The 282,104-nt window shown below is 55.3% G+C and overlaps 7 protein-coding genes, 1 non-coding gene and 1 pseudogene across 12 annotated transcripts in view; 4 read left to right on the forward strand and 5 right to left on the reverse strand.

Annotated features, from left to right (window-relative positions):
- Positions 1-21,506: 21,506 nt before the first annotated feature.
- EIPR1 (EARP complex and GARP complex interacting protein 1) lies at positions 21,507-122,822 on the reverse strand. 3 transcript variants are annotated; one of them, XM_061163251.1, is made up of 9 exons: positions 122,647-122,822; positions 115,088-115,171; positions 107,836-107,968; positions 81,594-81,750; positions 72,861-72,960; positions 64,478-64,614; positions 62,105-62,272; positions 60,664-60,831; positions 21,507-28,923 (listed from the first exon to the last, which is right to left on the reverse strand). In XM_061163251.1, exons 1-9 carry the CDS (start codon positions 122,686-122,688, stop codon positions 28,797-28,799), a joined length of 1,116 nt encoding a protein of 371 aa, XP_061019234.1. In that variant the 5' UTR covers positions 122,689-122,822; the 3' UTR covers positions 21,507-28,796. The 3 variants fall into 3 exon arrangements, with proteins under 3 accessions (XP_061019234.1, XP_061019235.1, XP_061019233.1); XM_061163250.1 differs by lacking the exon at positions 21,507-28,923 and adding an exon at positions 55,715-56,172 and having other exon boundaries at positions 122,647-122,820; XM_061163252.1 differs by lacking the exons at positions 21,507-28,923; positions 107,836-107,968; positions 122,647-122,822 and adding an exon at positions 55,711-56,172.
- LOC133071027 (nucleophosmin-like) lies at positions 93,711-94,731 on the reverse strand (annotated as a pseudogene).
- LOC133071489 (small nucleolar RNA U13) lies at positions 114,884-114,988 on the reverse strand. The gene has a single exon (XR_009696441.1). It is a non-coding gene; the product is annotated as a small nucleolar RNA U13 (small nucleolar RNA).
- A 3,099-nt stretch (positions 122,823-125,921) lies between the features above and the next one.
- Positions 125,922-169,725, forward strand: TRAPPC12 (trafficking protein particle complex subunit 12). The gene is made up of 12 exons (XM_061163254.1): positions 125,922-126,036; positions 134,822-136,036; positions 141,241-141,357; positions 146,326-146,439; positions 147,731-147,869; positions 160,538-160,650; positions 163,461-163,533; positions 164,247-164,320; positions 165,731-165,829; positions 167,189-167,289; positions 167,898-167,985; positions 168,106-169,725. The coding sequence occupies exons 2-12, from the start codon at positions 134,828-134,830 to the stop codon at positions 168,346-168,348; spliced, it is 2,370 nt and encodes a 789-aa protein (XP_061019237.1). The 5' UTR covers positions 125,922-126,036; positions 134,822-134,827; the 3' UTR covers positions 168,349-169,725.
- Positions 169,726-176,110: 6,385 nt separating this feature from the next.
- ADI1 (acireductone dioxygenase 1) lies at positions 176,111-184,123 on the reverse strand. Its single transcript, XM_061163255.1, has 4 exons — positions 183,964-184,123; positions 181,803-181,922; positions 177,646-177,825; positions 176,111-176,662 (listed from the first exon to the last, which is right to left on the reverse strand). Exons 1-4 carry the CDS (start codon positions 184,081-184,083, stop codon positions 176,543-176,545), a joined length of 540 nt encoding a protein of 179 aa, XP_061019238.1. The 5' UTR covers positions 184,084-184,123; the 3' UTR covers positions 176,111-176,542.
- Positions 184,124-206,168: 22,045 nt separating this feature from the next.
- On the reverse strand, positions 206,169-216,713 carry RNASEH1 (ribonuclease H1). Of its 3 annotated transcripts, XM_061163257.1 has the most exons (9): positions 216,502-216,713; positions 215,341-215,456; positions 211,886-212,044; positions 210,040-210,139; positions 209,148-209,202; positions 208,717-208,852; positions 208,133-208,257; positions 206,903-206,993; positions 206,169-206,523 (listed from the first exon to the last, which is right to left on the reverse strand). In XM_061163257.1, the coding sequence occupies exons 1-8, from the start codon at positions 216,630-216,632 to the stop codon at positions 206,907-206,909; spliced, it is 909 nt and encodes a 302-aa protein (XP_061019240.1). In that variant the 5' UTR covers positions 216,633-216,713; the 3' UTR covers positions 206,169-206,523; positions 206,903-206,906. The 3 variants fall into 3 exon arrangements, with proteins under 3 accessions (XP_061019240.1, XP_061019241.1, XP_061019239.1); XM_061163258.1 differs by having other exon boundaries at positions 206,169-206,993; positions 208,717-208,801; XM_061163256.1 differs by having other exon boundaries at positions 206,169-206,993.
- A 10,603-nt stretch (positions 216,714-227,316) lies between these two features.
- Positions 227,317-232,361, forward strand: RPS7 (ribosomal protein S7). The gene is made up of 7 exons (XM_061163259.1): positions 227,317-227,464; positions 227,627-227,710; positions 227,805-227,876; positions 228,014-228,157; positions 229,083-229,147; positions 231,668-231,818; positions 232,252-232,361. Exons 2-7 carry the CDS (start codon positions 227,636-227,638, stop codon positions 232,327-232,329), a joined length of 585 nt encoding a protein of 194 aa, XP_061019242.1. The 5' UTR covers positions 227,317-227,464; positions 227,627-227,635; the 3' UTR covers positions 232,330-232,361.
- A 3,782-nt stretch (positions 232,362-236,143) lies between these two features.
- Positions 236,144-260,079, forward strand: COLEC11 (collectin subfamily member 11). Its single transcript, XM_061163969.1, has 7 exons — positions 236,144-236,283; positions 241,239-241,374; positions 248,889-248,960; positions 254,530-254,601; positions 257,030-257,083; positions 259,063-259,158; positions 259,336-260,079. Exons 2-7 carry the CDS (start codon positions 241,257-241,259, stop codon positions 259,725-259,727), a joined length of 804 nt encoding a protein of 267 aa, XP_061019952.1. The 5' UTR covers positions 236,144-236,283; positions 241,239-241,256; the 3' UTR covers positions 259,728-260,079.
- An 11,316-nt stretch (positions 260,080-271,395) lies between these two features.
- Positions 271,396-282,104, forward strand: part of ALLC (allantoicase) — a 20,039-nt gene continuing 9,330 nt past the window's right edge. Inside the window, 5 exon segments of the mRNA XM_061163970.1 lie at positions 271,396-271,485; positions 277,427-277,477; positions 278,900-278,987; positions 280,411-280,535; positions 281,602-281,673. Coding sequence (XP_061019953.1) covers positions 271,396-271,485; positions 277,427-277,477; positions 278,900-278,987; positions 280,411-280,535; positions 281,602-281,673 — 426 coding nt within the window.

The following is a 282,104-nucleotide window of genomic DNA, read 5'->3' on the forward strand; positions in this document are numbered from 1 at the left end:
GCCCCGTGACTGAAGGGACGTGGCAGGACCCCCGGCTAAGGGTCAGGAGATGGGCTGGCCACCCTGGGTCCCATCTGCGCTGTGCCAGACCATGCCTGGCCCTCAGGAACCGCAGCAGTGCAGCTGTCAGGTCAAAGCCGGGCAGTCTGTCCCGTGATGAAATTCAATTACAGATTTAATCCTTCCACCCAATGAATATATGTGCACACTCAGTCATTTTGGTCGTGTCCAACTCTGCAGCCCCATCGACCGTAGCCCACCAGGCTCCTCTGTCCGGCAAGAGGCAAGAATACAGGAGGGGGTTGCCATGCCCTCCCCCGGGGATCTTCCCGACCAAAGGATCGAACCCATGTGTCTCCTGCATCTTCTGCATTACAGGCAGATTCCTTACCGCTGAGCCACCAGGGGACCTAATGAATATATGTAGTTCCACCTGACTTACTGTGCCGTTTCGTGGACTTGGGGGCAGGATGCAGAGAGCTGGTCCAACCACTCAAGACCATGGGGCTGCTTAGCGTTAGAAACAGAAACGTCCGAAGGGTCAGTCATCCCAGGCGGTCTCGGGGGGGCTGTTGCTGGCTGCATGTCTGTGTCCCTCCTCATGCACAGGCTGAAGCCCCAGCCCTCAGTGTTGTGGTACTGGGGGCTCTTTGGGAGGTGATCAGGGTTAGATGGGGTCATGAAGGAAGCGCCCTGTGATGGGTTGGTGGCCTGGATGGAACAGAGAGAGCCTGGAGCTCCATCCGCGCCCGCATGAGCACATGGCCGGGAGGCTTCCATCCACGAGCCAGGAACGCCTGCCCAGAGACCACAGCTGCACCTCCCTCCCTGACCACCCCCTTTAAGGCTGTGAGAAATCACCGTTTGCTGGGGAAGCCCCCAGTCTGCGGCGTTTCTGTTACAGCCGCCAAATCCCTAGGACGAGGCCCAACCTCGCTCTCCCCCTGGACTCTCGCTGTAACGCCTCCACTGGGGCCCGTCCCCCCCGCCAGGCCCACCCTCTCGGACCCGGCCACCCCCCGACTCTGCTGCCCCAGCCCCGGCCTCACCCACCTGGACAGGCCCTTCACTCACCACCACCACGCAGGACAGATCACTCACCTGATACTGCTTCTGCGATTCAGCACATCCTTTAAAAGCTAATCCTATTCATTTGCTTTCTAGTTTCAAGGAAGGGAGAGGGGAGATTTTATTTTCTTGGGCTCCAAAATCACTGCAGATGGTGACTACAACCTGGAAATTAAAAGATACTTGCTCCTTGGAAGAAAAGCTAAGACACACCTAGACAGAGTATTAAGAAAAAGTAGAGACATCACGCTGCCAATAGAAGTCCGTATAATCAAACTATTGTTTTCCCAGGAGTCATGTGTGGATGTGAAAGTTGGACAATAAAGAAAACTGAGGACCAAAGAGTTGGTACTTTTGAACTGTGGTGTTGGAGAAGACTCTTGAGAGTCCCTTGGACTGCAAGGAGATCCAACCAGTCCATCCTAAAGGAGATCAGTCCTGGGTGTTCATTGGAAGTACTGATGCAGAAGCTGAAGCTCCAATACTTTGGCCACCTGATGTGAAGAGCCAACTCACTGGAAAACTACCTTAATTCTGGGAAAGATTGAGGGCAGGGGGAGAAGAGGGCGGCAGAGGATGAGCTGGTTGGATGGCATCACGGACTCACCAGACATGAACTTGAGCAAACTCCAAGAGTCAGTGCAGGATACGGAAGCCTGGTGCGCTGCAGTCCGCGGGGTGGCAGAGTTAGACACGGCTGAGCAGCTGACCAACACAGCAACAAGTCAGGAGTCGGGGGGGGGGGGCATCTGTGTCTCAGGACAGCGCTTCCTCCCTCCCGCCGTCTCCCTCACGGTCCTTCTCCGTGTTGCTCCGTCATTCTGTCTGTCATCACATCTCCCTGCCTCCTTCTCATTTGGCTATTGCAAAGCTGAGAGCAAAATTTAGCATCCAGTGTTAGCAACTTTCTCCAATCCTGAAAGATATTTTTATTCCTCCTTCTCATGATTATTAATTTGTTATGTATTATTATCTATTGATCCTTATATTATGGTCATTATTTCACATATGATCTAATGTTGTAAGCTACCCTGAAACCTTTTGGAATAAGGCAAACATAAAGAAATAATAGATCCACATTGAATGTAAGAGAACCCCTGAAAGTATTTAGAAATAGAAAGGCAAAGTCGTGATATGAAGGCCTCATGATTTTTACTCTTAAAAGCTTTTCAGATATTGCTGGTAAACTGAGGACTCCACTCACATGGGTCCTTGGTCTTTCTCTATCAAGGAATTCTATGACCTTCTTGCAACTGAAGGTTTTGAAACACCAGCACATAAAAGTTGATGGAAGGCGCTATTATTTGATGACGGTAAGTACAGCTCAAGTGTAATGGGATTTTAATCCCACAGGGAGGCTTCGGGGCTGGCAGAAACCGCACGCCTCTCTCACTTCCCAGGCTGCTGTGTGCACTGCCCCGCAGGGCTCGGAGCCGGAGCGCCGCATATTGACTGAGGACCCTCTGATGAACTCTAGACAGTCTGCGTCCACAGCAGAGTGAGGCCGCTGTAAAATCGATCCGAAACCTGGGTGCCAAGGAAACACTGCCGCAGGGAGCAGGCTTTAGTTTGTGTTTTTAACTATGGCTTAACTCAGAGGGGCAACTAGATTGCTATGAACACTTTCTCAAAAGAAAAAGCAAAGCTGAGTCGATGCATAACAGATGACCCTATGGAAAGAGGCCCGAAGCATCGCCTGCCTCCAGAGCATCTGGGCGCAGGGGCGAGGCCCTTACCTCGCAGGGTGACCCCAGAGGGGCCAGGGCAGGCGGGCTGGCAGGCAAACCAGAGAGGCGCTTCCTGCTCAGACCACGCAGACAGCAGCAGCCCTGCCGGGGCCGAGGGCACACCCTCAGGGACCCAGCGCCCGGCCCTTTCGTCTCTGCGCATTAACACCAGGGTCTCGCCCACACCACGGCTCGGGCGGGGGGGGGCACCTTTCCCCAGAAGCACAGAGGAGCCAGCAACCAGGAGAAGAACCGCACTCACATGAAAACACTTGGGAGCTCCCAGAGACAGGCCCAGCATCGGTGGTTTCTCTCTGTGCCTGTGGACTTCACAGTCCTGGGGCTGCTGCAGCCAGTGTGTCCAGTAACTGGGGACACCATCTGTACCATGGTCTGTGTGCATGCACCAGTATGTCCAGTAACTGGGGACCCGTCCACAGCAGGGTCTGTGTGCAAACTCGGCCACAGCGCTTCCATCACGAGATCGCCGATAGTCCTGACACTGCAGGAGAGGTCCCTTGTTTTAGCACAGATCACCCCAAAGCCACAGATAACTGACAAATCATGCACTATGCAAATCAATGGCTAATGCCTAGCAATTAAAACCAGAGTCACAGCTAACCTGCGGTTCATTGAAATTTTATTTTTCATGCAGTTTGCAAAACAGCAAAAGCCTCGTGCTGAACAGAGACACAAAGACCAGTGAAATCCTCCTCGTTGCCCTAAATAGACAGACCATTTTGGGGTGGCGGAGCACACTTGCCAGTCAATGCCTCGTGCTGATGAAACGCAGCACGTCTTCCTTTCCTGTCTCCTGCCTGAAATAAACGCCAATAGAGGGGGAAAGACTGGGGGGGGGGGGTGGTCGGGGAGGGGGATCGGAAGTGAGGGGGAGGCCACGCGGCTGAATGTCTGGGTGGAGAAGAGACGGGAAGCGTAGCAGACACGTTTGGCAGCAGCTGCACTGGCCTCACAGACAAAGGAGCCGCTGGAGGGGATAGGGCGAGCCCCCCAAATCCGGCCCCGCGCCCCACCCCTCCTGGCCACAGGGTGGGTCTCACACAGCCTTGGCAAACCCACCAGCAAAGACCATGACTCTGGCAGTGTGTCCTGGGCCAGACCCACACAGGTGTGACTGCACGCCTGGGCCACCTCACGGCCAGAAGGGAAGAGTCTCGGGACCGTGGACCCCCCCAGCCCCCGGGAGCACTGTTTCCTCCAGCCAGCGGCTCCTAAACCCTGAACTGTTCATGGCTCCTCCTAACTGCGCTGGGAATGCGGCGCCGGGTCAGCATCACAGCTCACACGGGCTGCCGAGGACACAAGGCTGCAATGTCATCGCCCGCCGGGGACGGGGAGCCAGATGGCCTCTGCGACAGGCCCGGAACGCGAGGACAGCCAGCACCGAAGGATAAACCTGCGTGAGCGCCGCTTGGGACCGAGGCCACTTCTCCAGGCCCGGGGGGAACAAAGGCTGTTTCCTGGAGCCGCACAGATGACGCCTGGGTGCTTCAGAGGACAGGGGCTTGTGGGGAGCCGGCGACCTCGCTGACCGAGGCGGGAGGCTCCCTGCCGCCATCTGCTACAGCCTTCTCGCTGTCCCCGGCTCCGGTCCCTTTAGACTGGAGGGGGGACTCCGGGGGCCTCCCAGGTTGGAGCCCCTCACCACCCAGAGCCAGATGTGGGGGGGGGGGCAGGACAAAATCAGGGGAACCCCCCCGCAGGGGTCTTACAACACCTCCAAGGGGTCAACCTCACCCCATCCCCAGCCCGGAGCTTTTTCTCTTTCCATTTTCCTTAAAGCTCGGTTGCTCTGTCATATCTGACTCTTCGTGACCCCGTGGACTGCAGCCCGCCAGGCTCCTCTCTCCCTGGGATTCTCCAGGCAAGAATACTGCAGTGGGTAGCCATGCCCTCCTCCAGGGGATCTTCCTGACCCAGGGATCAAACCCGCGTCTCTTGTCTCCTGCCTTGGCAGACAAGTTCTTTACCACCAGCACCACCTGGGAAGCCCTTTCTGAAAGTACCACATGTCATTTCTAAATAAGACGCTGTTTCAGCTCAGGGCACAAGCTGCCCTCCCCAGGCAGGACTGGCTCCCAGGACCAATCATCCCGGGACCCCCACGCACAGGGTTAACTGCCTGATCTGTGCGCGCTCAGCACCCCAGACCTCCCCCAGCAGACACCCCCAAATGATGAGAAGCCCCGCCTGCCAAGGGCATCAGGAGGTAGCCCCGAGCTCGTTCCGGGAATGCCTGGCCCCCCAGGGGAAGCTCCTGCCCGAGGCTCAGTGCCAAGGAGACAGTGACCTCCACGGTGACCACTTGGGGGTATGGGAGATGCACCCTCGAGGGACCCAAACCTGTGTCAGAGGCTCTTCTGGAAACCTCTTCCCTCTGGGGGCCCGCCCTGACTTCCTGAAGCGGAGCGTAGTGACGCACTCAGGTGACCTCTGTGACCCAAGGCTGACCTGCCTCTCTGCCCCGGGGCCTCCCTCCACTCCTCCTGAATCCGAAGATCACGCCCGCAGCAAGGTGCTTCCGGCTAGAGCCCAAAGGGGAGGAGAGGTGAGGAGCCGGCACCCGAAGACTCATCGCCCTATCTCCCGCCTGCTGCCCCTTAGCCCCCAGAGACCCCCCGACACACACCCGGGCACGGGGGGCTGGGCATACGGTCGGGGAGTCTATCAGAGACCCCCCGACACACACCCGGGCACGGGGGGCTGAGCATATGGCCGGGGAGTCTATCAGAGACCCCCCGACACACACCTGGGCACGGGGGGCTGGGTACACGGCCGGGGAGTCTATCAGAGACCCCCCGGCACACACCCGGGCACGGGGGGCTGAGCATATGGCCGGGGAGTCTATCAGAGACCCCCCGACACACACCCGGGCATGGGGGGCTGGGCACACAGCGGGGCGTCTATCAGAGACCCCCCGACACACACCCGGGCACAGGGGGCTGAGCATATGGCCGGGGAGTCTATCAGAGACCCCCCGACACACACCCGGGCACGGGGGGCTGGGCACACGGCCGGGGAGTCTATCAGAGACCCCCCGACACACACCGGGCACGGGGGGCTGAGCATATGGCCGGGGAGTCTATCAGAGACCCCCCGACACACACCCGGGCATGGGGGGCTGGGCACACAGCGGGGCGTCTATCAGAGACCCCCCGACACACACCCGGGCACCGGGGGCTGAGCATATGGCCGGGGAGTCTATCAGAGACCCCCCAACACACACCCGGGCACGGAGGGCTGAGCATATGGCCGGGGAGTCTATCAGAGACCCCCCAACACACACCCGGGCATGGGGGGCTGAGCATATGGCCGGGGAGTCTATCAGAGACCCCCCAACACACACCCGGGCACGGGGGGCTGAGCATATGGCCGGGGAGTCTATCAGAGACCCCCCAACACACACCCGGGCACGGGGGGCTGAGCATATGGCCGGGGAGTCTATCAGAGACCCCCCAATACACACCCGGGCACGGGGGGCTGAGCATATGGCCGGGGAGTCTATCAGAGACCCCCCAACACACACCCGGGCACGGGGGGCTGAGCATATGGCCGGGGAGTCTATCAGAGACCCCCCAACACACACCCGGGCACGGGGGGCTGAGCATATGGCCGGGGAGTCTATCAGAGACCCCCCAACACACACCCGGGCACGGGGGGCTGAGCATATGGCCGGGGAGTCTATCAGAGACCCCCCAACACACATCCAGGCATGGGGGGCTGGGCACACAGCGGGACGTCTATCAGAGACCCCCCGACACACACCGGGGACGGGGGGCTGGGCACACAGCGGGGCGTCTATCAGAGACCCCCCCGACACACACCCGGGCACGGGGGGCTGAGCACATGGCCGGGGAGTCTATCAGAGACCCCCCAACACACACCCGGGCATGGGGGGCTGGGCACACAGCGGGGCGTCTATCAGAGACCCCCCGACATACACCCGGGGACGGGGGGCTGGGCACACAGCGGGGCGTCTATCAGAGACCCCCCGACACACACCCGGGGACGGGGGGCTGGGCACACAGCGGGGCGTCTATCAGAGACCCCCCAACACACACCCGGGGACGGGGGGCTGGGCACACGGCGGGGCGTCTATCAGAGACCCCCCGACACACACCCGGGGAAGGGGGGCTGGGCACACGGCCAGGTGTCTATCAGAGACCCCCCGACACACACCGGGGACGGGGGGCTCTTTTCTGAGCCAGGAGGTCTCGAGTCCTTGTGCTTTGGCCGTCCCCCACCCCCTCCCGGTCAGGCAGTCAGAAGCCCTTCCTCAGCGGAGGGAGCGACCCTCTGGTGTCAAGCCCGCGCCCCCTCAGCGCTTCTGGGCTCCTGACAGCCGCGGGTGGGCCAGAGCATCCGCGGGATCAGGCCGGCCCCTGAAGCGCTGGCCCATGAAACCGACGAGGAAGGACTCACCTCATGTCTCATGTGGACCTCAGGTCTCAGCTCAGGGCCAGGAAGCAGGCGTGGTAACTTCTCCTCCCTTTCCTTACGTGCCCCTGGGAATCCCTCTTTGCCTCAGGTTTGGAGATGTAAACCCTCCATGGGGGTGATTTTCTTGTGCATTTTTTTCTTATTCATAAAATCTATATCTCTGAACAACTGAGACTTATTTATCAAGTGCGATGTGTTACGCATGCAGCCACATTGTAAAGATGTGGGGTTTTTTTTAAAGAAATAAAGAATTTCTTTTATTTTTAAAGAAATAAAGCTTATTCCCTTTGAGGGGAGAGAAGGGCCCAGGGTATATACAGGAAGAGAATTTATTTTTTACTCTATGACTATACAATTGATGCTTCAGTTTTGAGCTTGACTTAACCTTTTCTTTTCAAAAAAAGTAATCTAACTGTCCATTGCTAGTTGTTACCTCGCAAGCTCCAAAATATTTGCCAAAATATACATGAAAAAAGAAAGACATTCATTGCAACATTCTTTGAAATAGGGAAACACTAAAACCACTGAGGCGTCCAAACACAGGACGGAGCTGGGCAGAGGCGGACGTCTGCAGCCGTGAGGAGCAGAGGGGCATGTGGTCAGTGTGGGAAGGTCCCAGGAAAAAAAGGCCAGTGAGGCGATGACGGTGCTGTACATTCTGCTTTTTCACTTAAACGTTTTTACAATAAGCAACAGTCCTCTCTGGGAAAGAATCATAGGAATTCGGTAGGTGCCTTTGGTGAGATGGAGCAGGGGGGACGGATTTTATTTTTCCTTCTGTGTTTCCTGAACTAGGGGAATCTTCCCCCATTGTACCTGTGTGCTGGGAGGAAAACGGACGTGTTCTCCACCTCAGACGTGCCCACCAATGTCCCTAGTTGGACGCGGTGCAGAGTCAGCGTGGGATTTCCGGTCAAGACGTCAGGTTCCCCCAAGGGTCCGCAAGCCCCCTTCTCAGGACCCCAGCTCTGACCCGGAAGGCTCTGCACCCTGACCTCCCGCGGGTCAGAGAGCAGTTCCTGGAGGGGAGGGCGGACCCTGGGGTCACACAATCTTCACTTTTCTCCGAAACCGCCCAGGGGACGCTCTCAACACAGAGCAGAAATGGAAGGAGAGAAAGCCACTCACCTAGGAGACAGCTGGGTGAATGTCTAAGTGGAGACATTCAGAGATTTCCTCTGTTCTCCTCTTTGACATTGTCAATATTTAAAATAAAACAGACAAATACGTTTTTTAAAGATAAAAAAACAAATGTTTAGAAAAATCCACAATTATCAACTTAATCAAAAAGAGGAAGTTTGAAAATGAAACACGTTCCAGCAACTGGGTGTGAAGGCTTCATGGAAAGGAGGATCGGGGCTGAGCGAGGTTGAGGAACAAGCGTGATCTAGAAAGACGGGCAAAAGGAGGAGCGTTGGGGGAACCAGGTGGCGACAGGAGGCAGATTCCGGGAACAATACGTTTCTGATCCTAATACCACCTAGTAACGCTGTGGTGTCACCAGCAGGAAGCCGTCGCCAGGAGCTCCACAGAGCTCTCCAGCTTCACCAGTTGGGGGAGTTCGGTGTCTTTTTTCACTTGGCGTAGTTCCCCTGAGATCCATCCAGGCTTTTGCAAGAGAGCTTAGTCTGTCCCTTTCCACTGCTGAGTAGTATCCATGGCATGGATAGCCATTCACCCACAGCTAGGTTTTTCTATTCTCCCATTATTACAAATGAGGCTGCTGTGAACATTCATGTACGGATTTGTGCGTGAACATCAGCTTTTGTTTCTCTGGGACAAACGCTCAGGACTGCAGTGGCTGCGTCATAAGGTAGCTGCCTGTTTAGTTTTTATTAATAACTAAACAGTTTCCCAGAGATGCCTAACCATCTACATCCCGCTAGGACAGGCCAAAGCCTTCGACTGTGTGGATCACAATAAGCTGTGGAAAAATCTGAAAGAGATGGGAATACCAGACCACCTGACCTGCCTCCTGGAAATCTGTATGCAGGTCAGGAAGCAACAGTTAGAACTGGACATGGAACAACAGACTGGTTCCAACTTGGGGACGCCAAGGCTGTATATTGTCACCCTGCTTATTTAACTTATATGCAGAGTACCTCAGGTATGCAGATGACACCACCCTTGTGGCAGAAAGTGAAGAGGAACTAAAAAGCTTCTTGATGAAAGTGAAAGAGAAGAGTGAAAAAGTTGGCTTAAAGCTCAACATTCAGAAAACAAAGATCATGGCATCTGGTCCCATCACTTTCATGGGAAATAGATGGGGAAACAGTGTCAGACTTTATTTTTCTGGGCTCCAAAATCACTGCAGATGGTGATTGCAGCCATGAAATTAAAAGACACTTACTCCTTGGAAGGAAAGTTATGACCAACCTAGACAGCATATTAAAAAGCAGAGACATTACTTTGTCAACAAAGGTCCATCTAGTCAAGGCTATGGTTTTTCCAGTGGTCATATATGGATGTGAGAGTTGGACTATAAAGAGAGCTGAGCACCGAAGAATTGATGCTTTTGAACTGTGGTGTTGGAGAAGACTCTTGACCTTGGACTGCAAGGAGATCCAACCAGTCCATCCTAAAGGAGATCAGTCCTGGGTGTTCATTGGAAGGACTGATGCTGAAGCTGAAACTCCAGTACTTTGGCCACCTCATGTGAAGAGCTGACCCATTTGAAAAGACCCTGATGCTGGGAGGGATTGGGGGCAGGAGGAGAAGGGGATGACAGAGGATGAGATGGCTGGATGGCATCACTGACTCAATGGACATGAGTTTGGGTAAACTCCAGGAGTTGGTGATGGACAGGGAGGCCTGGCGTGCTGCAATTCATGGGGTCGCAAAGAGTCGGACACGACTGAGCAACTGAACTGAACTGAACTGAGGAAACAGGAGCCTGAGCTTCTCCACCCCCTTGCTAGCAGTGGGTGTTGTCAGCCTTTTATTTTACACGTTGTGATAGGTGTACCACGAAAGCTCACCACATGCGGTCTGATCTGCTTTCCTCAATGGTGAACGACCTTCTACATTCTTCATGACCTTATTTGCCATCTGATTAGCCTCTTTGGTGAAATGATGGTTCCTGTCTTCCGCCCATTTTCTAGGTGGATCGGTGGGGGTAGTTCCTCTTCTAGGTGGATTGGTGGTGGGAGTGGTTCTTCAAACTGATGCTTATGCACTCCAGATGCAAGTCCTTTTCAGTCAAGCGGTTTGCAAATATTTCTCCCAGTCTGTCATTTTTCTCCTCCTAACAGGAAAATTTTAAATTTTGATGAAGTCCAATTTATCCATTTTTTTCTTTATGGGTCATGCTTTTGGTGTCAAGTTTAAAAACCAGTGTTGGGTCCTGAATTTTCTGGTTTTGTCTAAAAATTTTATAGTTGTGCGTTTTACACTTAAGACAGTGATCCATTTTGAGTTAGTTTTCTAATGCATGAGGTTTTGATCAGATTTCTTTTTTAAAACATATAGATGTTCAATTGCTCGAGAACTGTTTGCTAAAACAGCATTACTTTCTGCATTAAATTGCTTCTGTACCTTTGTCAAAAATCTGTCGCCACCAAAAATGGCAGAGGTGAGAAATACCAAACACTCTCTCTCCACTAAGGCAATGATTAAACTGGCAAAAATAGGTTGACTTCTGGAAACTCTGGGAATCTAATTAAAAAATGTACAACACCCAGGGGAAGCTTCTTTCTTAATGAAGAAGGAAGTTGCTGAATTTCAGGAAGAGTGTTTTGATATTTTAACTGACCTGCTTCCATCTCCCCCTGCCCCAGCTCAGCAAGGAGCCCCAGGGAGCGGCTTGGCCCTCCTGCTGAAGGAGAAGCGCCTGGGTTTCCCGCCCTGGTGGCCCCCGAAGGACCGACTCAGGGCCAGCCTTTGTTCCACTGCCTGCGACCCCTCCCAGGGATGGCCCAGCGCCCAGGAGATATTTGCCCAAAGTATTTAAAGCCACATGTGGTATCTGAAGCCTCCTGGAGCAAGGCGTGCCTGAATGCCAGGAAGGAAGAGGTGGAGGGAGGAGGCCCTTAGGAGAACAGGGCTTTGAACAGCGCCTTCACACCCCAGGGAAGCTCGGAGTCCACAGACACGTGCAGGGCTGGACACGAGGGGACCATCAGCTTCACCTCTGCCTGAGGCTCAGGCTCCCTGAGAAGAGGTGATTATGGCCACGCCTCGCTAAGCACTAAAGCACTGGCTGGCAACACACAGCCAGTCTGCAAAGACCTGGAGAGGTTTGGTTGGTTGGCTTCTTTGATTTTGGCTCCAGGCATTTAAGAAAATCTCTGCCAAATCACCCATCGACCACGAATGTCCTGGAGCATAGACGGCAGTGACCATACATGACAAAGAACACAGTCCTCACAAAAAAATACTTAGGAAAAAAATCACTAAAAAAAATCCAAACAAGAGCAACAAGAAAACCTTGGTTGGGGGACAGGGGTAATTTCCACAGTTGCCATGCTATAATGTATTAAATGGCCAGTTTTCAAATGATTATGGTAAGAAAAAGAAATAAAAGGCATACAGACTGGAAAGGAAGAACTAATACCAATGACATGATTGTCTACAGAGAAAATCTCAAGGAATCACTGTTTCCAGCTTGAGCCAAAGGATTGGGTGTCTCTCTGTGTAGAGAAGCAAGTCATGTGTCCAAATAAATCATATTTACACTTTAGTAAATACCATCATGTGGGTCACTGTGAATCTCTAACATTGCATCTTCAAGTTACTTCCACCATATTTACCTAAAATGACAAAAGTATAATACATAATCTCTTGTGCACTTTAAAAATCTAAATATGTCTCTTTATTTTGAAAACCTCACACAATAGAAAGAAAAACTGAACATAATCAAATCTCCTATGTCCAAGAGTTAAAAGCACAATTATTTCCTCAGGGTTAATTGGGCCTTCTAATTACTAATTACAACATGTATGATCACATATTAATCTTTTCTTAAACCTCAGGGCTTTCCTGGTTATTCTCGTTTCCACGGCGCCTGCCCTAACATTCTCCGCCATTTCACATAGTCAGGCTTTAATCAACTCTAGTTTTCCTCCTTGTCACAGGATGTTGAACAGAAATTGCTTGTGTCTTGAATTTTGGATTTACTGAAAGGCAGAACGGGTCCAGCTGCTGTCACTCCATTATCTGAACCAAACCACACGGAGAGACAAGAGAGACCCGAAAGGAGCCCTGAGCAGCGGGAGCAGTGCTGGAGCCTCAGGAAGGGCCCAGGCGGGCAGAGGGCCCTTTGGAAGGACCGCAAGGCTTTCCCCTCCTCTTTCTCCAAAGTGGCAGGTCCCCCATTTCCTGCAAGGTGAGCAAGGAGGGCTCCTGCAGGAGCTGGGGCACCCACAGGAGGGGCGGCTGCCCCCCACTCCCTGCTGGATGTCAGCTGAACCCAGCCTGGCCGCCGGCACAGCACGGAGGGGAGGGTCCACCCAGCACGGCTGTGTTCCCGCAGGGCAGGGACAAGCGAGACGAAGGCCAGGGCGTCTGCTCCCGTCCTGGAAATCCTGACTGTGCGAGGAGGCTGGAGCACCCCGACCCCTCCCCGACTCCCGCAGCCTTCAAGGCTTCGGCCAAAAGGCCACACGGCAGGCTCCGCCGTGTAGAACCACGTCCAGCGGTTTGCTCTTTGATCCCCCGTCACCCGGAGGAGCAAGAAGAGGGAGAACAGGAGGCCGTGAGAAAGAAAGGGTCCTTCCTGCTGGAGGGGCAGCCACAGAGCAGCCTGGAGAGAAGCGCCGTGCGTGGTGGACGCACGTGGGCAGGGGGCCCTGGACGTGGGACCGGTGTTTCCATGGGCCCTTAGAGGCTTGAAACTGAGGGGCGGTCACCAGGACAGGACTCTGCTGTGGAATCAAAAGCAACTCAAGGCACATCCCTGGTGGTCTAGTAGCTCAGACTCCATGCTCCCAAAGCAGAGGGCCCAGGTTTGGTCCCTGGGCAGGGAATTAGATCCCATAGGCTGCGTCTAAGAGCTCGCACGCCACAACTAAAGATTCCGAGTCTGCAACTAAGACCAGGTGCAGCCAAATCAATGAATAAATAAATATTTATTTAAAAACAAACCAAAAAAAGGCAACTCAAAAGCTGTGAGATCAGCCTGGAGTGCGAGGAAAGAGAATCATAGTTAAAAGAATCTATGGAGGGCTTCCCTCGTGTCTCAGCGATAAAGAATCCACCTGCCACTGCCGGAACCATGAGTTCCGTCCCTGGTCTGGGAAGATCCCACACGCTGAGGGGCGACGAAGCCCACGTGCACGACTATTGAGCCTGCGCTCTAGAGCCTGGGGCCAAAACTACCGAGCCTCACGCCGCATATACTGAAGGCCACGAGCCCTGGAGCCTGCACCCCACAACAGGAAGGCCAGCAGAAGGCCGCACACCTCAGCCAGAGGGCAGCCCCCGCTCCCCGCAGCCAGACGCAAGCCTGCACAGCAACGAAAACCCAGCAGAGCCAGAAATAAACCTTTTCTAAGAAAAGAATCTACGGACAGAAACAACACACCCGTTTATTTCAGCCCATTTAGAAATCAGCCACATGTTATGAAAAATTAAACACATGCAGAAACATTCAGAGAATGAAATTTAAAAAACACTCACATGTCCTCCACACAGTTCTGTCATGGTGACATTTTGCCTTATATGATTTACATTAAAAGAAAAAAATACTTAAACATCAGTGAAAAATTGAACCTTCATTTCCACCTCTAAGTGTCCGTAAGCCTCATTTCCTCAGAATGAACCACTCTCCTGAACTTGGCATTTATCCCTCCAAAAGTGTTGTTAAACCAGTTCTGCACATGCATGGGCCAGGCTGTAGGGACTGTTCTATAATTAGCTTTCTTTGTTCACCATTAGATTATTGAAGCTTACCTACACTATACACACACAAACACATGTGTATGGAGAGAGAGAGAATTTAGGCTCATTTATTTTAATTACCATAAAACTGATCTCTCAGTATATCATAACGTATTCATTTATCTATCAATGGTCACGTAGACTGCTTTGATTTTGTGTGATTATAAGCAATTCTGCAATACACAATTTTGTGCACGTTTCCTCACATGTGTAGGAGTCTCACTGAGGGTGTAACCCTACACTTATTGACAAAGTTCTATTGTTTCACTGCATTCATTAATTAAATTTTATTTTTAAGTTCATTTATTTAAGTATCTCTACCCCATCTCCTTCTGCTGATGATTCAGCCATAGATTTAACAGATGTCGGCTTAGCGTTAACAAGTGCCAAACCCTGCCCTAGTGACCAGGACTATGGATGAAAAAGGCAAAGTTCTCGCCAACATGTGGCAGAAGATTTAGTGGGGAACTAGGTCACAAAAGGCAGTCAGATAAATAAATAATGCAGCTTCCATTGCTTTAAAACGAAAGGGTAAGAGAGAAGAGAAATGCCGAGGTGTGAGATGAACACCTCTCTGAAGGGATGACATCCCGTGGAGGTTCAAGTGAGCTGAAGAGACAGGCCTTGCAGACGGGAGAGAGGCTGCCGGCAGAACCCACGGCGAGAGCAAGGATCCGGGGCCAACGTGCTCGGCATCGCCAAGAAACGGTCAGAGGAGCGAGCCGACGGACGCGGCGGGGGCTGACCGAGCGGCTGGAAGGCCCGGTGATGGAGCCACACGGTCCACGAGGGAGTCCCCGCAGAGCGGCCGGGACGGGCCCCGGGGGCCGCCCGGGGCCACGGCTGCATCCAGGCAGGAGGCGGAGGCGGCAGCTCAGACAAGAGGGGCCGCACGGAGGTTAGATCTGGAGAACACTCCGAAGGCCGGTGTCACGGGTCCGCTCTACAGTCAGCGGTCTTCAACATCCCCCCGGAATCCTCGGTTTTCTGGAAAGACTGGCTTACAGAGGAAAACGGACCCTGGGAGGTTTCTGGTCCAGCCCCGGGGCCACACTGGCGGCTCCCCCCACACTGGCAGGGGCTCGCTGTGATGGAGGCCTCCTGCTGCAGGGGCATCCCAGCCCCCGGCAGGGACCGCGAGCGACACGCAACCCCGCCTCCGGAAGCGCCTGCTCTGCTCCCAGCTCCGCCCGGGCCCCCAGAACAAGTCCAAGCAGGATGGGCCCTCTCGGACCACGGTCAGCCCCCTCCTCGGAGTCCAGCTTGGGTCCCACACCTCCTGGGACCTGCAAGGCCCTCCCCGTCCTCTCCTCTCAGCCGAGCCTGCCCCGCACTTGGCAGAAACTCTCTGTCCGATCTTCAGGACCTTCGGCCAATGATCAATATGGAAATCCTCCTGGTTTAAGCCAATGATCAACACGGCCTGGAACCAATAGGCTCATTCGTGGGAGAGGCTAAAAGGGTAATGAGAATCTCCACTTGACCACTGCCTGGGGTATTTTCATACTGACCATCTTTAAAACAAGAACGGAGTCTGGGAGGTAAGTAACAGGTGCCGACGGCTGGCTCGCCGCTGAGGGAGGTAAGGCTGCCTTCCCAGTGACCCCAGTTCACCTCGGGGTTGGCAGGAGTGGGGACCCCAGCTCCTTTGCATCCAGCTGCTCCATCAGCTTGGTGCTGGCTATGAGCTGGCGCTCTGAACATACGATAGCCTGAGAGGGGCCGTGTGCGGCAGCCAGAAGGCGGTTCCCTTGAAATCGAGCCCCCTTTTCTGTGCTCACACGGCTCTCGCGTGCCCTGCAAGGCCAGCGCTGCCCCCGGAAGGGCAGTATTCGCCCCTCAGGTTTTCCCAGGTGAGTCCCAGATGGGTGTGCTCCTGCTTTCTCAGTCAACCAGAACCTTCTAGCAAAGACACTGCACTGCATGTCAGGATTTCTGGGCTTTAGACTGGATTTTCTCAGCAGTGGCCTTGGTGACATTTTAGCCACAATGATTCTCTGTGGGGGGCTGGAGGCTTCCTTGGTGACTCAGATGTAAAGAATCTGCCTGTAATGCAGGAGACCCAGGTTCAATCCCTGGGTCAGGAAGATCCCCCGGAAAAGGAAATGTCTACCCACTCCAGTATTCTTGCCTGGAGAATCAATCCCATGGACAGAGGAGCCGGGCGGGCTACAGTTTACGGGATCGCAAAGAATTGGACATGACTGATTGATTAACACTCTCCACTGTCTTTCCAGCTCTGGAGGATGTCTAGCAGCTTCCTGGGCCTCACCCAGCAGATGTTGGTAGTGCCTTTTGCAGCCACGAGGATCAAAATGTCTGCAGGCGTCGCCAACCGGCAAACTGCCTCCAGCTGAGAACCGCCGATCTGGTGAATGATGGCCCCATGGTGTCTCCACTTTCCCACTGGGTCCAGGGAGTCTAGAGAGGCCCTCAGACCCACCCTCTCCATCAGACAGGACTCCATCGCCCCTCAGCAGTCCCCTCCTCTCCAAGCCGTCGGAGCCTCCTGAGCGTCCTCCCAGCATCTCCTCCGTGTGCGGCCTGGGGACCATGCTCGTATAGCTGGGCGCACACGTCTGAGGCTCCATCCCATCCAGACCATCCCAGCGGCCTTGCTCTTTCCAAGCCGCAGCTCCCGGACGACAAGGTTATTTTCTGCAGAAAGCCCACAATCTGGCACATGTTGTCAGGCCTCCAAGGAGACACAGGCAGGGCTGGAGCGTGGTATTATTTCCTGTTCTGCTTTTTCAAATGCCTGCTAATTAAAGGATTTCATTTTGCTCTGAAAAGTCCTCATTCTTTTAGGAAAAATGTGCACGCAAAAGGCACTATTGTAGAAACATAATCCTGCTCATTAAAAAAAAAATTCCCTCCGACAAAAGCTCATTCCCTTTCAAGGGCTGTTTTTCTTAACCTTCATGGTGAATAAACATCATTTTTCACCGTAAGGAATCTAAATTCTATACAAACTGAGAGCGTTGCCAGGAGGTAACTTGCTGGGCAGCTGAGGAGATAACTGCAGCCTCTGGGTGGAGGGCGAGGTGCTCTGCCACTCAGCCCCCTCGAGGGGTTCTCCCCCCGACCCCACCCGACTCCCTGCCCCTCCCCGTGACGAGCTCCATCACAGCCCCTCTGGGGGCCGACCCTCCATGACCGCCTGGCCCAGGTGGAGGGAAGGGCAGACGAAACAAGGGTCTCCCTCTCTGCTGGGGAGACACCCTTCTGTGCGGCGTGGCTCTGTTAACACACATTCACCATGCTCGTGAGAGACTAACGGCGTCTGTCTGCACCGGGCCCAGACGTCCCTCGCAGTCTTGACCTCTAGAAACTCTGTCCATCCCCTGCCCACAGGAGCTGCCCCCCGGCAGGCCCCACGTGGTCCTGCATGGGCACACGCAGCCAGGCCCCGACCAGGATCACAGGGAGAGTCCACACTGGGCCCCGAGCCCCCTCTGCACGGCCCCCTCCTCGCCCGCCCCTGCTCTGCTGATCCCAAGGGCTCAGCTTCCCCCACTTCCGACCTCGGCCTTCTCAGCCCAGTGGGACCAGCTTGCCCCCTTGGACTCCAGTTTTCGGTGCCAGATGGGAAGCTTCAACCAGGCCAAGAACCAGGGCAGCCATGGGGCACAGGCTTGGGGGTCACAGTCTCCCACTGCCAGTCGTCCACGGCTGAACTCAGCATCCCATAAATGCTGCCCGGTCCCCGGCTGTTTCTTGCTGGGGTGAGTGGAGATTCCTGGCTGTTTCTTGTTGGGGTGTGTGGAGCTTCCTATTTCTTGTTGGGGTGCGTGGAGATTCCTGGCTGTTCTTTGGGGGATGTGTGGAGATTCTGGCTGTTTCTTGTTGGGGTGTGTGGAGATTTTGGCTGTTTCTTGTTGGGGTGCGTGGAGATTCTGGCTGTTTCTTGTTGGGGTGCGTGGCGATTCTGGCTGTTTCTTGTTGGAGTGCGTGGAGATTCTGGCTGTTTCTTGCTGGGGTGTGTGGAGATTCTGGCTGTTTCTTGTTGGGGTGTGTGGAGCTTCCTATTTCTTGTTGGGGTGCGTGGAGATTCCTGGCTGTTTTTTGTTGGGGTGCGTGGAGATTCCTGGCTGTTTCTTGTTGGGATGCGTGGAGTCGGTCCAGGACCAATTTCTCTGCCACGGCCAGAAGCCGAAGTCCTCCCTGTGTCTTTAATCAGCATTTTTCTCCGGGTTCAGCTGGGTTCGCTGGCGCAGGAACCTTGTCTGAGCCGTGTAACAACGTCTGACATATTCTCACTGCAGACAGGTTCTGTGGCAGCATCCCCCGTGGTGTCCTCAGGCCAACAGCATCACCACAGAGTGCAACTCAGCAGAGGAACATTTCTGGAGGGAACGGAGAGCTGATAAAACACAGCCCACAGGTGGGCCTCACTGGTCCGGCTCCATCTAAGGGGGGCATTCAAAGCACCTAAAGCAACAGACTCCAACCTGCAGATTTCAGAGACATCACACCCTTGGAGTCTCTCTCAGGCTCCACTAAGCTGTGTGAGTTCAGGAAACCGCCACAAACTAAACAGCAGACTGTTTTCAGAAGAGTTTAGACGCTGCTGCATTTTATGAAATACACTTCCGCTTTAAAAGTATAAATAAAATGCATGGTAGTTTTATTTACTTGGTTTTTTTTTTCATAGTTTTTATTTAGCTTTTTTTTCCTTCTCAATCAGCGAGTGTTTAAAGATAACCAACAAAAGCGCTGGGCAGGGGCACTGGAAGTTTTTGAGAAGATAAAGGGCCTCACCGTCTAGAATGTCAGGAGGCGCTGGTCGGGGGGCAGGTGACCGCACCTCTGGTCACCCCCCACCCCACAGCTGTGTCATCTGCCTTTGGTCCACACTGGCCCTGGGCACACGGAACACAAGGCCACACGCCCCGAGAGAGACAGAGAGACAGAGCACCGGCTCGGGGCTGCCGGCTGAAACAGGAACCCCCTGCCTTCATCACAGGCAAACTCGGGGTGCAGGCCATCGTCTCCCCGAGGAAGTTAAGGAACTTATTCACAAGATCCAGCCACAAAGCAGCAGTCAATCACAGGTCTGCTCAGAGGCCAGCCCCCAGGAGAGACGGGCCCCACGCTGTCAATGTCGGGGGGAGCCCCTGCCCATTTATACGTGGGCACATCCCACAGTCTGCAGTGGCTGGAGGCGCGTGCAGGGGGAGCAAAGGAGAACGGAAGCCCTTCTGGCGGACCATGCGGCCTGAGCTGTTGGCCATGGCTGTGTGCACTCTGCACCCCCGGGGAGCCAAGGTGAGACCCTCAGCCACTGCCCCCGCCCAGGGGCCAGGCAGGCCCCCCTCAGCCACCCCACCCCTCCAGGGGCCTGGCGGGTCCCCCTCAGCCACCCCACCCTCCAGGGGCCGGCAGCGGAGATGCTGAAACAAGGGGCCAGCATGCTGGAGCTGTGGAGGGAGCCTCGGAGCAAGCCCTCCACTGGCTTAAACTGGAGCCTGATTTCAAGGCAAGGAAGAGGGAAAATCCAAAGAGCAGACCACGGAGAGAGGGTGAAAGGGGTGAGGAAGGGGAAGGGAGGGCAGGGAGGAGGGGACGGGGGCAGCGAGGGGCAGGTCCACGGTCGGCGCGGCCCGGCCTGTCCACCCGGAGGGGGCCCGACCCTGCCCTGGATGGTGCCCACCTCCGCCCAGGACACCCAGCGCCCTGCCCCGCCAGCCTGCCAGGTGTCTGGAGGGCGGACGCCGCAGTGCGGGGGACTGCCCGCCTCCTCCCCGCCGCTCTCTGCTCCGGGGTCTGCACCGTCCCTAGGGTCAGCCTCCTGCCCACACCCACCTCCACAGATGTGGCTTCAGGGCAGCGCTCTCCTATTACTCACATACATTTTATTTACATGGGCTTGTCTTCTCCAGGGAGCCTCACAGGATACATTTTATCTTTTTTCCCTACTCCTGTAAAAGTGGGTTTTCATGCATTATTCACGATTTATGGATTCCCAGAAACATCCAGCCCGTTCAGTGGGGAGGGGGAATGACAAGCGAGCTTTGCCAGACTTCAGTGGGAGCTTCAGGGATTCGCTCCCAGCTCACTTTCTTGACGTAAAATCAGCGGCTCTTCTCATTTCAATATGGGATGACCGTCTCTGAGAATGAAAGCTGTCACTGTCTTCACGAGAGCCGTCGGGAGCTCCCGGGGGGACCTGGGCCCCCGCAGGCCCACCCCACCTGACGTCTGCAGGACTGTATTTCTCAAGAAGGGAGCGGAGGGAGAGGGCGCGGGAGGCTCAGCTGGACCCGCTGGACGGTGGCCCCTGCCCACACGGCTCTCCCGGGCGCTAACAGCAAGGCTCCCACCAGCAGACGTCCTGGAAACCCGCCTCTGAGGGAACCGGCTGGCCTGAGGGGACCGGCCTGCGGAGTCTGTCAGCCGGGGCTCCGCGACCCAAGTCACCGCCTGCCGCTGACCCGACACCTGGAGCGAAGCCCCGCACCCGGCAGGAGCCGCCAGGCACACACAGCCCCTGCCGGGGCTCAGCAAGCCTCCCGTAACCACGAGGAGGGCTGCTGTCGCCAGACATCGGAGGGGAACGTCTAACACAAAAGAACAAGAATGAAAGCAGGCCAAACCTGAACACACACACAAAAGAACTCAGGAAGAAAAAAGCGTGAATCCTGAATTATCATCACAAGGATATACACATCTATGTGAGATGATATATATGTACACAGTACATTATGTAGTGTGACATATGGATACATGCGAGATAACATGTGTATTATCTGTGTGGTGTGATATATACACAGAGTCCACGTGAGATGGTATCTATGTAAGGTGATATATGTATGTATTATCTATGTGAGATAAGTATGTATTATCTGTGTGGTGTGACATATACACAGAATCCACGTGAGATGGTATCTATGTAAGGTAATGACACAGATAGTGGATGTCTGCTAAACTTTGTGACAATCATTACATTATTTAAATTAAATCATTACATAGTTCAACCTAAATATATACAGGGCTATATGTCAATTATATCTCAATAAAATGGGGGTGGAGAATGGCAAAAGATTAGAAATAGGAATATAAGAATTTTAAAAGAAATTATCATTAATTTGCTCACAAAGAAAAGAACAGAAAATGAATTTGCAAAATGAGACCACTATATGGAAGGATGGTTGGATAGCATCACCAATTCAATGGACTTGAGCTTGGGCAAACTCTAGGAGATGGTGAGGGACAGGGAGGCCTGGTATTCTTCAGTCCATGGGATCAAAGGGAGTCAGACACGATTTAGCGACTGAACAACAACAAATGCTACCAAAAAAATCAGAGAGAAGTGTTATGCCCGATGTCCAAATCCCCGAGCGGGAAGAGAGAAGGACTCCAAGACAATGCAACTCGCAGGAAGGGAAGTTTATTACTGACTCAAGCCAGGACTCTCCGCCCGCAACCAACGCAGTGGTGCGAGTCAGAGAGCCCCGAGCCCAAGCTGTTACACAAATTTATAGGGTGAGAAGCGGATTGGTTACACATTTGCAAAGCAATTTCATTGGTCAATACTTTCGCACGCGCGGGACTTTCCTGGGGGTTTCCGCCCCGTTCCTAATTTCCTAATTGGCAAACAGCGGTCAGTGTTAAGTGAAAGCTAACTGGTCCTAACTGGCAAACAGTGGTACCAAGTGGGAAGGTCTACTCCTAATCTAAGCTGTGTTACTTCTGCTCACCTCACAGAAGGAAAACAACTCTTGGAAATTAAAAAGCAGAATAGCAAACGTTGAAAATACAATAATAAGTTTGGAATACAAAGCAGAACAACACAAAAAAGGTGGAAAATCAGAATTAAAATACAAGAAAAGTACAGCAACGGTTCAGGAGATTCACTATCAGGAGAAAAAAAAAAGTAGCAGCACAGGAAAGAGAGAAAAGCAGAGAAGGAAATTATCAAAGAATTAATGCAAGGAAGTTTCCCAGCACTGAGGGACGTGTGCTCCCGGGGGAGCAGCACTAATCCAGCCCAGCCCAGCGGGCAGAACTGCCAAGGGCACGCAGAGCCCATGCGGGGCTCCAACATCAGGCCAGAGAGGACCCCAAGCAGCACGGTGGTGGGGAGACCGGCTCAGCCGCCCCCTGCTCCAGCACTCAGCACCCGTGCCAGCGGGACGGGCGGCCCTGCCAGCCCCCCCTGGACCCGGTCACCGCGAGCCATTGCTCGTTACCTGCTTCGCTCTCTGCACGGCGAACTCACGAGGGAAAGGCCCACCCTCGCTTGTGAGACGACAGAAGCTGAACCTTGGGCACACCTCTGGGCACAGAGCAGGAATAATGAAGGAGGCGAGGAGCCTGGGGAAGTCAAGCGTCAGACTGAGGACAAAGGAGCCGCCCCCAGCAACACCCTGACGACCTGATGACTCGTGACTGGTTCTGTAAATTCCCTCCTGTGCCCAGGTGCTGGGGTCACACACACGCACGTGTTTCAACACCTCCTCACATGGCTACGTGCGTCCCCTGCTGCCTGATCCCCCGGAAGTGACCTCGCCAGCGCTGAGCGTCGTGAGTCAAACAGGGCACCCGAGACAGACGCCACCCACTCCACAGAGCCCAGATACTCCTGGGATCGTGGGGTTCACCAGGGGCCACACGGGCTGAGGGCCGTGCCCGCGGTGCACCTGTGGTCCTCACCTCCAAGGGCTGCCCCCAGGCAGAAAGCTGCTCGCCCGGCTCTGGGCTGTGATGAGCTCACAGCTGGAGCAGTTCGCCTCCATCAGCCTTGACTGATAAGCCTTGAAGAGCGTCTCTTTCTACCTCATTATGGTGCACCCACCACTGCCGAGCTGCCGGCATAAATATAAGCTATTCCTCCTTCACTTATAATAACCTCATCCTAGTTTCTTCTTCCTGAAGCAGTTACAGTGTAATGATGTCATGTATTTAAGCTTGATAAACATAATTACTATCAACATTTAATTGATTCTTGATTACAATCAATTATATTTCTGAAACAATCAAGCATCCTACAATTAAAAATAATTGATTCATTAGCACACCCCCTTACTTGACAATTACACAAATGCATTATTTATGTAATTAGACACATTTACAGTTCATTATTCCACATTTTATGCTATTGTTACAAAGCTACTAAACTCTCCAGCTTACTTTTTAATCTTCCTTTGGCTAATACTGAGATACAACACAAAGTTTATTCAAATGGATCCAGTGAAAAATTGGAAGCTACCTACAGCAGCACAATTAAATTATAAATCAGAAGCCTGACTAGCACATCAATTCGAAAACAATAATTAACTAATTTACCCCCCATATTTTCCAAGGAAGATGTGAGGGCCCATGGTAGCTGGGACCCACTTTCTTCCAGGTAAGCAGAGGACAAAATCTTCCAGATGTGAAATGGGGGAAGGGGTATGAGAGAAACAAGAAAGCCGGCAAACCCAGCTGGGTCCAGGACAGGAGCTGACCCTTCCCTCCGTGCAGGGCCCTCTGACCTCCTGCCCCCAAAGGACATGATGCACTCTGCGGGGCGGCCATCACAGCCAGCATCACAGTCCAAGCCGTTCCCTGCTCTCCAAACACCTCTTTCTCCATCTTCCCCAATAACACTTGTCCCACTGAACTCTTCTTTCAAAACGGTCCAACTGGCACGTGCATTTTCCTTGTCCACTCCCAAAATTCTATTGCATGAAAGCAAGAACTCACTGAAGCTCCTGAATCCACACTAGAGCTAAAACGCGGGAAGGGAGGGCCATGTCTGAACCAGGTATCTGGGCAGCTTTCTGGAGACAGAAGGAGACGGGGTCATGGAGGTGAGCGAGCTGGAGCAAGTGACATGATGGCTTCACACACACGTCACCAAACAACTCTGCATCATGGTTATAAATTAGATGCACCTGTTGTGTGTTCTCCTTGAAAGGGAAAACTTTTGATGTAAAAAGCTGACAGCCTGGTGACAATGTAAAGGGGAAACACATCGGAGCTAGAAGGAGAGGTCAAAAAATAAATGCACCAGTTCCCTCGATTTATACAAGATCAATAATACTGGAGTGGGTGGCCATTTCCTTCTCCAGGGGATCTTCCTGACCCAGGAATCGAACCCAGGCCTCGTGCACTGCAGGTGAATTCTTTGCCATCTGAACCACCAGGGAAGCCCAATTTGGAGAGCCAAGATCAATAAACAAGTTCCATTCTTAATGTTGATATTTAGACAATATATGCTTTTCTCTTTTCTAGGAAAATGAGTCACCATAATTGAATCAATAAGCAATAGCAAAACGCTGTGTTTGAAATTGAAAGTGTTGTTCAAGAATTATCTCTTACGAGGCACCAGCCCCAGACATTTCACGGGCGAGGTTTCCCAAGTGCTGTGGAGCGGATCGTTTCCATGCTGGATAAACGCTTCTAGAGAACATGGAAAGATGGCGAACTTCCCAGGGGTTCATTTCCCAAAGCCAGCATATCCTAGAGACACGAGCAAGGACAGGCTGAAAAGGAGACCCAAGGCAGGTGTCCTTTAGGAGGACAGATGCAAAAACTACACAGGAAACGGCGGTGTTAATAATAGCGGTTAATAGTGGTGTGTTAACTAGACTGCACCTGCTACGAACGTGAAACAGTAAGGATGGATCCGGAGTGGGGGCCTTTCATACCAGCTGATGACTCATCCCAAAATCAAAGGAAAGGAGAGAGGCACCACTGTGTCAATAGACAGGGGAATACATCCGTTAAAGCGTTTTGATACGGGCTCCTCTGGAGGAGGGCATGGCTACCCACTCGTGTCCTTGCCTGGAGAATCCCATGGACAGAGGAACCTGGCGGGCTACAGTCCATGGGGTCGCAAAGAGTCGGACACGACTGAGCGACTCACAGTTTTCCTGGTGGTCCGGTGGTTAAAGATTCCCCCGTGCGATGCAGGGAACAGCGGTTTGATCCTCAGTCCGGGAAGATCTCCCAGGCCTTGGAGCAACTAAGCTGGTGAGTCACAGCTACTGAGGAAGCCCTCTGGAGCCCGCAGACCACTGCCTACTGAGCCACGTGCAGTAACAACCGAAGCCCGTACACCTTGGGTCCACAGCAAGAGAAGCCGCCGCAGAGAGAAGCCGTGCATCACACTCGGAGACACTCTGTACACAGCTAGAGAAAGCCTGGAGAGGCACGCGAGACCCGGCACAGCCAAAGACAGATAAGTCTACCTTTTAAAAAAAAAATGTCCAAATAGGCTAAGGAAGAGTAAGGCTTTCCTGACAAGATTAAGAAAACATCCTCGAACCGCAAAGCCAACAGCCAACACTCAACATCAACCCACAAGGAAGACGTTGCTGCCGACTGTGGCCAACGTCCTGTGGCCTCACAACAGAATGAGGAATGGGAAAACAGACTGTAAAAGAAGGAAAAGCTACAGAGAGATAATTCTGCCTTTTTTTAATTGGTAAGGGAGAGGAAAAACTGTCATCATTCAAACATGCTGTGATTGTCTACCCGAAAAAAATCCAAAGATGCACTAACTGTTTAAATTCCATAAATACAAACATAAAAAAGCAATAGTTTTCCTACCGGCCAGCCCGAGTAGTTTGGGCAAATGGCAAAAGAATCCTATTGGCAGTAGTGAAGCTGACTATCCAGAAACTAACCTCACAAAATGCACATCGGGCTCAGAGGATTAAAGCCACATGTATGTGGGGCAGAGTAACATAGAGAAAGGTTTGGACCAGTGGATAAATACAGTGTATTCCACATCAGAGGAGGCCTCGTGGCTCAGAAGACGGAGAATCTGCCCGCAATGGGGAGACCGGGTTTCATCCCTAGGTTGGGAAGATCTCCTGGAGGAGGTCATGGCAACCCACTCCAGTATTCGTGCCTGGAGAAGTCCATGGGCAGAGGAGCCTGGTGGGTTACAGTCCATGGGGTCGCAGAGAGTCAGAGACAATTGAGCAACTGTTAACACACTTTCCACATCAGAAGACCGGTATTAATATGCACACGTTTACCAAACTGACTCGTGACTTTGGTGCAACTCAATGAAAACTGCGATGGAACTGTTTGTGTAGAGTCAGCCGTCCATGAAGGCTCCAAGAATAAGGCAAGTGAGGAGAAGCAAGGGAATGGAGGACAATGACTTGGAGGCACCAGGACCCTGCTCCTTGGGGCCCCAGGGCTCAGAGCGGCTGTCAGTGGTCAGCACACTGGGGGCCGGCATCAGGTGTGACGCCCCGGGCACCACGGAGGTCAGTCAGGAGCCCGGACAGCCGCCTGGACAGCCGGGCAGGACCTGCCTCCACCTCTGTCGAGGTGGCCCTGAGCCACCTGTGTGACCCCTTCCCTCATCCCTGAAGCCAGGGGCGCAGCGTCCACAGTGAAAGCCTCCCCAGGGCATCTGGTGCAGAGAGGTCTATAGTGCGTGCATGATGTGAAACAGACAAGCAATAGAGGAAGTGAGTTAAGTGCGGGGACAGTGAATGACCCACACGTGCTCACACGCACCCCCACCGCGGGAGCAGACGGGGCTCAGGCTGACGCCCTCAGGCGGGGGACGGAGACAGGCAGGGAGGGGGTGAGATGCAAGACGGGAGACCGGGAGAGGCGGCAGCTTTCCGAATCAGCAGCCCTCGAAAGGCTGAGAGAGGTCAGTTTCCATCCAGGGTCAACCCAACAGGATCCAGACCCTCCACAAACCCAAAGCGAAGATCAACTCATCAGGGCAGAAACAATCTCCATCCTAAGGTTAGGAATTCCTCTGCCCTCCACTTTTAGCCTATGGGAAGCTTCAGAAAACAATAATGGAAAAACTAAACTATATGCAATAAATGTCATCCTCTTTCCACATTAAAAAAATATATTTTCTAAGGAAGCGCATGTCCTCTTTAGCACCACAAGGTCTACCTGGACCCCGGAGCATGAGTGCTGTGTTCAGGGGAGTTCCGGCCCGCACCCCACCCCAGGCTGTGATGGACGTGGACCGGCAAGGACTCCCCGCCCCCAGCATCCCCCCACACTGGGAGCTCACGGCTCCCATTTGCAGGAAATACGAGGCACTAAATTCTGACACCGCAGGAAGAGGAAGAAATGGCACAGCATGAATCCAGCCTCCAGAGGAGCCCCCGGCCTGACAGCTGATTTGAAGGCTCTCAGATTCATCCCTGGGGGGTGCCGAGCCCAAAGTCAAGCCGACTCCAGGCCCCTGGAGACACCGTGCCCTCGGCAAAGACGTGACGGATTTTAAAAATCAACAAACAGCCGCAACTGACATGACAGCCATCCCCAGGTGAACATGAGAAGGGGGGGGGGTCATCTGTTTCAGGTGCAGCTCCCCAACACCTCCCTCCTGCGTGTCTCCCCAGCCATCCCCAGCCCGGGCAGCAGCTTTTCTGGCCCCCAGAACGACCCACTCTAGGACCGAAGATGCACATTAGCAAGTCACACCATCCCCCAGAGGAGCCGCGCACCCGCCTTTCAGATAAGGAAGCAAAGCTCTGCCAGAGTCTGGTGGGAGTTCCGTGACCGTCAGGCCGTGAGGATGGGCGGTGGGTTCAGTCCTCCGTGCCACGCCGTCCACCAGGACTGTGGGCTGGGCCGGGCCAAGGACTGACCCCAGGGTGGAGGCAGCCCCGGACAGGCATGCAGGAAGGAGGGAGGGGACAGGTGTGGTCCCTCCGCCAAAGGATTCGCACAAGAAGACCGAGGTTCCCTCCTGCCCCTTCTGCCCACTGTTTGAAGATCCTGGCCCAGCCAGTCTGTGAATTTATTGAAACCCGTCATCTGTAAAATGGGCCAGTACCCACCTGCATCGCTAGGCTGACTCTTCTCAATAAGGAGGTTATGCAGGTCAAGAGGTTATATGGGTCAGGGAGGGAGGTCACGCGGGTCAGACAGTGGGTCAGGGAGGTCGGAGGAGGGGTTGAGTGGGTCAGGGAGGAGGTCGTGTGAGTCACACACAGCGGCGGTGAGCATCGCAACCTCAGTCCCAGGAGCAGCAGGGTTTGAGCGGACAGGAAATGAAAGGCTGCTTCCAGAGACATGAAATGCGGGCCTCCTGCTGGTGAGTGGAGTGAGCGAGATTAGAATATTATTCTCCATAGAGATATGACTCTTTTAATTTCGCTGAAGTACCCAGCTTTAGACAGGAAATCAATTGTCTATTGTCATCAGTCAAGGGGAGGAAATAAGGGCCCGTCCATGGGCCGCGGTCTTGGACATGATTGATTGGAAACAGAGGTTGACTCCTTGATGAAAGGTGCTGGACTGTGGCCCTGGAGCCGGTCTGGGCTGAGCTGGGCCACGGTCAGCGGAGACGCTGGGCGACTCGGGGACAGCTGAGGGCACGTGGCCTCTGCCCAGCCAGTCAGCCACTCCAGGAACCGAACACAGGGCGGGCAGAGCTCCCGTCCCCGCCTGACCTGGACCGACAGCCTCGGGTCATGAAGTCAGAAAGCCGTGTCTGGGCGCCTTCCTGCGGGATCAGGGAGACGCCCGCCCAGGGCGCAGCGGCAGCCGGTGCCCTCGCTGGATGCCCTCGCTGGAGTGTCTGACGGATGCGGGCACACACAGACCCCGGCCCGGCGTCCTCCGGGAGCCCACAGCGCCCACTTCTCCCGGGCTCCCTTGGGGACAGAGTGCACACGTGAACACGCATGGCTCAGAACAAGTGGATTGGACTGTGTCCTCGCTTTCACGGTTTCCTCTTCAGGACGGCGAATGGCCTCCTCCGCAGGATTGGTCTTTGGTTTGCTGGCACTGCTGGCTGGACAGGAAGCGGGTCTCAGGGAGGAGCGGCCACCTGGCTCCTCTCCTAAGTTCAGACCGTCTGCTCCTGCAAATAAATGAACCCCTGGAGACCATCCCACCACCGCACAGAGCCCCGTCCCTGAGATTACTCCCCGCCAACCTCGCAGAGCCGGAGGAACCCAGACGTAGCTGCTGTCAGGGGAACGCGCAGGGCACTCACGGGGGGTGCTGGCCGCATGCCTGGAGCTGAGGTCACCAGGCCCCCCTGCCCCTGACGGTCACCTCCACCCGCACGGCCAGCAGCCGCCAAGGAAGCTGGCTGGTCGGAGGCAGCGCTGGGCAGAGGAGACCGAGGCGACATGTCGGAGCACAGCGGGCATCTGTCCACCCAGGCCGCAAGCTGACCGAGTCTTCCAGAACCTGGACCTTCCTCCCTCCCCGCAAAAGGCAGCTCACAGCAGCCTCTGGACATGGTGGCTGCATTGCTGAGCCAAAAATGAGGGCCCTGGTCTGAGGGGCTACCCTCCAGCAGGTGGTCAGGGGTTTAAATGCAGACGTGACTGTAGGAGACGGAGCTGGCCATGCGGAGAACAGGCGGAGCCACCCCCCTGAGGACACAGGGACAGCAAGACCCCAGGGCAGGCAAGCGTCGGGGAGCCTGGGGGCTGGACCAGGCCAAGGGGTCTGCAGCGGGTGGGAGCCAGGGGCAGGGCCTGGGCACAGGGCAGCCTCGGGCCAGGCGGAAAGAGCAACCAGCACATTAAAGGCTTTAAGCACAAGAATGACATGATCTGATTTATATTTTCTAAAGATCACTCTGTTAGTTGACATTTGAAATGATATTTGAGATGTGTCTGGAGAGTGCAGGTAGGACCAAGACAGATGAAGAGGGATGTGCCCTGGGTTCATCGGGAGCAGCGACATGGCCGGGGGCCGGAGACCCACACCAGAGACAGACGGGGGCCCTGGGGTGGGGGGGAGCTGGGAGGACGTGGGGCCCTGGGGTGGGGAGGAGAGCTTGAAGGACAGGGGGCCTTGGGGTGGGGGGAAGCTGGGAGGATGGGGACCCTGGGGTGGGGGGAGCTGGGAGGATGGGGACCCTGGGGTGGGGGGAGCTGGGAGGATGGGGACCCTGGGGTGGGGGGAAGCTGGGAGGATGGGGACCCTGGGGTGGGGAGGAGAGCTTGAAGGACAGGGGGCCTTGGGGTGGGGGAGAGCTGGGAGGATGGGGACCCTGGGGTGGGGAGGAGAGCTTGAAGGACAGCGGCCCTGGGGTGGGGGGAGCTGGGAGGATGGGGACCCTGGGGTGGGGAGGAGAGCTTGAAGGACAGCGGCCCTGGGGTGGGGGGAGCTGGGAGGATGGGGACCCTGGGGTGGGGAGGAGAGCTTGAAGGACAGGGGGCCTTGGGGTGGGGGGAAGCTGGGAGGATGGGGACCCTGGGGTGGGGGGAGCTGGGAGGATGGGGACCCTGGGGTGGGGAGGAGAGCTTGAAGGACAGGGGGCCTTGGGGTGGGGGGAAGCTGGGAGGATGGGGACCCTGGGGTGGGGGGAGCTGGGAGGATGGGGACCCTGGGGTGGGGAGGAGAGCTTGAAGGACAGGGGGCCTTGGGGTGGGGGGAAGCTGGGAGGATGGGGACCCTGGGGTGGGGGGAGCTGGGAGGATGGGGACCCTGGGGTGGGGGGAGCTGGGAGGATGGGGACCCTGGGGTGGGGGGGAGCTGGGAGGATGGGGACCCTGGGGTGGGGAGGAGAGCTTGAAGGACAGGGGGCCTTGGGGTGGGGGGAAGCTGGGAGGATGGGGACCCTGGGGTGGGGGGGAGCTGGGAGGATGGGGACCCTGGGGTGGGGAGGAGAGCTTGAAGGACAGGGGGCCTTGGGGTGGGGGGAAGCTGGGAGGATGGGGACCCTGGGGTGGGGGGAGCTGGGAGGACGTGGGGCCCTGGGGTGGGGGGAGCTGGGAGGACAGCGGGCCCTGGGGTGGGGGGAGCTGGGAGGACAGCGGGCCCTGGGGTGGGGAGGAGAGCTTGAAGGACAGGGGGCCTTGGGGTGGGGGGAGCTGGGAGGATGGGGACCCTGGGGTGGGGAGGAGAGCTTGAAGGACAGGGGGCCTTGGGGTGGGGGGGAGCTGGGAGGATGGGGGGCCCTGGGGTGGGGAGGAGAGCTTGAAGGACAGGGGGCCTTGGGGTGGGGGAAGCTGGGAGGACGGGGACCCTGGGGTGGGGAGGAGAGCTTGAAGGACAGGGGGCCTTGGGGTGGGGGAGAGCTGGGACGACGTGGGGCCTTGGGGTGGGGGGGAGCTGGGAGGATGGGGGGCCCTGGGGTGGGGGGAAGCTGGGAGGACGGGGACCCTGGGGTGGGGGGAGCTGGGAGGATGGGGACCCTGGGGTGGGTGGGGGAGCTGGGAGGATGGGGTGGGGCCCTGGGGTGAGGCTGGGCCCATGGGGGCTCAGACCCCAGGATGTGGGCCGGTGAGTCCCACATGACCCTTTAAGGAGAGATCAATGGCAGTGATACTCTGAGCCAGCAGCTTCCTTACATCATTAGACACCATTAAAGAATCAATAGCTGGACTAGAGGGGAAGCTTTGCACAAGGGTCAGTTCCAGCTGCAGGGACTGTGGCCTCAGAGCACGCACTCACAGGCGGGTCTCCTCACAGACATGCCGCCCGACTGGAGAAGGTGGTGAAAAACTCGTTAACTCAGAAGCCTTGAGAGCAATCCCTCCTTGCCTCTCTGCCCTGCCTTTTTACATTTTTCTGGTTTCTACAATGTAGGACATTCCACCTCAGAAAATCAGCACATCCCCGGGGACAGAGCAGGCCCACAGCCCTGGGCAGCACTGGGCCCTGAGAAGGGGCGCCCGAGGCCACGTCTGCTTTTCAGGGTCGCCAGACGCTCCACCGGCAGGGTCCAGACACGGGCCAGGCTGGAGCCGAGGAGCCCTGGGATTCGTTAAAATGGTAAAATGGTAAAATGGAAAATGGAAAAAACACAGACTTGCCTCTTTCAGTCCTGTCCTGTACAAGCACAGTACAGGCTTCATGCACACACATGCATACCCCCCTACACATGTATACACATGCACGTGTGTGTATATACACAGGCACGCACATGCATGTGTGTGCACGTGTACACACATGTGCGTGCATGTGCACACGTGTAGGCACCTGTTGTGCACATGCATGTGCGTGCACCCATGCCTTAAACATGTGTGTGCGTGCACACATGCTTGCACACATATACATACATGTGGACACATATACATACACATGGACATGTATAAACATGTGCACACCTAACTGAAGGCTGGAATGACTCATTTCCAGAGAGGTGTCGGCCACCAGGCCCCACAATACCCACCTCACTTGGAGAAAAAAACAAAACCCACGATCCCCAGCTGTGACGCGAGGCCTTTCGGCAGGTGGTGGGTGTCTGGCGGGCCTCGGCCAGCAGTCTGTGCGAGACGTCGGGGCTGGAGGCCGGCCCTGCCTCGCTGAGCACTGCTGGCGGGCATCTGTCCTTCTCACAAGCTGAGGCTGGGAGACCCTCACAGTCAGACTCGCTTCTCAGCAGACACGGGCTCTTAACCCCCTTTCCTTCCACACGCAGGGGCTCCACAGTTCAGAAACCACATAACAGGGCCCCGTGGGCACCTCAAAGCACCTTCCTGCCCCAGCAGCAGCGTCTGCTTGCCCGCCCTGGGATGCTGGCCCCTCAGCCTGGGCTCCGGGATCAGGGAGACCCGTGATTCTAGCTTCGGCCCCGCCAACCCACCTTCCACACGGCACATCCGATACAAGCAGGATACCGCCTGCTCCCTCCCCACTGCCGCCCCAGACCTAGGAGCACCCCCCACCCCTGAGTGTTCACCATCTTCTCTGGAGCTGGGAGCTCAGACTGTGGACACCTGGAGGGTCCAGGACACCTGCGTCCACCCTTTGCTCCCAGCCCTGAAGAGGAAACCAGGTCAGGACCCTTGGGCGTGGCTAAAGGGAAAGCAACACTGTGGAAAACAGTGGGTGTTCTTCAAAAACGCGAAAACAGAACTGCCAAGTGAGCCAGCACTTCGCTCCTGAGCGCACCCCAAAGAGCTCAGGGCGGGGCTCACATCTGTACATGAGCTCCCAGCAGCATTCCTGCAACAGCCCAAGGTGGAGGCAAGCCCGTGTCTACAGACAAATAAACGGACGAACACAATGCTGTCCATCCACGCAGTGGAATACTACTCACACTTAAAAAGGAAGGAAATTCTGACACATGCTACAACATGGATAAGCCTTAAAGACATAATACTCAGAGGAACAAGCCAGTCACAAATAGACAGGCACATGTGGCTTCACTTACATGAGATCCCTAGTAAAGAGCAGGTGGTGCTAGTGGTGAAGATCCTGGCTGCCAGTGCAGGAGACGGAAGAGACGCCAGTTCATTCCCTGAGTTGGGAAGATCCCCTGGAGGAGGGCATGGCAACCCACTCCAGCATTCCTACCTGGAGAATCCCATGGACAGAGGAGCCTGGAGGGCTACAGTCCATGGGGTCGCTAAGAGTCGGACATGACTGAAGACTCTCAAGAGTCTTCTCCAACAGCAAAGTTCAAAAGGATCAATTCTTCGGCGTTCAGCCTTCTTTACGGTTCAACTCTCACATCCGTACGTGACTATTGGAAAAACGATAGCTTTGGCTAGATGGACCTTTGTCAGCAAAGTGATGTTTCTGCTTTTTAATATGCTATCTAGGGTTGCCATAGCTTTTCTTCCAAGGAGCAAATGTCTTTTAATTTCATAGCTGCAGTCACCATCCACTGTGATTTTGGAGCCCAAGAAAATATAATCTGTCACTGTTTCCACTTTTCTCTATCTATTTGCCATGAAGTGATGGGGCAGGTTGCCACGGTTTTCATGTTTTGAATGCTGAGTTTTAAGCCAGGGCTGATGTTGCTGGGTAGTGAGCATAAACAACCTGATCTCACTTCTCAGGAAGCCAGCAGAGTCCTGAAATCACACGGGGGTGGCTGCAAACATACTAACCCTCACTGAGTTGTACGCTAGGAGCAGGTGAGCTTCCCAGTGACAGCAAACCAGTGCCTCCCTCCACCCATCACGCCCCTTCTGTCGGGTGAGGATCAGCGCTACAGCAGGAAAGAAAGGAAACCTTAGTTGTGAAACCCACTTCCTTCAGAGGAGCGTGAGGGGATCGTCAGAGGATGCTGAGCCCGGCGGGACCCTCAGGCTCCTACGGCTCTTCCTCACTGCCAATTTTCCTTCTTCCTTTTTGGCTGTCACACGAAATGCATCTTTTATGAGAGAAGAGACAGGAGTCACAGCCGAAATCACAGCATTGGTTGAAAGGAGGGAGGTGGCAGATCCGCCCGTGGAGACTCCAGGGGGCGTGGGACCAGCAGATGGCTTCACCCCTCTTCATCTCCACGTGACTTTCCCAAGCAAGGTCAGCACTGCACGTATAGACAAGACTTTCCCGGATGGGGTCAGCACTGCAGGTGTAGACGTGACTTTCCCGGACGAGGTCAGCACTGCAGGTGTAGACATGACTTTCCTGGACAAGGTCAGCACTGCGGGTGTAGACGTGACTTTTCTGGGCGAGGTCAGCACTGCGGGGTGTAGACGCGCGGCCCCTCTGGGATCTGAGATGCTGTGAGCAGCATCACGGCAGCAGAAGGAGGCTGATCATGACAGCAAGAGCAGCAAGAAAGATGGTGCCTTCCTGAGCATTTATCACACGTCAGGGACGGTGTTGAGGGCTGACTGGTGACTTGATCTCATTTAAATCTCAGAACAGCCTGTGCTGTAGTCATCATGACCCCATTTTACAGAGGGGGAAACAAGGTAACTAATTGTGCACTCAAGGTGGTTGGTCTGCGTACGGACTCAGTTGTTCTCGTCATGCCGACTCTTTGTGACCCCATGGAGTGTAGCCCACCAGGCTCCTCTGTCCATGGGATTCTCCAGGCAAGAACACTGGAGCGGGTTGCCACGCCCTTCTCAAGGGGATCTTCCCGACCCAGGGACTGAACCCGCATCTATTATGTCCCTTGCATTGACAGGCGGATTCTTTACCACTGAGCCACCTGGGAAGCCCTGATTAGGCTGCATTCAAGTTCAGATCTGATGCTCAGAGCCTGGCTTCCTGGGAGACAGCAGGCCCCAGTGCTCAGGACGAGCTGCTGAGAGGCTGTCAAAGGACTTCAGCCTCACAAGGGGAAGGAGAGAGCTGAATTCCTAGGAGAGAGGGCGTGGAAGGCGCAGGGACCAGCCACAACACCGCCTGGGGAGCCGGCAGGCAGACGGTAGGACACTCTTCAGATGGGAATGAACCAGCTTCTCAGAGAAATGAGACTGAAACTGCAGGAAGCCCTAAGCGAGAATTTCTTAACCAATTTGCTATTGGTGCAAGAACTCCGAGCTTCTGTTCAGTCTGACCTTCAAAACTGTCCTCCCCAATAAGGAGTACTAAGAACCCCCGAGCCCCCATCCCCAAACCCTCCCCGGGTCTGCAGGGAGGACAAAGCGGCCTGCGTCCCAGGAGCTCAAGGTCCTCCTGCAGCCTCTCAGCGCCTCCAGCAGTAGCTGATGGCCTCCAAACCCACTCACTGGTGGACCCACCCTCAGCCTCTCCAGGACATGGCCTCCTTATTCAAGCTCTGCAGGGCATCAACTGGAGTGAAACCCCATGGAGAGCGTCCTGTCTCCACCCTCGGACACAGCCTTCCTGCTGGAAAATGCCCAGGGGGCAAGGCCTCCTCGCTGTGGAGCCGGGCGGGGCACTCACTGCCTGCTCCACGCCTGGCTCCTGGCTCGGTCAGTGATGGGCTATTTCCCCCTCTGACCCCTGGACGCCCTCCCTTACCTTCCGGTCTGGGGCAGAAGCGGCCGGGTGGGAGACCCCCGAGAGCCCCTCCAGGGCCCGCATGCTAAGCTTGCCTCTCCCCTGCGAGTCTGAATCTATCCTCCACGAACGGTCGCCAGTCGGAAGCCCACCTCCCCTCCTGCCCCGGATGCCTGGAGTTCAGACACGGCCCCTGGGTGTGTGTCCAGCTCCTTTCTCCTCCCTCCTCCAGGAAGGTCAGGCTGGACCCACGGCCTCAGCCGCCACCCTACCCCCGCCTGCCTGTCATCCTCCGTGAGTTAACGCACATGGCTTATCTCTTAAAAACCACTGCACAACCTAGCGCTTCCCTACACAACCAACTATCACTCGCAACACCGTGGGTCAGTGATTTCAGCCGGGCTCCCTGGACAGGTGTCTACCGCCAGCTTAGCGGGCTGGAGGCTTCCTCCCGGCTTCCTCCCACCCACGGGGTCTTGCCAGGGTTGTCCCTGGAGCACATCTGTTCTCTGGCGGAGTGTCTCTCTCTGTCCACGTGGTGTCCTTCTCCAGGCGGACAGGGTGGGGCCAGGGTTCCAGAGGAAAAGTGGGATTGCTAGGCAACCAACCCCCCGTGACAAGGCCGGGCTGGCAAGGGGTCACGCCAGCACACCTGAGGCTGGCCATGGGCAGAAGACGTGGCCCCACCCAGGAGGGGAGGCTGGCCCGGTGGTTGGGAAAGGGCCCCAGGCCACACAAGCTGGCCAGCCTCCGCGTGGCGTTTGAGTGTCCCCACGGTCCTCACCTCCTTGGACACTCGCCTGGAGCCAGGATGGGCCCCCTATCGACGCCTGAGCCTGGGGGGCTGGGCGCCCCAGGACTGGATCTGGGGCGGGGCACGCTGCACTCCCAGCTCTGCATGCACCGCTCGCGTGACCTGGAGCAGGTCAGTGATGCCCTCGGTGACCCGGCGGTAGATGGTCTGCGCGCACACCGCTCCAGGGCCATCGGGAAAGCTGCGGATGGCAGGTCCTCGGGCAGGAGCCAGTGATGGCCACGCTGTCCCAGCACAGATGTGACAGCGTCCCTCCGGTTTCACTGCCTGGCCCCAGGGGACCGGAACTCAGCAGTCCTATCCCAGTCGCCTGGCAGGACAGGGGTGGGGGCGGGAGCTCTCCCAGGATGGTGGCCTGGACCGAGTCAGGCCCGTGTGTGACCCGGCGAGGCGAGGGTCCAACCTCCCTGCCCGTCCTGGGGGGGTGGGAGCAGCATCGGCCCCTCAGGGCCGGCCTGCAGACAGGACAGGCGCACGGGGCTGAGCTCAGGGGGCCCCGACAGACACATGGACGCCTCCGTCCCCAGCGCGGGCAGCAGCAAGGGCGAAAGTGCCTCTCCTGCCTTCCTGCTCTGACCTCCCCTCCCTCTTCCCAGACCCGAGCCTCATCACTTACTGACCGCACATTGCTTTACGCTGTTTTCCATCAGCCGGATGAGCCCTCGGTGAGATGAACCAGCATAAATAAATGAAGACACTCGATAAACCTCGGCATGCAGGACCTCACATCAATCACAGCCCTGTGCCCCGCCCCGGCCCCCAGCCCCCAACCCCTGCCCTCGGAGAAGACAGTCGCGGTCAGCACTGTCCCCACCGCTCTCGGACCCGGCTGCCCGACCTCGCGATTCCAGCTGGGAAACGTCAGCAGCCCTGGTGATTTACTCCCCACGGAGGCTGGGGGGCTGCGGACGGTGGGCGAGGACAGGCATCCTCCTCCCAGCAGTGAGGAAGGCTTGGGGAGGCAGCCCACCCCGTCCCGGTGAGCTGTCCCAGCCATCTGTCCCCACCAGACACACTGCAATAAGCCCGGGAGCCTGGGCCCTGGAAGTGCCCATCACCAGGCTGGGGGCGGTGCCCGGCCTTGACCAGGGGAAGGGCTCCCTGTCTCGCTGCACACAGGCCCCGAGAGCCTGGCTGCAGGTCTGTGCACCCCTGGCCCTCGGCGGGAGGCCCAGCCCTCAGGTGGACAGATGGTGGACAGGTAGCTGGTGGGCACTTTAAGGCAGCTGGAAAAGCAGGCCCGTTTCTGTTTCCCCAGAGAAGTCATTGCAAACCACGGGCCGATTCTCCACATGTTCCTCTCCCAGCACTGGCCCTGCAGGTCTCACCAAGGCAGAACCTTGTCCTGAGAGGAGTCAGGGCTTCGGGGATCTACCGCCGGCCAAGATCAGGACGGCAAGGACACTGCTGCCCAGATCCTGCCTCGACCCCTGTATGTGATACAGACGTGATGGTCGGCGCTCACGCAGCTGCTGTGAGCAGCAGAGAAGAGAACCGTGAGCAGCTCCTTGAAAAGAACTTCAAGGCTGCTCCACAGACCACCAGTCCAGGGGGTCGCAAAGAGTCGGACACAACTGAATGACGGAACTGAGACGAGGGCGCCCCGTGTCTGCAATGCTCTGGGTGCCTCACCCTCTCTGCCAGCACCCACCTCAGGGTCTGGCCTGAGCCCTGCAGGCACCGGACCCAGCGGGGGGTGAGGGGGGCCCGACTCAAGTAGCAGCCAAGGTCTCTGTCTGAGCCGACGCGTCCTCCAGGGAGGAGGAGAGGGTGGGCGTGGAGCCAGCATGAATGCTGGGCTTCCGCTGGGGCCACGGCTCACAAGGAGGTCAAGCGAGAGCCCGGAGGGGGCCCCTCCCCACCGCAGGGACACGGGGACAGGCAGAGTCTGCAGACCACGCCAGGCGCCCAGGCCGAGACGGCAGCTTTGGCCGGAGCCTCGCCCACCACGCTGGCCCCACGACAGCCTGGCCTCCGACACCCTGATCTCTTGGGAGCCCCTTTCTGCCTCTTACATTTTTAACAGCCGAATTCATGCTCTTCAGTTCCATCAGAATAGCAGCCAAGCAACCTTCAAATGACCCCTCCGTGCACTTCTCTGAGCTCGGAGAGGCCACGGGCTGATGGCTGGAGGGGAGAGAAAGGCTTTATTAAATATATATCTGCACCCAGCTGCGATTTTTCCACTCCACCGCGGGGACGCAGCCAGGCGCCCTGCAGACACCCCGGTTTCCTCCACCCAAAGCACCAGGACTCAGTGACTTTCTCAGCGCCCAGGGCCCCTCGTGGCTCCCTGACGTGTGCACCCCCTCCCCGCCCGCAGAGCCGAGCACCGTGTCTGGGGGTCCTGCCTGACCCTCCAGCCTCGGGTCTGCTCCCCTGGGGACGCCAGCTTGGGTGCCACCCCGTCTCTGGCGACTTCCCCGTGTTCAGTCCTGGAGTCCCAGGAGGGGCCACGGCTTCCTCCTCCCCACCCCCAGGCCCCCCCTGTCCTGGTGGCGACGACCCCCAGCACGCGGGCCCCGGGGGTCAGGGCCTCTGTCCACTGATGCGACCTTCGCCTGCTCAGGCAGGTTGCTAGGCCAGCCACACACCTCCAACCCTTGTGAAAGACCCACAGGATTCTCAAGTGATGACCCCTCACCCACGTCACCCCACAGTGGGGGGGGGGGGTGTGGCTTCAGCTGGTGGGAAAGGATGCACAGGACCAGGCCAGGCAGCAAGACAGGACCTCACAGCCGGGAGGAGAGGAGCAGGATGGGGTGGGGTGGGGGGAGCACCAGGAGGGGAGGAGCAGGACGGGGTGGGGTGGGGGGAGCACCAGGAGGGGAGGAGCAGGACGGGGTGGGGGGAGCACCAGGAGGGGAGGAGCAGGATGGGGTGGGGTGGGGTGGGGGAGCAGCAGGAGGGGAGGAGCAGGACGGGGTGGGGGGAGCACCAGGAGGGGAGGAGCAGGAGGAGGTGGGGTGGGGGAGCACCAGGAGGGGAGGAGCAGGACGGGATGGGGGGAGCACCAGGAGGGGAGGAGCAGGATGGGGTGGGGTGGGGGAGCACCAGGAGGGGAGGAGCAGGACGGGGTGGGGTGGGGTGGGGGAGCAGCAGGAGGGGAGGAGCAGGACGGGGTGGGGGGAGCACCAGGAGGGGAGGAGCAGGAGGAGGTGGGGTGGGGGAGCACCAGGAGGGGAGGAGCAGGACGGGATGGGGGGAGCACCAGGAGGGGAGGAGCAGGATGGGGTGGGGTGGGGTGGGGGAGCAGCAGGAGGGGAGGAGCAGGAGGAGGTGGGGTGGGGGAGCACCAGGAGGGGAGGAGCAGGAGGAGGTGGGGTGGGGGAGCACCAGGAGGGGAGGAGCAGGACGGGGTGGGGGAGCACCAGGAGGGGAGGAGCAGGACGGGGTGGGGTGGGGTGGGGGAGCAGCAGGAGGGGAGGAGCAGGAGGAGGTGGGGTGGGGGAGCACCAGGAGGGGAGGAGCAGGATGGGGTGGGGTGGGGGAGCACCAGGAGGGGAGGAGCAGGACGGGGTGGGGTGGGGTGGGGGAGCAGCAGGAGGGGAGGAGCAGGACGGGGTGGGGGGAGCACCAGGAGGGGAGGAGCAGGAGGAGGTGGGGTGGGGGAGCACCAGGAGGGGAGGAGCAGGACGGGATGGGGGGAGCACCAGGAGGGGAGGAGCAGGATGGGGTGGGGTGGGGTGGGGGAGCAGCAGGAGGGGAGGAGCAGGAGGAGGTGGGGTGGGGGAGCAGCAGGAGGGGAGGAGCAGGAGGAGGTGGGGTGGGGGAGCACCAGGAGGGGAGGAGCAGGATGGGGTGGGGTGGGGTGGGGGAGCAGCAGGAGGGGAGGAGCAGGAGGAGGTGGGGTGGGGGAGCACCAGGAGGGGAGGAGCAGGACGGGATGGGGGGAGCACCAGGAGGGGAGGAGCAGGACGGGATGGGGGGAGCACCAGGAGGGGAGGAGCAGGATGGGGTGGGGTGGGGTGGGGGAGCACCAGGAGGGGAGGAGCAGGACGGGATGGGGGGAGCACCAGGAGGGGAGGAGCAGGATGGGGTGGGGTGGGGTGGGGGAGCACCAGGAGGGGAGGAGCAGGACGGGGTGGGGGAGCACCAGGAGGGGAGGAGCAGGAGGAGGTGGGGTGGGGGAGCACCAGGAGGGGAGGAGCAGGATGGGGTGGGGGGAGCACCAGGAGGGGAGGAGCAGGATGGGGTGGGGTGGGGTGGGGGAGCAGCAGGAGGGGAGGAGCAGGACGGGGTGGGGGAGCACCAGGAGGGGAGGAGCAGGAGGAGGTGGGGTGGGGGAGCACCAGGAGGGGAGGAGCAGGATGGGGTGGGGTGGGGTGGGGGAGCAGCAGGAGGGGAGGAGCAAGACGGGGTGGGGGAGCACCAGGAGGGGAGGAGCAGGAGGAGGTGGGGTGGGGGAGCACCAGGAGGGGAGGAGCAGGACGGGATGGGGGGAGCACCAGGAGGGGAGGAGCAGGATGGGGTGGGGTGGGGGAGCACCAGGAGGGGAGGAGCAGGACGGGATGGGGGGAGCACCAGGAGGGGAGGAGCAGGATGGGGTGGGGTGGGGTGGGGGAGCACCAGGAGGGGAGGAGCAGGATGGGGTGGGGTGGGGTGGGGGAGCACCAGGAGGGGAGGAGCAGGACGGGATGGGGGGAGCACCAGGAGGGGAGGAGCAGGATGGGGTGGGGTGGGGTGGGGTGGGGGAGCAGCAGGAGGGGAGGAGCAAGACGGGGTGGGGGGGATGCTGCTGATCGCACAGCCCTGGGACATGTGTGGTGAAACGCCCGTCTCAGGGGGGAGCAGTGCACCGGGGGCCTGGGCCCCTCCCGGCAGCGGGCTAGGGGCACATGCTGCCTCCCCCAGAAAATGCCTGCCTTGATGCATACGGTCAACTACACAGCAACGGCTCTTGAACAAAAAATTGCAAAAGGAACTTCAAACCTCATTCCAAAAATAATATGAATTTTCATAAAGCAGCAATCCGTGTCTCGATGGATTATAAAAGCCTCCCCCACCCTCTCCTCCTGCTTGGCAGCGGGCACGGGATGCCCCTCGCCAGGGCTGAAGTGCCCACTCTGAGGCCTGGAGATGAAGCCGGGCAGACACGAGTCCGGTGAGGACCGTCACCCTGGTTCACAGAGGGCGTCTCCCGCCATGTCCTCACCTCAGGCAAGGAGCAGGGTGCTCGCGGAGTCCCTCATAAAGGGCACCCACCCACCATGAGGCTCGTCCCCCACACCGGGAGTCCGCCTCCAGCCGAGCAGGAGTCCCGGGGCCTGGTGGGGGGATGTGGCATCACGTCACTCACACGGACGGCGCATGCCCTCGGGGATCCGCCTGCAGGGACACCCAAAGGGAAGAAGTGTCCACCCCACCTGCTCCGCCCACAGGCTGGCATCTGTGGCCGTGAGTCCTGACACCGTGCAGCGGGCAGCCTCCAGGTCAGACATCCTCCATCAGAAGAGAGGGTCCCGGGGCCAGACTGAAGTGGCGGTCCCTCCTTACCCGGCCGGTGGCCAAGACCGGCCCTGGTTTCCGCAGACCACGCCAGATGTACACTTGTTACCGCGGTTGCCCCCTGGATCCGTGAGCTCCTCTTCCTTATGACAGAGGATGACCCAGCTTCTCCATTCTTCCGACCACTGGAAGGTCTCACGCATCCTGAGCGGCGCCAGCACCCACGTGGGCCAGGCTCCCCCGAGCTGACCCACACTGCTTCTCACTCTGCTTCAGACCAGACGCTCCAGAAATTATTGGGCCACGATTTCTGGTTCCTGCCAGTTAAGGGTCAGAAACCTGGAGACCGCTTTCAACTATAGACCAAGCACGGTGCTGGCCTTTTCATAAGCGCTCTCATATTTCATGCTCCTCAGGAAAGAAGGAGCATCCTTGTTTAAAATGCATACAAAGGAAATTGATGCACAGAGTCTGGGGTTTGAGGACAAACGGTGTGACCAGGACTTGAACCTGTGTCTGCTTGGCTCCAAAGGCAGGACTCTTGGAAGCACATCTGAGCCATCTCCAGACACCACACAACCACCAGGTTACTATCAACAACTGCCACCCAATCAGTTGCAGGAGGCAAGGAGTCCGTCATTGGGAAAATGCTGCTGGACGCGGTTAGGACACAGAGGTCTGTGCTCCACGCCCTGTTCCTACAGGACCTGAGTTCGAACTGTTTTGGTCCAAAGCCTCATGAGGCCGGGTGACTGAACAAGCCTCCCACATGGGTCCCAGGGGTTCCCTTCCCTGGGGAGTGGTAAACAGAGACCAGATCCCAGCATGCCCAGAGCATCTCCAGGGGGACACGTCCACTGACGGTCCCCAACTTCAGTGCAACTCAACAAAAGTAGCCCCGTGTCAGTCCCGGCAGTGGGAGCCTGGAGACGCTTTCAGTTCAGTTCAGTGGCTCAGTCATGTCCGACTCTTTGCAACCCCATGAACTGCAGCATGCCAGGCCTCCCTGTCCATCACCAACTCCCAAAGTCTACCCAAACTCATGTCCATTGAGTCGGTGATGCCATCCAACCATCTCATCCTCTGTTGTCCCCTTCTTCTCCTGCCTTCAATCTTCCCCAGCATCAGGGTCTTTTCAAATGAGTCAGCTCTCCGCATGAGGTGACCAAAGTATTGGAGTTTCAGATTCAACATCAGTCCTTCCAATGAACATTCAGGACTCATTTCCTTTAGGATGGGCTGGTTGGATCTCCTTGCAGTCCAAGAGACTCTCAAGCATCATCTCCAACACCACAGTTCAAAAGCATCAATTCTGCACTCAGCTTTCTTTATAGTCCAACTCTCACATCCATACATGACCACTGGAAAAACCATAGCCTTGACTAGACGGACCTTTGTTGACAAAGTAATGTCTGTGCTTTTTAATATGCTGTCTAGGAAAGGTCAACTTTCAAGGAGTAAGCATCTTTTAATTTCATGGCTGCAATCGCCATCTGCAGTGATTTTGGAGCCCCCCAAAAATAAAGTCAGCCACTGTTTCCACTGTTTCCTCATCTATTTGCCATGAAGTGATGGGACTGGATGCCATGATCTTAGTTTTCTGAAGGTTGAGCTTTAAGCCAACTTTTTGAATGACCTTAAATTTTAATGATTTTACACAGACCCACCTGCATCTGTCTCACGTCACACACACAGACGTACGTCAGGACAGACCCATGCCTCCCGTCAGTAGAGGCTCACTGCACACCGTCTCACATCGTGTGGCTGGATGAGATTTCTGCAAGGTCTCACGTATTTTGCCAAGTGCGTCCTGATTACTCTGATTCAGCGCAGAGGTTCACAGCCCTCACCAGACGGTTTGCTCAGCAAAGTCTCACGGGGCCTGCCCCCATCCCCAGGGTGCTCTGGGTGCTGCAGTCCGGGGTGGAGACGTCTCCCAGCTGGGGGGCGGGGGACGGATACATAAAACCGCTCAGAAAGTGATGGACATCTAGGCTGCACGTCACAGGGTGGGTTTATTCCTGGGGTCTCCACCAGTTTACATTCCCACCCACCGTGCAGGAGGGCTCCCTTTTCTCCACACCCTCTCCAGCACTTATTGTGTGGAGGAGTTTTTTGATGACAGCCATTCTGACCTGCGTGAGGTGCTACGGACGAGCCCAGAGGAGACCAGGGACGCGGGAAGGAGACCGCGGGGCGGCGTCCGCGTCCACATCCACGTGCAAGGCTACTGCAGGAGGCCTCTGCAGGAGCTCTCTGATCACTTTCAGCACCTGGCTTCTTTAAGGAGCTTCCAAACACGATAAGCACCTCACTCATCAAATGGCAGGTGGCACAGTCTTCACTGCCGGACCGCCTGGCCTAATGAACCTGTGTCTCACCAGCGGCAGGGACGGCCCGCGCATGCTAGGCTCGCCCCAAGCAGATCCACGTCTTGGGCTCCTGACGGCTGTGGGGGGCTCAGTGCCCATGAAGGGTGGGACTCAAGGGCGCGGCGGTGATGGGGGGAGGGTGGGGATCAGCAGGCAGAGCTCCATGCTTTTTAATTATCCACAGATCCCAGTGGAAAAGGCTGTACTTATGTTCTGTCCAAGTTGAGGGATGATGAATAATTTTTCTCTGTGTACTTGGCAGATTGGTACTTGCTTCAAAATTATGAGAATAATAAGACCTTGTCTTATGAAGTCTTTGCTCTGAGGAGTTCAAAACCTTCCAGAGATTGCCTTAGCTTATCTTGCCACACTGCTGTGCCAAAAAAACCCCAAGACTAAGGGGTCAGCCTCATGCGCCCGATCAGCTGGGGTAAACTGAGATGAGACGGAAAGCAATGCATCGGAAGGCTGCTGCCTTCCCCGGGCGTCCACGCAGGGAGGGGTTGCAGTCGCCCGATAAGACGGTGTCTGTCAGGGTGGACATCCTGAGGCGCAGCAGACGACCGCAGGCCCCAGCCCAGAGTCACACCCACTGCCGCTCACGTCACAGGCTGATGAGGCCCCAGGGACCCATGGTTCCTCCGACGCGTGGCCGGACCAGACTGGCCACGGAGGCCTTGCTGACCCTCCATGTTCAGCCGGCAGTGAGGACCTCCCGGCGGCAGGAAGGACGAGGCCTGTGGGACGCGGAACAGGGCCCTGCGTGGGCCTGGGCCTCAGTCCTGAGACCTCACAATGCAGGCGAGCACAATGGCAGGTGAGCCTCTGAACCCGGAGAGGCGCATCCGCCGTCTCATCCCCCACATTTCTGCTACCAGACTCATCCCCTTCTTCAGGAAGCACATCAGAGGAGGAGCAAACATGAAAAACACCTCGTGCCAACCCACACGGAACTTCAAAGTCTCACAAGAGAAGAAAACAGGGTCCACTTATTTCTAAAGAGAGCCTACTTACCCCCCAGATTCACTCCTTCCCTTTCTCCTTCTTAACAAAGACCATGAGTTGCCTCTGGGGCCAGCTGAGAGGAAGCAGATCCCCCCCCGAGCTGTCCTGCCCTGATCAGAGCTGGACTCCCGGATGGGACCCAGATGGCCATGCAGGACCCCAAGAAACAGCGCTGCCTGCAAAGAGGGGGCGAGAAGGGAGCGGCCGGCCCAGGACGCGGCTGCGCCTCCTCCCTCCTCCATCTCAGCTTCGCCCCACGAGCCAGGCTCAGAACCTCAGGGAGCCGGGAGGACGCGGGAGGGGCTCCGAGAGGCAGAGGGCCAGACACCCGGGGGGTCCCTTTCCCTTTCTGTCTCCTGAGCCTGCCCCATGGGGGCTCCACCCACGAAGCTAGTCTCAGCCATGGGGGGAAGCACCTAAAATGCCCAGAAAAAAACCCGCCTCTCTCTGGGCAACTGCGACATTGGCCCCTGTGTCCCAAAGGATTTGGGGGGGGGGGGGGAACCTTGCTTTTCTTTTTTTTTCCTCTTGCCATCTTCCCTGAAAACCACCCAGTCCTGTGCAACTTAGGAAGGAGTGGGCTGGATCTAAGACTCAGCAGAACCAGAACTTTCCAGCCAAAGAACTGGGGCTCAGGGGCCACTGGGGACCCCTGCAGGGAGCGGGCCCGAAGGAGCACTGACTCTGCGGGGGGCTGACCTGTAGCTGTGCAGGCAGCGGACGTGCCCAGGGAAGCGCGGCGAGGCTTTGAAAGCAGCCAAGGGAAGGACCGATGCTGAAGCTGAAACTCCAATCCTTTGGCCACCTGAGGCAAAGAACTGACTCATTGGAAAAGACCCTGATGCTGGGAAAGACTGAAGGCGGGAGAAGGGGACGACAGAGGATGAGGTGGTTGGATGGCATCACCGTCTCAAAGGACGTGGGTTTGGGTGGACTCCGGGAGTTGGTGATGGACAGAGAGGCCTGGCGTGCTGTGGTTCATGGGGTCGCAATGAGTTGGACACAACTGAGTGACTGAACGAAAGGCCCTGGTGAGAGCAGAGGTCTTGCTCTGGAACGTTTTCACATTTTTTCTCAAAAGGCAGCACCCTTCGCCCCATCACCCGTACCCCCACCTTGCCCAGCAGCCAGAGGAAGGTGAAGGTCACTCGTGGGCACCGTCCCCCACTGGATGGCAGCGGGTGTGACAGGCTGAGCAGCCCTCCCTGACAGACCCCTGGGTCTCCCCCAGCGCGTCCCGAAGGTCCCCGCCCCACCAGAGCTCGGGTTGCAAGGGCATTCGCAAGGGCCCGAGGGCGTGGGGTTGACGGCACCTCCCTGCCTCATCCCCCGGGCCTGATCCCAACTTGGAACTTCTGGTCTTTGGGTCGTTCCGAGGCAGCAAGTCAGAATCCTCTTTCTTTCACAACAAGAAGAAACAGTTTACACACAGCAGGCAGGAGACGTGAATGAGAGTTGTCTGTCTTCCCCGTGAATGGGGAGAGGACGAGAGAGGTGCAGACTTGTGCATGGAACGGTTCATGCTGGATCCACCGGAGTCAGACACGGCGGCCGGGGAGGGAGCTGGTCCACTGGGGCCCCGTGAGAGCGCTAAATCAGCGGCCTCGCAGACTCCTGACTTCAGTAAACCAGCAGGTGGGCGTGCCTAACACTGACATTTGAGTGAGACTGATTCACATGCGTCTCCCATCTTGGCCACAATCACCAACATCAGTGATCAACGTGACAAAGTGGGGGTGGGGAGAAGGCCTTCTTCCTTGAGTAGATGTCAGGCCTCCATCATCAGCTCCTCCTCCTGGTTGGGCAGGGAGTCTTCTTGTCCTGCACGGTCAAGCTAGGTCCACACATACTGTTTTTCATGTGTCCTGGGCCCTTCCCTGGTAGCTCAGACAGTAAAGCCTCCACCTGCAATGCAGGAGACCTGGGTTGGGAAGATCCCCTGGAGCAGGGCCTGGCAACCCACTCCAGTATTCTTGCCTGGAGAGTCCCATGGACGGAGGAGCCTGGTGGGCTAGTCTATGGGGTTGCAGAGTCGACTGAGTGACTACCACCCCCAGGAATCATGAGCTTGCTGAGCCCACTGTGCAGGATGTGGGGCTCACGCCATCACTGTGTCATTGTCCGGGGACACGTCCCGGGCGTCCAGTATTCTTGGGCTTCTCTTGTGGCTCAGCTGGTAAAGAATCCGCCTGCACTGCAGGAGACCTGGGTTCGACCCCTGAGTTGGGAAGATCCCCTGGGGAAGGGAACAGCTACCCACTCCAGTATTCTGCCTGGAGAACTCCATGGACCCTACAGTCCACAGGGTCAAAAAGACTCTACTGAGCGACTTTCACTTCACTCAAGCCTCTGCTGCACGGTTTATGGTTCTGTTCGTAAGCAAGCCTGTGTGGTTTTGTGGGTGAGCAAACCTGCTTTCTTGAGGGATCACCTACTTACAGGGGTCTCTGTATCTTTCTATTTACAATCACCCAGTGGGATTCACTATTTCATCACCTGTTTTGTCCCTTCACTCTGTCCCTGCCATTTAGACGCCAGTGTGTGTAACTACAAAGCGCCAATCAGAGCTGACCCGTCACAGGAGAAGCTGGGGGAGACGCCCTGGTTGCTTCCACCAGGAAATGAACTCTACTCGGCGACGGGGTGGGGGGGGGGGGCGGCATAACACACACACTTCAGAGGGATCCAATCGGGGGAGTTTGCCGGATGCACAAGGTAAGACGCCGTGGGGGCCGTGTGTGCCCCTACAGACAGCAGAGCAGCAGCTCGGCCTGAGAAACACGGCCCGTCAGGAGGGGATTGTCCTCAGGAACCAGGGTCCCGGCCACGGGCTCTGAGCACAGCGGGGGCGAGGGTCCTAGTGACCACGGCCTCATGGGGACCACTTGTAAGAAGCTGCCACCTGCTGAGGTTCTGCACCGGGCCAGGCGCTGTCCTTCCCACACGTTACACCATGAACCCTGAGGACACAGCTGGGCACGTAGGTACCACTGTCCCCACGTGACAGATGGGGAGACAGAGGCACGCAGGAGGTGGTGACCTGCCAGCAAGAAGCTCAGGCCAGAGTCCAGCTCCGCGAGGCCCCCCGCACACGCAGAGCCTGTCGGAACCTCCAGTGACCCCACGGGCGGGCTGAGCGAATCCTCCCCTCTCGTGGGTGAAGACGCGTGTGCGCAGTGAAGATGCCGACAGTGACTCCTCAGTCCTCATCCAGCGCCTCCTCCCCTGGAGTGGGTCCTGGGGGGACTCCTGCTCAGAGGGGGCCCGGGGTGAGGGGACATTTCCAACGCATGAGGCGGGGAGATTGAAGGTGAGGATTTCACAAAACTCAGATGGCTGCGGGTGGACCCTCTGCTCTTCGGAGGCTGGTCTGCCACTGGCTGGGGACATGGTCTGGAGAAGGAGGGACTCCAAGAGTGTGAGGCCGGGGGGTTTCTGGGGCTCCAGGACGCTGCCCTGGAGGCTTAAGCCCCAGCCACAGGCCCACCCACCCGTCCTGGGCCTCCAGGGGCAGGGGGGATGAGGCCCAGTCCTCTGTGGGGCACGCAACAGCCAGGCTCCCATCCAGGTCTCGGCAGGACGACTGTCTGAAGGCGCCTGGGACGGATTCCAGCCTGCAGGGCGATGCATCACGTCTTGGTCCACCACCGTGCCTGCCCTCTTGGATTATTAAGCGCTTTCAGTCCCTCCACATAACAGGTCGACCCAACGCACTGAAGTTTAAATAAAGCCGTAACTCACCTTAACCTGTCTCCCATTTAATCACACCAACACCTTGAATATTTCAAAAGGAGCACACATTAGCAGTTTTTAGACAAGGATGTGTGAAGGTCACGCGGATTTATCCCTGCAGCAGGATGATGGATGCGGCCCGACTGTCGTGAAGACACAGTACCCGCGGTGTGTGCGCCTGACGGGCTGTGTCCCCGGGGAGTCTGCGCGGCCCCCGCGAGCTGGGGTCCGCACCGGCTGCAGGGGCACAGACGTCCGTGGGGTCCTGTTCCCATCAGCGTTTTGTGAGGCGGTCACTCGTATCTCAATCACCCAGGCATGGGCGCAGCGAGCGGCAGCCCTGGAACCTCCCGGAGGAGGCAGGCAGGCCAGCAGCCACAGGAGGGCAGGGCCCAGGGACCCCATCCCCGCTGCGCCTAACAGCACCCCGTGGGGACCATCGCCGCTCGGGCATGGGGTCCCTGGACTCAGACTCAGTGTCCTAACGCGGGTGCCCCAACTGACACCCTCCGTTGCTTTGAATGAACATCCTAAACTGTGAGCTCTTCAGAGCCGGGACACAGTTTTATCTGCCTTATGTCCCTAGTATCTCCACATCTCCAGGGCCCAAGCCCGACATACGTCTGCTCAAGTGCTGCGCTCAGAGGCTCAGCTGTGCCCGACTCTTTGCAACCCCATGGGCTGCAGCCCGCCAGGCTCCTCTGTCCATGGGACTCTCCAGGCAAGAACATTGCAGTGGGTTGCCATTTCCTTCTCCAGGGGATCTTCCCGACGAGGGGTCAAACCTGCATCTCCTGCGTCTCCTACATTGGGAGGCTGATTCTTTACCCGCTGACCACCTGGGAAGCCCATGTTTGCTTAAGGGAAGACCTCAAATGCTACTTTGTCACAACCCTGTGTGACCCATCCTCTGGCACTCTGCCCTGAACACCTGCAAGACATCAAGCTAACTGTTGTCATTCCAGTGTTTAACAGTATATTCGCTAAAAACTTTTTAATTTTAAGATGCAGACTGTTTTTGGTGTGAAGTCTGTTCACTGCGTACAACACTCACTCGAGGTTCATGGGCCCAGCTCCACGCTGGTATTACTGCTGTTGCTATTCACGAGCGAGCGAGTGACCGTCGCGCAGTCGTGTCTGACTCCTTGCGACCCCATGGACTACACAGTCCACGGAACTCTCCAGGCCAGAATACTAGACTGGGGAGCCCTTCCCTTCTCCAGGGGATCTTGCCATCCCAGGGATCAAACCAGGGTCTCCCGCATTGCGGGCGGATTCTTTACCAGCTGAGCCGCAAGGGAAGCCCAAGAATATTGGAGTGGGCAGCCTAGCCCTTCTCCAGCGGATCTTCTTGACCCAGGAATTGAACTGAGGTCTCCTGCATTGCAGGCAGATTCTTTACCAGCTGAGCCAGACGTGTTGTTCAGTCACTAAGTCATGTCCAACTCTTTGCAACCCCATGGCCTGCAGCAGGCCAGACCTCCCTGTCCCTCACTATCTCCCAGAGTTTGCCCAAACTCCCGGAGTTTGCCTAGCACTGTGCTAGGTACAGATGATTTGAGGATAAGCATAAAATATCCCCATTAAGAAAAAAGAAAACTCTCACATAACCAACTTTTCAGCTTTAGGAACTAGAGAAAAGAACTAAAGCACAGAGTTAGCAGGGGGAAGAAAATAACAAAGGTAAGAAATAAATAAAACAGAAGCCCGAAAAATGATAAAGAGCCACACGACTAAGCCATTTCTCTGAAAAGTTAAACAAACCTGGTAAACCTTTAGCCAAATTTCCCAAGAAAAAAAGAGAGGATGAAAATTTAAACAAACAGAAGTGAAAGAGGTGTTATGACTGATACCACAAAAATACAAAGGATAAGAGATCACTATCGACAATTAAATGCCAACAAACGGGGTAACCAGAAGGTATGGGAACATTCCGAGAAACACACAACCTACCAAGAAGTGGAAAATCGACACAGACTGACCGTGAGAAGGATTGAACTAGTCACCAAAACCCTCCCAGTCATTACATCTGGAGTAAGTTTACTGAACACCTGGACCTGTGTTCATCAAACAATCTAAGCTGTGCCTTCAGGACGGGGGCCTTCACTTTCTACAAACGAGGAAACCATGGCCTGGGACACAGAGATGCCTCCGAGTGCCCATCAGCAAAGGGGCTGTGAGCCTAATCCAGGCCCTCCGGCTGCAAACCCACGTTCCCCGTCTCTGCTTGAAACGATGCTGTGAGGTGGGCGTGAGAGGCGCAGGGTCCGCAGGGCCGTCAGGCCCCCTCCCAGGTGTGAACGGCCCCGGGGTCAGCATAGAGCCTGCCCTGACCCAGGCAGGCGGCACAGCGGTCCGGGTGGCGTCAGGGACCCGCCCGCAGCAGCACTGCCATCCTCTGCCCTCGGGGGTGCCGTGGAGCCCTGCAGCTGTCTCCATCTGTCCAATCAAAATGGAACACAGTGAACGACCCCGGGGCCGGCGGCAGAGCTGGTCCCCTATATAAACATGAGCATCGGTGCCCAGGCCCGCTCCAGGACAGTCTTACAGGACGGCCGTGCCTCCCAGGGAGAATGCGACGTCCCCGGTCACGGTCAGAGCTGAAGGCCGCCCCGCAGCCTGGAGAGACGGTCAGGGGCCAGCTGGCCATGCCCTCAGCAGCATCCGGGGGCAGGACGGGGAGTGTCCACCACAAGCCAAGTTGTCTCCCCCCACCCCACTGGTCGCAGGTTCCTGGCCCCTGAGCAGCTCTTCTTGGGGGCACCCAGCCTCCCCACACAGCCAGCACGCAAGCACCATTGAGACGGCACCAAATGACAAGGGAGAGGCAATTCCGACATAACCGTTTTCCACACGCTTATTAAGCATAAGACACAACAGGGCGTGAATTATTGTGCAAGAACTCCTGCCTCGAAGCAATTTTAGACACGGAAGTTGGAGGATTCATCATTATCATATATGCAGTCCTATTTTTCTTTTTGCACGCTATAAAAAAAAAATCCTGTCTAAATCTCCTAAACCCATCATGGCTACATCAAAAAGTAGATGGGCCATCAGCTTCGACAGCTGAAAATAAGGCAGCTGCTGGGCGGGAACAGCGCTCACGAGCTCCTCTCTCCAGATTCTGTTACTGGAGAGGATGATAAATATCCTGTTTCTTATCGCACTTAAAAAACAAGGCTGGAGAAGGAAGCCACTGTACAAGGCCCTACAGGTGGGGTACCAGGGGGCAGGGGCGCCGGGCAGACATGGTCCAAGGGGCCGGCGTGGCCTCCACGGTGCATACAGGCTTCACGTCCCTGCATCTGCTCATGACCCTGCGGAGCCCTTCCCCGGGCCAGGCACCAGCCCCCTGGCCCTAGGGGACTCCCTCACGCCCCAAGGGCCCGTCACATCCCACCGTGTGCGGGGAGCTCCACCAAGACCCAGGGCTCAGTGCCTGCCAAGCGTCCTGGCCTCCTGTCAGCTCTGACATCTAGCTAGTCAGAGGCGATAGAGCTAGAAGGCAGGGAAAGCACGGATCCACACGGCTGACCCGCTGCACACCCTCCAGCTCTGGGGGAGGGCAGGCCTCAGGCAGTCACTGACTTCCCTGCAGCCACGGGTCCGGGGCTCACCCACGCCACACCAGCCCCTCCGGGCCAGGCCGCTGAGTGGTTCTCCCTTCAGCCTGAGCGGCTCGTGGCCTGTGGTGACAGGACGCAGGCTGACGTCCCCTGCCTTGGCCCCTCTGAACTGCTGCTCACAGCCCGCCCCCGGGGCAAGCGCCTCCCACACGAGACAGTCGGGGCGCAGACGGGGACGCTTCCTGGTGCACCTGAGCCAGGAGGGCCGTGGCGATGGGGGCTTCCTAGGACGTGCGTGGGACTCGGGTCAGTCCCGGCCCATCTCTCTAATGTTGGCTGTGTACACAGCACCCCCGCTCCCCCTAACTGAGGAGGTTAGTGACGAAGGACAGCAGTGGTCCCTGCTAACCCCGTGAAGACACCTGAGAGCCAGGGCAGGATTCTGGGGCCCAGGAGGCCCCCCCCACGCATGGCCCTCTCCCCCACAGGCCGGTCCTGGGAGGGCAGCAGCGGCTCCAGGCTGGCAGAGGGCAGGGACAGCTCTCAGCCCCAGTTGGGGGCTCATCAGCTGAGCAGAGAGCGCAGCTATGCTGGAGAAGTCCAAGTCACCCCTACACGGCCCAGCATGTGGATCCCAGGTCAAAGGGGCCAGGGCTCCACCCCTGGAACACCCCCCCCCCCCCCGCCCCCGCCCCTGCAACTGCAGCCCCTCTGGATGCCCCCGCCTCAGGTGGGAAAGCCCGGCCCTGTTCTGATGAAGCCACAGATGCCCCCGACCCCCTCCTGCCCAATGTCCCTCCAGGCTTGGTAACCTGGGGAGACTTTATGGGGGTGTCCCAAGATCAGATCTGTTGCCCCTGGAGGTGTGCAAGGCCCAAGGACAGCAACCACGCTGGCCAGCGGGGCTCTGCAATCTGACACCCTCTGACTGGTCTCTGGCCTGGGTCTGCTCCGCCGGGACTGGGCTTTCTTGTGGGGGTCTTCCCTGTCCCAGCCCTGCACTCAGGAGTGATGCGGGTCTCAGGAGACAGAAGGGTCACCTGGCTCGCTGGGGCACTGCCAGCGGGCAGAGCAAAGGGACCAGTGAGCTCTGGTGTTGCCAACACTGACGCCTGGTGAAAGCGACTCAGCTGACAGCCGGCCAGGTGCTGAGAACCTGCTGTCCTCCTGGAACCTTCCGGGCTCTGATATCCAGATCACGGGAGCTGGCCCCCCTCCTGCTGACCCTGGGGTGGGAGTTGGGGGAAGGGGGTCACGCTGAGCCCTGGACACAACGGCTCAGGAAGGAACACGTTCTGAGTGCAGCCAGACCCAGGGAACGCGTTCTATTCTCATGTGAAACCTGGAAAATCATCATTTCATCATCTTTCCATCCGGATACCTAAGTGTAGGAGCCCCAGCCAAGCCAAGCAGCCTGGCGCTGCCCTGCTGGTGGTGTGAGAACGTCTCCTCTTACCCACCCTGGGCCCAGGCAGCCGGTGTGCGGGCCAGGAAGTCTGGCTTTTATTCCTGTCTAGGGGAGTCCGGCTGCAGAATCACCAGAGATGCCCACACAGAACACAGCCAGGGGCGGGGGGGGGGGGGGGGGGGGTGGTACTCAGAAGTCCTGTCCTGTCCTGCCTCTACCCGTGGCCCAGCAACCGTTCACCAGACACTCGTCTCCCTGGTTTCTCCCCGTGAAACCCTCCCCTCCCGACGCTCAGGAGCCTCGTGCCCAGCCCATCCTGGGTCCTGCTTTGCTCTCGGGTACTCTGTACCCACGTAATTAAATCTGATTTTCTCCTGTCGTCTGTCTCAGGTTAATCCTTACATCAGACAGAAGAAACCAGAAAAGGGACAGAGAAGATTTTACCTTTCCCAACACATGATCTCTGATCTTTTCCAATTTTAAACTATTTTAAAATGGACTGACCTGCATGTGTTCCTATTAAGATGACCATTAACGGCCACACACACTTAGGGTCCTAAGTGTGCTACAGGATAAATTAATTTACTCCCGCAAAGAGCTGTGAAGGCATCCAGGTCTCATGGGAGGTAACCGAGGCGTCCCCGGGGAAACGCCGTGACTGGCGCTGGGCCGGGCCTGCGCCCCAGAACCCTGTGCGGGGGGACCCTCACTGTCTCTGCCCGGCCCTGCGGAAGGGGCACATCTCCTGCAGTCCTGCTGGACCCCAGCAGGCTCAGGACACGCTGGCCGAGCTGCCACGCAGGCAAAGGGCTGTCTGAGGAGCCTCTGCACAAGACTCGGGTGGGAAGACGCGAGGCTGACCAAGGGGCTGGAGTCCCGGGAGGCACCTCGGAGGAGAGGTGACAGCCAGACTCGGTCTCAGAGGACGGGCCGGGGACACCAGGGGAGGTGGACCTGGGAGAGACCGGCGGGGGGGGGGAGGGGGGCAGCTGCCGTGACTGGGTGACGGTGACGCTGGAAACCCCGGGTCACCGCGTGTCCGAGTCAGGACTGCTGGACGCGGGGGCGCCCCTCCTGGGTGCAGTGCGTCTGGGTGTCGCCCTGCTGTGGCCGCGTGGACGGTCCCAAGCAGGGCTCAAGTCCACCTCGGGCTGGAGCCGCCAGGGAGCAAGCTCCAGGTTTTGAGTTTTGAGGACCGAGGGCCTGTAGCCCACCTCCCCTCTGCCTTTACTCTGGGGTCCTATGTGGCCCGCGGACCGGAGGGGCCCTCTGCTGAGAGCAGGAGGGCCGGCCCGGGCCTCATCCCAGCACCAATCCATGCAGAGTCCACAGGGTTCAGTGTGAGCCAGGTGCCGCTGCTGGTCCTCCAGCGTCCAGTCAGGGGACAGCGCGCAGGGCCAGCCTCGCTGAAGTGAACGCGCCCGCCCCACGGAGGGGGACCGGGCTCGGGGCCTCAGGGCGCCCGGGGGACGGGGGGGTTCACCGACAACCTGGGACTTAGCGGGACGGCGTCCGGGTGACCGATGCAGGCCGTGACCGCGCGGTGACAAGGGAGCCGTCAGCCTCACAGCGCAGGACCCCGGGGCACGTAGCGCCCAGGGACGGGGCCTCGGCCGGCGGAGACCCGGGGCACCGGCAGCGTCAGCGCCCCACAGAAACGGGAAGACGGGGCGGAGCCCCAGGGAGGACGCCCGCCGCCCCGCTGCTTTTATTCCATTTAATCTCGCGAGAAGACGGCGTCGACGTCAAGGAAACAAATCACAGGGAAACGCCCAACGCCTCTCAGAGCTGGAGGAGGGAGCGCGCCCCGCTCGGCCCGGGCACGTGTCCGTCTCCGGGGCAGAGACGGAAGGGCGCAGAGGTCGGCGGGCAGAGGCGCTGTCACTGTTCACGGGCGCCCGCGTCCGCCGGGGCTCTGCCTGGAAAGCCTGGGCCCCACACGCCGCGGCCGGGGCCGACGCAGCCCGGCGCTCACAGCAGGATGTGGTACTTAAGCGCCCGGGGCACGCGGTTGATGACGAGCCGCCCGTCGTAGCTGAGGGAGGCGAAGAGCCAGGGGTCGGCCGAGGACCAGTCCACGGCGTACACGCTGTCCTCGTGCTCCTCGTAGGTGGCGATGACGCTGTCCTGCGGGGGCTCCTGGCTCCTGCAAGGCACCGACACCCGTGAGAGGCGGGCGCCCTGCCCCCAGCCTCGAGGGGCAGGGGGAGGGGGCGGCGGTCTGCTGCCCGACACCTCCTCCCGGAGGCAGAGCCCAGGGCCACCCCAGAGCGGTCTCAGGGCCGTGGGGGGCCGTCTACTGCCCGATGCCTCCGAGCCCAGGGCCACCCCAGAGCGGTCTCAGGGCCGTGGGGGGCCGTCTACTGCCCGATGCCTCCGAGCCCAGGGCCACCCCAGAGCGGTCTCAGGGCCGTGGGGGGCCGTCTACTGCCCGATGCCTCCGAGCCCAGGGCCACCCCAGAGCGGTCTCAGGGCCGTGGGGGGCCGTCTACTGCCTGATGCCTCCGAGCCAAGGGCCACCCCAGAGCGGTCTCAGGGCCATGAGGGGCCGTCTACTGCCTGATGCCTCCGAGCCCAGGGCCACCCCAGAGCGGTCTCAGGGCCATGACGGGCCGTCTACTGCCTGATGCCTCCGAGCCCAGGGCCACCCCAGAGCGGTCTCAGGGCCGTGGGGGGCCGTCTACTGCCTGATGCCTCCGAGCCCAGGGCCACCCCAGAGCGGTCTCAGGGCCATGACGGGCCGTCTACTGCCTGATGCCTCCGAGCCCAGGGCCACCCCAGAGCGGTCTCAGGGCCGTGGGGGGCCGTCTACTGCCTGATGCCTCCGAGCCCAGGGCCACCCCCAGAGGGGTCTCAGGGCCGTGGGGGGCCGTCTACTGCCTAATGCCTCCGAGGCCAGGGCCACCCCAGAGGGGTCTCAGGGCCATGACGGGCCGTCTACTGCCTGATGCCTCCGAGCCCAGGGCCACCCCAGAGCGGTCTCAGGGCCGTGGGGGGCCGTCTACTGCCTGATGCCTCTGAGCCCAGGGCCACCCCAGAGGGGTCTCAGGGCCGTGGGGGAACGTCTACTGCCTGATGCCTCCGAGCCCAGGGCCACCCCCAGAGGGGTCTCAGGGCCATGAGGGGCCGTCTACTGCCTGATGCCTCCGAGCCCAGGGCCACCCCAGAGCGGTCTCAGGGCCGTGGGGGGCCGTCTACTGCCTGATGCCTCTGAGCCCAGGGCCACCCCAGAGGGGTCTCAGGGCCGTGGGGGGCCGTCTACTGCCCGATGCCTCCGAGCCCAGGGCCACCCCCAGAGGGGTCTCAGGGCCATGAGGGGCCGTCTACTGCCTGATGCCTCCGAGCCCAGGGCCACCCCAGAGCGGTCTCAGGGCCGTGGGGGAACGTCTACTGCCTGATGCCTCCGAGCCCAGGGCCACCCCAGAGGGGTCTCAGGGCCGTGGGGGGCCGTCTACTGCCTGATGCCTCCGAGCCCAGGGCCACCCCAGAGGGGTCTCAGGGCCGTGGGGGAACGTCTACTGCCTGATGCCTCCGAGCCCAGGGCCACCCCAGAGGGGTCTCAGGGCCGTGGGGGGCCGTCTACTGCCTGATGCCTCCGAGCCCAGGGCCACCCCAGAGCGGTCTCAGGGCCATGAGGGGCCGTCTACTGCCTGATGCCTCCGAGCCCAGGGCCACCCCAGAGCGGTCTCAGGGCCGTGGGGGGCCGTCTACTGCCTGATGCCTCTGAGCCCAGGGCCACCCCAGAGGGGTCTCAGGGCCATGGGGGAACGTCTACTGCCTGATGCCTCCGAGCCCAGGGCCACCCCAGAGGGGTCTCAGGGCCGTGGGGGGCCGTCTACTGCCTAATGCCTCCGAGGCCAGGGCCACCCCAGAGGGGTCTCAGGGCCGTGGGGGGCCGTCTACTGCCTGATGCCTCCGAGCCAAGGGCCACCCCAGAGCGGTCTCAGGGCCGTGGGGGGCCGTCTACTGCCTGATGCCTCTGAGCCCAGGGCCACCCCAGAGGGGTCTCAGGGCCGTGGGGGAACGTCTACTGCCTGATGCCTCCGAGCCCAGGGCCACCCCCAGAGGGGTCTCAGGGCCATGAGGGGCCGTCTACTGCCTGATGCCTCCGAGCCAAGGGCCACCCCAGAGCGGTCTCAGGGCCGTGAGGGGCCGTCTACTGCCTGATGCCTCTGAGCCCAGGGCCACCCCAGAGGGGTCTCAGGGCCGTGGGGGAACGTCTACTGCCTGATGCCTCCGAGCCCAGGGCCACCCCAGAGGGGTCTCAGGGCCGTGGGGGGCCGTCTACTGCCTGATGCCTCCGAGGCCAGGGCCACCCCAGAGGGGTCTCAGGGCCGTGGGGGGCCGTCTACTGCCTGATGCCTCCGAGCCCAGGGCCACCCCCAGAGGGGTCTCAGGGCCATGAGGGGCCGTCTACTGCCCAACACCTCCTCCTGGGGGCAGGAGCCCAGGGCCACCCCAGACGGCCCTAGGAGCCACGGTGGGGTGCCATCCACTGCCGACACCTCCTCCATTACCCCTGGAGCAGGATGTGTCTGTGCTCAGGGGACGGTGGCCGAGCGGAGAACGGCTGATGGTCTGGTGGCATCTGACAGAGGAACCTGGGGACCGAACAGCACAGTCCGGGGGTGGGCGGAGGGAGCCCCAGCCTGGACCAGGTGCGGGGCTGGCCGGAGCCGGTGCAAAGAGCCGGCAGGTCCTGCCTGGGGTTGTGACTTCCCCATCAACCCCCACAACTGGGACTGCCACGTCCCTTCCCTGGGACGCTGGCCGGAAGGCACTCACACACGCCGCCGCCCGCAGGCAGGCAGAGACCACAGGCCTGCAGCGCGCCAGCTGCTTCTCCACCGGAGGGCCTCGGGGCACTGCCCCCATCTCACCAGCACTCCCTGCCCACAGGGCTCTCAGCATGCAGGACCCTTCTCAGGAGACCCCGCCCCGCCTGCCCCCTGATCCGGGGCTACCAGACCCTTCTCGGGAGACCCCGCCCCACACGCCCCTCCTCCTGGGCTCTGGAGACCCTTTTTGGGAGACCCTGCCCCACGTGCCCCCTGGTCTTGGGCTCAGGATCCCACTCATCCCCTGGCCCTGTCCTCCCAGGAAGCCAGCCTGCGGTGGTCAGCGGGCAGCCTGGTACAAACCCTTCATACAAGTCCTCAGGGGGATCCCGATTCACTAAGATGTGTGGACCAATCCCAGGAGCAGGCTGGCAGGAAACCATGGGGCACCTCACGATGATGCCATCTCCGGGCACACCTGCCAGCCACACGCCTGCCTCCACTCCTGGTGAGCTTGTCTGAAGCTGCCACGTGCAGGTGGGACCCCTGGCCCACTCGGGGCCAATGAAGGGGCCGCTGGCTCTGTCCCCGGTACAGACAGGACACAGACTCCTGCCTGGCCGAGAGCAGAGAGGACAGCAGAGAACACCCAAGCCCTGCACGGGGCAGGTCACTGGACTGAAGTCACCGCAGCTGTGTCTAAATGCTGTGTTTCCCAGCATCTGAACAGAAAAATGATGGCATCAAGGAAGGTGATCGATAGGTCGCTACCAAGTCAGCATCTCACAAGGGGGGTTTTCCCTGTAACTCAGTTGGTAAAGAATCTACCTGCAATGCAGGAGACCTGGGTTCGATCCCTGGGTTGGGAAGATCCCCTGGAGAAGGGAAAGGCTACCACTACAGTGATCTGGCCTGAAAAATTCCATGGACTGTATCTCCATGGGGTCCCAAAGAGTCAGACACGACTGAGCGGCTTTCAGTTTCACTTGGGAGGTCGGGGGGCAGTGGAAGAAATCAAACAACGGAAGAGAGTGAGGATGCTCAGGACAGAAAGACAAGCCCTCTTGTGCTCCGGGGCTCAGGCTGCCTGACTCCACGGGTTTTACTCCAGACCCCCCGCCCCGGATCCGACTCCAGGGAGGCCTGAATCAGGCTCCCTCGCACCAGAAAGCGGCCACCGCACATGAAGACACGTCCTCCCAGAGACAAGGGGCGTCTCCTTCAATATCCAGGCTGCTAATGCAGGACTCCGGCCCTCCCAGGTGCCGCCGCCCTGGACTAGGGCGCCCTGTGTGAGCCCCAAAGCCCAGGGCCCTATGAGTCTCGGGGCCTGGGCCCCAGGGTGAAGAGAGGGCCCCTGAGCAGACCCAAGTAGGGCTGGAAGGTCCAGGGAAAAGACACCACCACGGCATGGTGCGGCTGTCAGGACAAGCATCACGTGGAGGTCTCAGCACCGCCTCGGGCTCTCAGGGGAAGCGGCGTGGGGGACGGACCGGGTCTGGGCCTGTGGTCCTGCCCTGCTACCTGCCAGTGGGACCGATGGGCCACAGCCTGGCCCAGAACAGCACAGCGAGGAGGGACAGCCACCGCAGTCTCCCCCACAGGGTGTCCCGAGGGCCAGCGGGGGTCACGCTCACTCCCGAGGGTACAGACCAGCCGCAGTCCTGACAACCTTACCCGTGAAGGTCAGTAAGAACGTGGACAGACACGTGACTCAGAGGCCACACCAGACGGCATTGCTGACCCGCCCGACTCCATCACCCACGACCCCGCACCTCCCCATGTGGACGCATCCGACACCAGCCCCAGGGACCTGGAGGCGCTCCCGCACGCCAGGGCCGCCCGTTGCAAGCACTTACTTCTCCTCCAGACGGCGTTCCTCCTGGTCACTCAGGTCATCGTCGTCCACCAGGTGGCCAAAGGGCTCGGAGGAGATGGACACCATGTTGGAAAGGATGACCCTACTGTCGCTGCTGCCCGTGAGGACCAGCTGGTCGTGCGAGTGGTTGTAGCGGACGTTCCACACCCTGGGGGGGTTGGGGGGACAGGGCGCTGGTACCACCGGCCCCCCTGGACGGGGCAGCTTCGTCCTGCTCAGGCCAACACCGGGTGGCGTTCAGCGGGGGCAGGCTCGTGGCGCAGCCTGAAACCTTGTAAATCCTGACTGACAGAGACGTGACCACAGGGCAGCAGGGACCGCAGGGGGACTCACTGGCCTCACTGCAGCGTGCACACAGGCCTCCCAGAGCACCAAAGGCCGTAACTGCCTGAAGCACAGTGCGGACCAGAGACGACCGGGACGCAAGCCCACCCCGGGCGGCCTCCAGGAACACTGCCCCGGCCAGGGCTGCCCACCCGTCTGGTCTAGTCACCAGGCCCAGCTTCCTTCTGACCCACAGGACCCGAGCTTGCTGTGCTGAGCCGCCCGCCGGGCAGGTGCTGCAGACCCCGGGCTCGGGGGTGGGCAGCGGACAGCCAGACAGCCCACTCAGGTCCAGGGGACGGGAGCTTCTTCCCGGACTGCAGGAATGACTGAACTGTCTAAACTGTACTCTAGCATTCAAATGGTAAATACACACTTGTGCACACACAGAAGTGTACATGCCCACAGCAGTACAATATGCACACAGATGCAAGCACACATGTGTATACACAGATGTGTACATGCACACAGCAGTACACACTGACACACAGACATAAGCACACAGAGGCACACATATGCATACAGACAGAAGCATCCATGCAAACATACATAAGCACACAAACACGCACACACGTGATTTGGATAAAAACTGGCTCACACTATGCCCGATTTTCTCCAACTTGATCCTTTTCACTTACTTAGCAAAAAGCCCCCAGCACGTGGTGAACACACAGAAACGACACGCTGGGGAGAATGGTGGGTCTTGGGTGCACTGCGTGCTGCATGCCCAGCCCTGCCTCATGCCCTCACCGTGCCCCGCATGGATGCTGCTGGACTGACCTATCTGCCCTCCTACCACTGGGCACTGGGGGTCTCCACCCCATGCACGGCACACAATGCCTCAAGGACATCTGTGCATGTTCATTTTTGCATACGTGAACCGGCACTAGTTCAAGAGAAGACAGAATCTAATGTTTTTCTTTTCCTACGTTTATGAATCACATTCAGATTTGGAATTAGTATTTCTTTAGGAAAAATAAAACTGGTTGATTGAATGAGTCACAGCGGCACAAACTAGGCTGGTTTCTGCCTTTCCAAATGGTGATGTAATCAGCAAAATAAATCACCTAAGTACCGCCCCCCCACCAGACACGCACCAGTGGGAGTGCTCCTCCAGGGTCCTGACGGGCTCGGCGACGTTGCGGGTGTCCCAGAACCTCACCTTGCAGTCATCCCCGCAGCTGGCCAGGCAGTACTGCTTGTTGGGGTTGAAGTCCAGGTCCCGCACCAGCTGGCCATGGGCGCTCTCGATGCAGTAGGTCTGGCTGGGGGCGGGGACGCACAGCTAAGAGCAGGGACACGGGGAGCACCGCCCCCACAGCCCCTCGCACACCCCGCCGGCGTGGGGTCCGGGCTGGGGCTCCTGCTCGCTGGCCGCGCCCGTGACCCTGCAGACGGGGACGGTCATGGAGGAGCAGAGGCAGACGGGACGGCACACACGGCCCACGTCCGGAAGGACCAGAGAGACAGACAGTGCATGGAAGAAGGATACGGTACTGACGCTGTCAGGAGCCGCAGAGACAGAAAAGGAAGGAGAAGCAGGAGAAGCTACAGAAACACCGAGGGAGACACTGCCTGTCACGGCCAGGGCCGTCCCTCATCCATACACACAGCCTGGGTGTCAACTCAGCGGCGGGAGGGGCTGAGTCGGCCACAGCTGTTTAGAGTGCACGTGTGCACACAGCACACAGCACACATGCACGTGTGTGCCCGCATGGGTACATGTGCCCACACATACAGGTGTACATGCCCACACGCGTGTGCACAGAAGAGCAGGCACACACACAGGTGCACAGACCTGACTGATGCCCCACCGCCCAGCTCCAAGCCACCCCTCACAGGGTGTGGAATCACACTGTCCCGTCTCTACAGCAACCCCCTCTCACGTCACGCACCCACACCAGAGGAGCGGTCGTCCTGAGGTGGGACAGTAGCTTTGGACAAGAGGCCTGCGTCCAGCAGGATGGACGAGGCCTAGCCCAGCCCCACAACGTGCCCGTCGCTCCACCCTCTCCGCATTCTGCTGGGGGGGGGGGTCACATGCTCCCTGCGGTTCCCGGGGGGCAGCTCCCTCACCTGGCACCCCAGACCTCCAGGCTCCTGCTCATGGCAACGACCAGTCCTTTTCATCTTTTCTCCCAGATTGGGTTTTCCAGCCCAAAGCCACTTTAAAATCTGGAGCTGGTTTCTACATCCTGTACCTTTCCAATAGCCTAGTAATTTCTCCCTATACAAGAGGCCCAAGCCTCAAGATCTTGCAAGGGAAGCAGGGAAATGGATAAAATCAAGCCTGGCAGGGTCCTGGGGCCTGCAGAGTGCTGACTCAGGCTTTCCTGCCAGCTCTGGGCACAGCGGTCTGAACAGAAAAGCCCCGTGCACCCCCGGAGCAGCACCGGAAGCAGCCAGCCAAGGAGGCACATGCGGTGGGCGGGAAAGAGACCAAGGAGGCATACAGGCTGTCTGCAGAAAAGGGACCGTGCGGAGCAGAGTCTGGTGCACCCACTGCCCAGCACCCCAGGGACGCCCTCCAGGGACGGCGGGCAAGGGGGCTGCAGGGCACCACCCCCCAGACCCTGGATTCGGGGTCTGTGAGGTTAGCCTCCGAGGTTCTCACATAGACCCCAAAAATCTTCACATCCTTCAAGGAACGATGAGAACAGGAAGATGGCCATGGGCCCTGGAGGCACGCATTCCGGTCCAGAGTCCCCACCATCCAAACCCGCGGCTTTCAGCCTCACAGCAAACCCAGCACAGCCCAGCACACACACACACACGTCGATTATGGATTACCCCTTGCACTTTCAGGGGGCCCTGGATCGAGATTTAAGGCTGTGCCGCCGCCCTTGAAGGCAACAGGAGTTATTTCCTGACCTCCGTCTCTGCAGCTTAGTGATAAATTACAGTGTGCTGAGGGGATAAACTGTATCTTAGAAAAGACTGCCGGGCTCCCGTTGCCATGACAACAGAGCGCGCCCGTCACCCCTCCACCCGCCAACACCACACCTGGCGCGGAGAAGCTGCTCTCCGTGCTCCCTTAGCAGCGCGGGCTGTCTGTGTAACGACTCAGGTGACAAACTGTGATCACCCCTGGGCGTGCGCCCCGGAAGGCAGAGCTGCTGAGCCACAGACGGCAGCCCTCACCTTGGAGTCACCCGTCACAGGACCCGGGAGCCCGCGGCCACCGTCTCGGGCCTCAGCTGCTGCAAAAGCCTGACCTGGATCTCCAGGGGAGACTGCGGTCACCAAAGGGCACCCGGAGGAGCCAGGCCGCAGGTGAGAGGCTCGGACCCACAGCCCCTGGTGTACTGAAGGCGGGGAGGAGGAGGAAGGCGGCTGTGCAACTCCCTACGACCCCGAGACCGACACAGACCCGCCGCGTGGCTCCCAACAGAGCTGACCCGGAACCGAGCCTGGAGGGCGGGGGGCGCGGGCGGGGCACCGGCGCGTGTCTGGCTCTGGCCGTCACTGACCTCATGGTCCGCGTGTCCCACCCGCGGATGGCCGTGTCGTTCGCCGTGGCCACCTGGGAGCAGTTGTGATGTGGGCTCCAGCGGCCCGTCGTGAACTTCAGCTGTCCTTTCCCTTCCAGCGACGCTGAGCTGGCCAGCTGTGTGTTTGGTGATGTTTTCAAAGGAAGAAGGAAAGAGAAGTAATTCGAACTCTATTCAGAATGTTTAAGAGGATATCTTGTATAGGATACCGTCAAAGATAATTATTGAAAATAATTAGAAAGCTTTGTCTTTGTTTTCTCCCCTTAAAAGGCAAGAATGTTTGAACCATATTTGCAAAAAATGCATATATATTTATTTATTTATTTACAAAATGGAGCACAGCAAAAAAATGGCAAGGGTATTAATAGAGCATCTCTCAGACAGGATTTGCCGGTGTATGATTAGAGGATCTGCTCAAATCTGAGGCAATGATACGGAACAGCCCGAGCACTGGCCTCCTCCAAAGACAAGGATGAGGCAGTAGGGGTCTGCACAGGCGGCCCAGGTGCCAAGGGACCAACGGCCGCAACCTGACCACACACACGCTCGCAGTCCCCTCCTGGCATCAGGGGCCTCTAGCTCTGTTACCTGGGGGCTCATCAATCCCAGTGGTAACAGTGGAGACCCCAGAGAGCACCGGCCCCGGGGAAGCCTGGGAGATGGGAGCCCCATCCCGCTGCCCACCCGCCCTCGATCTCACGCACAAAGGCCTGTCACCTGGGGGGATGGACGCGGGGGCGCCGGGCTCGTCTGTGGGGATGGACGCGGGGGCGCCGGGCTCGTCTGTGGGGATGGACGCGGGGGCGCCGGGCTCGTCGGTGGGGATGGACGCGGGGGCGCCGGGCTCGTCGGTGGGGATGGACCTGGGGGCACCGGGTTCGTCTGTGGGGATGGACACGGGGGCGCCGGGCTCGTCGGTGGGGATGGACGCGGGGGCGCCGGGCTCGTCTGTGGGGATGGACCTGGGGGCACCGGGTTCGTCTGTGGGGATGGACACGGGGGCGCCGGGCTCGTCGGTGGGGATGGACGTGGGGGCACCGGGTTCGTCTGTGGGGATGGACACGGGGGCGCCGGGCTCGTCGGTGGGGATGGACGCGGGGGCGCCGGGCTTGTCGGTGGGGATGGACGCGGGGGCACCGGGTTCGTCTGTGGGGATGGACACGGGGGCGCCGGGCTCGTCGGTGGGGATGGACGTGGGGGCACCGGGTTCGTCTGTGGGGATGGACACGGGGGCGCCGGGCTCGTCGGTGGGGATGGACCTGGGGGCACCGGGTTCGTCTGTGGGGATGGACACGGGGGCGCCGGGCTCGTCGGTGGGGATGGACGCGGGGGCGCCGGGCTCGTCTGTGGGGATGGACCTGGGGGCGCCGGGTTCGTCTGTGGGGATGGACACGGGGGCGCCGGGCTCGTCGGTGGGGATGGACGTGGGGGCGCCGGGTTCGTCTGTGGGGATGGACGCGGGGGCGCCGGGCTTGTCGGTGGGGATGGACGCGGGGGCGCCGGGCTTGTCGGTGGGGATGGACGCGGGGGCGTCGGGCTCGTCTGTGGGGATGGACCTGGGGGCACCGGGTTCGTCTGTGGGGATGGACACGGGGGCGCCGGGCTCGTCGGTGGGGATGGACGTGGGGGCACCGGGTTCGTCTGTGGGGATGGACACGGGGGCGGCGGGCTCGTCGGTGGGGATGGACGCGGGGGCGCCGGGCTCGTCTGTGGGGATGGACCTGGGGGCACCGGGTTCGTCTGTGGGGATGGACACGGGGGCGCCGGGCTCGTCAGTGGGGATGGACGTGGGGGCACCGGGTTCGTCTGTGGGGATGGACGCGGGGGCGCCGGGCTTGTCGGTGGGGATGGACGCGGGGGCGCCGGGCTTGTCGGTGGGGATGGACGCGGGGGCGTCGGGCTCGTCTGTGGGGATGGACCTGGGGGCACCGGGTTCGTCTGTGGGGATGGACACGGGGGCGCCGGGCTCGTCGGTGGGGATGGACGTGGGGGCACCGGGTTCGTCTGTGGGGATGGACACGGGGGCGGCGGGCTCGTCGGTGGGGATGGACGCGGGGGCGCCGGGCTCATCGGTGGGGATGGACACGGGGGCGCCGGGCTCGTCGGTGGGGATGGACGTGGGGGCACCGGGTTCGTCTGTGGGGATGGACACGGGGGCGGCGGGCTCGTCGGTGGGGATGGACGCGGGGGCGCCGGGCTCGTCGGTGGGGATGGACACGGGGGCGCCGGGCTCGTCGGTGGGGATGGACGCGGGGGCGCCGGGCTTGTCGGTGGGGATGGACGCGGGGGCGCCGGGCTTGTCGGTGGGGATGGACGCGGGGGCGCCGGGCTTGTCGGTGGCCCTCAGACACCCGCCCCTCGTGACTCACTTCACCTCACCCTGAGCACCAGCCTCGCCCTGCAGAGCCTCTGCGAGGAGCCCAGACTCAGCCCCACCAGCTGTGGCGCATGAGGCAGTCAGTGCAAGGGGATTCGATCAGAACCTGGGGAAAACCACGGCTTCTCTCCCAGGAGCCTGGCCCCGCTAAGAAGTCTGATAGCAGAGACATCTTTAAGAAAGACTTAGCCAGGGCCCCATTTACGTAGTGACCGCCACATAAGGGGTCACCGCCCAGGAGGCACTGACCAGTTGGAAGCACCTCGCCTCTTCCTTGGACAGTCTCAACCTGTCCCAGAAAACCTTTCTCCCCAAAACCCACTTTCCCGCCTCACCGACTCTTTAAACCACGTGGACAACAGGCTGTGTGCCAGCCCGTCTCGGCGCCAGTCCTCGCGGGCACACGCGCTTCTCTCCCAGGGACCGAACGCCTGGAGTCCATGCCCCGAGTGCCGGACAGAGGCCGGAGGGTCAGGACAGCGTCTCATCTCTAAGGAAACTTGCAGATGGTCCTGCACCATCCAGGTTCACAGGGAGCCCTCCTGGGCGCCCGCCCTGCCCCCAACTCCATGACCGGGAGCAAGCGCCAGGTCGAACCCTTACGAAATGTCACTGCCAGTCAAGCTCCCCGTGCTGCCTCTACTTGGGCTCCAAGAGAAGGAAAGAGCGCGAAACTGACCAGCACAGCCTGCTTCCAAAACCCACACGCAGGTGGCCTCCGGCCAACAGTCCATGAGGAACCCAGGCCCTCTGTCCACGCACGTCCGAGAGCCCCTCGATGAGACCCCAGCCCCACTGACACCTGGCCCGCAGCCTCACAGGCCTTGAAGTTCCAGACTTCTGACTGTCCCCACAGAAACCACATGATGGCCACTGTGGGAAGTGCTGACAGTGTGGTGGGCACTTGTCAGGGAGCATGGATAACTGATAAGACCCCGTGTGAACTCAGCAGTGGAGACATGGCCGCGGCCCAGCCCCCAACCCCCATGGAGAGGGCAGGGCCCCCCCACCCACCAAGAGGGCAGGAGTCCCACCCGAGGTCACACAGAAAAGGCAGGGCCTCCCCCCCACCCCCAGAGAGGGCAGGGACCCCACGAAGTCATGCAGAGAGGGCAGGGGCCCCGCCCAAGGTCACAGCCGCCCTGCAGAGTGGGACCGGCTCCCGCTCCACCACTCCCTCAAACACAGGAACCACCGGGCCCACAGAGCGCCGTGCCCATGGGTGCCGAGAAGTCTGCGAGGCAGATTTTAATGAAAACCTGAAAGACAGCTCACCATCAATTTTTTAAGGGGCTACGTGGGGCAGCCAGCATGGTGCAAGTTGTAAGGTTAATCAATCACTTTTTCTGGTTTCCTGGTGACACGGAGACAGAACTCAGCAAGAACTCCAGAGGGTGCAGTGCACACGGCAATCTGCTTCCCAGCATTAAAGAGAAATATTCAGTGCTTCCCGGTCCAGCAGGAGTGATGAAAGGCTCCCCCAGACCCTCTCAGAAGAGCCACTGGTGCAGGACAAGAACAAAGAAGGCACCGCCGACGAACAAAACGCTGGGACTCGAGCCGGCGGGGGCAGTTCAAGGAGAGTGTCGGCGTGAGGTTTCCAGAGACCCAAGCAGCAGCCCCATCACCAAGCCCCACGGCGTGGAGAGGGGGCAGACTCAGCGTGGAGGGGGCAGGACTCAGCGTGGAGGGGGCAGGACTCAGCGTGGAGGGGGCAGGACTCAGCTGGGGGTGGGCAGGACTCAGCGTGGAGGGGGGGGCAGGACTCAGCGTGGAGGGGGCAGGACTCAGCCTGGAGGGGGCAGGACTCAGCGTTGGGGGGGGCAGGTCTCAGCATGGAGGGGGCAGGACTCAGCGTGGAGGGGGCAGGACTGGGCGGACCTGGGCCGGGGGCAGGACTCAAGCATGCAGGGCCCAGCACACACTCCTTGGGGCCAGAGAGCTCAGCGAGCGCCACCATCCTACTTCCCCCCCCGCCCCGCCCCCAACATGAAGCGACTGCAGGGCTGGGGCTTTTCCAGCACAAGAGACGCCGCGTCCACGCAGGCAAGTCCACCGTGAGCCTGGCCCTGGCTGCCGGTCACACAGCAGCCCCACCACGGGAGCCTCTCTCCCTGGAACACCCTGCACAGCCCCCAGGGACTAAGAGAGCCCTGAGCCAGGCCTGGTGGGCTTGTTCCCCTCTCCAAGACGTGTTTAGGCCTGGACACAGAGTCACACGTGAAAGAGACAAAAGGACTCCCAGGAAAGGCTTTCCTTACAAACCAAGGATGCTGCGGAGCCTGGATGTGATGGCTGGAACCTCTGCAACCACCTTTTGGTCATGACAGAGCAGTGACAGGTGGACGCAGCAGAGGAGAAACATGCAGAGTCGCTGGGCCCTCAATTTGATGAAGACCCTGAATCAACCAACCCCAGGGGGTTTTATTCCACACTTCTTATTTCAGCAGACAATAAAACCTCTCTATCTAAGTCACTTCTTATGTCCTGCAGCCAAATGTGTTCTCACCAACACACCCAGGATGCCCCTGAGTCAACGCCATCAGGGGTGCCTCCAGGGAAGGGCAGCCCCCCTTTGAGCCAGACCCCCGAGTGGTCCCTGCTTTCCCAGTGATTGACCATGAGTTACTGCGTTTCTCTGAGGCCTAACTTTCTCTCCTGTGTCTCATTTGTAAGAAAGATATCAAAGAATCTGCCCCGAAAGCTTATGAGGATTCAACAAGACAAACCCCTAAAAAGCGCCGCCCCTGCCTGCAGCTCTGCTCCGCCTTCAGGGAGCCGGGGGGAGGGACGGGGGCGCTGTCTTCTGGGCCCACGGAGAGGACTCAGGACTGTCATGGGAACAGTGGGCTGGACACCCCAGCCCCGTCGCTGCCTTCAAGATGGGAAGAAAGGGTCCTGCCGCCCCTGCCCCAGGGTCACAGGGCAGGCGGGCTAACCCCCTGCGTGCCCTGTCCCAGCCCACGACAGCCCCACGCAGGGCTGGCGGCTCCCACCCCCGTGAAGGACTCTGCCCCCCAGGAGTGCTCCGGCTCCACAGGTTTTGAGAGCGGCCTCCTGGAAACCAGAGTCCCTGTGCTTAGGAAGTGCACACACAACCGCAGGTGCCGGCAAGGGTGAGGAACCTGAGGTCGTTTCCGACGGATTTGTCGTTCATTCAAGCAGGACTGACTCCACCGCAGGAAGAAGAGAGCGAGGCCTTTCCCTTTGTCGCACCAAAAGCCAACCCCTCCTCGTGGACAGAAACGTGTCTGACACCCACCAAGGCGGGTGTGACCTCGGCTCCAAACAGACTCAAAACAAGGAAGGCTATGAGGACGGATTTAAGGTCTTTGGCAGAGATGGGCGAGAAGGTAACGAGTATTCCTGTCCCATAGAGGAGCCCCGAGCGAGGTGCTGGAGAGATGGCCTCTCTGCGCCTTCCACTCTTACCCGGGGGCCCCAGGAGCCGGCCCTTCTCCCCACTGGCCCACTCCCCACGCCCGGAGCCCAGGAAGCAGAGGCAAGCGGGGTTGTGGGCGAGAAGGCGGGAGCCTGGGCCTCTGTCCCCAGGCAGTGAGCCTGCCTGGGGCTCAGGCAGAGCAGGCAGGGCTGCAGGGAGCGGCTCCCACCGGCGTGGGCTGCGGCCTCCTACGGCATGCGTGAAACCCTGCACAAGAGATTTCTGGACGCACACTGTGTCCTTGAAGCCTGTCCTCTTCTCCCAGGAAGTGCTCCCCGGGGAACCGCCCCCAGGCCTGCACACGGGCAGGTGACGCCAGCCGCCCTTCCGCCCCGCAGAAGCTAGTTCTTCCCACAGCCGGGGAAAGCCCAAGAACCCGGGCGTGAGCACGCGCAGACCCAAACTGAGGGGCACTGCATCGGCCCGCGTGGGGGTCCCAGGCCCCACGGAGCACCCCCTCCAAGGCCTCCCCGGGGCTCCGCTAATGATTACAAATGGCAGAGAGCCTCCGATTTAATTGCAAAAGGTAATGATGCAGTGAGCATAAGATTAGATTCACCGCAGAAGGCAATATCCTCAAACAATAAGGACAAAAATTGAGGAGCCGGGTGTGAAGATGGCTGGAATCGATAGGAAGGTTTCGGTATTAAATACTCCGGCCCCAGGGTCACAAAGTGGTATCGACAGAACTGCTGACAGCAGATAAAAAAAGGGGGAGAGAAACGAAATTGGTCCCTGCAGAAAATCAGTTACAGATTAATCACCCTACCGTAAAATCATTTTGAGACGACGGAGGGTCTGAAGAGCTATTCACACTTTGATGAGTGGATGGGCCCGCAGAGTGGGGGCCGCAGGGCAGTGGACTCCTAACCCCCTCGGGCATCACCTTCCGGGCGGGGCAGTGGCCTCCTAACCCCCCGGGCATCGCCTTCCGGGCGGGGCGGTGGCCGCTCCGTCACTCTGCGCATCCCCGGACTGGGGCCAGTGTTCGTCACTCCACGCATCCCTGGACGGGGGCCAGTGTTTTGCACAGCACTGCCGCAAGGCCCGGCACCCTCACAGGTCAGCCTTGTCCCTTTCTGGGCTCAAGGGTGGTCTCGAGGAACAGCCCCCTGAGCGCAGGTGAGGACAGGGGGCAGGAGTCCACACCCTGCACTGTGGTCCAGACACCCCGCCAAGTCCCCCGGAAGGCGGAGGGACAGGGAGACTGTGGAGGCATCTCCCCGGATTCAGGGGGCCTCAGGGCAACGTCAGGAGCCAGTTTCCTTCACGTTCCCACTTGGGCCTCAGTTTGGGTGAAATCTGCTTTCTGCTCCAGGACAGAGAAATGTCTTAGCTTTTTCTTAATTTTATTAAAGACAGTGATTTTTTTCCTGAAGGATTATGACTGCGCTAGGAAAGCTGGCCGACTCTTAACTTCCCCCTGAAGCCTGTGAGAAGTCCTTCTGCGTGTGTGGACAGGTCACTCAACACTGGGACGAGTCTGACTTCTGCGCTGTGTGTCGATTAACAATCAATCACTACACATGCAACCTCAACCCAGAGGGTGAAGACACAAGGCAAAAGAACTGAGCACAAGTCCCGGTCATGAGCAGACAGAAAGTGAACACGGTCCCTGAACAGGTCTCCCAGAGGCGCGCCTCTCGAGCCCCCGGGTACGGCAGAGGGGCCCAGGTGTGGGCGGCATTAGAGGCATTATCGTGTCAAATTGCTTCATTTTCTCTCCAAAGTTGTGGCTTCAACAAACAAATGCACTGAAATTATGAATGCATGTAAAACAAGACATTTGATACGAGGACATTTTAAGGAATCACGTATGAAAAAAATACATACCAATGGGTAGAATATTTAGTCTATGAAAAACACACTGTTTGAAGTGAGGAGTATGTGAAAGCCAGACTGGTTCCCAAGAAGGCTGGGGCGGAGTACTGCGCAGGCCTGGGGGTGAACGGGCCATCGGGGGAACGCCGCCTCCCGGTCAGGGCCCTGCAGCAGAGCTGCCCCCGCGCTGCAGGGCGAGACCTCAGGGGACACACGGGCGCCTGGCGGGGCCGGACGGCAGCCAGCGTGCATCCACACGGACAGAAAGGCGGACGCGTCCGACAGCCACACCCTGAAAGGCTGGGGGGTCACCAGGTCACAGTCAACAGTCATTTTCACGACCAGGAAACCTTTATGTCATGAATGCTCCTCTCTTAAAGGTGACCTTAACCAAATACATGCTGAAAACCGTTCGTTAAAAAGACTCACACCTGAAACAGAAGACCACAACTTGGGGCAAATTATGGCCAAAGGGGAGAGTTTTGTCAACACCCAGGTTCTGTGTCTCCTTTGCACACGGCCCTTTGACTCGAGTCGGAAGCTTCCTGCCCGAAGGAGACAGTCAGTCATCTGACCGACGACGAGCCAGTCTGCTTCCTACTTACTGCACAATCAGTGTCAAGATTCTAAACGTATGTGAACCAACGAATGTACTGTGAATTCACCTGAAGGGTCTAATCAAGAAGACAGAAGATAGAGACCCTGTGGCCTGAATCACTCACCGTGGCCTGGCTGGAGCTTTCCTGCAGGTCCCACAGCAGGATGTGGTTGTCGGCCAGCGAGATGACCCTCTTCCCGTCTCCCGCGGGCTCCCAGGCGACGCTGCGGGAAACAGGGAGCCCAGCATTAAAAGATGCCCACCCCGGGGCCCGGAGCTCGGACACCCGGCCCTCGGCAAGGCCCTGCCCAGCCCCTGTCAGCAGGGGGCGGCAGTGTGACCCGGGGCAGCTGCCACACTCATGAGGCCTGAGTGCCCACGTCCCTCCCCCAGAGCCACCTGGTGCTGGGTGGGGGAGGGGGGCCATCTGGGAAGTGATGAGGGTTCACTGAGGTCAGGAGGATGGGGCCTGTGATGGGGAAAGTGCCCCGGTGGGGACTGACCCTGCTCCCAAGCTCCGTCTCTGACTCTCTGCTTCTCTCTCTTCCTATCCATCTCCATCTCTCTATCTCCGTCTCTCTCCCACTGTCCTGAGAGCACACAGTGGGAGGCGGCCACCTGCAAGCTGGGAAAAGGGCCCACTCCTGCCCCTGGCCTGCCCACACCCTGATTCCAGCTCTCCAGCCCCGAGAACTGTGAGCAGTCAACTCTTGCGTCCTGTGGGCCCCTGGCTGTGGATTTCATCAAAGCACCTGAGCTGAGGCACCGCTGACGGCTTCTCCCGGGACCTGAGGCACAGACAGCTAACAGACCCTGGCCGCCGAGATGCAAGGGGGCCTGCTGGGGGCTGGGTCTGAAGGGGCCCAGGTGGGTGGTGCCCACATCTTCCAGCGCCCCCTCCTGGGAGGGCAAAGCTGAGAGTCCTGGTCAACCACCAGGCCCGAGATGTCAGATCACGTCCTTCTGTCTCAGCCCACGTGAGCCGTAGTTTCCTGTTACCCGCAGCCAAAGCCATCCTAACTGACGCAGTGCACATCTGAACAATTAACAAGACAAAAATCACATCGCCCGAGTGATAAAACCATGAAGAGATCGAGAATTTTTCAGCGTGACCACAGGGATGAATTTCTGTCTTCCCTAATGAAATATTTCAGAGCTTATGGAGAGAGCTTCATTTCACATCCTTGCACACGTGGCCACTGCAGACATGGATGGAGACCCTCACGGCTTCTCTTCCACACAGATCACGATACTGCCCGACGGGGGGCACCTCCCTAGTACGACCCCTCAGGACCGTCAACGGGCTGTTACGACTTTCATCACAACACTGCCTGCTGCTCGGTCACTCAGTTGGGTCCACATCTGTGTGACCCCATGAACTGCAGCCCACCGGGCTCCTCTGTCCATGGGACTCTCCAGGCAAGAAGCCTAGAGTGGGTGGTATTCCTTTCTCCGGGGGACCTTCCCCACTCAGGGGTTGAACCAGAGTCTTCAGCATTGCAAGCGGATTCTTTACAGCTGTGCCCCCCGGCGGCCCACCTGAATGACCAGAGACGCCCAAAGTAGAAAAGCAGAGAAAGCCAGGTACTTCAGAAAACTGACACGAATCATGTCAGTAACAGCTTGTTAACTTCCCGTGAAAGAGACGGGACTAAGGAGAAAGCCACCAACCGCCCCGGGACGGAGAGAAAGCCCGGACGCTGGAAACCTGGGCCCCGTCTAACCCCGGTGTGAGGCTGCGGGGAGGGCACGGAAGGACAGGCAGACATGCCGTTCCAGGTCTGGGGCATGTTCTCACTGCTGCCGCAGGCCCGGCTCCCACACAGGGCCTGGGCAGACGCCCCAGACAGACGGGAAAGGGGCCGGCACCCGGCACGTTTGGGGGAGGCTGTGGTCGGAACGTGCGTCTGCCAAAGCTGATATGACGGGTGACTCTGGACAGCTCACTGTTGAAAACTGTGAGAAGAAGCCAAACCCCACGGGAGCACACGGAGGGGCTCCTCAAAGCTGAGTCAAGTAAACCAGGACCAAGGACCTTCCTTACCCAGGAGGTAAATAAACAACCTCAGTGTAAGATTACTTTGGTGGTGGTTTAGTCGCTAAGTCGTGTCCAACTCTTGTGACCCCATGGACTGAAGCCTGCCAGGCTCCTCTGTCTGTAGGACTCTCCAGGCAAGAATACTGGGCGCTCTTTAGGCCACTGAGCAGGCGGCCGTGGTCCAGACGTGTGGACCGTCCCACACAGTCACTGCTGATGAAACACACCCCAAACCCCCGCCTCCCGCCCGCCAGCCTCACCCCGGCTCCCGCGTCTCTCCCTGCACTCCTCCCAGGCATCCCCCTTTTGTCCTACAACTTCTGCCCCCACGGGAGCAACAAACCCAGCGTGTGTGTGTATCCGTCTACAGTCGGCACACCAGGTGATCGGGGTCCCTGCCACAACAGAGCGAGCCTGAGGTGCACACACACGGCACTGTCCCCAGAGGAGACGCCCCCCTCTCAATCGGGGCCCAGCCACCGAGCAGAGCTGCTGTTTACTGCCCACCCAGGGGTGACGCATCTGACAGTAAGTGCGGTTGGTTTACAGGGAGCAACCCCCATGATCATGAGACTGGAATAAGTGGGGCATGCAAAGTGCAATAAAAAAGGAAATTCTACTGCATCACGCATCATCACCAGGGAACTAGTGCTATAAACATAGGAAAATAACCCAGAGTTTCTGCCACACTTGCTACTCCAAACTAGGGCGTTTATTTCTTTGTTCATAAAAGTCATCCACATTTCTGTTTTTTCACTCTCTCTCCATGGATGCGAGCGACGTAAAACTGTATTAAGTCAGGAGCCAGGGAGCACACACCTAATATATGTACACTGCACCCGCTCATTATCACTGAGACAGAAACAGGAGGAAAGGGCCGTCTCTGCAAATAAACCCAAGCCAGAGAAACGAAAGCTCTGTGCGCAGTTAACAAGGCCAGGACAGCAGGAGTGAGGGTCCTGGTCTCACAGGCTGCACATGATCAAACGAAACACACTTCTCTCCCTTAGACAAGTGGCTCCAAAATGAGTGATTCACACGCTAGATTTTGACACCTGTGGTAAGGACACTGTAAGGACACCGAGAAACCCTTAAAACAACCTCAGTGTAAGATTACTTTGGTGGTGGTTTAGTCGCTAAGTCGTGTCCAACTCTTGCGACCCCATGGACTGAAGCCTGCCAGGCTCCTCTGTCTGTAGGACTCTCCAGGCAAGAATACTGGAGTGGGTTGCCGTTTCCTTCTCCAGGGGATCTTCCTGACCCAGGGATCAAACATGGGTCTCCTGCACTGCAGGCAGATTCATTACCAACTGAGCTACGATTACTTTCAATCCACATCATTTACCTCTCCAACCTACCCCCTGCAGCCTGGGGGGCTGTCGGGGCAGCATAGCTGCTGAAAGGACGGAGACCACCAAACACGAGACACGTGGGACGGCAGTCAGCGCTCGCCACGGAACTGAAGACAGAGCGCAGACAGCTAGGCAAGGACTGCAGCTCCAGTAGTTTTCCGAAACTCTCCCATTTGCTGCTTTACTGAGAAAGGGAAAAACCTTAAGTAAGAAACACAACTATTAAGTCACTGATGATTGTGTCAGTTGTTACCAGTCAAGTTTTGAAAACCTTTTACAAGGAGAACATAATACATTATTTCCTCAATTTATATATCTTTCTCTTAAAATACAGATTTGGCAACCTGATTAATTTCTTCCTGCTCAAAAATTCACAGCAGAATGTAAGTTAGCTTTTCATAAATGCTACGAAGATTTAAAAAAAAAAAAAAAAAAGACTACTTTAAGAGTTACACCATAAAGTCAGGAAGCCCGTTTTGATCAAATCTACGGACGCAAGGTTTCCTATAGCGGTGACATGCGGACACTTCTACTGACATGATCACTTATGCCCAAACAGGGACCCCTTACTAAGAGCAGACGGGTGTGTGGCTTTGGGCACCAGTGAGCTACTTATTGAAGGTCTGTGTTTATTCTAACGCTGCTTGCGTGCACAGACTTACTGCTCCATCACCCACGTGTGGGGCTCAACAGAAAGATGCCCTCGCACTAGGAGTCCAGCCACGGACGGTATACGGGTGGGAGGACCTGCCCTCCCCAGAAGCCCCCTGGGTGGGCTTGTCTGAGGCCCCATCACAACGCAGGGTGGACATGGAGCCGATGGACACCGCCCCCTGGGGCTCCCATCCTGTCCTCCTTCCACAGAGCGGCTCTGACAACCATCCCGTTTGACATGGAGACGTCAGCCACAGGGAAGGGGGAGGGCATCTTTATACCGTCCTGTGAGACCACCAACTGTTCTTTCCCTGCACAAAGTAAGGGCTGTTAGGCTTACCAGGTGGCGCTAGTGGTAAAGAATCTGCCTGCTAATGCAGGAGACCTAAGAGACGCAGCTTTGATCCCTCAGTCAGGAAGATCACTCAGAGGAGGGCATGGCAGCCCAGGCCAGTACTCCTGCCTGAAGAATCCCGTGGACAGAGGACCCTGGTAGGCTACAGTCCATGGAGCCACAAACAGTCGGACATGACTGAAGCGACTTAATACACACACACAAGCATCTTTCCAGACTTCTCTCAAAGCTGAGGCCACTCCAGCAGTGAGGCAGGAACCAGGACAGCAACTTCTGGCTCCAGTTCACAAGCTTTACACCTAAGGACATTCAGGTAGAGTGAGAGGAGGAAGACACACACAGATCTTTAAAAACCTGCTAAGTCTCCCGTGACAACGCTGTCATAACCACGGAGACCTTTCCACCCTCACTGACAGCAGAGTCAATGGTCAGCTCTCTGAAAACTTCGTACATCCTCTGTACTTATCCTCTGAGACAGCTTTGGGAGATATTAAGGATAGCTTAGAATTCACTCCATGTAACATTCACCTGAACCAACACACACTCCTCCATCCTGTGGACTGAAATGGAGAACCACAAAACCAGAGATGAGGCCCCGTCCCGCACAAGCTTCTCTTCTTGTGTTTCCTCCACACTCAACCCCAACACCTGTGCCTTTCTGCTTCTCCTATGAGGATGAGTAATGTGGACGCCACTTCCCGAGATCCCCGACCCTCTGCCAGGCTGGCACGTCAGCGTGACATTTACCTCCGCCTACACTGAAGAGGGACCTTCCCCTAAAAGCTGGCGCAGAAAGCAGAGGCTGGTGGTCCCCCATCGAGGGCCCGGAGCATCTGAGAGGGCCTGAGGGAGAGCTGGCTTGAGCCTGGGGTGAGGCTCCCCAGCCATCTCGGCCCCTTCACTTGAGGGGGGAGCAGGGCATGTGGGGAAGGGGCTGCAGCCAACTGTCATAACCGCACTGCATTCCCAAAATTGCTGGGCTCTGATCTCAGTGACGCCTCCTTTAAGCAGATGCCCACCCTCATGGGTCTCACCGCCCACAAGACCCCACAATCTGTGTGCCTGCCCCCCATACACCATCCAGGAAGCAGCCCTGTTCCCACACCACGGACTCTGCTCCCCAGCTCGGTGGGGGGACAGGCCCACAGCCAAGGTCCACCCTCTCAGCAGCCTGAGAGCCTCTCCAGCATCAGGAGGAGACGCAGGGCTGCAGTCACCCTGTGGAGGCTACTCAGCGCTCCGGCCGAAGGCAGTCGTGAAACGGCCGAGATCTCACAGGAGCCGGTGAAGGAGACTGCCACCCCTTCCTGCTCTTGCCTGCCGCGTTCCCGAACACCTCCCCCTCGTGGGACTGCAAGAGACACTGGGGTGAACAGGGAATGGGTGGGCTGCAGGGCCCCCGGGGAACTACGTGTGTCTGTGCTGGTTCCCGCTTACAGGGTCGCTGTGAGAAACACACGAGGCGATGCGTATAAACCCCGCCCCCAGGGCCCAGGGCCCGGTCAGGACTCAGCGTCATCACTGTGGCCCCAAGTGGCCCCAATTCGCGCCTCCTCTCTCGCAGCACCAGACGCCGTCCTTGGTGCTGAAATCGCCCCTTCTCTTCTGCAGCACCAGGCGCCGTCCTTGGTGCTGAAAGCCGCCCCTTCTCTCCCGCAGCACCAGGGGCTGTCCTTGGTGCTGAAAGCCGCCCCTTCTCTCCCGCAGCGCCAGGGGCTGCCCCTTGGTGCTGAAAGCCGCCCCTTCTCTCCCGCAGCACCAGGGGCTGTCCTTGGTGCTGAAAGCCGCCCCTTCTCTCCCGCAGCGCCAGGGGCTGCCCCTTGGTGCTGAAACTCGCCCCGTCTCTCCCGCAGCGCCAGGCCAGGCTGTCCTTGGTGCTGAAAGTCGCTCCCTCTCTCCCGCAGCACCAGGCGCTGTCCTTGGTGCTGAAAGCCGCCCCTTCTCTCCCGCAGCACCAGGCGCTGTCCATAGTGTTGAGAGCCCCGCCATGAAAGCAGCTCAGTCTACAGAGACCGCCACGGGAGGAGGAGCACAGCGAAGCGACAGGCAATGGTGACCACGGATGCAACAAAAGATGAAATCGTGCAAAATGACAGAAGGGCCTGAGTGGGGGTGAGCAGGGGTCATCTGGAGAGACATTAGGAAGAGCCTCCCTGAGGAGGTGACACTGAGCCCATGGGAGTCGAGGGCTGCAGATCTCCCCGGGCAGCCCCTCCAGGCCACGTCGGGACCTGTGTCCCCATGGGCAGAAGCGGGGAGTCAGGCCCCGGAGGGTCTTGGGGGGTACGTTACGCCAGCCCCTCACTGCCTCATTTACAGACGGTACCACAAATCCAGGGGCCCCGCCACGACCAGAAACGTCACCTCCTTTGCAGGAATGGAGACCTGCTCTAGAGAATCTGGTGGCTTTCCAGTGACCCTACTGCCACCTGGGACAGGCAAGCACAAGGGCCCGGGCCCACACGGGACACGTCAGTGCTCGGCTGCCGTAGCGTGTGCCCACCATGCACACAGAGCCACAGCCCCTCTAGAGTGTCCCCCCTCAGTCCTGGCCGGTCCCTGGAGGGGGCTCAGGACACGAGCGTCGGCCGCCGGGCACTGCCCAGCCCTGCCTGTTGCGGTGGAGGCGAGGAGGCCATCCGCCCAGTGTCCCGGGTGCTCAGGACAGGTGGCTCTGAGGATAGGAGCCCGCGCCTCGGCCAGTGGACACAGCCACGCTCTGGGGCCCTGGGACTGTGCAGTGCTCCTGGAGGCCCCCACGGGCAGCAGCGGAGGACGTTCAGGACGGCTGGGAGCCGCACTCCTAGATCTGCTCTCAGCACAGACGACAAGTCAAAGGGAAACAAGGGAACAGAACCACCGCCTGCCACGTGCATGACCACCAGCAGCACCCTTCACCCCCAAGCCTCTCCAGACTCAAGTTCGTGCGTCAGGAGGAGACTGGCTGCACTGAAGACACTCCAGAGAAGGTGCGCCCCCCTCGTGCCAGCAAGGGTACCGAGACGGGGTCCGCACACCCCGCAGGCACAGCCCCCGCCTCCACAAACGGACACGGCACCGCCCGGCCCAGCAGCTGCCCCCAGCGCCGGGCAGCAGAGCGGAGACCTGGGTGTGCAGAGACTGTTCAGAGACTCAGCTCACAGCAGCCCAAGGCTGCGGACCCAGAGGGCTTCCACGGGCTGTCCATCCGCCTGGGTCCTCCTCAGGACCACACACACACGTGCAAACACTTCCTGGGGAGACGGGGCTGTCGACTGGGCTGCCATCTGAGACGTGCCTCCAAACAGCTCCGTGTGGGGTGCGGGTGGCTCTGCTTTGGGGGACAGGACAGGCCCTCACACCCCTAATGCACAGACGGCTCATGCCCTGGGGAGAGAGACCCGCGCGGCCTGGCGTGTGCTGACTCCCCTCCACTCCCCCAGGCAACAGGCCTCCCAGGATGTAGCTGTGCTCCCCACCTCCCACACCCAGATGGGGAGACCAGGATCAGCCTCAGCTCCAGACATCACCTCCTCAGAGACCCCCTCACCAATTCGTGAGTATCTCTTCCCTCGGGGCCCATACACAGGGCTCACAACTCCAGCCTGGCCCCCGCCCGCCCGCCCAGGTCCTGGGTAGATGTTGACACCACGTCCCCCCTTAAAGAGCCTGACTCCTGGAGGCCAGGTCCCTGGGCCCATCACCCTGGAGCAAGGCGGGGTGCACAGTGGGGTGCTAACCTGCCGGACCAGATGTGTTTAACTGTCAGGGGGTGGCTGAGAAGGGTCTGTGCACGCACACGCACACTCGGGAGTGCTACTGTATCAAGAACAACTCCTGCTGTAACATGCACGCCCATCACAAGGGCACATTCCCTCCGTCACATCTAGGAAACAGGGCTTCTTGAGGGGTGAGCTGGGCGTGCTCTGAGGTTGGTCTGTGCGTCACCCCAGAGGCAGAGCCACCCCGTCACCATGTACATGGGCAGCCATGCGCCAGGGAGCCCTGAGGGAGGCTGGAGGTGTCTCTCTGTCTTGACACTGCGCGGGACGTTTGGGGAAATAAATTCGGGACAAAGCCTCCAAGAACTTGGGACACCACATGACCTGCACAGGGGCATCCACTGGGTCCACAGAAGGTGACACCAGAAGCCTCCAGCCAGAGCCGACAGAGAGGTCAGTTTATGCACAGGGTGGCGGGGCAGACATGCACTTATGAGGCAGAAAGCACTGGAGTGCTTCAGGGCTGGCCGGCGCCTGACCGTCCTCCCAGCAGGTACCAGTAGGACGGACGTCAGCAGGAAAGGCCCCGGACACAGCTCCGCCCAGAGTGTGTGCAGCAGGGCCCTCGGAGACGCGTCGTCTGGATAACCACTGGCACTGAACAGAGTGAAGGCGAGCTACTGCTGCCTCCTCTGCACAAGGCCGGAGCGGCCTCTGCGGGGCGCCTGCCCTCAGGGGCGCGCAGGGTGGGGCCTACCAGGCGGTGCTGCCGCGGGCCGCGGGCTCCAGGTGACAGAGCAGCTCCAGGGCGTGTGCAGGGCTCGTCGCGTCCTCGGGGGACTCCTGGCCGCCGGGCTCCAGCTCCGCGGGCATCCTCCACACGGCGGCGCAGGTCACCACTTTGCTGTCTGCAGCTGCGGGGCAGGACAAGGGAGACGTCAGCAGAGCGCGCTGCCCCCCCACCCCGCAGGCAGCGGCCCACATCCCTGCCCCAAGGAACCGGACCGACCGCGCAGCTCAAGCCCCTGCTCCCCTGCCTCCACGTCATCCTGCTGCCGAAGAAAATTTAATTTCCTCAAAATTGATTTCCTCCTGTTCTTCTTCAATAGTTCTTCAAACAAGGGAGGGAGACGGGGCGGGGGGCTGGGGTGGGCTGCAGCTAAAGCTATAATCACTGTGGGTGCAGAGAGTCTAAGGGCCACATTAAACACATTTTCCTTGGAAGCCCCGTGAGAGCACCAGGCTCGGGGGCGGAGGAGCACGTGTGTGGTGCTCACACATATGTGCTAAATAGTGTCAGTGCGGGTGCAGGCCCCTCAGTCCACTGAAGCCGTGAGCACGGGCCGGGGGCCACAGGTCAAGCCCTGGCACAGAGCAGCCCAGGGCCCGACCTCAACGCAAGACCACTTTGTGGACAGAGAGGCAAGTTCCCTCTTTGCAAGGAGCATGCCGGCTCCAGGTTTCCGCCCTCTAAAAAAGTCCTCTTCTATGAGCAGATTTTTGCAGTGAGACACAAAATAAGATGAAAAGACACAAATGAGACCAAAGAAACAGATTTAATGTTACATGATTAAAAGCTGAACCACAAACTCTTAAACGTAAACTCTTCCAAAATGTGCTGCTTGGTTCTGAACAGCACATGTGCTAAACATCTTCCCCTTTAAAAGTGGTCTTTAATAAACGGTAATAAAAGAAGGAATAGGCTTCAGTGTTAAATCAGTAACTGGTATCAAGTGAAGAATATGAAATAACTGTAGAAAACAATGCCCCATGAGCAGTAATTCCTACACAAAAATTAAGAGGGGGAAAAAAAGCACCTTACCATCCATTAGAAAACGTCCCACTTCTTACTACATGCCATGGTCCTTCGATCTAAACACCAAACTCATCAGCCAGGAACCCCACAGCAGTGACCACATGGGAAATGCCTGGCCCCCCAGTGCTGTTATCACAACACCATCATCCCCCACGATCAAACGGTCAGCAGGAGGATCAGGACTTCAACCACGTCTCTCTGATCCCTATCTCAGCGCTCTGTCCATGTACCTGACTGGGTCTGACAGGGCAGGGAATTGCAGCTTAAAGAATCATGGGTGTTACATGCAAATTCAGTGTTAACACATCCACCTTTAACCATGCAGAGTACAGCATGACAGTTTCTGTCTACTAGTGAAATGGATTTTTTTGCTGAGATTTTAACTTTCACAGTTTCACTGCAGAGCCCCTGGGGTTGGCAACAGAACTCCTGAAAAGAGAAAAACTAACTGGTAACTCTGAGTTGGAAGGCAGCAGCAAATGCCCAAAACACTCACCCAGCAGAGGCACAGGTTATTCTAATCTTCCTAAATGACAGAAAGAGGAAGTTCTACCCTGAAAAGTGATGGGGCAAGTGACCTGAGAACAAAACGCTGACTGTGTGCACGAGACAGCAGGTGACACGCGGCAGAAACAGCTGGTGCAGGAGGGGTGGCCAGCGCTGAGCCCCGCAGCCAGCTCCCTCCGAGAATCCTGCTCCAGAGTCGGGCAGGTAACGCTTCCTACAGCTTCCTGCTCACCCGGCAAACCTAACTGCTGCGGGTGAGACGTTAAATGCTTCCCCCTTGAGGAGAAGAATGAGACGAGAATACTCTGTGCTACACCGGAGGTCCTAACTACTTCAGCATGGCAAGAAAAAAAAAAAAAAAAAAGCTGTAAGAACAAGAAAAGAACAAAAGTACTATTATTCGCTAAGGATTATGTGTGTAAAAATCTTAGAGTCTACACACAGACAGTAAAAATACAGAGGGAAATCAGCAAAACTGCTAGACACAAAGATGATGTATAAAATTCAACTGGTATCTATAGATTCACAAAGATTTTTTTAAAAACAAAAGTTGAAAAACTATTAACAATCTAATTACAAAATGAAATATCCAATAATATCTCAAATGAAAGAGGTACGAAATGCAAAACACTGCTAACAGAGCAGAGGCCTCACTAACTGGAGGGCATACCATGTTCATAGATGGGAAACTTCTCGACTGCAAAGAGCCCTGACTCCTCAAAGTTCTACTTGGCTTTTTTTTTTTTTTGGAAGAAATGCTAAAATTTACATGGAAGTGTGAACTACCCAGATGGCCAAGACAGTCACGCAGAAGAACAAAACTGGATGGTTTACAATCTGGCATTAATTTACTGCTGATACCCAGTTAGATAAATAGCCCAGAGAAAGAAAAGGGAACCCAGAAATAGATTCCACAGAGGTGGCCACCTGATTCAAGACAAAAGGACAAAATGACACTTACTGGAGTGGACAAAGGATGATCTTTTCAACAAAAGACGCTGGATCAGCTATGCATCCATGTGAAAAAAAAATGAGCTGCATTCTACTTCACAACACATCCAAAAACTAACTCCAGAAAGACTGGAGATGGAAATAAGTAAGATAAAACCATACAAATCTTTCTAGAATACACAGTAGTATATCCTAACTCTGGAACAAGCAGACTTCTTAATTGAGGCAGAAAAACCACAAATGACAAAGAAAAAGACTGATAACAGGCTACTTTATAATTAAGAACTTCATTCACCAAAAGACATTGGACTTTATCAAAATTTAAAACTGCCGCTCTTGGAAAGACTTGGCTTTAAAAATAATGCAGAACTTGGGAGACAATATTCAGAATACATGTATCTGTATCCTGATAAAGGGCTTGTATCTAATATATATAAAGAATTTCTACAACTTAATAATAAGACAAGTAACCCAATTTTCAAAAGCAGACAGAAGACTGAATTAGACATTTCACAAAAGAAAACATATGAATGGTCAAAAAGCTCCAGAAAAGACGTTCAACACCAGCAGTAACTGGAGAAAAATGCACAATAAAACCAAAACAAGATAGACTGCATTCCTGCCGGAAAGACTAAACGTCAATGTAAAGGCAACTGTACTCCTCAAGTATTGCTAGAAAGAGTGTAAAATAATTCAAACATTCTGGAAAACATTTTGGCAGCTGATCGTCCACATACCAGGTGACCCAGCAATCCTGCTCTCAGGAGAAGCTGTTGGGAAGCGTGGCTTGTTGGTAACAGGCTCTGTGACCACTCTCTGACCCCAGCAGTTAAACCTGGCCCCGAAGCGAGAGTGGCCTGCTGGTGGTAGGCGACTGCCAGAAGCCAGGGGGCAGCAATTATACTAATGACCAACCAGGCCAGGGTACCAGCCAAGGAAGGCCAACTGGCAGACTGACAACAGGAGACGTCCTCCAAGGAATGGAGCAGATGGCCCTCCGCCCCTGTATCGCTGGCCCCCCACATAGAGACACGCGTCCACACAAATGCCAAGGGAAACAGGAGTGAATGAGCAGGAGGCTGAGGGGAGTCACCCCACTGAAGTCATAGTCCTTCAGCCAGGCCTGGGCTCGGCAGTTTCAGACACGGGACCTGCTGATGGGAACGTGGCCGGATGCCCTGCAGTCGGGACCCCGCAGCACGAGGCAGGTGTGTAACAAGACACCCCCACCCCCGTCGGTCTCCAGGGACCTTCTGCTGCTTACCTGGGGCTCACACGCCGGGCAGAGGGCCACACCCTGGCAGCTCAAGGTTCACTGAACCCAAAGCGTCCCATGTCTCCATTAGACTGGGGCGCTGGGGGGCCAGGCGATAAATGAACAAAGCCAGGTCACAGTAGGCGCGCCAGGCCTGCAGACCCACCCAGACAGGCCATTCCCACGGGGCGGACGTACAGCAGGGGGTAAAAGGCCCACCGCCCCGTGGCCTTTGGGGTCAGCGGGTGGAAGCCTCAGAAAGGGTCCTTCTCCCGGTCAAAGGGCAGTGGAGACACGGGCCTACTTTAAGGGTTAAGGGCATGGCGGGCCGGGGCCTTGTGGACAGCAGCCACAGAGCAGATGCACTCGGGGGGCCGGGAAGAGGACAGGCACGCCCTGCCCATCCTCGCCACCTGCACTTGAGGCTGGAGGCCAGCGGGGAACCCCAGCGGAGAAGACTGGGAGCCCAGTCAGACCACAGTGGCCCACAAGGATGCAAAACATCATCAAATGGTTGCATAACACAAGGTCCAGGTCAGCAAGTGCCGTGAGAGTCAGGGCGAGGTGCCTGAAGCAAGGAGATGCCCTCCCTGCGGGGGAGTCAGAGGAAGCTGCTGGGAACAGGAGCAACCTGACCCGTTTCCCCGGGAAGGTGTGGGCACATGGAAGTGTGCACAGAGGTGTTCTGAGCAGGCTCGCAGGCCCGGGGATCTCAGGGCGTGGAGTATGGCCAATGCTCCCATGTGGGACAGAACGAGGTGAACTAACGCCGAGAGAAATGAGGGCTGGAGCCTTCGAGGACCAAACCAGGAGGGGCCTCGGGGACCAGTCAAGGCGTGTGGAGGGCCTGCTTCAGACCAGGAAGGGAGGCCAGCAATTCTGAAACCACACCGCATCTGCTGGGAAGAACTCCATCAACACGAGGCAAGTCCAAAGCCCCTTATTGAAAGACAAACACCAGAACCATCCTGAGGAAGACCAGAAAGCCACCAGGTTCAGGGCCTATGGGAGGCTCCTGCCAAGATCACCCACCCGAGAGATGTGCAGGGCTGCAGAGTACTGTCAGGGTGCGCTCTCGGTCCAAGGAATACGGTAGGCGTTATCAAAACTCTCCAAGTCGTCAGAAGCAGATGAAATGGAAGGTAAACAGTGCTAAATGAGAAACGCTGGAGGTATACCCATCGAGACACGCAAATTGGCTCTGAAACTCTGAGGGTTTCCATATCTGTATGGATCTCAACTGAGCATTCAACACATATCCACCAGCTATCAAAGAAACCAAGGTGCTTTCAAGAAGGAAAACCCGATCTTTAGAAGGAAAATGCGGTAATGACCACCGAGGCGTTCTTCTTTTATCTCTGTTTTCAAAGCGACCCTGAGGTCAGGCCCCGCAGTCTAACTGCCGGAGTTACTGCTCCTCTCCGGTGACCGGGAGCCCCCCCGCCCCACGCCCCGCGGGCAGGGCCACCTCCTACGAGCCCGGTCTCCACCGCAGGTTCAGACCCACGGATGACCCGGCGCAGGCAACTCCCCACCATGCCCCGCATCCTCAGCTGAGGAGACTGAGGCCCAGGGACCCAACTGACCACCCCGGCTCACGGGGCTCATTCGCACCAGCCCAAAGCCCACCGAAGCCCCCTGGCTTGGGGACAGCCCAGCGCTCTGAAGGAGAAAACGTGCGCTGTGAGCTGTGTCTCGAAGGCCCATCTGATGCCAGCCTGTCTTTTACATGTAACACTCGGTCTGAAGGCACTTACTTAATGAGATAAAAAGATAATCGGGCAAATGCATGGAAACAGCACACTCGAGGCTGCCAAGTGCACCCACGCAGGGCGCAGACTGCGGTGGGGAGCAGGAGGCCAGGCTTTACGGACTCGGAGGAGATAAGAGCTTTTGTAAGCCTGAGCAAAGCCCAACCAGGGATACAGTCTGATCCGCAGCCGCGGGGGAGGAGGCTTCCATGGGGCACGGTGACTTGGAATCCGAGGCTATTTTCAGAGACTTCCGCCAGCTGACACGGGCTGAGCAGGATGAATGAGGCAGGATCCGGCTGAGCTGGTGTAACCCACCAGCACCCAGGGAGGGAGGCACGCCCCCTCACCAGCCCCAGTCTTCATGCCCCAGGAGGAAGGAGCCTGCGGCGAGGAACAAAGGGCAGACAGGCATCTCCCCCAGCGGTGGGAGCCCTGCACCCCGAGATGCCTGAGGGCGGGTGGGGCGATGCCGCCGCAGCAGGGTCGGGGGGACAGGCCGTGAGCACCGGCGGGCACAGGCAGGGAGCACGCCAGTCCTGGGCTCTGGCAGCGCAGAGGAGACAGGAGGTGGGCCGGGTCCTCCAACGCCTGGGGGGTGTGACCGAAGACTCGGGACCGGGCAGGACCTACCCTGAGCCCCCGCAGTGGAGTCACAGCCTCTCACTCCGCTCCTGAGACGGTTCATAGGCCAGGGCCCGCCTTCCGGGAAACCTGGGCTCCCTTGGGCAACGACCCCGTAAGCACCACCCCGAGAACGTCCTGTAGGTCTCCCCCCAGAAGCCAGCCACTCCTGGGGCAGCGGCGACAGGAGGAAAGGGCCCCGTGAGAGCTGACACAGTCCCCGCCCAGCACATAGCACCCCATCTCACCGTCAGACCCACACACGGCGGCCCAGGCCCCCTCTCAGAGGGCCAGCAGGCACCGTGTGCCCGACTCCAGACGGGACAACGGGGAGGGGGCGGGGTCCCCAACCCTCCAGGGACAGCAGAGCCAGTGGGGCAGGACGGGGGGCATCCTCTTCCCCTCAGAACACCATGGGGCGGGGGAACGGAGCACGTCTGGGGGCCCCTGGTGTGCGGAGCTTCCTCACGCCCACGCTAAACCCACGGGGCACCTGCGAGGTGGCAGAAGGTTCCAGGAGGCGGCTCCCCGGGCCGGTGTGGCCGCTGTCCGGCGTGCTGCTGTCCCAGACACGAGACGGCACGGGCACACAGCGGCCTCCTGGAGGACCACCAGCAGCCGGCCCACTGCCGCAAGGTGGGCGGCTCCCGGCCCCCAGCGCCTTGTCCCCGTGCCCCTGCCACAGCCACCAACCCAGGTGGGGGGCTGCCTGTCTCGGGGGGCCACCAGAGGACAGGGCTGCTTTTAAAGGAGACTCAGAGGCGACGGGAAGGGCCTGAGAAGGGCCCGCGCGGCCCACAGAGCTGGGATGCGGCCTACTGCACGCTCCCCTCTCAGCTCCTGAGGCGCCAGCCACAGCCTGCTCCGTAACAACCACGCAGCTGCCCGGGCATGTCCTGCCGGCCTTCCCGGTCGAGGGGTCTGGGCGCTGCGGGGGACAGGCTCTACAGGGGTCCCGTGAGTGGTGTGGTGCCAGGTGTCCGGGGAGCTTGACCCCCGAGTAGGCCAGAACCCTCATCCCTCCAGGCCCCCGCTGCCTCCAGCTGGCAGCCGCCTTTCCATGGCCTCCCAGCCCAGAGCCCCAGCTGCCCACCCCAGCCAGCCTGCTGGCCCTTCCTCAGGCCTCTATCACCCCCACACCCAGCCAGGTGGAGCCAAGTGACCCAAAAGGCACAGGTGCACACCCATGACTTCCCCCACCCCAGATCTCCAGCCCAGCCCTGTGCCCCCGGCTCTGCTGGGACCACCCTCGTCCTTACTCCTGAGACCCCCAGAGACGTTCACAGCCCCAGCTGGACTCCACGTGGCCCCAGCGCCGTCCTGACTCACCGAGTCTGTCCGGCAGCGCCCATGGGTGGCGCTGAGCGACCACAGGGACACACCCAGCCCCTGTGCTGGTGGCCAGCAGGGAGCAGGCCAGGGCCGGCCAGAGCCCCCTCCTGACCACCGACCCTGCAGCCCTGCGGGCCGGGGCTGCTCCAAGGCCTCACCCCCCAGCAGGCCCGCTGCAGACCCCGGAGAGCTCTGCCCTTCTCCGACCCGACTTCCTGCAGATGCAGCACCCCACAGCTGCGGCCGCATGTCTGGCCGAGCGCCCCGAGAACTGCCGCCCAGGGGCTCCTCCTCGTGCTGGACCCTGACACCTGACTGCAAACGCACAGACCGGAGCCCACAGGCGTCACGGCTGCAGCTCGCCTCTGGCAGGTGTGCGCGCTGCCGGGCGGCGATGGAGCCAGTGGGCTCAGGTTGCCGTTGCCCAGGGAACGGCCACTGAAGCATGTGCCCTCTGCAGGCGCGGGGAACCCCGCTGATGCCCATTACTGCTCTCGGGGTGATGGGGCTGGCGCCAGTTCAGAAGCCTGACTCTGCCCGTGGACACGCAGGCTCACCTCGGAGCCTGATGAGCAGACACAGAGTCCCTCACTGGCCCAGCAAAGCACTGGGCAGAGAGAAGGAACTATCTCTGCGCCGCACACTCATAAAACCACCCCTGCCAACTAGAAATGAGCGCACAGCCCTGGAACGATGAACCGTCCTTTATCTTACTGGAAATGCTCCTCCTTCCTACTTTATTTTACTGAGAATGGCTCAAAGCGCAGGACATGAAGGGGGGATTCCAAAACACAAAAGTAAGACTAACTTAAACCACGTCTGTCTGATCATCAGTCTTTTTTAAATGAACAGGGTCACTTTTTGGAAACTCTGGATCTTTCCGTGAAACACCCACACACATACACACATACACATAAGTTGCTCGTAAGGTCTGGTAACATTTTACATATTTACAGTACTTTCTCCTGGACAAGCTTCAAGCGCTCAGATCTTTGCAAAGCCCAAAGGCAGCTGAAGTTAGTCACCCTGTGCGGTTTTCCCGCTGAAAAGCTCCTGAGGGGCAGGGCTGAGAAGCAGGCGGGTGCAGGGGAGTGTCTGCGTGGTGAACCCAGGTAACACTCCCTGCTGACACCTGACCTGACCCTCCTCCCCTGCGAGAGGTGACACGGTGGGGGCGGGCTGCGTGGACGGATGCGAGTCCGCAGAGGTGGTCGCGGGAGACAGGCCTGCCCACTCACTCCGCTCGCCTGCCCACAGATGTGTCACCCGCCGGCCCCTCCGCCCGCCCCCTCCGCGGTCTCCAGGCCCCGCCCTGCCCAGCGTGCAGCATCTCCCTCAGTGCTGCTCTCAGGAGGGTGGCTCCTTCCTTGAGCCTCCCTCATGCCCCTCATGGTGCAGGGAGCCACCACGGAAGCTGAGTAAAAGCTCCGCCTGTCTTCCCGAGAGCAGAGGACGGCCAGGAAGGCCCTTCCCACGGGGAACACCAAGCTCCGCTCTGGCCCCGCCGCCCGCCCCGCCCAGGCCGCCGGGCTCCACGCGGCGTCACCTGCACCCCACCCCAAGGATGCTCCCCAGACCGGTCCTGTCCCTCCTCCAGCAGCGGTTCCTGTGAAACCCTGGACACGTGGCCTCTGGGGCGGAAGCACAGGACCGCATGGGCTCCCAGGTGACCTGCCAGTGTCCCCCCATCCAGGGCTTTGTCCCCCTATCACCTCCGACAGGAGTAGAGAGATCTCGAAGGTGAGTGTGGACAGCGAGGACCTGAGGAGCGGCAGGTGAAGAGGACCACACACGACCCGATTCCTTGCTGGAAAAGCAGGACGCTCTCCAGCTGCTCCTCAACCTCTGCTAAGTGACACAGAGGTCCCGTAAAACAGACCACGACCTCATCCCCAAACAGAAAGGGAGCTCAAACACTGAATCTGAACCAGATCTGGGGACCCTTCAGTAGTTTCAGAAATTTTCATTAAACTTACCCAACTTCTCTGAAAATAGACCATGGTGAAACAGCAAACGTTACAACTGGGAAAAGGTCTGCTAGGGTGTTTGGGAAATCCTTCTACCTCTCTGACCGGCATCATCAAGCAGATGACAGCCATCAGTGATGCAGGGACAACTACTGTGAAAAACCAAAGTGCTCCCATTACAAAGGCAGGCCATGGCCAGGTTCTTGGAAGAAGAGATGCTGGCTGGAAATGTCACTAAGCAACAGGGCCCACCTCCTCTCCTCTCCCCCGCCCTCCCTCGGGCTCCTCAAGTGTCACGCTTGGACCCTCAGCCACGTCCAGGTGGCAGACACTTGAGTCCAAACATGAAGATCCCAGGGGCAATCCTCACCATCGGAGAAAAGCTTCCGCTGAAAACTGGGTCAGACGCTGCAGGATGGCGGAGACACACCCCACCTCAGAGCATGACCTCTAAAAACAGTCTCGTCTTACTCCAAACGCACAACAGCGGGCCCTGCGCACGCGGGAAGTCTACTGAGAGGGGGGCTTCCCAAAGGACGGCCCAGGGCCTTCCGTCAGCCGACTCAGCGAGTGGCTGGGCGGGGAGGGTACTCACAGAACGCAGCCTGGACCTCCCTCAGGGCCACCGCGTCCCCAGACCTGGACGTGGACGGGCAGCAGCCACCCTGCTGCAGCCGCAGTGCATTCCCCCCAACCCGCCCCACACCCACCATCTCCTGGAGCAGACTCCACGCCCAGGATTCCCACCCAGGCTCACTCTCTGCCGCACTCACTGCCCGCGGGCCTCTCTTCCTGGGACAGAACTGTCTATTCCATCTCCCCACCGGCTGGCGAGGGAGGCTGGAGTCAGGCCCCTGCCACCATCCTCCCTGGCCTCTGGGCACCCACTTTCTGCCTCCCTTCTCAGCCACGCTGAGGCCACTCCCGCCTTCTATCTGGCTTTAAACAAAGGACGCCAGCCTCAGAATGTCCCGTCCTTCCGAGCGGACAGTGGGAAGAAGAACTGACACCACCCAGACACCCAGGACCACACCTCCACAACCAACAGCAGAAACCTGGGGAGGAGACAGAGACCCAGGAGGTGGGCCAGGGCTGAGAGTGCCCTGGGTGCTGACTCCCTAGCCGGGATACCGAGGGTCATAAGGAAGAACCTCTGCATTCCACCACAGGTTCATCATAAGAAATGCTGCCTCCAGACTTCAGTTATCCATAATGGCCCATCTCCGGGAACCCTGCTCCCAGGTAATGAGCATGAAGTGAGCTTGGTTTAGCTCACAGGAATTCTCTTGACCACCTGTGAACGGCTCCAGGAGGAAGAAATTCACACATTCCCCTGGGGGCCCGAAGGGAAGGAGGAAGCATCTGACTTTGTTCCATGCCCTTTCAGTATAAAAGCAGCAGAGATTCTGACTCTGGCAAGATGGTTCCTTGTGGGGCACAAGCCCACCGTCATCTGTCTGCTGGCTTTCTGAGTAAAGACGCTATTCTCTGCCCCGCCAGCTCATCTCTCCATTATCAGCCTGTCCTGCAGCAAGCAGAGCGAGCCTGGACTCCTAACAGTGGGGCACGGAACCAGCCCCCCGTCCTCGCCGCAGGCAGGCTAGCAACTTGACTTTCAACCCGCAGAGATGCCGACGGCACCTCCTTTTCAGCAGCAGCTCACCCACCTCCCCGCAGCCCAGTGACAGGACACACTTGCCTGTCCAGCGCTGAACCTGAACCGCTCCTCATCCAGGCTCCCCGGCATCCCACCTCCACGATCAGGGCCAAGGCCAGGGCTCTCCTGACATGGGGCATCACACACACCAGAGGCCCCGGCTGGCACAGCCCCCACATCCATCCTCTGCCCCACAGCACTGGTCCCCGGGTGGGGACGGGGGGAGGCTCCGAGGGGCTCTTCTCGAGCCCTGGACATGCAGAGCAAGCAGCAGCTGGACAGACACCCGGGGGACAGACAGATGCGTGCGCCTCCCTCCCCCGCTGCCTATCCCACCATCCTGAGAGCTGGGCCTGCCAGCCCCTCCAGAACCCAGGCCACCAGGCTCCCGCCCCACATGGCAGCCCAGCCGCTCCCGCTGCCTGGACTCTTGCACGCTGCCCAGCTCAGGCAGCCCCTGGAGCGGGAGTCTCCCAGACCTGTGCACAGGTGTGACACGCGCACACACACACGCGCACACACTGTCCCCCCTCCTGCAGGTGCTCAAGCTCCCCCTCGTCATCGAGAAGCCTGCCCCCGAGCCACGCCCAGCCTCGCAGGACCCAGGCCTCTCGCTGCACCTCCCCGACACTCTCCTCCACGGGATCTGTATTTACACTCACGTGTGAGCCAGGGCCCACCCCCAGGTCCACCCCAGGCCGGCAGGTGGAGACGGCCCAGGACAGAGCCAAGCGGTCATCACCATGTCACATAAGAGACGCAAAACCCGCCTTTAAACACAGAAGGGTACAAAGCAACGACCCTTCCGGTGAAGGTGGTTTTTGTCACTGATACGTGTGGGGGGCGGGGCAGAGTGTCAGACTTCAATTTGAAAGTCAGACGTTCCCGGGGAACCAGAACACAGTCAAGAGAAAACCTCCCTTAAGCCACGGTCACAGCAGTCCACTCCGGCTATCGCCTCTGGGAGTGTTGTGGTTTTTTTTTTTATTCAAATATTTATTGAGCAGCTAGGGAAATACATGGTCAGAGGTGAGGCAATTGCACAAATAGAAAGCAAAGTATAAGGTTCGCTGAATCACAGCAGGCAAGGTGTTTTAGGAGATCAATTGATTGCTTCCAGCCTGGAAGGGGCATGGGTGGGTGGCCAATCAGGAAAGGGGATTGAGATTAAAATAGAAGACTTCAGTCTGGACTGCTGACGATACTCAGTTTGGACTATGTGTGTCTCTCCTTTTCCTCGCCCCATCTTTGGGCTTAATTTACCAGTAGCGCCCAGGACTATCAACGCGCTTTTTCTAGCTCGCATTTCTGCTTTAATGTCTCCCGCAGAGCTAGGCCCTCTTGGTGTCTTAGGTGTTTCTTCCTGTTTTCTGAAGGATTCTTGACCTTTTGATCTTGGTGTTGATGGTTTTGAGTCTTTTCCATTTTGGTTCGATTTTTGTGCATTTTTGGCTGGAGTATCGCATACAGATTTCTTTACTGGAGCTTTTTCTTCAACTTCCTCATCAAAATCGTCATCATCATCGTCTTCATCATCGTCATCTTCATCAGCAGCAAGCCTTGCTCTTTTCTGGGGAATCTTTGCTACCACGTCCACAGGCAGAACGCTTTCCAGACACACTCAGGAGCTTCATATCCTCCTCCTCTGCATCTTCCGACTCTGCATCTTCCTCCACAACTCCTAAGTGCTGTCCACTGACATGCACAGGCCCTGAACCACACTTCAACCGTAAGACCACAGGGGGTGTAATTTCAAAGCCCCCAAGAGAAACCGTTGGCTGTACAGACATTTTCAAAGTTGCCAGTGTTACTTTAATTGGACTGCCTTCATAATTCATCACCTCTGCTTCAACAATGCGTACCTCATCCTTTGCTCCAGCCCCTAAACTGACCGTTCTTAAAGATAACTGGTGCTCATTTTCATCATTATCCATTTTGAAGTGATAATCTCTGTCAGCCTTTAGTTCACAACCGAAAAGATAGTTCTGGGGCCTCAAGGGGCTCGTGTCCATGTCCACTGAATCCTCCATGGGTTGGCGGCACGCACTTATGTGGGAGAGAAGCCGGACGGAATTAAACGACTACTGTTCGAACGAGCGGCCGCGCAGGACGGAATCACGCCAGGGACTAGGAGTGTTTCCTAGGGGGTGTTAATTCCGACTCGGGCTTCGAGACACGGGCTGCCACCTGGCCGTCCATGCTCAATCTGGCCCCAGGGTTTGCCCAGGATGAAGGTGATGGGGTGAGGGCGAAGCAGGCCCAGGGAAGGCAGGGACAGAAAGGGGACAAGACGCAGGGGCAGGACACCATGTGCCCGTCCTTCTGTGACCAGCCAGGCTAACAGCCGCCGGACCATGTGCGTCTGTTTCTGCCACAAGAGGGACACGGAGGAAGCCCGTCTCGTCCCCTCACACTACAGGCCAGGCCAGGAGTGGAGGCTCCCAGGGGAAGCACCCAGGCCTGGGGAACCTCTCCACCCTCAGGGAGCCAGCCCTCCACTTTCCGGTCAGGACGGAAAAGAGACCTGACCTTCAGCTTCTCTCGAGCTCCCGAGACTCCCCGGCTTCGATGAGGGTGCTTGGTGGTCCTGAACCCAGCCTCCATGTCAAGGAATGAGCGCCCGCAGTGGTGAGGACGGCTGGGGCGGGGGGCGCAGCTCAGAGAGAGCTCACGATCACACCCAGCGTCACCACTCAGACACTTGGAGGTCAAGAATTCAATTTTTTTGTAATTATGATTCACATGGAGGCAAAATGGGATGGCGTCTTATGTGAACAGCGCACAGTTCATTACATACCTGAGTGCCTTCTCTGTATCTGAGTCTGCTGGGCCCTGAATATTTATCATTTGTAACCTTTCTGCTTTCAAAGGGGAGCTAGGAAGGATAGCTGCTTGCTAAATGCCTTATGATATAGGTCAAAATAATACTATAAAAAAGGTATATTTTTAAAAGTTTTACCCAAGTATTTACAATGTAACCTCTGTTAAGACAACAGGTTTAAAAATGACCAGCTGCACTCAGGCAGCTTCTGCCAAGATGAGGACCCTAGTGGGGAGACAGAAGCAATGCCTATTTCTTCGTAACAGGTTACCAGACTCAAAGTCTGCATCCCCCCTCCAAGTTCCTGCACTGAAATCCCAGCCCCCAGTGCAACGGTGTCAGGAGGGGCCTTTGGGAGGTGTCAGGTCATGAGCGGAGCCGCGTGACGGGGCTGGTGCTCCTGTCAGAGACCGCACACCCCTTCACCCCCCAAGGGCACTGTCAGGGGATGACGAAGCCAGTCCTCACCAGTTGGGTTCCACTCAAAGATGATAAATTACCTCCTTTTGAAGCTCGCCTTCTGGGATCAGCAACCCGGCTCCTAGCAACACAGGGGACTGGATGGAGAAAGGCCTTCTCCCTCCACAGGCAGAGGCGGGCCCTCAGACCCTGAGGAGAGCAGGCCTGCGCCCACGGTTGGCCGAGGGACTCTCCTAAGCAGGCCTCTGGGTCGGAGGACGCGCTCGCCCCTTCCAGCTGGGGCAGCCCGTTTCACCCCGGGGCTCAGGATGCACGTGCTGGGGTGAACACAGCTGAACCACGTTGACTTAAAAACCAACTCCTGGGAAAGTATTTCCGGTCAGTTACATCAGTTTGAGAGTTCACATCTGGGTGTGCTAGAGCAGAGCCCCATGGGACTTTCTCACGGGGCTCCTCAGTCCACAGAGCCGCACAGAACCTCCAGAGTGGGAGGGAGGCGAAGAGCCCCTGCAGAGCATCTGTGGCGAAGGAGGGGGACGCTGGAGCTAGGCGTTCAGAAACTTCTGGGCCCACAGCAAAGAAACCAATTCCCCTGAACTCGACCAGCCTTGGATCCAACGCAGGTTTCTGGCGGGGTGTCTGGAGGAGGGAGCCCCTGCTTGATGCCTGGCCCCCGCTCAGGGAGCACGATGGCCCTGCCCTCTCAAGGTAACAGGGAGAGCTGATCTTCAAAAGGGAAAAACAAACATCAACATGCTAGAAGGATGTGTTTGGTTTCAAGTCACTCACAGAAAGGAACCATCGCAGCACGTGTAGTAAATGGAGAACTGTCGTCTCCCAGGCGCCCCTCACAAGGTCCCCTCCTCTGAATCCGGGCCCTTGGCTCCGCCAGGCCACCCCACCACCTCCCTGCCCTGCGGTTTCCTCTGTGTCCCTTATTTTGTCTGTGTGGCTTCTCAGCGCACTCATGGGCCGCAGGAAGCGAGCGCAACGGCTGGCACTGGATGAAGGAACGGGGAGGAGGGGACGTCCAGGAGGGGCAGGCCTGTCCTCGGCCGAGTGGTCCCCACCAGGAGAGCTGGCGCTGGGCGCACGGCCCATCTCTGACCGCCCCCACCAGCCCCTGCCCTAGGCACCACCGCTGCAGGGGTACCGCATAGGGGCTGTCCTCCCTACAGGGCGGGGTCTCCTCCGGGCAGGGCAAGGGGCACCCGGCGTGCAGGCGGCCAGCACCTGGGGCCCTGGGCGGCCCAGTAAGAATGGGAACGGGCTGGGCCTCCACGTCACCCCTGTAGACCCGGGGTGGTAACTGGAGGTGGCCCAGCTCCTGGCACAACACACAGCCCTCGGGCCTCAGCCGCATCCACAAAGGTGCCTCCGTCGATTGAAAGAGGAGGTGACTTTAGGACACAGGGGAATGAGAGGGTGCTTCAGTCGTAACGGGAACCGGGCCCGACTGGCCATCGAGGGCAGTGCTGGAAATACACCAGGGACTGGCCTGGTGGCTCCATCGAGGGCCACGCCCACCGCAGTGCCGGGTACCCGCTCCCACCTGGAAGCCACGGCACTGCGGCCACCCGGCCCCCCACCTCCAAAGCTGACAGCTCTGCAGCCCCCACACCGGCGACCCCACTGTCCTCTCGTGTGGCCACCTCTGACCCGAGGAGCCCAGGCCACGTGCTGTGTCCCGGCTGCAAGGGAAACGGGAAACTTGATTTATTTCCATGAGGGGAAACAGGACTAATAACCTAGGAAATTCCCCCAAATACAGGAAGAAAATTCAAAAGATGATGAGGCGCCCCAGATAAGTCCCTGACTTGATTTCTCAGTGGTCTGCCCTGGGCTCGAGGGAAACTTCCAGACCAGTGATGGAAAAACAGGGAATCCCGGAAGAGCTCCGCCCTCTGCTGGCCGAGCCCACCGCCCGTCACACTACTTGGCACAGAAGCACGCTGAGAGAGGTGGCCAACAAGTGTGAGAGCCGGGCAAACAGCTCCTGCTTGATTTCAAATGGAAAGTTTTCAAATCTTATATAGTGACATCAGACCGACTAGTGAAGAATAATTAGCATAAAACCTATTACTCAAAACTAACCTGCAGAAACGGTTTCATGGTTTAACATGGAGGCTTTCTTACTGCCATACTTTCCCTGTTTTTCTAACTGTAACTCTGTAAGGAATGAGCACCGTCCCCAAGCACAGAGGTAAGGACATCGACTGGAATGGCTGAAGTGGCCCCAGGCCGTGGCGGGGAGAGGGCAGGGGGCACCTCTGGTAACGCAGTGCAGAGAGAGGACCACTTAGGAAACTAAATCCCTATTTTTAAACCAAAGGCAAAATAAAAGACAAAAACAATACAAACAAAAGTATATACATACATAGAAAATGACACAGCTGATGTCAATATATGTCAAGAAAATCTTGAGATAATTATATTTTTAACTGAGGCGGGCAGAGAGACCTACATGGAAGATTCTGTACTTCTCTAGGAATAGACTTGAAAAGTCATGTATGTAGAGCAAACACCAAGAAAACAATATAAAGCAGCATATTCAGAAACATCATAAATGAATCAAATGAGATTTCACAAACTTGAAGTAACCCACGGGAAGGTAAGAAAAGGACAGTGATGAGAAACCAAGACAGAAAACAGATAACAGAACGGCCGCTTCTGCCCTCACACGCCCGTAATTTAGACAAAAACAGTCTGAGTGAGAGTCAGCCATTCAGTCATGTCCAACTCCTCTCGACCCCAGGGACTGTAGCCCCATGGACTCTCTCCATGGAATCCTCCAGGCAAGAATTCTGGAGTGGGTTGCCATTTCCTTATCCAGGGGATCTTCCCAACTCAGGGATCGAACCCAGGTGACCCGCATTTAGGGCAGACTCTGTACCGACTGAGTCACCAGGGAAGCCTTAACACACCGTTAAACATAGTCTAGATACACCAATTAAAAGAGAGCAGCAGGATGAATTAAACACATACACATGCTCCAACAATAAACTGTTAGCAAAACAGCTCACCTCCAAAAGCGCAGGGCATCCTGGGTAAGAGGAGGGAGGTGCTCCCCTGCAGCCGCTGCCTGCCCAGGACATTCGCCTTCAGGGGGCCCACACCCGCTTCTCATCTACTGACACCCATGCTGTCCTTAACAGGAGGACAGCAGTGGTGGAGGCAAACCAGGAGAGGATCAGGGAAGACAGACAGCGGCAGCACGGACACACCTCCGGAGAACTCCGCTCCCCTGACCTGGACAGCACCGGGAGGTCAGGGAAGCTCTAGAACATTTCGTCTTTAGCAGAGCCCCCACCTCCCACCCACGCCTTTCCTGATACACACAGCCCAGTGCGCAGTGGTGGAGGGGACAGGCTGGCTCAGGACAGACAGACTGACAGGCAGGCAACTGGAGGAAGAATGCTTGAGGAGGGATTAGCATGAAAATCAGCCAGAGGACTGGCAGAGTGCAGCGGCCAGGGGAGCAGAAGAGCCGCGTGGGGCCAGCTCACAGAGGACGTGGGGCAGGTGGGACAGCCCCTTACAGGGCACCCGAAGCCCACAATTACACTTCCCGCTGCACAGACACAGACAGGCCCAGGAGGGCCCCTAGGTCAGGGGAAGACAGGGGGCCAGTACAGGCTCCCAGATGCTCTGGGCTGGTGGTGAAGCCAAGTGAGAGCCTGCATCTGTGCTTTAAAAAAAAAAAAAATCTGTTCTAGGAGTCAAATTACAATGGTCAAGGTGAGACCTGAAGGCCCAAGCTAGGGCCTTGATCAGGAGAGAGATGGGAGGTGGGGGGGGAGGAGTAGGGAGTGAGGCCAGGAAGAGGTCAGCACCTCATCTGACACTCACCCTTCAGCCTGGGGGCTTCAGCAGCGGGTCCAAGCGCCCCTCAGGCTTCCTCTCACTCCCACCCACACCCACAGGCCCAGAGAGACCTTGGGCCACCCCCAAACTGCGCGCCTGACCATGGGCCCAAGACGCTGGGCCCAGGATGGCGCAGCGGCCCCCGTCGTCCTCAGCTCACTGTAGAGGGGGCAGGGGGACTCGGCAGCAGTATTTCACCGCCGCCGCTCTGTCAGCCCTTCACTGCTCTAATTTCCCGAGGACCCTGCGCCGGCGTGATCTACAGTCTTCCTGACATTTCACCTTCCGCTGCTGAAAAATTCATCTGGTCCTGATGTGGGCTGCTCTCCCCCGCGCGCGGAGGCGCGAGATTGATTCCGCTGCCGGTAATACCAGCTGCCACTCACCCAGCCTTCCCGGGGTCGCGGGAGGCGCAGAGCCCGCCGCCAATTGGATGGGAGCTTCTAAAAGCCCCAACTCATCGCCCCTGTGTGCATCCTTTTACCTTTGTTCTCCATCTTGAGTTCACTTGGTTTTTTTTTTTTTTTAAAAAGAGCGTCTGTTGGTCTTCCTGAGATTTCACCAACACGCAGAGAAGATTTTTCTCATTTTCAGGTACTTGCACCTTTCTTTAAAGGCTATTTTCGCAGGGTTTTATGTCTGGCGACTCACAGAACCACACAGTGACATGAATGACACCGCCAGAAGCAGAAGCAGGGTTTCCTACGGTCCTCGGGGTCAGGGCCCCCTCCTCCGCCCCCTCTCGTCCCTCTGGGATCTCGTAACATTGCAGATCTGACCCCGAAACCGCCTGGCTGAGGGGGCTAGGGTGCATCACTCCGGCCTGCCTCTCCAGGGGCTGCTCCTAACCCCCAGCCTCCTCCCGGGAAGTCCTGCTCTTGCCGGGGGCCCAGAGCACACGGTGGTCACCCGGCCCAGCCCAGCTGTCCACAGGTGTATGCACAGCGCCTGCCCACATCACCCCCTCCAGCACCGCGTTTCTCCTGGAGGCCACCAGCGCCACCTGGCTCTCCAGAGCAGGCCAAGGGGCGGGCCCAAGCCACGCCCACCCCAGCCACGCCCTGACCGGATCTCAAGGCCCCTCCCCTTCCAGCCACGCCCCCGCCAGGCTTTCCTTCTAGCCACGCCTCCCCACGACCCTCAAGGGCCACGCCCACCCAAGCCACGCCCCACCGGCTCTCAAGGTCACGCCCCTTACCAGCCACGCCTCCCCGCGGAAGTCCTCAGGGCCACGCCCTGCCTGGCCATGCCCCCGCCCACATCCCAAACAGTGTCATCAGAACAGAGGGCAGGCCTTCAAGGTCTCACCTCTAGTCAAAACACAACAGCAAAGCGTGTGCAGGGAGGCCTGAGGTGCATCCGATGGGTGGACTGACTTCTGGAACCCAGGAACACCCAGAGTGATGGAGGCTGGTTACCTACCTTTGGGTCTGAGAACCCAATCAGGACAGAAGCCCTCCCCAAACCTCTTTCCAAACCTCTCACATAAGTAAACGAGTCACATAACCACTGCTCTCAAGGACTGAACTGTGTCCCCCCGACCCACACACTCACCTGCTGAAGCCCTCACCCCAGCACCTCAGCATGTGATGGCTCAGGTGGACAAGGCCTTCAAAGAGGCGATTCAGATGAGGTCATTAGGGTGGAGCCCTGATTCAAAAGGACCGGCATCCACAGGAGAAACGGGCTTTGGGACACAGCCAGGCCCAGAGGGACGGCCAGTGAGAGGAAGCCGAGGGGAGGGCCCTCGGGCGACTCCTGGACCTCAGGCTGCGGCTGTCCACGCACGTCCGTGGGTTCTGCCGTGCAGACCACAGCAGAGGGAGACTGTAAGCAGGGCAGAGCACCGTGGAAGGAGCCACCTCGAGATGGTCCAGCCTCACAAAGCCAGGGCAGCTGGCGGCCCCGCCTGCATCTCCGGGGAGAGCAGGCAGGGGAGGGGGCAGGGGCAGGGAAGAACAAGCAAGGCCAATGACATGGCTGGGGTTGAGGGAGGAATCAAGCACAGGGTTTTTTAGTCTTACTGGAAAAATTAATTCAAATTGGGCTTTGTCTAAGCACCCCCTCGTGGCCTGAAACCTGGAGGAAGGACCATAAACAAGGTGCGCTGATGAATGACAGAGAATGAAGCCCTGACGAGGTGTCCAGCGGCCAGCCCGGGGGACCACATCTTATTTAACATCTTCATTAGCGATCTGGAAGGAGCGGTAAACAGCACATTAATTAAATTTCCAGATGATACTAAATTTGGAGGTGCTATAGGAAGTCAGTGAGGACATAGAAACGAGGCAGATGGGATCCAAAGAGGTTAGTAAGAAGCAATCCAGGATTCCGTCTCCAAAAACAGAAGCTAATTAAAAACTTCCCCCATGTTCTGGAACTCCATCTAATTCCCGTCAGATGGCTGCACAAGAACAATGTAGGCGGCCCTTGCAGTCCGAACTCACTGTCCAGGCCTCCGTATCCAAAATCGGAAACTGGAAGGAGTGAGCCAGGCTCAGATGAACCCGGCAGTCGAACCCTCCTCACCTGCAGTTCAAAAGCCAGAGGCCAGATGGCTGATGGGAAGCTGCTGTGTAACACAGGACGCCCTGTGACCCCCAGAGGGCTGGGATGGGTGGCGAGGTTCAAGAGGGAGGGGACGTGTGTTTACTTACGGCTGACTCACGATGCTGTACGGCAGAAGTCAACATGATATTGTAAAGCAGCTACCCTCCAGTTAAAAGTGAGAGGCCAGTACAGGCTCTGGTAACACAGTCCAGGTCACACAGCCCGGTGCTGAGAGGAAGACCACCAGCGGGTTTGGGACATTTGGGACAAGCAACAAAATACTGGGTCTGTAAAATATGATGGATTTCTAAAGAGAGAACAGGGCCCTGTGTTAAGATCATTGATCTCATCGGCCTCTAAACGCCAAGATTTGAACATTATCACAAACATCACTCAAGAGTGGGGACCGTTATGTGTCTGTTGGTGACAAAAACCAACAAGAAGAAAACATCTTTATAACAAAAAGTGTTTACAAAATCCTTGCCCCAGAAACAGTGTCCTCGCAGCCTGAAAGAATGTGGGTCAGGGGCTCTGGAATCACCAACGAATCACCGTAGCAAGGTCCTGCCGGAAGTGCGGTAAAGCAGGGTTAAATCAGATACCGGGCACCCCATGCTCCCGGCAGGGTCATCACCACACCCAGGATGCAGAAGCCACCCAAGTGCCCATCGCTGAGTGAGCAGACACAGGAGGCATAGTGTGGACACACAGCGGACCACTGCTTAGCCGTAAGAAGGCACTCTTCATTAGGAACAACATGAATGAACCTGGAGGGCATGACGCTAAGTGAGATGAGGTATCATATGCAGAATGACAAACCCTGTATGATCTCACGTGTATGTGAGATCTAGGAGGAAAAAAAAAAAAGAGCTCACAGCTACAGAGAACAGAGCGGTGGTCGCCAGAGGTGGTTTTGGGGGCATGGAGAATTGGGTGAAGGGGGTCAGGAAGTCCAAACTTTCAGTTATGAGATACATGGGTCCTGGGGATGTAACATACAGCACAGCGACTACAGGCGACAATGCGTGCTGTGTCTCAGTCGTGTCTGACTCTTTTGCAACCCCATGGACTATAGCCCACCAGGCTCCTCTGTCCATGGGATTCTCCAGCAAGAATACTGGAGAGGGTAGCCATTCCCTTCTCCAGGGGATCTTCCCGACCCAGGGATCAAACCCATGTCTCTTGCATCTCCTACACTGGTAGGCAGATTCTTTACCACTGCGGCCCCTGGGAAGCCCACAGCTGACAACACCATATATTTCAGTATTTGGCCATACGGTATTTCAGTACCGTATATTTCAGTCTTTGGCCATACCACCCTGAACGCGCCTGATCTCATCTGTACTGCATATTTGAAGGTTGCTGAGAGAGTTTAACGGTATGTGACTCAAACCTTTATGGTGTACACCTGAAACTAACACAGGTTATATGTCAATTATATCTCAATAAACTGGAAAAAATCCTAATAAATGAACTGCCCGCGCCTGGCACCTTAGCATTCAGAGGTAGCTGTCATAATCACCACATTTCCTCACGTGCAGAACGAGATGGTGCAATGGTGAGAGTCAGCAGCAGTGTGTGACCTGCCCACCATGAGCCATGGGGTGGGGCTTCGGCCTGAATCTCCCAGGCGAGCACCACGCCCCACATGCCTGGCGCCGGTCTCCAGCCAGGCCCTGTAACGGGCCACTCCTCAGCCCTGCACCTCGGTCCAGGCCGTGCAGAAGCTCTGCTTCCTCTACGCAGGCAGGCAAGCGGCGGATGAGCTGGAGATGGGTGGGGCTGTGTTTCTCTTCGCCAGGGCCACCTTCTACTTCTCACTAACGGATAAGTCGTTCAGGGGAACAGGCAACAAAGAAACACGCAGTTTTTTTGGCAAGTAAGAGTTAATCGTATCTACATCCTGAAGGAAACAGCATTGGAACAAAACAGTAACTTGATCCCAAAATAATATTTCACATGGCTGGTTTCCCATTTCTCACCAGACACAGGGACCCAAGTGAAGGACCTCCACGTGAACCCCAGATGGAAGAGGAGCTGACGAAACACACACCTAATGATCACGCGGCAGACACAACCCCCATGCATGGCCCCCACAGAACCGCAGGCCCTCACCCGGGCTCCTGCCCCCGGCGACGTCATCTTTGGCTGACGCTGGTCAGCGCACAGAGCTCTCAGTGAGGAGAAGCCTGTCGGATCTATGTTAGCCACAGAGCAAGAGAGGCCAGAAAACCTGTACATGTTAAAATGGGGTGCAGACCACTTCCATTTCCTGCCCCACTGTACTCAGTCTGGGGTGGGGAGGACACCCGGGGCCGGCCCTGTGGGAAACCCCCACATCTGCAGGGCTGGGGTTGGCACAGAGCTCCCGGGGGCTCCCCAGAGACTGCTCTCCCCAGAGAACTTTCTGACTTCTTTTCAATGTGCTCATCCTCGGCACCTGGATCTGGGGAGAAGACTCACCTCTCGCCTCCCAGCTGAGCACCTACTGACTGAAGGAAAGGCGTTCCCTCTTCCCGCATCCCACATCTAAAGTACAGGAAAAACTCAGAAGAATGGTGAGTTTAAACATCGGAGTAGCGTCTGGAGTAGCATCTGGAGCCAGAGACTCATGCTGCGCTGGTGTGTGGCCCCCAGATGGACCAGCCGGCTCTAAACAGGCCCCCTCCTGCCCCAGGTGGGACTCTGACTAAAGAGATGCTGTTCGCTGTCAAGGGCACCGCCCGGAGCAGGATCCAGGGCCAAACCCCAACCCTGTCCCCACCAGACACGCGAACCTGACAGTCACTCAGCCTTCCTATGCCTCGGTTTCATCAGTAAAATGGGAGCGTGACGAGCGGCCGCTCCTTGAAGTGTTGAAACAGCGTCTGATGTCCTGGGCCAGCAGCCTTCACGCAGCTGCTGTCGCTCTTGTGGCTGCTGACAAAGCAGGCACAGTTCTCCTGTAATGACTGTCACGAGCTTAAATGCGAGTTATCACTCACCAAACCAGGTCTATAAACCAAACGTGGCAAAATCCATTAAACCCAAGAACATTACAGTCTCCCAAGGCAGCAGAAACAGAAGCCAAAATACATAAATGGGACCTAATCAAATTTATAAGCTTTTGCACAGCAAAGGAGACCATAAACAAAACAAAAACACAACCTACACAATGGGAGGAAAATATTTACAAATGACGCAACTGACAAGGGCCTGATTTCCAAAATATACAGAGAGCTCATACAACTCAACATCAAGAAAATAACCCAATCAAAACATGGGCAGAGAGTCTAAATAGAAATTTCTGCAAAGAAAACACATGCTGTGTACTGTGCTCACTCACTCAGCTGGGTCCAAGTCTTTTTGAAAAGATACATGCAGGTCAATGTTCATCACAGCACTACTTACAACAGCTAAGACATACAAGCAATCCAGATGTCCATCAATAGATAAATGGATAAAGAAGATGTGGTACATATATACAAGGGAATACTACTCAGCCATGAAAAAGAATGAAATAATGACATTTGCAGTGACGTGGATGGACCTGGAGATGATCATACTAAGTGAAGGAAGTCAGAGACAGATATCAGAGGACATCACTTACATGTGGAATCTAAAATACGATACACATGAACTTACTTACAAAATGGAAACAGACTCACAGACACAGGAAAAAATGCATATGGCTACCAAAGGGGAAAAGGTGGGAAGGGATGAATTAGGAATCTGGAATTAGCAGACAAAAACTACTATATGTAAAATACCCAAGGGCCTACTGTACAGCACAGGGAACTGTATATTCAACATCGGTTGAATAAACCATAATGGGAAAGAATATGAAAAAGAATAAATACATGTGTATGTATAGCCGAATCACTTTCCCGCACACCAGAGACTAACACGTCGTAAAGCAACTATAATTCAATAAATTAAAAAAAAAAAACCAGACCATAAAGCCGGCAGCGTCTGCTCCTGCTGGGGATCTAGAGATTGGCAGGTGAGCGAAGTTACACCGTGGTTCCTTTCGATGCTTACAAGGAGGAGGAAGAACTCCAGCCTCTGAAGACCACACATAACCTCTCCGAGTGATAAAAGGACACAGTTCCTACCTATAGTTGCACCCATTCCACACGGCATGTCACTGGGTGAGAAGTGAAAGGTTCTAGGCCTAAGAAGCGGCTTCCTGAACCAGCCAGGGCACTGGGACCCCCTGGGTCACCTTTACCCCTCAGAGGAGCCTGCTCAGGCCTGGGGCACTGCCGTGGCCCCCATCACCCCCCCAGGTCCGGTGTACACAGGACAGATGCCCAACTGCAGGCCGAGTGAAGAGGAGGCGGTCTCTGGAGGGACGCCCGCCAACCCATCGCCGCAGGAGAGGGTGGCAGGACCTAGAGGCCGCCCGCTGGGAGGGGGACCAGGGAGGGAGGGGGACCGGGGAGAGAAGGGCGGGTCATCGCCAAGCACTTCCAGCGACACAAGACGCCTCCGTCCCCTAAACAGAGCTCCCACCTCGGCCGCGCCGGGCCACGCCTGAGCCAGGCAGAGAGCCGTCCTGCAGACTGGCCTACATCTGCCTGCCGGACGTGGGGACCTGTCAGAAGGACCCCGTGAGTCCGGGGGTCAGCAGATGCACGCGCTTTGCTTCCCCTTCAGAAGCACGATGCTCACTGGACACTACACGTGACGCTTTGGTTCCTGAGAAGCGAACGTCACGCTAGAGACCACGTTGATGCTGTGACCCCCAGCACCCCACTGCATGTGTCCGGTCCTCCCGTGACACCGACGGGCGCTAGACGGATGGGAGGGCGGCTTGCTCAGAGAAAGTATCTGAATGTCTAGGTTACGTCAACCTACTGCAACTTCGCTATCATTTTCCAACAAAGAACAGAACGCTGCAAGAAGCTGTCTGCCTGCAGGTTGTAGCGACGGAGGATGTGTACATGCTAAACGGTCCCAGAGACGGGAGGGCGAACCGGGGCTGGGCGGGAGCCCGTGGGGGCGTGGCAGCACGCAGCGTGAGACGCGCGTGGCGCTGAGAGGCGTGGCTCCCAGACCCTGACCCTGCACCCTCCGGCTGTTTCACACGCACAGAGATGGCGAGAAAGACGCAAGCCCGCCGCCCTCTGAGGGTGCGGGAGAGCGAGGATGCGGGTGGCTGTGCCCCCACCCACCCGGGCGGAGACCCTCAGGCTCATCCCTCCCCTGCCCCGGGGTCAACGCTCCGGGAACAGCTGTGGTTCCAGCTTCCTTTCTTGGCCCTGGACTACAACAACCGCTTATTACAGTCTCCATCCACCCACAGTATCACAGCTTCTCTGTGAAGGCACTTCCCTGAGTCCACAGCTTACGGACCACGCACCCATCCCTCCGCGGGCACCCAGACCCCCGGGACACTCACTTCACTGTAGCAGGTGGTCTGCGGGCACCCAGACCCCCGGGGACACTCACTCTGGTTGTAACAGGTGGCCCGCGGGCACCCAGACCCCTGGGGATACTCACTCTTGTTGTAGCAGGTGGCCAGCACGCCTTTGTCTGCGGGGCTGGCACTAATGTGCCAGATCTCCCCCGCCTGATGCAGGAGCACATTTTTATTGATAATGTTGTTCTCGTCGTCAAAGTCTATGACGTGGATCTACAGACACAAGGAAAGAGCCGGTCAGAAGCTCACACACTTCCCACTCGCCTTCACAGGTCAGAGACTAACAGGAGAACCAAACGCACCTTGGACACTTTTACCAGTTCTGTACTGCACTAACAGCGCTCACTTCTACCCCCGCATCTCACTCTATACCTCTCAAAAGACAAGTGTGAAATCCCTGCAAAGTATTAAGCCTGCGAGCACAGAAACCTGCCCCGCCACGCCCAGTCCTCCAGATGAGACACCAAAGGCGCAGTCAGGCCTTGGCGGGTGTCAGGGCCAGAGTCTGCAGGAGGGGACCGCCTGCCGCAACCAGCCCAGGCCTGCGGCTCGGCTGAGCGGGGCAGGGTGCTGCTGCCTGCCGAGGACCAGGCTTAGCCCCGATCAGTCCCCTCCACAGTGGACACAACTCATGTTGGAAGCAGCCAAGGACAGAAGTGGTGAGAGAGTGCTGCACATCATGTCATGCCCCTCTTAAAACGCTTCCTAAAAACAAGGCCGACCGCCACCAACCCCTCTGATCATGTAGCAGTGACGACAGCATCGTGTTTCAGCCACTAAGTGAAAAGTTAAATATGCTAGTGCCACGCTATTCCGGATAATTTCTAGGGGAATGAAAATGATGTTCACATTCACTCTCTTATCAATAATCAAGTCACTGGGGAAAATAAAATTTACAGTTTTTTAAATCAATTTATACTGATAATCATGGATCCGCACAAAGACCTATATCCAATCAGGAATGTTCGCTGTGGCACTGACTGTCACAATGAAACAGAAGCCACCTATATGCCTGGCAATGGGGAATTGTTCAGGTGAACCGACTGTAATACAACAGTGTGAAGCCAGCCACTCTTCTCTGAACACTTTCCAGTGCCGGGAAAAGGGTCCATAGCATATACAAAAGGGAGAGGGAGAGGGAAAGTCGCTCAGTCGTGTCAGACTCTTTGTGATTCTCCAGGCAACAATACTGGAGAGAAGCCTTTCCCTTCTCCAGGGGAACTTCCTGACCCAGGAATCACACAAGGGTCTCCTGCATTGCAGGTGGATTCTTTACCAGCTGAGCCACCAGGGAAGCCCAAGAAGAGAGGGCTTGGAGAGGGCAGCCTATCCCTTCTCCAGGGGACAAAAGGAAAAAAGAACCAGTAAAAGAACTGCACAAACGCTCCACACGCTTTTTGCCAAAAAGTAAGCACGCCCCAGTGAGAGAATTAGAAAGTGACTGGTTCCCTTTGGGTGATGAAATTATAGAGGCTTTTCATTTACTTCTTTGTGGTTTGGTTTTATTTTTAAATTTTTTTCAAGCACTGTTTTGCAGTCAGAACAAACACTAAAATGCTATTTTAAAAAACGTTTCCATGACACCCGAAGCACCTCCCCCTGCTGGCCCAGGGCCTCTGGCTCTGCCCTTGGCTGCTTCCCTTGTATCACGTTCTCACACGGAGTCGCTCCCCTGTCCCTCGAGGGCCGGCCTGGGCAGAACTCAAAGCCCACCACTGCCCCCTACAGCCTGTGCGACCCGAGCCGCGGTGTGCCCGAGAGTGTAACGATCGTGCTGGGACCACGCAGCCAGGCAGAAGCCGCCCTTCTCCGGGGGCAGTAAGGAGATTAAACACCAGCAACACTGTTTTCAATCTTTGAGACGATTTTCGGTCAGTTTCTCCAGCACTCATGGCCCAGTGGAGTTTTCACAGTGGGTTTGGAAATACTCCGGGTGGACAGCTTCTATATGAAGTTTATAACAGTCGCATGGGAACACAGACTAAACAGCAATACACAAACCCGGGAACTATTTCTGTGTTGTTAGAGTGAGCAAGAAGCTTCTTCCTAAGTATCTGACACGTTTCCGCCTTACCAGAACATCTGTGAGTGCTGAGAAAAGGATGCGCTGAGCTGTCCTCCTTGGCCGGGAGCACTGTCAGGACAGCTGCGTGGGGAGCACGGGAGCGCTGGCTTCCAGGTCCTCCTTTGGGGCTGTGGACCTGGGGGCGTGCACACCCTCCCCTGCACACGGGTGGCTCCTGGCTGAGGAGCCGTCCCTCCAGCCTGATCTCTCCCCACACTTCCCGCTGCCGCAGAGTCCCCGCTCCCGCCTGGGGAAGGAGCCTCTTTCCTGTGAGGACGAGAAGGCAGGGAGTCCAGCCAGGCTCTGGTCCGTGGTCCACACGGGTCTTCCTCCAGCCCAGGTAAACGTCAGCCTCCGCCCTCCACGGCGGGGGTGGGGAGGAGTCCATGACCCCCCAGGTCCACCTCTCCTAATCTGACACTCTAATAGCGTGCCCTTTAAGCTTCAGAGTCTAGGCTCTTTCCACACGTCCTCGCCCGCAGCAGGATCACGGACTGGTCCTAGGACACGACCTCGGGAGATGCTGTCATCAGGCACGCTCGGGCAGGGCGGGGGACGTCAGCACCGCCGACAAGCAGGGGTCAAAGGAGTGGCGACTGATACGCCGCAGACACTTGAGCTATTTGTACCACGCTGGCTCCTTTAATCCTGAAGAGACCTCGATGATGACAGGATGATGCATCATTACCAGCCGCGGTTACAGGGGAAGAAACCGGGGCTGACACAGCTGGAGCAGCGTGGCTCGTTCCAGAGCAAGCGCCGTGAGCCCCCCCACCGCTGGGGCACAGGAGGCGCCCACCCGCCACAACACTGGGCTCCGCACCACAGCAGGTCAGCAGAGGGCCAGGCAGCTCCGCACCCCGGGGGGCTGTGACCCAGGCGCCTGTGCCCAGGGCACCACCACCTACGCTGCTCACGTCAAGTGCACACACTGACACGTGCGGCTGCAGGCCAGTTACAAAAGCAAGTTACATCACGGAGAAGACACTACGGTTAGGGTGAGGGCCAAAGATGACGCGGACGAGGAACACAGAGCGATTCGTGCTGGCTCCGAGGGGGGAACGTGTGTGCTCGGCTGGGCAGTGTGTGAGGTCTTCACGCCCCTGCTGAGCTTTTAGTAGCTTAGAATGAAGCTCAAGGACTTCCCTGAATGCTCAGCTGGTAAAGAATCCACCTGCAATGCGGGAGACCTGGGTTCAATCCCTGGGTTGGGAAGATCTGCTGGAGAAGAGAACGGCTACCCACTACAGTATTCTGGCCTGGAGAATCCCATGGACTGCAACTTTGGGGTTGCAAAGAGTCCAACACGACTGAGTGACTTTCACTTTCAATGAAGCTCAAACTCACATTTTGAATTGCCATTATTAAAATTTTAAAGCTGGACTCAGTGCAGGGCTGAGGGTGTAGACAACACTCTATAGAGTTTAGGAGCCAGGGTGATCAAACTTACTAGGAAGCCTGTAAAGGTGCTCTTAATCAAGGCCGCTCGTGTTCTCACAGACTCAGGGCTCAGAGAAAGCGGCCTCTGTCCTGAGAGCGAGCACATGACCCCAGGCCAACACACTCTGTCCATTTCATCTCTTACTGAACTCAGTAAACTCGAAAATTCAGAGGGAAAAAAAAATGTGGCAAAATTGGAAACTAAAAAGTGAAAGCTCCCCCCTAGGAAAAGTAAAGCCCCAGCATCTCCCCATGAGAAGTCCTCCTGGCACCCACGGCGGCCCTCCGCGGGGCCGCTAGACAGCAGACGCCACGGCCTCCCCGCCGGCGTGCCCTGCCTCTCGTCTGGATCCAAAGCCAGCCGTGCAGCCGGCAGCTCGGGGAGGCGACACCTCAGGCAGGCAGGCAGGCTCATGCTGCAGTGATTCCAGGCGCTGCGCCCCACGGCGCCTCGCGGTTCCCAACTTCAGGTCTGGGGCGGCCCTGCCCCAGCAGGGCTACTGGGGCCCTTCTGCAGCGGCGCCTGCTCACTCCACGTCTCTGTCCCTTTCTCGGGACTCTCACATCTCCACCCTTCCGCCAGCCAGGAGATTCACTTTGCGAGGCTCCATCCTCACGGCCCCAGCGCCTTCCAGAGGGCCCCCTCCTACCTCCATCACGTCGGGGTTGGCTCCCATGTGCAGGTTTGCGGGGGGACAGAGCATTCAGCTCACAGTGAGGGGACACGTGGTCAAGGGCCAGGGAAAAGCTGGGGTGGGAGCCGGTCAGGGGGACAGTTGGCCAGCTCACTCCTCGTGACCACATGTACAAGCGAGAAACACACGCAGAACTGCTTCAAAAAGGACACACAGGACGCAATCAACACGGCGAGACCAGAGCCCCCAGACCACAAAGAGGGGAGCGACTCCTGGGAGTGAGATGGGAGGATGGGTGGGGGTTGGGGGGGCAGGTGCACGTGGGGTGGGTTCGAGGCGCAGCCCTGAAAGGGCTTCACAGAGACCCCACAGCGGTCAGCCTGGAGCTCCTCAATGGGACGAGCATCGCGCAGGTGGCCTCTGCAGGGAAAGCCTGGTGCAGAAGCAAATAAACCCCCACCCTGCAAAAGCTCAGCTCCCAACCGGAGGAGCACCTCCCCGGAGAAGGCGAGCCCCCGACAGGAGGCTCCAGGGCGGCCTGACCAGCTCTGACCGCAGGCAGGGCCCCGGGCGACACTGCCGGCACAGAACATAGAGCGGCTCGTCAGGCACGGGGCGGCCCGCAACTGTGACAGCCCCGGAAACTGTCAGGGGAAAGAGCCGAGCTGAATTCAGCAGTGCGGACTCCAGCGCCGGGCACTTCCCTGGGAATAGCCAGCTTCGGGGAGGCGCTGACGGCCTGAGGCGAAGCCCGGGGCCAGAGACCCCGCCAGCAGCCCCCCTTCCCAGGAAGGGCCCAGCCTGGGCGGGGGCGGGGCAGGAGGCTTCCAGGCTGGGGGTCACGCGACGCCACGGCCACTGTCACAGCTGCAGGGCAGGCGGGCTTGGCCCTGGGGCCGCCCGGACAGCAAACCTCAGCAGCTGAGCTTCACAGTCACCGCAGGCGCGGGGGGCGGGGAGACGGGGTGCTTAGTGGTCACCTCGCCACGTCCCAGCCGGGCCCTGGGAGGAACCACGTGGCTGCTCAGGGCCAAGTCTTCTGTTTGGAGATGGGGCCACGGCACCCCCGGTACCTATCCAGCCGCTGGTCCCCCAGCGTCCCCGGCCAGGGCCGGGTGTCACCGCCTTTATCCCTCACCAGCTCGTGGCTGCAGGCGGCTGCGAGCGCTCCCTGGAGGGGGATGCACACAGCACTCACATGGGGACACACGCGACTCGCCAGGTGGAGCGGACACGGGGAGGCCCCCGGACGCCCTCGCTGCGGGAAGCAGGACAGGACAGAGAAGGGGGCAGGGACAGTCAGGGAGGAGGGCGCACCATCTTAAAACACACGCGGTTCGACCCCTGATTGGGGAACTCACATGCGGCCAGAAAAAAATAAATAAAAACTGATGTTCTACCGAAAAGGTCAGTGGTACAGGCCCGGAAATGAGGGGCATTGAAAAGTAAGTAGATAAGGAAAAGGCAGTTGGTCGTGCACTGGCTCGGTGCCCGAGCCCCAGCGCCCCCATCACACGCTGCTCTGGTCCTTCCAGACGCAAGTGTGTCCCCGCTGGCACTGGGCGCCTTCCTCCCCCCACACCCCCCAGCAGCACCCCAGGCTGCACGGGGCCACTCTCCTCTTGCCTGTGGGACAGCCACGGCTGACTCTTTTTATAAATAAATCAGTCCCATCTGACATCTTCCAGGAGAAAAGCAACACATACACACACTCAGAAAACCGGAAATTATAAGGAAACAATTTACATCATATGCACATCTCCTGAAGATAACCATGGCTCACGTTTTGGGCCCTTTTGACCTATTTCTAGTCTTTCTTCTATGCAGAGATGCAATTTTGTACTTTATATACCTTTTTAATATAAAGGTATAGTTGACAGAACATTACATTAGCTTCAGGTATACAATGGAGTGATTTGATATTTGTATATATTGCAATTTTTTTTTTTACACACTGGTGATCACGTACTACATACGATCTTAACATCTAAGAATCCCCTGAGAATTTTTCAGCTGTGATGCTTCTGAGGAGACTCAGCTTTCATGCCTGCAGTGAATGAACACCATTCTGAAAGGAAGGAGATTCAGTCAGGGTAACCACGTGGCTGCACCATCACAAATGGCATGTCGTGCGTGGCTGCCTCCCGTTTTCTCCCATCCTCTGTACCATCCCAATAATGTTCCTTGTATGTAAAGCTTTTTCGATGTTTTCGGTGTACGGAATACAGGTTAAATACTGTGAACATTCAGACTGTGTGAATCTCTAGGCGGGTATCACCAAATGAGCTCCCCGTCACCGGGCCCACACGAAGCCGTGCGTCCGCACATGAGCGGGTTCACCACGCCCATCCGCACGGGGCGGGCCCGCAGGGCGATTGACCCCACCCCCAGGGGGCGGGGTCCGGAGGCGGGCTGCGCCACGTGGCACCACCTCGCGCGCTCCCCCAGGGTCGGGGCGGGTGAGTCTCTGCAACATCCGCACCTGCGTCCACGGCTCCGCCGCCACTGGAGGACGAGGAAGACGAAGTCCAGCGAGGTTAGTCCATTTGTTCAAGGCCAGACATCTGAGGTCTGGCCAAGGCCAAGCTGAAAACCCGACCTCGTGAGAACACATCATTCTTCCTACCCTAGAGACAAGCCACACCCTGTGTCTCTCCCTGGATCACCCACTCGATGTTGAGACGGGATTATGGCCTCCAGCCTCAGCTAGAGAGTGCCGTGAGTCATCAAACCGGTCGTCCAGTGGCCGGGGTCAAAAGGGTGACACTGCCCACGTACCCTCGTACCCTCAACCACCTGCATGGTGACCCCGGTGCACCCACAAAACACTACACTACGGCTGCAACGACACACAGAACAAGGTTAAATTCCTCGCGCCCGGTCGTTACATACAGCGGGCTGTGTAAATCCCAATGAAAGCTCTGCTTTGTTTGGGTGGCATTAATTCTCAAATTTTTTTTAAAATTTTTTTTTTTTTTTTTTTTTTCACGTCAGACAGGTAATGTGCCGATATCGTAACAAGGTTTGGAAGGAGGCACATGTCACGCAACAGCGTGAACACCCAATCATCATGCTCATGAACTACAAAAGGATCAATTCTCAAACGCTACTTGAAAAATCAAGAACAAAATAGCTATAAAACTAAGAACAGGCTTGGTAATTAACATGTATACATTTGTCAGAAATAGTTACCTGATTATCATACTTGAGAGACTGCGTCCCAACCAAAAACCGAATGGCGTCTGTCTCCGCAGTCTGAGGCGTGAGGGCCCGTGCCTGCAGGGGGAAGAAGAAGGCACACGTGGGTGGAGGTGGACGGACAGACCACGCGGGCAGCCGCCGCCTGCACCGCCGCTGGGGGAGCCCCGGGGCAGAGGGTCTGCCAAAGCTTAGAAACATGCAGGAGGAGCCCTCAACTCTTGTACGACCTATGACCTAACTGCGCTTCTGAAGGATCTGGAAACAACTGTCATTGGAAACAAAAATTAAACAGTAAAGATATAAACAGTAAAGATATATAATTTTGTCTTTAACAAAATTATTTACGTCATTGACTTGTTTGAACAAATTATTCTTAATAACAGAGCAAAAGATGGCTCCCACTGAGGGCAGAGCAGGTGGTTTGAGCCACATCTCCTGCAGAGCCAACTGGAAAAACTCAATCCAAACCCCTGAGCTTGTTTCAAGGCTTCAGGAAGCTGTCACAGGCATGAACTGCAAGGTCCAGGAGAGGAAGAAGCTGGGGGGGGGGGGGGGGTGCTGACCGCCTGCCCATGGTCACCTGGGCTAAAGGTTTCGCCCCTCCCTCCTCAGACTTCCGGAAGTCCTGCAAGGGCAGGAAGGGGCCTGAAGAGCAGAAACCGACCATCTTCAGTGAAACGTGGAGACGTCTATAGTCCAAAAGCGCCCAGGGAACACCGCCTCTGAGATGGGGAAGGTCGGCACTGAGAGAAGATGCTGAGGAAGACGCTGGCGCCCACGCCCCGAGCAAAGCAGGACCGTGGCCGGGGAACCGCCAGAGGGGCCAGCCAGAACAGGGGTCCCCCACACACCGGGGCGCCAACTAGAGCAGGGCAGGGGACCTACTGGCATCTCAGGAGGTGGCTGGAGCTCCATGGGGCAGAGCGGGGGGCTGCCCTGGGGGCCCCCGGGGGAAATGAGCGCTGCAAAACCCAGAGCCGCGAGCACTTGTCGGCCTGGGCCAGGCAGGGCTGCCTCCACCTACAGAGCCCACGGCACGGGAGCTCAGCAAGGAGGACCAGAGGGAGGACTGAAGGGAGGATCAGAGGGAGGACCGGAGGGAAGACCGGAGCTTCGAAAGAAGGGCCAGAGGGAGGACCGGAGGGAGGGCTGGAGGGAGGACTAGAGGGAGGACTGGAGAGAGGACCAGAGAGAGGATCAGAGGGAAGACTGGAGGGAGGGCTGGAGGGAGACAAGGGGAAAAGGCTTCAGGAGGTGCAAACGCCAGGCGGCAGGGCCATGGCAGGGCCAGAACCCACGATCAGACACAGGGACACTCACAAAACTCGAAAGCAAACACCTCCTCAAACGAGAGGGAGAAGAACAGACTGGAGAGGCTCGGCAAGACCACCCAGACAACTGAACCCGAGCCGACATGGCGGGCAGGACCGTGAACCACACCCCACGCCACGCGCAAGGACAGAAACCCCAAATAAGGAACACACTCAACCTCTGAAGATGCAGTAGGTCTATGAAATGGAACAGCAAGACGGCCTTGAGCTTCAGTTCATCAGGTTAAAAGGCAGCGTCCCTGTGCATTGGTTTGGAAGCAGCAGATCCACTGACTGACTGACGACGATTACTGTTAAGTCCTATAAAATCAGCCTACAAAACGGGGGGGTGAGGGCGCCTGACCACAGCCACCTTGGGCAGCTGCTCTTCACTGTGGTGACAGAAACGCAAGAACTTAGGCACCAGCTCAGAAGCATGCAGGACAAGGGGGTGAAACTCCAGGGAGAGAAACCTGGCGCCCTGAGCACCGCTAGTGAGCAAGGCATTAACTGGGGAAGCCAGGACACACACAAGCACTGAACCTAAAACTCACCCTGCTTCCAAGCAGAAGTCCTGAAATGCTGGCTAAACATGGCAGAGAACCCTACTTGAATCAGCAGTCAACAAAACATTGTGCAATTAAAAAAAGGGGAAACCTGAGTAAAGATTTGGCAAAAGACTGTGATTAACTGTTGGGAGTCCGACGGGAGACAGGAGAGCGGGGAAAAAGCAGAAAATCCTCAGGTGCCACGGTGTCCAGTCACCAGGTTATGTCCGGGAGGGAAGAGCGGGCAGGTCAAGACTAGAAGAAACACCTTCTGAAACGCTGAGAGAGGTTATTCTCACCAGATAAGGTGGAAAGGAAATGTTTGGGGTCTGGTGATTTTAACCAGACTTGCAGTAACTGACTTAAATGACTTGAAAGCACTGATTGTTTAAAATTTTTTAAACACACAAAAAAGAACAAAAACCATGAACACAAGTCAAAGTGCTGCAGAAAGGCGAATGTGCTCAGCACTTTCTCATTTCAACAGCCGCCCACACTGCTCTTCTGCCTCTTACCGGCACCGAGCTGCCTCGTTTTACCCTCCAGACCTCATCACCTTCAGCCAGTGGTCAACATCTTGCTGCACCACCATCCTGCCGATTACAACAGTTGTCTCTCTGTCCACACCGTTTGCTGAACAGGGCAGGCAGGCGCGAGCGGGGAAGCTGGAGAACCCTCGAGGGGCCGTGGGAGCTGCAGACACATTTATTCTCCCGACTGGGGCCACAGCCATAGCAGCGGACACGCTGCATTCCCTCCTCTCGGGGCTGACCCGGCGGACACAGACCCAACGCAGCTTCAGGGGCTTTTCAGTGGAGCTTATATATGCTTACAGACAGACGTGGCCGAAGACAGCGTGGCGTGATGCACACGCACAGCGCTGAGTGATCCCAGCTGTTACAGAACCACATTTACAGACTGTGGAGCAAGAGCGAGAGGCCGTGGGCCAAAAGGGTCTGGCCACCACCCTCTTGGCCAATGTGCTCCTTCTCCACATTCTACCCCCTCAGGGTCTCTCGGCTCACAATCTGCACACAGTTCATTTTCGTGCTATTTCCTTGGTGAGTAACGCTGACCCTGAACAGACATTCTGCAACAGCAGTAGATGCTACAGCAAACAGTCACGTCCCCGGTACATAGCACACTCAATGCCAGGTGTCATCTGGAACTCACGTTGCAGTCCTTGCTCTCATGGGGCTAGAAGGGCCACCCACCACACGTGGAGTGACTTTAGCTCCATGGCCAAGCCCAGTCCACCAGCTGTCCTCGTGAGATGGCAGGAAGGCCTCCACAGGTTTTATTGCTGCTGCTGCTAAGTCGCTTCAGTCGTGTCCGACTCTGTGTGACCCCACAGACGGCAGCCCGCCGGGCTCCGCCGTCCCTGGGATTCTCCAGGCAAGAACACTGGAGTGGGTTGCCATTTCCTTCTCCAATGCATGAAAGTGAAAAGTGAAAGTGAAGTCGCTAGTTGTGTCCGACTCTTAGTGACCGCATGGACTGCAGCCCACCAGGCTCCTCCGTCCATGGGATTTTCCAGGCAGGAGTACTGGAGCGGGTTGCCATTGCCTTCTCCAACAGGTTTTACTAAGGACCTTCAAACCCGCCACAGGCGCTGGGCCCTCCCCTTCAAAGAAGGAATCTGTGGCATTCACAGCCCACATACATTATTCCAAATGCTTTCAAACTGTCCTAAATCTGCCAGAGAATTCAGAGGTTAGTAGCACATCACAGACACAGTCTTTACACTCCACTGTTCTAAACCCACATCACAGACACAGCCTTTACAGAGTGCCTCCACACAGGGAGAGATCTGGTTTCCAAAGGTAAGGACACAGTCTTTACCGTATAGCTCTGCACGGGGAGCCGTCCAATTTAAGGACACAGCCTTTAAGAGGCATCAGAAGGAAGGTCTGCGGACGCCATGTAATCTTCTAACTGAACTGCCCGTATCTTTTGCTGTGGCCCTTCCCAAACCAAGTAAACTGCTGCTCTGGTCTTAGCTGTCTCCGTCGCTCTAGGAGCAGAGCAGTGGTCCCTTTATCAGTTTTATTTCTATCAACTCCCGCTGCCAGCAAATCAGCCCAAATTTGCATCCCCTTTGCCTGCTGCCATCCGTAGACTTTCCCAAGCCTGCCGCCCATGGAGGGAGCAGTTAAGGAGCCGAAAGAGGTGGACGGGGCGTCGTTCAGAACAGCGTCCCGCGTGCCACCTTCATAACGCCCGCAGTCCTCTGGGCTACCGGGCCAGAGCAGAAGCTTGAGGGCGTGGTGTCGGCTGACCCCAAGCGCTCCTCTCCCCATCATCGCCCAGGCCCTCCTGGTACTGTCTGCGCGTCACCCAGCCCCGAGCGTCCCCTCTGGTTGTCTGCAGGCCCGGGGGACCCTCAGGGCTCCGCAGGTGTGGGTTCAGCAGGCGCTGACCCAGCTCGAAACTCTCCACTGCAATTGTACTTTCTCTTTTTCTCCGCTGGGGTTGGTCCTGAGTCTGGCTGTTCATGCTGCTGATGACCTCCGCTGTCCCACTGCTTCTTGGTATGCACACTGTTCACGGAACCCGGGGCAGGCACAGCACCAGCGGGGAGCCTGCAGGAAAACTCAAGGAGCCCTAAGAACTGCCGACATGCCGATTCTCTCCTGACTGGCCCAGCAGCAGAAACGCTGTGTTCCCTTGGGGCTGACCCAGCAGACACAGTCATAAGGCAGCCTCAAGGGCTTTTCGGGTGGAGCTTATACATGCTTACAGAACAGACATGGCAGTGGCCACGTGGGGACACTGAGATGCACAGAGCTTTAAGTTATCTCAACTGTTATATAACCACGTAGTTACAAAACGTGGGGCGAGAAAGCCTGACCACCACCATCTTAGCTAACTTTCTCTTTCCCCACACACAGTAATTGCTCTCCAGATTCAAGAAAGCCAGGGCCCAAACAGCTGTGTAAAGAAGTGTGACAATCAGCTACTTCTTTTAAGATAAGATATTCAGATAAAATACTTGAGGCCCAAGGCAACAATCCACTTCACTGATTTGTCCAAAATCCTAGGAAACAACATTTTAGTTACCTCAAATTTCCAATACTGAAGATCAAAACGTCTCGGTTATTTGGGGGATTACTTAAAGAGATCAAAAAGTTATTAAGAAGCATTGGAAGAAGATGCACACTTTAGGGAGCACAAGGTCAGGGAGGCTTCTCTCTTCCGCAGGTGCCCTCTGGACGTACCCACATGTGCACCTCGTGGTTGAGGAGAACGCAGTTTCACTTGCTGGTTAGGGGGCTCTGAAATTGGTTTGGGTTTAAAGCCCACCTAGGCCAGAATCCCCATCACTTACTAGTTAAGAGGACTCCAACCACAAGAAAAATAACATCTAACAATATGACTGATGTGAGAATTAAACGAAATATACTTACAATGTTAAGCAGAGTGCCCAAGACACAGCGCCGTTCTCCACTGGTCTCTAAGGCCCCAGTCTTGAGTGATACAGCACATGTGTGAAAGTCACTCGGTCGTGTCCGACTCTTTGCGACCCCGTGGACTATACAGTCCGTGGAATTCTCCAAGCCAGAATACTGGAGTGGGTAGCCTTTCCCTTCTCCAGGCGATCTTCCCAACCCGGGGATTACGCCCAGGTCTCCCGCACTGCAGGCAGATTCTTTACTGTCTGGGCCACCAGAGGAGCCCTGTGTGATAGAGCCAGCTGTCAGGCCCAACAGTTCCTGACTCACAGAGCACTGAGATACTGCCTTGTGTAGAATGCTCCTGTAAGAATTCTGTTTCATTATAATAATCAGAATAACACTTACTGAATGCTAAATTCACCAGACTTGAAAAGGCCAGTTTTCATTCCAGTCCCAAAGAAAGGCAATGCCAAAGAATGCTCAAACTACCGCACAGTTGCACTCATCTCACACGCTGGCAAAGTATTGCTCAAAATTCTCCAAGCCAGGCTTCAACACTATGTGAACCGAGAACTTCCAGGTGTTCAAGCTGGATTTAGAAAAGGCAGAGGAACCAGAGATCAAATTGCCAACATCTGCTGGATCATAGAAAAAGCAAGAGAACTACAGAAAAACATCTACGTCTGCTTTATTGACTATGGCAAAGCCTCTGACTGTGTGAATCACAACAAATTGTAGAAAATTCTTCAAGAGATGAGAATACCAGACAACCTTAACTTATATGCAGAGTAGATCATGAGAAACGCTGGGCTGGAGGAAGCACAAGCTGGAATCAAGATTGCCAGGAAAAATATCAATAACCTTGGATATGCAGATGACACCACCCTTATGGCAAAAAGCAAAGAGGAACTAAACAGCCTCTTGATGAAAGTGAAAGAGCAGAGTGAAAAATTTGACTTAAAGCTCAACATTCAGAAAACTAAGATCATGGCATCCGACCCATCACTTCATGGCATATAGATGTAGAAACAGTGGAAACAGTGGCTGACTTTATTTTGGGGGGCTCCAAAATCACTGCAGACCATGACTGCAGCCATGAAATTAAAAGACACTTACTCCTTGGAAGGAAAGTTATGACCAACCTAGACAGCATATTAAAAAGCAGAGACATTACTTTGTCAACAAAGGTCTGTCTAGTCAAGGCTATGGTTTTTCCAGTGGTCATGTATGGATGTGAGAGTTGGACCATAAAGAAAGCTGAGTGCCGAAGAATTGATGCTTTTGAACTGTGGTGTTGGAGAAGACTCTTGAGAGTCCCTTGGACTGCAAGGAGATCCAACCAGTCCATCCTAAAGGAGATCAGTCCTGGCTGTTCATTGGAGGGACTGATGTTGAAGCTGAAACTCCAATACTTTGGCCACCTGATGCAAAGAGCTGACTCATTTGAAAAGACCCTGATGCTGGGAAAGATTGAGGGCAAGAGGAGAAGGGGAAGACAGAGGATGAGATGGCTGGATGGCATCACCGACTCAATGGACATGGGTGTAGGCGGACTCCGGGAGTTGGTGATGGACAGGGAGGCCTGGCGTTCTGCAGTCCATGGAGTCGCAATGAGTCGGACACGACTGAGAGACTGAACTGAACTGAAATGAAAGTCGCTCAGTCGTGTCCAACTCTTTGCAATCCTTGGACTGGAGCCCACCAGCTCCTCTGTCCATGGGATTCTCCAGGTACGAATACTGGAGCGGGTTGCCATGCCCTTCTCCAGGGGATCTTTCTGATCCCAGGGATCGAACCCCAGGTCTCCCACATTGCAGGCAGATTCTTTTACCATCTGAGCCACCAGGGAAGAGTAACAGGATGGTTTCAGAGCTAATTTCGAAGCTTTGGTCACTGTGCCCGGGCCCACAGAAGATGCCAACATTAGGGGAAACTCGGTGAAGGGGACATAAGCACTCCCCCTGCATCTTGGCAACTTTTAGTGTACATTTAAACACCGTGTCCAAGTTAAAACAGTAATAGTAATACAGATACGGCGCCTGCCTCCAAGAACAGCAAGGCTCTCGGAATTGTACACAAGCAAGTACAGCCGTGAGAGTCAGGCCACACGGAACGCCGGGGCGGCAGGCAGGCGGCGGGGGCTCCCACGGCCGGGGGTCGGGGGCCGGACCGCCGCGCCCCCCGGGCGTCTCGCGGGCCCTCGGCCGTTCCTGGATGACCGCGGCCTTTGGCCCCCCGAGGCCTCTCCGCAGTGACCTCGGCGGCACCGGGCGCCGCGGGGCCGTTCCGGGACCCACCTGGAACTCCAGGCCGTAGATCACGGGCGCGTCGTCCTCCATGCTATGGCAGCGCCCTCGCTGAAGGCGGGTCCCCTGGGCCGGCGCGCCCCAGCTCCGCTCCCATTCATGCGTGCCAGCCCCGGCGGCGCCTTTCTGAGCCACCGCGGCTCCCGTAGTATTCACTTCCTGTGTTTTCTGGACGCGTCATCAACGCGCTCCCGGTCGGCGGCGGCCGACGACGGCAGCGCCGAACTCCTGCGCATGCGCACTTGGCTCCATCCGGGCTCTCCGTGGCCGGTTGGACCGGAAGGGGAGGGCCTGGTGGGGGCGCCTGCCGGGCGGGCTGGGCTTGCGGGACTCGCACTTAGGGGGCGCCAGGGGGGCTCAAGGTCGGAACTTCCCCAGCTCTGCCGCCCTACGGTTCCCCTAGGGCACTGACGCGGTCGTGGGGCGGCCGGGCGCCGGGAAGCGCTCTGCAGGCCCTGTCAAGTCCTCTGCGGCCCACCAGCCAAGGCGGCACCTCAGGCTTTACAGACGACCGCTGCTCGTTTCGGGGACATTGAGGGGCACAGAGGTGTTCAGTGGAGGACTCGGGGATGCGCTTGGGCTGGCAGACTCGGGTGGGCTGGGCCCAGGAGCCTTAGGGTCAGAGGCCGGGCTCGCTCATGTTTGCAGGCGCCCGGCCTTGTACGTGGCGCGGCCAAGGGGTCGCATTGCCAGTACTGGGGTGGTAAGTGACGCCTGACATTTATTTGTCTCTGAAGGGAGTCCGGTGGACAGACTCTGGCGTCTTTGGGTCTCCAAGGACTGTCAACGCTGCTGAGGTTTTCCTCCGTCCAGGAGTCCGCCAAAGCGCGTGCCTTGACTTTTGGCAGTGCCCTTGGCAGACAGGGGTAACAGTGCATGTAACCCCAGAATGCCCTGTGCACGTTGTTCAGCACCCTGGTTCCAGAGGTTCTAGGGCCATGCACTGTTTCTCCACCAGTGTGACCATTTCACTTTCTTCTCATCACTCCTTAATCTTTGTTTCAGGTAAGGAGGTCTGGGATAGGTATATGAAAAGATGCTCAGGCTCACTAACCATCAGGGAAGTGCAAGTCAACCACAGTGAGCCACCACCTCACACGATTAAAGTGGCCATCATCAAAAAGTTAAAGGATAAGCAGCACTGGCAGGATTGGAGAAAAGGGAATCTTTGTACCCTGTTGGTGAGAATGTAGGCTGATATATCAACTATGGAAAACAGTATGGGAGGTCTTCCAAAAATTAAAAATAGGACTGCCATATGATCCTGAAATCCCACTTCTGTGATGCAACCTAAATGAACTATCTTGAAGCGATACCTGCACTCCATGTTCACTGCAGGATTAGTTGCAGTAGCCAAGATACGGAAACAACCAAAGTGTCTGTCCACAGCTGGATGGAAAAGGAGAAGTGTGTTTGTGTGTGTGTGTATATGTATGCACATGCACACCTGCGTTACCAACCAAGGGAGCATTACCCAGTTATCATAGAGGCCAATACTGTGACATCAGCTTTTGAGGAAAGAATGAAGTTTATTGTGACGTTTACCAGCGAGGGAACGGGAGACAGGTCTCAGATCTGTCTCCCCTATCCAAGATTCAGGGTGAAATTTAAGGGGTTAGGGGAATTTCAAACTTAGGAACTGATTCTCTAGTCTCAAGTCAGTCTGCTGGAAGCCAGATTTTCCTTATTGAAAGAGTTCTTGCCTCGTAAAAGGTGCCAGTGACATTTCTGTTAGTTTTCATTTGAAAGTCATTGTGGAGACATGGGTTCCCCTTTTGTATCTGTGTAGTGCTGTCGGAGAAGGCAATGGCACCCCACTCCAGTACTCTTGCCTGGAAAATCCCATGGACGGAGGAACCTGATGGGCTGCAGTCCACAGGGTAGCTAGGAGTCAGACACGACTGAGCGACTTCACTTTCACTTTTCACTTTCATGCATTGGAGAAGAAAATGGCAACCCACTCCAGTGTTCCTGCCTGGAGAAGCCCAGGGATGGCAGAGCCTGGTGGGCTGCCGTCTGTGGGGTCACACAGAGTCGGACATGACTGAAGCGACTTAGCAGCAGCAGCAATACTGTCTGTAAAGTAACTCAAGATTTGGTTAATCAATCATTCTATTTAAGGAGGAAAACTATTTTAAGTTGGCCAATGTTTTTTTACATGCTTTTTCATATATATATAATGGAATGTTATTCAGCCTGTAAAAAGGAAGAACATTTTAAAAATTTAAATAAAATTTAGAAAAGAATGGGGCCTTGTCATTTGTGACATAAATGAACCTAGAAGACATTGTGCTAAGTGAAATAAGCCAGATACAGAAAAACAAATACAGCATGATTCCATTTACAGGTGGAATCTAAAAAAGAAAGTTGAAATCATTGTAAAAGAGTAGAACGGTGGTTATCAGAGGCTGAAGGTTGGGAGAAAGGGAAGCTATTGAGCAAATAATAGAAACTTTAAATGATAAGTGAATAAGTTCTGGAGACATAGTTAATAATAACGTGTCCTATACTTGAGATTTGCAGGGAATAGATTTTAAATGTTTTCACCACAAACACAAAAAATGAATGAGGTGATGGATAAGACCATTAAGTCCATTGTGGCCATCTCACAATGTTTAGATATATCAGCACGTCATGTTGTTCAGCTTAAATACAAACGATTTTTATTTGTCAAAATAAATAAAAATGTTTTAAATCATTAGAGAATAAGAAGGAAATGGCTGGGTGTGGCCTGGCTCAGCTGTGCTCCAGCGCCTGGCGCCCAGCCTGACACTTAGGCTGGGTGATGAACCGGGGTATCTCCAAGGTGACAGCGGAAGTCAAGAAAGCAGAAGCACAGACGCGGGCATCCTCTTCGGCAGCTCCGCTTGCCTGAGATTGAGTTGTGGCGCTAGGGCATTCAAGATCTTCATACTGCTGGATCAACTCCCCCCGGCTATCATTGGTATTATTATTATTACCATTTTTATCCTTAATGTGATTACACAAGTAGTACAGATGGATGTATTCTCAACAAGAAAAGTTGAAAACACATATAGGCACAAAGACACAGCCCTGGAAATAAGTATTTCAAGGAGGCACTGTCCACGAACTTTAAAAAAAGCTTAGCTATTTCCCTCCCAGCTGCCTTCTGCCACAAGTTTAGCGACGTCCCTCTGCTTAGCCGGGACGCGCTCGGCCCCGCCCCACCCGGAGCCCCCTCGCTCCCGCCCCCAGGCCCCGCCCACCACGGCCGGAACCGGAACCGCGGCGGTCTTCGGCTCCTGCACCGGGCATGCGCGGGAGAGGGCGCGCGCAGGCGCAGGCGCCGCGGGAGGCGCCGAGTCCGCTCCTGGCTTCCCGGCTTCCTCCAGCTTCTCCGGACCCGAGTCACAGCCACAGGTGACCCTTCCCCCAACCCCGGGGGGCTGGGGGGCGGGTGAGGACAGGGCCCGGGCTGTGCAGATGGGGCTCGTGCCGTCTCAAGTTTCAGCCCCTGAGGTGGGAGGGTCTCCTCCCGGACCTCTCCTCCCAGGGGGTCTCTCCCCCCAGGTCTCCCCTCCCCCTTGGTCTCTCCCCCCCGGAGGTCTCTCCCTCCAGGTCTGCGCGGCTCCTTCTCCTCCCCTGCCTTAGGTCTCTCCTCCCCCGGGGGGGGGGGGTGTGGTCTCTCCTCCCAGGTCTCCGTTGCTCCTTGGTCTCTCCTGCCCGGGATTCTCTCCTCCCCGGGGACTCGTCTCTGTCCCGCCACCCTCCGGGCCCAGGATGGCCCTGAGGGTCCGGAGCGCGAGCCTTGGGTGCGTGCCCTTTGCAGGGGCGGCCGTTGGCTCCACACCGCTGGAGCGGCCCCCACACTGGGCGCCGAAAGCTCGGGAGGGTCTGCGCCCCGGGGCCCAGCTGTTGTACTGTGACTCGTTCCTCCTGGCCTCCTCTTCTGTAGATGAACGTTCACAGTAACGCGCCCAAGCGGACTCATTGTGGGGACAAAACGCGATGGTCTGTGTAAAGGCCTATCAGTCTCTATGTAAAAGCTGGCTGACGCTTTCCAGAGCATCACGCAGGACAGAGCTGACTGGAGTATCGATACTGGGAGGACTTGAAAACATGTAGAGCGTAAGGCTCAAGAAAGTTCTCTATATATGCCTGTTTTTCTCACCTAGTCCACAAAAGAGTTTAACCCCAATGAAGAATTTCCTTGGACTTACATTTCACACCTTCTTATGGCTACTGGAAACATCGTATTTAAATACCTGTTTCTTTTTGCAGATTCAGGAGGCTGTGCTGTATGTCAGTGAGTTCAGCAGTCTGTGTAATGGGCTGGGGGGAGGGACAGACGGTCGCAAATAAAGTAATACAGTCACGAGTCCTCACGGTCTATGATCCCTAACAGGATCTTCACTGTTCCTGGACAGCGTGTTACCACTCTGCTTCATCATTAAAATGATAATTACTAGTTCCTGTGCGTGCATTGCTATTTAATCTTCATGATCCCAATCTTCAGATGAGGAAGCAGAGACTAAAGGATTAAGTCATTTTCAGAGGTCACTTTACTTGGTAGTAAGGCCAAGCCTCAAGCAGTCATTCCAAGCTCTCCCTGCCTTACCCTCTGCTCTTAATCTTGACCTGTCTCAGCAGCCGTACCAGGACAGCAGAGGCAGAAAAACCTGTGTAGGAGTCTCCTCCGTATCCATTGACAACATCAGGCAAATCACTTGACCCCTGCTTTGTGATGGAGCTTATGCTTTGTAAGCTGGTCCTAAAGGCTTAAATATGATAATACATGTAAAATGCTTGATTTGTGGTGAGTGTTCTCTCCATGGGGGCCTTTCCAATTGTATACTAATTAGATTCCTACCTCTTGGCACAGTTCTTTCATGGAAATATGGTTTCCATTATTGCAATCTGGTGAAAAATTTCTAACTGCAGTCTTGTGTCCAGAAAGGGAGCCTAAAGAGCAGTAGTTTTCATTGTTCTTAGTGAATTTAAATCACTTAAAAATATTTTCAGGCATTAATTAAGCTCATGTGCAAAGAACTCAAGCAGATAAGGAGAAAGTCTGATTTCTTTCCTAGTATTTTTGATTCTGGATGTAAACTTAAAACCACGTCTCTGGTTTTATGTTGTGCTGTGTGTTAGTCGGTCCATCATGTCCAACTCTGCGACCATGGACTGTAGCCAGCCAGGCTCCTCTGTCCGTGGGATTCTCCAGGTAACAACACTGGAGTGGGCTGCCATGCCCTCCCCCAGGGGATCTTCCCGACCCAGGGATCAAACCCGAGTCTCTTATGTCTCCTGCACTGGCAGGTGCGTTCTTTACCACCAGTGCCATGTGAGCATTTATTAAATAAGTAGGAGAAGCGAAGATTTATATCTCATGCAAATCAAGGACAGATACATGTGCTTTTCTGTTTTTAAAGTATGAAATGTAAAGCCTGTATGTAACAGACATGAAAAACACAAAGTCAAGTGCAGACGTGGCTTCTGGCACCAGCGTTGCCAACAGCTTAGCCCCATGCGCCGCCCCCATCAAACCTTTCCTCAAGGCCCCTTCCAGCCCTCTCCCCAGTCCAACTGTGCATTATCACCTTCTTTTTCTGTTTGTATTCCTAAAATAATATATTGTTTAATTTTCTTGTTTGAACTTCAGGTAGAAAGTCATCATACTGTTTATTTTTCTACCCATTCGGTGTGTTAGAATTAGATTTGTGAGGTCCAGACATTGAAGCATTTGCTATAGGATAGCTCATTCATTTTCACTGCAGTTTGAGTATACTTCTGTTTCTTTATTATGGTATCTACAGGCAGTTGTTTCCAGGGTTTAAATCTTTGGGAAAAGGGTGGTATTTTGTTTGGACTTCCTGTTTATAGCATTCATGGTCACAGCTTGTGGTGTCCACGTGCAGGAGTTCCTCCATGACACATAAGTAATGGGACCGTATTTGTCTCAGCCAGGACTCTTTTTTTTTTTTTCCGTTATTTCCCCATCTTTTTTTTTTTCATTTATTTTTATTAGTTGGAGGCTAATTCCTTTACAATATTGTAGTGGTTTTTGCCATACAGTGACCTGAATCAACCATGGATTTACATGTGTTCCCCATCCCGATCCCCCCTCCCGCCTCCCTCTCCATCCCATCCCTCTGGGTCTTCCCAGTGCACCAGCCCTGAACACTTGTCTCATGCATCCAACCTGGGCTGGTGATCTGTTTCACCCTTGATAGTATACTTGTTTCAATGCTGTTCTCCCAGAACATCCCACCCTCGCCTTCTCCCACAGAGTCTAAAAGTCTGTTCTGTACATCTGTGTCTCTTTTTCTGTTTTGCATATAGGGTTATCGTTTCCATCTCTTTAAATTCCATATATATGCGTTAGTATACTGTATTGGTGTTTATCTTTCTGGCTTACTTCACTCTGTATAATGGGCTCCAGTTTCATCCATCTCATTAGAACTGATTCAAATGAATTCTTTTTAATGGCTGAGTAATATTCCATAGTGTATATGTACCACAGCTCCCTTATCCATTCGTTTGCTGATGGTCATCTAGGTTGCTTCCACGTCCTGGCTATTATAAACAGTGCTGCGATGAACATTGGGGTACACGTGTCTCTTTCATATCTAGTTTCCTCGGTGTGTATGCCCAGGAGTCAGATTGCTGGGTCATATGGCAGTTCTATTTCCAGTTTCTTAAGAAATCTCCACACTGTTCTCCATAGTGGCTGTACTAGTTTGCATTCCCACCAACAGTGTAAGAGGGTTCCCTTTTCTCCACACCCTCTCCAGCATTTATTGCTTGAAGACTTTTGGATAGCAGCCATCCTGTCTGGCGTGTAATGGTACCTCATTGTGGTTTTGATTTGCATTTCTCTGATAATGAGTGATGTTGAGCATCTTTTCATGTGTTTGTTAGCTATCTATGTCTTCTTTGGAGAAATGTCTGTGTAGATCTTTGGCCCATTTTTAGATTGGGTCATTTATTTTTCTGGAATTGAGCTGCAGGAGTTGCTTGTATATTTTTTAGATTAATCCTCTGTCTGTTTCTTCATTTGCTATTATTTTCTCCCATTCTGAAGGCTGTCTTTTCACCTCACTTATAGTTTCCTTTGTTGTGCAAAAGCTTTTAAGTTTCATTAGGTCCCATTTGTTTATTTTTGCTTTTATTTCCAATATTCTGGGAGGTGGGTCATAGAGGATCCTGCTGTGATTCATGTCGGAGAGTGTTTTGCCTATGTTCTCCTCTAGGAGTTTTATAGTTTCTGGTCTTACATTTAGATCTTTAATCCATTCGTGAGTTTATTTTTGTGTATGGTGTTAGAAAGTGTTCTAGTTTCATTCTTTTACAAGTGGTTGACCAGTTTTCCCAGCACCACTTGTTAAAGAGGTTGTCTTTTTTCCATTGTATATTCTTGCCTCCTTTGTCGAAGGTAAGTTGTCCATAGGTACGTGGATTTATCTCTGGGCTTTCTATTCTGTTCCATTGATCTATATTTCTGTCTTTGTGCCAGTACCATACTGTCTTGATGACTGTGGCTTTGTAGTAGAGCCTGAAGTCAGGCAGGTTGATTCCTCCAGTTCCATTCTTCTTTCTCAAGATTGCTTTGGCTATTCGAGGTTTATTGTATTTGCATACAAATTGTGAAATTATTTGTTCTAGTTCTGTGAAGAATACGGTTGGTAGCTTGATAGGGGTTGCATTGAATCTATAGATTGCTTTGGGTAGTATAGTCATTTTCACAATATTGATTCTTCCAATCCATGAACACGGTATATTTCTCCATCTATTTGTGTCCTCTTTGATTTCTTTCATCAGTGTTTTATAGTTTTCTATGTATAAGTCTTTTGTTTCTTTAGGTAGATACACTCCTAAGTATTTTATTCTTTTTGTTGCAATGGTGAATGGTATTGTTTCCTAATTTCTCTTTCTGTTTTGTCATTGTTAGTGTATAGGAATGCAAGGGATTTCTGTGTATTAATTTTATATCCTGCAACTTTACTATATTTGTTGATTAGCTCTAGTAATTTTCTGGTAGAGTCTTTAGGGTTTCCTATGTAGAGGATCATGTCATCTGCAAACCGTGAGAGTTTCACTTCTTCTTTTCCTATCTCGATTCCTTTTATTTCTTTTTCTGCTCTGATTGCTGTGTCAGCCAGGACTCTTGAGACTGAAAAGAAGTGCTTAATTTTACTGTAACCATTGGTCCAATGATGAATCATCCTGATAAAATCAAGCTGTGCGGCTGTTTAAGTCACAGGACAAATGCCTGTGGAATGTGTATCTCTCTCACCATGTTCAGATCTTTGTTCAGGATACTTTTCTGTTGGATCATTTATAATCCTGTTGATTTGTATGAATTTTTAGTATCTTGATATTAAGAAGTGTAGCAATGTCAAGCGTCGGTGACTGTGCTGAACGGGAAGAACACTTACACACACCACTACCAGGTGTGTGAATTGGTACATGGACTTAGTAAAACAGTGCAGTGTTAACTGATGAAGAATTGTACTCTCCACGACGCCCCCACGTGCTTCACTTTTAATAATATGAGTGCGCTTTCACACATGCAGCAGGAGGCACGTACAGGAGTATTCAGAGCAGCACTGTTTGTATTCAAAAACGGAACTCCTCAAGAAGAATAGATACATCAGGACCTCCCCTGGCAGTCCAGTGGTTGAAACTCTGTGCTCCCAATACATGGGGCACAGGTTCGATCCCTGGTCAGGGAACTAAGATTCCACATGCCACATGAGATGGCCGAAAAAAAAAAGAAGGGACACTAGGTTGTGGAACCATCACACAGTAGAGCATCATCAGCAAAAATGAGGAATCACAGCTTCATGCTGCTTACAGGAATGAGTCTCAAGGTTAAAAGCAGAGGAGAAATTAAAGTAAAAAGCAAAAATCTAACATGTTGTTTGAGGAAATACACGAGGAGAATGAAAGAAGAACAAGAGTATGAGAGATCTCAGAATATTAGGTCTGAAAAGGGAGTTAGGATGTATTATATCAGCCGCAGGTTATAAATATTGTATCATTCAGTGTTTGATAAAAATGGTTTATAGAAAATTTGCCTTCAGAAGAGTCAGAGAGAGTGACAAGAACCTTCTAAGGTTTTCTAGGGAAAGAAGTCGGGAGACAGGTGGGGCTTTCGCTACTGCCCACTTCCACCTAGGTCCCTCTTTCTTTCGTGTCGGGGGGTGGCATGTGTGTTGCAGTTAACTTCGTTTCCTCTGTCATTTCATGGAGTGCAGGGTAATGACTCAGACACAGTGGCACTCAGCTGATAATGATTACTGATTTGCAAGACTTTTCCACCCAACACTTCAACCTCTGGTAATGGTTTCTAACAAAGGTGTAATTTCTATTTAGAAACTATTTAAATTAAACGATTTAATTTTTACTCTGGATGGGGCATCATCTGTGTAGACAGTATCACTAGAAAAGATGTGGACTTTAGTTTTCAAAGTCAGATTGAAATGGAAACAGAGTTACTGAAGAGAATCAAAATATTGTTACAGACTGAGTGTTCCTTTTTACTTGACTTTCTTTCTCTTAGATGGTGTTTTCTTTAAAAATATATTTTAAGTGAGTTGGTAAACACGGAATTGCTTATCAGAGAGTTTTATTCTTTGCCGAGCTATTCAGACAGGCTCACTTCAGTTCAGTCACTCAGTCGTGTCCGACTCTTTGCAACCCCATGGACTGCAGCACACCATGCCTCCCTATCCATCACCAACTCCCGGAGCTTGCTCAAACTCATGTCCATCAAGTCAGTGATGCCATCCGACCATCTCATCCTCTGTCCCCTTCTCCTCCCGCCTTCATTCTTTTCCAGTATCAGGGTCTTTTCCAATAGTCAGCTCTTCACATCAAGTGGCCAAAATATTGAAGTTTCAGCTTCAGCATGAGTTCTTCCAATGAATACTCAGGACTGATCTCCTTTAGGATGGACTGGTTGAATCTCCTTGCAGTCCAAGGGACTCTGAAGAGTCTTCTCCAACACCACAGTTCAAAAGCGTCAATTCATCGGCGCTCAGCTTTCCTTATAGTTCAACTCTCACATCCATACATGACTACTGGAAAAACCGTAGCTTTGACTAGACATACCTTTGTTAGCAAAGTAACGTCTCTGCTTTTTAATATACTGTCTAGGTTGGTCATAGCTTTTCTTCCAAGGAGCAAGCATCTTTAAATTTCATGGCTGCAGTCACCATCTACAGTGATTTTGGAGCCCCCCAAAAATAGTCTGTCACTGTTTCCATTGTTTCCCCATCAATTTTCCGTGAAGTGATGGGACCAAATGCCATGATCTTAGTGTTCTGAATGCTGAGTTTTAAGCTAACTTTTTCACTCTCCTCTTTCACTTTCATCAAGAGGCTCTTTAGTTCTTCACTTTCTGCCATAAGAGTGGTGTCATCTGCGTATCTGAGGTTATCGATATTTCTCCCAGCAATCTTGATTCCAGCTTGTGCTTCATCCAGCCCAGCATTTCTCATGATGTACTCTGCATGTAAGTTAAATAAGCAGGGTGACAATATACAGCCTAGACGTACTCCTTTCCCAATTTGGAACCAGTCTGTTCCATGTCCAGATCTAACTGTTGCTTCTTGACCTGCATACAGATTTCTCAGGAGACAGGTCAGGTGGTCTGGTATTCCCATCTCTTGAAGAATTTTCCATAGTTTGTTGTGATCCACACAGTCAAAGGCTTTGGCATAGTCAATAAAGCAGAAGTAGATGTTTTTCTGGAACTCTCTTGCTTTTTTGATGATCCAACAGAGGTTGGCAGTTTGATCTCTGGTTTCTCTGCCTTTTCTAAATCCAGCTTGAACATGTGGAAGTTCTTGGTTCATGTATTGCTGAAGCCTGGCTTGGAGAATTTTAGCATTACTTTGCTAGCGTGTGAGGTGAGTGCAGTTATGAAGTAGTTTGAACATTCTTTGGCATTGCCTTTCTTTGGGATTGGAATGAAAACTGACCTTTTCCAGTCCTGTGGCTACTGCTGAGTTTTCCAAATTTGCTGGCATATTGAGTGCAGCACTTTCACAGCATCATCTTTTAGGATTTGAAATAGCTCAACTGGAATTCATCACCTCCATTAGCTTTGTTTGTAGTGATACTTCCTAAGGCCCACTTGACTTTGCATTCCAGGATGTCTGGCTCTAGGTGAGTGATCACACCATTGTGATTATCTGGGTCATGAAGATCTTTTTTGTACAGTTTTTCTGTGTATTCTTGCCACGTCTTCTTAGTATCTTCTGCTTCTGTTAGGTCCATACCATTTCTGTCCTTTATCGAACCCATCGTTGCATAAAATGTTCCCATGGTATTTCTGATTTTCTTGAAGAGATCTCTAGTCTTTCCCATTCTATTGTTTTCCTCTATTTCTCTGCATTCAAATGGGTATATCTTTCCTTTTCTCCTTTGCCTTGGGCTTCTCTTCTTTTCTCAGCTATTTATAAGGCCTCCTCAGACAACCATTTTGTCTTTTTGCATTTCTTTTTCTTGGGGATGGTCTTGATCACTGCCTCCTGTACAATGTCGTGAACCTCTGTCCATAGTTCTTCAGGCACTCTGTCTATCAGATCTAATCCCTTGAATCTATTTGTCACTTCCACTGTATAGTCATAGGGAATTTGATTCAGGTCATACCTGAATGGTCTAATGGTTTTCCCTACTGTCTTCAATTTAAGTGTTAATTTGGCAGTAAGGGGTTCTTGACCTGAGCCACAGTCAGCTCCCGGTCTTGTTTTTGCTGACTGTATAGAACTTTTCCACCTCTGGCTACAAGGAATATAATCAATTAGATTTCAGTATTGACCATCTGGTGATGTCCATGTGTAGAGTCATGTCTTATGTTGTTGGCAGAGGGTGTTTGAGAAAGGATGCATTCCCTTATCAATAAGTAAGTGTCCCATAAATTCCCCAAAACTGTCCATTGTAAAAGTCTTTGCCTACTTCACAGGTCAGATTTTGAAAAATCATAGCTTTAGTCCAGGGTTCTTTAATTGTTGCTGAAGTCGTTGCTTCTTGCTGTAAGGATCCAGTCTACATAATGATGGGTTAGTGACGAGTCTTCTCTTACTGCGTTGCCCTATGGGAAGTAGTTCAAGGCCATCTACAATTTCAATAAGACAAAGCCATTCTAATACCGAGATAGAAGCTGCTGAGGTTGACGTGCCTTTGTCCATTTCAGGTGGTCATGGAGAATGCCGAAGGTGCCGGCCAGCATGTGCCCGAGCAGAGCGTGCCCGCCCAGGGGCCAGCCCAGAGCATTGCTCCACAGGGGCCTCGGGGAGACCAGGGCCAGCTTCTTTACCACGAGGAGACCATCGATCTTGGTGGAGACGAGTTCGAATCCGAGGACTCGAATAATTTCGCGGATAAGCTCGATGAGCCCCTGATGGAGAGCGTGCTCATCTCCGACTCCCCAAACAACAGCGAAGATGACGCAGGTGACCTGGGATGTCTGCAGGACGTGGGAGAGCCCGCCGAGGGCAGCGGTGATCACAGACGGGGGCCCTGCACAGAAGAGGGCACGCTGGGCTCTCTGAGTGACGGCGGTGAGAGTGATGGCGGGGACACGCCTCAGGACGTCTCGGACATGACCCCTGACAGCAGAGCCTCGTTGAAAGAGGACCCCGAGCACGGTGACGTGGAAGACCCACCTGCTTTTGAACACAGGGGCGCAGAGGACCCGGGTCCGGGGGCTGAGCGGGTGCCCGCAGCAGGGCCGCCGTCAGGAACGTCCCCCCGGCAGCCAGCCCCCAAGGACGAGCCGGTGCCCGTGTGCACCATCTTTAGCCAGCCGCCCCCCGGCGCCTCCACCCCAGCCCTGCGTGACGGCTTCGAGTCCCAGATGGTGAAATCACCCAGCTTCAGTGGCGCCAGTGAGGCTGCCCCCAGGACCCCGCCCCAGGTGGTCCAGCCGAGCCCCAGCCTGAGCAAGTTCTTCGGAGATCCGACCGGCAGCAGCTCCTTGGCCTCGGACTTCTTTGATTCCTTCACAACCTCCACCTTCATCTCTGTCAGTAACCCCAACGCCAGCCCTTCCCTTCCGGAAAGCCTGTCTTCGCTCGCCGCTACCCCCGTGGGAGGAAGCTCCCCGGGTTCCGTGGACGCTGCCTCCTCCCCAGGGGTGGAGAGGCCAGGGTCGGGTGTCTCCACGGCGCCTCTGGAGACCTCGCAGTCCCCAAAGCCATTCTCACAGATCCAGGCGGTGTTTGCCGGCAGCGAGGACCCATTTGCTACCGCCCTGAGCATGAGCGAGATGGACCGGCGAAGCGATGCCTGGATCCCCGGGGAGGCGACCAGGAGCGTCCTGGTCTCGGTCGCCACGCAGCAGTACGGCTCGGTGTTTGTGGACAAGGAAGACCTCACCATGCCCGGCCTCAAGTTCGACAACATCCAGGTGAGGGCGCAGGGCTTCCAGCGCGCCCGAGGGCCTGTGGGTGCGCTCAGCGGGCGGCAGGGTCCCCGGCCACGTCTCCTCGCGTCTCCCCGTCTCTGTTCCGTGTGTGTTCACACAGAAGAGGCCTGTCGAGCTTTGAAAACCCCTGATTTTTCCCAGCAGGTCCCAAGATTCTGATCATGAGAGTGTTTGCTCTGATGTCACTAGGTAATTTAGAACCCTGTTGATTTCTCTGAACGAAGGTCTTTAAGGTGCTAATCAGAGTCTTAGAAATAGTTACCAGCAAGGGAGCTGTGTGACAGCTCTCTGGAGAAGCTGTAAACTGTGTGGTCAGTTTATTATGACCGTTGAGCTCCTACAGATGACAAATCCCCTTTCCTCTCCTTTAAGATATGGCAAAGTGTGTATGTGTTACAAGCAATGTGCTTTATGTAGAAAGAGTTGTTACAGATTAGGTGGAAAAAAAAACAGATGGTCTCTCAATAAATCACAAGATATATAAATATGTAATCATAAAATAAATACTATGTATTGTAAATAACAGCATGAAAAAGTTCAATCTTACCAGTCATCAAAGAAGATGAAGTTATTTTCACTTTCTTATCTGAGTCATTTATAATTATTCCGTGTCTGTTAGAATGCGAGGAAGTAGCCAGCTTAGGCAGCCCTGAGGGGCTGATAATTTGTCACAAACTTTCTTAAGTTTTAAAATGCATGTCCAGATGTGCGTATGCTTTGACCCAGAAATCCCACCCTGAGTAGTTATTTATGAGGAAAGAATCTCACTGGTGTATGAATAGCCAGCTTTCAGGACGCCCATCAGAGCAAGGTTTATAAATGGAAAGAATCTGAAAGCATCTGGGAGTCCATTGTCGGGAGGCTAGTTGAATACATTTACCACATCTCGTCTTTTCAGTGGAATGTTTACATATTCGGCTGAAAAAATGATGTTATGGCTTCGTTGGTGGCGCTAGTGGTAAAGAGCCTGCCTGCCAATGCAGGAGACAGAGGTAAGGTTCGATCCCTGGGTCGAGAAGATTCCCTGGAGGAGGGCATGGCAGCCCACTCCAGTATTCTTGCCTGGGAAATCCCACGGACAGAGCAGCCTGGTGGGGTATAATCCATGGGGTTGCAAAGAGTTGGACATGCCTAAAGGGACTTTGCACACATGCACACACAAAAATAACGTTATATTCAAATAAGTATTTTTATTTATTGTGAAAGAAGACGATGTTATAATAAAATATTTAATGGGACTCATAACTTCTTAAATTTGAAAGCCCAGATACAGGAAGGCACGTAGCGTGCCTTACGTGGTAGCGTTTCCGTGGGTGTGTGTGCACGTCCACCTGAGGTGAGCTCGGCTGTGTGTCGGGTGGGATCTGCAGGGTCTGTGCCTCGTGTCCCGCGCTGTCCGCTCCGGGAACGGAAGGGGCCCCTCCCGAGGCAGGCGTTCCCCTTCCCCTGCCGTGGCCGGGTCAGAAAGCCATGCGGGGTGGAGCCCCGGCCCGTGAGGCCGATCCTACGGAGAAGCAGCACAGCTTCTGGAGAGGTGAGCTCGGCCGGCCGTCTCTCTGGGGAGTGTGAGTGTAAGTCTCTTTACAACACCATGGACTACACAGTCCATGGAATTCTCCAGGCCAGAATACTGGAGTGGGTAGCCTTTCCCTTCTCCAGGGGATCTTCCCAACCCAGGGATCAAACCAGGGTCTCCCACATTGCGGGCAGATTCTTTACCAGCTGAGCCGCCAGGGAAGCCCAAGAATATTGGAGTGGGCAGCCTAGCCCCTCTCCAGTGGATCTTCCTGACCCAGGTCTCTGTGGGGCACTGACGTGAGAGGCTGCAGATGTGGATGTCCTGTGTGTGCTCTCTTCGGGGTGCCTGCTGACGAGACGCGTCTTCCTTGGGGGCTCGCCGCCCGCCAGCCGCCGTGCTGGCCGCCCTCCCCACCCTCTCCAGCAGAACGCACTGGGCATGAACTTGCCTTCCCGGCCTCCTCAGTGAATCCCAGATATGGGCTCGGATGTCAGGGGCGTTTGTTGGTCAGGATTGATGCCTTAACCTCGTGGTCCGCGGGGCGGTCCCGGGCCCAGGGCTCCTCGGGTGCGTTTGGGGCTGCGCAGAGCTGCTTCCCTCGGGTCGCCTGAGGGTGGGCTGAACACGGTGCTCTCCTGGGCCAGAGACGCTGAACGCCCCGCGACGCCCTTCCGTGAGGCAGGTCGGTCACTCCTGAGCTGAGAAACAGTGCCGATGCTTGCTGCTAGGTGAACCCAGACTGAATCGAGCATGGAGGCCATTTCCGCCAGTGAGAAGCAAGGGGTCTGTGACGGCCCCTCGGAGCTCTGACGCTTCCACGTGGCTGATCGTGGAATAAGCAGGGCATTCGGGGGTCAGCCAGGATCAGGCAGGCGTCCGCTGCTGGGATAGGACCCACCCTGCGGCCAGCCAGGAGACGCTGTGTGTCCTTTCTGCTTCCTTTAAATCCTTAAGCAGTGTCTTCCATCCCTCTTGCAGTCCACAGTGATTGTTTTGGAAACCTCGTAAATTGAAATATGAATGCAGAATAATTCCTGAAAGGCCTTTGACTTTCCCATGGAACCAACATGCCAGTTGGTTCTTCACCTGGGTCTCTTCAGTCGTGTATTATTCTTCAAAGAACTTTTCACGGAAAAGAAAAGCTGTGTGGTTTACGCCAGAAATGCTGTGTTTTTTTTCCAGAGGAGTTAGATCGGTCCAGCACGTGTGGTAACTCGCTGTGCACGCCAGGCTTTTAAGATGTCAGCCAGGCGTTTGTTGGATTTACCTGTTCACACGCTCCTCCCCACGCCACTGTTATTGTTGCAACACTGCATCAGCTTTCTAAAACACTTTGCAGTTTTTCCAAATTGCTCACCTATTGGTACCAAATTAAGCATTCCTTCTTAAGGGATGAAATGTGGGCAGAGGGGAAGCATTACATTGTTTCTTTGTGAAGTGACCTCCTGGAGCAGTGTGAGTGAAGGTGGAGGCCGCTCAGGTGAGCATGTAACTCTTCATCCAACCACAGAAGCTTCCAAAGAGGAGTGTCGGCATTTCTAACTGATCAGAGTCTGGGTGGCCTGTATTCTTGAAGAACTGGATGGACAGTTTGTGGGGAGATGACTGTTCAGAAATGTTCAGAACCAGGAAAGGGTGGAAGTTGGAGGTTGTTCAGTGAGGGGGGAGGGAAGGGGACGGGGATCCACAGACCAGAGTTGGCAGTGAGTCGGTGCCAACTGTGAGGGGTGACGGGACAGCGAGGCACCTTGGGGCACTCTGGCCTCGCAGGGGGCTCTGCGAACCCAACATCCAGACCCAGGGCCAGGCCTCTCCTCCACTGGGGTCTGATTCTGCTCCCTGATCCCGCCCCCGGCCCCCACAGTGTGGATGTGACGGGAGTCCCACCAGGAAGCAGGCAGGCGCCGGGACCCCTTTCCTGGTCATGCCCGGGTGCTGTCCTTCCAGCCCCACTGCCCGTGACCAGGCGTCCCTGACAGTAACATTCACAGGCCCTGCGCGTGACTCAGCCACTGTGTTTCACATGGACGTCATCCACTAAAACCTCGAAGGCGCCGCTGAAGCCGTCCGCACACTGCAGGGGGGGAGCAGCCCTATCTTCTGCACACGGAGGGCCCGCCGCAGACTCCCGTTCACGCGGTCTTCCTCAGCCCTGCCCTGGGCGCACCGAGGGATTGCTGAGTAGAAGGGGTCTGTGGGGTTCTAGGTGGGTCCCCCCCAGGTGCAGGGAGATAGCTCTCTAAACATCCCAGGGAGGAGGCCACTCCCCTCACTCTGGTGACTGTGGAGGGTCCGCAGCCAAGGCGCCAGGACCCCCGTATCAGAACCGCCCTGGCCGAGCGGCGCAGCAGGAACCGGTCTATGTCGGAACATTTTGTCATGTCTTTGGGCTTTCAGGGTGAGTGCTGGTCAGCCCCACGGTGCTCCTGTCTCGAGCATCCTGTGCTAATTAACTGGCATAATCGAGAGGGCAGGAAGCGTCTGCAGTGTGGGCTCACTGCCGAGGGTGCTGCAAGGTCAGAGGACTCACACTGCTCCTCCCTGCTCCGTGGCTTTAAGGGTGAGCCCGCCGTCCCCTGGTTCACAGGCCCTCTGCTCGGATACAGCTCTTTGTCTGCTCGGAGGCGCCTGTGTGCAGAGCTTTGTGGGGCCGGGTGCCCGCGCTCTCCTTGTTCCACCCTCTGATTACCCTCCCGGATCAGTTAGCCCCTTCTGGAGCCTGGCACTTGAGCTATTTCACCTTATTCTCTGGAAGCGGAAACTGTAACCCTGCTGCTTCCAGGCCTTTGGCCCCGCGTGAGGAGGAGGTGCAGCGTGGCCTCTGAGCTCCAGGCTCAGGGCCCGGGACCCCCGCTGCCAGGCTGTGCCCTGCCCTCCTTCAGTGGCAGGAGGCAGCCTTCCTGCATGCCCAACCCACGCCGACCGTGCGGGCAATCACGGGAGAGGAGCCTTGCCTCTGTGGCACCGCTGTGCCTGCTTCCCCGGCATGGCGGGAAGGAGTCGGGGGGCCCTGGGCAGGGGCGGGCTGCGGGCTGCCCTCCGTCACCCTCTGTCAGTGGTCTGTCCCCACCCCTCCCCGGGCTCTCCCTGGCCACCGGGCCATGGATGGTCACTCCCTCCCGGCCTCACCCCGGGCACAGGCGGGGCTGGGCCGGGAGCCCCTGTGCAGAGTCTGGTGCAGCTGCCCCCGACAGAGGGCCCTCCTTGGGCTGGGGTGACGCGGCCCCTGGGGGAGGGCGATGCCCGAGCCACCACTCACTGCTCTGGCTGAGCCCTGGGGACCCCCAGAGGTCCAGGCCAGGGGGCTGCCGTGTGGGCTGTGGGCAGAGGGCTCAGGCCTGCCCGCCCAGCCTGGGCCCCGCCGTGCACCATGCTCCTCCCAGAGGCGGCGGCGCCCCACGAGCCCCGGCCGCCTCCAGCGCAGCACTGCCACTGCTGACTTACCACCTCCTCTCCGGGAGAAACAGCCGCTCTGAGCTCTGCATCTTACCAGCGACCGGGGTGCTAGAGCGTCTGGCTGGTTGCAGCCCAGCTGTACCATAACCGCATTTTAGCCTCCATACACCAGTGGGAAAAGAAGAGAAATTTTGGTTAGCTGTGAGTTTCAGGTAGCTGAGTTTAATTAACATTCTATTGTCCTGACATATTTCTCTTATATTCTTTCCAGGGAGATGCAGTTAAGGACTTAATGCTTCGCTTCCTGGGTGAAAAAGCTGCAGCGAAGAGACAGGTGCTGACCGCCAGCTCCGTGGAACAGTCTTTGGTCGGGTTGAAGCAGCTCATCGTAAGTCACGGTGCATTTGATGTTCCGTGTAAGTTCTTCCTCCCTTCATAATATTTTCCCAAGGGCCAGTCACTTTGAGTGTCTTATGCTCAGCCCTTGCACAGAAATGGAGTTGTGTTGGATCAGATAACTAGTCCTGAGCAACAGAGAGCATCACATATAACATGTGAATTATTTGAGACAGTATATACTTTGATTAAATATACTTCATCAAAATAACTAGAGCGAAGTAATCGTATGTTGATTTTCTGAAAGAACTCTGTTTTCTGCACTTGTTGTAGAAGGTTTATTACTAAATTAGCAGACTCCCCAGAAGCGCACACAAAAGCCTTTCTTTGTTCATTAACCAGAGTGAGTGCAGACGCCGGGGCTGAGCCATGGTCATGAAGCAGAAGGGGAGACCGACCACAGGCACGCTGACCTGGGCGGGCAGTGCTCCCGGGGCCTGTGAGCCGCTGTCTGTCCCACAGCATCTCTCACATGTTACAAAAGTGCAAAGGAACACTTGCTTAGGTGGTTTGCTGACATCTTCACACTGAAGTTTAGTGGTTTTCTTTAGTAAATGTACATCACATATTTCATTGGGTTCTTTCATTGAAGTGATTCTAGAATTCTTCCATGAATGAGAAGCTTTGGGAAGGAAAGGTGAGGAGATACTCAGTTTTTAAAAGGGAGAGAGGAGAGCGCGTCTGTGAGGGTCTGTGAGTCTGTCTGCACTGGTATGTGTTCATGGAGTCGCACGTGTGGGCGGTGATGGTGTGCACGGCCACGTGTGTCTGGTGGAATGACCCTCTGCCTCGGGGGGCAGCCGCCGTCGTTCCATTTCCATGGCCTTGAAAACCTGCCGTACGGCAGCGTCACGAGCAGGCAGCTGTATTTGAAGTGTGACTTGTAACTGTGAGCTCGGAGGGGACACACGAAGCCACACACAGACATGGTCATTAATCCTCAGGCCAATTTGTTACGTCTTTTTATTATTCTTGGTGTCAAGTACATGTGGTTTGGTTTGATTTTTTCTCATACATTGAAAATACTTGAGGCCGGTAAAAATTATATTAACAGTGCTAGCAACGAGACCTGTTTAAGGTGGGAAATGCATTCAGGAAAGCCCATTACCTGGCCCTGGTATTTTAATTATGTCCTAAAATAATCGCACTCATCTTTAAAACTAGGAAAGTTTCTCAGCACATTTTCCTAAGTAAAGTCACTGTTCCAAGATCGCCGTTTACGGGGAAATGAATGTCGCCGCCCATGGAGAGGTGTCACGTGTAACACTGATGATTGCCGTTGAGTCGCAGGCGGGAAGAGTTATGTACGTGCTGTTAGTTGCTTGAGTGATTTTTATTGGGCTGTTTTTCTCCTCTTCTGGGAGTTGGGGAACGTTCAGTTTCTCAAACAGAGTCTTTATCTTATTTCCTAGTTTTAAAAAAACAATATTTTGAAATTTAGATCTTTTTTCTCATATATAACTACCTTTTATATTAGAGTTCTGCATGTCATATACAGTAATGAAGAGATTTTCATAAGATTTTCTTCACAGTGCTTAAAAATTACAATGGTATATTTAAATTCTAGCTTTGAAAACCAGTTTTTTCAACAAACATTTCTAACATCTCATAGTGAAAGTGGAGGCGGGCCACCAGGCAGGAAGGGGAACTGGGGTTGGAAGACAGTGAGGTGGAAAGAGCAGGAGACCCTCTGGAGAAGAGCGTTGTTACCATCAAGACGCAGGTGGTGTGGAACTCAGCAGTGGCCACAGGACTGGAAAAGGTCAGTTTTCATTTCAATCCCAAAGAAAGGCAATGCCAAAGAAGGCTCAAACTACCGCACAATTGCACTCACCTCACAGGGTAGCAAAGCCATGCTCAAAATTTTCTAAGCCAGGCTTCAATAGTACATGAATCATGAACTTCCAGATGCTCAAGCTGGATTTAGAAAAGGCAGAGGAATCAGAGATCAAATTGACAACATTGGTTGGATCATCGAAAAAGCAAGAGGGTTCCATAAAAACATCTACTTCTGCTTCATTGACTACACTAAAGCCTTTGACTATGTGGATCGCAACAAACTGGAAAATTCTTCAAGAGACAGGAATACCAGACCACCTGACCTGTCTCCTGAGAAATCTCTGTGCAGCTCAAGAAGCAACAGTTCGAACTGGACATGGACCAACAGACTGGTTCCAAAGCGGGAAAGGAGTGTGTCAAGACTGTATATTGTCACCCTCCTTATTTAACTTCTATGCAGAGTACATCATGAGAAATGCTGGGCTGAATGAAGCACAAGCTGTAATCAAGATTGCAAGGAGAAATATCAATAACCTCAGATATGCAGATGACACCACCCTTATGGCAGAAAGTGAAGCGGAACTAAAAAACCTCTTGATGAAAGTGAAAGAGGAGAGTGAAAAAGTTGGCTTAAAACTCAACATTCAGAAAACTAAGATCATTTTAACTGGTCCCATCACTTCATGGCAAATAGATGGGGAAACAATGGAAACAATGACAGACTTTATTTTCTTGGGCTCCAAAATCACTGCAGACCATGACTGCAGCCATGAAATTAAAAGACACTTGCTCCTTGGAAGAAAAGCTATGACCAACCTAGACAGCATATTAAAAAGCAGAGACATTACTTTGCCAACAAAGGTCCGTCTAGTCAAAGCTATGATTTTTCCAGTAGTCATGTATGGCTGTGAGAGTTGGACCATAAAGAAAGCTGAGTGCTGAAGAATTGATGCTTTTGAACTGTGGTGTTGGAGAAGACTCTTGAGAGTCCCTTCGACTGCAAGGAGATCTAACCAGTCTATCGTAAGGGAAATCAGTCCTGAATATTCATTGGAAGGACTGATGCAGAAGCTGAAACTCCAATACTTTGACCACCTGATACTGGGAAGGATTGAAGGTAGGAGGAGAAGGGGATGACAAAGGATGAGATGGTTGGATGGCATCACTGACTCTATGGATGTGAGTTTGGTGATGGACAGGGAAGCCTGGTGTGTTGCAGTCCATGGGATAGCAAAGAGTTGGACACAACTGAGTGACTGAGCTGAATAAATGATTAAAAATGGTAAAATGTACCATGTGAAAAGCTTTCAGCTCTTGCTATGATTTTTATATTAAAATGTGTTTTCTATATTTCAAACCAGACCATTATTGAAAATGAAGCAAAAACCTGCTATCCTAATACTCATTTTTTTAAGTAAATGTAAGTCTTTTAAAAAGTGGCTCCTTCCCTAACTGAAGATAATAAGCAAACATGTTAATATTCCTGTTAGTTTCTTCTTAACCAATGACTAAATAAGTCGCCACCACCCCCACCTTGGCCCTGTACTCAGAGGTTCCACACATATCTTCACAGCACCCTGATTTGCTGTGGCCAAAAATTGGAAGCAGTCCAGGTGCCTTTCAGTGGCTCTAGTGGTAAAGAAGCTACCTGCCAATGCAGGAGATGTAAGAAACGCAGGTTCGATCTCTGGGTTGGGAAGATCCCCTGGAGAAGGAACTGGCAACCCACTGCAGTGCTCTTGCCTGGAGAATCCCATGGACAGAGGAGCCTGGTGGGCTGCAGTCCAGGGGGTCACAGAGTCAGACACGAGTGAAGCGACCTAGCACTCACCCACACAAGGAGCCTTTCAGCAGGTGAACGGGTGGCGGTGACTGCCACGGTGGTGGACTGTCACTCGGCACTAACGCTATGATCGTCGAGTCAGGAGCAGCCCTGAGGAGCCTGGGGCGCCTAGGGCCGGGCGTCAGGTGGGGCGCATTGGGGCATATGGCCCGATCACCACGGAGCTTGGAGTAAGGCCGAGCCAGCATGCTTCCTGATCCAGCTTGCACTAGGTATGCTGGGTGTGTGTGCATGCACAGACACACACACACACACGGAGACACACACAGAGACACACACACACAGAGACACACACACACAGAGACACACACACACACACACACACACAGGAAGACGAGCAAAGGCGGTTCCTCCTCAAGGAGCTGGTGCTGACTGCATCGTAAGAAGAAATGTGAGTTCTCGCTGAGGATACCAGAGGCTGGACTCACTCTCCTGGCGCCCTCAGCTTCTTGTTTCAGAAGCACTTTGCAAGCACAGAATGCCCAGAGCATCCTTTAAAAAGAACACCATGGGCTAATGTCCAGCTCCCTCTCTGGACCTGCGGTTAACACGGCCGAGGGTGAGTGTTCACCCGCTCCGGCACGCAGGCGGCCCCGAGGCCCAGTCTGTGTGCTGAGGGCAGCGGGCAGTGCCTGTCCTTGGGAACTGCACAGTGAGCACCCTCTTCAGCTTCTTCAGGGGTCAGACGGTCCCTCTGGTGTTGTTCCTCCTCCTGTCAGCCTGGTGGCCCTCCTTCCTGCGTCCCTCAGGGCAGGGAGGAGCAGCTGAGACCGAGTCCTTGCGCCCCTGCGCCGCCTCAGCTGGGCTTCTGCGCGTCCAGGCCTGACAGGGAGCTGCGTGTGGACACGCGGCCTGGATCGCGATGTGTCAGCGCAGCTCACTGATCGTGTTTCATGTTGGCAGCGGAGAATTCTGTTAAACATATTTAAAACCAGTTACGGTCACATGCAGACCTTAGATACAAATAAACGTATCCAGCACAGCTTGAAATTAAATGTTGACTGTGGTTTAATTTTCAAAAAATCATGAGATGGAGTTACCTTGCTAAACAGGAAGCAGCCTGATGGGTTTGGGGGCAGAGTGGGGCTTTCCAACAAGAGTTTTGCTCCTGGGATTCTATCAGTGGTTACATTTTAAGGGTTTATCTTTGGCTCATCTTGAAGGGCGTCTGTGGTTGGTGCCCGTGAGGCCTGCGCGTTGGAGCACCAAGTCTGTAGTGACCATCCCCAAGGTGGCCATCCCTGGGGTGACCGACCCCGTGGTGGCCGGCCCTAGGGTGGCCGGCCCCAGCGTGGCTGTCCCTGAGGTGGCCCTCTGGTGACCGTCCGTGTCTTACAGAGCTGCAAGAACTGGCGGGCTGCTGTGGATCTGTGCGGGCGGCTGCTCACGGCCCATGGCCAAGGCTACGGCAAGAGCGGGCTGCCGACCAGCCACACGGCGGACTCCCTGCAGGTATGACCACGTCCTCCCCGGGCCACTGTCACCTGGGGACAGTGAAGGCTTCAGTCATTCAGGTGTGGGTAGCGGGGTTCTGAACGGCAGGAAAGCCCTCCAAGGAGAGGGGGCAGCTGCTCAAGTCCTCGAAGCCCGCTGCCCCAGCCGCGGTCTCTCATGCTGACATCCCCCGGAACCCCCTCCCCAGCCAGACCATCCCCCAGGTTCTCTGGGTCCCTTGACAGCCGGTGAGGGGAGGGGCTCCGAGGCCCCGGGGCGCAGCGTCCCGCACCGTGCTCCCTGACCGCGCCCGCAGCCAGGGCGGTCCTCAGCGGACGCGGCTTCAGCTGCCATAGACCCAGCCCAGCTCTCTCCCCGGCTGCTCCGACAGCACTGCTGAGTCCTGCCGCCTGCCCCCTGCCCCGGGCGGCCCCCCGCCCTGGCGGCCCCCCCACCTCCCCGACCCCGGGCCTAGCCTCTCGATCCGTCCCTTGCGGCGTGGTCTCTTTGAACCTTGTTTCTCCCATCAGCGGGACGAGGCTGACTTGGGTCACTCCTGCGGCCCCGGCAGTTGCCAGCGTCTCTGGTCCTGCCCTCTCACTTGGCGGCCGTCATTTTCCGGAAGGGACCCTGCATTCCGGCCGCATGGAGCTGGCTGTGCACCGCCCCCTGATCCCATCATGGTCCCTGCCTCCTGGTGGAGAGTCCAGGTCCTTCACCAGTACCCCCACCTCCCTCCCCCGCTCGGTCCAGCTGCCCCCACCTTCCACCACCTCCCCAACCCCAGCTGGACTCTGCTCTCCTTCAGGGAGGGAGCGTCTCTTTTTATATCCATTTTTATAAACTTATAGTTATGCAAATTGCTAAGAAAGAGCATTAGTTTGTGAAGTGAGTAAAAGTTGCTCAGTCGTGTCTGACTCTTTGTGACCCCATGAACTGTACAGTCCATGGAATTCTCCAGGCCAGAATATTGGAGTGGGCAGCCTTTCCCTTCTCCAGGGGATCTTCCTGACCCAGAGATCGAACCCAGGTCTCCCACATTGTAGGTGGGTTCTTTACCAGCTGAGCCCCCAGGGAGTGTTAGTTTAGCGCTTGTTTAAATCTATTTGAAATCAAGCTCTGATATCAAATTAATGGGCCTTGAGGACTTCCCCGGTCCAGTGGTCCCACAAGCCCTGCACAGCCTAAATAAAAGTGAAGTGAAAACTTAAAGAGGCGCCTACGTTTTTGAAGCAGCCAGTAGGGAGTGGGAACCTCTGGACCCGTCTACGCGGGTGACCGTTGTACGCCTCGTGTTCTGTGCTTGCAGCTCTGGTTTGTGAGGCTGGCGCTGCTGGTGAAGCTGGGCCTGTTCCAGAACGCCGAGATGGAGCTCGAGCCCTTCGGCAGCCTGGACCAGCCGGACCTCTACTACGAGTACTACCCGCACGTGTACCCGGGGCGCAGGGGTGAGGCGCCGGCGGGGGCCCCGCTCGGCCGAGGCTCAGCTTCTGCCCTCTGCTGTTTCCCTGAAGCTCAGCCCCGTCTCTGGGGACGCGGGGGAGGCTGGGGCTGCGCTGTCCTAGTTCTCAGCACTTCCTCCTCCATCACCGGCTCTCTCACACGTAACGGCTGACGGGAGCGGGCTGTGTTGCCCCGAGTTTCCCCAGGCTTGGAGGAGGGTTTTCAGCATGGGGGACTTTGAGGCCTTTAGCCTCCCTGGCATTAAAATTCTGTCTCTCCCTTCTGACTGCGGGAACTTCGCCCTTGTGGAGGAGGAGGGGAGGCAGGCTTTCAAACCCGGAGCAGGGCAGCAGTCAGCTCGTGGAGGACAAGGGGAGGCAGGCTTTGAAGCCCGGAGCGAGGCAGACGTCCAGCGGTCGCCCTGATGGAGCTGGCTCAGAGGGAGCGAGGCAGCCTGCCGGGCAGCATGCACTCAGGAGGGGTAGCAGGCCCATCCCACGTGTGTGACACGGCCTGCCCCCCAGTGGCCCCCCAAGTCCAGCAGGTCTCCAGAAGATCGGGGGGAAGGGACCAAAGCCAGGAGCCCCGTCAGCAACATTCAGGGGTGCGGCCCCAGGTGGAGGGGACGGTCCTGGGCATTAAGGGGTGGGTGGGAGCTGCGCCCACCCGTCTTTGCTCACCCATGATTCCTCCAGTGGGTCTGACAGTGTCTGCGCGGGGCGGGCAGGGCACCACCTCCTCTCTCAGTGACCCCCACACTCGCACCAGGGAACCCCCACCTCCTCTCTCTGACCCCCCACACTCACCCGAGAACCCCCACCTCCTCTCTCTCACCCCCACACTCACCCAGGGAACCCCCACCTCCTCTCTGTGACCCCCCACACTCACCCCAGGGGGCCCCCACCTCCTCTCTCTGACCCCCCACACTCACCCCAGGGAATCCCCACCTCCTCTCTCTGACCCCCCACACTCACCCCAGAGAACCCCCACACTCACCCCAGGGGGCCCCCACCTCCTCTCTGTGACCCCCCACACTCACCCCAGGGGGCCCCCACCTCCTCTCTGTGACACCCCACACTCACCCCAGGGGGCCCCCACCTCCTCTCTCTGACCCCCACACTCACCCCAGGGAACCCCCACCTCCTCTCTCTGACCCCCTACACTCACCCCAGGGGGCCCCCACCTCCTCTCTGTGACCCCCCACACTCACCCCAGGGGGCCCCCACCTCCTCTCTCTGACCCCCCACACTCGCCCCAGGGGGCCCCCACCTCCTCTCTGTGACCCCCCACACTCGCCCCAGGGAACCCCCACCTCCTCTCTCTGACCCCCCACACTCGCCCCAGGGAACCCCCACCTCCTCTCTGTGACCCCCCACACTCGCCCCAGGGAACCCCCACCTCCTCTCTGTGACCCCCCACACTCACCCCAGGGGGCCCCCACCTCCTCTCTCTGACCCCCCACACTCGCCCCAGGGGGCCCCCACCTCCTCTCTCTGACCCCCACACTCACCCCAGGGGGCCCCCACCTCCTCTCTCTGACCCCCCACACTCACCCCAGGGAACCCCGACCTCCTCTCTCTGACCCCCCACACTCACCCCAGGGAACCCCCACCTCCTCTCTCTGTGACCCCCCACACTCGCCCCAGGGGGCCCCCACCTCCTCTCTCTGACCCCCCACACTCACCCCAGGGAACCCCCACCTCCTCTCTCTCACCCCCACACTCACCCCAGGGAACCCCCACCTCCTCTCTCTGACCCCCCACACTCACCCCAGGGAACCCCCACCTCCTCTCTGTGACCCCCACACTCACCCCAGGGGACCCCCACCTCCTCTCTCTGACCCCCACACTCACCCCAGGGGACCCCCACCTCCTCTCTCTGACCCCCCACACTCACCCCAGGGGGCCCCCACCTCCTCTCTGTGACCCCCCACACTCGCCCCAGGGAACCCCCACCTCCTCTCTCTCACCCCCACACTCACCCCAGGGAACCCCCACCTCCTCTCTCTCACCCCCCACACTCGCCCCAGGGGGCCCCCACCTCCTCTCTCTGACCCCCCACACTCGCCCCAGGGAACCCCCACCTCCTCTCTGTGACCCCCCACACTCGCCCCAGGGGACCCCCACCTCCTCTCTCTGACCCCCCACACTCGCCCCAGGGGACCCCCACCTCCTCTCTGTGACCCCCCACACTCACCCCAGGGGACCCCCACCTCCTCTCTCTGACCCCCCACACTCGCCCCAGGGGACCCCCACCTCCTCTCTGTGACCCCCCACACTCGCCCCAGGGGACCCCCACCTCCTCTCTGTGACCCCCCACACTCACCCCAGGGAACCCCCACCTCCTCTCTGTGACCCCCCACACTCACCCCAGGGGGCCCCCACCTCCTCTCTGTGACCCCCCACACTCACCCCAGGGGGCCCCCACCTCCTCTCTGTGACCCCCCACACTCACCCCAGGGGGCCCCCACCTCCTCTCTCTGATCCCCACACTCACCCCAGGGAACCCCCACCTCCTCTCTCTGACCCCCTACACTCACCCCAGGGGGCCCCCACCTCCTCTCTGTGACCCCCCACACTCACCCCAGGGGGCCCCCACCTCCTCTCTCTGACCCCCCACACTCGCCCCAGGGGGCCCCCACCTCCTCTCTGTGACCCCCCACACTCGCCCCAGGGAACCCCCACCTCCTCTCTCTGACCCCCCACACTCGCCCCAGGGAACCCCCACCTCCTCTCTGTGACCCCCCACACTCGCCCCAGGGAACCCCCACCTCCTCTCTGTGACCCCCCACACTCACCCCAGGGGGCCCCCACCTCCTCTCTCTGACCCCCCACACTCGCCCCAGGGGGCCCCCACCTCCTCTCTCTGACCCCCACACTCACCCCAGGGGGCCCCCACCTCCTCTCTCTGACCCCCCACACTCACCCCAGGGAACCCCCACCTCCTCTCTCTGACCCCCCACACTCACCCCAGGGAACCCCCACCTCCTGTCTCTGTGACCCCCCACACTCGCCCCAGGGGGCCCCCACCTCCTCTCTGTGACCCCCCACACTCACCCCAGGGAACCCCCACCTCCTCTCTCTGACCCCCCACACTCGCCCCAGGGGGCCCCCACCTCCTCTCTCTGACCCCCCACACTCACCCCAGGGGGCCCCCACCTCCTCTCTCACCCCCACACTCACCCCAGGGAACCCCCACCTCCTCTCTCTGACCCCCCACACTCGCCCCAGGGGGCCCCCACCTCCTCTCTCTGACCCCCCACACTCGCCCCAGGGGACCCCCACCTCCTCTCTCTGACCCCCACACTCGCCCCAGGGAACCCCCACCTCCTCTCTGTGACCCCCCACACTCGCCCCAGGGGACCCCCACCTCCTCTCTCTGACCCCCCACACTCGCCCCAGGGGACCCCCACCTCCTCTCTGTGACCCCCCACACTCACCCCAGGGGACCCCCACCTCCTCTCTCTGACCCCCCACACTCGCCCCAGGGGACCCCCACCTCCTCTCTGTGACCCCCCACACTCACCCCAGGGGACCCCCACCTCCTCTCTCTGACCCCCCACACTCGCCCCAGGGGACCCCCACCTCCTCTCTCTGACCCCCCACACTCGCCCCAGGGGACCCCCACCTCCTCTCTGTGACCCCCCACACTCACCCCAGGGGACCCCCACCTCCTCTCTGTGACCCCCCACACTCACCCCAGGGGGCCCCCACCTCCTCTCTGTGACCCCCCACACTCACCCCAGGGGGCCCCCACCTCCTCTCTGTGACCCCCCACACTCACCCCAGGGGGCCCCCAGCTCCTCTCTCTGACCCCCACACTCACCCCAGGGAACCCCCATCTCCTCTCTCTGACCCCCTACACTCACCCCAGGGGGCCCCCACCTCCTCTCTGTGACCCCCCACACTCACCCCAGGGGGCCCCCACCTCCTCTCTGTGACCCCCACACTCACCCCAGGGGGCCCCCACCTCCTCTCTCTGACCCCCACACTCACCCCAGGGGGCCCCCACCTCCTCTCTCTGACCCCCCACACTCGCCCCAGGGGACCCCCACCTCCTCTCTCTGACCCCCACACTCACCCCAGGGGACCCCCACCTCTCTGACCCCCCACACTCACTCCAGGGAACCCCCACCTCCTCTCTGTGACCCCCCACACTCACCCCAGGGAACCCCCACCTCCTCTCTCTCTGACCCCCCACACTCGCCCCAGGGGGCCCCCACCTCCTCTCTCTGACCCCCACACTCACCCCAGGGGGCCCCCACCTCCTCTCTCTGACCCCCACACTCACCCCAGGGGGCCCCCACCGCCTCTCTCTGACCCCCCACACTCGCCCCAGGGGACCCCCACCTCCTCTCTCTGACCCCCACACTCACCCCAGGGGACCCCCACCTCCTCTCTCTGACCCCCCACACTCACCCCAGGGAACCCCCACCTCCTCTCTGTGACCCCCCACACTCGCCCCAGGGAACCCCCACCTCCTCTCTGTGACCCCCCACACTCGCCCCAGGGGGCCCACACCTCCTCTCTCTGACCCCCACACTCACCCCAGGGGGCCCCCACCTCCTCTCTCTGACCCCCCACACTCACCCCAGGGGGCCCCCACCTCCTCTCTCTGACCCCCCACACTCACCCCAGGGAACCCCCACCTCCTCTCTGTGACCCCCCACACTCGCCCCAGGGAACCCCCACCTCCTCTCTGTGACCCCCCACACTCACCCCAGGGGGCCCCCACCTCCTCTCTCTGACCCCCACACTCGCCCCAGGGAACCCCCACCTCCTCTCTGTGACCCCCCACACTCACCCCAGGGGGCCCCCACCTCCTCTCTCTCACCCCCACACTCACCCCAGGGGGCCCCCACCGCCTCTCTCTGACCCCCCACACTCGCCCCAGGGGGCCCCCACCTCCTCTCTCTGACCCCCCACACTCACCCCAGGGAACCCCCACCTCCTCTCTCTCACCCCCACACTCACCCCAGGGAACCCCCACCTCCTCTCTCTGACCCCCACACTCACCCCAGGGAACCCCCACCTCCTCTCTCTGACCCCCCACACTCACCCCAGGGGGCCCCCACCTCCTCTCTCTGACCCCCCACACTCACCCCAGGGAACCCCCACCTCCTCTCTCTGACCCCCACACTCACCCCAGGGGGCCCCCACCTCCTCTCTCTGACCCCCCACACTCACCCCAGGGGACCCCCACCTCCTCTCTCTGACCCCCCACACTCACCCCAGGGAACCCCCACCTCCTCTCTCTGACCCCCCACACTCACCCCAGGGGACCCCACCTCCTCTCTCTGACCCCCCACACTCACCCCAGGGAACCCCCACCTCCTCTCTCTGACCCCCCACACTCGCCCCAGGGAACCCCCACCTCCTCTCTGTGACCACCCACACTCACCCCAGGGAACCCCCACCTCCTCTCTCTGACCCCCCACACTCACCCCAGGGAACCCCCACCTCCTCTCTCTGACCCCCCACACTCGCCCCAGGGGGCCCCCACCTCCTCTCTCTGACCCCCACACTCGCCCCAGGGAACGCCCACCTCCTCTCTCTGACCCCCCACACTCACCCCAGGGGGCCTCCACCTCCTCTCTGTGACCCCCCACACTCACCCCAGGGGGCCCCCACCTCCTCTCTCTCACCCCCACACTCACCCAGGGAACCCCCACCTCCTCTCTGTGACCCCCCACACTCACCCCAGGGAACCCCCACCTCCTCTCTCTGACCCCCCACACTCACCCCAGGGAACCCCCACCTCCTCTCTCTGACCCCCACACTCACCCCAGGGGGCCCCTACCTCCTCTCTGTGACCCCCCACACTCGCCCCAGGGAACCCCCACCTCCTCTCTCTGACCCCCCACACTCGCCCCAGGGAACCCCCACCTCCTCTCTCTGACCCCCACACTCACCCCAGGGGGCCCCCACCTCCTCTCTCTGACCCCCCACACTCACCCCAGGGAACCCCCACCTCCTCTCTCTGACCCCCCACACTCGCCCCAGGGAACCCCCACCTCCTCTCTCTGACCCCCCACACTCACCCCAGGGAACCCCCACCTCCTCTCTCTGACCCCCCACACTCACCCCAGGGGACCCCCACCTCCTCTCTGTGACCCCCCACACTCACCCCAGGGGCCCCCACCTCCTCTCTCTGACCCCCACACTCACCCCAGGGAACCCCCACCTCCTCTCTCTGACCCCCACACTCACCCCAGGGAACCCCCACCTCCTCTCTCTGACCCCCCACACTCACCCCAGGGAACCCCCACCTCCTCTCTCTGACCCCCACACTCGCCCCAGGGGGCCCCCACCTCCTCTCTGTGACCCCCCACACTTGCCCCAGGGAACCCCCACCTCCTCTCTCTGACCCCCCACACTCACCCCAGGGAACCCCCACCTCCTCTCTCTGACCCCCCACACTCGCCCCAGGGGGCCCCCACCTCCTCTCTCTGACCCCCACACTCGCCCCAGGGAACCCCCACCTCCTCTCTCTGACCCCCCACACTCACCCCAGGGGGCCCCCACCTCCTCTCTCTGACCCCCACACTCGCCCCAGGGAACCCCCACCTCCTCTCTGTGACCCCCCACACTCGCCCCAGGGAACCCCCACCTCCTCTCTGTGACCCCCCACACTCACCCCAGGGAACCCCCACCTCCTCTCTCTGACCCCCACACTCACCCCAGGGGGCCCCCACCTCCTCTCTGTGACCCCCCACACTCACCCCAGGGGGCCCCCACCTCCTCTCTCTGACCCCCACACTCACCCCAGGGAACCCCCACCTCCTCTCTGTGACCCCCCACACTCACCCCAGGGGACCCCCACCTCCTCTCTCTGACCCCCACACTCGCCCCAGGGGGCCCCCACCCCCTCTCTCTGACCCCCACACTCACACCAGGGGCCCCCACCTCTCTCTCTGTGACCCCCCACACTCACCCCAGGGGACCCCCACCTCCTCTCTGACCCCCCACACTCGCCCCAGGGGGCCCCCACCTCCTCTCTCTGACCCCCACACTCACCCCAGGGAACCCCCACCTCCTCTCTGTGACCCCCCACACTCACCCCAGGGGACCCCCACCTCCTCTCTCTGACCCCCACACTCACCCCAGGGGACCCCCACCTCCTCTCTGTGACCCCCCACACTCACCCCAGGGAACCCCCCCCACCCCTGTGACCCCCCACAACAGCACCAGGGGGCCCCCACCTCCTCTCTGTGACCCCCCACATTCACCCCAGGGGGCCCCCACCTCCTCTCTCTGTGACCCCCCACCCATACAGGCAGCCCCGCAGCCTGGGGCGCAGGCCGTAGCCTGCTCTGCTCCATAAGGCACGTCATGCACGCAGCTCCGTGCGTATCCAGGGGCCCAGCGTCCCCTGGCTGTCGGGGGCCACGTCCCCACTGGGGAGTGAGGGCCAGAGCTTTCTCATCCGCATTTCCAACCCTTCGCGGTCCGTCCCTCCCAGAAAGACAGTGGGCAGACTGCCCCCGTGAGGATCAGGCTCTGTCGCCTCTTCTTACAGGGAGCGATGTTCTGTGGAGAGGTAACAGGTACATTACATGGGAGGTTTGGGGTATTTCCGTTCAAAAAATTCTACCTGAAAGCTTTGATGATCAAGAGAGGGCTCTCCTGTGCTTCTAACAAGGAGCAGCTGTTTCCCTCCAGCGTAGGAAAAGGAAAAACAGTTTCTTGGCACCGTGTCCCAGCTCTGGCCAGGTGAGCCCCTGCCTGGCCTGCGCGCCGCCCCCTGACCCCGGCCGCAGTGCCCCTGGGCCCCCCCAGTCATGCCGTGAGCGGGACCCCGCGCTGGGCCCGGGGGTGGGCAGCTGATGCTGACGGCCGGTCTGTCTGCTGCTAACAGAGAGTCAGACCTCCGAGCATACAGGCAGGTGCCCAGTGGGCCTGAATTTCAGGTACCTTAACACTCACAGCTACATAAAAATGCTGATTTTCTTTTCCTGTTGAGGCCCACGTAAATTGTAAGTTCAAACAACTGTTCATACATCAGCTACTTTGAGTTTACTGCAGATTAGGAATGAGACGAGCTGGGGCTTCCCTTGTGGCCCAGTGTCTGAAACTCCGAGCTCCCAGGACAGGGCACACGGTTCAGTCCCTGCTTAGGGAGCTGGATCCCACATGCCGCAGCTAAGACTTGGCACAGCTAAATAAATAAACATGTTTTTATTAAAAAAGAATGATTGGAGACGGAAAAGCAGGTATTTCCAGGGTGGCCAGTGAAAGCATCCAGCCCTGACCACGCCGAGCGCTCAGCAGCCCCAGGGTCCTGGTCGATGATGCCAGGCAGGGTGCTGGACTGGGTCCTTTGGGCACTGCAGCCCTGCTCCCTCTCCTCAGGGACAGAGGTTTGTGGAGATGACACCCAGCTTCCCGTGAAGTGAGAACCCAGGCCCTCGGGCCCAGGCGTGGGATGGTGCGTCGCCCGCCCACCCCCAGCTCCCGGGATGTCAGCATGCAGACTAAGCAGGCTTCCCATCCTGGCTGGAATTGCAGCGTGTTGTCTTAGGGATAAAGAGGAGCTGGTCGCCCTGCTCCATTAAGCAGCTAATTTAAGTTATGAAATAGACATAAATCATACATGTATTTTAGCTAAAGTGTGCTAACGTTCATCCATAATGGTATGCTCAATGTTTACCAATTTTTCTTTCCATTTTGTGGTATAACAAGCATAAATGTGGGATTTTGATTCATTTGTTTCACTTTAGCTTGCAATACATAAGCAAAGCAGGTCATTAAACTGTGCTGTAAAAAGGAAGCTATAATGATATAAAGAAATAACTTTTATGAATGAGCTTTAATATGTTTTATTTAAATATTGGGCATAGTTTTTAATCCATTCAGAGTATTCATAACAAGTCGTAATGAATCATGAGCTAATATCGTGAAATTTCCCTTTTTTGTTTTCATCCAAGAAAGGAAGACTATTGTGGTCTTCCGTATTTCGCTGATACCTCTAGCAATTTCATGGAGTTCCTTACAAGGGAGTGTGGTTTCCACACACTCAGGCTGCCTTTCAGTCGGTTGTTTGGATTCTCTCCTTGTTCTGAAACAGTGATGACGGGTCACTGAACAGGCCCGAGTGGACTGGGCTGAGGCCCACACACCCGCTCGGAGCCTGTCCCTCCTCGGCCCTGGTCCGCGTCCTCCCCCTGGACCGCCGCTTCTCCCCCTCGCTGTGGGTGCTCCCCTGTACCTCGGGGCCTGGAGGTGGCGTCAGAGGCCGCTTGCGTCTGCGCTGTGCTGGCCACGGTGTACAAGCCTGGGCTGGGGGCCATGAGCAGAGAGCGCGCCTCCCCGGGGCCTGTGTGTCCGCACACCCGGCTCTGACGGCCCCGAGTGCCCCATCGCCCCTCCCGCCTGTGTCCGCAAAGGTGAGCCGCCGCTGCTCTCTAGTCCTTGCTGGCGCTCCCTTCAGAACCACGCAGCTCACGTCTAGTTTCCCAGGCTGGATGCAGACACTGTCAGCAGGTGAGCTCACGCAGTGGTGCGGAGTTAGCTCAGCGGGTGCCAGGTGACCCCTTTGTTTTCCGTGAGAAGACGGACCCACCCCCCGGAGTGACCGTCCTCTGGGCAGGTTGGGCTCCAGCTCACCTTCCTCTGTGCCAGAGCTCTTCCGAGTTGCACGAGTCAGGCGTGTCTTCCTCAGTCTGAGGGGGCTGGTCCGGGGTCCTGCCGCCTTTCACGTGGCTCACCCTTCCTGTGAACTCTGGCATCTGCAGTCTTTTCCTGGAACAGGCGGTCAGAGATACGGCCTCTTCGGTCGGGCTCCATCTCCATCAGGACACCTGGGCAAAGCCGCCTCTACCCTCCTCCAGATGCGAGAAGCGGGGAGATGCATGTATGCCCACTGCCTGCATCAGACACAGCGCCCGAGATGCTGCCGGGGCGCCTGGCCCGTTCTGAGCTCCCCGTCTGCCGCGGGGCGTGGGGGCAGCGCTGAGTGACCCCTTTGTAATGAGTCATCTAGGACTCGCTCGGGCTGGCGCCGTTTCCAGGCAGCCTGAAGTCGGGGTGTGTCTGTTGAGGGTTGTTTGGCCTTGCTCGGGCTGGCTCTTTGTTTCCACTGTCAGCGTGGGTGAGAGAGACTGTGCCATCAGCCTGGCACAGATGTCCCCGACCTGTGTCCCCACGTCGGAGCACAGAAAGCTCGGGCACCAGGGGGCGGGGAGACCAGGGAGGGCCCAGGGAAGCGAGCCCAGAGCAGCGGTCAGGCAACGGGCCCTGCCGCCTGGACAGAGAGAGGCCCTGCCCAGCTTTGCAGGGGCAAGCTGGGCCTGCTGACCGCAGAGTCTGTGCTCTGCTTGGCGTCCGGCAGGCACCGTGCCATCGCGTCTGCCCCTCGGGCCTCACAGCAGCCTGGCCGTGTCCAGCTCCCTGTCCCGTGCAGGTGGCCGGAGCGCTGGAGGGAAGGCGCCGCCTGCCCAGCACACGGGGCCACTGGGAGGCCGGAGGCCCAGCCCATCCACACCGGGAAGTCTTGCGCCTGCTGAGGGAGGCAGCCCACTGGGGTCAGGCTGACGTCACCCCTCTTGCTTTGCCTTCCAGGCTTGCTGTCCGGCACGGGCTGTGATTCCTGGGGCACCTGCTCTGGTGCTGGCGGCCGAGTGGGCCTGCAGTCCTGCCAGGGACTCCAGAGCATGAGCGGTGTAGGAGCATTTGCACTTAGCATTTCCTAAATGATTCACGGGAGCGTGCCTACAGTATTTATACCAACCTAGCAGTCAGCAGGTCACGGCCACACAGGGGACCTTCCGGGAAGCCAGTCTCCTTCCAGATTCTGACACGCGCTCTGTTTCAAGGCGCGCGCTCCCTGCCAGGGAGACGGGCCCCTGGCTGGCATGGAGCCGCGCGGGTCGTGTTGCCGGACTCCACTGGCGTGGAGGGTTTCACCAATTCCCAGTGACTTCACACACAGTGAGGCCGGGTTTGCCTGACTGAGAGCCAGCTTAGGCATTTTTGTTTGTATTTCTTTAAGACGAACAAACAAAAGAAAGGCCTGACTTAGGTCAAAGCAGTGTCTGCCGTTTTATTGATGAGCCTGCAGCGTTTGCTTGGGGACCGTGGCTGCGTCCCTTCATCTGTACGTCCAGCGCCTGCGCTTCTACTTGGCACCAAGACCTGCTGAGTATGTGGCTCTCCAGCTAACCTGTTCAGGCCGGAAGTAACAGACGGTCTATCCCCTTTTCTTGTCCTGACTCTGAGCCGTGTGTTTTTCTAGGGAGGGGCATTTTTTCTCTCTGTGTCTTGAGGCCGAGTGTCTGCTTCCCTCCTGGGTTCTGTCCTTTGAGACGAGTAAGCTGCACCAGCCCAGCGGTGCCAAGCGAGAAGGGGGAAGCCGACGCCCCCCAGAGCCTGGCTGTCTCGGGGCCCTCCAGGAAAGTCACAGGCAAAGGTGGCGTGGTTACAGGACACCAGTGCTGGCCCTCCCTTGCCCACCTTTCCTACTCTGGTCTGAGTAGAGTCCCAACTCTAGACGCAAGTCACAGGCGCACATGGAGGGCCACCGCTGTCCACCTCCTGGGGCTGCGGGAGTCTGGTCCAGGGCGGGTGGGCTCCGGTAGGAGGCTTGAGTCCATAGAAGACGACGCGTGGAGAGAAGAGAGGATGGCCTGAGGGCCCAGAGCAGACAGCGCTGCAAGCATGGTCTCGGCTTCCCTGTTCTGCCTGCGTTAGCTGGGACTTCCAGTACCACGTTCAGTACGAGCGGCGAAAAGGGGACTTCCCTGCGTTACTCAGGATCTTGGAGGAAAAGCGCGTGATTTCTCACCATTAATCAGGTCGCTGGCTGTAGGTTTTCATAGGTGTTCTTTATCAGACTGGGGAAGTTTCCCTCTGCTCTTCATTTGCTGAGAGTTTTCATCATGAATGGATATCACATTTTGTCAAATGCTTTTTCTGTTCCCCTGGATTCATCGTGTGATCTTTCTCGTTTAGCTTGTTTGACATGATGGGTGACATGGATTTTTGAACGTTGAACCAGCCTTGCACACCTGGAATGAGTCCCATTTGGTCATGGTGGATAATTTCTCTTATACACTGTTAGTTTTGACTTGCTAATTTTTTGGTAGATTTAATTTAGTTGGATTTGACTTGCTAATTTTGCCGAGGATTTTTGTATCTGTGTCCGTCAGCCGTGTTGATCTGTAGTTTTTGTTTCTTGTGATACTGTCTGGTTTTGATACATGGCTAATGCTGGCCTCATAGGACAAATTAGGAAGGATCCCCTCCACTTCTATTTTCCAGAAGAAACTATAGAGAATTGGCACCTCTTCTTCCTTAATGTTCTGTAGAACTCACCAGTGATAACCGTCTGCACCCGCTGCCTTCTCCTTCGGAAAGTTATTCCTTATTGATTTAATTCCTTAAGTAAATATTGGCCTGTTCACAGAGGGTCCTCGAGTGTCCTATTCTGGAGCAGGTGGTGGCCTCCACACAACTGGGGCGTAGCTGTGGGCAGGGGGTGACGGCCAGCCCTCCTGTGGCCGTCGTCTGGAACACACGCTTTACCGAAAGAACCAGGACAGGTTTGAGAACCGGCATCACTGTGTACTTCGCCAAGAAAGAAAGGGTCTGTCCTCCCTGCTTCGGGAGCGTCCGCGGGCTCCCGGCTGTGCTTGGTGATGGCAGACAGACTGACGCCGCTTTGGCTCTGCTTCCAGGCTCCATGGTCCCGTTTTCCATGCGGATCCTGCACGCGGAGCTCCAGCAGTACCTGGGGAACCCCCAGGAGGCCCTGGACCGGCTCCACAGGGTGAAGGCCGTCTGCAGCAAGGTAAGCCCTGCTCCGGCTGGGCCGCCTGCCCCCCTCCTCCCGCCCTCACACCGCCCTGTCCCCAGCCCCATCTCCGCGTCCCCCTCCAGGAGGGTAGGTGGCCCAGTTCCTTGTGGCCATGCTACGCGCTTCTTGCTGAGCTGTTCTGGGGGATGGTGGGTGGGTTTTGGCCAAGCTTGTGGCCTGAAACCCTTCTTCCTGGTGCTGTCAGTAAATGAAAAGCAGAAGCGTTTCCTCTCGTGTAGAAATGACACCCGTGAACGTGTGCCTGGGCTGCCGGCCGCTTGCGCGTCCTGCGGAGACTCCGAGCACCTGCTTCATGTCTGACAGGCGCTGGGGCCAGATTTAAAGAGATAATGGCTGGAAATGTTCCAGCATCAAAGCAGATTACACGGCGTCATGGCGACTGTCGTGACAGCTGTCATTTGTAATTCTGGCTCTGAAGGCAGGTGAGGTTCAGCAGGGCATCCTGAGTTGTTCTCGGTTGTAAAGCAGCTGTGACGTGGCAGGCATGGGCTGCGTCAGCCAATCAGACTGCTCCACGAGCGATGGGGCGGAGAGGTGGGGCTGGGCTCCCCCGGCTCCAGCCCCGTCCCACCCCCTGCCGGGTAGCCAGTGGGAGAGGGGGGCTTTCAGAGCTGTGACTGTGAGCAGTCAGGGGCAGCGACGTTTGACAGATTCGTAAGATGGGGTTATTTGTACCTGCCGAACTCCTCCAGGCTCCAGCCTCTCTTGGTGGACGCTTCCGGAGCTCCTAGGTTGCCCTCCGGGTTCCCAGCAGGAAGTGGGGGCTGGTTCACCTTGTCGTTGAAGGTTCGCACTCTGACCTGACAGGGAAGAGTGTGTTTTCAAAGTATGACACCCTCTGGGCACGTCCACAGGCCGTGGTTGGAGGGACTTTGGAGCCAGGCAGAATCTTCCTAGCGGGATGACTGGTCCTTGGAGGCCTTGAGCGCCTCTCGTGGGGAGGAGGGATGTCCCCAGCTGCCTCCAGGCTGTCGTGGGGTCAGATGATGGATGCGGACCAGCGTTTGGCTCCTGGGAGTGCTTAGTGCTCCTTCAGTGGCCTGGGGCGGCTCCAGGAAGCCTCTTCTCACTTTGAAAAGCCTCTTTTCCGAAGTCTGGAAGAGACGGTAGGGCTGGGAAGGTCCCAGGACGCTCCGGGGGAATCTAAGCCCCTCTGTGGGCTCATGGGTCATTAGTGAGTCGTGAGGGCCGGCGCCCGGGGGTCTGAGGACTGGACACTTCATACGTAAACCCAGTCCTTAGACCGTCCCCACCCGCAGCCCGCAAGAGGCCGGCAGTTTTCTCCTGGACAGAACCAACCACCAAGCAAGCGCCTGCCTCCTGGGCCCGGGGCCTCCCTCCACTGCTGGCCGTGGTGCTGACGGTGCCTGCCCGCCCGAGTGACCCTGCCCCGCCCAGGGCCAGCCCAGGACGAGCCCGACCCTGGGCGGGGGCGAGGCGGGCAGGTTCCATGCAGCCCGTCAGCTCTGGCCACACGGCCCTGCCCATGGGGTTGAGGACTGTCCCCCAGACCCCACTTTCTCCTGAGTCCTCCCGCCTGACCTCCAGGCAGCGTCTTCACTTTTCAGAGCCACTGTTACTTCATTACTGCAGCTGCTTCGGGAACTGTGTCCTCTGGCCTGGAGCCCAGGTGGGGCTGACCTGCCCCCACCCACACACATTTCCCGAGAACCGTACAGCCTGGGCGCCCTGGGTGCAGCCCGCCTGGGTGGTTCTGGGAGGCAGAGGCTCATGGTCTCTGACCTGCACCCAGGCCTGCGCCTGGTGGGCCCGCAGGAGCCTGCACGGCCCTTAAGCCGGGAGAGCCAGGCCCCCTCCTCTTCCTCGGTGCCTCCAGCCCTCTCTGTGTTCCTGTCCCCACTCAGTGGCCCATCCAGACTTCCGTTCCTGGTCAGGAGACGGTAATAAATAGCTGAAAAGAGTGACCTGCTTTGGGCCAACTAGCTCATCTTTGCCGCTGTTAGTTTTAAACCACGGGTGTGTCCTGAGCAGTCACGGTAGGACAAGCCTTGTGTTCACGGCACGTCGTCGTCCTCCTGGCATGAGGAGCACACCCTTGAGGCCGAAGAGGCCCAGTGGCCTGTCCCGGGCCAGTGAGAGCCCAGAGCAGCTGCTTTGCTGGCGGTGAGCTTCCCCTCTGGGGTGACCCGCGGAGCGAGGGTGTCTCCGCAGAGCAGGTGCCTGAAGCCCGCCATCACAGAACCGTGAGTTCTCCGCCCGCCTCCAGTTAACACGCCTTTATTTTTCTCCCCAGCAAACAGTGTTCGCTGTTAACAGTTTTTTCTCCTCATCCTGTCCTCCATGAGAATCTATCCTTTGCCCAGATCACCAGGGCAGCAACTTCCTTTCTTTCGGAGGAAACAGTCACAAAAGAAGTGATTCAAGGTCATTAGCCAAAGAGTAAAAACGGTGTAAAGTGATAGATGCTCAGAACTTTGGTGATAGATTAACAAAGGGCCACACACCTCAGGTGTCCTGGAGGAGCGAGACTGACGTTTTTCACAGAAGTGAATAATCGTCCTCATGTGTCCCATACCTGAAGTTTCCGAGACAGAAGGGCGCACCCTCTGCACGTCCGGGGTCCTTGGACGCTCTACGGGCATCGTCAGCCCTAACCCTCCTCAAGCCAGAGGGCCCCCCTCCGTCTGCCGCCTGCTCTGTGCGTCCCGAGCGGCGACTGCTTGACTCGTGTCCCCGGGAGACGCTCCTCGGCATGCTTCCAGGGCGTCTTAGGAGAGCGTCCAGAAGCAGACTCACTCCTGTCGTCCTTGCTTGTCCCACAGATCCTGGCCAACCTGGAGCAAGGCCTGGCGGAGGACGGGACCATGAGCAGCATCGCGCAGGAGAACAGGCAAGGTCAGTGCCACCCTCGGGCCGGCCCAGGCTGCTCCAGCCCAGGCTGCTCCTGGTCTCAGCTTCTGTCCATCTTGCTCACCCTCCCATGCATGTCTCCTCACTGCTTTCCTCCCGGAACGAGCCTCCTTTCTAGGAGGTTCTTACCCCAGAGTTGCCCCTTGGTCCCGGCGGCAGGAGGAAGGTCCTACTGGGGTCTGAGCTGCCCCGGCCTCCACCCTCCCACCCCACGTCTCCCCCCCGCCAGCCCTCGGAGCCCGCGAGGCAGCTGGGTTAGGAACCAATGCTTCCACGTAAGAGGGTGGGACACCCAGGCCTCGGGCAGGCAGGCCACTGTCCCCAGGGCTCTGGGGCTGACACCCACGTGTGACTGTCCACCAGCCCTACAGCAGGGAGCCCTGCCCGTCCACAACCCACCGGGGCGGCCCTGCCACACAATGGCTCATCTCCTGGTCCAGTCAGGATCTGTCCACCCTGAAGCCAGGCAGCTGTTGAGAGCGCAGCCCAAGGAATGGGCCGAGCGGCACAGGAAGCCGTGGCCAGGGCAGGGCCGCAGGGACGTGGTGCTTTGTCCACCTCTGACAGGGGCTCTGTCCACCTCTGACGGGGGCTCCGCCCACCTCCGACACGGCAGGGCCGCAGGGACGGGGGACTCCTTCCCTCTGTGGCTGGGCTGCTGGCCGTGTCCCCGCACACTCACCCCCTCTCTCCTGCAGCCTCCGTGCAGCTGTGGCGGTCCCGCCTGGGCCGGGTGATGTGCTCCATGGCCAACTGCCTGCTGCTCATGAAGGTACCGTTCCTCAGAGGCGGGGAGCCCTGGGCTCTTGGCGGGGAGGGCCCCCGTGCGGCCTGTAAGCAGAGGGGCTAGGGCCACACCTGGGGTCTGCAGGCTTTAGTTTCTCCTCAACAGACCCTCCGTGGAGTGCAGCGCTGACACTCGGTTAGTGATGGTGCCGGGTCTGAACGAGGGTCCCGAAGTCCTCCTCCTCCAGTGCTCCTCGGGGTCCCGGCCCCATGCTCACCGAGGGGCTCCCCTCGTCCTGACCCCACCTGCCAGCTGTGCTCTCGGAACCCAGCACAGAACCAATACGTGCTTCAGAAGTGCTTTTGCCCCAAATGCAGTTTAATTTGAAATTTGAGATGATTCTTTCGTGTTCCTGCATTAAAAAGGAGTGAAGCATCTTGCGGTCACAGCCTCGGCACACGTGTGCGTCCGGCTGTGGCCTCGGGCGAGCCTGTTCATACAGTAGTGTAAGGCCATGGTGTCGATGCCGCCCCGCACGCCGGCCACTCCCAGCACCATCGGCCATGGTTGCCCGACCAGGGTGGGCGGCGCTCTCCCTGGAGAGCCCACTGCAGCCCTGAAGGGGCAGCGTGTCTTCACCCGGCAGAGGACAGTCTCCCTGAACGGCCTCCAGCCAACAGCAGCTCTGGGCCGGGCTCCTCGGAGCACACCTGAGCCCAGTGCTGCAGCCGCTCCGGGGCTCCCGTCCAGGCCTGAGGGGCCGGGGGCCACTGCGCCCCCAGGAGAGGGCGCTCGCTGTCGTGGACACGGGCACTTACACTGTGTGGGGCACGGGCAGTGGGCGTGGCCGGCTCCCCGCGGGCACCAGGGGGCCCAGTGCGTTCAGATGCGCTTCGCTCAAAGATGCGGGGCTGGAGCGTCTGCGCCTGGTTTTCCTGTGGGACATCCCCAGTCATCTGAAGTCCCCGTTAGCAAATGAGCACCTCCAGGCCCACTCTGCGTGAAGATGAAGATGGAGGCAAGTAAAGAAAGAGAAGTACCTTCGGGGGCTCCACGGAGGCTCAGGAGAAAACTACCGTCAAGGCCTATGGTCTGTGACCGCGCCCGTCAAGACAGTGAGCTGTTAGCATGAGCCCCAGACAGCTTCCCCTCCGCAGACAGGACGGGGCCGCTTGCCATCCGAGCTTGGACCCTGGGGGCTGACAGAAGCAGGAAAAAGTTGGTCCGGGTGAAATGCTACTTGCTGCTCAGCGGATGGAGGGAGAAAGACCCCTGGGCCAAGCGCACAGCCGGGCCCCCAAGGGGGGGAGCTCTCGGGACCGCCAGAGCACCAGACCCCAGAGCCAGGCCCACTGCGCCGTCTGCCCCCCGCCTGGCAGGGGCCGTGTCCCCTGCTCACACGGTCTGGGTGCTGTGCACGCGGAGTGGCGTCTCCTGACTGGCGTGTTCCCACAGGACTACGTGCTGGCTGTGGACGCGTACCGCGCTGTCATCCAGTTCCACCCAGAGCAGGAGCCTCAGGTGCTGAGCTGCATCGGCCGCATCTTCCTGCAGGTGCGCGGGGCTGGGGGCCGGGGCTGCAGCGCAGCCAAGCCCTGTAGGTCCCAGGAGCGCGGGGAGGGTGTCACGTCAGGCTTCTGTTGCTGTCAGAAGCCGGGTTCTTTTTTGGTCCTGGTTTGACTGTACTGAGCGTCGAGCCTCCCACTTCGATGTCACGGGGAAGCCACTTGCTACATGTGAATGTATATAGATTTCCATCAGGCGGTGCAGAGACGGTGACTGAGGCGTTGCCCTGTTGCAGTAGAAACGTGTTGACATGAGGAGCTAGCCTCCATGTGCTCCTCTCCCGCCCCAGCCCCCAGGGCCCCTCACACCCTCCTCCCCGGGATGGAGGGCAGAAGCAGGTGGAGCATCTTCACTTTGCACCACGGAAACACTCAGGGCCGCATCCCCCCGAAACCCTGTGCTCTGTGGGAGGGCCCAGCTCTTTGCAGCTGTGGTTGGTCTGGGTTTGTGCATGTGTGTGCATGCATGTGTGTGTGTGTGCGCATGTGTGTATCTGTGTGTGCGTGTGCATGCATGCATGTGTGTCTGCATGTGCATGCATGCGTGTGTGTCTGTGTGTGTGCATGCATGTGTGTGTGTGTGTGTGCATGCGCACCCACTGTTCTCAGGAGCACTTGGTATCTGTTTTCTGTCTTCATAGAGGTAGTTTGGTTTTTCTCTCTCTGTTCTCAGATAATTCTAGAATTATCTGTTGCTGGAAGATGTGAATAACTGACCTCAAAGAGGCCTGAGCCACACTCATGGGGTTTGTGGGACAGCTTACTAACACCTTTAGTGTTCCGTGTGTGTGTTTCTTCTCTGTTTCTGGGATCAGTTTGGCAATTTAGAAAGAACAGAAAGAGCGCACGTCTGCTCCACGTGTTCATGTGTATTTGCTTTGAGTTCTGTAAAGCAGTCTTCTTCATAATCACTTCAGTGTCATCTTTACCTGTGGTCATTTCTCCTCTTATATCTGTAATTCTGTTTTACTTACGCTTTCTTTTTCTTGATTAGTTCTTCCACTTATTATCTCATGTTTTTTCTTCAATAACTAGTTTGGGTTTGTTTATTTGCTTACTAGATATATCACAATACTTTTATTATATTGCCTTTTAATTGCCTTTTTATATAATCTAATCACTCACTTTCTGACACACGAACAGATGTTGACATTCTGCTCTGTCCTCAATGGCTTTTGCTATTTGTTTTTTAATGAAAAATAACAGTTAGTAAATAGTTACCAAAGTTTTACCCTGCCTGATTCGTAATCATGTCTTCAGTATCCTCACCTGACCTTAGGGAACTGTATGCGTGGATGTAGATTTAACATTCATCGCCTAAATTGACTACTTCATTTTGTCAAAGCAGATTGGAGACATAAAGACAGCTGAAAAGTACTTTCAAGACGTAGAGAAAGTAGCACAGAAACTGGATGGACTACAAGGCAAAACCATGGTTTTGATGAACAGGTGTGTATTTTTTTTCTGAGTTTTCCAGCTTTACTGAGATTAACTGACCACACAGTGCAGGTTTAAGGTGTGAACAGTAATGACTTGGTTTCCATACACTTTGAAGTGATGCCCACAAAATAGTGAACACCCATCATCTCATACAGATGCGAAATTAAAGACAGAACGCACTCTCTCAACGTTCACACGTAACATAGAGTGGTGTTGATGATATTCACGGTGCTGTACACCACACCCCCAGTACTCATTCATAACTAGAGGTTTGTACCTCTGGCCCACCTTCATCCCATCCCTGCCCTCCTCCCCCAGGAACCACAAGCCGAATCTTTCTCTGTGAGTTTGTTTGGAGTGTCGTTGACCTGAAACACCATTCGTTCCTGTTACACAGCATAGTGACCTGGTCCTTCTCTCGCTTTCGAACTGATCAGCACGACTAGTCTAGCTAGATGTGATCTGTCCGCCCACTAAGATAAGGCGTTATTACGGGCTGCATTCCCCATGCCCTCCCCGCGAGGTTCCAGTTCCTGGAGCTGCCCCCTCGGTGTCCCCGCCACGCACCCGCCTGCATCCTGACTTCTGATCATCCTTCCCATGTCGCTTATTTGCAGAGCTTTCCTTCACCTCGGTCAGAATAACTTCGCAGAAGCGCACAGGTTCTTCACGGAGATCCTGAGGGTGGACCCGTCAAATGCAGTGGTAAGGCGCCCCGGGCAGAGGTGGCGCATCTGCTGGCGTCGGGCACCTTCACGGGCTGGGGGGGCCCTGGGCCGCCCGCACACCCCCGCCCAGCCCTGCCCCCATCCCCTGCCCCCCCAGGCCAACAACAACGCGGCCGTGTGCCTGCTGTACCTGGGCCGTCTCAAGGACTCGCTGCGGCAGCTGGAGGCCATGGCCCAGCGGGACCCGCGGCAGTACCTGCACGAGAGCGTGCTCTTCAACCTGACCACCATGTACGAGCTGGAGTCATCCCGCAGCCTGCAGAAGAAGCAGGCCCTGCTTGAGGCCGTGGCCAGCAAGGAGGGCGACTGCTTCAACACGCAGTGCCTCAAGCTGGCCTAGCGCCCCCTGCGCACACCCCCCCCCCACCGCCTTCTCCATCAGGCGGGCTGCGCACAGCAGGGGACCGGGGTGTCCCGGGGCCATTCCCAGCAGCCTCAGGGAAGAGCTGACCACGTAACACACACGGTTCTCGCCCTGAGCCGGACCGTCCTAGAGATTCGTAGAGGTCGGGGGGAGAGGGCCCGTTCCCCCGCCCCAGAGCTGCAGCTCCACTCTTCTCCCCCGGGCCTTTTCCAGCCTCTGCTGAGCCCCTCGGAGGAGGTCTGTTGCCCGGGGAGCGAATCCATTCTTCGTCCTGCGCGTTCCCAGCACTGGGGGCGGGGGCGCGGACACGGGCCTGTGTGCAATGGGGGGTCCTGCGCCAGGTCAAGGAGTCACTGTTCTCAGCTCTGGGGGTCGGGGTCCGCTCTCACGTTCACATGGTCACTCCTGCCGTTAAAGAGTCTATCACACCTGGACTGAAGGACTCTGGCAGGGGCCCTTTAAGTTACCCAGCTCTGCTCATACATTTAAAACAGAGTTCCCTTAAGATTCTGACATAAACACGTATTGCATAAAGCAGAGCCAAGCCCTCTTTCTAGTCATTTCCGTGGTAAACACACAAACACAGCATCTCCTGAGCAGACGGTCTCAACGCAATTGTTGAAACAGATCAGTTACCCTGTGAAATAGGAGAGACGGGAGAGGCCGCCAGGAGCACCAGCCCAACACCTCCAGAGAGAATGAGGGGCACCTCCGGCTCACGCAGGGAGGGGACCCCCTCCCCCAGAGCGTCCGGAGCCTCTGGGCTGACAGTTGTGATCGACCTGCTTTACACTCCGTTTTCCTTTAAGTTTCTAAATCAAATGCATCAAGTAATGTTGGCCTGCCTCCCGGGGAGGGGGGGGTCCAAGCCCAGGGGAGACCCACACCCCATGCCCCCCGGGTCCCGGATCCAGGCCTTAACTGCACATCACACACCCAGGAAGCTCCCCAAACGCTGCTCCCCCGGAATCTCCCCAAACCCCAGCATGGCCGTCTGCAGAGATGGGGCTCTACAGAGGTGACCAGGTGGGATGGAGTCCCGAAGGTGGGGGCCCAGGGGTGCGCAGGAGAGGACCCGGCGAGGAGTGAGGCCCAGGGCCCACCCTGCAGCCCCAGCCCCGGCCTCTAGCCCCCGGGGCCGTGACAGGTCAGCGTCTGTTGCTGAAGCTGTTGTCCGCAGGGCTCGTCAGCTGAGCTGAGACACCTACACCCCTGGGGCCATGCTCCCCACCCCCCGAAGTCAGGGAGCCAGACGGTCCTGAACCTCGTGGGAACACATGCTCACACCTGGCCTGTAGGAGCAGAAAAAAGATGGAGCATTTCTGGAAAATAAACTGGCAACTGAGTCAAAAATATTTATAGTAAGAGTGTTTTCATTCATCACCACATATTCCTGAGAGGCATTCATGCAAGACCATATCATTTAAAAAGTTAATGACCTGGAAAAGTCCTCAAATGTATGTTTACATAACACAGGACGCATATGTTAATAGAAAATCCTGAAAACTAGTGCTTGATGTTAAATTACAGTCAAAGGAAGGATGGACTGAAACGCATTTTTATTTTCCCTTTTATGCCTGAGCTTACGTTTCTGCATAATGTGTGTGTGTTTTATTTTTATAACCAGTGGAAAAAACTCACCAAAACTGGTAAATGTTTTGCCTTTAAAAACTAAGCAGTGACTTAAAGACGGCAGTGAAGGCAAGCTGTGCTCCGTAGCTGAGTAGTGCACACAGCGATTCCCGGAGAGGTCTGCGTATACGTGAATGTGGGCGTGCCCAGACCGTAAAGAGTCAGGATTAGGATGTGTATACTATGAAATACTGTGTATTTTTAAAATAAGAAATATATACTTTGTTGATCGCTAATCTTTCCCATTCTGTAGAACGGGAAAGACTAGCGGTCTCTTCAAGAAAATTAGAGATACCAACAGAACATTTCATGCAAGGATGGGCTCAATAAAGGACAGAAATGGTATGGACCTAACAGAAGCAGAAGATACTAAGAAGAGGTGGCAAGAATACACAGAAGGACTATACAAAAAAGATCTTCACGACCCAGATAATCACGATGGTGTGATCACTCACCTGGAGCCAGACATCCTGGAATGTGAAGTCAAGTGGGCCTTAGGAAGCATCACTACAAACAAAGCTAGTGGAGGTGATGGAATTCCAGTTGAGCTGTTTCAAATCCTGAAAGATGATGCTGTGAAAGTGCTGCACTCAATATGCCAGCAAATTTGGAAAACTCGGCAGTGGCCACAGGACTGGAAAAGGTCAGTTTTCACTCCAGTCCCAAAGAAAGGCAATGCCAAAGAATGTTCAAACTGCCACACAATTGCACACGTCTCACACACTAGCAAAGTAATGCTCAAAATTCTCCAAGCCAGGCTTCAACAGTATGTGAACCCAGAACTTCCACATGTTCAAGCTGGATTTAGAAAAGGCAGAGGAACCAGAGATCAAATCGCCAACCTCTGTTGGATCATCAAAAAAGCAAGAGAGTTCTAGAAAAACATCTGCTTCATTGACTACGCTAAAGTCTTTGTGTGGATCACAACTGTGGAAAATTCTACCAAGAGATGGGAATACCAGACCACCTGACCTGCCTCCTGAGAAATCTGTATGCAGATCAAGAAGCAACAGTCAGAACCAGACATGGAACAACAGACTGGTTCCAAATTAGGAAAGGAGTACATCAAGGCTGTATATTGTCATCCTGCTTATTTAAGTTATATGCAGAGTACATCATTCGAAATACCAGGCTGGATGAAGCACAAGCTGGAATCAAGATTGCTGGGAGAAGTATCAATAACCTCAAATATACAGGTGACACCACCCTTAAGGCAGAAAGTGAAGAGGACCTAAAGAGCCTTTTGATGAAAATGAAAGAGGAGAGTGAAAAAGCTGGCTTAGAACTCAACATTCTCTTTGACAAAAAGCAGTATCTGTCATTGTAATAGCCACTGCTTACCACCATGTTTTTTGAAATATAGGTCACCATGTATACTATCTTGCTTGACGAAGTCTTTGACAAAAAGCAATATCTGTCATTGTAATATCCACTGCTTATCACCATGTTTTTTGAAATATAGGTCACCATGTATATTATCTTGCTTGACAGAGTCTTTGACAAAAAGCAATATCTGTCATTGTAATATCCACTGCTTACCACCATGTTTTTTGAAATATAGGTCACCATGTATACTATCTTGCTTGACGAAGTCTTTGACAGAACTCAACATTCAAAAAACAAAGATCATGGCATCTGGTCCCAGCACTTCATGGCAAATAGATGGGGAAACAGTGGAAACAGTAACAGACTTTATTTTCTTGGGCTCCACAATCACTGCAGTTGGTGACTACAGCCATGAAATTAAAAGATGCTTGCTCCTTGGAAGAATAGCTATGACCAACCTAGACAGCATATTAAAATATACAGAGACATTACTTAGCTGACAAAAGTCCCTATAGACAAACCTATGGTTTTTCCAGTGGTCATGTATGGATGTGAGAGTTGGACTGTTAAAGAAACCTGATTACCGAAGAATTGATGCTTTTAAACCATGGTGTTGGAGGAGACTCTTGAGAGTCCCTTGGACTGCAAGGAGACCAAACCAGTCCATCCTAAAGGAATTCAATCCTGAATATTCATTGGAAGGACTGATGCTGAAGCTGAAGCTGCAATACTTAGGCCATCTGATACAAAGAACTGACTCATTGGAAAAGACCCTGATGATGGCAAAGATTGAAGGTGGGAGGAGAAGGGGACAACAGAGGATGAGATGTTTGGATGGCATCACCGACTCAATGGACATGGGTTTGGGTGGACTCCGGGAGTTGGAGATGGACAGGGAGGCCTGGCGTGCTGCAGTTCATGGGGTCGCAAAGAGTCGGACACGACTAAGCAACTGAACTGAATTGTGCTGGCTAGTTCATCTCGTTGAAGGAAATGGCAACCCACTCCAGTATTCTCACCTGGAGAATCCCAGGGACGGGGGAGCCTGGTGGGCTGCAGTCCATGGAGTCGCAAAGAGTCGGACACGACTGAGCAACTGAACAGCAACAAAAACATTGTAGACACACGTGGTTCTCATGTGTTTTGCTTTTCATTTATTTCTCGGCTGCACTGGGTCTTCCTTGCCACGCGTGGCCTTTCTCTAGCTGCGGTTGCGGGGGCTGCTCATTGTGGCGGCTTCTTTTTCGCCCCACGTGGGCTCTGGGCGCACGGGTGTCAGTGGTGGCACACGTGTTAACTGCCCTGCTGCCTGTGCAGTCTTCCCTGAGCAGAGATTGGAGCCTTGTCGCCTGCATTGGCGGCAGATCCATAACCACCGGACCACCAGGGAAGCCATCTGCAGATACATGTTTGCAGAAATGGAGAAAAACACGTGCGGGAGCCTCGTGGCTCAGAGTGACTGTCCCAGCGGCACGGGCTCCAGGGGCTGTTTAAGGCCAGGGATGCCCTCTGCCACCTTGTCATGGACAGCGAGGCCAGCGGTCCTGAGAGCATCAAGCAAAGAGCCTGCGGTGGGGGGAGGAGAGGCCAGGGGATGCCCGCTCATAGGCAGGCTTCCTGCCCAGCAGGGGTGGAGGAGGCCATCCCCTCCCCTCCCCGGGCAGGGGGCTCCTCACGTCCCCCTCCTTTTCCAGCACACGTCAGAGCAGCGCCTGCCCGCGCCCCCCACCCCCGCCCCCAGCCTCCTCACCAACAGGCAGAACCAGGCCGTCCCCAGGGCTAGGCCCGGGCCAGACGGGAAGGACCCCCAGCCCGTGGCCACATCCAGCCCAGCTTGCTGGTGACCAAGTTTTCTCAGCCGGTCTCTCACATATAAGAGGAGATGGCCAATTCAGGCATTGGGAATTATGTGCAAACGTGGCCCTACTTGAACCTCAGACAAGTCTATTACCCACAACAGATGCATAAATATGCAGATAGAATACGTGCCAGCCTCCCACCCATCCATGACCCCGCACACTGCACATGCGTGCACACACACTCCTCACACACACACTTCCCTCGTGCGCGCACACACACACACACACTTCCCCCTTCACACACGTGCATGCACACACACACACTCCCCCCACAGCTGCACATGTGCAAGCACAAACTTCCCCCGCGCACACACGTATGCATACATAATACACATGCGCACACACGCATACACTGCACATGTGCACACACACTGCACACACACTTCCCCTGCACGCACACACACATACACACTTCCCCCCTCACACACGCGCGCGCACACACACACACACACTCCCCCCACACCTGCATCCGCAGCACTAGCGCTGTTGATGAAGCCCCGGCGGTGCTGCCTGTGGTTTCTAATCAGGAGCGTTGATAGCCCCGCCCAGCAGTCCGGGGTCCCCTTGTCCACCTGCGGAGTCAGCTTCCTGTCTGAGGGGCCCCGGCTCACGGGCCCCACCCCACCACCCCGGGCGGTGCTCTCAGGGGGACCCGGCAGGGCTGCCTCCCCCGCCCTGTGCCGCGTGAGGATGCAGCCAGGAGGGGCCTCCCCGGAACCAGCCCGCCACCCCCAGGGCTGCCACGGACGTTTCAGACCTGGGCAGACGGGGAGCCCTAGCAGACAGGCCGGCGTCTAGCCCTGGAAGGAAGTCGGAGTGTAGAACCTTGGGGGGGTCAGCAGATCCTGCACACTGGCCCTCCAGTAGGTGGACACCTGGCGCCCCTCTTCCAAGGCTGTGTGACCCCGGCCCCCTCGGCAGACACGGAAGGCCCCAGCTTTGGGGGACCAGAGCTAGGCAGGGAGCAGTGTGAAACCCGCTACACCAAGTCCCCTCCGTAAGGAGCTGAGGATGAAGCCAGAAGCCGAGGCTCCGGGTCACCTAGGTGCACTTCTGCGAGCCTGTTTGGCCTGAGCTCCTGGGAGAAGCAACATTGGGGTCCCCGGGGGAGGAGGGAGACCCCCTGGGCTCAGCCTCCTGAGATGTGCTCTCCCCCTCAGGAGGGTTTCCCTGGTGGCTCAGCTGGTGAAGAATCTGCCTGCATTGAAGGATCCCCCAGTTAGAGTCTTGGGTCAGGAAGATTCCCTGGAAAAGGGATAGGCTTCAGTCTTCTTGGGTTTCCCTGGTGGCTCAGATGGTAAAGAAACTGCCTGCAATGCGGGAGACCGTGGTTCGATCCCTGGGTTGAGAAGATCCCCTAGAAGAGGGCATGGCAACCCACTCCAGTATTCTTGCCTGGAGAATCCCCAAGGACAGAGGAGCCTGGCGGGCTACAGTTCATGGGGTCACAAAGAGTTGGACATGACTGAGCATCCAAGCACAGCAGCTCCCCTCAGCCATCCCCCCCGACCCCACCCCCGCGAGGAGCCCGGTCTGGAGGAACAGTGACGCTCACGGCCCCAGGTGTGTCTGAGGTCTGTGAGGTCGGGCTCTGCTCCCAAATTCGTGCAAATCAGCAAACAACACGGCCTGTGCGGCGCCCCCACTGCCCGTGCTCGCGTTTCTGCTTAACTTCACCTCCTTACTGTGCTTGCTCGCTCAGTCTCGTCCGACTCTGCGACCCCACGGACTGCCGCACGCCAGGCTTCCCCATCCATCGCCATCGCCCAGAGCTTGCTCAAACTCACGTCCGTTAAGTCGGTGATGCCATCCAACCGTCTCATCCTCTGTCGTCCCCTTCTCCTCCTGCCTTCAGTCTTTCCCAGCATCGGGGTCTTTTTCAATGAGTCAGTTCTTCGCATCAGGTGCCCAAAATACTAGAGTTTCAGCTTCAGCATCAGTCCTTCCAATGAATATTCAGGACTGATTTCCTTTAGGACTGACTAGTTTGATGCCCTTGCAGTCCAAGGGCTCTCAGGAGTCTTCTCCAACACCACAGTTCAAAAGCATCTATTCTTCAGCACTCAGCTTTCTTTATGGTCCAACTCTCACATCCATACATGACTACTGGAAAAGCCATAGCTTTGACTAGACAGACCTTTGCAGGCAAAGTGATTTCTCTGGCTTTAATACGCTGTCTAGGTTCGCGAGCCACAAGCCACCCCCCAAGTGCTGCACACCTTTAAAGGGAGGACACGTCTGTCAAGTAACATGTTGAGACACTCAACAAGCAGTGTTCCTGGTCCACACGGACAGCTCAGCTCCCAGGCATGTGCTCCTGGGAGCCCCTGACGAATGCAAGTCCATAAACCACCACCCTCTCTCGGACTGACGACGCCTGCAGGAGAAGCCACCCCTGCTCCGAGGTTCCCTACCCTGAGCCCCGTCTCCACAAGGAGGGGCAGCGCCCAACCCTGGGGGTTGGTGGTGTTGCCCCCTAAGTCCAGCGTTCACCCACACGGCAAGGCCTGGGTTCCCTCTGTGCCTGGACACACGTCAAGACCAATGTGGAAGTGATGACATGTCCATTTCAACATGAAGAGTTTTAATCCAGTTTAAAAGAATACCCAAAGCAAACTGCCCTTCAAATCTGAGGCTAATTCAGGGTTTTTCTATGATTATAACAAATGAGATACAATTATATCTTAAAATTGTTGATTAAAAATACAAACGATGTACCGATTCTTGTTAAAATTCAAAGGCTTGATTGTAGAAGACATTTACTGCAGTGAGTTAAACCTAGAAATTGCACGTGGAACAGTGCCGACCCAGGAAACACAGACATTAACTACGCACATGCACACTCACCAGACGACGGAGGCAAATGGGGCGACTTGAAGGAACCACAGGTACCAGAATAAAAGGCAACTCCAAGCCACCAGCACAGTGTTAAGGCAGCTACTTTATTTTGAACAAGAAAGTGGCTTAAGCGAGTGCATGCCCCCCAACATGCCAGCTGCCCCCCCAGCACCCCTGTGTTTTGGGAGAAAAGTGGGTGACCTCCCACCCATCCTGTCACCCACTGTCACACGTCTGCACAGGGCAGGTGTGGCCTCGCCTGGCACCTGCCTAAAGCCCGAGAATCAGGCAGTAAGTGGCTGTATTTGGGGAGATGAAACTCACTGGTCAGAGCTGAAGGCTGGAGCTGGTGGGGGGCCACTGACCCCTGACCCCTGACCCCAAATCAGAGAAGTGAATCACGTGCCCAGATTTCCAGCTGGTTGCACATGCAACCAGCTCCATAGCTCCATCCATTAAAACGCATTCTGAAGCAGGAGAAAGGGACAGACTCCGTGTTGCGTCATGAGGGGCCGCTAGGCCGTCCGCGCCAGGAACTCCAGGTACTGTGTCCGGGCCTCGAGGTGGTCCGACGGCCGGTTGTACGGCGTCCACACGGGGTCTCCCACGAACAGCCGCATGGCCTTCACGTAGTTCTAGGGAAACACACAGACACGGGGCGCTGGTTACACAGCCGTGAGGTCACGCTCCGTGCTGCTCACCCCCGTTCTCACACATGTTCCTCTGAAAGGCAGGAGGGCCCGTGCTCAGGCAGCCGCGGGGCAGCGTCGGGCCGCGCTCTCAATAAACACACCGCCTTGCACGCGGGCCCCTCCCGCCGCACGGTTAGAAACCTGCACCCCTGTCCAGCCAGGGTGCACTTCCGGGGGTGTATCCTACAGGGGAACTCTCAGCATTGTCCCGGCGCCGTTTACGACAGCCGAGAACTGGAGACAGCTGGCGGACCCATCTCCAGGGCCCTCCACTCTACGCAGGAAACTGGAGTGTGTCCCAGAGTGGCCGGCAGGCGGCTGTGTACAGGCAGAGGCTTTCTATGTGCCGACAGGAAACCGTCCCAAAGCCCAGCGAGCAGCAAAGGGCTGCTACCGCCCCGGCCGAAGCCTGCCGTCTCCTGTGCATGACATGCTCGCCTGCCAAGCAAGCCGTCTCTCCAAGAAGACTTTTAAGGACCTGATCGCGGCCGCCTTCAGGGAGAGACACTGTGGCCAGGAGTGGGGCGACCTTCCCTCACACATCCTCTCCAAGTCCTGAGCTTTAAGCCGAGCACACCCGTTCTCTATTCCAGAACCACCCCTGAGTCTCAGGTCAGTCCCAAGCCCACGGAGGGAGCTCCAGACCACCCTTCTGCTTCTGTGGCCATGTCCACGGCTCCAGCGCCCAATGGCTAAGGCCTAACGGACATGCTCTCAAATGATGAAGGAGCAGGGATCCCTGGAGGGGCGCCTCCCGTTGGCCTGGGCACGTGCCCAGGGGGTGCGGTCTCCCGTGTGCCCCTGCAGACCCCGGCCCCCGCGAACCCCTGGCCGCTAGCTGAGGCAGCATCCTCGCCTAGCGCTGCCGGGGCTGAGCCTCCGACAGGCGCCCAGAGCAGACTCCAGCAGAGCAGCCGCGAGCCCACCTTCTCATCCAGCGTGAAGCGGTGGTAGATGCCGGCGGGCAGGGTGATCATGTCCCCCTTCTCCATGGAGATCCGGATCCACTGGTCCTCCTGGTCCCGCACGTCAAAGTACCCGCTGCCGTCCAAGATGTAGCGGATCTCCTCATCCAGGTGTAAGTGTTCCTCAAAGAACATCTTGATCTGGGGTGGGGGGAGCTCTGTGAGTTGGGGGCCCCCGGGGGTGAGGTGGCCGGAACCACCCCTGCCCCAGCGCAGACCACCCGGCCTGCTCCCATGAGATGCGAAGGCACGTGGTCACCCCGGCAGGGCAGAAGCAGCGTGTGCATCTGCGGAAGGCGCTCAGTAAAGCCTCCCGCTCACCCCAACCTGGCCTGTGTCTTTCGGGGCTCTATCCTCTAACGTTTCATGATAAAAATGCTCAAATGTGCACAAACGTTGGAAGCATTCTCCAGTAAACACCCATGCAACCGTCACCTCTAACTGGTCTTCTGACGACTCCCCACCTCTCGCCTCCTGCCCCGGGGGGGTTCCAAAGCTCTTCTCATGTAATGCTTCCACCCTTCTGGACAATCCACAGATGTTTGGAAAATCCCCACTTCCAGTGAGAACAGCAGCCTCTCGGGCGGGTGAGGCCGTTGGGACAGGTCCCCGCCCTGCTGGGCACACAGCCCCTGGAAGGGTGGGCACAGCTGGATACGCACTGACCCGCCGCCCGTCTAGGAATCTGCCCTAAAGATGCACCTCCAGCAGCACGGAAAGACATGCCCACGCCACGCCCTGCTGTGACGTTTGCCGCTGAGGGACGCTGGAGACGCCCGGAAGGCCGGGGCACAGCGCGGCGGCAGAGTCAACACGCACGCGGGCTCGACAGCAGGGTGCGGGACAGGCAGCCACAGGGAGCCAGGGGCCTTCTGGTGGTCTTCATTTCAGAGCCCGGCTATGGCAGCCCACTCCAGGACTCGTGCCTGGGGAACTCCAAGCACAGAGGAGCCTGGTGGGCTACAGTCCATGGGATCGCAGAGAGTCGGACACGACTGTGCACTCACCTTCACTTCTTTCCCTTTACTTCTTACAGAGTCATAAATAAAAACCAAACAACCTTGGGGATGGGGGGAGGGGGGACCTTAAATCTGGAATCAAGCCACATGCTCACAACCACAGGAGGAAGAGAAAACTCACCTAAGTGCTTCTGAACACAGTACTCTGACTATATCCTCAGTGAGATAGGACCGCGACTCGCCTGGAACTCCACGGACAGGCCTGCTGATCCTAACAGTGTGGACGCAGCCGCCACCGGGAACCGTGGTGTGTGTGGGAGGAGAGAGACCCGAGGATGGGCCGAGGGAGCCCCGAGGGGCGTGAACACCCTGAGCCGGGAAGCACGGAGGGGCTGGGAACACGGCGGGGACGCGGCAGGACCGCGGAGAGGGCCCGCCCCACACCCCTCCCCGCAGTCTGGACCAATCTGAACGTCAAGGTGGATCGCGGCGGGCATGGACACGGGCCCACGAGGAAACCAAGGATCCGCACGCCTGTACTGAGGGGCGTTGACAGGAGAGAACCAGGCCGACTCAGTACAGGAAGATGAGGGCTGGAGGGACACGGTGATGGACTCAGGGCAGAGTCAGCAAGATTCACCAACACCAAGTCCGAGCTTGACACCAAGCAGAATATTCACAGGCAGAAAGTAACTCTCCATGGACGTCTTCCTCAGAGCGGGGAGAGTCGGCCGGTCACAACACGGAGCCGGATGGGGACCAGTTTAGCCAAGTTGTGCATCAGGGGCACTGGGACCCCCACCCACCCCGGGCACAGGCCTCCGGGTGGGGCGCCCTGAGCAAGCACAGCACCCCTCCCGCAGGATTCCTGCCCAAAACGCATTAAGCTAAGACAGCCGTGAGATCACCAGACAGTACAGAAGTGTGCTCTACAAGAACAAGAGATAAGCTGGTATTAGGGATGGTATTTTATTTCAGGAGAGAAGCCGTTCTAGAAGGTGGTAATGATAAGAATAATCTAACAGCCAGGATTTACAATAGTCAAGCCCCTTCTATGGAAGGAAGGGCACTGGTGAGAAGACAGGAAGTCTGAAATTCCAGGTAAGAACATGTAATTTCAGTCTAAGAGGATAGCAGGACTCGCAGGCACTCGGTGAGAAGTTTCGTCCTTTTGTAAAAAAGGTGTTATAACGTCTGTACTCCAAGCGGCAAGAATCCTTTGGGACAGAACAGAGTAAAGAGATAAACCCCACAGAACACATCTGTGTTTCAGCAATCTGGGTGTTACTGCCCCACTCCCATTCTTAGGGCAAGGTGCTAACACATAGAAGACACCCAAGCTAGCGAGGGACAGCGTGTGTGGAGGCAGCCTTCCTGGTGGCCAGTGAAGACCCTGGACCAGGAGGACTGGGTTCTGGGCTTGGCTTTACCAACACGACCCGGGGAAGAGGCCCTCACCCCCTCCAGGTGTCCACAGGTAAGAAAAAGAGGCTACACTGAGTGGCTTAAGGCCGCAGCCCCACAGTTCGCAGCTCAGCATGATGGAAACAGCAAGTCTTGGGAGCAACACAGCTGCCAAAGCTCATCACGACAGGAAACTTCGGAAACTACTGCTGTCGTCACGGCCGTTTCTAAAGGAGTCACCTTATTCCCGAAAAAGCAAAGACAGCGATTTCAAAAACAAGGCTGTCCTTGAACTTGAACACATTCAGCCTCATTACAAACTCTGCACGTCTGTTTTCTCACTTGGCCAAAGATTAGTGAGTTTCTCTAGTAACAGACACCTGGGGACCAACACAAAACCAAGAATTTAAAAAAAACACACTGACTCCACTTCCATATAAGATGGGGTAACAGAAACCGGATCTCCCCTCCCACCTCCAATAATCAAAGCAAAGACAATATACAAACTGATAGTTTGCAAAACACCAGACACCAGGAGAGGGAAGAAAGTGGCCGGGGAGGCAGAAAGCCAGTGAGGTGAGCCCCACACCGGCTCCGGCTTGCGAGCTCTCGGGCTGTGGCGCTGGGAGGGGGTACCCAGGCGGAGCACCCTGAGCTGAAGAGCAGGATTGAGAATCTGGGGAGATGGAGGGAGCTGGCGTGCAGTGCTCTAGGGGAGAGACCTCCACCGGGAAATCCCTGGGGCCTGCAGAGGCCCTCTGTGCACGCTCATTTGTAGGGAAAGGAGCTGCAGCTGGAAAAGAGCCACTCGGACCCTCAGGGTCGGAAGGAACAGCCCCTGACCCTAGCCGGCCTGGGAACAGAGCCTGTCCCACCAGTCAGACCGGAAAAACCTCACTATCCCAGGGCCTTTGTGTGGTGTACCAGAGCAGCCTGGGGGCTACAGCCTGTGGGATTCCAAGAGTCGGCCTGACGCCCGACTCTCTTTGGGTGTTGACACCCAACACCACTCAAGCATCCAATTGTTTCCAATAAGCTTGCATGCATTCCAGAAGAAAACTGAAGAACATTTCTACTGGTACAACAGTACCCGGCATCCAAGAGAATAAATCACACTGTCTGGCATCCAGTCAATAATTAGCAAGCACGCAAAGAACAAAACGTGACCTTTAGACACGGAGACAAGGCTTTGATCCCTGGGTTGGGAAGATCCCCTGGAGAAGGAAATGGGAATCCACTCCAGTGTTCTTGTCTGGGAAGTCACATGGACAGAGGAGCCTGGTGGGCTACAGTCCATGGAGTCACAAGAGTCGGACACCGGACTTAGGGACTAAACAAACAAAAACACCACATGGCTTCATTGGTTAATCTGCCAAACACTTAAGAAAAAAGTAAAAGCATTCTAGACATACTCTTCCAAAAAACTGAAAAGCATGGAATACTTTTCAGCTTATTCTAAGGCCAGCATTCCTCTCATATAAACCAAAATGAAAGACATTTAAAAATAAGGAAAGGCTTGCATTTATTAATGAGTGTGTGTGTGTGTGTGTGTGTGTGTGTGTGTGTGTGTGTGTGTGTTAGTTGCTTAGTCATGTCTGACTGTTTGCAACCCCACAGACTGCAGCCTACCAGGCCCCTCCGTCCATGGGATTCTCCAGGCAAGAACACTGGAGTCGGTTGCCATTGCCTTCTCCTGCGTTTATTAATAGTCAATAGTTAATAACCCCCCTTCTCAAGTAATTCAGAGTCCCTCACCTTTTCCTCGTAGTTCGGCAGTTGGTCTTTGCTTATGGTGATGATGTCCATCCAGGAGTAGTCTCTCTCTTTCCGGATCTTCTCTAATTCCGGATCGTTCTCGTATTTGTCCGCATCCAGCTAAGAGTTTAAACCAGCAACAAACAGGAGGGCAGGTGAACACACAGAAACACCCACACAGTCTCTTTCTGGATCTCCAGTATGATTATACTCCGAATTCATTACCTAGCCCTGTGTCCACATTCTGGATCTCCGGAATAATCATATTCCACATCTACTGTATTAACATCATTTGGTCCTTTGTCAATCCTGAACTCACCTTTCTTCCCCTCCTTTCCCAACTTCTTGTCATGCTTTCCCCACTTTCCCTAAAGGCTTAAAACAGTGCAGTTGTGTGGAATCCCCGCCTCCCTTCTCTCCAACAGCCCTTCCAGGGAGAGTCCGTTGAAACGTCACGCTTCCAGTCCCAGCACCAGGCGTCCGGGGAACCTCCGACGGCCTGACGCCTGTCACGGGCCCTCCCCACCACGCCGAGTGCTGCCCCCTCTGCAAGCCTGCCTGACCTTTGTCTCTACGGCAACTCTATGCTGACTGCGTTTCCCCGAGCCAAAACACCTGAAGCCCTCTGAGCCCACAAATAAAACCCAGATTGCTTAGGCAGACAAGAGGCTTTCTACCGGCTGGCCCCAGCGGCCTTTTCTTTCTTTCCTTAAAATTTTATTTATGCGTTTCTGGCTGTGCCCGGTCTTCACTGCTGTGTGCAGGCTTCGTGGAGCTGCAGCGGGCCAGGACACGGGCTCCGGAGTTGCAGCGCCCTGACTGCAGAGCACCGGCTCGACAGGCACGGCATCCTTGCCCCAGACACGTGAGAGCTTCCCAACCACCCTGCGTCTCCTGTGTCAGCAGGCGGCCTCTGCCTCTGAGCCACCAAGGAAGCCGGAGACATGAATGTCTACATGACCACTCCCCACATGAGCAGACCCACACAGCACACATGTGCCCCACACCGTGTACCTTCACATCGCCCGTGAGAGCTTCCCACACCCTATGGCGTCACTGATACACAACAGGCAGCCATGCCCAGCTACTGTCCTGCTCAAGATGAAGTCATTATAAAGGACAAACAGGCCCAGGGCACTGGGAGCACACAGTAAATAAGTCTACTTGGGGCCTCCCTGGGGGCTCAGAGGGTAAAGCGTCTGCCTGCAGTGTGGGAAACTCAGGTTCGATTCCTGGATCGGGAAGAGCCCCTGGAGAAGGAAATAGCAACCCACTCCAGTACCCTTGCCAGGAAAATCCCATGGACGGAGAAGCCTGGTAGGCTGCAGTCCACAGGGTCGCAAAGAGTGGGACATTTCACTTTCAAACAAGTCTACAGGCGACTCCCTGGAAAAGACCCTGATGCTGGGAAAGATTGAAGGCAGGAGAAGGGGACAACAGAGGATGAGACGGTTGGATGGCATCATTGACTCGATGGGTAAACTCCGGGAGTTGGTGATGGACAGGGAGGCCTGGCGTGCTGCAGTTCATGGGGTCGCAGAGTCAGACACGACTGAGCAACTATACAAGTTTAATTCTAACAGTCCTGGGTCTTCCCATCCACAGGAGAACTGGGAGGTAGGAGAAGCCCTACTCGATCTGGCGGAGGAACTGAAAACAGTCTTACTTTATCCCCGGACACTTTCAGACCTTGGCCAGTGTCCACTCCGGCTCCAAAACTGTCCCGTGGACAGCGAGACCAAAGGTCAGGAGTCTGAACAGACGGCGCCTCCCATCGAGCCGCCCCCCACCCCCACCCCAGGGAGACGCACAAGGGACCCTTCAGGGGCCCCCAACCGCCCTCCGGCCGCCCCGCCCGGGCCGTTGAGGACAGGCCCGCGCCTACCGGGTCCCGGCCTGCCACTGAGGCGGCGGGGACCCGCGGATCCCGGGCCCCGCTCTCACTGCGACCCCTCCGCCCTCCACCCCGCCCCCCGCCCGACCCGGATCCCCGGCACCGAGCGCGCGGCGCGCCCCGCGGTAGAGGCCCGGAGGCCGGCCAGGCCCGCGCCGAACGTGCGCACTGAGCCCGGGCCCCCGGGCTCCGCAGCCCCGCTGGCCGGAAAGCGGGGCGCGCGGGGGGCCGGAGGGGCGCCTGTGCCGCCGCGCGGGCCCCGCTTACCTTCCAGTAAAGGACCCCGAGCCGGCGCAGCTGCTCCAGGCCAACAGGGCGCGCGGGCTCGGCGCGGTGCGGCCGCCGCGGGTCGTCGGCCGCATCGTCCATGTACCAGGCCTGCACCATGGCCGGGAACTGAGCGCGCGGGGCCGGGAACTGAGCGCGGGACCGGCGAGGGTGGGCAGGGCTGAGCCGGGGCCTGCACCAGGACGCACGCGGGCGCCCCTCCCCCCCGCCCTCCTCCCCTCCCCCCCGCCCTCCTCCCCTCCTCCCCGCCCTCCTCCCCTCCTCCCCTCCTCCCCTCCTCCCCTCCTCCCTGTCCTCCTCCCCTCCTCCCCTCGCCCCTCCCTCCTCCTCCCCTCCTCCCCTCGCCCCTCCCTCCTCCTCCCCTCACCCCTCCCCTCACTCCTCCTCCCTCCTTTCCCTCCTCCCTCCTTTCCTCTCCCCGGGAGGGCGGGCGGGGCATGCCTGGAAGCCCGGGCGGAGCGCCTCCTTCCCGCCGGCGGGCAGGCTCAGGGCGCGAAGCGGTGTCCCAGAAGAAAAGCTACCGGGCCTAAAATAGCCTGGAGTTAAAACTCCCCTCTAGGTCCTCCCCACCATTCTATCAGTTCAGTTCAGTTCAGTGGCTCAGTCATGTCTGACTGTGTCCTCATGGACCGCAGCACGCCAGGCCTCCCTGTCCATCACCTACTCCCAGAGCTTGCTCAAACTCATGTCCACTGAGTCGGTCATCTCGTCCTCTGTCGTCCCCTTCTCCTCCTGCCCTCAATCTTTCCCATCATCAGGGTTTTTTTTTCCAATGAGCCAGCTCTTCGCATCAGGTGGCCAAAGTATTGGAGTTTCAGCTTCAGCATCAGTCCTTCCAATGAACACCCAGGACTGATCTCCTTTAGGATGGACTGGTTGGATCTCCTTGCAGTCCAAGGGACTCTCAAGAGTCTTCTCCAACACCACAGTTCAAAAGCATCAATTCTTCAGCACTCAACTTTCAAGAATTTTCTCCCCTAAAGAAAGGAATGGACATTAAGATTGATTACGTTCAGCTCCCAACCAATCCCAGTCTCCGGCAGGTCTCAGGAATTCCTTTCCCCAGTTGTTGAAAGCTAACCAATCAAAAATAATCTTGAGGAAAAATAGACCTCCTCAAAACGCTGTATCTCCACATATATATGCTTTCTGTATATACCTACTCTCTTCTTGACTTGACACAGCAGCCCACTCATCTGACTGCTGCCCCTTCTCAGCTCATTAAAGGTGATCTGTTCCTGTAAAGTGCCGGTCTACTTCTTTCTCCGAACCTCGCCTTCTCTAACTCCCTTACCCTACATTTTTTGGTGCTGAAACCCGGGAGGTTGAGGTTCCTTCTCAGTCTCGTTCTCCACGGCCAGCTCTTCGGAGCGTGGAAACCTGCCAAGCCCGCTTTCCCCGCCTGGGCTTTCACTACCTCCTCGGGAGGATGCCCCGTGCCTTCGTGAGCGGTACAAGCCCTGGGTAAGGGCTTTATTGGTTTTCCACGAACCCCAAGGAATATCGGCCTCTCTCTCTCTCTTCCTCTTTTCTCTACACTCTCTTTTTTGCGAGACTGACCAACTCCAGGACAGAGGCCTTTTGCCATTCGACCTCCCTCCATCCACCACGAATTCTCACCTGACCCAGTAGCCCAGGGAAGCTCGGATGGTACTCTAGGGCACATAGACTATCGTCCTTTCTGCATTCCCAGGGAACCCTCCGGCCCAAAGGCCCTCTGGGGAGGTACTTGGGGGACACCCCTCCCTCCTTAAGAGTCTCTCTCTCTCTCCGTTTGCCCGGTCAAATGATTAGGTGACAACCTTTTCTCTCGACCAGACAGTCATTAGCCATTTGCTATGGGGTCAAGCCAATCCAGAGAAGGCAATGGAACCCCACTCCAGTATTCTCGCCTGGAAAATCCCATGGACAGAGGAGCCTGGTAGGCCGCAGTCCATGGGGTCACTAAGAGTCGGACATGACTTAGCAACTTCACTTTCACTTTTCACTTTCATGCATTGGAGAAGGAAATGGCAACCCACTCCAGTGTTCTTGCCTGGAGAATCCCAGGGACGGGGGAGCCTGGTGGGCTGCCGTCTGTGGGGTCGCACAGAGTCGGACATGATAGAGGCAACTTAGCAGCAGCAAGCCAATCCGTCCCGCGGAACTGTCCCTTGGCCTATGTAAAACGAAACCTCAAACCTCTGCTCTTGACTGATCTCAAGGTTCGTAAACTCGAGTCACTTTGTACTCAAATCTGGCCTCAGTACAAATTGGGTGACCAAAATCATTGGCCTGAGTTCAGGACTTCTGATTTCAATATTTTATCAGATTTCACTAACTTCTTCAAATGGAATGGCAAATGGTTCGAGGTCCCCTATATACAAGCCTTCTGGGAACTTAGAAGCCCTCCTTCTCTCTGCAAGTGTTAGGGGAAGCACACTGACTGAAACCGCCCACCCTGGCCAAGCACCGTAGTAACCATTTGCATGAACTGTTTTACAACAGGAGGTCCTGGTAAGGGACACGGAACTAATAAGCCACCACCAACCGGAAGAGTTCAGGAAAGGTCAAAAGGAGACACCACATGTCCGACCACCTCCCAGAATCCTTCTCTCTGGCATCCATCTTGGCTGAACAAGGCGTGCACCACCAGGAAGGACTCTGAGTCAGAATGATTGGCTAAAGACAACCCGGAAACTAATCCCATCACCATAAACCCGAGACTGCAAGCCATGTGACAGAGCAGTTCTCCTGGGTTCCCTGACCCTCCTGCTCTCTGCCCGGGTGCCCTTTCCCAATAAAATCCCTTGCTTTGTCAGCACTTGTGTCTCCTCGAACAATTCACTTCCAAGTGTTAGACAAGAGCCCACTTTCAGGCCCTGCAAGGGGGTCCCCTTCCTGCAACAAATAGGTTTATCTCTTCAAAGTACTCAATCAAGAGGTCAGGTTATGTCAGCTGTTCACCCCAGGGTCTGTAACAGGGAATCGAGTAACTGGAAAACCTATGGGATTTACACTGGACGGCTCTAAGAGCAGTCACCCCAGCTCCTTCTGCATGTCTTCTGGCCTAATAAAATTGACCACCTGCTCCTTTCTTTGCCCCACAATAGTTCATCCTGTGAAAATGAAAATGAAAGTCGCTCAGTGGTGTCCAATTCTTTGTGACCCAGGCCAGAATACTGGAGGGGGTAGTCTTTCCCTTCTCTAGGGGATCTTCCCAACCCAGGGATCAAACCCAGGTCTCTTGCATTGCAGGCAGATTCTTTACCAGCTGAGCCACCAGGGAAACCCAGTCCATCCTATGCTCGGCGTATATTTAAAAACACAAGCCAGATAACATCACTTGCTGCCTCTCCCCCTCCTTCCTAACTCTGTCCTGGCTCCACAGCCCCACGTGGCTGGCTCCTGACCACCCTTCCCTCCTGTTCTCTGCGCTCCACACACCCGGTCTCCGCCTGCATCTCCTGCTCCTCCTGACCGCCAGGCCTTTGACATGCAGTTGACCCACCTTCCTTCCTTACTCTCCCTTCCTCCAAGCACTTTTCTCCTCCATCCTTCCATTTTCAGCATAAATATCCCTTTATAAAATTATGTATTTATTTTAAATTGTTTTGGCCACACCGTGAGGCTTGGGGAATTTTAGTTCTTGGCAGTGAGAGCTCAGAATTCTAACCACTGGACCATCAGGGAATTCCAATCTCTCTTCCTTAGAGAGATCTTCTGGGACACCCCTACCCAGCGGGTGTGGGTGTGTGGGTTCCCAGTCAGACGTGCTCATAGTGCTTGTTTAACGTCTGTCTCCCCGAGAGCCGTCAGCCCCGTGTTCATGGTACTTACATGAATGCACTTGCATTGCTGAGAGGGAAAAGGAGAAGGGGGCACAGAGGACAGAGGATTGGATGACATCATCAACTCAATGGACACCAGTTCGCGCAAACCCCAGGAGACTGGGGGGCAGAGGAGCCCGGCATGCTGCAGTCCGTGGGGTGACAGTGTTGGACGCCGCCTAGCGACTGAGCAACAACAGCAACTGCGCTCGACTACTAATCAGAGAGCCTGTCTGCTTAGTCTCCCACGGTCCATGTCTGCTTATCACAGACAGCTTTTTAGGTTTGTTGAACGAAAATGGAAGAGGTGTGACGAGGAACACTTGGAGTAGTCCTCAAGGTGCCACTGTGGCCATCTCCTGGCCTGGCCTACTGCCTCTTCTGTCCCCTGGAAAGATGACTGCCCCTGTGCCCGGTAACACAGCAACTGGAGGTGTGAGGTGTGATCCCCCCTCACTGCACACTACAGGGAGGGCGCCACTTATGACCCACACTTCAGACAGACAGGAGACTCACTCACCTACTCAGCTCACCTGCTCACAGTCACAATGCCAGGAAGTGGCTGGCGGGAGTGGGGAGCGGGGGGTGGGCAGCAATTGAGCTCAGGGAGCCCAGCCCAAAAGCCAGTAGACAGAAGTGCTGAAATACAGCGTGGGAAGTAAGGGTGCCTGTCTCCTCCAGCCAGGGATCACTGCATCTGGGAACTGCAGAGGGCCTACAACCCCCCTCTTCCAGCCCCCAGAGGCAGCAGCAGCAGCAGCAGCAGTCACATACCGCTACTGGTGGGCCTGGGTCTCAAGCAAATGCATTCCCCCCCTTCGTACTCAGGAGAAGGGAGAGAGCTGTTTTATGTCACAAAAAGCACACTCTGGAAACGCTCGATGGTTGGGAGTCCCTGAGGAACCCTCAGGGAGCCGGCACTGCTGCCTGAACCAGTTCCCGAGGCAGAACCAGGAGAGCACAGCCCTCCCTACTGTCACGAGAGCGCTGCTGGCCTGCAGGCCCCCTCCTCTGAAGGGGAGGCTTTTGAACTTGAGCTACTCCTTCCAGGAGAAGAGCCCGCGGCAGCCCAAGAATATCCTTTGTGACCACAATTTGTCACCTTCCTGTGCAGTGAAAGGCAAGCACTCCCCATGAGAGCTGCGACCCGGGTGCTGTTGGGGTCCTCCCGGGGACTGTAGTTGGGGGACGGCTCTGGGGAGGCTGCTCCGAGGGGCAGAGGGAGAGGCCTGTCCACACAGACGTGACTGGGGACACGCGCGGGCAAGCACGCGACTCAGTGACAGAGCCCTGCTGGTCCCAGAGCAGACCCCCAAGTGGTGATTTTAGTTCTTCACTGTGACGGGGGGGCCCAAGAGCTAATGTCCTCCCTGGGACGGACACCTGACTACCCAGGGGGCCTGCTGACCGGAGCACAGGGGCCCTGTCCTGGTTTCACCCCGAATTCTTCTCACCGGTGACCGCAGCTGCTGACAACTAGGTCCCCGCTGAGCTGGGGGCTCCGAAGGCCCCTCTGTTCTTTGTTTACACTGATGTAGGCAAGCTGGGGAGAATGTGTTTGGATTTTCGAGGACAGATCTGCCTGCATAGGCTTCACCCATCCCAGCTTTGAGAGCTCTCCCAACCCGGGTCCACTCGCAAACCACGTGGATACAGCAGAGCTGCAGAGAACCCGGGACCTGAGCTGTGAAACACGCAGGAGGTGGGCAGGCGCCTCCACCAGGGCTGGGGGCCTCCTCTGTGAAGGGCTGTGTGGGCCAGGAGGCGACACGCGGGATGGTGGATGGGCCCTTTAGTAACAAGCACTTTAAGATGTACCCACATTCTCAGCTTGTGGAATATACAAAAGCAGGCATCAGGCTGGATTTGCTGCAGGGCTGGGGCCTGTCCACCCAGGTGTATCACATTAATAATATTACAGGGGCTTCCCTGGAAGTCCAGTGGTGAGGACTCCATGCTTTCACTGGCCAGGGCCCAGGTTCAATCCCCGGTCAGGGAACTAAAACTCCCCTAAGCCCCGTGGCACAGCCAAAAGCATTTAGAAATATGATAATATTACACTTTGCCTTCACTGTCAAGTACTTGATTCTCCTCGCCTGTGGGAAGAGGTGTGGAGGGTCTGGGGTCTCAGCCCAGAGCAGGTTAACAGGTGGGCCTGGCCCAGGGTTCCTACGGCAGCTGTCAGAGCTCCCACGCACCGGGTCCTAAGGAGGGGGTGGACTTCCGGAAAGGGACTTTTAGTGGAAGGGGTCAGATGACGCCCAGGGCTCAGCATGCTGCCCTTCAGAGGGAGCCGGAATCCTGCCTGTTCTGGGCGCCAGGTGTACTTGCCCTCGCTCCAGGGACCAGTCCCCTGTCTTCAGGCGTTCACTGTACAAACGTCCCTGAAGGAGGGCCTGGAAAAAGGGACACTCAGGGCCCAGCTGAGGGTGTGCGGAAATGCCAGAGCCCCACAGAGGGGGGAGGACGGTCTCCTAGCGTCTGCTCTGGATGGCTCCTCTGCCCTGCACTTGGTGGGCACAGGCAGGAAGGGCCCCAGCAGCTCACGGTCCCCCAGGCCAGACCCGGGGGCTCGGAGTGGCTGGCCCCCAGTTCAGTGTCTCCACAGCTGCCATAACCCAGTGTCGTGGAAGGAGGGGACCTCATGTTCAACTTTGCAGGTAATACAACGAAGGGGGCAACAGCTATTTTGGGGTTGATGTAAGTTTGGTCATTTTGACGATGCAGAAATTTTCTGTCCTGGAGTTTAAACCTATTAAATACAAAGATTTAAAAAAATCATCTTGGAGTGTTCAACTCCAAGAACAATAGTATAATAATTATCATTATTGTTTATTACTAATAATGAATATTATTTCTATGCTTATTATGAGCTAAGCTCCTTCATTCATGAGCTCTTTTAATAAGAATGAAAAATAACTCCAGTCTGGCTCACTGAGGATAGTTTCTGAGTTCCAGGAATCAGAGGCTGTCTAGAATGGGAAAAGTAGGCTCTAAAGTTCATTACTAGTTGTTTTGAAGGATGGAGATCAACGAGTAGGTTGAACGTCCCTGAGCCTAACTCCTGAGGCAGGTACCCGCCAGCACTGGGGCACATGTGAATGCTCAGTCGTGTCCAACTCTTTGTGATCCCATAGACTGTAGCCCTCCAGGCTCCTCTGTCCATGGGATTTCCCAGGCAAGAAACTGGAGCAGGTTGCCATTTCCTTTTCCAGGGGATCTTCCCAACCCAGGGATGAAACCTGAGTTTCTTGCATCTCCTGCACTGGCAGGCAGATTCTTTACCACTGTGCCATCTGGAAAGCCCATATTGGTACCCACTCCTGAATGCCCAGAGCAGGCCAGTGGGGATGAGCTAATGAAACAGAGATCAACAGTCTCTGAGATCTGTTGATCTCAGAGATCAACAGAGATCGGTCTTCCAGATCCTCCCACCCAGGAGCTAAAATGGCTCTGCTTATGACCTTCTCTCATGGCTGTTATCCCTTCCTTCACCCACGAATGTGCAGAACCCCCGGGTGCTTTGCTTATGTGGATTCTATCTACTAACATTCATCTGAAAGGAGAAAAAAATAAGTTTTTATGTATTAATTCATCTAAACATATCAGTGATCACCATTATGTCTGAACAAATAACATTTTAGTGAAGAAGTCATATTTTACAAATAAAAAATGAAAAGAGTAGCATTTTTGTTTTACATTTCTACAATTCTGGTCTGGCTTAATAGAAGGAAGAGGGACTCTCATCTGCTTCTGCAAAGAGTCTCTTGATATATGTTATTTTGGTTGAATTGTATGAGGAAGATCAAGCCTCACAAAGTATGTAGTTGGAAAGGGGAGGAGTATTGTAATAGCCTTCTGGATAGTTGTAGATATTCATACTATACCAAAGTTGTAGATATTGATACTACACCAAAATTTGACAGTTGGTGGTTTCCTAAAAGTTAGTTGCAATGTGGAATCTGACAACTAGAGCAATGCTTTCAAACTCTGTTATATCCATGTGTCTTGAACTTTGACTAGTTAATTTGTACATGATTGTGTAACAGTATGCACTAGTCCTTTTGAGAATACTGTTCCACAAAGTTATGTGTCTCTTCCAAATATTGACACAGCCTGGTCTACAATACCACTAGGCTTACCAAAAAAATCCAGGAGTAGGAAAGCTATAAACATCATAGGGCAGAAACAGTTTCACAATGTTTGAATTTTCTTTTGAAAGCTTGAATTGGCCATAAATGTTGTCAATTGTTTACTTGCTGATTTTTTTGGCCACACCTCAAGACATGTGGGATCTTAGTTCCTGATGAGGGACTGAACCTGCACCCCCTGCAGTGGAAGCTTGGAGTCTTAGTCCCTGGACCTGAAGAGACAGGCTCACCCTATTTTGGGGAATGTCTGCCAAACACCCTGGTTGGAATAACCACGGTTACCTGGTGGCAGGATGGGTTTGTAGCTCAGTCATACAAAAGCTTCTGCCTCAAAACAACCAGGGCGCTTTGTTGAACAGTATGTGAGAGGCTTTCTGTTACTTCCTGCTTTGTCCCAGAGGCTATTAAAACCATTGGTCCTCAGGGGCCAAGATTAATAAAATTGAAAATGTGATTGCTTCTTTGGGTCCTTCTTAAGACAAACTGGGCTGTTCTGTTTTGTCTTGTGAGAAACACGATCACTGCTGGTAGTTTGGAGCTGCAGCCCAACCCACACTGAGGCACCAACAGCGTGACCCCCCCAGGGCACCAACAGAGTGATCACCCCCAGGGCACCAACAGGGTGACCTCCCAAGGGCACCAACAGGGTGAACCACTCAGGGCACCAACAGCGTGACCCCCCCCCCAGGGCACCAATAGTGTGAGTGACCCCCAGGGCACCAACAGGGTGACCCCTCCCCAGGGCACCAACAGTGTGACCCTCCTAGGGCACCAACAGGGTGACCCCCCCAAGGCACCAACAGGGTGACTGACCCCCCCAGGGCACCAACAGTGTGACTGGTCCCCAGGACACCAAGAGGGTGACTGACCCCCCCCCCCCCCCAGGGCACCAACAGGGTGACTGACCCCCCCCCCAAGGGCACCAACAGCGTGATCCCCAGGGCACCAACAGTGTGACCCCTGGGGCAGCGCTCTGCCCAGCGGGGTGGCAGGGGCAACAGGTGCTGGCCTGGCCTCCTCACCAAACTGTCCTCCTGGGTGCCCCTGCCCTTGAAGAACGCAGCTCTCGGGAACAGACATAGCCGCTCCGTGTAAAACAGACAAGCACCCAGCGTGGGGACTGACCCTCACCGTCTGGTAATGACTGACAATGGGGTATAATCTGCAAAAATACTGAGTCACGATGCGGTCCACCTGAGATGGACGCAGCCCTGTGAGCCAACTCTACTTCGATCTTAAAGAAAAAAGAGACCCAGCTCCGAGCTCTCCTGGTTAGGGTGCAGGTGACAGACGCAGCCAGCGGCTGGAGCTGACAGAACCCAACGGGGTCCTGTCTCACGTGCCTGAGAAGGCCGGGAGCGCCCCTCACCCCAGGCGGCCCTGGCCTTGGGCGGCCCGCCTGCGCCCGGCTCGTCCCTCACAGCTCAGCTCGCCCGGAGCGGAGCGTGGACTCGCTTCTCACCCACCAGGCGAGATTTGCGGACCTGACAGGAAACAGTGGCAGGAGCCCTGAAACGAGGCTCGCTTGAGTTCAGGGGAAAGCGCTCCCGGCATGCTGTGCGGACATCCGGCCTTCCGCTTCCAGGTGGCCGGCGCGTCCGCGTGCCCACAGCGTGTCTCCGCGGGAGCCCTGGCCCGGTTGTGGCCGTCGGGAAGGCCGCGGCCCGGCAGCGTCGTCACAGCCCGCCAGGCCGGGCGGGGGGACGGCGGCCCGGGAGGGGAGGAGAGGCTGACGGCACACACTGGACGGCCAAGCTCTCCACCTGTGGAGAGCTTCGAATAAAAGGATGAGACGGATGGCACAGCGGCTCTCGGCTCCGCCCTCCCGCGTCTTCAGGGGGCGCCGCGCCCTCCCAGCCCCAGCGACCCGGGAGCATCCCTGGTCCGCCGCGGGCCTGTGTCTAAACTCCTCTCCCCTCAGGGCCGAACGTCGGGGAATGGCTTTTTAATGGCAGGAGCTGCAGGGTCTTCTGGAATACACAGAAAACGCTCAGGGAGAGTGGATGCCACAAATAAGGAGGGCAGAAGCCTCAGAGGCGCACCTGTGCAAAAAGCACAGCTTCAGGAGCATTTTAACGCAAAGAGCTAGAAACAGGAGTTTGCTGTGAGACACAAGGGTTCATCCGTCAATAAAGGTGGAGCTAACAGTAGGAGCCACAGAAGGAATCCAGTGGGGCCCACTGGTTTCACACCCCGCAAGTAAGAAGACGTGACAAGTTCACTAACACAGCCCGGAACAGGACGAGAACGTGAACAGAACGGAGCCGGGGGACACAACTGAAACTTCATGAAGCTGTTCTCTGTGGTGTATATCTGAACATTTCTGATGCTAATTTTTACAAAAAGTAATGGGATTTTGAGTTGAGACTCAAGCCGTCTGTGCATGAGCCTGAATTTCTTCACAAAGAAGTCATATTTGGAACCAGTTGTCTAGAGGCCCCAGTCAGCAAAATTTTATTCAAACTAATTGAAAGGAAAGTGTTTCTCGCGGTTTTACTACATCTTTGAAATGGGGTCAAAGACGGCAGGCGCCCTGTCCTGGGGGGTGCGGGCGTGTTTACAGCATGTAGGTAAATTATCCCAACCTCTGTGTTCCGGCATGAAGATAAAACCGATGCGTATTTCAGTGCGTCACCTCTGCCATCTTCAGTTTTACCAGCTGAGTCCCCAGAACACGCGCTCCAATAAAGCCTTTTCCCTAGTGTGCGCCAAATCACACAGGGTGAGGAAAGGGATTCAAGAAAGGGTTTCCAAGGTCAAACACTTGGAGGAAACTCTGCTGACATCATTTCCCTTCTGAGAAGTAGTGAAGTTTGTCAGGGAGAAATTGTCTCCTGGAGACAAAACTTATTCGTGCTCTGGAGAAAGGAAGTGAAAGTTGCCGAGTCGTGTCCGACTCTTTGTGACCCCATGGACTATACAGTTCATGGAATTCTCCAGGCCAGAATACTGGAGTGGGTAGCCTATCCCTTCTTCAAGGGATCTTCCCAACCCAGGGATCAAACCAGGGTCACCTGCACTGCAGGCGAATTCTTTACCAGCTGAGCTATCAGGGAGAGGCATCGGCTGATTCCAAATGCACATTCTTGGTAAACACTGTCCAAAGTTCAGACGTAACAAGTAAAGCCAATGCAGTGCCAGAGTGGTGATCGGCAAGTTTCCTGTGCACACACCCAGACAGAGAGTCTGCAAACCGGAGGACTCCACCCTAAACGTGGAAGGAGGCTGGCATGTGTGGATGTAGCCAGGAGGTGTGACGGCTGACTCGTCACAGTGATTGCTTGCAACACCACAATTCTCTTAAAAAACAGGGAATTGGTCAGTAGTTACCTCATAACCAGTTTTGGGGAAACCATTTTCAGTTTTGCCCATGATTGCAGAGGCCTAAGCAAGAAATGGCACGTCCCAGGTGGCTTAGTGGTAAAGGATCTGCGTGCAAGTGGAGGACACACAGCAGAAGCAAGTTCAGCCCCTGGGTGGGGAAGATCCCCTGGAGGAAGAAATGGCTACCCACACCAGTGTTCCTGCCTGTAGAGTCCCACGGGCAGAGGAGCCTGCCAGACCACAGTACATGGGGTCGCAGAGAGCTGAACTACTGACGACAGGCAAGGAAGCAAGACAGGACCTGGGGCAGGACTTCCCTGGTGGTCCAGTGGTTAAGACTTTGCCTTCCAATGCAGGGGATGTGGGTTTGATCCCTGGTTGAGGGAGTTAAGATCCCACATGCCTTGCAGTGGAAAAACCAAAACAGAAAACAGAAGCAGTATTGTAACGAATTCAATACACTTTAAAAAAGAAAAGAAATGACCCAAGTCAATCTGGGTCTCTTGCTTTGTTTGTAGGACCAGAGTGCTTTTTTCTGCTCACGGACATTTCAAGGCAGGTCTCTGGTTTTTGTTTTTATTTTGACTGCACCATACAGCATGCAGGACCCTAGTTTTCCAACCAGGGCTTAAATCTGGGCTCCCTGCAAGAGAAGCACAGAGTTCTGAGAGAGTTAATTCTTAGGTACGTTGATAAGAAGTTCAGGGTCCTCTGGGGTCTAGAGTTCTGGAGGAGGAGAAAGGGACAAATGTTTTTTTATACACTGCTTTGTCTTACTCACACGAGACATTTTTTTCTTAAACTCTGAGTTGTTATGACAACAATCTTTAAGACTAAATTTCTTTAAGCCCAGAGCTAATGATTACACAACAAAATGACCCGTCTTGTTCAAGGGTATGTTTTTCCTTAAGCTCTGTACTAAGGGTTCAGTTCAGTCACTCAGTCGTGTCTGACTCTTTGCAAACCATGGAATGCAGCACGCCAGGCTTCCCTGTCCATCACCAACTCCCAGAGTTTGCTCAAACTCATGTCCATCAAGTCAGTGATGCCATCCAACCATCTCATCCTCTGTCGTCCCCTTCTCCTCCCGCCTTCGATCTTTACCAGCATCAGGGTCTTTTCCAGTGAGTCAGTTCTTCACATCAGGTGGTCAAAGTATTGGAGTTTCAGCTTCAGCATCAGTCCTTCCGATGAATATTCAAGATGGATTTCCTTTAGGATGGACTGGTTGGATCTCCTTGCAGACCAAGGGATTCTCAAGAGTCTTCTCCAACACCAGAGTTCAAAAGCATCAATTCTTTTGTGCTCAGCTTTCTTTATAGTCCAAGTCTCACATCCATACATGACTACTGGAGAAACCATAGCTCTGACTAGACAGATCTTTGTCAGCAAAGTAATGTCTCTGCTTTTTAATATACTGTCTAGGTTGGTTATAGCTTTTCTTCCACGGAGCAAGTATCTTTTAATTTCATGGCTGCAGTCACCATCTGCAGTGACTCTGGAGCCCAAGAAAACAAAGTCTGTCACTGTTTCCACTGTTTCCCCATTTGACATGAAGTGATGGGACCGGATGCCATGAGCTTCATTTTTTGAATGTTGAGCTCTAAGCCAACTTTTTCACTCTCCTCTTTCACTTTCATCAAGAGGCTCTTTAGTTCTTCTTCACTTTCTGCCATAAGGGTGGTGTCATCTGCATATCTGAGGTTATTGACATTTCTCCCAGCAATCTTGATTCAAGCTTGTGATTCACCCAGCCCAGCGTTTCTCATTATGTCCTCTGCATATAAGTTAAATAAACAGGGTGACAATATACAGCCTTAATGTACTCCCTGATTTGAGTCTGTCATTCCATATCCAGGTCTAACTGTTCCTTCCTGACCTGCATACAGATTTCTCAGGAGGCAGGTAAGGTGCTCTGGTATTCCCATCTCTTGAAGAATTTTATACAGTTTATTGTGATCCACACAGTCAAAGGCTTTGGCATAGTCAATAAAGCAGAAGTAGATGTTTTTCTGGAACTCTCTTGCTTTTTCGATAATCCAGCAGATGTTGGTAATTTGATGTCTGGTTCCTCTGCCTTTTCTAAATACAGCTTGAACATCTGGAAGTTCATAGTTCACATACAGTTGAAGCCTAGCTTGGAGAATTTTGAGCATTACTTCGCTAGTGTGTGAGATGAGTGCAACTGTGTGATAGTTTGAGCATTCTTTGGCATTTCCTTCCTTTGGGATTGGAATGAAAACTAACCTTTTCCAGTCCTGTGGCCACTGCTGAGTTTTCCAAATTACCTGGCATGTTGAGTGCAGCACTTTCACAGCATCATCTTTCAGGATTTGAAATAGCTCAACTGGAATTCCATCACCTCCACTAGCTTTGTTTGTAGTGATGCTTCCTAAAGCCCACTTGACTTCACATTCCAGGATGTCTGGCTCTAGGTGAGTGTGAGTGATCACACCATCATGATTATCTGGGTTGTGAAGATCTTTTTTGTATAGTTCTTCTATGTATTCTTGCCACCTCTTCTTAATATCTTCTGCTTCTGTTAGGTCCCCACCATTTCTGTCCTTTATTGTGTCCATCTTTGCATGAAAAGTTCCCTTGGTATCTCTAATTTTCTTGAAGAGATCTGTAGTCTTTCCCATTCTATTGTTTTCCTCTATTTCTTTGCACTGATCTCTGAGGAAGGATTTCTTATCTCTCCTTGCTATTCTTTGGAACTCTGCATTCAAATGGGTATATCTTTCCTTTTCTCCTTTGCCTTTTGCTTCTCTTCTTTTCTCAGCTATTTGTAAGGCCTCCTCTGACAACCATTTTGTCTTTTTGCATTTCTTTTTCTTGGGGATGATCTTGATCCCTGCCTCCAGTACAATGTCAGGAACCTCTGCCATAGTTCTTCAGGCACTCTGTCTATCAGATCTAATCCCTTGAGTCTAATTCTCACTTGCACTGTATAATAATTAGGGATTTGATTTCAGTCATACCTGAATGGTCTAGTGGTTTTCGCTACCTTCTTCAATTTCAGTCTGAGTTTGGCAATAAGGAGTTCATGATCTGAGCCACAGTCAACTCCCAGTTTTGTTTTTGCTGACTGCGTAGAGCTTCTCCATCTTAGGCTGCAAAGAATATAATAAATCAGAGAAGGTGCTTAGTACAGAGAAGCTCTGTAGTTAGGATTATATAACAACAAGGACACGTTTCTCCTTTTTAACAAGAACCTTCTGACTGACATTTTATGTGGGAGTGGGTAAGACCTTTCTATTGTTAATTTTCATCGTTAATTTAAGATGTATGTTGTGGGAGTGGGTCCGGTAAAAGTATATCTGGTCTTGATAAGCCTAGTGGGGTCGAGGGGGCACTCTGTCCCCCTTCTGATGATGTCTATGTCAGAAACTTTCTCTGTTTTTATACTTTAATATAACTCTGCTACACAAAAGCTCAAGTGATCCAGCCTGGTCCCTGGTCCCAAAGCTAAATCTTCTTTGGAGATCATGAATCTGACCTCATTCACCATAAGCTATCAATTCTAACCACTGGACCACAGGAGAGGTCCTGGTCTATTTTTCATTTTAATGCCACCCACGTTGGGAAGGAAGTAGAAACTCGAGGCCAAGGGAGTGAAGTATTAGGACCAAATCTTCTTAGGAATAAAAAACACAAGACTGTAAAAATAATAGATCTTGAAATCTGAACTACAGGGAAGTTTTTTCAGAAAGCAAATCTCACTCGGATGAAAAGTAAACTTCTACCCAAGTGGCAGATCCGCACCGGTCAGGTGCGCAGTGACTCAGCACCTCTGGGCCTTAAACGCCTGACCGCCTCCCCGGCCGAGCCAGGTCACCCCCGAGGGAATAGGGGGGCAGTCTCCTCTCTGGGGCCCAGTCCCACCCCTCTTTCCCTCCATCCTCAGTCCCCCTGCTCCGTCCAATCCGGCATCTCCTTCGGGCTGAGAACCGCCCCTGGCTTTACGGTGTTTCTCAATCCACTTAACAAATATTTACAGAACCATTCTGGGTCAGGCGCTGTGCTGCCCGGGTGCAGCCGTGAGCAGGAAAACACCCCCGCCTTCTCAGAGTTGGGTTCTCATGCAGGGGGCACACAGGAAAGCAACAGCCGTGGGGCAGACGGAGGGGGTGCCAGGTGGGATCGTGGCACAGGCCAAGAGGAGGAAGGGAGCCAGCCCCGTGCGCGTCTGTGTGTGCACTCGCGTGTGTGAGACGGGACAGGGAGGGACAGGGAGTCGGTGTGGGCCCCGGGGAAGCAGAACTGCACTTGCGAGGAGCGGCCAGGAGGGCTGGCGGTGAAGTGACCTTCGGGCAGGCGTGGGAGGAGGCTGGGTCACCTGGAGGAAAGCATGATGCCAGCCAGAGGACAGCGGGCAAGGCCCGAGGGAGGGGCCGGCGTGTAGGAGCAGGGGGCGCAGGGCGGGGCGGGGGGCTGTGGGGGTGAGGGCCGAGCATGCCAGGGAAGCAGAACCCCGACTGGAGGCGACTGCAGGGGTCTGGGTAGCAGAGGGCGAGGGGCTGCGGGCCGGCTGTGGGCCAGGAGGGAGGAGGCCGCAGGATCTGCAGCAGCAGAGCGGGCTCGGGGCTCAGGGCTCTCCCAGGGTCTCGGCCGGAGCGCCCGGGGGATGGGGGTTGTCGCCTGGAGATGGGAAGATGGCGGGGCGGCTGGGAGCACAGCCCCCAGTCTGGCCGGGCACACATCCGCTGGGCACACCCGTGTCCCAGGGCAGGTGCTGAGGGGAGTCGGGCCTGGGGCTTGGGGCAGGTCCAGGCTGGAAGCCCGTGCCCACCAGGACTTGTCTGCGTCTCACAGACCCCGGAGCCCCGCAGGGAGAAGGCCGGCGGGAAAGGGCAGAGTGCTGAGCGCGAGGCTGCTCCTGCTGCGGTCCGGGGACGCCCCTTCGTCTGGGCCCGGCTTCCTCCAGGCTCCGGCCCTGGGATTTCCTCACCACTGGGTCTGGGGTCCCTCCCAGCTGAACTCTCAAGGCCCAGCCCCAGCACTCGTTGCTGTCTGACAGGCAGCAACTAAAGAAGGCGGGACACAAAGCCCAGAATCCCAGCTCTACACGCGCTGCTCTTCCTCAGTCGTTTTCCACTTTTAAAAAATACTGTAGTAGAGTTGGCGTAGGCTTCACATAAGTTACAGAGCTGGTGTACGACATCATGTAAGTCACAGGTGTACACATAGTGACTCACAGTTCTTACAGGTTACACCCATTCAGTGTTGTTATAAAATAGTGACTATTTCCTGTGCTGTACATGCTGTTAATCGCTTGTGAGTGATATCCAGCAGTATTTGTCTTTCTCTGACTTTCACTAAGCATAATACCCTCCAAGCCCACCCATGTTGTTGCAAAAGGGAAAATTTCATTCTTTTTCTCTATGGCTGAGTATTATTCCACTGTATCCATGTATGCATACATACATACATACACACATATACACCGCATACCACTGTATGTATGTATACACATATCTTCCATATCCCTTCTTCTGCTGATGGTCACTTAGGTTGTTTCACATGTCAGCAATTGTAAATAATGCTGCCATGAACACAGGCAGGTCTGAATGAATATAGACATTTGAGGAAATCAGTGAATTCAGATGACCATTACATCTACTACTGTGGGCAAAAATCCCTTAGAAGAAATGGAGTAGCCCTCAGTCGACAAGAGTCTGAAATGCAGTACTTAGGTGCTGCAGACACCCAAACAACAGAATGATCTGTTCATTTTCAAGGCAAACCATTCAGTATCACAGTAATCCAAGCCTATGCCCCAACCACTAATGCTGAAAAACCTGAAATTGAACCGTTCTATGAAGACTCACAAGACTTTCTAGAACTAACACCAAAAAAAAGATGTCCTTTTCATCATAGGGGAGTGGAATGCAAAAGTAGGAAGTCAAGAGATACCTGGAGTAACAGGCAAATTTGGCCGTGGAGTACAGAATGAAGCAGGGCAAAGGCTAATAGAGTTTTGCCAAGAGAATGCACTGGTCATAGCAAACACCCTCTTCCAGCAACACAAGAGAAGACTCTAGACATGGACATCACCAGATGGTTGATCCTGAAATCAGATTGATTATATTCTTTGCAGCCAAAGATGGCAAGCTCTATACTGTCAGCAAAAACAAGACCAGGAGCTGACTGTGGCTCAGATCATGAACTCCTTATTGCCAAATTCAGACTTAAATTGAAGGAAGTATGAAAAACCACTAGACCATTCAGGTATGACCTAAATCAAATCCCTTACAATTATACAGTGGAAGTGAGAAATAGATTCAAGGGTTTAGATCTGACAGAGTCCCTGAAGAACTATGGACAGAGGTTCATGACATTGTATAGTAGGTGGTGATCAAAACCATCCCCAAGAAGCAGTAATGGAAAAAGTTAAAATGGTTGTCTGAGGAGGCCTTTCAAATAGCTGTGAAAAGAAGAGAAGTGAAAGGCAAAGGAGAAAAGGAAAGATATACCCATTTGAATGCAGAGTTCCAAAGAATAGCAAGGAGAGATAAAAAAAGTCTTCCTCAGGGATCAGTACAAAGAAACAGAGGAAAACAAGAGAATGGGAAAGACTAGAGATCTCTTCAGAAAATTAGAGATACCAAGGGAACATTTCATGCAAAGATGGGCTCAATAAAGGACGGAAATGGTATGGACCTAACAGAAGCAGAAGATATTAGGAAGAGGTGGCAAGAATACATAGAAGAAGTGTACAAAACAGATCTTCATGACCCAGATAATCACGATGGTGTGATCACTCACCTAGAGCCAGACATCCTGGAATGTGAAGTCAAGTGGGCTTTAGGAAGCATCACTACAAACAAAGCTAGTGGAGGTGATGGAATTCCAGTTGAGCTATTTCAAATCCTGAAAGATGCTGTTGTGAAAGTGCTGCACTCAACATGCCAGGTAATTTGGAAAACTCAGCAGTGGCCACAGGACTGGAAAAGGTCAGTTTTCATTCCAGTCCCAAAGAAGGGCAATGCCAAAGAACGTTCAAACTATCACACAATCACACCCATCTCACATGCTAGCGAAGTAATTCTCAAAATTCTCCAAGCCAGGTTCCAAGAGTACATGAACTGTTAACTTCCCGATATTCAAGCTGGATTTAGAAAAGGCAGAAGAACCAGAGATCACATTGCCAACATCCCCTGGATCATTGAAAAAGAGAATTCCAGAACGTTTACTTCTGCTTCATTGACTGTGCTAAAGCCATTGACTGTGTGGTTCACAGCAAAATGTATAAAATTCTTCACGAGATGGTAACACCAGAGCACCTTACCTGCCTCCTGAGAAATCTGTATGCAGGTCAGGAAGCAACAGTTAGAACCAGACATTGAACAATGGACTGGCTCCAAATTGGGAAAGGAGTACGTCAAGGCTGTATATTGTCATCCTGTTTATTTAACTTATATGCAGAGTACATCATGAGAAATGCTGGGCTGGATGAAGCACAAGCTGGAATCAAGATTGCCAGGAGAAATAACCTCAGATATGCAGATGACATCACTTTTATGACAGAAAGCCAAAAGGAACTATAGAGACTCTTGATCAAAGTGATAGAGTGAAAAAGTTGGCTTAAAACTCAACATTCAGAAAACTAAGTTCATGGCACCCAGTCCCATTTCTTCATGGCAAATAGATGGGGAAACAATAGAAACACTGTCAGACTTTATTTTGGGGCTGCAAAATCAATGCAGATGGTGACTGCAGCCATGAAATTAAAAGACATTTGCTCCTTGGAAGAAAAGCTATGAGCAACCTAGACAGCATATTAAAAAGCAGAGACATTACTTTGCCAACAAAGGTTTTTCCAGTGGTCATGTATGGATGTGAGAGTTGGACTGTGAAGAAAGCTGAGCGCCGAAGAATTGATGCTTTTGAACTGTGGTGTTGACGAAGACTCTTGAGAGTCCCTTGGACTGCAAGGAGATCCAACCAGTCCATCCTAAAGGAGATCAGTCCTGGGTGTTCACTGGAAGGACTGATGCTGAAGCTGAAACTCCAATACTTTGGCCACCTGATGCAAAAAACTGATTCATTGGGAAGGATCCTGTTGCTGGGAAAGATTAGAGGCAGGAGAAGGGGATGACAGAGGATGAGGTGGTTGGATGGCATCACCAATTCAATGGATATGTTTGAAGCTCTGGAAGTTGGTGATGGACTGGGAGGCCTGGAGTGCTGCAGTCCACGGGGTCGCAAAAAGTCGGACAGGACTGAGCAGCTGAACTGAACTGATGAACATAGCGGCGCATGTTATCTTTTCAAATTCTTTTTTTTTGGATAAACACCCAGGAGTGGAATTGCTGGGTAATAGGATAGTTCTATTTTTAGCTGAGAAACTGCCATAGTGTTTTCCATACAGGTGCATACGGTAGCTGCACCAATTGACATTCCCGCCAACAGTGTGTGAGCGGCCCCTTGTTTCTGCATCCTGACAGTTGTCTGATGGCTGCCATTCTGACAGGTGAGGCGATTCTTCCTTAGTCTGTTTGTAAATTAACTAACTCATGACTACACTAGGTCTTTGTTGCTGCACGCAGGCTCTCTCTGCTTGCAGGGACTGGGGGCTCCGGTTCCCAGGCTCTAGGGTGCTGGCTGAGTAGCTGTGGTGTGTGTGCTTAGCTGCTCCAAGGCACGTGGGATTTTCCAAGACCAGGGATCGAACCTGTGTCTCCTGCACTGGCAGATGGATTCTTATCCACTGCACCAGCAGGGAAGTCCTTCCTTAATATTTATATTCTATTTGCATGTGTTTGTATTAAACATACATGACAAGTTACCTGAGAAGAATTACAAAGAATAGTTCAGCCAACAACCTTGAAAGTCTTTAGTTGTCATCATGACCCCGCGGCCTGTGGTCACCATTTCTAGTTGGAAACCTTTCCAACTTCCATGTACAGAACTATCCCGTCTGCTCAGGCGTCCAGAGCAACACACTGCAGCCTTGGGGCTGAGACAGAATTTTGTCCTTTTGGTCCTGGAGCTGGGCTCGAAGATGACGATGTCAGCAGAGCTGGCTTCCCAGAGGCCTCCCTCCTTGCCCTGCAGAAGGCCTCCGTCCCACATGTGCTCACGTGGCCCTCCCTCTGCAGGTGTCCCCGGGGTCCTGAGTGGACTAGGGCCACCCAAACAGCCTCATTTTAATGCAACCGCCTCAGGAAAGGCTCAGCATCCAAACCCAGTCACACCCTGTGCTGGGGGCACGATTCAGCTCAGCATCCTCCAGTTGGGCCCTGATGACTGGACAGGCTTGTCCAGGAAGTGCTCTGTGCCCTGACTGAGCTGCTGCGCTCCCCCCGGCACCGTCTCATCTCGTCCTGAGTGGGGTAGTTCTCCTGCATGTCCACCAGCCCCACCACCCTTCCCAGATGCCAACCAACGTCCCCTGCCTGGGCTCTCAGGACCCCACACCCTCCACGAGATAGGCAGGTGGGTCTGTTTTCTACCTGAAGCCCCTCCAAACTCAGGGCAGGGTGCACCGTGGCAGGATGTCAGCAACCCAGACCTAAGACACTGCCTGTGGATCGAGTCACCTATGCCAACAAATTAAGACCCCCCCCCCCACCCCAGCCAAAATAATGCAGCTAATTCTCAGGCTCTGAGGAGTTAAAATACCGCTAAAGAGCAACACATCCCTGACTGTAAGACCCTGATTTCTTGAAGCTGCTGAACTGCAGTGGTGCCTGGACTGACTTCCCTGGGGGCCCTCAGCCCCCACGACCCTAATCCAGGAGATGCTGGCAGGGCACGCCCAGCGCTGGGATATGACAGGACACATCTAAACCCCAGAGGGAACACAGGCGCAACTGAGGCCCTCGTTAGAGACACAAAAACATAAAATCTCCCCCAAACAGGAAACCCAGATTGCAGCTGGAGACGGACCAGCAGGAAATGTACTCACGTGAACATGAAGAGCAATCAAGAGCCAACTGAAAGGCTCCCCCCAGCTGCAAGCTGGGTGCCTGGACTGGAATCCACCAAGGCGGCTCAAGTACTGAGTTCATGAGCGATACATATCTTTACATGTTATAGAAACACACAGAGAAAAACCCCTAACTGGTCACCTTCTCAGGATGACAGGGAGCCAATCTTAGCACTTATCCTGCCTTTCATATGTGACCTCTACCCCCTGGAACCAAAATCAGATGAGGGGACGGAGCTTCTGAAACCATTCCAGCTAATAGACAAGCAGAATGACAGGGTATCAGCCTTCTGCCACCTGCGAGATTTAATGGACCCGGGCCCTGAGCGCTGCAGCTGCCCGGGCGGGAAGGATGAAGCCGCTGCCGCCTTTTGATGAGCGCCCGGAACACACACGCCCATGGGAGGGGCCCGCAGCGACCAGGCCTCCGGACCCCGCTGCCAACAGGCGACAGAGGCGCGGGAACATGCTGGACGGCCCAAGACGGGAAGTAACAGATCTCAGAGTGGGAACCGGCAGGGTGGATTGCTCAGGCTCTTCAACAGATAAACTGTAGGGAGACCGATGGATTGAGGCAGAACCTGTGAATTAAAGAAACTTAAGAAATGTCAAGTTAGGGGGCAGGGGAGGTTCAGGAGGGAGGGGACATACGTATACTGAAGGCTGATTCCTGTGTTATGAGGCAGAAACCAACATAATGTTGTAAAGCAATTAGCCTCCAGTTAAAAATAAATTAAAAAAAAAAGAAACATCAAGGTAAAGAATTAGCAGACTAAACTGCCCGGAGAAAAGCAGGAAGGCGCCTCTGTAGAAGTGGGGCTGGTTCGGGGAGGCGGGGGGTGCTGTGCACGGAGGCGCCAGCCAGGTTTCTCTCCTGGCCCGGGGGGGGGGGGGGGGGGGGGGGTCACAAGGACGGTCGCCTTGCAGTAATCGTCATGATGGTAATGGTGTTTGTAGTAACAGTAATTCAATAAGCTGTCCGTTTATTTTGTATCATTTTCTGCATGCTTTTATGACAAAATTTGTAATAGAAGAAAAAAACGTTAAAGTTTTTCATTTTCAAGGTGCTTTTAACAAAAATAACCAAAGACACTTTTACAGCATTCATCTACAACCGCAGTCTTCAGATGCCGTGACCGCTGCTACCTGGCGGGCACGCAGCCGGGACCACGGGAGCAGGCGGCCCCCCTCGTGCTCACCAGGCGCAGCCACGTCCCCTTGGCTGGGCATGGGTCCTGGGTCCTGGGTGGGGGGGGCTGCACCTTCCTCCAACCCCACGAAGGCACAGGTCCACCTGAGAGTCCTGACTCCATCCTGCCGACTGGAAGGCAAATGAACGCTTTCAGAAAACACCTAGACTTCTCGCCTGCGTTTTTAAACCCGTGATGACCTTGTCCTTGTGAAACCAAGGCCCTGACATTTTTGTCCAAACTGCAATACAGCTAATGAGAACAGTATCAAGCCCGATAAAGCATAATGCTAAGATCTCACAAAATTCTCAAATCTGAACGGATGTTCAGTTTATGAACCATCCAACCGGCTTTGCTGCACACACCACAGACCGCCAGCCCGCCTTCTGGGTTCAGTCTGAAAGGCGGGTCTGCCCACAGACGGTGGGGCCCAGCCTGTAGCTTTATTCTTCACTCCGGAAAGTAAAGGGGACAGGGGCCACGGCTTAGGGTTTCCAGGAGCTGCAGCACCTGCTCAGTCTGCGGGCTGCTTCGCGCCTTCTCGCGCCAATCTGTCCGCCTCTTCGTTGCCTCTGAATCCCGAATGGCCAGGAACATGCATCTGTTAAATAAAATGTTTCCTTTCATTCTTACCAGTGTTTTACACAAGCAGCACATGACTACACGCTCACTGCAGTAGGAGCCAACCCCTCAGAGAGGGCGAGCGCAGGGCCCCCTCAGCCCCCTCAGCGCAGCTCGGAGCAGCCCAAGGCGTGTGCCCACCGCACCCGAGCACCAGACACGCCGGCAGAGACCCACTGTTTCTCCCAGACGGGGCTTCAGCGCTGTGTTGGTTTTTTCCCACTTAATGGTGAGCTTTCCAGGCAGAGTAGAGGCATGGATGGAATATATGTCTCTCTCTCACACACACACACACACACACACACCCCTTACTCTCCCTCAGGGCTGCTACACGGAAGGGGTGTCCTCGTGTAACTGAACCACTGTTTGCACTTAGGTTGCTGAAAGGCAAGTTTACTAATTTTTTATTTTATTTTTTGGCTGAACTGCAAGGCTTGCGGGACTTAGTTCCCGGACCAGGGATCAAACTCATGCCCTCAGCAGTGAAAGCACAGAGTCCTGACCCCCGGACCACCAGGGAAGTCCCTGAAAGGCAAGTTTAAATGACAACAGGTTGCCAAATGGTCAAGAGGGTCCTGGGCTGGGAGAGCCAGGTAGGGTTAAGAAAGTGACTGGACTTTTAACTTTCGGGGAGAATGGATATATATTCTCCATTGGATATGGATACATATACATCCATTGTATATACAGGGCCAAGCCCGCTGTCCACCTGAAACTACCACCCCATCGTTAATCAGCTATACTCCAATATAAAACAAAAAGCGAAAAAAAAAAAAGGTAATTTTAATAAAAGTGACCTAGCATAAGAAAAAAAATCACATTACTAAAGTTTTAGCATGCAACTACGTTCTTAACGAGACACACCACATATTGGTTTAACTGACGTGACGGCCACCCCAAAGAAGCCAGGAGCTGATGCTCACAGGCGGCTCTCGCGGCGGCGCGGTGGGCCCGCCTGCAGCAGCAGCACTCCTCACGGGCACTCTCACACACACTGCCGTCCGTGTCGCTGCCGCCTGGACCCAGGTCATCACGTCACTCCCCAAACCACTGCCGTTCCAGCTCATTGATTCCCCGGTCCTCGCGGCCCGAGCAGCGAGCGTGCGGCCCGGCACTCACCCACTGAATGTCCATGCCCCGAGCCAGCCGCTCCAGCTCCGCGAAGTCCTCCTTGTTGGTCACCTCCTTCCCAGTGCTGGTCCTCCAGCCATTCTGCTTCCAGCCCTTCACCCAGGTGGTGATGCCTGGACGACACGCACGCTCAGAGGTCCCTCCCGCACGCGCAGCTCCTCCCTCCTCCCTAGACGGCCCTCTGACCGCCGCTCCGCTGGCACCCGAGTCACTGTCTGGACCTTCCTTCCCACGGAGCCGTGTGCTGGCTCCTCCATCCCTCCACTCAACCTACAACCTGCGGCTCTGGGGCTGAGGCCCCGCTTCGTCCCCGCTCCTCCACAACCCGCCAGCCCCTCGCAGTCATGGTCCCACGCGCAGAACTTCCCAGAGGAAGTGCACATGCCCATCACGGCCGAGCCTCTGGGGCCAACCCCGGACCAGTGCGGGCCTCCTTCACCCCCAACACACCAGCGCCATCCCCTACCGCCTGGGTCCCACCCTGACACCACACCTCCTCCAGGGAAGGAAACACCTACTTCCCTGCATAATTATTCCAAAAACCCTAGGAGAAGGCAAACGTGGCCGCTTACCGTTAATGGTAAACATACTGTCCGTGCAGAGAACCAGCTTAGTGATGTCCTGAGCCTTAGCTTGCTCGATGGCTTTGCAGGCTGCCTTGAAGAAACACACCAGTTTCATGCTGAAAAGACCATCCAACTTTCGACACTGTTGTTCAAAATTACCAAAAAATTTAAATTCCTTTTCCTGTGCTAATTGTAAAGATAATATTGTCTATGTGAAATAATGCTACACATACAATTCTCCTGTTTAGACATCTATTTGAAACAAGTTTTATCATTTTTCTAGAAATATCCTGTTCATCAGGACTGTTACTGCCCCAAACTTCTGGACTCTGAGTATCTTACATACAGGGAGAATAGAGAGTTCGTTAATATGTTCTAGTCAACAAGTAAGAACGATAAACTGACACATTTGGTAGAAAACACATTCAATAACTTACATGAATCTCTGCTCTTTGGTTTGTTTGTCGCCCAGGAAGTCTAATTCCTACATTTCTGGTTTCAAAACAGTACAAAAGAAAATAAAATTATAACACTAATTCTCAAAGTGATTCATTCTATAAGTCTCTTAATGGCTAACAGGCTTGTATATATTTTTTAACTGAAACATGAAAGCATCATTCAAGAACACAGCCTTTGAAAATCAAACCAAGAAACCCTACATTTTATTGAGAAGCACTATGGTGTGGTCTTGGAGGGGAACCCTGGACCAGGAGGCAAAACCCGAGATTAATTTCTGGACCTGAAACTCGCCAGCGTGTGGTCCTGGTCGGGTACTACCCCTCTGGATGCTCACACCACCCGAGCTCGCCACCCCGTGGAGGACTCGAGGCTAAGTGAGGCATCAAGTGGAGGTGGCGGACGGACAGGCCAGGAGGCGCGAGAGCAGCACGCCGCGCGGCTGACCCCGCTCCCGCCCGGGGCCGCTCAGGAACCTGGACACCGGTGAGCAGCTACTTCACAGGGATCCAATCCCTCCTTCACGTGAATTCTGACCCGTCAGTTACTCAAGTTCTTCCGCACTTGGGGCAGGCGTATGTGAACAATCTCACTTCCCCTCACCCTGACTCTCTGCCTTTTGAAAACCACGGGTCACCTCTAAGCTCACTCATCTTAAAGAGTGGCAGGGACACAGGGTCCCAATCTGGTGAGCCGCCCCTGGTGCATCCTTGCGAAAACCACTTCCCAGGGGCTCGGGACCCTCCTGCTAGCCCTGCCAACGCCTCCAAATAATCAAATAGTGGCAGACGCTGCCTCATCCTTTCCCAGGTTTTGAAGCATGACTCAGTTAACTGTGAAGCTTAGTAAAAGCCGCTTTTCTGGCTTACTTACAGAGGATGGCCCGGCCCCCAGTAAACGCCGATTCCTGCTCGGGCCCTCTTGCGCCCGTTACTGGAGCAGCAGCCGTCGGTGTAGACGACCACAGAGTCCCCTGTGAGTGGGAGACCGAGTGAGCGTCAAGGGATCAGCGTTATGAAAAACTGGAATTCATCTAAAAGATTTACTACAGTTGAGTTAGCATTCTACTTCAAGAGGGTATTTACGCTTCAGAAGTTTTCTGTGCAGGAGAACATTACTAATGCCGCAAGGGGGCACTTGACACTTCCTGCTTGGAATCCACTCATATTTCAGTCCTGCCTGCTGGGCAAGTTCAAGTGAAAGCGATTGCTCTGTAAACCCAGAACCTGCTGCTGTTTACAATGCCTGCTTCAGAGGCCAACAAGCAATGCCACCGCCCCCTCCCCACAGGGGTCGGGGGTGCGTTTACCCCCAGAAGCGGCCCCTACAGACACCAGTGCCTTGACGGTGATGAAGACCTCCCTGCCTGAAGGGCAAGTCCTCTGACAAATGCGGACCTAACTTTTGTCTTGGGCCTTTTGCTACAGTGAACTGTGGTTCTGTTTGCTTCTTTCCACCAAAAGAGTTTGATCAACACACCAACGCTGTATAAAGAACAAGGCAGAGCAGAAGTGACTCTCGGGCCGCTGACGGCCAGCAGGGCACTCAGCAGGGCTGGGGGCCCTGGGCTACCAGGCGCCGGGGAGCAGGGGTGTGGGGCAGCAGAGGCCGTGTCTGTGCGGCGTGCGGCAGAGGGCAGACTAAACAGGCGAAGGCAAGCGGGGTGGAGGCGAGGCGTGAGAGGGCGGGGCTGGCAGCCTTGGAGACCACGGTCTAGTGAACGAGACGCTCAGCACGACGGTCTCCAGGGTCCTCGGCTCTGTGCCCACTGTGAGGACCCATCAGGCACTGAGTCGGGGACCCTCGCACTTCAGGCACCTGCTGGTGCGCTGGGCACACTCATCTCCCAGTCACCCCACAAGTATCAGCCTCACTTGATCTAAACCATTTGATTCTGCTTTTCATATAACTTCAAACACGGTTTCCACACGGTCTGACCAAACTTTTTTTACTGGTTTCCCTTTAATTTATAATTCCCTTGAATAGTACTCTTGCCTGGAAAATCCCATGGACGGAGGAGCGTGGTAGGCTACAGTCCACGGGGTCGCAAAGAGTCGGACAGGACTGAGCGACTTCACTTTTGAATTTATTTATTGTTTTCACTTTTGAATTTTAAAATGGCTTCTTCTTTGGGAAAACTTGGAACCCCCAAATACACTGAGTTATATAAAAATTGCTACTTATTCGTGTTTTTTATTTAGACATGTAAAAGACAAAAAGGAGACTCATGTACCGTAAGTCACTAAATACAAACACTTGATTCCTAGAGTTAAAGGCACAGGAGACATTCACAACTATCTTGCTTCACAGGAGAAGACAAGATCATGTCTGTTTTGCAAAGATGGCATGTAAATGTTAAGATACTGGTGCCAGTCAACATACAAAGGAGCTCTGTCCAGGGCCTTTCTTATCTGAAGAGCTGAAGTCTTTGCATTTTCTTAGGGACCAGAAATACTGTGTCCATAGAGAACAATGGTGTTTACAAAGATCACAGAGTTTTTTATGTGTAGCTTATATAATAGTTTTCAGTGAATGTCTAAAATTCTAATAATTCTGCACCATTTGATCGATTATAAAATAGTGACCTCAGAGATTTTTAAATAACTTTTTCAGGTAAGAATGTTACACATTAGCTCAAATTTCCCTTATGAAGTGAAAAAAGTTTTTACACATAAACAATTACACTACCAAAATTTTAAAAAATTCCAGACAGACATACCCATGTAAGAAAAGGTGTCTTTGCTGACTGGAGGTGGTGGCTCTGTGCTCTGTCTCACGTGCTTTGCACACGGCTCTGCCTTTTCACCCTCATCCAAGGGCTCACGGAGTCGCTTGCTTGCTTTCACTTGTGGTTCTTCTACTTGTTTAGTTTTTTGCCCTGAAAGATAGAGTCTATTCAAAAACTGGAAACAACACAACATGAAATGATGGAGAATCCAGAAACTCACCAAGTCAGGCTTAAACACCCTGTGTGGGGCTCTGTAAAAAGGGAAAGACTAATGTCCTGGAAAATAACTCTAAATTTTCCTTAAGAAGCTCCACAAGGGCAGGGTGAAGACCACAGCAAAGCTTCTGCTAAAGAAGAATGCTGGTCGCCATGCAGTCGGTAGAGATACCATGGGTGCTAAACCCTCTAGGGCTCAAAGTTTGAAAATCTGAGAGGCTCTTTCCCAAGAGAAAACAAGGACCCAGTTTTTCTACATAAGCTGAGAATAGACAATGGGACATATTAAGAAAGGGAAGTGGAAGCCAAAAGGTATCGGGGTTGGGGTCCCACAGGGACAGCACTGGTGGGCACTGCACGGGGGAGGGGGCAGGCACCGCACGGGGGAGGGGGCACTGCACGGGAGGGAGGGGACACTGCACGGGGGGGGAGGGGACACTGCACGGGGGGAGGGGGCACTGCACGGGGGGAGGGGGCACTGCCTGGGGGGAGGGGACACTGCACGGGGGGAGGGAGACACTGCACGGGGGGAGGGGGCACTGCACGGGGGGAGGGGGCACTGCCTGGGGGACGGGGGGCACTGCACGGGGGGAGGGGACACTGCACGGGGGAGGGGACACTGCACGGGGGGAGGGGGGCACTGCACAGGGAGAGGGGCACTGCACAGGGGGAGGGGCACTGCACGGGGGAGGGGACACTGCACGGGGGAGGGGGCACTGCCTGGGGGAGGGGGCACTGCCTGGGGGGAGGAGACACTGCACGGGGGAGGGGACACTGCACGGGGGAGGGGACACTGCACGGGGGGAGGGGGGGCACTGCACGGGGGGAGGGGGGCACTGCACGGGGGAGGGGGGCACTGCACGGGGGAGGGGACACTGCACAGGGGGAGGGGGGACACTGGACGGGGGGAGGGGGGACACTGCACGGGGGAGGGGGGACACTGCACGGGGGGAGGGGGGACACTGCACGGGGGGAGGGGGGCACTGCACGGGGGGAGGGGGCACTGCCTGGGGGGAGGGGACACTGCACGGGGGAGGGGACACTGCACGGGGGGGGGCACTGCACGGGGGAGGGGACACTGCACAGGGGGAGGGGTCACTGCACGGGGGAGGGGGCACTGCCTGGGGGGACAACACTGGTGGGCGCCGCTCGGGGCGGGGGCAGCACTGGCCGAGCGCTCCCTCCAGAGTGGACCCAAGGGTGACCCTCAACGGATACTCATACCCACTCAGGCTATAGCTCCCTTAACTCTTTCATGTACGTATGGCAGCTGATGCAGAAGAACGAGACCAGGATTCAAACAACTGGTTTCTATCTGAGCTCTACCTTTCATCAGCTGTGAACTCCGTCAAATGACTTCACCCATCACAGCTGCTGTACAAGGAGGCACTCGGTGACCTGAAGCCGCTTTCCCTGCACTTCCCTTTCATGGAGCAGAAATAAGAACACAGAGGAGATCTCGAAAACCACCACCTTAACCCAACACTGGAAGGCACTTCCTACCCTAACCCCTAAACCAGTGCATTTACTGAGCACTGACTAGACAGGCATCAGCTGAAGCCTCCTGCCTGGCACAGCCTCTCACCCCACACGTCTCAGAGGAATGCTAAGGCCAGCCTGGCAGAACTGGAGGGAAGTTTCCACTACCTCCAGAGCAACACTGGTATTTCCACTCTGATGCACTTGTATTTCCTCATATTTACCTTGAAAATACTCCTCTAGGGGACTTCCCTGGTGGTCCAGTGATTGAGTCTGCTTGCCAATACAAGGGTTACAGGTTTGATCCCTGGTCTGGGAAAACCCTACATGCCCAAGGGGCAACTAAGCTCCTGCACCACAACTACAAAAGCCCACGCGCCTAGGGCCCGTGCTCCACAACCAGGGGTTATCCCCACTTACCGAAACTAGAGAGCATGGCCTTGCATCAAGGAAGACCCAGCACAGCCAAAAATAAATCTTAAAAAAAAGAAAAAGGACCCAGCCAAGACAAGACCGATACTTCCAAACTAGCTTTCTATACCAAGCTGATTTCCCACCTGGGGAGACAATGGAACTGTCACATCACACCCTTGTTGAAAGGCTGCTGGCAGATGGAGGCAGCAGCAGCCACACAGGAGGGTGGGTCTCCTCTACTTCGGAAACTCACACTTCAGGGCAGATTCCTAGCAGGACCTGCCTCTCCCAGAACTCCGCTCTGCCCAAAATGGTCACGACAGCCCAGAGGAGCACTTGTTCAAAGCTTGAGCACCTCAGTGAGCTCCAGAGACTGCTCAAAAGAAGCTGATTTGAAATAGTCTCCTCTCAGCCTTCATCCACTGCCATAAAAAATGCCTGAGTATAGTTCATGAAAATAAAAAACACTTCTTCAGGGTAGGTTACAGTTTAAACTTTTGTGCTCTAAATTAGTCACTCTCAGTGTCCCTTATGTTAGTCCTTAAACGTCAATTAACTACTTTCTAACACGTAAACTGGGGGAAGTTCCAATTGCAGGACTCCATCTAAGGTAAAAAGGAAATGCCACAGAGGTGCATGCTGGGAAAAGAACTACATTCGTCATTTTACAATTAGAGCCCATTCAACCCACGAACAAGAGTGCATATTCTTAAAGGTGGGATTAAGCACAGTGAGGGGCCTGGATAGGGGGTCTGAGTCCTGGCTTGTCTCTAACACTGTTACCAACAGCAGTCCCCAAGCTAAAATGCTTTCAGCCCATTTCCTAATCTGTAAAATGGAAACGACCAAAATACCTCCTCTCTGTGTTTAGAAGAGTAGCTATATAGAGCATAGCAGAGGACAGAGGAGCCTGGCATGCTACAGTCCATGCAGTCACAAAGAGTGGCAGACTTAGCAACTGAACCACCACCGCAACATATAGATCAAGAGAATCCTGGGCTTTGACAAGCTTTGAATAGGCTGCTGCTGCTGCTAAGTCACTTCAGTCATGTCCGACTCTGTGCGACCCCATAGACGGCAGCCCACCAGGCTCCGCCATCCCTAGGATTCTCTGGGCAAGAACACTGGAGTGGGTTGCCATTTCCTTCTCCAATGCATGAAAGTGAAAAGTGAAAGTGAAGTCGCCCAGTCGTGTCCAACTCGTAGCGACCCCATGGACTGCAGCTCACCAGGCTCCTCCGTCCATGGGATTTTCCAGGCAAGAGTACTGGATTGGGCTGCCATTGCAGTCTCCGTTCAACAAGCTAAAATGTCACAAAGATGTGAGCTGTGAGTACCTCCTGAATCACTGGGACTTGCAGACCTTCTGACAAAGGCCCAGGCTTCCTCCTCTGTGGCAAACTTCTTAAATCTGGCTGCAGGAAACCGGTCCACCTGTGCTCTGCATTCATCCCTGAAACAAAAGGCAGTGTTACCACCTTCCCTGCTCTGTTATTTACCCTACTTTTTAATGGACGACTTTCTCAGGTTGGGAACAGTGTGAAAAACGGTGAGGCTGTCAGTTCCTCAGAGGCAAAGGATCATGCCTTAGTGTTTGTAGTACATCTTGCATGTCCAACCCTTCACCCTGTTTCATGCTATGTGCCAGCCAGACAGTACACTCACACCATAAGTAGCCTTCCTCAAAGCATATTAGAACTTTTGAGTCTTTAATCACTTCATTACAACATAGAGATCAGCTTCTGAGGTGCCTCTTCCTCACAGCATAGCTGCAGGGGGAAACACTGGGCACTCAACACATACACAGGTAACAGACCTCGATAATGCAGGGGGAAGAGTCTTGGTCCTGGAATCATAACACCTGGGTTCAAGACCTACATCTGTCACTTACTCGCCCCCTGAATTTCTGTAACACAGTAACTGCACCCAAAAATGAGAATCCCATCTAACTCACAGGATTGTTATGGGGATATAAACACTAGTTGACAAGAATTTCTCTTTTTAAAAGCAGATGACTTTAGGCGTTGAGCTCCATTATGTGTCACCGTTTGGAAACTCTTTGTGTGCAAAAGAAGAGAAGAAGTGAAGTGATGTCACTCAGTCGTGTCCGACTCTTTTATGACTCCATGGACTGTAGCTTACCAGGCTTATCAGTCCATGGAATTTTCCAGGCAAGAATACTGGAGTGGGTTGCCATTTCCTTCTCCAGGAGATCTTCGCGACCCAGGGATTGAACCTGGGTCTCCCCCATTGTAGGCAGACGCTTTACAGTCTGAGTCACCAGGAAGGATTAAATAGAAATAATCCTCTGGTCACCCCCTGACTGTAAATGACGTTTCTAATACTCCCAGCAAATACGAAACGGAACCGAGGCCGACGACGTCAGGGCCCCCACGCGCCTACCCCAAAAGAGGGCCGCGGGCTCCAGGGGGTGACTGCCGCCCCCTCGCCGCGAAGCCGCCCACACCGCCTTGGGCCGCGAGGTGCGGCTTGCTCACCAGGTCAGGAAGACTCCGGCCTTGCGGCCCCTCTTCACGGCATAGAACATGGCAAGACTGCGGCAGCTCGGGCTACTGCAGCCCACAATGGCCAAAGCCACTCTGTGCACCACGCCCAGGAGTCGGGTCATCGCTCATGCCCGGCCGCCGCCGACCACCTCAGCTCCCAGCCGAGCGCCGCCATCACAGAGCCCGAACTTCCGGCGGCGGCGCAGGGAGATGACGCAAATCCCGGTGCCGAGGGTGGGGCCCAGAGCCAAGCGCTCTTCTGACTCGTCAGTTTGCCGGATGTCCGTGAGCACGAGACCTGGGCGGAAGTCGCGGGGTCCGGGCCCGGGGGCATAAGCTGGGGCAGGGACTTCCGGGGCGGGGCCCCGCGGAGAGGTCTGGGGGCGGGGCCTGGTGGGGGGAGTGCTGCCCGGCTCTCGCCCGCCTGCGCCCCTGGTAGCCGTTCAGGGGGTCTGGTGCTGTGGTGGGCGCTGGAGGCTCTGCACGCTGGGCTGGTCCCCAGCCCCCGGCCCCAGGCCAGCCCTCCGTCTTCCGGGGGTTTCCCGGGATGCGGGGTACACTCGGGGCCAGCCAGGCACGCGGATGGGCTGGTCTACTCACCCACTGTTGTCCTGGCTGGAAAGACATTGGGGTCCACAAGGGAAAAGAGGGGTGGGTGCGGCAGAGAGAAAGAGGGGGAAAGCGGGTGAGCCCGCACCCCGCCGCCGCCTCCATGGCCTCCTCAAGTTGGCGGGGGGCACGTTTCCCCACCTCCACCCAGGCGCTGTAACCAGAGGGATGTCCAGTACTTAACGCGCTGAGACCCGAGGGGAAATTTATTGGAACGCTAATGTCTTGGAATATTCTCTTAGACTATCAGTTCGGTCGCTCAGTCGTGTCCAACCCTTTGTGACCCCATGAACCGCAGCACTCCAGGCCTCCCTGTCCATCACCAACTCCCAGAGTCCACCCAAACCCATGTCCATTGAGTCGGTGATGCCATCCAACCACCTCATCCTCTGTCGTCCCTTTCTCCTTCTGCCCTCGAACTTTCCCAGCATCAGGGTCTTTTCAGATAAGTCAGCTCTTCACGTCAGGTGGCCAAAGTATTAGCGTTTCCACCTCAACATCACTCCCTCCAATGAACACCCAGGACTGATCTCCTTTAGGATGGACTGGTTGGATCTCCTTGCAGTCCAAGGGACTCTCAAGAGCCTTCTCCAGCACCACAGTTCAAAAGCATCAGTTCTTCATCACTCAGCTTTCTTTATAGTCCAACTCTCACATCCATACATGACTACTGGAAAAATGATAGCCTTGACTAGATGGACCTTTGTTGACAAAGTAATGTCTCTGCTTTTTAATATGCTGTATAGGTTGGTCATAACTTTCCTTCCAGGGAGTAAGCGTCTTTTAATTTCATGGCTACAATCACCGTCTGAAGTGGTTTTGGAGCCCAGAAAAATAAAGTCAGCCACTCTTTCCACTGTTTCCCCATCTATTTGCCATAAAGTGATGGGACCAAATGCCATGATGTTAGTTTTCTGAATGTTGAGCTTTAAGCCAACTTTTTCACTCTCCTCTTTCACTTTCATCAAGAGGCTTTTTAGTTCTTCTTCACTTTCTGCCATAAGGGTGGCGTCTTAGACTATAATCTACCCAATATTTCACATTTTGTTCTGTAAGCAAAAGGACTTCTTTAAAAGTCCTTTCCATTGACAAGCCTTCCTTTTCAAATAATAATTTTAATCTACCTAATTTTCAAACCAGTCCATCCTAAAGGAAATCAGTCCTGAATATTCATGGGAAGGACTGATGCTGAAGCTTCAATATTTTGGCCACCTGATGTGAAGAGCCGGCTCAATGGAAAAGGCCCCAATGCTGGGAAAGATTGAGGGCAGAGGAAGGGGATGACATAGGATGAGATGGTTGGATGGTATCACTGATTCAGTGGACAAGTTTGAGCAAACTCAGGGTGATACTGAAGGACAGGGAAGCCTGAGTGCTGCAGCTCGTGGGGTCAAAAAGAGTCAGACAGGACTTAGCAACTGAACAAAAACAACTTTCTTGAAGTCTTCAGTTCAGCAAATGTTACTGAACACCTATGCTGTGTGACCCAAGCCCCGGGGATACAAAATTGACAAAGACAGAGATAGGCCTGTGAACAGACAGACGACATCTCAAGAGAAAAGTGTGTGCCAGGCAGGGGGAGTGAGCCAGTGCCTGGAGGGCCAGGGAACGGAGTAGTGCAAGAGTAAGATTTGAAGGATAAAAGGAGCGTTCACTCAGGTGAGTTACGCAGAGAAGGAAGTCTGATACTCCAGGAAGAAGGAGCAGCAAACGTGTGATCAGTGTGTTCTTGCCTGTGAACTCAATAAATACCCATTTAAAAAATTTCAGCTTTACTAATTTAAATTGGCTCTTGTCCATTGCTCGTCCCTGTTGTTATTGCACTTCAAGGTAGCTTCTTTCAAAAAAGTTGCCCTTAAAAATCAAGTAATGATTGATGGCCACATCTCTTCCGTGAATATATGATGAGAGTTAGGGATGGACCAGTGACTGCTCTCAGGAGCCCGTTCTTGAGATTGTTCATTCTCCCTTTGCCCAGGGCCTCGGGAGCTCCTGTGACCTCCTGGTATGCACAGACCAGGGCCTTGGAAATGTTACTTTTGACCTACTTTCTTTAGACGCATCACTCAATTACCTCCTCCCAGTGGTACAGGTTAAATTGTGGACACAGGTGGCACCTGGAAGAGCTGACTTCTGATTGAGAAGCTGAAGTGGAAGTAAGTCAGGGCAGTGAGTCAAAAGCAAGTACCTTCAAAGCTTGAAAAGAACTGGGATTGTCAGCCAGATATGAAACGATAACAGTTGTGCAGGATATAGACACAGCTGTGGACTGCAGTGTTGCCTGGAGGAGGAAAGAGGCTAGGCCCCTGGAAAAGTGCTGCCTGACTGCTGCCCGCCTCCCACTAGCTTGACCCTTGGGTCCGACCTACTTAATTAAGACTTGTTTTTTCGTGTAAGTTAGCTGACTGTGGTCCTTTATCACAGAGTACTCATCATCCCTACAAAGTTGTTTGAATTATCTGAGTATGTTCAGAAAATCATCTGAGTGGCTTTCTGCAATTAGAAAACTGTCTCTTCTGGCATTTTTGTTGACTGATAACTGTAAATGTTTTTTTATCTTAATCTCTGGCTCCAAGTGTGTGACTTTACTTACCCTGGGCAAAAACTGGCCCATTCTCAATAAGCTACTGAGCCCTGGACCAGAGTCGGAAGATACTGCCAGGGGATATTTGCCCAGGGGTGGGGGGTGGGGCTGAGTGGCAGAAGTGATGCAGTGCGGCTGTGACTCGGCCCCCCAGTTCTGCTGCTCTCTGCCCCTGAGCTGTGAAGTTCACAATGTTGACTGAAAATTTCAGCCCCACAATTTCCAGCTGTATTAATTCAGTGAGTTGCTTAAAGTCTCTGTTCTATGGTTTGAAAAATGGAGATGCTGCTGCCATGTCCGGTGGCTGAGTATCCAGACTGTGTGTGGATAATGTGGTTGATACACAGCGTGTCCACAAATGCACCAATTCTTTTCACCTTGTGCATGTTTCATGAAGATGCCCGGGAAAAATGGTGTTGCATTTGATGAGATATATTGAAGATGAGCAAGTAATCAGTTTGTGATAAAAATCAAATGTATTAATATTTCTATGATTTAGATATTAATATCTCAGGAACCACCATCTGCCTACTGATAGTTCACCAGTATTTCTACAGGCCACCTATTGTAATACGAGAAAAGTGACCTTGAGACTCTCCAGAAGAAGCCAGTGACCTCGCTTCAATTAAATGCATAAGATTTTCACATTCATTACAGGCTTGCACATTTATTTTACTCACATGCTCCTTACATTGGCTGATAGATAATACAATAAAAATCCTGCCAGCTCTAAGTGGAGGGGAGAGAAAATCTTCTGTTAAATTCAGTCCATTAATTCTTGATCAGACAGGCAGGTCCATAAATTCATTTTACAGTCAAGGACTCATCAGTAACTCATCTTTTGTCATTTTATTATGAACATCAGGAGTTGTGATCTGCAGGGAAGGGAATTGTTTAAGTCTAAACTCTCTCTCCCCCTTGACCTCTAGGCTTTCTGCCTCACAGAGCTGAGATAAAGCATTCCCAACACAGGATCCTTTCTCACGGGGACTTTTATACAGTAAACAAGTTAACTTTTTAAAGGAGAACTGATCTTGATTGTTTAACCGCACCCTCTGCCCTGGCAGTATTCTGTCCTGGGCCAGAACTACCCAGTGTAAAAAGTTAATTAGCAGAAACCTTAAATAGACCTGGGAGACCAGAATGGGATCTCTCCTGCCCTGCGACAATGGCAAAGCCCAAGAGGAAGAGGACTTCTCTTCTTTCCCAGCAGAGACTCGGCCAGCAAACAGCCACAGACTGTCTTCCACAGCCCCCCCCCCCCCGCCCCCCACCTCCCTCTTCTCCATAGAAGCACTCTTTCCCTCACTGTGCGGGAACTCCACATGGCTCACCACGGTGGCAGATCCTGAACTGCACTTCTCTGCTGACCCCGAATAACCCCATCTTTGCTGGAGAAATACCTGGCAGCCTGTTTGTTTAAGGCCATCACTTTTCTTGTCCCTACAGGGGCCAGAGAAGGCTCCAGAGCACGTCTAGTATTGTAGCCACGCATTCCAGGAAACACTCACTCAGAAGGACAATGCAGATAGTGGACTGCAGTTTGTTACACCAGCAGGGCCAAGGCAGAGTCTCCTCTTAGCCAAGGACCTCGACCAGTTTTCATGAAAACCTAATATACCCTAAGCGTACGTGCCCAAATCCACCTCCCCTAATTCCCTGAAACTAGTCTGAATAAAGGAAAAGAAAGATACAATCAAACTTAACCCATGATTCATATGCCTTAAGCCTAGGTAGTTAACAGTGGACAATTATTAATAGGCCTGTGGCCATACCCCCAATAAGCTTAATAGAATTTATGATTCTATTTGGTTACACAGATAATTAGGGTATTCTTTTAGGCTACAGAGAGTCTAGGTATGAGCCCTGGGGCTCTTCCTTCCGGGGGCCTGGTTTTCCAGTTGGTATGTTTCCATAGATACTGGGCATGTAGCTCAAAATTCACAGTCTGGCCCAAGATGGAGTCCTGCTTTCAAGATGGAGCCTATTCTGTCTGTTTCCTCCTTCACTGGGTGAGCAAGGAGAGGTGGTACCCATGTTGCCCCATTGGGCTCACTGCTTTCCCTGCTGACCCTGGAGATTGAAGGTACATCTTTCTCGTGGATCCATGCTCACAGCCTCTTTGTGTGTGAGGTCCTCCAGGCTTTATGTGGGATCTATGTAAAGGCTTCTTTCCAGTTCAGGCCTTGCTCTGTATGTGAGTTTGCCTTTGGCACTTCAGTCTCATCTTGAGATCAGACCGTTTCAACAAAAGCTGGCTGAAAATGCCACTGGCCTGGTTCCTGGGAAGGGGTGTTTCAGACAATGGGGGCTTCCCAGATGGCTCAGTGGGTAAAGAATCCGCCTGCAATGCAAGCGATGCAAGAGCCGTGGGTTTGATCCCTGAGTTGGGAAGATCTCCCAGAGGAGGAAATGGCAACCCACTCCAGTATGCTTGACTGGGAAACCCCACGGCCGGAGGAGCCGGGTGGGCTACAGTCCAAAGGGTCCCAAAGACTCAGCACAGCACACAGCACAGCTTCAGACAAAGTAGTGCTGAGTTTTTCCGCCTTTGGCCTTTTCCTTCTGGACAGAGACATTATTGCATTGCCAACTGGGAAAAGCTGAAAGCAAAAGGAGAAGAGGGCGATAGAGGATGAGATGGTTGGATGGCATCAGAACTCAACAGACAGGAGTTTGAGCAAGCTCTGGGAGATCGTGAAGGACAGGGAAGCCTGGTGTGCTGCAGTCCACGGGTTTGCAAAGAGTTGGAGGACAAGACGTAGCAACTGAACACCAACTGTGTATGGGAAGATGCAAGAGTCTGGGCTCATTGAAATCATTCCTTTCATATGCATCTCAGTATTTTCACACCCTGATTTCCTCAGGGCTCACTCTAAGGAGAAGCTGCAGTCTGAAAGCTTCTCCTGGCTGTTACTGTTTCCTTCCTGAGTTGCCTCAGGGCTGGCCAACTCACCTTCAGAGCTGGCTGCAATTGCTGATGACTGTGACATTCTTTGTTTACTGATGTGGCAGGCAATATTCCATTTCTCAATATCTCCATTTCTTTAGTATTCCAGTTAATGAAACAGGCCAGTACCTTATCCCTTTCACTTGAAAGAAAAACAATTCAGGGACAGTAACGCCTCAGGATTTTACTGAGAGTCCTCATTCTTCACAAATTCTGAAGGCTGACCCGGGTGTTACAAACTTTCCAAGGTTCTACTCTGTTGCAACATATAGATTTGCTTCTTTGCTCTCCTTATTGAGCCTCCCCTCAGGAAGACAGCATCCACTTGCTAATGCTTTTATCCATAAAGGGACCTAGGATCACCAAAGAAAAACAGCAGTTTTTCCAAGCCCAGGTTCGACACTTAAGGCATCTGCTATCAGAACAGACGAAAAACCTGACCTCTCTAGCACTGAGTGACCTTCCTCTGACTTCTGGAAGGTAGATCTTCCTAAAGAAGGGGTGCTTTGTTGTTCACCCCCCTCAACAGACACTGCTCTCCCGATCACTGCCCAGATATCCTTTAATCCTGGGACGTACAAGCTCTGTTTCCACGTAGTACTTTCCTCCTGCAGGAACTCGAAATAATGTACTGACTTGAAGGTTCCTGTGGAATCTTCTTAAAAATACATCTTTTAATGTTCTGAACATTAAAAGGATAATAAGGGAATATTATGAACAATTCTACTGGTATAAATTCAACAATTTAAATGAAATGTACCAAACTGCCAAATTTCATCCAATATGAAAGAAATAATCTAAATATCCTTGTAACTTTTAAAGAAATGGAATTCATCATAGTAAAAACCCCCAGAAAAAGAAATCTCCAGCCCCTGATAATTTCACAGCTGAATTCAACCAAATGTTTGAAAAATTAACACTGATTCTACACAACTGTTTTCAGAAAATACAAGACAAGGGAGCACTTCCCAACTTATTTTATGCTGGTATTAACCTAAAACCGAAACCTGACCAAAACAGCACAAAAAAACAAAACTAGAGACCAATGTCTCTTGTGAATAGACATTAAAAATCCTCAACAAAATATTAATAAATGGATGATGAGAAACTAAATGAGACTAAGATGATGAGCCCAGTGAGAAAGAATTATACCCCATTACCAAGCAGGGTTTATTCCAGACATTCAAGGAAGGTGCAATATTTGAAAACCCATTAAAGTAGTCTACAATATTAACAGGCTAGGAAGAAAAACTCATATGATTATACTAATTGATGCATAAAATGTATTTGACATAATCCCATTTATGATAAAAACCCAGAAAACAGGGATAGAAGGGAACTTCCTCAAAAATAAAAAACATCTACAAACACCTAATGCTGACATCATACTCACCAATGTGATGAAAGAGTGCTTTCCCCGAGGATGGGGAACAAGGCAAGAATGTCCTCTCCCACCAGGCCTTCCAACAAAGTCCTGGAGACCAGAAAGAACTACTGGATGAACTTCGGAGTGCTGCTTTCGTGGAGTGGGAGACACAGAAACCAGGTGGAAAAAGTGGGCAAAGGAATGGAAATGGTTCATCAAGGGGGTTTGAAATGATGACCCAGGTAAGATCACAGGTCAGCTCTATTTTCTCTCTTCAACAAGTTCCAAGCTGACTCCAGTGAGATTATCAGTTGATCCCTCTCCCCCTAACATTAGAGAAGTATCAGTTCAGTTCAGTCACTCAGTCGTGTCTGACTCTTTGTGACCCAAGGAGCTGCAGCACGCCAGGCCTCCCTGTCCATCACCAACTCCCGGAGCCTATGCAAACTCATGTCCATTGAGTCGGTGATGCCATCCAACCATCTCATCCTCTGGCATCCCCTTTTCCTCCTGCCCTCAATCTTTCCCAGCATCAAGGTCTTTTCCAATGAGTCAGCCCTTCGCATCAGGTGGCCAAATTATTAGAGTTTCACCTTCAACATCAGTCCTTCCAATGAACACCCAGGACTGATCTCCTGTAGGATGGACTGGGTTGGATCTCCTTGCAGTCCAAGAGACTCTCAAGAGTCTTCTCCAACACCACAGTTCAAAAGCATCAATTCTTTGGTGCTCAGCTTTCTTTATAGTCTAACTCTCACATCCATACATGACTACTGGAAAACCCATAGCCTTGATTAGATGAACCTTTGTTGGCAAAATAATATCTCTGCTTTTTAACATGCTGTCTAGGTTGGTCATAGCTTTCCTACCAAGGAGTAAGCATCTTTTAATTTCATGGCTGCAATCACATAAAGAAGTATATATAGCTTTAAAAATCTGAGATGAACACAATCTTAGTAAAGGTTGCTTGAAATCTTAGAAATCACCTAGTGTAACATTCTTGGAGAAGGCAATGGCAACCCACTCCAGTACTCTTGCCTGGAAAATCCCATGGATGGAGGAGCCTGGTAAGCTGCAGTCCATGGGGTCCCACAGAGTCAGACGCGACTTGAGTGACTTCACTTTCACTTTTCACTTCCATGCATTGGAGAAGGAAATGGCAACCCACTCCAGTGTTCTTGCCAGGAGAATCCTAGGGATGGCAGAGCCTGGTGGGCTGCCATCTATAGGGTCGGACACGACTGAAGCAACTTAGCAGCCACAGCAGCAGTGTAATGTTCTAAGCATTTTCCACAGCACCTGGCCCATGTGGATAATTGCTCTGGTAAATTCGACAGGTGAGGAAACTGAAGTTCAAGTAGATTATCTCCCCACAGCCAGATACTGTTTGCTAGGCTGGAAAAGCCCTTCTCCCTAGTGACTCTTTGGCACCCCATGGACCGCAGAACGCCAAGCTTCCCTGTCCATCACAAACTCCCGAAGCTTGCTCAAACTCACATCCATCGAGTCAGTGATGCCATCCAACCATCTCATCCTCTGTCCTCCCCTTCTCCTCACCACAGATTAATTTCATCTCTTCCACAGAATTCCCTGATTTCTTAAAGCATGAGTCCTCCTGGCCCCCTTTACTCATCTTATTCATGTGTACTGTTATAGCTTGTCATTATATACTCAGTCATACAATTTATGTTTTCTTCACTAAACTTCCTTGGTGAGCTTCCCTGGTGGCTCAGCTGGTAAAGAATCCACCTGCAGTGTGGGAGACCTGGGTTCGATCCCTGGGTTGTGAAGATCCCCTGGAGAAGGAAGAGGCTACCCACTTCAGTATTCTGGTCTGGAGAGTTCCATGGACTGTGTAGTCCATGGGGTTGCAAAGAGTCGGACACGACTGAGCGACTCTCACTTTCACTCTCTAAACTGCCATCTCCCAAGGGCAAGGGTCCAGTGGGTTTTCCTTATAGCTAGTACAGAACACACACCTAGACAATTATTTGTGAATTGTATTTTTCACTCCTCTCTAGGGCAGGAAGTCCTTTACACACGTGTTTCAAGTGACAGGATAGTAAGCATTTTTCCAATAAAAAATTCTTCTGTGTCGAATTCTTGACCCACTCTCAGGCCATTTGCCATCCCCGAATCTTTCACCACACCTGGACTAAATTCAGCTGTCCAGCTTGAGCCCTGACTTTCCCTAAGCATCCCTCGTCCTCTTCCTGGAATTGCACCCTGTTTGGCCCCAGGTCTTTGCAGATGGTGACTGCAGCCATGAAATTAAGACGTTTGCTCCTTGGAAGGAAAGTTATGACCAACCTAAACAGCATATTAAAAAGCAGAGACATTACTTTGCCAACAAAGGTCTGTCTAGTCAAAGCTATCGTTTTTCCAGTAGTCATGTATGGATGTGAGAGTTGGACTATAAAGAAAGCTGAGCACCAAAGAATTGATGCTTTTGAACTGTGGTGTTGGAGAAGACTCTTGACAGTCCCTTGGACTGCAAGGAGATCCAACCAGTCCACCCTAAAGGAGATCAGTCCTGGGTGTTCATTGGAAGGACTGATGCTGAAGCTCCAATACTTTGGCCACCTGATGCAAAGAACTGACATTGGAAAAGATCCTGATGCTGGGAAAGATTGAAGGCAGGAGGAGAAGGGGACCACAGAGGATGAGATGGTTGGATGGCATCACGGACTCAATGGACACGAGTTTGAGTAAACTCTGGGAGTCGGTGATGGACAGGGAAGCCTGGCGTGCTGCGGTCCGTGGGGTCGCAAAGGGTCGGATACGACTGAGCAACTGAACTGAGCTGAACTTCCCCTCTTGGGGTGGCTTTTCAGCTCCAGGCCGCCTCCACCACAGGTGTTTCTAGACGTCTCAGAATCGTCGGCCGCAACAAGCAGTCGATACTAGAGCCCACTGTGGTTTGGAAAACCACATTTATTCGTAAAGCAATTCGTTCCCAAAGCGCTTTCACAAGCATCTCATTTGGTCCTCCACAGCCCAAACGGAACCCTAGTCTCCGGTTCCTTTCCATTGCTTCAGCTGAGACGTTAAGCTTCCTCGTGTTAAGTTATGCTTCTGGTCCTGTCTCCGGGTGTAGCCCAAGCTGTTTTCCTCGGGATGACCTGGGTCGCCCGACAGACTCCCGCCGGGCCCGCCCACCACCCGCTTGGAACCTCGATAGCCCACACGAGAATTCCCGCGAGCAGCGGAGACAAGGATAACTGCCGAGCCGGAAAGCCTTCCCAGCTTTCCGGCCCTCAGGAACCCCTTCCGGGGACTCTCTAGGCTGCCTCCGCGTCTCAGTGGTTCTTCCGGTTTATCTACTCGCGCTATTCCCGCCTCTTCCCCTCCTCTGCCGGGATTTAACGAACTCTCGCGAGGTTTAGGCCTCTTCCTAGGCCTGTTTGAGTCGGCAGCGGCAAGAACCTTTGGCCGCCTCTTCAAGGTACGTGATTCGTGGGCGCCTTGCTGGTCCGCCGGCTTCGGGGGGCACACGTCTGGGGCCCCCGGGTGGGGATGCGGCCGATTGTCCGGCCCAGGGGCCCCGATGGCTTGTGCGGGGGGAGGATGGGGCCGGCTGCTCCCTCTGAGCACCCTGTGCCTCCAGGTCCCAGCCATGTTCAGCTCCAGCGCCAAGATCGTCAAGCCCAACGGCGAGAAGCCGGACGAGTTCGAGTCGGGCATCTCCCAGGTGAGGGGGCGGGCGAGCCGAGGTCCCGACGGGGGTCGGGGTGAATGAAGGCTGCGTGCGCTGAACATGGGCTGCGCTCTCTGCCGCCCCGCAGGCCCTGCTGGAGCTGGAGATGAACTCGGACCTCAAGGCGCAGCTGCGGGAGCTGAACATCACGGCCGCCAAGGCAAGCGGGGCCCCCGGGGTGGGCTTCGGGTCCCCCCCAGGACGGGGCGGGGCTCGGGCACGTGCGCGGGCCGCCGGGAGGGCCGGGGCCACTCTCCCTGCCTAACTGCATCTGTTTTCTTACCGCTTCGACACTAGGAGATCGAAGTTGGCGGTGGCCGGAAAGCTATCATCATCTTCGTCCCCGTCCCGCAGCTGAAGTCTTTCCAGAAAATCCAGGTGCGCCTGGTGCGTGAGCTGGAGAAGAAGTTCAGCGGGAAGCACGTCGTCTTCATTGCCCAGGTGCGCCCGCGGGGCACGTCGTGTCGGGTCGCTGGAGTGAGGGCTTCTGTTGGTAGAGTCACTGGTCGGTGCTCGCACCAGGTTAAAGAGATAAGGGGTACTGCTGCTGGCTGGCCGCCTGTTGCGAAGACCTGACTCATTGGAAAACACCCTGATGCTGGGAAAGATTGAAGGCGGGAGGAGAAGGGGACGACAGAGGAAGAGATGGTTGGGTGGCATCACCGACTGGATGGACATGAGTTTGAGTAAGCTCTGGGAGATCGTGATGGAGAGGGAAGCCTGGCGTGTTGCGGTCCATGGGGTCGCAAAGGGTCGGACACGACTGAGCGACGGAACTGAGCTAAACTGCTGTTAATGTTAAAGCGGCCTCAAAGCCTGCCTTGGCTGCAGCGCCATAAAGGTAGTGGGTTGTGCAGAGGTGATGAAGGTAAGATGTGAACTTGGCGCTTGGTTCCGCCTGGTGGGATTCTCAGCAGGTTCACACCATCCTGGGGAATTACATGTAGATGTTGGGAGGAAAAGGCATGCTAAGGAATGATTGACAGGGTAAGGAGAAAATGGTTAAGAGGCTGTTCTTGTTTTTTAAGTTAGATTGGGCCTTCCTGCAGACAGAAATCTATAGGACTTAAGTGCTTGACTGATGAGGAAGTCAAGGAGTAGTATGCTGACTTAGTACCTGTAAGTGGGTGGTGGGTTGGATGAAATGTGAACAGGCATGTAATACTGGGGATCAGTCACATTTTTCCAGTTACATTTTAATATAAGCTGTGGGTTTTGAAAGAATAAATGAAGTCAGGAAGTACTTCAGAGATTCTTACTCACTTGGGTCTAGGTTGTTTAACTTTCTGGAGCTTTGAATTTATTCAGCCATTAAGTCCTTTGTTTGTTGTTAAAAGTTTGTTGCATGATAATTTTTCCCTTACAGAGGAGAATTCTGCCTAAGCCAACTCGAAAAAGCCGTACGAAAAATAAGCAGAAACGTCCCAGGAGGTAGGTTTTATCAGCATCAAAAATGTTGATTGGCATGGGTTGTTTATAGTAAGATTTATAGTAAGTTTTTTAAAATTAAGTGTGGATGATGGAGGAAAGCCGTTCACATGGGGATTTTTATCAAGTAACGTGGTTTCTGTAACTGTGTGAAATGTTTTAAGGTTGATTCTGGAGGTGAGAATTACATACAGTCACGTAGGTGGTACAGTAGGTTGCTGTGCTCACAGAGGTGAGACTTTGATCCAGCTCTTCGGGTGAAGGGTGGGAGCAGTGAGGAGGCATCCTGGTTGAGTGTGGTGGGGTGAAGCACGCCGGTGTGGAGGTGGGCAGTACGTGTGTGCTCAGTTTTTACTTTTGCTGTGGATTTGAGGTTGAAAAACTGGGCTTGTCTGTTGGCTCATGGCACAGGTTAAAGGTGTTGCTGGCGTTTTTGTTTTTTTTTTTTATTGTTGCTGGCATTTTAGATGCATGTTTTATGAACTTGATTGATTTGCAGGTTATCTGCCGTAAACTCTAGATACTGGAGGTTGGCTCCTTGGTTGGCTTACTGCTATTTTGTTGAAGTCGCTGATTCCACACACTTGGTTTATTGGGTCCCTGTGGGCCCTGCGCTTGGGCAGTTTGAGAAAGGACTTTAGCATCCCTGCTGATGGGCTAAAGGGTATCACTCATCCTTCATTCAGCTGGTGTTGGTGGTGCTGGCGTCTGAACTCAGTCTTGTCTTGAACCAGGGAGTGCCTGGAAGCAGGGCGTGAGGGGTCTAGTGTTGTGGACAGGTGTTGCCGGTGCCAATGTGGAGGATGGAGAGGCAGTGGGGAGGCCGGGAAGGCAGGTGCCGGGTGTTATGGAACTTGCACTGTAACTGCTTTGATCTTGTTTTCAGGGCAGTTGGAGTAGCACTGAAATGTAGAACTTTTTTGGGGAACGGCTATTCTGGATAGTTGGCAGGAGATCAAATACAGGGATAATCAAGAACGTTTAGTTTATTAATGCTGATACTTAAGTAGTTTTGTAGCCTCGGCTCTGACAACCTGAATTAGTACTTGAATATAAAAGCAGACCCAGTGAAGGTCCTTTGCTCTGCACACAGTGAAGGCGCTGACCCCCAGATCTGTAGCCTTGGTTCTCCCTCGTCCCAAACCTGTCTCCACTTCTCAGCTGATGACATCAGCCTGTCCCAGTGACCTGGTCCAGACCCGAGAGTCTTCCTTTCCCCTGCACTGAGCGATCCCACCCATGTCCAGTCTGCTTTCCTGCCTTCGGCTTCTTTTCCTTCTCTGTGCTCATCTTTCTCCTGCATGAGTTACATGCAGGGTTCCGGTTACTTTCCTTCTGAAGCAGACTAGTTCTGCTGCTTCGTGATTGTTAAGTTGTGCTGCCATTGCTTGCCCTGAAAGAGATTTTAGATCGGGCTAGAATTTGAGATCAGCTTGGATTCCATTCTACTCTGTGGTTTGTTTTTTGTTTTTTTTACTCTGTTTTGAAGGAAATAATTAACTGTCCGTGGTGCTTTCCTAACCTGTAAGGGTGTGCTTAGCCAGGGGTTAGCAGCCATTCGGCGACGGGGCTGGCTGTCTGATTTGTTTGCTGGGAGATGAGGAAGCTGCTCTTGGTCTTGGAGCAGTGAGGCTTTGCGGTCATTTAGGAGCCCCTTCTGTGTGTGGAGCTGCTGGACAGGAAGAAACGGACATGCTGTCTGAGCCACTGAGGGGTGAATAAGACCTGGACACGTTCCATAATAAAAGGGAGCCCTGCAAACATTGGGAATGAGAACAGTCTCTTAATTCTCTCATTCCTGGTATCCTGCGATACAAAGCTGATAGGCTAGAAGTTTGGGGTTAATTGAACCTTGTCAGGCAGCCAGATGGGTTGTGAACTTGGAGTCCTATCCAGGAGAGGAGCAAGGCTCCCTTGGCAGTCTGTGATGGGGTGGGCTGAAGTTGGGACCCTCATGGGGGGGGCTACATCGTAGAGTCTGGGACAGAGCAGTGTCCTTTGGGCGGGGTGCTGCCTCGTTCCACTGCAGTAACAGTGAGGGGCTTTGGTGCATCTTAGAGGCCAGGGAGCCCTCAAAGGGTCTTGGGTAGGTAAAGCCTGTGGTGGTATCTGTAATCATTTGACAACACTGGAGAAGATTGTCTAGGAAAAGAAAATAGGTTACTGTAGTGACTTAGTTGAGAATCATGTGAATGACAACCTAAAGGTGTGTCCAAAAGTAATAGTCATCACCAATGTCCTTTTCCTGGAGACGATCACTGGTGACAGCTGGTGTGTGTGGTTTACAACCCGCCGAGCTTTTTGAAGTGAGATGGTAGCGAGTGTGTCTGCCTCTCCTCGTGTGACATCAGCTCTGCTGTGATAACATGAGCCGGAAGGGTGTAACTCATGTTATAAAGCTCACGTTGCTGTGGCTTCAGGAACCTGGCGCGCCCACTCGGGGGTTGACTTGCGGAGGTGCCCTGGGGTTCCCAGGGGGCAGACCTTGCTGGGTTTCTCACCTCCATCACTGTGTTCTTCAAGCCGCACTCTGACCGCCGTGCACGACGCCATCCTGGAGGACTTGGTTTTCCCCAGTGAGATCGTGGGCAAGAGGATCCGCGTGAAGCTGGACGGCAGCCGACTCATAAAGGTCCACTTGGACAAGGCTCAGCAGAACAACGTGGAGCACAAGGTAGTGGCCAGCATCCCGGGGAGAGGCCCAGACGCAGACCCGGCGGAGCGCAGCCCGGCGCTCCCCGTCGGCTCCGGACCCCGCCTGTGGGCCCGGCATCGACGGCTCTGTGGGCTATAGATCAGGTTAAACTGGGAGATGTTTTAAACACTGGAGTTGTTTTAAATTGTTAGGAGAAATGGAAGTGAAGTCATCCTCTGGTGTGTTAGGCTGAACTTAGGGCTGGGTGGTGGTCAGTATAGACCCTGGGGAGAGCTGTCCTTTTGCTTCATTCCCGGTAAACCGTCACCGAGGGTCTCTGAGTGCCCCAGCGGAGCCGCGCTTGGTGAGGGTGTGGAGTTCTTTCCCCACACCAGAGACGGGCTTGCCCCATTTGGGACTGCAGACGGCACGTCCCCTGTATTGTTGTGACGATTTATCTCTTCTCTCGTAGGTTGAAACATTTTCTGGTGTCTATAAGAAGCTCACGGGCAAGGACGTTAATTTTGAATTCCCAGAGTTTCAGTTGTAGACAAATGACTAAATAAAATATTATTCACAGTACTATTCTAGGCGTGGCTTTTGGACCTGCAGAGCTGTCTGGATTTCCTCAGCGCTTCCTGCCCGGGTGGGGGCCTTGGACGCACGGCCTGTGGTCAGGGCCCTGTGTCGGTCTCGGGTGCACGGCACAGTGGCCCCCTTACACATTCGTCCGTGTTTCTGGTTCCCGCCCCTCGTAGGTGGTCACACGCATGGGTGTAGTTCACGTTTCCTCTGTTACACAGTGGAGCCCACTTTTAAACCGCTGGGTTTGTCTTGGGGTCCGTGACTGGCCGAGGGCCCCGTTGCCTCAGCCCCCTGGTGGACTGACCACCCCCGAGGCCGCCCCTGCTCCTCCCATCCTTCCTCCCTCGTGGCCTGAGGAGCCTCACCTTGGGCCTGTGGGCCAGGTCTCCCTTCAGTGATGGGTGGTTTGTTGACTTGTTCTGTGCTGGACCAGGAAGCTGAGCAACAAGGGAGGGGGCGGGACTCAGCTGCCTTTGAGAGCCGCCTCCCGTGGGGGCCCTGTGGTGGGGCCTGCACTGGCAGCCACAAGCCCGGAGCTTGCTGGAGGGAAACACCTGGGTCCCCGCCCGGCCGCCCGAATCTGAAGCTGCAGGGATGGGCCATCTCCAGGGTTTCAAAGTCCTCCGGCTGATTGTGAGCCGCCTCCCGTCATGACCTCGGGACCTTCCGTGTCACGTGCTGTGAGCCTCTCACCACCACGGGGCCCTGTGCGCTGCACGCTGGCGTCCTTGCCCGTGCTGGCTGGGCGCCTGTGTCGGGCTATCAGGCCGTGTGGACGGGGCGGGTGGCCTGGTGTCCCTCTGCCACCAGGAGCTCTGGAGAAGTGAAGCCTTGAGGGGAGGGCGGGCGAGGTTAATGTCCTCGTGGACAAAGTTTCCGGAGATAGGGCTGCACAGAGGTGACCTCTGGGGAAGAGTCCCAGCTGGAGACACGTGTGTCCAGATGTCTCAGTTATGCCTGAGAAATGTAAATAATGACTGGGACGTGGGCCAGATTCTCGTCCGAACCCTCGGAAGTGGCCCGGCTCTCTGGCGGTCAGTTTGGGGCGGGGGTCAGTGGGGTGAAGAAGAGGAAGACCGGAGGCCCCAGAGGAGAAGCACCAGTGATGCTGGAGGCTTTTTGGTACTCGTTTGCAAGGCAGGTATAAACGCGATTTGCGATCTAGAAACAGCTGTAATTTACAATGTACTTCAAATACGCAAGTTAAAATCACAAGAAATGCACATCAAAACCACAAGCTATCACCTCACACCTGTCAGAATGCTGGTCATAGAGGTAACAATGGAGGTAACAACTCTTGAAAACAACTCAAGAAAACACTGGTGGAAATGTGTATCAGTGCGCCACTGCAGAAAAGCATGCAGCTTCCTCAAAAAAGGAGTTGCCATACAATCACACAATTCCACTTCTGAGTATTTATGCAAAAGTAATGAAAACATCAAAGGGATGTCTGTCCTCCCAGGCTTGGTGCAGCGTTATTCACAATAGTCAAGGTACTGTAACCTGTCACGGGACAAATGGATAAAAGCTACAGATAGAGGTGTGCAATCAAATACTCAGTCGTGAGGAGGAGCGTCCTTCATTGACAGCGTGCTTTTCCCTGACGTCGTAAGCTAAGTGAGATAATCCAACGGAAAGACACTGATTGTAACTTTCATGTGGGTCTGAGGAAGCCAAACTAGAAAGGGGCAGTGGTTGCCAGAGTGGTGCTGGCAGGCGGGGACTAGGAGAAGGGGTTTCAGGGTACGAGTGTGCAGCTAGCAAGTCCTGGAGAGCTGAGAGCGCAGTCTAGTAAACACAGACAGCAATGTTGTGTTAAAACCATCAAGGTTCCTGAGAGCTAGATCTTAATTATTCCCACCACAAAAAAAAAGAAATGACAGACTTCCCTGGTGGTCCAGTGGCTGAAGACCACTCCCAATGCAGACGGCCTGGGTTTGATCCCTGGTCAGGGAACTAAGTGGAGAAGGAAATGGCAACCCACTCCAGTGTTCTTGCCTGGAGAATCCCAGGGACGGCGGAGCCTGGTGCCGCAGTTAAGACCAGTCAGCCAAAAATTTTTAAATAAACATTTAAAAAAGCAATGACAACTCTGATGTAGTGAAGTGCTAACTGATGCCACCCCTGTAGGCAACCATATTTCCGTGTTCAGATGTATCAGATCAATGTGCTATACACCTTGGTCTTAAATGTCGTGTGTCAGATACGTTTCAATTAAAAATACAGTTTTTGTTAAAAAAAAAAAAATGCATGCCCTTTGTTAAGATGAGGAAATTCCCCATCTGTTCCCATTTTTCTGAGAGTTTCTATCATTGAAGTGTGTTGGATTTTGTCAGATGCTTTTTGCCTCAACTGATGTGACATGTAGCTTTTCTGTGTTAGTTTATTAGTATGGTGGATCACTTTAGTCGATTTTTCACTTTAGCTGATTTTTGAATATCGACCCAGGCTTGCATCCCCAAAATACCCCACAGTCAGCTTATAAATCTTTTCCTATATTGCTCAATTCTGTTTGCTAATACTTGGCTAAAAATTGATTTCATCTACAGATTTTTTTTTTTTTTTTGCGTCCATAATCTTTTGCGAGTGTTTGGTCTATACTTTTCTTTTTGGTAGTGTCTTTGTCTGGTTTTGGTATCAGGGTAACACTAACTTTGTAAAATAAATTGGTAAGTGTTTCCCCCCACCCCCTTCTGTTTCCTGGAAGAAGTGTATGGAATTAGTTTTTCTTTAAACATTTGGCAGAATTCTCCTATGAAACCATCTGGCCTAGAGATTTCCTTTTGGGGAGATTTAAAATTACGAGTGTGATCCCCTTAATTGCTCCAGGCCTGTTGATTTCTCTTTTTCGTGGTGAGTCTGTGGTGGCAGCTTGTGTTTTCCAGAAAGTGGTCTGTTTCCCTCTGAGTTGTCGGGTTGGTGACTTGAATAAACAGTCCGTTCTTCCTCATGCATCTGGGGATGTGTGTGGCATCTGTCAGTCCCTACTTTTGTAATTTGTGACAACTTCTCTTGCCAGTCTTAATAAATGTTCATCTTTGAACCCAGCTTTTTTATGATCCTAATTTGCTAAGTGTCTTATTAAGCGACACCCCCAGCCCCCACGCCCCACTTCCGGCCACATGGAGGCTGGATCCATCCAGTCATGGATTTGGCTTGTGTTGCCTTAAATGAAATCCCAGTGAGTGGAGGGCTTTGGGGATCTCACCATGGGTTAGGGCTTCCCAGGTGGCGGTAGTAAAGAACCCCGCCTGCCAATGCTGGGGACATAAGAGACGTGGGTTCGATCTCTGGGTCGGGAAGATCCCCTGGAGGGGGTGTGGCAACCCAGTCCAGCATTCTTGCCTGGAGAGTCCCCATGGACAGAGGAGCCTGGCGGCTACAGTCCATAGAGTTGCAGAGTCAGACAAGACAGAAGCGACTTAGCACACACACGCACAGATTAGGTCTCGGCAAGCAGCAGGTGAGTACTTCACGGTTTTGGAGTTAAATCCCCACGAAAAAAAAATACAGTATGTCAGCCTGTGTTTATAATTGCTCTGTGTGATATCAGGTGATAATTGTCACTCTCCTTTCTACTCCTGCATTCCCACAATATGCATGCTTATTTACTCAAAGAAAGAAAGAGGAACAGAAAAGACGCATAAAGAAGGGACTGATGTGGAAGTTTGGGGGGAAGAGTGAGGGGCCCTGAGACCCCGACCTCTCACACGTCCCCGAGTTCCCACACTCCCTCCTCCGCCCGAGGCTTTGCAAACAGGAAGCCGTTTGCAGATAAGGACGCAGCCCCGGCCCGAGTCACTGGCCGTCTGACAGCCAGGCCACTCACCCGACGTGGGTCTGAGCGCAGCCCCCAGGCCGGGGTGCAGGGTCCCCGCAGCCGCGGCCAGGACGCCCCTCTGCCTGCTGTGCACCTCAGGTAGGGACTCTGCCGGCCCCTCTGCAGCCTGGGGGCGGGACGCGGGGGACCCCGTGGAAGATGCTGGGACCACGAGGCGTGGCTGCTGGGGGGCGCTGGGGGTACTGGGAGCGGGGCAGAGTGGTCTGCTCCGGGTCGGCCGGTCGCAGGGACCAAGGCCGGGTTAATTCTCTGGTTCATGGTGGAGACTGCCCGGAGCCCACCAAGGAGAAGCACTTAGTCTACCAGTTACTAGCAGACCGAGGCAAGCCCTGCCAAGCTGATTCAAAGCGGGGAGCAGCAGTTTTTCCTGAGTCCCAGCCCAGGTACGTGCCCTGCAGGAGGGGCACCCAGGAGAACTGCTCCTCTGTGCTTCAGTTCAGTTCAGTTCAGTTCAGTCGCTCAGTCGTGTCCGAATCTTCGCGACCCCATGAGCCGCAGCACGCCAGGCGTCCCTGTCCATCACCAAGTCCTGGAGTTTACCCAAACCCAGAGCCCAGCAGCTCCGGGTGGGGCACAGTGACGGGAGTCCAGCGGGGCTGCAGAAGGCAAACTGTCGGGGCAAATCGGGTCCCCTTATGTCGGGTCCCTTTATAATCGGGGAGGGGTCACCCCGCCTCCAGCACTGGGCTGGGCAGTGTCGCAGGGCACCCCCCACCCCCAACGCCTGCCTGCGGGCTGAAGCTGGGCCTCAGTCCTGAAGCTGACGGGATGTTTGGAAGCCACGAGTGTGTATAACCAGGTTTTTGGTTTGATGGGAAACGTGTTGCTCTGGGGGTGAGCAGAGCAGCACCCCAAACTCTCACGGCTCCACAATTTTATTTACGGTTTTGAACAACCTGTGTGCCAAATAAGAGAACACACGGATGATTCTCATAAAGTTAGGGGGGGAAATACGGAAAAGGGCTCTTCTTCCTTTGGGGGTCTTGGTAAGAAGACGGGAAAGATGCGTGCCTTTGGAGTGACGCTGGCCGTGCTGTGGCTGCAGGGGAGGCCCAGTGTCACTGCAGGAATGACACGGGGGGTGGGGTGGGGTGTCTGCCCCCCAGACCCGCAGCGCTTCCAAGGAACATGCTTCTCTGCAGGCACTCGCGGTACCCGTAAGGTGCCGGGCCCACTGTGGGTGTTTAACAAAAATGTACAATTGCATGTTTGGCATACAGGACGCCTCGTTTTTTCATTGCCTGTTTCATTCTTACAATGTATTTCCGCTAAAAGTTCCAAATTGAATTTCCTTTCCCCTCTGCAAAGCTGCCTCCTTCATGGAGGGGAGGGTCCTAGTCTCACGGGCTCTGGCCTCCCGGGTCGTGGCCGGGAGATAAGGGTGTTGTTGTTGAAGAGGCGCCGGGAGGAGCTGCAGCTTCCTGGTTTATAAAACAAAATTCCTCTTCTAAGAGGGCAGGAAGGAGCCTGAAGGCTGGGAAACAGGCTCCCACCAGGGTCTGCCCACCCCAACTTCTGCTGACAGGACCTGCTGAGTGGGTGGGCACAGACACATGAGTGGGCAGAGGGCCAGGGGATGAGGGAAGGGCTGAGGGGGCTGTCCACCACTCAGGGTCCTCCTCCCGCTGCTCCCCTTTCTCGAGAGGCGGTCTTCTTGAGACCAAGTCAGAGCAGTTGTTGTTCAGTCCCTCAGTTGTGACTGACTCTTTGCGACCCCATAACCGCAGCACGCCAGGCCTCCCTGTCCATCACCAACTCCCAGACTTTACTCAAACTCATGTCCATTGAGTCAGTGATGCCGTCCAACCATCTCATCCTCTGTCGTCCCCTTCTCTTCCTGCCCTCCATCTTTCCCAGCATCAGGGTCTTTACAAATGAGTCAGTTCTTAGCATCAGGTGGCCAAAGTATTGGAGTTTCAGCTTCACCATCAGTCCTTCCAGTGAACATGCAGGACTGATCTCCTTTAGGATGGACTGATTTGATCTCCTTGCAGCCCAAGGGACTCTCAAGAGTATTCTCCAACACTACAGTTCAAAAGCATCAATTTTTCGGCGTTCAACTTTTTTCACAGTCCAACTCTCACATCCATACATGACCACTGGAAAAATCATAGCCTTGACTAGACGGACCTTTGTTGGCAAAGTAATGTCTCTGCTTTTTAACATGCTGTCTAGGTTGGTCATAACTTTCCTTCCAAGGAGTAAGCATCTTAATTTCATTGCTGCAATCACTATCTGCAGTGATTTTGGAGCCCAAAAAATGAAGTCTGATACTGTTTCCATTGTTTCCCCATCTATCTGCCATGAAGTGATGGGACTGGATGCCATGATCTTAGTTTTCTGAATGTTGAGCTTTAAGCCAACTTTTTCACTCTCCTCTTTCACTTTCATCAAGAGGCTCTTTAGTTCTTCTTCACTTTCTGCCATAGGCGTGGTGTCATTTGGATATCTGAGGTTATTGATATTTCTTCCGGCAAACTTGATTCCAGCTTGTGCTTCCTCCAGCCCAGCGTTTCTCATGATGAACTCTGCATATAAGTTAAATAAACAGGGTGACGATATACAACCTTGACGCACTCCTTTTCCTATTTGGAACCAGTCTGTTGCTCCATGTCCAGTTCTAACTGTTGCTTCCTGACCTGCATGCAGGTTTCTCAAGAGGCAGGTCAGATGGTCTGGTATTCCCATCTCTTTCAGAATTTCCCACAGTTTATTGTGATCCACACAGTCAAAGGTTTTGGCATAGTCAATAAAGCAGAAATAGATGTTTTTCTGGAACTCTCTTGCTTTTTTGATGATCCATCGAATGTTGGCAATTTGATCTCTGGTTTCTCTGCCTTTTCTAAAACCAGCTTGAACATCTGGAAGTTCATGGTTCACGTATTGCTGAAGTCTGGCTTGGAGAATTTTAAGCATTACTTTACTAGTGTGTGAGATGAGTGCAATTGTGCGATAGTTTGAACATTCTCTGGCATTGCCTTTCTTTGAGATTGGAATGAAAACTGAACTTTTTCAGTCCTGTGGCCACTGCTGAGTTTTCCAAATTTGTTGGCATATTGAGTGCAGCACTTTCACAGCATCATCTTTCAGGATTTGAAATAGCTCAACTGGAATTCCATCACCTCCACTAGCTTTGTTTGTAGTGATGCTTCACACTTGACTTCTCATTCCAAGATGTCTGGCTCTAGGTGAGTGATTACACCATCATGATTATCTGGATTGTGAAGATCTTTTTTGTATAGTTCTTCTGTGTATTCTTGCCACCTCTTCTTAATATCTTCTGCTTCTGTTATGTCCCTACCATTTCTGTCCTTTATTGTGCACATCTTTGCATGAAATGTTCCCTTGGTACCTCTAATTTTCTTGAAGAGATCTCTAGTCTTTCCCATTCTGTTGTTTTCCTCTACTTCTTTGCACTGATCACTGAGGAAGGCTATCTTATCTCTCCTTGCTATTCTTTGGAACTCTGCATTCAAATGGGTATATCTTTCCTTTTCTCCTTTACTTTTCGCTTCCCGTCTTTTCTCAGCTATTTGTAAGGCCTCCTCAGACAGCCATTTTGCTTTTTTTGCATTTCTTTTTCTTGGGGATGCTCTTGATTCCTGTCTCCTGTATAATGTCACGAACCTCCATCCATAGTTCATCAGGCACTCTATCAGATCTAGTCCCTTAAATCTATTTCTCACTTCCACTGTACAATCATAAGGGATTTGATTTAGGTCTTACCTGAATGGTCTAGTGGTTTTCTCCACTTTCTTCAATTTCAGTCTGAATTTGGCAATGAGTTCATGATCTGAGACACAGTCAGCTCTCGGTCTTGTTTTTGCTGACTGTATAGAGCTTTTCCATCTTTGGCTGCAAACAATATAATCAATCTGATTTCGGTGTCAACCATCTGGTGATGTCCATGTGTAGAGTCTTCTCTTGTGTTGTTGGAAGAGGGTGTTTGCTATGACCAGTCAGAGCAATAGGTCTTGCTAAACACCCTGGTAGTCTCCTGATGCAGTTGTTTCTAGCTAGAGAGGATATTCTCATGTACGCTTTTGATTCAAACAATCTGAACATGGCCTGCATCCCACAAACACCAAGAAGCCAGAGTCCATCAACCTGAGCACAAGCAATCTGCCGCTAAAGCGGGGATTCCCTCTCTTCCCGCCCCAGCCGTCCTGGTGAGATGCCTTCTCATCGATGTAAGGAGATAACGGATAAGCCACAGATGCCTGTAGCAACACAATGTACATGCCTCCTGGAGCACTAATGTTGACTCAGGGCTTCCCTGGTGGCTCAGCAGGAAAGAGCCCACCTGCAATGCAGGAAAGAAGGGCTCGATCCCTGGGTCAGGAGGATCCCCTTGAGGAGGAAAAGGCAACCCACTCCAGTGTTCTTGCCTGGAGAATCCCATGGACAGAGGAGTCTGGTGGGCTACGGTCCATGGAGTCACAAAGAGTCAGACACGACTGAGCAGCTAAACAAGCAAAATAAAATGCTGAGTCAAGCAGGTAAGACCATGCAGTGAGAACCAGGATCCCAGGACTGAGATCTGGATGCACTAGCCCTGCGCTGTCCCAGAATCCGCTGAGCCGACTTCAGGGCAGGGGGAGCGGGCGGGCTCACAGGTGTGGGGACGGGCCCCTCTGCAGGAGACGTGGCTGGGGCAGGCGCCAGAGATTGGGGTCAGGATGCCATCGTGTGAAGGGTGGCTCTCCAGAGTTTGGTTTTTGATGATGAACATGCCTTTGTGTGTAATGAACCTTAGTTATAAAGAACCAAAAGACGAGAATCCGGAGTAACACCTCCCAGGATAGTCATCGTTGTCACCGCTGGGCAAGGGGACGTCTGGGTGGAGGATTTTAAGTTGGCACCCGAGTGAGAAAGAAAAAGAGGCAGAGAGAGACAGAGAGAGAGAGAGGGAGAGAGAGGGATGCCGCAGAACGATGGCAGCGGCCCCATGCAGGCGGCCTGCGGGCTGTCACTCACTCTGGGCTTTCGGAATTCCCGTCACTGTTTATTCCCCCCCCACCCCCACCCCCCAGCGTCCTGCCAGCCTCACCATGAAGCGGGCTCTGGCTCTGATGGGCCTGGCCTTCCTGTGTGTGCTCCGGGCTGGGGCCTCTCAGCAGACGGTGGACGACGCCTGCTCCGTGCAGATCCTCGTTCCCGGCCTCAAAGGTACGGTCCCCAGGCCTCCCGGGCTGGGCCTCCCACATGGCGGCCGGTGGGCGGGCGGGTAACCTGGGAAAGGCAACCAGGAAGAGGTCCTAAGGAACGCTTTACACATAGACCAGTTGTTGTAGAAAGAGTCAGCAATTTTAAATGGTCCCTTCTGAATCCCAATAAAAATATACAAATGCACAGAAATTGGAAGAAAAGCTGGAAGGAGACCCACCGCCGTATCAGCAGCCACGCTTCTGGGCAGAGTCCAGGAGGGTGCAGCCCCGCCTGTCTACAGCTCAGCCACGTCCACATATTAAATACAAAATGGGGGCAGCATCTAGAGTCAGGTGTCTGGGTTTACAAGTGCATCTCGAGGGCGCTTCTGAGAAGATGCTGTCTCCATCTGCTTCGGCACCGTTTCTGCCACATCCAGATGAGATGTCTCTGGCCCACATGCTCCATGAGCCTGGTACGGCTTTCTCCCCCATGGGCAGCCGCCCCAGGGACCGGTCGCTTCCTTCAGCAATGGTCTCTCACCACCTGATGAGCCACTGAACTGCCAGGCAAAGGCCAGTCCACAGAGAGCTGACTGGCTGTCCCCCCTGCCCCTCCCACACGCACGGGCTGGGCAGGTGCAGTGAGCAAATGCCTTGCGAGGTCTTCCACAGAGGGGGTGTGTCGCTGAATCAGCCTGGACCCTGCTCACCAAGGCTCACCCGCTAGCAGGAGGTTGGACAGGCTCCAAGCCGCGGCGTGGGATGTCTGGGGCCGTGGGTGACACGCTGTCACTCAGCGTGCTGTCTGGATCCCGGATCTCAGGGGCAGCCTCATCTCACACGTGTAGTTTCATGCTAGTCTGTCGACAACAAACCTGCATTTCCAGTGGAGAAACTTCCTAGTATATTTGCAAAAGCCCTTGGGATCTGGACAGCTTGTTTTTTCTTAGCTATCCGGCTTTGCTGAGGCATAACTGGCAAACAAGCTGCAGCGGCTATTCAGGGCGAGCTGCGTGATGCTGGACTCCACACGCTGCTTGTGGACCGGCTGCAGAGGCATGCTGACGGGCCCGCCCGCACCTCGCCTGGATACTCGGCGCGGCGTGTTCTGACTCAGAGCTGCGGGGCCGTGTGAGGGCCTTCTGGATGAGAGGGTGCTGGCTGGAAGCGAGGAGGGATTCAGTGTTCTGGGCTTTACGGGGGTGAGGGGAGCAGCGGGGGAAGGGTGGAAGAGAGATGCTCAGGTCTCCGTGCACACGTGCCCCCTGCAGAGTGAGGCTGGCATCACGGCAGGGCCCCCCCCAGACCTGGGCCCCTGCGGCGGGAGAAGGGGGAGCAGGGGGCAGCTGCGCTCAGCTGGTCCTCACTGCCTGGATCCCCGGCTCACAGCTCCGTCTCTGACCTTGCAGGCGCTCCGGGACGCTCCCCGGATGCAGAAAGCAGGAGGCCCCGGGAGCAGAGAGAGGCCCTCTGACCCCAGGCCCTTCCATGGGGCTCAGGGTCGTGGAGGGGCTGGGACTCCTCCAGCGCTCGTGTAGAGCGTCAGCGTCACACCCAGCCTCAGGGCACAGGGGATGCCCGGCCGCCCCCCGCCCTCTGCAAGCGGCTTCCCGACCCCTGGGTGCTCCGGCCACACAGGGAGCCAGGGAGGGGACAAGGGCTCTGCCGGCCACACCTGCCCGGAACGTGCCCAAGAGCCTGTGAAAGGTCTGATGACCGCACGCGTGTCAGGAATGGCCTTGGCAGGTGGGGATGGAAGTAGAAACACAATACGGGTCCTGCTCTTAAGGTGAAAGAGGAGGTGCGTGGCCTCCGCTTGTCCATTAGATAAACATGGGGCCAGACTCAGCTCGCAAGGACCAGCCAGTGCCCATCTCTTTAGAGAGGGAGCCTGGAGGCACAGAGGGTCTTGAACGTTGCCGCCTCTGCTGTCCCATGCAGATGCCTCCTCCACCGAGTCCACATGGGCTTCAGGTCCTTCTCAGCACGATTCCAAGCGGCCTTCCCCCAGACTGGCGCTGTGCTTGAGGTGAGGGCCGTTTGCAGACCCAAAAATAGCATGCTCTCTTTGCATTCAGAGAGAGTAAGAGCCCTTTCCATTATGGCTGAAACAATGGGGTTGCAGGGAGAACACTAGTGTGTATTAGCAAGCCTGCCACTCAGAGATTTTAAAATGGCATCATTATTCTGAAGGTTTTATCCAATTGATTGGTTCAGTTCAGTTCAGTCATTCAGTCGTGTCCAACTCTGCGACCCCATGGACTGCAGCACGCCAGGCCTCCCTGTCCATTGCCAACTCCTGGAGTTTACTCAAACTCATGTCCATCGAGTCAGTGATGCCATCCAACCACTTCATCCTCTGTCGTCCCCTTCTCCTCCTGACCTCAATCTTTCCCAGCATCAGGGTCTTTTCAAATGAGTCAGCTCTTCACATTAGGTGGCCAAAGTATTGGAGTTTCAGCTTCAGCATCAGTCCTTCCAATGAATACCCAGGACTGATCTCCTTTAGGATGGACTGGTTGGATCTCCTTGCAGTCCAAGGGACTCTGAAGAATCTTCTCCAACACCACAGTTCAAAAGCATCAATTCTTCTGCGCTCAGCTTTCTTTATAGTCCAACTCTCACATCCATACATGACTACTGGAAAAAAATTGATTGGAGGAAGGTTGATAAAACAAGTTACGGGACTCACACACGCACTTGGGAATTCCGCTCTTCTGAAATGTTTCTCCTGGCCCGTGTCCCTTTCTCTTGTCTCCAGGCCCTTTCCTTCCGATGCCGGGGCACCTGTGCCCTGCGCTTGGCCTGGGGAGGTCTGCCCGCAGACTCGGCATTTGCAGCAGGTGTGGTGAGAGCCGAGCCGCTGTGGTCCTCCCCCGGCGGCTGTGAACTCAGCCCGGTGGAGAGTCCCCCCGAGTGCAGTCTAGGCGGGGGAGCTCGCCCACGGGTCTCCACGTGGTGCGCAGGCACCAGGTGAGCCTCCCTTCCCCGAGGCCGGAGGACATCTGCACACAGCCGCGGGAAATGAGCAAGACAGCAAAGCGTCAGCCTCTGCTGGTGGAGACACTACGAATACCCGTCATTCAGAACCTGACATAGCAAATCGGCCCCAGATCAGCGCCCGACAGAGACCGGGCTGTGGCAAAAGGCTTCCGCGCTCCGGGCTTGTGTGCGTTGCCAGATGCGTGTCATCACATGTGTGTGCGGGAGGGGTCAGGAGGACAGTCCGCAGCGAGGACCCCCCAGCCCCAAAGGAGTACAGGCTCTATGCCCCCAGACAGCAGACACCATGAATTCAAGCCCTGCTGAACACCAACAGGGCTTGGAAACCGCCTGTGTTCCTGGAAGCGCCTCTAGGGTGCGTGTGCAAGGAGGAAGTCAAGTTCAAGGTCAAGGTCGCTGGACAGGTGACCAGGAGCTTTCCTGGGCTGAGCCTAGGTATCTGGGCTGCCTCCCAGGGTGGGTGGGGGTTGGTGAGTCTTTCCAGCGACCCCCAGCACGCTGTGTGCACACAGGTCATCCCCTCCTCTTCAGAGATGAGGGAGCCAGGCGGGACAGTCTATATGGCCTGGGGCAGGGAGGCCAGGGGACTCCAGGTTCTGGACGACCCCCGACAGGACTGCGAGGAAGGCTGGGGGCCTCCGTCCAGCGCTGGGGGAGGCTTGAAGGGCCTGGAGCCAGAGTCACGGGTCAGAGCCCCAGAGCCTTGGGAGAAGGGCGAGGATGGTTTTCTGCCTACATTTGGGAGGAGAGAAACCCCTCAGGGGAGGGAGGTGGGGGGGGTTCAGGCCGGGGGACACGTGTGTACCCGTGGCTGAGTCACGTCGATGTATGGCAAAGATCACCACGGTATTGTAAAGTAATTATCCTACAATTAAATTAATTAGAAAAAAGAAAAGAAGCCCCATGAGTCCCACTCGTCAGGAAGCCTTAACTGTGTCGGGTGATGTCTTATTCCTGTTCCTGTCTTGGCGAGGGGAGTCCGGGGACACGAGGTGATGTTCGGGGCTCTTCAGGCTCTTGCTGACCTTGGATCCTCACTCCCAACCCCTGCCGGATCCTCGGAGACAGCCGGTGGAAGCGGGCAGACGCGGGGCAGGAGGCGGCGTGATGGCTTTCTCTCCCCAAGGAGGGGCTTGGCCACCTGTCTGCTCCCCGGGGCTTGGCTGTCCCGGGAAGCATGGCTGAGGCCAGGGTTGCCTCCAACCTGGGCAACCAGGGTTGCCTGCTGACGTGTGGCCTGTCTCTGGCCTGAAGTGGACACGGTTCCCGCGTCACATGGGGTGTCGGGGGAGGGGGCGAGGTGGTGATGCTATGGAGATGAGTGAAGCTGTGTGTGAACTCTCGGAGTCCATTCTAACCGATGAAAGAAAACCTGGTGGGTTTGCTGGTGCTACTTTTCCAGGATTGTAGAGGCGCCCGTGACGTCCGGGCTCCCCAGGTGCTCTCAGAGACGCGGACACTCTCCTCACTGCCCTCCTGCGATGCAGCAGGTGCTCTGGTGGGCGCTTCCCTCCCGCAGGCTGGCGGGGCCCCTGATCTGAGCACAGGCTGCTCTGGCTCCCCGCTGCCGGCCCAGACCCCCGGCTTGCTGCTCCTCACCTGCCCAGGCAGTCCTCTCCCCCCTCACTCCCTGCCTGGGTGCATCCGCCTGCTTCAGCAGGTCTCTGTCAGAAGCCGTGTCATCAGGGAGGCCCCTCCTGATCTCTGTCTAAATTATGGCCTTTTGTTGAAAACCTGCCTCATTTTATTCTCGTAGCCCATGTCACTACTGGGGATTCACGTCTGTCTAATTCCCATTCACGTGCACACAGGCTTTAAATATTCCTTTTGCTCGTGTTGCTTGCAGAATTTTCTCTTTACTCCGGACGTCCCGTGTGTCACTCTAGCACATCTGAGTTGTTTCCCTCATTTTCTTCTGCTGCTGCTCTGTGGGCGCTCGCATCACACCCTTCGTGACTTTCCGCAGAGCTAGAAAATCACAGCTATGAAGGCTCAAACGTCTGTTCCCCTTTTCTGGAATTCCTGTGTGGTGGGTGTGGGGATTTGTGGGTTTTTTCTTCAACTCCCGACTCGATAACTTCAAAACCAAAACAAAACTTTCCAGCCTTTCGTCCAAGTCCTTCTATCTAATCTTTTGTTTCATAAACTAGCCTTGTCATTGGCTATTCTGTTGCTCAGCCTGTCTATGTGTGTGTTAAGTCGCTTCAGCCGTATCCGACTCTTTGTGACCCCATGAACTGTAGCCCTCCAGGCTCCTCTGTCCATGGAATTCTCCAGGCAAGAACACTGGAGCAGGTTGCCATGGCCTCCTCCAGGGATCTTCCTGACCCAGGGATGGAACCCACGTCTCCTGCATTGGCAGGCAGGTTCTTTCCCACTAGTGCCACTCGGGAAGCCCTGTCTATAGAGTAACTAGTTTTGGAAATCCATTTCATGCAGGAGATCCCTAGTTGGTCCTTCCTCACTGCCCTTTGCTCCTGTTCCCTCTCATCTTTGCGGGGATCCTCCGGGTCTCATTTCAGAGCAGGTTCTGGCTGCCCCCCGAGTCCTGCCTCCTGGGTTGTTCCTTCGCTCTCATGATGCCGGTGGCCCTGCAGTGTCCGCCGATTCTTGGCGGTAACAGATGAGTCTTCTGTTGCTGGTGCTTCATGCCGGACTATCAGTGCTTCTCCCAGTACCATTGTTGCAATGGTTTCCTTCCTTTTTAAAGAAAGAAAAAAAGTGAAGTTGTTCAGTCGTGTCTGACTCTTTGTGACCCCATGGACTGTAGCCTACCAGGCTCCACCATCCATGGAATTTTCCAGGCAAGAGTACTGGAGTGGGTTGCCGTTCCTTTTTAAAAGATAAGAAAAAATCCCAAGAACTACCCAGCGATTCAAGGAGTGTGCGTGCCTCACGTGTCAGTCACCCTGAGTAGTGGCTCCCGGAGCCGCCACAGCTGTGCTGGGGTGGCGGTGACACGCCCGCCCCCCCCACCTTCCAGGTCTCCTTGGCGCTCACTTTGCTCGTCTCTTTGTTGAACGCTTCCCAGCCAACACACTTAGGCCAGATTATCGGTTTGGGCAGTATCACTGGGGAGTCGGTAATCTCACAGAAGCCGGCCACCCAGGGAAGGGGCACGTGGAGCGTTCACGCAGGACGGAAGTGCACTTGAACTTGTGCACACCTGGGAAGGCGCGTCAGCCACACCCACTCCCGGGAGGGGGTGCAGCAGGAAGCTACGAGAGGCGTGATGACTGTGGTGAGGACAGGCTCCCCGTCTCCAGAGAGGGGAGACCCACCTTGGGGGGGCTGAGGAACAGCCTCTTAGAGGGTCTGATGATGAGAAGGAACCCCTCCAGGTGGGCTGACGGTCGTGGCCGACTCGGTGGAAGCAGCCGTGTGAGAAAGACCTGGGCTCCGGGCACGGGCTTGTGGGGCTTAGAGACGGGACATTATTTTTAGGGACATTTGGCAGTTGGTGGTTTTGAATCTCCAACCAAGGAAGGTGTCCTAACGGACTCTGCGTTTTAGGAAGGTCATTCTGGCGTGGACTGGAGCGGGACCGGGATGGGCGGGGGGGGGCTGGGATATTCCGTCAGGACTGCGTCCTCTCCCGTCATATTCTAACCTGCTCCCGCAGGGTTCTCTACAACCTGGCCCCTGTCCCGAGCCATGTGAGGGCAGGCTCATGGTCCACGTGCCCCCAGAGCTGCAGAGACACGGCCGGGTGTGGGGGCCGCAGAGGGAGACCGGGAGAGCTGGCTGGCCTGTGCACGGCTGGCGGATACTCACTCTCCCAGTTGCCTCCCAGTCTTTGGCTCAGACGGTAAAGAGTCTGCCTGCAGTGCAGGAGACCCAGGTTCAATCCCTGGATTGGGAAGTTTCCCTGGAGAAGGAAATGGCAACCCATTCAAGTAATCTTGCCTGGAGAATCCCATGGATGGAGGAGCCTGGTCAGCTGCAGTCCATGGGGTGGCAAAGAGTCAGACACGACTGAGCGACTTCTCTCTGTCTCTCTCTGCGACCCCATGGACTGTAGCCCACCAGCCTTGGCAAGGGGGATGGAAAACCAGAACTCAGGACCTGGGGCTTGGCGTCCGGGTGAGTCGATGTCTCAACGGCAGGAAAGTCCACAGAAGAGACTCACTTCTGGGGGAAAACCCTGGGGTCGATTTGGGACATGCCAAGTATGCAATACCTGGGAGACTCAACAGACAGCCCATTTCCCTGTTTTAGTTTTGAGCAAAATAAATGAAAGCGAGGCCAGTGGAAAGATGGCGCCAGCCCTGAGGGCTGGCTGGAGAGGGGCCTGCGCATGGCTGTCAGGAGAGGATGGGCGAGGACGCAGAGTCCGAGAGCAGACCCGGAGGGAGGCCCGTGGGAGGGGTGGGGACGCGGGGCTGAAGGCCCTGGGGCTGGGCAGGAGGGAGGGCAGGGCCCCGCTGGAGTCACAGACGTGGAGCAGCTTTCTCCGGTTGCCCCCTCCGCACAGAGGCCGGCGCCCAGCGCTCGGCGTGAGGTCCTAATGGCCTGTGGCTTCTTCCGCAGGGGACGCTGGTGAGAAGGGGGACAAAGGCGCCCCAGGACGGCCCGGAAGAGTCGGCCCCACGGGAGAGAAAGGTACCTGCCGCCCCTGGGCCCCGTGGGCACGGCTGGGGCACGGGCACTGCTGGGGGAGAAGAGGGTGGGGGAATGTGAGTGAGCAGGCGCATAGAGCGCTCTTTAAACAGTGCTCCCGGGTTCCTGCCTGCCTGGCCCCAGGAAACAAAGTGCTTCTTGGGGGCGCACATCACGGGATGGCTCAGGGCATGGAGCTCAGCTCTGGCTGGCCCTCACGTGCCCTGTGATCGTCACACATGTAAGCGCAATCATGAGGGTGTGCAAACAGCGATGGAAGCAGTTACATCGGTGTGCAGGGGAGAGAGGGTGAAGATTTGGGTGGGCCATGGTGGGCGTCACTCTGTGGCCTCCCATTTATGGCTGATGGACGCTAGTCATTTTTTGGGCGGGTTCTGAATCCCGAGAACGAAGGTCACTTTACACCTGTTCCCTTGCTAGTGAAATGGTGTCGTGTAGCCTGCTTCCTGGGCTGGTGCTGAGGTTCACAGGGAAGCAGCTACACGGTGCACGACGAGGTCAGCAAGCGTCCTCTTTAGGGAACACTTAACTGCGGCTGCTTTAAAATTTGCGAAGTCCTTAAAAGCGGTGTGTGGAGTGCTCTGTCAGCGCTGGGACACTGTCCTGTGAGAACACGCCCTGAGACGGTCTAGCCCGTCCCCAGCCAAGCTCACAACACTGGTGTCAGGTGGAGGTTGTGAAAGGCCATTATGTCTGTCAGCCCATGCCCTGTTTTCTCATCTTTTCGAGGTGTGATTTACCCACTGTCTCCTTTTGGCATGTACCATCCGTGACTTCGGCCTGTGAAACCCTGGTCCCACCTAAGACCTAGAGCATTTCTGTCACCACCACCCCTCCATCAAGCCCAGGAGCTGGTTTTTATTTATTCTGCCTTTACTTGGAACAATTAAAAAATAAACCAACTATGCTCCTGGCTCAAAGTTCAAAACGTATATTCCCAGGGACTAGCCTCCTTTATTCCCCACCAGCCACCCTCCCCACTGACCTACTGTCAGGGTTCTTCATCTTCGCAGATATTTTGGAACGACCAAGTGAGCTCTGTTCTTTCCTGCTTCTGTAGAGCAGTTGCAAAATGTACGTGTTGTCGTGCGTTTTATTCTTTCCGCTTGTCTGTGTACTTGGAGATCCGTCCACAGGAGGACACGCGGGTTTGCTCGCTCCCTCCTGACGACATGGCGTCTGGGTTTTATCTGGCTGGTCTCCTATAAGGCAGGTTTGCAGTTTCCTAGGACCTGGATGCAGTGAGTCATCTTTAAATGTCATTCTTAATGTGCATGAGTGGAGCTGGAAGATAAATTCCAGGCATGTAATTGTAGATCGAAATGCTGGTGTCTTTGAAATATGGTTGGATATGGCCGTTCAAAAGGGTCAAATCTGTCCACCCTTTCTTTCTTACTGAAGCAAAAGAATGCCATCCGCCATCACCCTCACCGCCTCAGAGAACTGCCATCCTGGTAGCAGTGAGAGGCTACATCAGTGTGCTTTTTAAAAAGACATATTGACTTTCCTGGCCACGTCAGGCCTTCGCTGGGACACGCGGGATCTTTGTTTCATCACTTGGGAATTCTCTAGTTTTGGCCCGCGGGCTTAGTTCCCCCGAGGCATGTGGGATCCTAGTTGTCCGACCAGGAACATTTTTGTGAGTTGCTGAGAAAGTGTGAGGAATTCCCTCCAGATGTCCCGGAATGCCCCCTGGGCATCCAGTCTCCCTGGTTTTGCACCGTTTTCCCTGTGGGACCCCTTCCTTCCCTTCTCCCCTGGCTCCTGACTGGAGTCTTCCCATCCCATCAAGGACCCGGCCCTTGGAAGGCCCTCAGTCAGTTGTCTGGGAAATACCTGGAAGGAATGCCTCTGAAATCTGTGGGTGACCTGTCTGAAGGCTGGGGTGACTGTGCGGGGACCCGCACCTCCCCAGGTTCCGGGGTGGGGGGGTGGTCTGTGGCCGAGGCATCTGGCCACGCTGGGCTGGCTTCCCCCCGCTGCCCGTCAGGCAGACACTCTGCTCCGAGATGCTCCTCTAAGCAGGAGAACCAGCTGGGCTTACACAGCTTCAGCTTTGGTTTGGGGGAGTGGCCGAGGTGGGCAAGACTGTCGGCCGGCGCCAGGGGGGGGTGTGGTGGGTGGGACCGCAGCACCCTGCCCCTGGCGCCCTTCTCAGCCCAGGTCCCACGGAGGGCCAGCCATGTCGACGTGGGGCTGCTGCAGGCAGGGGCCCTCCCTCTTCGGCTGGCATGCCATGTGTTGGGGGGGGGTGTCTCTGGTCACACATGGAGCAGCCCCCCTGCTGGGAACTCAAAGCAGCTGCAGCTGAAAGTGCCTGCAAGCTGCTGGCTGGCTTTTCTGGAAGAACAAAGACCGTCCGTGCGCGGCAGACCAACCCCCCCACCGCTGTCGGGGTCCTTCATTGGAATGCGAGTCCTGCCCGCACTTCCTGCCCGAACGCCCTGTGCACACAGCATGCGCTGGGCTTGCTGACACCACCTGCTAATCACGTGTCGTCTCAAGCCCCCAGACACGCAGCTAAGAGGTCGCCCACTGGCCCCCGAGCGCAGGAGCTGGGGCCCCTCTCGGCCCGGGAGGGTGGAGGGTGATCCCGACCCTGATGGGCTTTCTGGGCGCTGGAACGTGTGCGTCATGCCCATTAAAAATCGCTGAGGAAGCGGGCTGCCAACTGCTCTTTCTGCCCCGTCTCCTCTTCAAAGGACTGTGTGAGATCTTCATTAAAATTAATCAGATTCACCAGCCTGCTGCAAGCCCCGTCCCTCGTGCGTGTCCAGAGGACAAATGTGCGCAGTGCCCGTCTCATTAGCGGAGGGGACCGGCTCCCTGGGAGCTGCCACCGCCAGCTCCGGAGGTGTGGAGGGACAGGATCTGAGTGTGTCCAGTGTATTCCTGGTCCTCCCCCACCTCCAGAGCAGGGGAGTTTGCTTTTTTGTCCTAAAGGACTCGAGAGGAGGCAGGATGAAGGCAGTGGGCTCTTGTTGCCTCCAGTCCCTGCCGGGTTAGCAGTCACCCGGCTTTTCTGCTGCTTCTGGTTGACCGTGGGTCGCCCTCAAGCAGAGAGCATGTGGATATGTCAGAGGACCCAGTGGTTCTTGCCTCTTCCTTCTCCAGCAAACCCCACAGAGAGAATACTCCATGAGGAGCGGCAGCCCACCCCCCAAAGGCCTTGTGTGCGCAGGGTCAGGGTGCAGGAGCTGCCGACTCCTGCTCCCAGTTCCAGCCCAAGTTCTGCGAGGACAACAGGGTTGCAGGGTGTGTGTTTACGTTTGCATGTCTGAATGTGGTGTTCATTCATGTGTGCATGTCTGTGTGAGTGTAGACATGTGTGTACACATATGTGTGCATGTGTATGTCATGCATATACATGTGCATGAGCACATTTGCATGAATGCACATGCACACACATGTATATGTGTATGTGTGTTAGCATACACGTGTGTGCACACATGTAACAGGCACACACATATGTGCACACACGTGTAATATGTGTGTGTGCACGAGTTGCCCAGCACCAACACTGCCCGCAGCAGCACCCACAGCTGGTAGTTGTTGTCACTCTGCCCTTGGGGGGCCTGATGTGTGGGAACCGTGCAGGGCAGGGTGCTGGTCATGCTGGCCACACCTGGGGCCCAGCTTCCCCCAGCGCCCGGCATTCTGCACAGAGGCCCTCTTGTGAGGCCACCAGGCGGGGAGCAGGCCCAGTCCTGCTCTAGCTTTGGGGCCTTGGAGTCACCCTGGGATGTGTTAAAATGTAGACTCTGGTGCATGAGCTGGTGGGCCCAGGGCTCTGTGTGTCTGTGTGGGTCCAGGTGGGGTCGAATGACGGGGGCAGTTCGGCCAGGGCCCAAGTTCTGAGCGCCCCACACACGGCTCCTCGGGGCAGGTGGGCAGCGCCGTGCACCCAGCGTCTCAGACCACAAGGAGGGCATTATTAGCCACTGTTTGGAGAGAGTTGATTTTGAGGGCCCAGATGCAGGGCTGGCTGAGCCCCAGCCTCGGCCTGCACGGGTGGCCTCCTGCACCTCCAGCCTTCTCGTGCCCCCAAAACCTCAGGGGCCCCTAAGCCTGGTTCTGGGACCAGGATGCAGACCAGCATCTGCATCACCTGGGAGCTTGTGGAGACACCCCTCCCAGACCTGTGGAGTCCACCCTGGGGTGGGTCCAGTCATCCGTGGTGACAAGCCCCCGGGGGCCTCTCCCTGGGTCTGCGGACCCGCGGCGCCTTCGCTCCCCGTTGGCCTTGGGCTCCAGGCCTGCCTCCATCCCCTGCCCCGTGAGCCGCTAGCGTCCGACTGTCTGATTGCCTGAATCTTTACCTGGTTTCTCAGAGCTCCCTGCAGCAGGGACCACGTCCCACACTCCTCCAAGGGCAGGAGCTGGACACAGACATGCTGGGGACAGGTGCCCTGTGTCAGCAGCAACCTTGAATTAGCGGTGAAGTTCGGCTGTGCAATTCACAGATGGGCTGAACGCCAGGGGCTCTGCAATCATCCTCCGGTTATGACTTATTTACAACAGCAGGATGTGTGCTAGACCCTGACTGCGTCCTTCAGCAGATGAACTGAATCATTACTTGATCGACTGCTAAGCTGGGAGGTTTTACATGTGGTGGGGGAAGCGGGGGAGGAAGCACTTCACCAGATTGTTCCTGATGGAGGTGCTTCCCCTCTAGGCCCTCCTCCCAGCCTCCTACCCTCTCCTGTCTGCTTGGGGCGTCTTGGGGGAGCAGACGGGTGGGCAGGTGTTGTTCTGAGCACCCCGCTGTAGGGGTCTCAGGAAGAAGTGAACCTCAGGTTGTAGGAGGCCCACACTGTGTTCTCACCTTTTCTAGTTGGAATCTTTTTAGCAAACAGCAGACTCCGGATGACGGGCCCGCGCTCACACCCGACCTACCCCAATGTGACCCAGGCTCCTCTGCGGTGGTGGGTCTTCCGAGTGAGACGGCATGTTCCCCAGGCAGGAGGTCACTCCCCAGGCTCCAGTGGCCTGCCCGTCTCCAGTGGGGTCCTCTTGCCGGGAACCATTCGCCCAGCTCCTCACTGTAGGTGCAAGTCCCTTGACTGTGTCTCTACCCTCCCGTCTGCAGCTGTGGTTGGGTGGGTGGTCTCCGAGACCTCCAGCTGCTCTGGGCATGGGTCTTCACGAGGCTGCCGGTGGAGCCCAAGGTTAATCTAATTTAGTGGATCTGCACGTCCCCTAAGGAGGCCATGGCAAGCGTCCCAGTGGACCCTGTGGGTCAATGAGGAAACAGTGTGAAAACCAGCGGAACCACCCCAGGAGGCCCCCCCGCGTCTCCTGTTACAACACTCGTCACCCGGGTTAGAGCCGCCTCCTCCGGCAGACGCTGAGCTGTGTCGCTCTTGCATCCCCAGCGTCACTCAGGGCACACAGCATCTGGGGCAGGACTCGCCTCGTGTCCGGCCTCCTCCTATGTGTGCGTGGCTGTGTGTGTGCGCATGCGTGTGTGTTCGGGGAGGCTGGCATGCGTACGCCTTACCCGTACACATTACCCGTGCCTTGGCCGACCGTGATTTCGTTGTTTCCCCAGGCGATGTGGGCGATAAAGGACAGAAAGGCGGCGTGGGGCGCCACGGGAAGATCGGCCCCATCGGCTCCAAAGGTATCTCACTCACACCTCTGGCTCACGCTCCCTCGCGGGCTCACCAATGGGCGCTCGGAGAGCAGCTGGCGGGCGTGTTCACTGTATGTGCTTTATACGTGATCGGGTCTGCCCTGATGTTTAGTTTTGGGGAGTGATCAGACTCGACTGGGTGCCGCCAGGCAGGGGTGCCTCTACCCAGGGCTCACGAGCTGCCCGGTCTCAGGGGACAATCAGGAGGCCCGTTTGAGCAGCAGAAGGACAGTATTCTGGATGCACCGTGTGTCCACCTCCCGCTCAGGGGCTCAGACTTCCTGGCACTGGGGGGCAGCTCCCCACGAGCATCAGGGCCCCCGTCACCCCGTCTGACCCGCACGACCCTGGAGGGTGGGCTTGAGAGACGAGGCCCAGGGCAGTCAAGGGGTGGCTCAGCCTCGTGCACTGCCCCCTCCACCCTCTGTCAGCGAATGATTTCTGAGCCCCTGGCTTATCTGCACCTCTGCTGGAACCCCAGGCTCCTGATGAGGCAGGCAGGCCCCCGGTCCCATGGAGGCTTCCCACAGGTCTTGTCGCAGGTGTTGGCAGCAGGAGACCGAGGCTGGGGGGGCCTGGAAGGATGCGGGGGGGGGGGTTAGGGGTGAGGGAGCTTGGCTGTGGTCAGCTCTGCCCAGTGGGCACACCCTCCATCACAGTCCTGGCCAAGGAGCCCTTCCTGCCAGGGCTGGGCTGGGCCAGGGCAGGTCCCTGTGGCCCCCATCAGGAGAGATCACCTAGACCCACTCGTGACTCAAAGCCACAGATGGGGTGATGGGGCACAGTCCTTGGGCCCCACGCTGGGGACAGGGACTGTCCCTAGAGTGCCTCTGTCCCTAGCAAATCCGCAGGGAGCCCCTGCCCCAGGGATGCGTCATGGAGCACACAGACGTGTGTGACACAGAGGAGGACATGACTGCTTCCAGGAAACTCTAAAAAGTGGTGGTAAAACATTCATAACATAAAACGCATCACTTTCAGTGTACAATTCAGTGCCGCTAAGCACCACTGCCATGTTGTACAACCACCACTGCTGGTTTATATATATATAGATATTTGAAAATATATATATTTCCAAAATGCTTTCGTTACTCCAAAGAGAAACTCTGTTTTCATGAAGTAGTAACTCCCCTTTCCCCTCCAGCCCCAGTGACCACTTATCTGCATTCTGTCTGTGAACTTGCCCATTTAGATATTTCACGTACATGGAATCATACACTATTTGCGCTTTTGTATCTTATTTCACTAGAACAATGCTTCCGAGGCTCATCTCTGCTGCAGTAGGCATCAGGACCTCCTCCCTCCATAGGCTGAACGATATTCTGTTGCATGGATGGATCACACTGTACTTGCCCCTTCATCTGCTGAGAGTCGCTGCTGAGAGGGGTTTCTGCCTTTTAGCCATTGTGCAAAAGGCAGTGGACGTTGCCTAGGAGTAGCGGTGTGCATGCTTTTAACACACAGCACGTGCTCTGGGTAAATGTCGGGGTCTCATGGGGGACAGCTTGCCCTGGAGGTACTCAGTGGGCTCACCTTACCTGGGCTTCCATGTCTCTAAGGCTGCCATGCTGGGCCCCTGTCAGGTCGAACCCTGAGTCATTCTCAAGCTCCTGATGCTGATAAAACACAGGCATCACTAGGGTGGAGCCTGCCGAGCTCTCTCCATCTCCATCAGACAGAACACGGGTCTCCAAGAATATGCACTTCACCGTCCCTTCACTGCCAGGTCAGCGGAGATGCTTAGGTTCTCTCAGTGGGAAGAATGATTATGCTTTAGGGACATCCCTGTGATTTAAAAATAAATATCCATCGTCTAACTTCAAAGCAGCTAGAAGCTCTGTCTCCGTGGCTTTCTCTGACCCCCTTGTTTCATAAGTTGGGAGAGATGGAGGGGCAGAGTGGCTGAGTGTCATATCCTGTGCATGGAAGGCTGGTGCCCAGATGTCCATGGTGACACCTCGCTGCCTCCCAGAGAAGGTTGGGGAGGATCAGTCTCATCTTGACTCTGTCTGGCTGGGTAACCCGTAAGGTCCATTCATCTCTGAGGTCACATGTTCCACCTGGGTTCTCTTGCTGTGATGAGGGACTCGGACAGGACTAGCACTGAGCCTAAGATTTCCTGAGATGATGGATGTTCTAGGAAACACGCTGGCTTTCCAGGACTGACATGAAGGAACGCTTGTCTGGTCAACTCTCAAGTCCCATGCTATGTGTGTGTTCCCGGTCATGTAAGCAGAGACTGGAGAGGCAATCGTCGACAGAGTGTACCTCCCTACAGTTCGCCACGGGAGGAGGGACCGGGAGAAACCCCAGGGCACTGCCCATGGAAGAATGAACGCTGTCACCTGGACATTCTGAGCTCATGGAGCACGCCCCACCCCTGCTTGGTGACTTTGGCCTTGCTTCTCTTTTGCAGGTGAAAAAGGAGATTCTGGTGACATAGGACCCCCTGGCCCTAATGGAGAACCAGGTATGGCATAAAGGGTCCAAGGCTTTCTTAAACATGTGTTAAAACTGCACTTTTAAAAAGTTTAAATCATGACAGCACCCAGACCTGCCACCCTCCACCCCCCTCCCCGGCGCCGCTCCCTAGGCTCCTTCGGTGATTGGTTCCCTCCCGCCTAAACGTGTCCTGCTTAGGGCCGTGGTCTGCCTGCCGACTGCATGTGGTCCAGCTCCTCATTCGGCTCAGACACAGGGGTCCTTTCCTGATGCGTCTCTGGGGAGCCCGCTTGCTGTGAGCACCCGGCTTCTCTGAAAAGCACTGTCTGTACCTTCTGGTTTTGCTCTTTCTGGAGTCCTTGCAGCAGACTCCCCAGGGGACCCCAGCCCAGCTCGTCCCTGCCGGCCACCCCTCCGGCGGCGAGCAGACCCGTCCTCTCTGTCAGGCTCCCCGTCGCCCCCACTTCCCCTCTCTCCCCGGAGGAGCCCCTCTGCTGCCCGCCTTCCTTCTCCGCGGAGCCGCCTGCCCCCACCCCCTCCAGGGCGGCCCTCACCGCCCAGCCCACCGCCCAGCTCGCGCCTGCAGCGTCCCCGCAGGTTCACCTTGTCCACACACAGCCTCCCCACCCCGCCGGACTGTCCCTGCGGGCACCCCCCGTCGTCCGTCCTGTTTCCGGTCCCTGCCGCGCCTTCCCGCGGCTCTCGAGGCCCCTCAGACCCGTCGCTGAGACCCCCCTCCTGGCGGGTCTGCACCTGCCGGTCCTTGTCTGCCCCCCCCGCCCTCCCGGGTGACACAGGAGACACCTCACAGATTCTGGATGAGGTGGGGACGCGGTGTGCGCGTCCCTGGGGCGGCCCCTGGGCGCGCTGAGGGGCCTGTTGGGCGGACAGCGGGCCCAGCTCTCCAGCTCGGCCCTCAGAGACCTCGAAGACGCGTCTCAGAGAAAGTGCCCTCAGAGCGACCCCACCCAGGCGCGGCGGCGCCAGTGCCCCGGGAGGGGGCGCCTTGCGGGTGGTGGGGGGGTTCGGGCTGTCGGTGGTAAAGGGTGGCTGGGAGTCTGGCCAGACACCGAAGCTGACGAGTCCTGCGGGTGGGCGGGGCCGCGGTGGGGGGCCGGGGCCATAGGTGAGCAGAGCCGCTGGTGGGTGGGCCGAGCCATATGTGGGCGGGGCCATGGGGCGGAGCCTAGTCACGGGTGGGCGGGGTCATAGGTGGGCAGAGCCGCCGGTGGGTGGGCCGAGCCATATGTGGGCGGGGCCACGGGGCGGAGCCTAGTCACGGGTGGGCGGGGTCATAGGTGGGCAGAGCCGCCGGTGGGTGGGCCGAGCCATATGTGGGCGGGGCCATGGGGCGGAGCCTAGTCACGGGTGGGCGGGGTCATGGGTGGGCAGAGCCGCCGGTGGGTGGGCGGGGTCGCTGGTGGGGGCTGGGCCGCGGGCGGGCGGAGCCAGCGGCCCCTCCAGGTCTGGAGCCGAGGCTGGAGCCAGGTGTGACTCCACCCGGATGCTGTGACGGCCAAGTGACTTTACGAAAAGGCTCCTTACCCCGTGGAGCTCTTCAGGGCATGATGATTAGGGTCCTCTCGAGAGGCCAGGAGGAGATACCTAAACTGAAGCGTGCTGGGCCACGCATGGATGACCGAACATCACCCAAGGGCTCCAGCTCCACCATGGTTCTCAAACGTCTCGTCTTCTCTCCACCTCCCCCCACCCCCACCCCCGGCAATGATGGTCCAGATATCCTCCAGCGGTGACGGTCTCGACACCCACTCTCGCCCACCCCGTCCCACTTCAGCACCCCACTGATTTTCTTCCCACGGTGACCAGAGCGAGACTGAGAAACTCGGACCTGACTCGGGCGCCCCTGTTGCCGCCCTCCCACCGCTCCTCACCTTTAGGGTTAAGTCTTGCTCACAGCCTGGACGGCCTGCGTGTCTGCTGCATCACGTCGGTGCTTTGGAGAGGGGGTTCATCTCCTAACATGCTGGCCGTGGTCTCCATTCGCAGGCATCCCGTGCGAGTGCAGCCAGCTGAGGAAGGCCATCGGGGAGATGGACAACCAGGTCACTCAGCTCACGGCCGAGCTGAAGTTCATAAAGAACGGTACGTGCTTCGGGCACCTTCCTGCTCCGGGGCCTCCCCCAGCCCTGCCCCGGGGACTGCTGGATGCGGGCGTGGTTTCCGTGGGTCGGCCGGGACTCTGCCCCTGCTGCACGGTGCGCTGGGTCGGTCCTCCGTTCGGGGACCACCAGCGCTCACCCTGCAGCACTATCGTCGCAGCCGTTGCCGGGGTGCGGGAGACGGAGCAGAAGATGTACCTGCTGGTGAAGGAGGAGAAGCGCTACGTGGACGCGCAGCTGGCCTGCCAGGGCCGGGGAGGCACGCTGAGCATGCCCAAGGACGAGGCCGCCAACGCGCTGCTGGCCGCCTACATCACGCAGGCTGGCCTGGCTCGCGTCTTCATAGGCATCAACGACCTGGAGAGGGAGGGTGCGTTCGTCTACGCGGACCGCTCGCCCATGCAGACCTTCAGCAAGTGGCGCAGCGGGGAACCCAACAATGCCTACGATGAGGAGGACTGCGTGGAGCTGGTGGCCTCAGGGGGCTGGAACGATGTGGCCTGCCACCTCACCATGCACTTCCTCTGCGAGTTCGACAAGGAGCACGTGTAGGTGGGCCCCCCGCATCTCCAGGGTCTGAAAGGAAAAACAGTGTTTCTGGGTATTATTCCTGAAGAACCTAACGTTTTACAACTTGTAGCCAGAATGTTTGTTACGTAATTACTCAGAATTGCTCTTGGCTTTGTCCAAAGTATAAAATGACGTCTTTAAATATTACAACAGTTAAGTACGAACAATGGTAGTGAGGTCTTAAAGGACTATGTATGGAAAAGCATCCTCTTAACTTTATCATGCATCTGTAAATTATATTAAAATATAAGTTCCTTTTCTTTATTAATCAAGTAGAGACAATTTTGCTTTGCTGCAAACCCAGATTTCAAGAACAAGAAAAATAAAGGCTCTAATCTGATGACTGAATGTACGGTGTCCTTTTGTCTTCCACGTCCTCAGTAGCGGTATTCCTTGTCTATTCCTGTATCACTGTCACCCCCAAACAGCAACTTGTGACAAATCATCGGTGGCCCTGCAGGTGCCGTGGGGCAGGACTTCAAGCCAGGCACGGCCAGGCTCTGCCTCACTGGCCACACTTGACCGTGAGGCCACACGGGTAGCTGGACGATGCCTGGGTTCCTCGCTGGGCACCTCTGCCCTGGGCAGCTCCCAATGACCGCTGGCACTTCCGAGCAGCGCCGCCTGAGCCCATGAGGGAAGTGACGCCCCATCCCAGTCTGCATCCCTGTCTCAGAAGCCAGTGCCCAGGCCCAGCCTATACTCAGAAGGGGCCTCCTGGGGGTAGGGCCACTGGGGGCCATTCTAGAAGCTGTCTGCCACAGTCACCCGTGATTCTTCCTCCTGTATGTCAGAAACCTCAGCAACAAAATTAACAAGCATCTTCATTTTTCTAAGCAAGCAAATAACAAACATCTTCATTTTTCTAAGGAAGCATATAGATGTGCATGTACGAAAGAAAACAGCTGGGGCTGGGGGCCAGAAGGGGGCTGGGGGGAGACAGTCTCAGAGCCTCCTGCGAGTCCGTTTTGGGAGCGAGGCCCTGCTACCCGACTATGTCTGCAGCTTGTACACTGACTGCCTCGGAGGAAGGGACGGTCTGCCTCGAGCCACTGGGGCGAGGGGAAGGCGGGGTGATGCCCAGCGCGGTGAAGGTGCCAGATTCCATCAGAGGGCTGGTCCTCTTCCAGCGCCCTGTGGATGTGTAGGTACCATAGCAGCCTTGCTCCGGGTTTCTGTGGGCGCCCAGGGGGCCGGTGCCAGGGAACTGACTGCGCAGGACGGTGCGGGCCGGGGGCTCGAGAGGGGTCCGGCCTGAGAGTCCTGAAGCCTGAGCCTCTGCAGAGTGAGGGCCGGGACCTCTGCCTGAGAGACTGTGCTCCGTCACCAGGGAGGGAAACGCCCTGGTTGTAGGGTGGGTCAGGGGTGCCCCCACCCGGCCCTAGCCGGGCTCTCCTCCCGGGGTAAGTGCAGCCCAGGGCAAGCCCTCACCTCCCTGGTCTGGGTCCCTCTCTTATAGGGAGGCGGAGGGGGGCACCTCTGTGCTCTCATGGGGACCAGAGGGAGCCATGTACGCCCCCTCCTCCGCCACGCCCTCCTGGGAGGCCCCGTGCCAGCAGGCCGCGCAGGAAGCCCGCGGCTCGGTCTGTGGTCGGGCCGGGCTACACGCCTCTGCAGGGGGGACGACTGCAGCCGCATTTGCTCGGACTCGACGGCCGGCGGGAAGCCGGGATTGAAGCGCTAATTCAACCCCCCCGGCTTGGCAAGGGAGGGCGCGGCGCCCCACCTGCGGAGGAGGAGCGGCGGTCTGGCTGCGGGTGGGCCGGGCTTCTCAGGCTGCACCGAGGCGGGACCGCGACGCTGTGCGCGGATGCGCGCCGCCCGCGGCCGCGGGAGCTGCCCGGCGGGTGGCCGGTGTGCGCGTCCACACTGCCACCCAGCGGCCGCGGAGACGGCCGAAGGAGGAACAAAGGGATGACGGGCGCCTGGGAGGGAGGGGAGCAGGGGGCCCAGACCCAGCCGCGGGGGGCCGTCAGGAAAGAATCGAGCTCGTGTGGGGTCCCTTCCAGGTGCGAGTATGACCCCAGGTGGCTGCTCGGACTGCAGCGGGGCAGACGGCTCTAGCCAGGGGCTGTCATTCCTGCCCTGGTCCCCACCCCCTGATGCCCTGGGCCCTGGGGGTCTGGGGCGCGGAGGCCGCAGCTAGACTGGCAGGAAGGTGTTTTCTCGCAGACAGATGTCCTGTGGGTGTATTCTTGTCCCTGGGGCAGCCTTTGTCTGGACATCCCTGCCTCTTGATGAGGGTGACAAAGGCTCTGACGTCTGCCCGTGGGCACCGGCCACCTCTGGTGTCGGGTCTAGGCGGAACCCACGCCCTTCCTTGGGGGCAGGTGGCAGGGGAAGACCCGGTGGGGGGGGGGGGGCGTTCACCAGGTGTAGCCCAGTTTAATCCAGCAGGTCAGAACTGAGGGCAGGGCTGTTTCTTCGCTGTAAGCAAGAAAATCAGAGTCTGGCTGGTGTAAGTAGAAAGGGGGTTTGTTGAAAGATTTGGGGCAGGTGAAAGGAATTTTGGAAAGACTGCAGAATGTCGGGTGCTCCATCCAAGGAAGGGAAAAGCCCAAACATACTGCAGAACACGGGCCTGCAGGGCCGGCAGCCTCCGCCAGCTCGGAGAACCCTGCTGTGGCCGCTGTCTGTGTCTGGCTGGACTCAGAGAAGCGGAGGACAGCGAGGCCCTCCTGCTCTGGGGACCCACTGGAGGCTGCGGCCTAGACACTGTGGCTGCCGCCTCCAGAGAGGCCGTGGGTGACCGGAGACATCAGGACAGAAGCACACCCATTAAATTAAATTAAAGCAGTCTGCTCCATGAAGAAGCACAGGACGGGTTTTGCTGTTAAGAGTTTCACTTGGAAGGGGAGACGCGTGCCCCTGGGTACCAGAGGGTCTGGTGGGAGCCAGCCAGGTTCCTGGAGGGGGACGGGGGCAGCCTTTCCATCAGGGCCGGGTGGGGGTGCAGGGGGAGCCTCGTGGGCCAAGGCCTGGGAGGAGAGCCCTGGCAGGGAAGCAGGAGGGGCTCCTGGGGTGGGAAATGCCTCCAGGGGCAGGGGCGCCCGCGCACCTACACACCGGGTGTCTGAGCCCCTGCTCGGGTTAGCCGCTCCTGACAGAGGCTCCCAGGATGACCTTGGCCGCCTTGGGCTGCAGTTTCTCCATCTGTGAGCCGGGGACACCGCGCTGCAGGATGCGGTGACGATGAGTGCAGTCGGCTGCACCCCTCATGTGTCAGACATGACCACGTGTGTCAGGCATGACCATGCATATCAGGCATGACCATGGGTGTCAGGCAAGACAACGTGTGTCAAGCATGACCATGTATGTCAGGTGTGACCACGTGTGTTGGGCACGACCACGCATGTCAGGTGTGACCACAGGTGTCAGGCATGATCACGCGTGTCATGTATGGACACAGGTGTCAGGCGGTGTTCAGCTGTCCCCATCTCACAGGGAGCCCTTCCCCAGACCCCAGGCTTCCAGGGCCGGGACAGGTGTCTTTGCTGCACCACGAGGTACAGGTATGTCTTCTCCAGGTCCACGGGCCCCTTTAGCCCCCGGAAGCTCCGTGTGCGTCTGCACTTTCTGGGCGGAGGGTCCTTCCTGTACCCACCCCCTCTGCTGGGCGCCCACGATTGGGTGTACTGGACACACATGCTTTCACGGGAGCCTCCTAGAGACGGACCCCCGGGGACCCGAGGGCTGGCAGAGGGGGGTTCAGGCCCACATTGTTCAGCTGCGTTTGGGGGGGGCCCCTTGGCTTCTGCGGGGAGGGGCCGCTCAGCTCGGAGCTCCCGCAGCCCTTGTGACGTCACACAGGAGCAGCCCGTCCCTGGGAAACTGAATTCTCTCCTGCTGGCGCCCGAGCACCACGCAACCCGGGCTGGCTTGTGGGACAGAAGAGACCCGATCCTGAATGCAGAACATCAGACTCCTTCCTGGTGAGCTTGGAGGCCCGTTGATAAACAACATGTTTTTAACTTGTTATTGTGGAAAGAACAGGGCGGCAGAGAGGAACGTGCTAGCACAGCGAGTGTTTGACCCCCGTGAGAGGGGAGAGTGGGACGGGTCAGCCAGACACTCGGTGTCGGGAGTGGCTGAACCCCAGGAACAGTGTTTGCAGAGCCGGGAACAGCCTGAGTGCGCTGAGCAGCTCTGGGCTCTGGTCCTGCTCTGCTGGGGCTCCAATCGTCTGACTTTGGTCTTTACAAAACTACAGAAATGCCGACAGCGCCAAGCCCACGGGTGAGATGAAACCTTATTCCAAAGGAGAGCCACATCCGGGAAAAACTTGAACAAATCCCCAGTCACGTTCCCCAGGGGCCGACCTTGGGGTCCTCTGTGTCACTGCCCACACTCACTCTAGTTTTGTCCACGCTTCAATAAACTTCATCCATTTTGCTATAAACCTCATGCTTCTGGCCAGAGGCTTTTTTTTTTTTTTTAATTAGGGCTTATCAACACTGATGACAGAAGTCACTGTTGTTCTTGAATTGTCAGGACAGCCTGGCTGGCTCCTCGAACAAAGACCTTCCACACACGTTTCCTAGATTCACCCCACAGCACCTTCCCATTTTAGGGCAAATCCCAAAGGAAAATAGCTCTTGACTGTATGAAATTTAAAGACTAGGCTTTTTCCATCGGGAGGGAATAATGGCCTCCTTGCAGTGGAATGACCCATATGACGCTCCTGATTTCTGATGACCGAGTTGCAGTTTGCCTGAAAAGCTTTAGCATATGCATTAAGCATCGCAGCCTGACCTCGGTCACAGCCCCTTTTAGAGGAGGTCTTGCTTTTTGCCTAGAATTATATAAAAGCTAATTTTAAATGAAGAGGTAAGGGAATTCTGTACTTAGTAGTTAGATGTAGAGGTAGACGCAGCAGGTAGTGTGAGCAGGTGGATGGTCTGAGCGGGTGGGAATGAGAGAACTCAGGTTTGGGGGTTCCTCCATCAATAGAAGCAGTGTGGGACCATGAGCTGAGAATTTGGGGCACCCACAGCGCCTGAGTCTCAGAGCCATGGACAGCCCCCCACACACCAAGGGGCAAGAACCTGCTTCCCCGAGAGGTCTCAGGTAGTTAGGGTAACCTCACCCGGGTCACCCAGAATCCCCTCCCTCTCTTAGGGTCTATAACCTTTGTCACAGATGCGAACTCCCTCTTGCCATGTGAAGCGACATGTACACAGGTTTTTTTGGGGGGCAAAGGAGCAGACAATGGTGGGGGCCTTCTGCCCTCTGCAGGGAGGACGGGCTGTGCTAACACTCGGGCCCGCCATGTGTCTGTACTGGGACCATCCATGGGCACCAGTGTCTCTGTCTCCCCTGTCACTGGACTCCCTTCTGGCGGTGGACCAGACTCCCCTACGGTGGTGGGAGGTGTGTGTTCACAGGTCCCCGTCACTGGACTCAGATCCAGTCCGCTGGGGAGTCTGCCTGTGGGCACAATCCCCAGGACCTGTGCATCTCCAGAGACGAGGTGCACCCTGCCCATTTCTGGGGAATCTCAGCCCACTTCACATTTGCTCCGTCAATGCCTACCCACAGCCCCCCAACATGAGGACCTCTCTGCACCCCCCATGGCCCAGCTCCGCCCACTCCATCCCACCCACTCTTCTCCCAGTGCCGTCTTCGAAGGCAGGCAGTCAGTTTAGTGTCTCATCCTCAGTGCCCAGCAGTACCCAGCTGGCTGTCAGAAGACGCTCTGGGAGTGATGGCTGATGCGATAGACAGGCTGATGACTGAGTGCTTGAGGCCTGTGGGCAGGAAGGGGCCAGGGCCTGAGCAGCCTGGGAGGCCACGCTCTGGCCTTCCAGAACTGGAATTGTTGCACAGAAGCAGCCAACTGTGGCTCCATGTCAGAACTGTTTCTTTGGCTTGCTTTTCATTGCTTTTGTTATTATAATCATACACAATGGCCTGCCTCAGAGAACCCTGCCTCTCCGCCTGACTGTTAAATCAAACTGCCTTCATTCAGAGCCTTGTCTACCTGTGGATGGCAGGAAGGAAGAAATGAACACACCCCCTGGCTGAGGCTTGCCATTCTAGATGTGTGCAAGACTAATGGCCTTTTTACTTTGCTTCCTCATCTCCCGCCCATCTCTGATCTGTAAAAGAACCTGGCATCCAGACCTCGCTAAGATGATTATTTTTTGGTGCTAGCCTGCCGTCTTCTCGGTCAGCTGGCTTTCTGAATAAAGTTGTTTCCCAGTATCATGCAGCCAGCAGAGCAAGCTTGGACTCGGTAACAGAATGAGGCTGGTGGGTGGGTTCCATGCCCTCACACTCAGATTGGCCAAGGATTTCATGCGGGGTGGGGCTTGGTGGTGGTGGGGTCCTCAGCCCCCAGGAGGTGTGATCAGGTGGCTATGCAGCAGGAGAGCAAAGTATGGGCATAAAGCGGCCCAAGTCTGGGGTGAAGGCGTCTGTGCAGGGAGGCCTGGTGGCCGCGGGGGGCAGCTGCCCTCAGCTCGCCAGTGACCTCCCAGTGGCCTCATGTCTGACAAGCCCTGAGGCAGGAGCCCTGGCTTTGGAGGCTGCAGGGGACGATCTGAGCTCCCTCCCCAGGCCTAGACCGACCGGGGCCGGATGTGCACGGTATCCATGGGGAACGTGGGGACAGACATGGCCACCTTGTAAGAAGCTCGGGGGCGTTAGAGCCTGTGTCATGGTCTGAGCGCCGTGCCTGGCGCCTAGTAGGTCTCCAACTCTGGAGCACCTAGGAGGTCTCTAACTGCAGGGGCACCTATTAGGTCTTCAACTGCAGGGGTGCCTATTAGGTCTTCAACTGCAGAGGCGCCTAGTAGGTCTTCAACGGTAGGGGCACCTAGTAGGTCTCCAACTCTGGAGCACCTAGTACATCTCCAACTCCCAGGCACCTAGTAGGTATTCAACTGTAGGGGCACCTAGTAGGTATTCAACTGTAGGGGCACCTAGTATGTCCCCAAATGCAGGAAGCCCACAGGCAGCTCTGCAGTGTTAGCTCTGGCTTTCCTGCCTTGGTGGGAGGTTGTTAAAGACTTCCAAGATTTACTGAAAATTGATGTTACACCCAAGGTTATTCGTGAAAAGGCATAAAAATAATGAGTGCCCTCCTATAACATGCAGCAATGTACTTTGCATCCACACACCTCCACCTTGACTAGAACTTTCTACAGAGACGGAAATCTCTCTTCTGGCTGTTCAGATGACACCTGGCTTCTGAGCACTGAGCTTTAGATTTCATTAACTTCAAACTCAAATGGTTCAAATAGCAGATAGTTACCATCTTAGCGCAACCACAGAAAGCGTGGACCCCACACCAGCATCAAACCTTGTTTGCTCAGTCCCCAGGGCTGAGTGACTCACCTGTTTGAAGGGCGGGATGTTTTGTCTAAACACAGAGTCGTAGGAAAAGCTGTGAGTGTCTGAAGAGAAGACAGGGGCTGGATTTCACACCCCGCACCTCTGCCCCTGCTGTTTCTATTAAATTGAGTTGGGAGTTTCATTTTCCTGAGCGATTTCTCTCTATCCTGGCTCCTTTGCAGTATTTCACAAAGATCTGCTTTTCTTTTATTTCAGTGCAACACATTTTAAACACACTTGAGTAGGGAAATCTTACCTGTTAATGGAGTTTGCCAGGAGAATGATAAAGCTTTAAGTCACTAGGTCTTGGAGTGGCTGTAAGGTCCCGTGTGACACCTCAGTTCTAGCAAAGCATGCGGGCTCAGGAAGCAGGCAGACGTGGCCTCCAGGGAAGGCTAAGGAGGACGCTGCGGAGAATTTCTGCCCTAAGCCAAGGTTATTCTGCCGATTAAAGCAGATGTTGCCAACTGCCAGAGTTCATGGGGAAAAGCAGAAGTCAGCCTCGGAAACTTCCAGCTGTTTTTGAAGTGCCCTTTGATGAATATATGTATATATATATGTATTGTAATGAACTCGAGGAAAGTGTGCTCACCCCGTCTGAGAAAGAGGCCACGTTAAAAGATCTGGCTTGGTGGCCGCGGACGCGGCCTGTATCTTGCAGACGGACGAGGGTCGCTTCCGCGGCTTTACCCCTTAGCTGCAGGGGGTGCTGCTACACTGACCAATGTGGACCCAAGAAGGACTTTTTATGTATTTATTTTCCAAACGGAAACATTCATTTCCAGAAGGGAGCATTCATTTTTTAAATTTATTTTTATGTTATATTGGAGCATAGTCGATGAACAATGTCGTGTTAGGGCGTGTTCTTTTTTTAAAACACGTGCTGCGCTGCAGTGTTCCTTGTCTAAATGGAGCGCCAGTTTTCAGGGGGTGGGGCTGAAAGAACCTGAAGCGGTGACACCAATACCTAGGGAAAAAGTGTAAAATTTTTTTCCTCTTAATCTCTTTCTCCCTTGAATCTGCAGCCTCTGGTCCATGCGTGTTGTACCGACTGTTTGGTGTAGTCTGAGGCACATCAAAGCAAAAGATAAGAGACGGCTAAGGTGAAAAAGAACGCCCTCACCCTCCACGGCTCTCTGGGACTCAGAGAGGCAGAGCTATGCCTGCTCCATGTGGGTCAGGCCTGCGTTGCCATGACGCCTGGCTCCTCCCATCCAGTGGGGTACCGAGCCGGCAACCCTGCATCCCTGACTCAGGCAAACGAGCGGATGCTCTGTGCTGGGGGTGTCTCAAACTCACTGCAGCCGACTGAGAAACAAGGCCGAGCCTGTTTGAAACAACGGGTGACTCACATGTTCCATAATTAGCTGCGGAAATGAAACACTCACAAGTCTTTGTTGAGTGTGCACGCTGGGCCTGGCCCTGTGGGTTTTGTTCAAGACGCTGGACACGGACTGAGCTGTCGTGATGGTGGTGGTCCGGGGCGGGGGGCACCTGAGCAACCCACTGGGTCTGGGATGGGTCCACCCCGTGGCCCGGCCTTGCCCCATCCTCTGAGCCCCCAGTGCCCTGAGCGGCTGGCGGAGCTGAGCAGAGCAGAGTGTGTGAGCTCCGACGGCTGCCCGGGGGCACAGCACGGACGCTCCGGGGAGAATCGTTAGATCAGCCTCAGTGAGGGCGCGTCTGCCGGGTGGGCTAGTGTTGCCTGTCCTTTGGCGTTAAAGGTTTGGAGACTGCGAGTATGTGGTGGAGGGGCATGGGTGGGCCGTCCGCTATTATCTTCTCCAGCCGGTAAGTGTCCTGAGTGGATGGAAAGTTCTCTGCACCGGGCGACCTGGGAATCACGCACGGCTACTCAGCACACAGAATGTGGTCAGTACAATAGGAACTGTATTGTAATTTTATTTTATTCACTTTTATTCCCTTGTAATTCTTTAAAATTTTATTTTGTTCACTTGTAATTCTTTAAAATTACTTTTTATTCATTTCTGATTCTTTAAAATTCACTGAATAGCCACCTGTGGCCAGGGGCTTCCAGGCTGACCCATGCAGGTCTGGACCAGTGGGGTTCTCCAGCCCCCAGGCCCTGGAGCCCACCCGGCCACGTGCTCTCTGTCGCTCCGACTCCTTGGTGCCCAGCCCGGGTGTCCCTCCTAAAGGGGGCCCCAGGAGGACACCTCTTGTCTCTGCATCTCCTGCTGTGTCTGCCCTCCACTGTGACCCCTGGAGAGCAGGGGTCAGGGGTCAGTCCCACGCGTGGCTGCGGGCCTGGCCACCACGGGAGCTTCAGCCTCGGCCACTGGATGAGCCTAATACTAATGGATGAGCATCCGTTCTGTGACTCTGACGTGGGCTGAGAGCTCTCAAATGTCCGTCAGGTCAGGACATTTCTGGGTTGGAAACAGGGTTCCCTCCCCAGCTGTGTGGTTTGGACAGTTCACTCGGCCTCTCAGAGAAGCATTTTGTTTGTAAGATGTGAATACCAAACTCACAGGGTGGTTCTGAGGATTAAATGAGATAAAATAAATGAACTGTGTAGGATGCTATTGTAGACTCATATAAATGTCAGGAAATAAATGTCCTGTTTGCTTCTGCACATGTTCATCCTTGGGAAGATTTTAGTCCATTTGAGGAATCAGTATTTTAACACACAAATCAGGAAAGCATTATTCACTCATTCGTTTATTCAACAAATATTTATCAAGCATCTTGTATGTGGCAGGCAATAGTCCAAGCCCTGAAGATACACCAGTGGGCCAGAAAAAGAAAAAATCAGTGTCCTCATTTGTTGTTCAGTTGCTCAGTTGTGTCTGATTCTTTGCGACCCCATGGACTGCAGCGTGCCAGGCTTTCCTGTCCTTCACCGTCTCCCAGAGTTTGCTCAAACTCATGTCCATTGAGTCGGTGGTGCCATCCAACCATCCTGTCCTCTGTTGCCCCCTTCTCCTCCTGCCCTCCGTCTTCCCCAGCCTCGGGGTCTTCTCTAATGATGGCTCACGAGTGTCCTCATGGAGCATAGCACATCTAATCTGGAAAGGAGATAATAAAACCCACAAGCAGGCGAGTCCCACAGAGGTCTGTGTGCTGTGGAGACAGAGATAGCTGCGGCGGGGGTGCTGGCAGTGCTGGGGTGGGGGTGGGTGAGATGCCACTGCACTGCGGGAGCAGTTTGCACCAAGAAGGAGACGGTCCAGCCAAGCCTTGAGCACAGGTCACGGGTGGGCTGCACAGGTGCCCGGGGAAGGACTGCCTGGCAGAGGGGACAGACGTCGCCAGGTTCCCGAGGCAGGACGTCCGGCACTGGGGACGAGGAGGGTGTCTCTCCTCTGATTTCTGTGCCCACCTCCACCAGGGTCTACTGCCCAGCTGCTTGACATGTGTGTGTGTGTGTTCTTAATATATATATTTCATTGACGTGTAGTTGACAAAATGTTTTAGGTGCATAGCAAGGTGATTCAGTTATACATATACACATATATTTCAGAGTATTTTCCATTATTACAAGGTGTTGACTAGAGTTTCCTGTGCTATACTCCAAACCTTTGTTGCTTGTATGTATATTATTTTTAAATTAGAAATCTATCGTTCTATTCATACAAAGTCAAACACATGGAATCAAAACACGTTTTGTTTTTTAAAGTGACATTGTTTCCTAATGTCTCAGAGTAGCCTTTCTGTAAAGGCTATTTTCCAAAATACTTTATTTATGCTTTATTTATTATTTTGGGCCGTGCTGAATCTTCTTTGCGCCTCGGGCTTTTCTCTAGCTGTGGCGAGCGGGGGCTTCTCACTGCAGTGACTTCTCTTGAGGATCGCAGCCGGTAGGGCGCAAGGTCTCGGTAGCTGCGGCTCCTGCGTCCTAGAGCGCAGGCGCAGTAGTTTTGGCACATGGGCTTACTTGCCCCGTGGCGTGTGGGATCTTCCTGGACCAGGGACTGAACCTGTATTTCCTGCATTTGCAGAGGCTTCTTTACCACTGAGTCACCAGGGAAGCCCGGTATGTATTTTTTGAATGTACCTCAAAACTATTCAAGGCAAATTGTTCTTTTCTACACTGAAGCATTTTCTCCTGCTTGAATAATGAAACTTTGCATTTTGTGGCTGCAGAATTTGTGTATTTTCTTCTTAGATGCTTCACATGGGGGTCATCTCTAGTTCCCTCCCAAATGAATTTGTGTGCAAAGTTGCTGGGGAGGGACCCTAAGCCGGCAGGTAACCCCACAACCAGTGGGGGGCACGTGTGTTGTTTGAACGGCTCAAGCTTCGGTTTGGGGGCCTGATGCTGACCCAGCCTGCCTTTCTCCTTGCAGGAAGCATGGCTGACTCCCCCAGGGAAGGAAAAGTGGCTAGGCCTCCAGACTTTGTGCAGCTGATTGACTTGGCATCTGAGTTTGTAGGAGGAAAGGTGAGCAGGGTGTCTCAGGGCGAGAACAAGTGTTGCATTTAATGCACCCGGGCTGGGGCTCCAACTGACCAATGTGAGGATCTGAGCTAGAACAGCATAGAACAGCAGGAATCAGGAAGAAGGCTGGCCTCCCCAAGGAAGCCCGTCACCGCCAAAGTCTCCCAGGGAACATTCCCTAAATTGGTGACAATTATGACCGGGGCAGCATTGCCTGAGGTTAGAAACACACATTTTGCCCCTGTGAAAAGAATCCCCCACCCCCCAGTGTGTTTTCTTATGGGGCAGATGAGTGGTCCTCAGACTTCAGTGTGAGAATCACGTGAGAACCTAACATGAGGCGCCAGGTGAGCTACAGACCTACCCTCGAGAGCTTAGGCTCTGCCGGGAGATGTGCAGACCAGGGCTAGCATCAAGGCAGGACAGGGCACTGCGGGACCACATCTACCACGCAAGGTGGGGAGGCAAGGGAGGACCATGCAGGGAAGTGATGCTCAAAGGAGCCCTCAGTCGGGGGAGGAGCCGGCAAGGCAGTGGGGTGACGGGGAGGGTCAGATAGAGGATGAGGGGAAGGGAGCTGACCTGGGGTGTGAGGGCGGGAGCCTGGAGGGGTAGTGAGGCCCCCTGTGCCTGGAAGGTTTCTGCCCCGGAGGAGGGCTGCAGGCCCTGAGCAGGGGAGGGACGCCCAGGTGAGCTCACCGAGCTGCGTCCTTGGGAGGCAGATGTCAACAGACAAAACCCTGCACAACCTAAAAGGTGAGCACCATGCTTTATTCGGAGGACACAGCCGAGGGCGTCAGCCCCGGACACAGCCTCTCACATGGCTCTACGGACGGCTCCGAAGAGGTGAGGGGGGAGCCAGGATCTGTAGGGGCTTTTGCAACAAAGTCAATGTCATCACAACATCAAAAGATTCCTATTTGTAAAAGAAAACCAGGCATCTCTAGTTAAGGAATTTAGCCCTCTTCTGTGTATGGGCTTCCCAGGTGGCACTCGTGGTTAAGAACCCACCTGCCAATGCAAGAGATGTAGAGACGTGGGTTCGATACCTGGGTTGGGAAGGTCCCCTGGGGAAGAAAATGGCAACCCACTCCAGTATTCCCGCCTGGAGAATCCCATGGACAGAAGGGCCTGGTGGGCTACAGTCCATGGGGTCACAAGAGTTGGAGACGACTGAGCAAAGTCTGGGCTCACTGACACCTTCCTTTATTTTATTATTAAATTAATTTATTTATTTTAATTGGAGGCTAATGACACCTTCCTCTGATGTGCACTTCACTCTCAGCCCTGTGCTTTCCGGTCACACAGAGATGGCCCCCACATTCGGCCATCCAGACAACCAGCAACTCCCCAAGAGCCTAGGCCCTCCCCTGCCTTTTAGGTTCTGGCTGGGGTCAGAGGTCAGGACAGTCTTTCCTAGACCACAGGGGGTCCCTGGGTCTCAGGTTCAGTGGAGTGGCCAGCAGCCAGTCTACAGGTCACTCTCGAAGGTGTCCTGCTTTGGGAACCCCCTGGCAGTCCAGTGGTGAGGACTCAGCACTTTCATTGCCATGTCCAGGGTTCAATCCCTGCTTGGCAGGGCAACTAAAATCCCCCCAAGCCATGAGGTGTGGCCAAACAAACGAACATTCTGCATCAGTTAACAAACCACAGAGGCAAAGGAGAAACCTCAGCAAGATGGTAGGAGGGGGAAAATCGTGTTTAGAAGCAAACCCCTTACCCGCCAGAGACGCTCAGGGGCCTCAAACAAACCTTGTGTGCACCAGGACCCAGAGACCCACAGAGACGGAGCCAGAACTGTGTCTGAGCGTCTCCTGTGGAGGTGAGGGTCAGCAGTGGCCTGCTGCAGGGGCAGGGGCTTTGGGTGCAGTAGGCTTAGGTATGGCATAAGCCCTCTTGGAGGAGGTCACCATTAACCCACCATAGAGCCACTAGAACGTCCTCAGGACTAGGGAAACAGAATCTTGGAGGGCACAAACAGAACCTTGTGTACCAGGACCCAGGAGAAATGAGCAGCGACCCCACAAGAGGCTGACCCAGACTTGCCCGTGTCCAGGAGTCTCCGGCGGAGGCCTGCTGCAGGGTCGGAGGCAGTGAGTGCAGCAGTGTGTGGCATGGGATGCATGTAAGGAGGTCACCATCACCTTCATCACCTCCAGCATAGTTTGGCCTCAGGTCAAGCAACAGGGAGGGAACACAGCCCCGCCCATCAACAGAAAATTGGATTAAAGATTTACTGAGCATAGCCCACCCAACAGAACAAGACCCAGTTTCCCCCACAGTCAGTCTCTCCCATCAGGAAGCTTCCACAAGCTTCTTATCCGTCTCCATCAGAGGGCAGACAGAATGAAAACCACAATCACAGAAAACTAACCCATCTGATCACATGGACCACAGCTTGTCTAACTGAATGAAACTATGAGTCATGCTGTGTAGGGCCACCCAAGACGGACAGGTCATGGTGGAAGTACTGACAAAACATGGCCCACTGGATAAGGGAATGAAGAATCACTTCATTATTCTTGCCTTGAGAACCCCATGAACAGTATGAAAAGGCAAAAAGATAGGACACTGAAAGATGAACTCCCCAGGTCAGTAGGTGCCCAATATGCTACTGGAGATGAGTAGAGAAATAACTCCAGAAAGAATGAAGGGATGGAGCCAAAGCAAAAGCAACACCCAGTTGTGGATTTGACTGGTGATGGAAGTAAAGTCAAGTGATGTAAGAAAAATATTGTATAGGAACTTGGAATATTAGGTCCATGAATCAAGGCAAATTAGAAGTGGTCAAATAGGAGATGGCAAGAGTGAACTTCGACATTTTCGGAATCATTGAACTAAAATGGACTGGAATGGGTGAATTTAACTCAGATGACCATTATATCTACTACTGTGGGCAAGAATCCCTTAGAAGAAATGGAGTAACCATCATAGTCAACAAGAGTCCGAAATGCAGTACTTGGATGCAATCTCAAAAACTACAGAATGAACTCTGTTAGTTTCCAAGACAAACCATTCAATTTCACAGTAATCCAAGTCTATGCCCCAAACAGTAATGCTGAAGAAGCTGAAGTTGAACAGTTCTGCAAAGACCTACAAGACTTTCCAGAACTAATACCCCAAAAAGATGTCCTTTTCATTACAGGGGGCTGGAATGCAAAAGTAGGAAGTCAAGAGACACCTGGAGTAACAGGCAAATTTGGCCTTGGAGTACAGAATGAAGTAGGTCAAAGGCTAACAGAGTTTTACCAAGAGAAAGCACTGGTCATAGCAAACACCCTCTTCCAACAACACAAGAGAAGACTCTACATATGGACATCACCAGATGGCCAAGACTGAAATCAGGTTTATTATAATCTTTTCAGCCAAAGGTAGAGAAACTATATACAGTCAGCAAAAACAAGACAGGGAGCTGACTGTGGCTCAGATCATGAGCTCCTTATTGCCAAATTCAGACTTAAATCGAAGAAAGTAGGGAGAACCACTAGACCAATCAGGTATGACCTAAATCAAATCCCTTATGATTATAAAATGGAAGTGACAAATAGATTCAAGGGATTAGATCTTATAGAATGCCTGAAGAACTATGGACAGAGGCTCATGACATTGTACAAGAGACAGTGGTCAAGAACATCCCCAAGAAAAAGAAATGCAAAAAGGCAAAATGGCTGTCTGAGGAGGCCTTACAAATAGCTGAGAAAAGAAAAGAAGTGAAAGGCAAAGGAGAAAAGGAAAGATATACCCATTTGAGTGCAGAGTTCCAAAGAATAGCAAGGAGAGATAAGAAAGCCTTCCTCAGGGAACAATGCAAAGAAATAGAGGGAAACAATAGAATAGGAAAGACTAGAGATCTCTTCAAGAAAATTAGAGGTACCAAGGGAATATTTCATGCAAAGATGGGCTCACTAAAGGACAGAAATTGTATGGACCTAACAGAAGCAGAAGATATTAAGAAGAGGTGGCAAGAATACACAGAAGAACTGTACAAAAAAGATCTTTGTGACCCAGATAATCATGATGGTGTGATCACTTACCTAGAGCCAGACATACTGGAATGTGAAGTCAAGTGGGCCTTAGGAAGCACCACTAAGAACAAAGCTAGTGGAGGTGATGGTATTCCAGTTGAGCTATTTCAAATCCTGAAAGATGATGCTGTGAAAGTGCTGCACTCAATAGGCCAGGAAATTTGGAAAACTCAGCAGTGGCCACAGGACTGGAAAAGGTCATTTTTCATTCCAATCTCAAAGAAAGGCAATGCCAAAAAATGCCCAAACTACCGCACAATTGCACTCACCTCACATGCTAGCAAAGTAATGATCAAATTCTCCAAGCCAGGCTTAAGCAGTATGTGAACCGAGAACTTCCAGATGTTCAAGCTGGTTTTAGAAAAGGCAGAGGAACCAGAGATCACATTGCCAAGATCCGATGGATAATTGAAAAAGAAAGAGAGTTCTAGAAAAACATCTGCTTTATTGACTATGCCAAAGCCTTTGGCTGTGTGGATCACCATAAACTGTGGAAAATTCTTCAAGAGATGGAAATACCAGACCACCTGACCTGCCTCCTGAGAAATCTGTATGCAGATTAAGAAGCAACAGTTAGAACTGGACATGGAACAACACACTGGTTCCAAATTGGGAAAGGAGTATGTCAAGACTGTATAATGTCACCCTGCTTATTTAACTTATATGCAGAGTATATCATGTGAAATGCCGGGTTGGATGAAGCACAAGCTGGAATCAAGATTGCTGTGGAAAATATCAATAACCTCAGATATGCAGATGACACCACTCTTATGGCAGAAAATGAAGAAGAACTAAAGAGATTCTTGATGAAAGTGAAAGAGGAGAGTGAAAAAGTTGGCTTAAAGCTCAACATTCAGAAAACTAAGATCATGGCATCTGGTCCCATCACTTCATGGCAACTAGATGGGGAAACAATGGAAAAAGTGACAGACTTTATTTTCTTGGGCTCCAAAATCATTGCAGATGGTGACTGCAGCAATTTCATTGCTCCTTGGAAGAAAAGCTGTGACCAACCCAGACAACATATTAAAAACCAGAGACATTACTTTGCCAACAAAGGTCTGTCTAGTCAAAGCTATGGTTTTTCCAGTAGTCATATGTGGATGTGAGAGTTGGACTATAAAAAAAGCTGAGCACTGAAGAATTGATGCTTTTGAACTGTGGTGTTGGAGAAGACTCTTCAGAGTCCCTTGAACTGCAAGGAGATGCCACCAGTCCATCCTAAAGGAAATTAGTTCTGAATATTCATAGGAAGGACTGATGTTGAAGCTGAAACTCCAATATTTTGACCACCTGATGGGAAGAACTGACTCATAGGAAACCCTGATACTGAGAAAGACTGAAGGCAGGAGAAGAGGATGACAGTGGATGAGATGGTTGGATGGCATCACCAACTCGATGGACACAAATTTGAGCAAGCTCCAGGAGTTGGTGATGGACAGGGAGGCCTGGCATGCTGCAGTCCATGCGGTCACAAAGAGTTGGACATGACTGAGTGACTGAACTGAACAAACCACAGGCCAACCTCCCCACAGGGTGTCCTAGGATGGGCTGGCTAAGTCGCAGGGGTGACCCTGGTGACAATTTTTTCCCCATTGCTCTGGGACAAGGGTCACAAAGCCCAGGGTCCCCGTTCTTGAAAAAAAGTTGGTTTATTTTCTTTCTAAGAGGTTAGCACTTTTGTATCCAGATGGTAAAGGGGATTAAGAAGGAAAGGGTGGGAAGGCAAGATTAAGGGGGGAGGCAGGCAATGAAATCTAAGCATTTAAAAAGCATTGTGTCTTAATTGCGTATTGTTTCTCTCCCCCTTGACAATTTCACATTTTCTTTTTACTGCGTCTCATAATGTTTCACCAGGGAATGAAATAAAATGGTTTTAAATTTATGGTTATTTTATCTTTACTTCTTTCTTTGTCTAGATTTTATTTGCAACAGATGACTTTTTTGCTCCTGCTGAAAATCTTCTAAAGGTACTGTAAATTGGCCTCTGCTAAGTGCTGGGGTGGGGTGAGCCACGCAGTCCTGCTAATTAAAATCTCCCTGTGTGTTTGGGCTGGGAGTCACGTGATGTGACCCAGAGAATTAGCATATTAGAACAGTAGAAACGTGTGGAAATTAGCCTCCACTTCTGTTAAGATGGCAGAGACAGATGTGGACCCAACTCAGGATTCTGGGACCACCTTGCTCTGTGGGGGAGTCACTGTGTCCTCTTGTATTTCTCTCTGCCCTACTTTGTGTTTATAACTTATGATGGGAAGAAAAGTGTTTCATAGCTTGAAATTTTTGGAAAATGTTATTCCTACTTAGTTATAAAGATGTTGTTGTTCAGTCAATCAGTTGTGTCTTCTTGTGACCCCCATGGGCTGCACCACCCCAGGCTTCCCTGTCCTTCACTATCTCCCAGAGTTTGCTCAAACAGTTGGTGATGCCATCCAACCATCTCATCCTCTGTCATCCCCTTCTCCTCCTGCCTTCAATCTTTCCCAGCATCAGGGTCTTTTCCAGTGAATAGGCTTTTTGCATCAGGTGGCCAAAGTATTGGAGTTTCAGCTTCAGCATCAGTCCTTCCAATGAATATTCAGGACTGATTTCCTTTAGGATTGCTGTCCAAGGGACTCCTGAGAGTCTTCTCTACCAACACAGTTTGAAAGCATCAATTCTTTGGCGCTCAGCCTTCTTTATGATCCAACTCTCACATCTGTACATGACTCCTGGGAAAACCATAGCTTTGACTATATGGACCTTCGTTGGCATATGTTTATTAAAAACAAAATACTGATAAATGTAAGGAAGAACGGGAACTCTGGGGAATCCCGCCACCTTGTCCCTGCAGGGGGACCAGCGGGAGTTATTTCGAGAGGGGTGATGGCCTTGGGGCCCGTAGAGCTGGCGCCTGGCAGCGTGTGACTGCCGTGGGGCAGGGGTCTCACTTTTACTGGTAGGCGTGAAGCAGCTCGGAGCACGGGGGTGGGGGTAGGGGTGAGTGTTCAGAGGAACCCGAAGCATCGAGCCTGCACTTCCTGAGACTCTCCCGGATTCTGGTTGCCCAGTCTTTTTGGGGCTGCTCTGGGGGTCCAGTTACCCTTCCTCGCTTTGCTAAACGACCTTTGAGGAGGCGCCCAGGTTGCGGCTGCACCAGTGGTGGGGCCCCTGGAATGAGCCATGTGTGGTTTTACCTTTTGCTGCCAGTGGCAAGTTCCGTGGAGGATGGCCTGCAGAGAAGTAGGACTTCTTTCTCAGAAGCTGATACGAAGATACGCAGGCATCGTCCTCCATCTCCCCTACAGTCCCTGTTCTCTGCACCGCGCATCTGTCCCTTTGGGGCAGAAGTCTATTTCCTGGGAGCCCAGGCTCTCGCATGAAGGTTAATGATCCGCTTGTCTTTGCTTTAGAGGGACAACCCAAGATTTAAGGAACATGAGTACACCGAGTTTGGGAAATGGATGGACGGATGGCAGACCAGAAGGAAAAGGATCCCAGGTAAGATGATGATGACTCTGTTCACTCACTCCTGTGACGTTTGAGATCAGGGGCTGTTGGGAAGCAGCGCACATTGGGGGTCGATTTTAACACGGGCCCTTGGACTACTCGGTCACCTCAGATGTCCCTTCTGAACGGCAGGCTCTGACAATTCAGGACGGGTCGCAAGAGCCCTGGTCATCGGTGCAAGCAGAAGGGGGCAGGCACTTGTGAGAAAAAGGAGACTCTGGAAGAGGAGGGCCGTGGGTGAAGGAGGCTGAGCCGCGTGCGTACATCGGTCGGTGCGTGTGCGGCATTTGACGTCAGCACCCCTCTCTGAAGTAGGTGTTCTGGTCCCATCCGATTGCCATGGAAACAGCCTCATTCACTCAGCTCAGGTCACAGCAACCGTAAGAGAAGCCGGGAACTCAGCCAAGATCCATCCTATCTTTTATGCCGCCTTAAGAAGCTGCTGCTCACTGCTACTCACCAAGCAACATACACCCTTTAAATTTATAGAAAAGTCTGTAAAAGGAAAGCAGCCAGCATTAGGCTAATTGCTGACTTTCTTGCTACTGTCTCAAGTATTTTAATTTTCTATATTTCTGTGGTACTCCAGGCCTCATGACTGTGCTTGTACTGTGCTCAGTCGGTCAGTCGTGTCCAACTCTCTGGGACCCCATGGACTGTAGCCCACCAGGCTCCTCTGTCCATGGGATTCTCCAGGCAAGAATACTGGAGTGAGTTGCCATGCCCTCCTCCAGGGGAATCTTCCCAACCCAGGGATTGAACCCAGGTTTCCCGCACTGCAGGCAGATTCTTTACTGTCTGAGCCACAGGGAAGCCCAGGCCTTATTAGATTCTAATAAAACTGGACATTTTAAGGTTGATCTGAATCTGACTGCTGGAAACCAAGAATCACACAGTGTCACACTGGGAGTTCTTACACATCATCTGATGCAGGGAGGGGTGGTCCTGGCTGGGTCCCTGAAGGCAAAGAGCAGGCTGTTTCCAGGAGACCCAGCTCAATACTGAGCCCCGGCCGAGTTGGGCTGGTGGTCCCTACACCAGAGGTATAGCTAAACTTTTTGGAAGCTGATCTCATCCCTGACTTGCAGTTAAAAGAAATGAAGCTCAGAGACGCCCGTCTGCCAAAGATGCACACAGGAGGTGGCCAGTTTGGAGTCAGACATGTGGCCCCTCTGGATCCAGGGCTTATACACACTCTGGTCACATTAGAAGGGAGGGTCCACGTGGCCAGTGGCGGTCCCGTGAGGCCGCGTCCGCAGAGACCTGGCAGTCTCGGCCGAGGAGGAGCCCGCACACGCTTTCCTCCGATGTGAGAAGTGCGTTTCCGGTGTCTTACTTCTGCTGTCCTTTTGCTCAGTAGCGAGGCTCGTCGGCGGGATTCAGCCCGAGGGGTCCCTGTTGTTTACATCCCCAGGTCACGACTGGTGCGTGGTCCAGCTGGGCATCCAGGGTGCTATCCGGGGCTTCGACGTGGACACGTCCTACTTCACGGGAGATCACCCCCCTCGAGTATCGATCAAGCGGCAAACTTCGAAGAAGGTGCCTGGGGACTCCCTGGCCCAGGAGGAGCTTTGTGGGGACTCCTTATGGCTCGCCTCCCGCCCAATCTCGTGCAGAGGCCCTCTCCCTGCCACAGAGGCTGATGACATTCCCCGTCAAGGGCTCCGTGATTTTTGAGGTTTAGCTTAGCCGTGTTCTTCAGCTCAACTTAGATTTCGCTATTCTCACACTGCAGCACCCCCGGGAGGTGCAGGGTTTGGGGAGCAGGCTGCCGGGGCGGGTGGCTGGGTGGCGTGGCCAGGGCGGTCTGGAGCCCGGTCCAGGCCGGCTGTGGGGCCTCTCCCCTGCTCATTCTGCTGCCCCCCAGCCCCCTGGGTCTGCATAAGGACATGGCAGCTCTGGGCTTTCCAGGAAGGTTCCTTTCCGAACCCTGGAATGGAACTGGTGTCTTCCCAGGCTGGTCCCAGAGGTAGCTTTCTAGAAACATGTACCCTCACGGGCATGTCTGTACTTTACTTGGGAAACAGGAGTCACGTCAGTTAGCAGTCTTATCCTGGAAGCACTCTGTGCCCAGCTTGTAGGAGGCTCCAGGGGCGTGACGGCTCTCCCCTCCCGAAAGACGACGGAGGGACCTGAAAAGTCACGTGATGGTGGGAGGGCGTGACCAGTGACAAAGAGAAAGATGCTTTCAGGAGATGCACTAATCGTCCACACAGGCTCCTATTGGTGAATCGCCCACGGATCAGTTCTGAGGATGCCACTCGGGGAAGCAGTGTTTTTGGAGTTGACTTACAATATTCTAGAACTTTCTCAATCCAGCCTTGTGAAAACCCGAGTCATGTGATAAGTTTGTCCATCTGGCTAAATTTGGAGATGATATTTACCCTCTGATGAGCAGACAAACCACCAGATGTGCAGCACCCCTTTTGAAGTTACTCTAAGTATTTTAAATATGGAGGAACTTTAACACATATATCTATTACATTGGTCATCTGATACTTTGACTTAAGAAACGATATCTTTAGGCAAAATGAAAATGACCCTACAGTTCATGAAGAGAGTATGTATATTCTGATTTTGAATGGGAATGGTAACCCTTATGCAGTCAGAAATCCCACAACGAGAAGTCAGGACAGGAACTGTGGCCACCCCTGAGGAGTTTGAAGCCATTTCGGAGGTATGTCTCCCGGGCGAGCGGGGGCTTGTCACGGGCTGTTGGGCGCAGCTCTGCCCGCCTGCCCACGTGCACTCAGCCTGGCACAGCTCACACGTTGTGCTTGTGCCATGCGACCCTGCAGAGGTTTCTGGGTGGGTCTGTGCACCCCTGACCACAGTGCATGTGAGGTCCAGGGTGCTCTTTCCCACGGGGCAATCTGCTCACAGAGACGCAGAATGATGCCCTGTGAGATAAACACAGAGTCAGTTCACATACTTTTGATAGCTATTGGACAAAGTAACGTTATGCCGGATGAATGTAAAGCAATAAACAATTTGGTTTGCATTTGGAGACATTCTTGTTTTTCGAAGTTTGTCTGGTGATCTTCATTGCATTTTACAAAAGTGTGGGTCCATAACACACTGGGGAAATACAAAACGGCAACAACAAGC

This window comes from Dama dama, chromosome 16 (genome assembly GCF_033118175.1).
Source record: "Dama dama isolate Ldn47 chromosome 16, ASM3311817v1, whole genome shotgun sequence".
Taxonomy (NCBI): domain Eukaryota; kingdom Metazoa; phylum Chordata; class Mammalia; order Artiodactyla; family Cervidae; genus Dama; species Dama dama.

Excerpts from the sequence above, each read along its gene's own strand:
- TRAPPC12 (XM_061163254.1), top strand. The coding sequence starts at position 134,828 with ATGGAGAATGCCGAAGGTGCCGGCCAGCATGTGCCCGAGCAGAGCGTG. Across the intron at positions 160,651-163,460 it reads TGAAGGCCGTCTGCAGCAAG|ATCCTGGCCAACCTGGAGCA; the intron begins GTAAGCCCTGCT and ends CTTGTCCCACAG. Across the intron at positions 167,290-167,897 it reads ACCATGGTTTTGATGAACAG|AGCTTTCCTTCACCTCGGTC; the intron begins GTGTGTATTTTT and ends GCTTATTTGCAG.
- EIPR1 (XM_061163250.1), bottom strand. The coding sequence starts at position 122,688 with ATGGAGGACGACGCGCCCGTGATCTACGGCCTGGAGTTCCAG. Across the intron at positions 115,172-122,646 it reads TCTACGGCCTGGAGTTCCAG|GCACGGGCCCTCACGCCTCA; the intron begins GTGGGTCCCGGA and ends TTCCCCCTGCAG. Across the intron at positions 81,751-107,835 it reads GGCCACCTGCTACAACAAGA|CTGCAGACAGCAAAGTGGTG; the intron begins GTGAGTATCCCC and ends CCTGCCCCGCAG.
- RNASEH1 (XM_061163257.1), bottom strand. The coding sequence starts at position 216,632 with ATGACCCGACTCCTGGGCGTGGTGCACAGAGTGGCTTTGGCCATTGTG. Across the intron at positions 215,457-216,501 it reads GCCGGAGTCTTCCTGACCTG|GGATGAATGCAGAGCACAGG; the intron begins GTGAGCAAGCCG and ends CTTTTGTTTCAG. Across the intron at positions 206,994-208,132 it reads GGGGCATGGACATTCAGTGG|ATGCATGTTCCTGGCCATTC; the intron begins GTGAGTGCCGGG and ends TTTATTTAACAG.
- ADI1 (XM_061163255.1), bottom strand. The coding sequence starts at position 184,083 with ATGGTGCAGGCCTGGTACATGGACGATGCGGCCGACGACCCGCGGCGG. Across the intron at positions 181,923-183,963 it reads TCGGGGTCCTTTACTGGAAG|CTGGATGCGGACAAATACGA; the intron begins GTAAGCGGGGCC and ends TTAAACTCTTAG. Across the intron at positions 176,663-177,645 it reads GCTTCACGCTGGATGAGAAG|AACTACGTGAAGGCCATGCG; the intron begins GTGGGCTCGCGG and ends GTGTTTCCCTAG.
- COLEC11 (XM_061163969.1), top strand. The coding sequence starts at position 241,257 with ATGAAGCGGGCTCTGGCTCTGATGGGCCTGGCCTTCCTGTGTGTGCTC. Across the intron at positions 248,961-254,529 it reads CGGCCCCACGGGAGAGAAAG|GCGATGTGGGCGATAAAGGA; the intron begins GTACCTGCCGCC and ends TTGTTTCCCCAG. Across the intron at positions 257,084-259,062 it reads TGGCCCTAATGGAGAACCAG|GCATCCCGTGCGAGTGCAGC; the intron begins GTATGGCATAAA and ends CTCCATTCGCAG.
- RPS7 (XM_061163259.1), top strand. The coding sequence starts at position 227,636 with ATGTTCAGCTCCAGCGCCAAGATCGTCAAGCCCAACGGCGAGAAGCCG. Across the intron at positions 227,711-227,804 it reads TCGAGTCGGGCATCTCCCAG|GCCCTGCTGGAGCTGGAGAT; the intron begins GTGAGGGGGCGG and ends GCCGCCCCGCAG. Across the intron at positions 227,877-228,013 it reads TGAACATCACGGCCGCCAAG|GAGATCGAAGTTGGCGGTGG; the intron begins GCAAGCGGGGCC and ends CTTCGACACTAG.